Here is a 255,381-nt window from a genome sequence, read left to right on the forward strand (position 1 = left end):
TGATTTTTCTTCTTTAGCTTGTCGTTTTAATGGTTTACATTATTTGATTTTCAAATATTGAACCAGCTTTGCATACCTGTGATGAATCCCATTTGGTTATAGTGTATAATTATTTTTATACATTGTTGGATTCAATTTGCTAATATTTTGCTGGGAATTTTGCATGTGTGTTCATGATAGATTTTAATGTATATAGTTTTTCCTCTTTCTTTCTTCCTATTTTTAATTTATTTTATTTTATTTTATTTTTGCTTGTAATGTCTTTGTCTGGATTTGGTATTAGGGTGATTATGGCCTCATAAAATCAGATAGAAAATATTCCCACTGCTTCTATCTTTCAAAAGACAAAGTAGAACATTGGTAAAAATTTCTTCCTTAAATATTTGAAGGAAATCATCAGTGAACCAATCTGGAGCTGAGGCTTCCTGTTTTGAAAGGTTATTAGCTATTGATTCAAGTGCTTTAACAGATATAGGTTTATTCAGATTGTCTATTAGCACTTTCCTTTCATTCTTTCCTTTCTCCTCATAGTTTTGGGTAGATCAAAGGTGAATGATAATATATAAATGAGATTAAACATGTAGCTGATACAATTATAAAGTTTATGGAGAAACATAAGGTCTATATGTGCTATTTTACATACTTACATAATAATCATGTGAAATATTTATGCAATAAATATTGCATGACATTACAAAAATGTAGTTAGGTAAATATCATGATATTTTAAAGAGACAATTATTATTATTTTAATTTTTATTTTAAGTTCTGGGGTACGTGTGCAGGATGTGCAGGTTTGTTACATAGGTAAACGTGTGCCATGGTGGTTTGCTGCACCTATCAACCCCTTACCAAGGTATTAAGCCGCACATGCATTAGCTGTCTTTCCTAATTTCCCCCTACCCCACCCCCTGGCAGGACCCAGTGTGTGTTGTTCCTCTCCATGTGTCCACGTGTTCCCATTGTTCTGCCCCCACTTGTAAGTGAGAACATGCAGTGTTTGGTTTTCTGTTCCTGCATTAGTTTGCTGAGGATAATGGCTTCCAGCTCCATCCATGTCCCTGCAAAAAACATGATCTGATTCCTTTTTATGGCTGCATAGTATTTTATGATGTATATGTACCACATTTTCTTTATCCAGTCTATTATTGATGGGCATTTTTGTTGATTCCATGTCTTTGCTATTGTGAGTAGTGCTGAAATAAACATACACGTGCATGTATCTTTGTAATAGAATGATTTATATTCCTTTGGGTATATACCTAGTAATGAGATTGCTGGGTCAAACAGTATTGCAGGTTCCAGATCTTTGAGGAATCACCACGCTGTCTTCCACAATGGTTGAACTTATTTACATTCCTACCAACAGAGATTATTTTTAAGGTTAGTCAGGCAGAGAGGCATACAGCAAAGAAAACTAATTTTAAACTCAGTGACAATATCTTTCAAATTCCAGCCGAACCACTTACTAGCTTTGGAATCTTGAGAACAATATTTGGCTACTCTGGTAGCCCGAGTGCTGTAATAATTACATGAGAAATTGCAATTACAAAATTTAGAAGTGGAATCTAACCCCACAATCACGTTTCTCTTGTCTCTTTGTGGTGAATCCAATGTTTAATTTAAAAATTCAAATGAAAGTAAATAAAAGTGTTGGGGAACTCCTTTGCACTGGACCTTGCCCAGTAGTCCTGGAGGAGAAGATTCTCGAGCACAACTGCCTAAGCAGGAACCACCACAGCTCCATCTAGAAGGAAGCTGCTGAGGCTTTGCATGCTGTTGTGCTGACCAGAAATCTAGCATAAGGTAGATGTAAGCAGACCAGGGAGTGCTCATGACCTTGGACAGAAAATCAGGTTTGGAGAGGAAGCTTGTTGCTCATCCCCTTCTATGCTCAGCTGCCTGCGTTTTCTTCCCTACCATTTGATTTGATAACAAGCTATCTAGAGAACTTGCTCCCAGTGCTGAGCCAGGAGGAGAAACTTGTAAGCTTTGAAGGGGGCAGTTTCCTTTCAAGGACTGGAGAATATGTGTGCAAAGCTGGGGCAGGTCAGGGCAGAGTGACCTGCAGACTGTTCTGAGGGTATCTATGGGGCTAGACGGATCCACACGAGTTCCTCGTTCCACGGTCCAAACCTTCACCTAGATTGTGGGAGTAGGTGAGACAAGAGTTGGGCAATGCAGACCTTTAATTCACCCTGATAGGCTGTAGCGTAGGTTTAAGGCTCTTTCCTTTGACCCAATTAGTCTCCACTTCCAGTATATCTCTGTGCAGAGGCTCAGCTATATGTGTCAGGCATTGTAAATCCTTAATATAAATCATAGTTTAACCTAGAATACAGAGTCCAGGCAGGAGTAGGAACTTCTCCCTTATCAGAAAGGAATGCAGTATCAAAAAATTCATGCTTAATGGGCCGAAAAGTAAATCAGAAATCCCCATGGGTGAGGCTATGCCCATGATGGGGGTGGAGGAGAATTCTCTGCCCTCTGAACTCCCTTGGATTAATTTCTTCCCGGGATAATGGGAACAAACATTTAATTCCTGGACTTTTTCACCTGACAGAGCCTGGATCTTGTTTCTGGTTGTCATTTTACTTGGTGTTGTTTTGACAAAGGGAAAGTCACTGGCTTTGTAGCATCTTTGGTGGTTGGAGTGACCCAGGATCCCTGGTTCCCATCTCAAAAATAAAGGAGCCCACACAGCTGGGGCAGAGATGGAAAGGGAGAGATAGCCAAGAGGTTGGGGTACCTTGAGTGCTGTGGGGATGGGAGGGGTTACAGAGGGATCTGTGCCTCAGCACAACTGTATCCTCAGCCTTGGATGGACCTTGTGTGTTTCATCAGCTGAAGTTGGTGCAAGAATCAGTAGTGAGCAACCCCTTACAAACAGCCAGTTGTGAACAGGTTCAGAACACCAGGGTCTGCTGGAGGCAGGATTGCATGGTGGTAAGAACTCAGGCTCCAGGTTCAGGCAGAGCTGGTTCAAATCCTGACTCTGCCCCTTACAAGTTGTACATCCTTGGGTGAGAGCTACAACCTCATCGAGCTTCCATTTCATCATTTTCACAACGAACCTACCTCAGAGGCTGCTGTGAGCAGTTAATGAGATGACAAGGGGACAGTATTTGGCACAGGAGTGTGCTCAACTAGTCATGTCTACAGCCAAACAGAGCAGATGATTAGAACAGGCTGGACCTTTAAGGGCCTTCTCCAAAACAGTGCAAAGCCATGTCTTTGTCCCCTGCAGGATCCAATCTAAACTCGAAAATGCAGCCCTCAGTCATGGCTTATCTCCCCCTCCCACTGCCTTGTACATGTGGACGTATCCAATCATGCATTTTTGTATTCTATACATTTAGTAAGTTCAGTCCCTGTGCCTGGTATGCCATTTTCTCTGTCAGCCAGGAGAATTCCTATTGATCCTTAAAACCCAGAGAAAACATTCCTTGCACATGGACATACCCAATCATGCATTTTTGTACTCCATACATTTAGTAAGTTCAGTCCCCATGCCTGGAATGCCATTTTCTCTTTCAGCCAAGAAAATTCATATTGATCTTTTAAAACCCAGAGAAAACATTCCTCTCTACATATTTTTCCATAATGCCCAGCAGTTGTCTCTATCACAGCCCTTCACCTTGCACTGTGGTTGCTGGGTCATATGTCCAGTACTGGATATGATATATCTCTGTGCCCCCAGAGTCTTGGACAGTGGTGGGTATACAGCAGCAGTTCAATATGCGCCTCATGTATGAAGTTCAATAACAGAGCATTTTCTATTGCCCAGAGTCCAAACTCTCAAGCCTGGTGTTCAGTGTCTTCTAATAACACTCCTATATGCAGATGTTCTGCTCACATATCAGGTGGCACATTCTATACCAACTCTCCCTGGAAAAGAAGTGCTATTATTACTCCCAGTTTGTACATGAGAAAACTTAAATTCAGAGATTTGGCTCTACTATCAACTGAATATTTGTGTAACTCCAAAATCTGTATGTTGAAATCTTTACACTCAATGTAATGATTTCAGAAGGTGGAGCCATAGGGAAGTGATAAGGGTATGAGGGTTGAGCCTTCATGAATGAGATTTGTGTGCTTATAAAGGAGAGCCCAGAGCTGGCTCCCTAGTCTCACCATGTGATGACACAGCAATAAGACAGCCATCTATAACTAGGAAGTGGGCCCTCACCAGGCACTAACTCTGTCAGGGTCCTGACCTTGGACTTCCCAGCCTCCAGAACTGTGGGAAATAAATTATATTGTTTATAAGCCACCAGGTCTACAGTATTTTGTGGAGTGGCCAGAACAGACCAAGACAGAGTCATATTTCCCTGAGGTGAATGGAGCTAGAGACCAAACCCAGGGCTCTAAACTGGACATCAACTGGAAAATCCCATTGGTATTACAGATCAATGGTGCCAAAACATTTGGAGAAGAGGCATGGCCATCCTTGAGCCATGACTGAGCATGTGGCTCAAAGCCTGACAATAACCTGTAGGTGGTTGCACCTGGGGTTAGCAGCTGAGGGTGCACAGGGGAAATGGCTCCCACCATCATACCTAATGCCTTTGGATGCTGGAGACCAGAGATGGCATCTGAAGATGATTATGCAGGATTGGAGACAGGTCCACACACACCTCAGGCCCATGGGTTGGTGTTGATCTATCTGTAACCCAGAGTCCTTAATTTCTGCTGGATCCAAGACGAATGTACCCCAAAAATAGCTTGTATTGCATCATTAAGCAGCCAAATCCAGGTGGAACCACGAAAAAAATGTCATTACAAGAGGACATAGGCGGAAGTCTCAGAACAACTTAGAGCCTCTGGTCAACCCCACATTTAGGGCTGAAGATCAAGTTGGCATCAAAGGGGAGAACTAGGACCCAGGCCTGGCCCCACCAGCTTCCAGGCACCAAAGGGGACTTTGGAAGTTTTTAGGGAACTATTAATATTTCCTGTGGCAGGACACACTGAGACTTAGTCTGGACCTGCACTGCACTTCCTAGAGTCACTGAACATCTTGGCAATCTCAGACACCAGAGAACTTCCTTTAAAGAAGACACAAAAGAATGTGGGTACCCAGAGTCTCAGGGCCGAGGTAAGTCCCAGGACAGGCAGCATTCACCATAAGCTGAACAAGGAGCCACTGGGCCTTGAGGGAACATCAGCAGTAGCCTGCCAGTATTCTCCATGGGCCTGCAGTGAAGGCCATGGGGTGAGGCTTCTCTGCCTGTGTAAATGGGGGAGAAGAGTAGGAAGGACTGCATCTAGTGCATTTGAGTGCCAGCTCAGCCACAATAAATACAATACCAGGTAGATTTCTAAAGTTTTGATGCCAGTCCCTGACACCCAGTACTAGTACCAGTCGCTGGCAACCCTGGACCCATGCAGGGCATGGGGCAAGTCGCTGCCCTGAAGGGAAGGACACAAGTCCAGCTGGCTTCACTACCTGCTGACTGCGGAGCCCCAGGGCCTTGAGTGAACTTAGGGAGTAGCCAAGTAGTGGTCATAGGAGGTTTTGTGTGGGAACCAGTGCTCTGCTGGTTTTAGGTCTAACCCAGCACAGTTCCAGTGCTGATGGCCACAGAGGTGCTTGTGTCAGTGCATCCCCAACTCCTAGAGGCTTAGAACAGAGTGAGAGCAACTATGTTTGTTTCTGAGAAAGTAAGGGGGAAAAAATAAGTGTCTCTGCCTGGTAATCCAGAGAATTCTCTCAAATGTCATCCAAGACCATCAAGGCGGTACCTTTATGAGTCTGCAAGAACCACAGTGTTATTGGGCTTGGGGTGCCCCCTAATGCAGATACAGATACAGCATATATTACAACACCTAAGTCTTTGAATACCTGGAAGCGTTCCTAAGAAAGATGGGTACAAACAAACCCAGACTGAGAAGATTACAATAAACACCTAACTCTTCAATGACCAGACACAGATGAATATCCAGAAGCATCAAGACCATCCAGGAAAACATGACCTCACCAAAGGAACTGAATAAGTCACCAAAGACCAATGCTGGAGATACAGAGATATGTGACCTTTCAGCAGAGAATTCAAAATAGCTGTTTTCAGAAAACTCAAAGAAATTCAAAATAACACCGAGAAAGAATTCAGATTTCTATTAGATAAATTTAACAAAGAGACTGAAATAATTTAAAAGAATCAAGCAGAAATTATGGCATTGAAAAATGCAACTGATGCACTGAAGAATACATGAGTCTTTTAATAGAAGAATTGATCAAGGACAAGAAAGAATCAGTGAGCTTGAAGAAAAGCTATTTGAAAATGCACAGTCAGAGGAGACAAAAGAAAAAAATTTTTTAAATGAGGCATGCCTACAGGATCTAGAAAATAGCCTCAAAAGGGCAAATCTAAGAGTTATTGGTCTTAAAGAGAAGGTAGAGAGGAAGAGATTGGGGTGGAATGTTTATTCAAAGAGATAATAACAGAGAACTTCCCAGACCTAAAGAAAGATATCAATATCCAAGTACAGGAAGGTTACAGAACACCTGGCACATTTAACCCAAAGTAGACTACCACAAGGCATTTAATAATCAAACTCTAAAAGGTTAAGGATAAAGAAAGAATCCTAAAGCAGCAAGAGAAAAGAAACAACATAAAATAGAGCTCCAATACATCTGGCAGCAGACTTATCAGTGGAAACTTCACAGACCAGGAGAGTGACATGACATATTTAAAGTGCTGAAGGAAAAATCTTTTACCCTAGAATAGTAAATTCAGTGAAAATGTTCTTTGAAGATGAAGGAGAAATAAAGCATTTCCAAGACAGTCCTTATTTATCAATCATAATATGGAATATAAATAAACTAAACTCTTCAATCAAAAGACATAGAGTGGCTCCGTGGATTAAAAAAAAGACCCAATGATTTGTTGCCTTCAAGAAGCACACTTCACCTGTAACAATATATATAGTCCAAAAATGATGGGATAGAAAAAGACACACCATGTCAATAGAAGTTTAAAAAGCACAGGAGTAGCTATATTTATATCATACAATATAGATGTCAAGACAAAAACTATAAAAAGAGACAAGAAGGTTGTCATCTCTTGGACCTAATTGATATTTACAGGAAATTTCCTTCAATGGCTGCAGAATATACATTCTTTTCCTCAGTGCATAGATCATTCTCAAGGATATACCAGATGTTTGATCATAAAGCAAGTCTGAAAACATTCAAAAAAACTGAAATAATATCAAGGATCTTCTTTGATCACAGTGGCCTAAAACTAGAAAGCAATAATAAGAGAAAATTTGGAAACTATACAAACACATGGGAATTAAACAAAATGCTCCAGAATGACCAGTTGGTCCACAAAAAAATTGAGAAGGAAATTGAAAAATTTCATTAAGCAGATGATAATGGAATCCCAATATACCAAAATCTATGGGATACAGTGAGAGCTATAAACTTTCCTCTTATTGCTGCCCTCACTGTAGTCCATAGGTTTTGGTAAGCCAGGCACAGAAAGACAAACATCACATGTTCTCAAACATTTGTGGGATATAAAAATCAAAACAGTTGAACTCATGAAGTTGCCAGAGGCTGGGAAGGGTAGTGATGGGTGGCTAGGGGAGCAGGGGGGATGGTTAATGAGTACAAAAAAATAGAATGAATAAAATTTAGTATTTGATAGCACAACAGGGTGACTATATTCAATAATAATTTAATTGTACACTTAAAAATAACTAAAAATATAGCAGGATTGTTTTTAACACAAAGGATACATGCTTGAGGGGGTGGATACCCCATTTTGCATGATATTATTATTTATTGCATTCCTGTATCAAACATCTCAAGTGCCCCATAAATATGTACACCTATTATATACACACAAACAAAATACATTTTTTTAAAGTGGCAAAAGGTATGAATAGACATTATTCAGAAGAAGACTGAAAAAGCAAACAGGCATATTAAAAGATCCTAAACATCATTGATTTAGCAGAGAAATGGAAATCAAAACTACAATAAGAAATCATCTCACCCCAGTAAAAATGGCTTCTATCCAAAAGATAAGAAATAACAAATGCTGGTGAGGATGAGGAGAAAAGGGAACCCTTGTACACTGTTGTTGGGGATGTAAGTTAGTACCACCACTATGGAGAACAGTTTGGAGGTTCCTCAAAAAACAAAAAATACAGCTACAATACCATCCAATAATCCCACTGCTGGGTATATACCCCAAAGAAAAGAAATCAGTATATCAAAGAGATACCTGCTGTTCTATGTTTATTCCAGCACTATTCACAATAGCCAAGATTTGGAAGCAATCAAAGTGTTCATCAACAGTTGAATGGGTAAAGAAAATGTGGTACATATACGTGATGGATATAAAGCGATAAAAAGAATGAGATTCTGTCATTTGTAACCACATGGATGGAACTTGAGGACAATATGTTACGTAAAATAAGCCAGACACAGAAAGACAAACTGCATGTTCTCACTTATTTGTGGAAGCTAAGAGTTAAAACAATTGAACTTACGAAGATAGAAAGTAGAAGAATGGTTACCAGAGGCTGTAAAGGGTAGTTGGGGCTTCTGGAGGGGAGTGGGGATGGTTAATGGGTACTAAAAATAGTAGGAATGAATGAATAAGACCTATTCGTTGCTAGCATAACAGAGTGACTATCATAAGAAATGATTTAGTTAATTATTAATTAAAACGCATCAATTAAAATACAGAGATTGTCAGAGTGGGTCAAAAAAATAAGACTCAGATATGTGTTTATTTTTTAACAAGAAAACCACTGTAAACCTAAAGGCATATATAAAGTGAAAACTAAATGGATGGATAAAAATATACCATACCAACACTAATCAAAAGAAAGTAGAAGAAAAAGGTAACAAAGTGGCTAATACTCACAACATCTTGGCTCTTGGAAAAATTTTTGATTTATTTGTATAGAAAGTTCTGCTTCTGTAGCACTTTAATAGGACACATTTAATGCCATTTCCATCATCAACTATGTCACTTCATCATCTGTGACCATATTTCTAGAGGGTCACTCACTGGTTGCTATGGTGCCTCATTGATGATAAGCATACATGCAAGTCTTGTCCAGCGTATGCAGGATAAGGCAAAGGAGAGTTTGTTTTTGTTTGGAATTTTATAGCATAAATGTAGGATAAAACTTCTTCCAACCATGTCACCTTTTGATCTTGCAAGGCTATGATCTCTGCTTTTCTAGAATGAAATCTCTTTCAGTGTTGACCTTCACATTCCAGCACCAGCAGGAAGCACAGGTGAGGGCACTGTGAGTAGCATTATAAGAGCAGTCACACTGTAAAAATAATATGGATTCCTTAGCTGGTGGAACCAATGGCTAGAACCAGAAAACCAGAAAATTGATGCATCCATTGGAGGCAAGGAAGTACATATCCTAGAATGACCCACTGAGATTGCGGAGCAACTGTGTCAAAAATGCTTGGAGGAGAGATGTGGCTATCTTATCAGGACATATTATAGCTCTATTATTAAGATATATTAAGCCCTATTACCAACCTCCTTTTTTCTGTCTTTCTCTCTTTGCCAGATTTTACTCTAAATTCTTTTATTTTTATTATACTTTAAGTTTTAGTGTACATCTGCACAACGTGCAGGTTAGTTACATATGTATACAGGTGCCATGTTGGTGTGCTGCACCCAGTAACTCGTCATTTAACATTAGGTATATCTCCAAATGCTATCCCTCCCCCCTCCCCCCTCCCCCCACCACACAACAGGCCCCAGTGTGTGATGTTCCCCTTCCTGTGTCCATATGTTCTCATTGTTCAATTCCCACCTATGAGTGAGAACATGCGGTGTTTGATTTTTTGTCCTTGTGATAGTTTGCTGAGAATGATGGTTTCCAGCTTCATCCATGTTCCTACAAAGGACATGAACTCATCATTTTTTGTGGCTGCATAGTATTCCATGGTGTATATGTGCCACATTTTCTTAATCCAGTCTATCATTGTTGGACATTTGGGTTGGTTCCAAGTCTCTGCTATTGTGAATAGTGCCACAGTAAACGTACGTGTGCATGTGTCTTTATAGCAGCATGTTTTATAATCCTTTGGGTATATACCCAGTAATGGGATGGCTGGGTCAAATGGTATTTCTAGTTCTAGATCCCTGAGGAATCACCACACTGACTTCCACAATGGTTGAACTAGTTTACAGTCCCACCAACAGTGTAAAAGTGTTCCTATTTCTCCACATCCTCTCCAGCACCTGTTGTTTCCTGACTTTTGAATGATCACCATTCTAACTGGTGTGAGATGGTATCTCATTGTGGTTTTGATTTGCATTTCTCTGATGGCCAGTGATGATGAGCATTTTTTCATGTGTCTTTTGGCTGCATAAATGTCTTCTTTTGAGAAGTGTCTGTTCATATCCTTTGCCCACTTTTTGATGGGGTTGTTTGTTTTTTTCTTGTAAATTTGTTTGAGTTCATTGTAGATTCTGGATATTAGCCCTTTTGTCAGATAAGTAGATTGCAAAAATTTTCTCCCATTCTGTAGGTTGCCTGTTCACTCTGATGGTAGTTTCTTTTGCTGTGCAGAAGCTCTTTAGTTTAATTAGATCCCATTTGTCAATTTTGGCTTTTGCTGCCATTGCTTTTGGTGTTTTAGACATGAAGTCCTTGCCCATGCCTATGTCCTGAATGATATTACCTAGGTTTTCTTCTAGGGTTTTTATGGTTTTAGGTCTAACATATAAGTCTTTAATCCATCTTGAATTGATTTTTGTATAAGGTGTAAGGAAGGGATCCAGCTTCAGCTTTCTACATATGGCTAGCCAGTTTTCCCAGCACCATTTATTAAACAGGGAATCCTTTCCCCATTTCTTGTTTTTGTCAGGTTTGTCAAAGATCAGATGGTTGTAGATATGCAGCATTATTTCTGAGGGCTCTGTTCTGTTCCATTGATCTATATCTCTCTTTTGGTACCAGTACCATGCTGTTTTGGCTACTGTAGTCTTGTAGTATAGTTTGAAGTCAGGTAGCATGATGCCTCCAGCTTTGTTCTTTTGGCTTAGGATTGACTTGGCAATGCGGGCTCTTTTTTTGTTCCATATGAACTTTAAAGTAGTTTTTTCCAATTCTGTGAAGAAAGTCATTGGTAGCTTGATGGGGATGGCATTGAATCTATAAATTACCTTGGGCAGTATGACCATTTTCATGATATTGATTCTTCCTACCCATGAGCATGGAATGTTCCTCCATTTGTTTGTATCCTCTTTTATTTCATTGAGCAGTGGTTTGTAGTTCTCCTTGAAGAGGTCCTTCATGTCCCTTGTAAGTTGGATTCCTAGGTATTTTATTCTCTTTGAAGCAATTGTGAATGGGAGTTCACTCATGATTTGGCTCTCTGTTTGTCTGTTATTGATGTATAAGAATACTTGTGATTTTTGCACATTGATTTTGTATCCTGAGACTTTGCTGAAGTTGCCTATCAGCTTAAGGAGATTTTGGGCTGAGACGCTGGGGTTTTCTAGATATACAATCATGTCATCTGCAAACAGGGACAATTTGACTTCCTCTTTTCCTAATTGAATACCCTTTATTTCTTTCTCCTGCCTGATTGCCCTGGCAGGCTGGTTCAACATATGCAAATCAATAAACATAACCCAGCATATAAACAGAACCAATGACAAAAACCATATGATTATCTCAATAGATGCAGAAAAGGCCTTTGACAAAATTCAACAATGCTTCATGCTAAAAACTCTCAATAAATTAGGTATTGATGGGACGTATCTCAAAATAATAAGAGCTATCTATGACAAACCCACAGCCAATATCATACTGAATGGGCAAAAACTGGAAGCATTCCCTTTGAAAACTGGCACAAGACAGGGATGCCCTCTCTCACCACTCCTATTCAACATAGTGTTGGAAGTTCTGGCCAAATTCTTAGTTATTACATTTCCTGTACAGATAAAAAAATTTAAAGAACTCCCATTTTACTTGACACCTGCATTCTCTCTCTCCCTCTCTCTGTCTCTCTCCTCTGTCTTCTGTCTCCGTCTCTGTATCTCTCTCTCACTCTCCCTCTTGGTCTCTCTCTCTCTCTCTCCTTCTTTGTGTCTCTCCACTTTTGCATTGTGACATCCTTCACTCAACTCAACATATTAATATTCACACACAAACTTAGGGTATACCTCTCCCAAAGACAGTGAGGAACTTTATGTAAGAACCAGTTTCTCTGAGGTGAGTAGTTTACTTTCCTTTGTACATTTCTTCTAATTAAAAGGATAATATTTATAAAACATTGGACACTGTGCCGATACATAGAAAAAGCTCAGTGCTTGGTGGCATTTATGACTATGATGTTATTCTTGCTTTTTCTTACACTAGGGGAGAATAAAATCTTTTTTGCCTGTTAATTCAAGAAGAACCATGTGCGTAAGTGCCCAGACACATCCACGTGATGATCCCCACCTGTCCGTAGATAGAAAACATATTTCTAGGCACAGATAATAGGATAAAGTTCATCACAATGGCTCATAAACAAGAGATTATAATCACTTGAGTCTAAGCAAAAAGGGATAAGAAACAATAGCTAGTATGTTCAAATACATATTTTCACATACCTGAACCCTTACAACAGTCCTATGGAGACAGATATTATCTTCAGCCCGTCTATTATATTTTATCACCACCAAATTGGCACTCAAGGGCTTAAAGGACAGCATTTCCTGTAAAGTTTTTATTTATGGCCTTCTTCAGCTCCTTGTTCCTTAGAGCGAAAATGATTGGGCTAAGGAAGGGGGTGAAGACAGTATAGATGGTAGCCATCAAGGCGTCACTGTACATAGAATGGAGGCCCTTGGGCTTGAGGTAGATAAGGGAGGCAAAACTATAGTGCACGACCACCAAAGTGAGGTGGGATACACCCGTGCAGAAAGTCTTGTGCCGGCCCTCAGCAGAAGGAATCCTCAAAGTGGCAGCCACAATGAAGACATAGGAGAGGATGATGAGGAGTAAACAGCTTATCAGGGCTGTGACACACACCAGCATCAAACCCATGATGACAGATGATGTCTTGTTCCCACAGGCCAACTTCAAGAGGGAAAGCACACGACAGGCAAAATTATGGTGGATCACGTTAGACCCACAGAAAGTGAGGTGAAAAACTATCATCGTCACCATCATCCCCATGACTGAGCTACCAGCCCAGGTCCAGGCCACAAGATGGGCACAGTCACAGGGGCTCATGAGCACGCTGTAACGCAGTGGGTGGCAGATGGCCACATAGTGATCATAGCCCATGACCATGAGAAGGAAGGAGTGAGTGAAGCCAAACGTGAAGGAGAAGAACATCTGACTGGCACAAGCCACAAAGGTGACGGAACGATGGGTGGAGAGCAGATCAGCCAGCATGCGAGGGGTGATGGCAACAGTGAACAGAATCTCAGAGATGGAGAGGGCACACAAGAAGAGGTACATGGGTGTGTGCAGTCTGTGTTCAATCCAGATTGTGGTTATGATGAGAAGGTTGCCAAGCAATGTGAACAGGAACATCAGGAGGTACAGCAAGAACAAGATGGGCAGGAGCTGCTGGGGGAAGTCTGAGAAGCCAAAGAGGATAAATTCAGATATGGTGCTGTAGTTCTGACCAGGCAAGGATACTGTATCTGGTGAGATCAGAAACAAAATTAAGTGACAGTGGTTAAAACATAGACTCTAGCACAGACCAAATGGCAACTCAACAGCTCTATGCTATTCAACAACTGGCGGAACTTTCTGGGTCTCACTTTCCTCATCTGTAAAATGGAATAAATAATAATAGTTCTTAACATTCAGCAATGTGACAAAGATCAAATGAGATCACTATATTAGATGATCAAGTCAGATTTTGGCTACTAATTGGGTTTCTATTAACACTGACTAACATAAAGAAAAGGTTTAGTACTTGGAGCCATTAGAGACAGGCATGGATGATCAGGGTCAGATTCTCTTGATAATGTGCCAGTTCTAGAAAACATATATTTTGATCCTGAGCTTTAAAATTTTTTTTCCCTGAGAGTCTTTGTCTTTTAGTTGCTTATTTAACTCATTTACATTTATTTTAATACTCATTTATTGATACTTATTTATGCCATCCTATTTCAAATTGTACATTTACTATTCTAAAAAATCTGAATAGAAAATTTGAAAAGAAAAGGCTGGATACATACATGTCAGACAAATATGCACCAAATGAAAGCTGAGGTTGCAATCTTAATAATAATAAAAGGTGGAGTTTACGGAAACAATTATCACAATGTCTCTAATACCATATGCCACTCGAGTGAACCAGAGTTCCTTGAGACATGGCTGATCTGTTGCCTGGACATGGAAGAAAGCCTTGGACACCTTGTACCAGTGTGAAATGAAACTTTCACTAAGTAATGGGATAATATTAAAAGTCTGGAGGTACTAGATTGAAAAGATGCCCACTAGCCAAAAAGGATAATCATTGTACAGAAGATGGAGGAATAAGTTAATGACACCATGAGGAGGCTTTCAGAACAATTCAGAAGGTGGATAATTCCACAGAACAATTGGTCTGGTCTCATTGATAAAGGCTCATTCAAAGGATAAGAGAGATTCAAGGACATAACCACTGGATGCAACATAGGGGACTAGTTGAATATTGATCTACAAAACCAGCTGTAAGTATTTTAAGGCAATAGAGAACATTTTGATTGTAGTATGAATGAATCATTAGGTATGAGTAATATTAAGGCATTATTATGGATCTAATTACTAATTTTTTAAGAGACAGGTCTCACTCTGTTCCCCAGGTTAGAGTAGGATCATGACTCACTGCATCCTAGAACTCCTGGGCTCAGGCAATCCTCTGCCTTGGCCTCCTAAATAGCTGGGACTAGAGGTGTGTGCCACCTCACCTGTCTAATTAAAAAATTTTTAGAGACAGGGCCTCACATTGTTGCCCAAACTAGTCTCCAACTCCTGGCCTTGAGTGATCTTCCTATCTCAGCCTCCCAAAGTGCTGGGATTACAAGCATGAGCAACCATGCCCAGCTAATTATTTTTTTAAGTGCAATCTGGTTATTTTGGCTATGGAGAAAAATGTTTAGTTTCTTAATGCATGATAAAATTTTTAAATCACACACACTAAAGGATAGAGAATAATATTTATACCATTTAAAAGAACATTATAGCTGCCAGCATAAATATAATAAGTCTACATTACTATATATCCTGGAATATTAAGTAATAAATAACACAACTTCAGTGAGATAGATATAAATAACTAAATCAATGAGAGATAGATAAATATTATAGTTAGAAATTTTAATACAGTTTAGAAATGTAATTTATCAATTACTAATTACAATGCAAATAATAATATTCAGACATTAGCTATCATATATATTAGACTCTTCATGAAACAGATAATATTTTTTCAAGCACACAGATACTTTTACAAAAATTGACACTTCATTAAGATATAAAAAATTCTTTAATTCCAAAGTATAAATGTTGTATAGCTTATAATGCATTAATATTACAAATTAATAGAGAAGAAATAGCTTTTCAAATATCACATGTTTGGAAGCTAACTATATAATTGAATAATCTTCAGGTTCAGCAGTAAATTATAAATTTAAGAAATTTTTAGAATTAAATGATAATTCAAATATTGAGTGTTAACATTTTAACCTAAAATAGTACTTTGAGGGAAATATACAGCACTAAATAGATTTATCAAGAAGCTTCCTTAAGAAAATTTTATGCTTAATAAAACCAAAATCAAGCATTAGAAAATATTGAAAGGATAGAGGGAAACAAGGAGAAGGTGCCAATAACAAAACCCAAAATTAAAAATGGTAAATAATTATAGAGACAATTGATATTTTTAAATTAATAAAAGGTTTTAAAAAATAATAAATTTGCATTGTAGATGAAATGACCAAATACTTAGAAAAATATAAAATTCTAAAACTGATTCAAGAAAAATGGGGACCCTGTATGCTTAAATAAGCTTTGAAGAAATTGAAATGGTAGCCAAAGATGGTCTCTCTCTAAAATCTTTGCCCCAGTGAGTTTTATTAAGGTGTAGTGATTATTATTAAACTGTTAAGAAACAGTTTGTTAGTATCTTATACATGAGCTTCAAAATCATAGACAAGTGTTAGGAAATCTTACCAGCACATCTCATCAGGTTAATGCAATCTTGGTCTAAAATCAGGTAAGAATGTTTGCCGAAAAAAGAGACAATTACAGGCCTACTTCATCTATCCATGCAGATTTTAAATTCCAGAATGGAACCATAACCTAGTCAAATTTAATGGTGTATTAAAAATGGTTTACCATAATAAAGTGGCATTGGTTTATTTAGTAAATGACAAGGATGGCTAACATCAGAAAACCTATCATATAATTTATCACAGGAATTGATTTAAAAAATCATGATTATTTCAATCATAGATAAATACATTTTTCTTAAACTCTACTAGTATTTATGATTTTTAAAGAACACTTCACAACACAAAATTCAAGGAGACCTTCTTAGCTACATACACAATATATAACACAATATTAGCAAATACTACACTAAATGAAGAAACTTTTTGATGCATTATTTTAGGATCAAGAAAAAGCTGAAGATACTCACTAACTCTGCTGTTCTTTAACATGGAGCTGAATGTCCTGAGTGATGGTATAAGGCAAGAAAAAGAAATAAAATATCTAAGCACTGGAAGGGAAGAGATGAGATCATCTACCTAGGAAAGATAAAAGAATGATGACATCATTTATTAGAACAGTAACAGAACCCAGAGATTCAGAAGGCAAGGTCAGCTGGCAAAAATCCCGGTGATCCTCCTAGTGTCACACCAGCAACAAGCATTCAAGAAATAGAAGTTGAGTACAGAGAAAGAGAAGATTCCCAACAGCAACACAAACTATTAGGCTGGTGCAAAAATAGTTGCAGTCTTTGCAATTATCTTTACATTCAGTAGAAGAAAGTGCAGGATAATAACTTCGTAATCTAGGCATGAGGAAAGACTTCCTAAGCAAAATTTCAAATGCACAAAATATAAAGAAAAATATAAAGAAACATGTCTCAAGATTCCTTTACACCTCGAAACTACTGACCACTCTAAAGGGCTTTTGTTTACATGGTTTAGAACTATCATTTTTTACCATATTGGAAATGAAAATTGAAAAATTATTTAAAATATTAACTATTAGTACATTTAAAAGAGCAGTAATAAACCTATTGCTTGCTAATATTGACAGAGTAGGAGCATCACTATCTTGGACAAGCCCCTCATTCTAAAATTCACCTTAATAAAAAAACCATCTAAATCCAAAGGGTGTCAGGCTAATGGCTAAGGTCAGCATGACCATAAACCACAAATAACATCTCTAGCTGGAAATATTCCAAACTCCTCCCCAACCAGACATGCTAGCCCTGAGATAAGCCTCCTCCAGCTGAGAAGATGCCAGCCTCAAGATAACTCCCACCCGGCCAGAAAGATGTCAGCCCCAAGATAACCTCCCCTCTGCCCAGAGACATTCCAACCCTGCCATAAAACTTCTCCCCAACACAGAAACATTCCAAGCTTGTAATAAGCCCCTTACCCTAAAACCAGTATGTACTCTTAGTCTGTAAGAGAAAGTGCTCCTGACTGAAATCAGTCAGAAGCCCCTCTCAGGTTTTATCTAAAGTAAACCTGTTTTTAACTGCCAAGCCATGTTTCGTGTTTCTTTCCACTTTCTTTAACTTTTAGAAATGTAAGTAACATTTTCAGGCAAATAACCACATTAAGAAGAAAGCATTTTGTGAGAAGAGTAGCGTTTCTGACATTTTAGCAAAAACATCATATGTCCTGGCTTGGCGGGAAACAGCTTGATGCTCACATTTGCTTCTTCATTCAGTCTGTGGCAATATGGGCCGGGCATGGTGGCTCACGCCTGTAATCCCAGCACTTTGGGAGGCAGAGGTGGGGTGGATCACAAGGTCAGGAGATTGAGACCATCTTGGCTAACACGGTGAAACCCCATCTCTACTAAAAAAAAAAAAATACAAAAAATTAGCCAGGCATGGTGGTGGGCACCTGTGTGATGTCTTAGTTGAGGCATATGATGAAAATATATTCTCATGTATAATTAAAAAAATAAAGACTTTAGGGACCACCCTTCAGAGGTCCTCATATCATACTTTGAAAAATTCTACTATAAAATATCTGGAATTAACCCAAAACATCCCATACCTTCAAAGAGAAAAATTTTAAATCCATGCTAATAAACATGTAGAAGATTATCGGAACATATGGGGAGCAGTTTACAGTCTTGGGTGGGATGGCTTGATGTGCTAATGATGTCAATTCATACTCAAATTATAACCTCAATACAACTGTGTTTACAGTTCCAGTGAATCAACCATACATTTGATGAAACTATTTGAAAATTCCTTCAGAAAAATACATGTCAGGCCAGTGCGGTGGCTCATGCCTGTAATCCCAGCACTTTGGAAGGTTGAGGAGGATGGACTGCTTGAGGCCAGGAGTTTGAGACCAGCCTGGCCAACATGATGAAACCCCTTCTTCACTGAAAATTAAAAAATTAGCCAGGCGTGGTGTTGGGCTCCTGTAATCCCAGCTACTCGGAGGCTGAGGCAGGAGAATCGCTAGAATCCTAGAGGTGGAGGTTGCAGTCAGTGGAGATGGCACCACTGCACTCCAGCCTGGGTGACAGAGTAAGACTCTGTCTCAAATACACACATACATACATACATACATACATACATACATACATAAAAGTTAGCACAACCCATACTAATATTATAAAAATGGAATCAAGAGAAGAGCTGTTCTCTCCCACATGCTGAGACACACAATAGAGTCACAGTCATTTTTAAAATTATGAAAAGTGGAACAGACATAGATCTGAGTAAGTTGATTGGAAATCTCAGAAAATATCCCTGTGTGATTCAAAACCTAATATAGTACATGATAAATGTACTGGCACAAATCAAGAATAAAAGGTAGATTGTTCACTCATTGTAGTGAGAAAATTGCTCATTTTATGAAGCAAAGTAAATCTGAATTTCTGCCTAACAGCACATACAAAGGAGGAATCCAGCTGGATTCAAAAAATAAATACCAAATATCAAAGTATAAATTTAACAGACGAAAGTATAGGAGAATAACTTTGTGATCTAGGCTTGAGGAAAGACTTCCTAAACAACATTTCAAAAGCACAAATATTAAGGTGATTTTTAAAACATAAAAAAAAAATCAACATTGAGGATTTCCATTCAACAAAGGATTTCCGGGATGAAGTTAACAGGCAGATGGGAAATGGGGAAAAGATATTTGCATTGTCTAAAACCGACAGGAGCACATCCATGTAGTGTGGGGAATTTCTTAAAAATTGACAAGGGAATAATATCTAGAGCAAATAAGAAACCGGTTATATCAAGAAGAAGTAGGTACCTTAATTCAAAAATGAGCAAAGGATGTGAGAAGATGATGCACAGGAGTTACTCAGGCAAATGAAAGGATGCTCGAAAAAAAAAAGGAAACAAAAAGGAAGAAAAGAAGAACAGAATGGAGGAAAGGGGAAAATGAAAAACAGCAGTGGAATTTCACGGTATAGCCCTGCAATTCCCCAAATTATAAAATGTCCAGTGTTGGTTGGGCTATGAGGAGAAAGAAATACTTATGCACTATGGACTGGGCACGGTGGCTCACACCTGTAATCCCAGCACTTTGGGAGGCTGAGGCAGGAGGATCACTTGAGGCCAGGAGTTTGAGACCAGCCTGGCCAACAAGGCAAAACCCTGTCTCTATGAAAAATACAAAAATTAGCCAGGTATGGTGGTGCACATCTGTAATCCCAGCTACTCTGGAGGCTGAGGCATGAGAATTGCTTGAACCCAGGAGGTGGAGGCTGCAGTGAGTTGAGATCGCACCACAGCACTCCAGCCCACTGGTGACAGAGGGAGACTCTGTCTCAAATAATAATAATAAAAGAAATACTTATGCACTATTAGTGGGCATGTAGAATTGTGGAAATTAAAATTTTTAATGGGATTCATGCTCTGTGTACCAGCAAACTTGCTACTGTGCATCTGTCTTGACTTCTGAAACCTGTTTATAGGGGGACATGTAAGAGAATGTTCCCTGCAGCAGTTATTTTAGTGGAGGTGTTGGTTAAGACTGCTTGTTCCTAATTGGAGAGAAGGCAGGTAAAAGGATATAGAGGCAAACAACAGATATAGAGGCTATAGAGCTTTTGGCCGGAGTTAGATGCACACATAGTAATGTAAGTGAACCTTTAAAATAATATTGAGTGAATAAAACACAAAACAGGATGAACTCTCTAGCATAATTCCGTGTGGTCACATTAAAAATATATGTGCATGAAACTATTCTGAATGATATAGTAATAATGAATCCATGTCATTTGTCAAAATCCATACACACAATCTGAAGAGTATAACATAATGTAAACTATGGAATTTAGTTAATAATAATGCATCAATATTGGTTCATCAATTGGAACATGCATACCACAGGAATGCAAGATGTCAACAAAAGGAAAGACTACTCTAGAACTTGGTTGATAATGTGTCGATATTGGTTTATCGATTGTAACACAGGTGCTACAGGAATACAAGATGTCAACAATAGGAGAGATGACCCCACATGCAGGGGTGAGGCGTATGTAAGAACGCTCTATACTTTCCGATCAGTATTTCTATAAACTTAAAACTTCTCTAATAAAATTAAGTCCATTAATTTACCATTTTAAAATAGTCACAGAAAAAATGTGTGCAGATAGAAAGCAGTGTGTATCTTACAAGAACATAAACAAATCAAAAAGTGCATATTAAGTATGTGAAAATGCCTGTCAAACAAAGAATGGAAACAATGAAAGAAAGGGGATTGACAAATGAAATAAGAAAAAGATCTTGCACAAACCAATGTCAATCAAAAGCCACAAACTGGAAATATCACGGACTCAAATTTCTGCACCTGAATTCTACCATAAAAGAAAACAAAAATATTTTTATGAATAATGTGAGCCACATTGCTACAAGAGTTTCTGAAATCCTTTGTTCTGGATGGACTCATCCATTATTACACCACCTAGTTGTCTCACTAGGACATTGTCCCCAAGTATCCACCCCCCACCCCCGCCACACAGGAGGAGTCAGCCTGGCGCTTGAAGAACACAGAATCACCTGGACAATGAGGAACTTTACTGGATGACGTATCCCACAGGAAAAGACCAAGCTTATGACATGGAAAGAAAGTCTTCTGACCACGCAGCCGCCCTACCCAGAAACCATACTCCAGCATCAGCCACCTTCCTTCCCCATCCCTCCCATTGCTGGGCGTCCTCTCTTCTACTAAGCACTTCTCCATCTGCTCCCCTCCTCTCCATCCCCTCTCCTGGGCTGCTGCCCCATCCTCCTCCTCATTTCCTCTCCTCTGCATGCACTCCACTCTGGCTTCCAGAGAGAATTTTCTGAAATGTTTACAAGTTGTGGAGGCATCAGACTCAGGGTGGAAACCCCAGCTCTCACTGTGTGTCTTTGGAGAAACAATTTTGCAGCTCTAAGTCTCCTCTGCCCAAGAGAAAAACAGGAGTAACCAGAGAACTGTGACAGTCCACCTTGTAAAAGTCATTGTCATTGACTGATGATGATACTGGTCTTCAGAGCTTGTTTGTCTGTATCATTCTGTACCAGATGTCACTCACTGACCCTGTTCTAGACTCATGGTCTCCAACCCTAGCATGGACCTTAGTATTCCTGGCAATGACACGACACAGTGTCTGATCCAACCTTCCCCCTCTCCTCAAGCTCCTGCCTCACCCCTACATTCCACCATCCTGCCTCCTGCTTGCTGGAGCAGCCACAGCTCTCGAGGCTGGGGTCCCCATCTCCTCTGACAGGTGGACGGAATTCTGCCTACTCTGGTATCACTGTGGATGGCTCACATACAGGTGCAGAGCAAACATCTCACAGCACTGGAATGCATCCAGCTCCATCCTACCTCTTGCAACCAGGTTAGCAAGGACACAACAGTGGAGACAAAATACACCTTGAACAGAGTTTCTCAATCTCAACACTCCTGACATTTGGGACCGGATCATTCTTCGTAGTGGGAGCTGTCCTGTGCATTGTCTGACATTTAGCGGCATTCTTTACCTCAATCCCTTAGATGCTAGTAGGAAAATTCCCCCTCCCCACAAGTCCTGACAACCAGAGTATCTCTGGACATGACCAAATGTCTCCCGGGGGCCAAAATCACATTCAGTTGAGGACCATTGACCTATAAGCTGCAATGGGCACCTGGGCTGGCTGAACAGCCAGGCACTCTGTGTGGGAAAAAAACACCCCAAGCAGCCACTGAAATCTGAGATCTCTCTCTTTCCCCCGTCTCCCCAGTTCTGCACCCCAATTCCAGGCTGGGCAGCTCCATCCACAACTCTCTGACTCTGCCCTTGTACCCATATCATCTTGGTCCCCCTCCACCTGGGGCTGCCTTCAATCAAGTGGCCACAAGTAAAATGCAGAAAAAGCACCCTTTTAAGGTGTTTTCAGGGGGTACCTGCAGGCAAATGTAGGAGCCAGACCAAGGCCTCCTTAAACTGGTGCTGTGAGCTTTATTCCTGCAGTGGCCTTCCCAGCAGGTCATTTCCATGCACCTCCCCAGGAAACCACCCTGGAAGGGTTATCCTCTGGGTCTGGAGAGACCAGGAGGAGCCTCAGGGGGCGTTCAGGAACCTACAGCCTCCACCTCTTCCTCCAGCACACAAGGGCTCACTGCTACCTCTCTGCTCAGGGAGGCCTTAGCTCCTGCAAAGGTTGGGAAGATTCCAGTCTCAAAGGAGATAGGACTGGAGAGAATTCTGGTTAAAGATTAATAAGGGATGGACATACTGAGGCATAGCCGACATCCCCTCCCGTCATAGCTGGGAACTCAGTTTTTAAGATTTCTCTGGGGTTTCTCTGTTCAGGGGGGTGTCTGCTCAGTTGATTGGGGGTCTTAGGATTTTACTTTTATTTCTCTAAATCCAACAGACCCCGTGGTGCTCTGAGAGACTGGGAAATGAAGATGCTGTGTAAGAACTTGCAGGACTCAATAGGGGATTCACAGTGGAAATGTTTAATATAGTAGAGCAAGAAATCACCATCCTTCACTGAGACAATAAATCGTCACTCACTACTGAGCCCCAATAAGGACACAACCCAATATGTTCATCCTGGACTAGGTGTGTTCTCTTTAAAAATCCATAAAATTAGGTGCACAATCCAACTTCTTATCAAGTACAAGTGGTATATACCAAGCTACCAAGCTCGGCTCAAGCCAGTCTTTTTTTTTTTTTTTTTTGAGGCAGAGTCTCACTCTGTAATCTAGGCTAGAGTGCTGCGGTGTGATCATAGCTCACTGCAGCCTCAACCTCCTGGGCTCAGGTGATCCTCCTGCCTCCGCCTCCCGAGTATCTGGGACTACACGCTGGTGCAAGCATGCCCAACTAACTTATTTTACTTTTTGTAGAACTGAGGTCTCACTGTGTTGCCTAGGCTGTCCCCAGACTCCTGGACTCAAGTGATCCACCTGCCTCAGCCTCCCAATGCGCTGGGATTACAGACATGAGCCCCTGAGCTCAGCCACTCAAGCCAGTCTGGTTTTTTCTTTTTCCTGTTTTCTCAGATGTAAGTATTGGGTTTATTGATTTTAAAACATCTGAAATTCTCTTTTGTTAAAAAAAATATATATATTCAAGCCTGGCACAGTGGCTTACTTCTGTAATCTCAGCACTTTGGGAGGCCTAGGTGGGAGAATTGCCTGAGCCTAGGAATTTGGGATCAGCCTGGCCAACATAGTAAGACCCCATCTTAAAAAAAATCTTGGCTGGGGCACAGTGGCTCATGCCTGTAATCCTAGCACTTTGAGAGGCCGAGGCGGGTGGCTCACATGAGGGCAGGAGTCAAAGACCAGCCTGGCCAACATGGCGAAACCCAGTCTCTACTAAAAATACAAAAATTAGCTGGTGTGGTGGCGGGTGCCTGTAATCCCAGCAACTCATGAGGCTGAGGCACGAGAATCGCTTGAACCTGGGAGGCAGAGGTTGCAGTGAGCCAAGATTGCGTCACTGCACTGCAGCCTGGGTAACAGAGTGAGATTCTGTCTCAAAAAAAATGTTTATTCAGATATAATTCACAGCCAAAAATTCATCCACGTAAAGGTTGTAATTCAATGCTTTTTCATATAGTCACAGAATTGTGCAACCATAATTCATTTTAGAACATTTTCATTATCTGTAAAATAAACGCCATGCCCATTAACAGTCACTCCCCAATGCCTGCTTCCCCCCAGACCTGACAACCACGGATCTGCTTTCTCTTTCTGTCTTTATGGATTTGCCTGTTATGAAAATTTTATATAAATGGAATCATACATTATATGGCCTTTTGTGACTGGCTTCTTTCACTTAGCATATGTTTTCAAAGTTCATCTATGTTACAGCATTAATATCTATGTTACAGTATCAGTACTGCATTCCTTTTTACAGCCAAACGATATTCCATTGGATAGATGTACCATATTTTGTTTATCCATCCATCCATTGTTAGACATTTGGGTTGCTTCCACTTTTTAGCTATTATGAAGAGTTCTGCTATGAACATTGATGTATAACATAAAAGGAAAATAAAATCTCGGACCCTAATTCACTCTCCCAAAAAGAAAAAAATTAAGCTGAAAGCTGAGTCTTGCGAGAACCTGTCAGAAAGCTTTAGTAGACATTGATAAGCTGATTCTAACATTTATATGAAAATGCAAACGATGTAGAATAGAAAAAGTTAATTATATAAAGGAGAACAAAGTTGGGATACTTATACTGTCTGGCTTCAAGACTTCTGTAAGAGTGAAATCAGCAAGATGGTGGGATAGGAGGTCCCCCCAATTGGATCCCTCTACAACAACAATAATTTCACAGCCATCCATGGGAAAAAGTGCCTTTCTGAGTGTGTTGGGATTCAGGTAGGCATTTGTGGAACCCAAAGGAACCCAAGACCTAGAAGGGTTGTTTTGAGAAGGCAGACCCACACCCAGGTGGCAGACCTGCTGATCTGGTCCCAGCTCTCTATTCTGGTAGAGGCCCTATTCCATAAAGGGCTTAGGACCAGAGACAGCAACCATCCAGGGACTTCTTGGCCTCTGGGGCTGCAGGGAGCTCTGGCTCAGGTGCATCCCATACACTCCCAGAGCACAGAGTCCAAGAAGTGGGAGCTTTGCAGGGTCCCACAGAGTGGAGACCTGGGAGAATTACTGGTTGTACAAACAGAGGAAAAAACAAACCACACAAGTGAAATATATAAACATATAAATAGTTATATGTACATAAACATTTACATATCATTATTATTTTGGATGGAGTTTCACTCTTGTTGCCCAGGCAGGAGTTCAATGATGTGATCTTGGCTCACTGCAACCTCCTGGGTTCAAGCGATTCTCCTGTCTCAGCCTCCCGAGTAGCTGGGATTGCAGGCGTCCACCACCACGCCCAGCTAATTTTTGTATTTTTAGTAGAACGGGGTTTCCCCACGTTGGCTAGGCTGTTCTTGAACTCCTGACCTCAGGTGATAATCATCGGCCTCGGCCTCTCAAAGTGCTGGGATTACAGGCATGAGCCACTGTGCCCAGCCCTAAACATTTATATTCTAAGCTTAAAAATTATTCATGCTAGAGTTTATTTATACAAATATGACAGATAGAGGCATATGCATCTATGCACTGTCCACCTCATTTCTGTGAATATCTTGCAGACATACCTGCTATTCTTTACCTCACTCTCTTAGCCTCATATCTCACCTCCCTTGACATGTGTACACATAGAGGAAGATGCATTTTAAATGATCCCCTTTCTCATTGATTTAGAATGGGTTGAGTTTGAGGCTCATTTCCATAGAGTATGTACCCTCTAATATTCTGTAAAGCAGGGGCCCCCAACCTCCGGACAGCAGACTGGTACTGGTCTGTGGCCTGTTAGGGACTGTACCACACAGTGAGAGATGAGCAGTGGGTGAGTGAGCAAGACTTCATCGGTATTTACAGTTGCTCACCATCACTCGCATTACTGCCTGAGCTCCGCCTCCTGTCAGATCAGTAGCAGCATTAGATTCTCATAGGAGTGCAAACCCTACTGTGAACTGCACATGCAGGGAATCTAGATTGTGTGCACCTTATGAAAATCTAATGCCTGATGATCTGTCACTGTCTCCCATTACCCCCACATGGGATCATCTAGTTGCAGGAAAACAAGCACAGGGCTCCCACTGATTCTACATGATGATGAGTTGTATAATTACCTCATTACATATTACAGTGTAATAATAATAGAAATAAAGTGCACAATAAATGTGATGTGCCTGAATCATCCTGAAACCATCTTTGCCTCTCCTCTCCCTGCTGCAGCTTGTGGAAAAATTGTCTTCCATGAAACTGGTCCCTGGTGCCAAAAAGGTTGGGGACCACTGCTGTAAAGGCACAGGCTGTGTGTGTGTGTGTGTGTGTGTGTGTGTGTGTGTGTGTGTGTATGTGTGCTGAGGTCTCCATGCTGGGGGGCATTTAAGCAGAGACTCTCATGGATGCAGTAGCTGGGCTGTGCAGAGCTCATGTCTTCATTGGATGGGAGGCTGGGCTCCATGGATTGTTCAGCTCCCAGAACCAGAACAGCTGACGTCTCCCCCTCAAGAATCCACCTGTGAGTCTGCCTTAACACCTAACAGGTGTTCAAATTTTCTGTTGCTACTTCACCACAGATAACTCTTCTGGATTCAGGCCAAGGCTCCTGTGTCTAGGAGGTTGCTCCCCTAGTCATAATCTACACACAAAGAGAGTAGGTGGTGAGGACAGGCTGGACCTTTAGGGCCCTTCTCCAGTACAGCGCAAGGCCATGTCTCTGCCCCCTGCAGGATCCAGGTCAGACCCTATATCCAGCTTACCCAGCAACCACAGTAACAGCAGGAACAGCGAGTTGCACTTGCTGAGCCTTTAGTCTACCTCGTGCATTTTGCATGCATTGTCTGTTTTAAGTATTATGACAACCATGTGAGGTGGGTGCTGCTGAAACGCCCATTTACAGACGTGAAGGAGCACGGCCCAGTGGTGAGGGTGGCACAATGTGAGGCTGGGTGGGTGGTCTGGGTGTATAGCCCAGCTCCACTAGCTGTGCGACGGTGGGTGGTCACTTAAGTATCTTCCAGGCTTAATGTTTCATTTGTAAAATGAAAAACAAGGTGGCTAATATACTTAAAGGACTTAACCAGGCTGTGTGGGTTATGTTGGCAAATGATGGTGGCCACCATTCCTGCTCTAGGCTGCCTGCTCATCCCAGGCACACAGGTGGTCTACAGTGTGCCGAACCCCTCTAGCCACTGGGAGTGCTTTCTTCTGTGTCCGTAGAACCCCGCCTGTTCATCAAACTCTGGCTTTGCTCTCTGAGCCTAACAGGGATGGAACTGCCAGTAGGTGAGGTCTGTCCTTGCAGAGGGGGTGGGGATTTTGGGGGATGCACTCTACCCCACCGAGGCTGTAGGGCCAGGAGCCTGAATCCCCTGGCTGATTGAGCTGGCAGTGGTGGTGGGGTAGGAGAGGCTTGGGGGCTCCCCAACACCCAGCCAGTGTCAGGAGCACTGTCTTCCCTGCCCTCCTGCTTAGCAGCTCTGCTAGGAGCCCCATCCTTCAAGCACCTCCTCACCTAAGTCCACCCGGCAGGGCAATTCTGGACAGGATCCAAGGAGGGCCAGGAGGGGAGCCCTGGGTCTGTTGGGTGGAGCATCCTGAGTGTGGGAGGAGGAGCCAGGTGCTGATCCAAGGGCCTCAAGATATTTCCCCTCTGGGACCACGACATTGCCTGAGATTCCTCCATTATAAATGTCCCTGTATTAATATGGCATTGACCCTAATGAATGGGTGCAGAACAGCATGGCAGAGGAAAAAGGTTTGGGCTTGAGGGTCTCACAAACCTGGCTTCCTGTGAACTCTGTAACTTGGGCTAGAGGCCTGCCCTCTCTGAGACTCAGTTTGCTCTTGTGTTAAATGGACGCATTCCCTTCTCTGGATGCCATCACTCGGGTCTCTGCAGCAATCCCAGGGCTCTGGCTCAGAGAACCGAGGGGAGGTTGGTGTGAAGGCTTTGGGCATGGTGGTGCAGGTGAGCAACTGACATGAGCAGGTGCACTTGACCTAGAGTAGGTGGAACACAGTAGGCATGCTTTACCTAGAGCCCCTGCCACACAGTAGGAGTGCTTTGTGGAGAGTGCCTTGCACACAGTAGGCATTCTTTATGTCAAGAACTTTGGATAGAGTAATTTTACTTTATGTAGAGCACTTGACACACAGAAAGAACACTTTATATAGAGCATCCGGCACACAGTAGGTGTGCTTTATGTAGAGTACCGGACACACGGAGTCAGAGTTTATGAAGAGTACCCGGAACCCAGAGTAGGCACGCTTTATGTAGAGCACTTGACACACAGAAAGAACACTTTATTTAGAGCATCTGGCACACAGTAGGTTGCTTTTTGTAGAGTACTGGACACATGGAGTCACAGTTTATGAAGAGTACCCAGCACCCAGAGTAGGCACACTTTGTGTAGAGCACTTGGGGCACAGTAGGTGCATTTTACATAGATCACCAGGCACGTAGTAAACATGCTCTATGTAGAGCATCTGACACACAGTAGGTGTGCTTTATATAGAGCGGCAGGTGCAGAGTAGGTACACTTTACATAAATTACTTTGCACAAATTTCACTTTATATAGACGACCTAGAACAAAGAAGCAAGATTTTCTGTGGAGTGCCCAGCACACAGTGGGCACACTTTACATAGAGCACTTGGCACACGGTACACAGCATGTATACAGAGTACCTGGCACATGGTAGGTGTGCTTTATGTAGAGTCCAGCACACAGTAAAAGAACTTTGCATATTGTCTTTTGCAAAGAGCAGAGACTGACACACAGCCGCTAAAGTGCTAGCTGTCAGCCCCTTCCCTTCACTCTCAGTTTTTCAGGCTCCATCCTCATAATCTTTCATCTGTCCCCATCTAAGGCCCATTTTCCTGTAATCCCTCCTCTGTCCCCCTCTAAGGCCTCATCTGACATGCCATTTCCCAGATGGGAAAACTGAGACCAGAATAAGGACTCCTCTCAGGGTCCCTTATCTCTGCCCTCCTGTCCCTGGCCCGATCCACTCATGGCCACTCTCAGCCTTACCTCCCATCACCCCTCTCTGTCCTCCTATGCTGAGCCCAGCCTCCAGGTAGTCTCCTCCAGCGGGGCTCTTTATCTCTAAAATCTGACTGGGTAATCCCCAGCACAGTTAGATAGTTTGTTCCTGCTCCCGTCAGTCATGTCTCAACCCAGGCCCTGGGTTGCCTGGAGGCAGGACTTGAACTCCTGCCAGACTGTGAAGCCAGAGGCCAGGAGCTTCTGTCTCAATCTCCTAAGTCTGCACTGAGAAATGGTGCATGATGAACTCCTGGACTACATGTAGAGAGGAGCTCAGAACATGATCTCGGATAAGGGTTGGCCTGGCCCCGCTCACTTGCCACCTGAACTCTCAAGTTCATGACTTTATCTGCCACACCCTTGCCTTGGAAGGGCAAGATGGCTGTAAACTTTGGGGCTCAGAGTCACCTTTGACTTCCTCAAGATCCCCTCCCACTCAGGTGTGAGATGCTGAGACTTGCAGATCCTGTGCCCATGCTGTGTCACCCTCAGCTGGTTCCTCTGCACCCAGCTGGCCCAATACCAGGTTTTGGTTGGTTGCCCAGGCATGGAAGACACACCCAGGCTGTGGGGATTGGCTCACCCAGCCAGCCGAGCCTCCCACAGGCTTCCCTAAATCAGGGGCAGAGGCAAAGACCTCCTAGCAGACGGGGAGAGGAGGGTGTGTGGGACAAGCTACTCCTGACAGAAGGTGCCAGGTTGGGGGTGACAGGGTGAGGGGTCCTGGCCTGGGATGGGGAGGGGCACTGCCCAAGGCTGGGGTGGGTCAGGGCTGCCAGCCTGGAAGACTGGTGATTTCCTGGTAACCGGACCCCTGGCAACTTCCCAGTGAGTCAGGCTGGGCCATTTTGGATTCTAATCAGCCTCTCTGTCTCTTTCCCTTTCTGTGTAACTGGAGGCCACTTGGCTGCTGGTTTTCATTGGGCATTTCTGGACTTTAGATCTCAGCTCTTGTTTATCCATCTCAGAGCCTTCCCTGATCTGCCTCCAGCACTGCCCATCCTTGCCCCTCTCCACTGTCCCTGGAGCTTCCTGGGCCCTTCCCTGGGCCTCGGGATCTCACCCTCCATCCCGGCTGCCCTGCAGGATGCTGCAGTTGAGCCTGTCCTGGCTGGGCCTCGGGCCCGTGGCAGCATCCCCATGGCTGCGTCTGCTGCTGGTTTGGGGCTCTTAGCTCCTGGCCCATGTCCTGGCCTGGACCTACACTTTCTATGACAACTGCCGTCGCCTCCAGTGTTTTCTGCAACCCCCGAAACAGAACTGGTTTTGGGGACACCAGGGCCTGGTGAGTTTGTCAGCAGGACAGGTCTGGGATCTCAGGATGCATGGAGTTCCTGAGGGTCAGGAATGGGGCTCAGGGAACTGGGTTTTGAGGGTGGCTGGGGTGTGGGAACACAGAGAAGAGAGGGAGGCGGCTCATTCATTCCTCTGCCTACTCACTCATTCCTCTCCCCACTCACTCATTCCTCTCCTCACTCACTCATTCCTCTACCCACTCACTCATTCTTCTCCTCACTCACTCGTTCCTCTGCTCACTCACTCATTCCTCTCCTCACTCATTCCTCTCCTCACTCACTCATTCCTCTCCCCACTCACTCATTCCTCTCCTCACTCACTCATTCCTCTACCCACTCACTCATTCTTCTCACTCACTAATTCCTCTGCTCACTCACTCATTCCTCTCCTCACTCATTCCTCTGCTCACTCACTCATTCCTCTCCTCACTCACTCCTTCCTCTCCCCACTCACTCATTCTTCTCCTCACTCGCTCATTCCTCTGCTCACTCACTCATTCCTCTCCTCACTCACTCATTCCTCTCACCACTCACTCATTCCTCTCCCCACTCACTCATTCCTCTCCTCACTCACACTCATTCCTCTACCCACTCACTCATTCTTCTCCTCACTCACTAATTCCTCTGCTCACTCACTCATTCCTCTCCTCACTCACTCATTCCTCTCCTCACTCACTCATTCCTCTCCTCACTCACTCATTCCTCTCCTCACTCACTCATTCCTCTCCTCACTCACTCATTCCTCTCCTCACTCACTCATTCCTCTCCTCACTCACTCATTCCTCTCCTCACTCACTCATTCCTCTCCTCACTCACTCATTCCTCTCCTCACTCACTCATTCTTCTCCTCACTCATTCCTCTCCTCACTCACTCATTCCTCTCCTCACTCACTCATTCCTCTGCTCACTCCCTCATTCCTCTCCTCACTCACTCATTCCTCTCCTCACTCACTCATTTCTCTAACCACACTCATTCCTCTCCTCACTTACTCATTCCTCTCCTCACTCACTCATTCCTCTCCTCACTCACTCATTCCTCTCCTCACTCACTCATTCCTCTCCTCACTCACTCATTCCTCTCCTCACTCACTCATTCCTCTCCTCACTCACTCATTCCTCTCCTCACTCACTCATTCCTCTCCTCACTCACTCATTCCTCTACCCACTCACTCATTCTTCTCCTCACTCACTCATTCCTCTCCTCACTCGCTCATTCCTCTCCTCACTCACTCATTCCTCTCCTCACTCACTCATTCCTCTCCTCACTCACTCATTCCTCTCCTCACTCACTCATTCCTCTCCTCACTCACTCATTCCTCTCCTCACTTACTCATTCCTCTCCTCGCTCACTCATTCCTCTCCTCGCTCACTCATTCCTCTCCTCGCTCACTCATTTCTCTCCTCACTCACTCATTCCTCTCCTCACTCACTCATTCCTCTCCTCACTCACTCATTCCTCTGATGTGCCCTCCCAAGTCTTTCTCACCTCCCTGTCCTCCCACTCCAGCCTGCTGGGATCTTTTTCCTGCCTGTCTTCCCTGTATTACTGCACCTCTGAGGGGCTCCTGTGGGAGTGGTATGGGTGCACAGAGCAAAGATCTCCTGGCATTTGCACCTTCTCCACTGCTGGACTTGAGGCCTCCTGAGCCCACTGTCCAGGGACTACTCCCTGCCTGGCCCATTTGCTTGTGTCTGCCCATCTCTGTGCTGCTGCTTTCCCACAGGAATTAGCTCTGAGCCCCTTTCCATACACAGGGACACAGAGGGTCCAGAAGAGAAGCGTGAGCAGTCTCCTGCTGCCTCCTTTTCTGGAGGCACCTTCCTCCTATCTTGCTCTTCCTCACTAGCATGTCCCAGTCAGCCTTGTTACCTGCCTGAATAAAAGTTGGCCACTCCCTTCTCTTTTCAGAAGCTGTCCTTGACTCTGCAGACCTTGGCCTCCGACTTAGGCCTGCTCTCCCATTTGGGGGACATGGCCTTGGTCTGCTCTCTTGTAAATGGCAAGATTGACAGGCGTGTCCATGGGTGCAGTGGAGGGTGAATAGGACGCACTAGCACAGAGCCTGGCCTGCAGGAGATGCTTACTGTGGACAGTTTAGAGTCACTCCTCTATGCCTGGTGGCTGCTGAGAATGGAATGTCCCCAGTGTGGGAGGAACAGCAGCCAGTGCGGACCAGCCAGGACGTGAAAGGGATGTAGGAACCAGCCTCAGGGACATGTCCTGAGGCCACACTGCTGTCCACAAACCTCCTTCCGTGGGGACTTTTCCATGTGGCTGTCCCCAGGTTGAAACAATTTCCAAGATGAGAAAACACATCTTCTTGAGCAGACAGCTTGCCTTCTCCCTCTGCTTTGGTATTTACTCTTGGATCTTTTATTTATTTACTTATTTATTTATTTATTTATTTTTGAGACAGAGTCTCGCTCTGTTGCCCAGGCTAGAGTGCAGTGGTGCAATCTCAGCTCACTGCAACCTCCGCCTCCCAGGTTCAAGTGATTCTCCTGCCTCAGCCTCCTGAGTACCTGGGACTACAGGTGTGAGCCGCCATGCCTGGCTAATTTTTGTATTTTTAGTAGACACGGGGGTTTCGTTGTGTTGGTCAGGCTGGTCTCGAACACCTGATCTCAGGTGATCCACCCACCATGGCCTCCCAAAGTGCTGGGATTACAGTCGTGAGCCACCACGCCTGGCCATTATCTTTGGATCTTGGAGACAGCCCTAAGAGAGAAGGAGCAGGGGTCAGCAGAGATTCTCTGCAGCTGTTCAGAATCCAGACACGCTGCTCAGGGCAGAGGCTGCACCACATCTGAAGGCTGCAGGGGGAACTTGCTGTGGCTCCTGGTGGGGAGGTGCATTACTCAGGGTTCTCTTTAGAAATTGAATTGACAGGATATCTTCCTGCTTATATCTCATGTATATATGAGACAGAGAGAGAGAGAGAGAGAGCGTGAGAGAGAGAGAGTTTATTATGGGAACTGGAAAATGTGATGATGGAGGCGAAGAAGTCCCATGATATAGCATCTGCAAGCCAGAAACCAGGGACACTCGTGTTGTAAATTCAGTCTGAATCCCAAAAGGCCTGAGAACCTGGAGTTCTCATGTCCAAGGACAGGAGCAGATGGATGAGCCAGCTCCAGAAGACAGCGCACATCCACCCTTTCCTCTGTCTCTTTGTTGTACCTGCACCATCAAAGGATTGGATGACACCCACCCCCACTGGGGAGGCGGATCATCCTTCCTCAGTTTACCTATTCAAATGAGAATCTCTTCTGGAAATACACCAATGGACACATCCAGAAATAATGTTTTCCAGCATGTTTTATCTGGGCATCTCTTGGCTCAGTCACATGGAATTCATGGTTAATTCAGGACACCTAGAATTAACCATCACAAGGGCTGACAGCCTCTGCCTTGCTTTCAGGTCACTCCCACGGAAGAGGGCATGAAGACACTCACCCAGCTAGTGGCCACATATCCCCAGGGCTTTAAGTTGTGGCTGGGTCCTACCTTCCCCCTCCTCATTTTATGCCACCCTGACATCATCCGGCCTATCACCAGTGCCTCAGGTACCCGTGCAGAGCTTGTGGTGGTGGGGGCTGGGAAACATCAAAGGTCTTCTAGCCTCTCCCCTCCCCAAGCTTCTGTGTGGCCCCTGCAGGACTCAGGCCCCTCTTCCTGCTTCTCTCTCAGCCATGTTCCTCTTTCCTTCATGTATTCACGAGCCCCCATGTCAGCGTCTCCTCCCTCCACTGCCATCTCTCTCTGCCTTTGTGTTCTGGGCACCACTGGGGCTCCAAGAAGCCTCAATTTAGAGCCCTGTCCTCAAGGAAGCCCCATGCTTGAGGAAATGGATCTGGACAGAGACATCTCAAACTTTGTGGAGTCAGGAATTGGCAAGAAGGAGATGGGTGTGACAACTGGGAGAACAAGGTCTTTCCTGGGGGCAGATTGGAAGGCTTCCTGGAGAAGGAGTTGCTGGAAAAATGAGTAAAAAGATTTTAAAGCAAGGGGAAGGGTGATGCAATGGACATCATTAGTATCCAGGTCCCCCTGCCAGGCCTGGCATCAGCCTTGTCTGTCCCTAAGCCTACAGCACTAGGGGGATTTGAGGCTGGTGGAGAATCTGGGCTGCTATTTATGTGATGTTCAAGTCTGGTGAGTTTATCCCTTTTACCTCATCCTGTCACCCATCCACCCTATTCATGGCTCTCCTGCTCCAGGCCCCAGCAATCTCCAGTAGGAGATCCCACCCCAGTCTGGGGCCCTTTCTTTACCTCTGCTCATCCTGTGCTTGAACAGGCCAGACTAAGCAGGGGCAGGGGAAGCATCCCACAGAAACTATGGCTGTAACCTCAGGATGCTGAGTGACTCTGGGCAGGTCCTCAGCTCTCTCTGGCTGCTGAAGTCTCTTTCAGTTGCGAGTGATGGAAACTCAAACTTATGTGGTCTAAGCAAATAAAGAGAATCAATGTGCTGTAAGTCTGGGGAGAGTGGTCTTCAGGCATAGTTGGATCCAGGTGTCAATTAATCCACATCACTGGGAATCTGTCTCCTTCTCTCGATTTTACCATTCTCTGTGTCACTTTGCCTTTTCATATGGTGTCAACGATGAGTCTCAGAAGCCCAGTTCCAATCAGAAAGCCCACCTTTCTCCCAAGCGTCCCATAGATAGCCTATGTTTTCTACATTATATTTGATTGTATCTGGTATATGCTTCCACCTGGGATCATACAGAGAAGTCATCATGTGCGGGGCTCAGTTGTGGCTGAGGACATTTGGGGCATGTCAGAGTCTTTTTGGTTCTTCTCTGAGACATAGTGTGAGATTGTCTTTTTATTCTACTTCAAATGTCTTGGCCATGTTTGGTGCTTGTCCAAGGTGTAGGACCCAGGGAATCTTTGAGAACTGTCTGAGATATTATTTGAGTCTTAGTAGAGTTAGGTCTTAGGGTAGATTTGAATTATGCTGAAGAATAAGCTTGGTTATACCCTGGCCACGTTTAGGACATTAATGACATCATATTTAAATGTTATCTGGGACCCATCATTGGGGTACACAGAAGTCATATCAGACCATCCCAAGTCCATGGCAGAGCATGTTGTGTCATTTAGGGTTTGTCATGTGTGTTTTGGCCATGTCAGGGAATGTTAACAATGTCAGGGCAATATTCCAGGTCCCAGATCCATGTCAGAAGATAGCAGAGAGTGCTGGGAGTAGACAGAGTGTCCTAGATCCCTGTAAAGGCATTCTGTAGAGTGTTGAGCTATGCTCAGCTGTTGCAGAACATGTTGGACCACGTAGGAGATATGTCACTATGTGCTGGGGCATGCTGTGTTATTGCTCTACTCTGTCGCTGCAGCCTGGTCTGGTCTCTCTTTCCTCCACCATCCTCCCTTCTTCCTCTACCCTTGGCCTTCTTCCTGCTATGCTGGGTGGGATGAGTGGAAGTGCACACCCCTGGCTGGGAGCATTCCTCCATACCCAAAGTCCTTCTCTTACCCCTCTCCATGGCCACTGATGGTCCTCAATCATGTCAGCTGCTGTCGCACCCAAGGATATGATTTTCTACGGCTTCCTGAAGCCCTGGCTGGGTGAGTAATTGAGGTGAATGGGGTTGGGGATATCCTTTAGGGATAAAGGAGGGTGCTGCCCTTGACCACTGTCCTTGGTTGCCCTGCCAGGGGATGGGCTCCTGCTGAGTGGTGGTGACAAGTGGAGCCGCCACCGTCGGATGTTGACGCCTGCCTTCCATTTCAACATCTTGAAGCCTTATATGAAGATTTTCAACAAGAGTGTGAACATCATGCACATGAGTCCCTTGAACTCTGAGTCCCAGCTGGAGCCTTGGGGCAGAGGGACCACAGGCATATCTGCTCTGGAATTTTGGTTGTGCTTTGGGGCCAATGCTCTTCCTCTCTGAGCCTTGGTTTCCCTATCTGTAAAATGGGAATAATAATCTCTACTTAAAAGGTGGTAATGGATTCACGTCCCCAGCACATAGTATGTCTCAGAATGTGTGAGTTTCCATGCTTCTCTCACAGAAATCCTTCAAACTCAAGAGAGTAAAGATGAAGATTGCATAGTAGCAATTGCTGAGTACAAACCGCCTGAAAACTCATTGGTTTAGAGCAAGAAGTGTTTATTATACTTAACAAGTGTGTGAGACAGTTGGCTGGTTCTTCTGCATGTGGATGGGATCACTCTTGGTACATGAACAGCTGTGGGTCATGTGGGCAGCTTTGCTGATCCTGGCTCAGTTTATTCACATGTTTGTTTGGGGCTTTGCTAGCTTTAGGCTGACCTAGATGGCCTCAGCTGTGACACCTGGACTTTTTTCCACGTGTTTCTCTGCCTCCAGGAGGCACCCTGCTGTTCACATGGCACAGACTGGGTTCTGAGAGACGGCCAGGAGACTGTAATGTCTCTGGACATTTTCTCTGCAATGTTTCAAAGTTCAACCAGGCTTAGGTCAGCACAGACTCAAAGGATCATAAAACAGTCTCCATCTCTTAATGGAAGTTGCTGGAAATCACCGTGCAAAGGGAGAAGTGAAGAATTGGGAGTTGGGATTTTGTGAAGTGCTTAGGATGTTTTTCTTAATTGCAAGCTGATAAGCTAGCTTTGTTAATACTTCATGGATTCTGCAAGGAGATACGAGAGTCCTGGGTCAGAGACAAACAGCGATTTATTACTCACAGCATAGCAGGCAGCATGTTCTTGGTTTGCATAATTTCTCCAAACCACCCAAATCCCACGGGGTGCCACAGAGAGGTTTGAATAGTTGCCTGGTCATGCAGTACAGTGCATGGAAGGAAAGGAGCACTAGGCTTAGGGAATCTGCTTTCTTTTTTTTTTTTTTTCTGGAGTCTCACTCTGTCACTCAGGCTGGAGTGCAGTGGTGTGATCTCTGCTCACTGCAAGCTCCACCCTCCAGGTTCACGCCATTGTCCTGCCTCAGCCTCCTGAGTAGCTGGGACTATAGGCACCCATCACCATGCCCGTCTAATTTTTTGTATTTTTAGTAGAGATGGGGTTTCACCATGTTAGCCAGGATGGTCTCGATCTCCTGACCTCGTGATCCACCCGCCTTGCCTCCCAAAGTGTTGGAATCACAGGCGCGAGCCACCGCACCCAGCCGGGAATCTGCTTTTTTAGCAAGCAGAAGCAAGCCTGATACGTGTCCAGGAGCAGTCATTGTCTTATCTCTCAATGTTGTTCTCTGCAAACACAATTCTGAGAAATGGCCCAAACAACTACAGGGTGTGTGTGTGTGTGTTTGTGTGTGTGTACATATGTGTGTATATATACGTGTGTGTATATATAAATGTGCCATGGTGGTTTGCTGCACCCACCAACCCATCATCCAGGTTTTAAGCCCCACATGCACTAGGTATTTGTCCTTATGCTTTCCCTCCCCTTGTCCCCAAACCCCTGACAGGACCCAGTGTGCAATGTTCCCCTCCCACAATAGGGATATTTTTGAAATGAATTTATAGCAATGGAGATGAGTAAAACCAACATTTACTGAGCACTCACCATATCCCAGAAACAGTACCATTTGCCAACTCCATGATACATATTTTGTAATTTAATTTTAATAACCCCGTGAGGCTTTGGTTGGTTTTGCCCTGTTGCAGACTATGAAACTGAGGTCCAGAGAGATTAGGGAGCTTGCCAAAGTTCAACCAGATAGCAAGTGAGCTAGGAGTGGTGGAGCAGTGATTCTGTCTTGGTTTATCTGGCCCCAAAGCATGTTGTCCTAACTGTTACTGAAGATTTGATAGATGGGACCTATGGGAGTGCAGGAGGTTGACCAAGAGCACACAGACCATAGGAGGCTGAACTGGGACTTGAACCCAGGTCTCTAGACTCCCAGCCATGAGTCTTTATCTCCTAATAGTAACAGTTTCCACTCCTATCCAAGGCTGGTCCTTCCTGGGGATGGGTACCTGGGGCAGAGGACAAGGAGGATGATTGCGGGGAGTCCATCTTGATGTTTGGGTCTGGGAAGGTGCTCCCAGGAGGCAGTTCCCAGCTTTGGCTCTGTTTTTTCTCTGGCCAGGACAAGTGGCAGCGCCTGGCCTCAGAGGGCAGTGCCAGACTGGACATGTTTGAACACATCAGCCTCATGACCTTGGACAGTCTGCAGAAATGTGTCTTCAGCTTTGAAAGCAATTGTCAGGAGTGAGTCCTTTCCTAGGACTTGAGAACTTGGGCCTCAAACCCAAGGGAGTAGGTTGGAAAAGGATGGCTGATCGGGGTAACCAGAAGTGCCTTTCTGAAGGCACTTTCTGTGTGTCATAGCTGGGCTTTGAAAGATGGGGATGGGGAGAGAGACAGTAGACATGAGATTGTGGAAGTAGACAGGGGATAGATTTCAGGACATTGAAAATCAGGAAAAGTGGCATGAACTTTATCAGGAGGTTCCCAGGAATCTTTTGAAGGGGGTTGAGCCGATGACAGATGTAGTCACAGCTGAGCTCTGTGGAGGTCTGCCTGTCATGTAGACGCTACATGGAGCAGACATTGAATGCAAGTCGGTTATGGTGGGGGCTGGGTCAGAAAGAGCTGGAAGACGGTGAGGTCTGAGTTTTGTGAACAGTTTTTGGAAGGAAAAGAGTCCAGGCTGGATACTGGGTGGGAGAGATGGGAGAGAAGCATGGTGTCCAAGCTATGCTCTGGGTACCTGGGTGCATGGAGGCAGCTCTCAGAGATGGGATGCCTCAGAGAAGAGAGTTTGGAGAGTCAAGTCTCCTGGCTGTTTCTGGATACTCAATTTCCTGATGGGCAGTAGCTTCTAGCTGCCGGTGAGAGGCGCTCCTGGGACTTTGCATATGTTAAGTTGTTACCTCCTTCATGCAGGAAGCCCAGTGAATATATTGTCGCCATCTTGGAGCTCAGTGCCTTTGTAGAAAAGAGAAACCAGCAGATTCTCTTGCACATGGACTTCCTGTATTATCTCACTCCTAACGGGCAGCACTTCCGCAGGGCCTGCCACGTGGTGCACGACTTCACAGATGCCGTCATCCAGGAGCGGCGCCACACCCTCCCCACTCAGGGTATTGATGATTTCCTCAAGAACAAGGCAAATTCCAAGAATTTAGACTTCATTGATGTGCTTCTGCTGAGCAAGGTAGGCTTCTCTGGGATGTGAATTCAAGTAGCAGAGTGGAGATTTATGCCTCTGTCAAATGAAAGAAGTTGGACTTGATCCAAAGGGCACTGGGAGCCATGGAACATGCTTGAAAAAGACAGGTCAGAGATAGGTTTGAGAGATGACTCTGTGGAATTCAGCTGGCAGGGGACTGCTAAGTTTGAAATAGTGAGGAGCCTGAGATTTTACTCTACTTACATGTTAGCAAGTTAGGCTGACACATTTTTAGCATATCTATATGTCTATGTCTGTATCTATGATGACAGATGCACCAAACACCTGGATCACAGCAGCCTATTCATCATTCACAGCAATAGCAGCAACCAGAGTAGGATTGTAGAGCTGGCTCTCCATTCCCGTATTCCTTCTAGGGTAACATAATGTTTTTACCTGTAAATACACCAGAATGCACTGCAGAGAGGGGCCCCACAGTATACATCTTGGGGCTTACATAGGATAGCTAGCACATCTGCCCCTTCTTCCTTCCAGAGCGAGAGTGGGAATGAGAAAGACAGAGAGAGAGAGAGGATGTTTGCTTTGTTCTGGAATAAAAACTACTCCTTTCCAGTGAGATCGCCATGCCTGTAGGTTTATAGGTTTATAACCCAGATGCCTTCTGGAAAGATAAGAAGGATTCTCTGAGTTTACCACTCTAGAATGTGAGCAAATACATTCAGAGTAATACTTCATTTCTTTCTTTCTTTCTTTTTTTTTGAGACAGAGTTTCACTCTTGTTGCCTAGGCTGGAGTGCAATGGTGTGATCTTGGCTCACTGCAACCTCTGCCTCCCAGGTTCAACCGATTCTCCTGCTTCAACCTCCTGAATAGCTGGGATTACAGGCATGCAACACTGTTCCAAGCTAATTTTTTTTTTTTTTTTTTTTTTTTTTTTAGTAGGGACGGGGTTTCTCCATGTTGGTCAGGCTGGTTGCGAACTCCCGACCTCAGGTGACCCACCTGCCTCGGCCTTCCAAAGTGTTGGGATTACAGGCATGAGCCATTACGCCCAGCCAATACTTAATTTCTAACCTCCAAGCGAAATTGCCATTGAAATATGCTGCAACCCAGGTTGCCAGTTAATGCTTTACTCCAAAAGTCCTCATTATTCGAAACAAGAAAATATCCATAGGTCATTGACTCTTCCCAGCAGGTCCAAATAGGAGGTGAAGAAGCCAGCGGGGAAGCCTGTGGGTGGTGGGCTGTGATGGTGGTGACCAAGAGACATCTAGGAGTGCATGATGGGCTTGGGTTTCTGGAAGGAGGATGGATCTTCAGAAATTGTCTTAGGTTTGACTCAAGAGCCTTCAGAGCTGGTGTGATTTGGGGCAGGGATATTGTCTTGCCTTCTCTCCAGGATGAAGATGGGAAGGAATTGTCTGATGAGGACATAAGAGCAGAAGCTGACACCTTCATGTTTGAGGGTGAGGGTCTCAGTGTGGGACTACAGTGGGGACAGGGGCCTCTCCATCCCAGGGACATAGTGGGTGGACCCTGGATCACTTCATTCTGCCCATCCTCCCCCCCCTACATTCTCCTGAGGGCCTCAAAGTTTGGGTGCTCTCCACCCTCTGGTGCTGAAGCAGCCCAGAAACCCAGTTTTGCTTGGCTGCCCCTCAGGCCATGACACTACAGCCAGTGGTCTCTCCTGGGTCCTATACCACCTTGCAAAGCACCCAGAATACCAGGAACGGTGCCGGCAAGAAGTGCAAGAGCTTCTGAAGGACCGTGAACCTATAGAGATAGAATGGTGAGTGCAGGTGCTGGCCTGTTCCTGATCTTTTCTCATTGGTTCTGCTCCTCAGGTGGGCGGAGGGAGGAAGATTTTTTTTTGTCAATTCTTCCATTATCACTTAGTGGGAATCAGTGCAAATCTCAGAAGCAGGGCTTAATACACAGCCCGGCCAGCAGGGGATGGTTTGCAGGCTTTTGGGACCTGGGCTGCTGGGAGAATTGGTGACAGCATGTGAAGGCAGATCATGCCACTTAGCATGTGTTCAGCAAATGAATTTCTCCTCTACCTCCTCTTTTCACTGAATTATCATGTTTTTTCAAACATCTTCACTTTCTGAATGTTTGCTCTTCCATACCCTAATTTCAATCCTGTTGTACAGTCTAGGGATTTATAAGGGAGACCTGAGGGTAAAAGTCATTCATTCCTATCCAGAACACCTGCATTGTTCATCCATCCAGTCTTCATTCAGCAAACGCTCCCACACTGCATTCCTATCCCGTTTTGTATCTAGCACCTTTCGGTGCTCTGGAGACCTTGGAAGGATCCAGCCCTGTGATCTGTTTTCCAGGTGCTCCCAGCCTCGTGGGGGAACAGTCCCAGGACAGGAAACTCCCAGCCCACATGGGCAGTGATGAGGTTGAGAACAAGAGAAGCATGACTGGGGGTACAGAAAGTGTCTCACCCGGGCACGGTGGCTGGCACCTGTAATCCCAACCACTCAGGAGGCTGAGGTAGGAGGATCACTTGAGGCCAGTACTTCAAGATGAGCCTGGACAACATAGTGAGAATTTTTCTCTAAAAGACATGAATAGATGAAAATAAAAGTGAGGTGTCTCAGTTGAGATCCTTAATAATGATCAGTAGATATTTGGATGCAGTAGGGCTCTAGGTCAAGAAGAGAGCCTAGGCAAAGGTCGAGAGAGGAGAGAGGGAGGGAGAGAGAGAGAGAGAGAAAGAGAGAGAGACAGAGAGAGAGAGAGAGAGAGAAAGAGAGAGAGAGAGACCAAGAGCAAGAGAAACAGAGAGAAGAGAAAGAAAAGAGGGAAAGAGAGAAGTGGCTTGTGTGCAGGGGGAGGGAGAAGGTCATAAAAAGAGAATGGAGAGACAAGGAAAGAGAGAGAAAGAAAGAGAGAGGGAAGACAGAAAGAAACAGAGAGATGAATAGAGAGGGAGAAACTGAATCATGATGAGATGATGAACCTGGAGATAGCAGCAGAGCCTGGGTGTGGAATACATGGAAAAAAAAGTCAAGAACTTCAATTTTAACTCAAGGGCAATGGGAAGGGACAGGTAGCAGAACAATCTTTTTAGGGCTAGTGTAGAGGGCATACTGGAGAGGACCAGTTGTAGAAGGAAGTCCCAGGGAAGGACATTCTGAGGTCTGAGCCAGGCCAGGAGCTGGGGATGGAGAGGAGACATTGAGCCGGACAGGCCTTTTGAAGGTAGCGCCCTTACATCCAAGCCTTTGCTCAGCACAGAGTCCTGTAAGGTGGAGAAACATTTTTATGCTTTTAAAACCAAGATTTCAAGCAAAATTACACATTGTTAAAAAAAGTGTCCAAAAATTTTGATAAAAAATGAGCTTCCTCCTTAAGCCTCACACTCCTCACTCTGGAAGTTTCCATCATCAATGGTTTTCTGTGTGTCCTAGAAAATGGCTATCCTGATGCCCACTGTATATGAACACATGCTCTCTTTTTCTATATGTGTAGGAGTACATAAAATAGACACAGGTCTGCACACTAACAATGTATCTTTAAGATCTGTTTTTCTCAAAATATGAGTTTTGGAAAATGAGTTTGTTTTTCAATTTGTCTTTATTTTTAATTGACAAATTTTGATTATATATATTTATGGGGTACACTGTGATGTTATGATGTACACAATGCAGAATGATTAAATCAACCTGATGGTCATATCCATTACCTCATATACTTATTATTTTAGCAGTGAGAACGTTTGAAATTTTCTCTTTTAGCCGTTTTGGAAAACATAATGTATTATTATTGACTGTAGTCACCATGCATATAATAGATCTCAAAACTTTTTCCTCTCATCTAATGGAAAGTTGTACCCTTTGACCAACATCTTCCTGTTCTTTCTTCCTCCCTCCTCTGGCAACCACCATTTTCTTCTGTTTCTGCGATTTCTATGTTACCTATTTTAGCTCTCACAGATAATTGAGATCATTTGCTATTTGTCTTCTTGTGCCTGGCTTATTTCACTTAGCATAATGTCCTCCAGAATCATCCATATTGTCACCAACGACAGGATTCTTTTCATTTTAAAGACTGAATACCATTCTATTTTGCATTTATATATGGAAAACGAGTGTCGACTTACAAAAACAATGATGAGAACAGATTCTTCTTGGACTCAATGAGACTTTACAGATAAGACAGGGTTTAACCTTGACATTCCCACCACCCCACCTAATATCCTCCCTTTTCCTAAAGGGATCTCCTGAGACATCAATTTGTCATCCAACTGTCTGCTTACCTGTCTATCTATCTATCTATCTATCTATCTATCTATCTATACATCTATACATCTGTCCATCCGTTCATCCATCCATCCATCCATCCATCCATCCTTTATCCTATCTATTCATCCTTCTTGTCTATCCATCCATCCATCAATCTATCTCTATCATCTATTTCCATATATATACTATGTATTTCATTGATATAAATAGGAGTCAGTGAAATATATACATATTTATATATTTTAATATATATTAAATTTATTAATATAGTTATTTAATTTAATAATTAGGAGTCAATGAAATGTATATATTTCATATACATAGAAATATATATTTCTATATATATACCATATACTTACATATAGTGTGTGTATATATATTCTCTCTATATATAGAGTAGTATATACATACACACTATATATACTATATATATTCCTAATTATTAAATTATAATATGTTATTAATATGTTTATTTAATTTAATAATTAGGAGTCAATGAAATGTATATATTTCCATATACATAGAAATATATATTTCATATATTTTATATATATGAAATATATATATACACACTATGTATTTTGCCCTTTGCTATTTACACACATGCATTTTTGTGGCTTATTTTTGCCACTCAACAGTGTGTCTTACAGCTGTTTTTTTTTTAGTATGGTATAACAGTCCATATTTTATTTGTTTCACACCTTTGTTGAAAGCACTTATGTATCTTTCCAGTTATTGTAGATATGGCCAATTTGCCTTCCAGAATCTCTGTATTGATTTACCTTCCAGCCTGCATTGTGTGACATAGCTAGTGACCTATTTCCTCCTTTTTTGTAGTTGCATTGTATTCTATGGTACTAGTGTTCTGTTGTGTGGATGTTTATCTAAACCTCTTTCCAACAATGTATATTTAGCTTGTTTCAGACTTTTGCTAAATTAAACCTGCTGCAGTCAGCATGTGTGTACAGTGACCATTGCTTATTTGTGTGAATATTGCTGCAGGACAAATTCCCAAAAGTGCAATTGCAGAATCAAAGGCCATTTTACTCTACAATTTTAATAATAATAAAAAATCTATTCCTGTTAGCTGAGTTTGATGGCACCAGCTTTCCCACAACTTCGCCAAGAGTATTACATTATTATTATTATTATTATTTTCAACTTTTATTTTAAGTTTCGGGCTATGCAGGTTGGTTACATAGGTAAACGTGTGCCATAGTGGTTTGCTGCACCTATCAACCCATCGCCTTGGTATTAAGCCCAGCATCCATTAGCTATTCTTCCTGATGCTCTCGCTTCCCCAACCCCTCCCTGTGACAGGCCCCAGAGTGTGTTGTTCTCCACCATGTGTCCATGCGTTTTCCTTGTTAAGCTCCCGCTTCTAAGTGAGGACATGTGGTGTTTGGTTTTCTGTTCCTGCATTAGTTTGCTGAGAATAACGGCTTCCAGCTCCATCCCTGTTCCTGCAAAGGACATGATCTTGTTCATTTTTATGGCTGCATAGTATTCCATGGTGTGTATGAACCACATTTTCTTTATCTGGATTATCATTGATGGGCATTTGGTTTGATTCCATGTCTTCACTATTCTGAATAGTGCTGCAGTGAACATATGCATGCATGTATCTTTATAACAGAATGATTTGTATTCATTTGGATCTATACCCAGTAATGGGATTTCTGGGTCAAATGGTATTTCTGCCCCTAGATCTTTGAGGACTCACCGCACTAAATTTTTGTCAGTCTGCATATTTCTTCTTTTAGTGAACGTTTCCTTAAATAAGAGTGGGATAGAACATCTCTTGCCATTTTTTTTTCTTTTTATGGAAGAGATCATCTTACATTGCTGTTTCCCTTTGGGTTATTTTCCCATATTTACTTATAAGACTATGTATTAAAATAAATATTTTTTTCTGTCTTTTGTTGCCTTTTGACTTCTTGGGGACACTTTTGGTTAGTTTATATGAAGCCAATTTTGTCCACATTTTCTTTTGTAGATGTACTATCCATCCATTTCCCAGGGTTTTGTGGGGCTTCCTTTACCAGATGTGGGTTTTCACTTATTCACATATCTGTCTCTGAGCTCCCTATTCTGTTCTTTGGTCTGTTTTTCTGTTCTTGCAGCTTTGCCATGCTACATTTATTACTGTAACTCAATAATAGGTCTTAATATCTGGTAGAGTGACTTTCTCTTCTGTTTTTATTTCAATAATTTGGGGGTGGGGTACAGGTGGTTTTTGGTTACATGGATGAGTGCACCTGTCTCCTAAGCAGTGTACAGTGTACCCAATATGTAACCTTTTATCCCTTGCCTCCCTCCCAACATCCCTCTCTGAGTCCCCAAAGTCCATTATATCACTCTGTATATTTTTGCATCCTCATAGCATAGCTTCCACTTATAAGTGAGACTATATGATATTTGGTTTTTTATTCTTGAGTTACTTCACTTAGAATAATGGTCTCCAGCTCCATCCAAGTTGTTGCAAAAGACATTATTTCATTCCTTTTAGTGGCTGAGTAGTATTCTATGGTGTATATATGCCACATTTTCTTTATCCACTCGTTTGTCAGTGGGCACATAGATTGGTTCCGTATCCCTGCAATTGTGAATTGTGCTACTATAAGCATGCGTGTGCATGTGTCTTTTTCATATAATGACTTCTTTTCCTTTGGGTAGATACCTAGTAGTGAGATTGTTGGATGGAATAGTAGATCTATGTTTAGTTCTCTAAGGAATCTCCTTACTGCTTTCCACAGAGATTACATTGCAGCAGCAATGTAAAAGTGTTCCCTTTTCACCAAATCCACACCAAAATCTATTGTTTTTTGACTTTTTAGTTATGGTTATTCTTGCAGAAGTAGGGGGTATCTCATTGTGGTTTTAATTTGTATTTCCCTGATGATTAGTGATGAGCATTTTTAAATATGTTTGTTCACTGTTTGTACATTTTCTTTTGAGAAATGCCTATTCATGTCTTTGCCTACTTTTTGATGGGGTTACTTGGTTTTTTGCTTGCTGATTTGAGTTCCTTGTAGATTCTTGATACTAGTCCCTTGTCAGATGCATAATTTGCAAATATTTTTTTCCACTATGTGGGTTGCCTGTTTACTCTGCTGATTGTTTCTTTTGTTGTGCACAAGCTTTTTAGTTTAATTAGGACTGATTTATTTATTTTTGTTTTTGTTGCATTTGCTTTTGAGGTCTTAATCATGCATTCTTTGCCTAAGCTGACTTCCTCTTCTCTAATATTTTATTTTCAGATTGACCTAGCTCTTCATGATATTTTCTTCCCAAAAAAGTTTAGAGTAAGTTCATCAAGTTCCTAAAAATTAGATAGATTATCATTTGCATTGAATATATTCTCTTGTTTGACTTGAATATATGATTGATATGTGCAAAAACAGGTAACATCATAATATTGACACATAGTTTGTCATAGTAAAATGGTTATTAATATATTCAAATAATATTTAAGCTTTTAATAGAGCTTAAAATATTTGCTTAGATATCATATGCATGTTTTGTTAAATCAATCCTTACATATTTTGTTGCTATGGTGAAATGTATCTTTTATTCAGATAGAGGGAAATATATAAATTCATTTGAAATACAGAGACTTTATGTCTCTTGTTAAAATTTAATTCAGATATTTTATATTATTATCATTATTATTAATATCTTATCTTTTATCTTTTTCCAGATGCTTGTTATTTTCGTGGAAAAAAAATCAACTAAATCTGGTTGCCATGTCTTATAATAAGACAATGTTTAGATTACTCAAGTATATAGTTTTTTTTTAAAGGCTGTTAAAAGCTCTAGAAGAAACCATGGGAAAATTATTTTATAGCTTCAGAGTAGAGAGGATCCTATTTTGATACAAGTCCCAGGAGCTATACAAGAAAAGACTGACATACTGTTAAATGAGAAAAGATATGGAATATGTGTATAGTATATGATGTACTCATATTTTTAAGATACTAAAAATTAGCTCTAGAAAGATACATAAAAATAATAATAACTTAGGCAACCTGTGAGGAGAAGCAGGTGACTTTGGGCCATGGGGTAGAGGATGTTTTATAGTTTTTAAATTTAGAGCCACTTAAGTGTACAATGTATTAAAATTTCAAACAGTCACAGAAAAAGAAGAAAGATTAAGCAAACAATTCAGCTCCCTTACTGGGTCTTAAATGTTTATAAATGTTTTCCAGTGAAGTGTTCTGTTTTTCTAAGTATAAAATCACCATCTGCCACCGCCACATTTCAAATTGCATTCCTCTCTTTTTTTTTCCCTTGTGTAATTGCATTTGCTACTATCTCTAATACAATGATGAATAAGAGCAAAACACTGGATCCGGGTATTTTGTTTCTTATTCACTTGCATTTTATGTTTGCTTTCTTGCCATAAAGGATATTTACTTTTATGCCAATATGTTAACCTCTTTAATAGTTGGCTTCAGAGTGTTGTGTTTTCCTCAGAATAATCTTTAAAAAATCGGCACCATTTTTTTCTGGTACTTTTCTAATTCTCTGCTTTTCTAATTTTTTTCTGCTTTTTAAATTCTCCAGTATTTCATCCATGTAGAATTTATTTTGTGATAGGGAGAAAAAGTCTTGCTTGGAAACAGAGAAACTGGAGAATTTTGTCTTTGTTCCCTTAATAATGATTGGGGCTGGGGTGTTTTCTTAGGGACGACCTGGCCCAGCTGCCCTTCCTGACCATGTGCATTAAGGAGAGCCTCCGGCTGCATCCCCCAGTCCCTGTCATCTCCCGATGTTGCACCCAGGACATTGTGCTCCCAGATGGCCGGGTCATCCCCAAAGGTGCTCACAGCCTCAGGGGGAGGAGCCTCTTGGGTAGCAAGAGGGGTCCCTTGTCCTGACTGCCCTCTTCTCTCCCACAGGCATTGTCTGCCTCATCAGTATTATCGGGATCCATTACAACCCAACTGTGTGGCCAGACCCTGAGGTACTGCCTCCCTTACCCCACCCTTTTTGGAGTCCATTCTAAGGTTCCTAGAGGAGGTGACAGGGTTTTGACCAGGAAAATCCAACATCACCTCCCCTCAATGGAGACACATCTGCCAAAATGTCTCTCCAAGGCCGGCGGTCTTGGAGACAACTGGGAGACCCCACCCAACTGGGAGACCCCACCCAGCAGGCCTTCTTGGTCTCACCTGCAGGTCTATGACCCCTTCCGTTTCGACCAAGAGAACATCAAGGAGAGGTCACCTCTGGCTTTTATTCCCTTCTCGGCAGGGCCCAGGTAAGGGTGGCCTGTGTCTGAGGCAGAGATGGCATGATGGGTGCAGGGGCCCAAAAAGGGGGAAGTTACAGATGGTCCCAGTTCCAGCTCTCCTTCCCTCCTTCCTCAGGAGTTCATGGGCAACTGTTCACAGAATGGGGTTGGGAAGGTCCTAGAGGGGTCTGCGGTGTGCTCAGAGTCCCCTCCTTCATCTGTTGATCTGAACTGGGGGTAGGAGCCTGGGCCAGGTTTGGGGGATATGCAAGCATACATGGGAGTCCTATGGACACTTAGCCCCTCTTTCTGCCCCTCAAGCCGATCTGGGTGTGATTCGGGGTCCTAGGCCAGGTTCTAAGCATGATGGGGCCGGGATGGGGGTCATGGGCACAGTCAGATTCCCTCACTTTCGCCCCCAGAAACTGCATTGGGCAGGCGTTCGCCATGGCTGAGATGAAGGTGGTCCTGGCGCTGACGCTGCTGCACTTCCGCATCCTGCTGACCCACACCGAACCCTGCAGGAAGCGGGGTGTGATATTGCATGCAGAGGGTGGACTTTGGCTGTGGGTGGAGCCCCTGGGTGCGAACTCATAGTGACTGTCCTACCCACCCACCCACCTTTGCAGAGTCCCAGGAATAAAACTATGCTGACACCTCTGCTTGAGCCTCATTGACAGCCAGCATGGGGCTCCTGGGGACTGGTGGGATCTAAGAAAGGGAGGTGAGTGGGTGGAGGCAGGGTGATGTCTCTGAACCCAAAACCCTGACGGCCTTTCTGGCTGAGCAGAGGGCACCTAGGCCCTTAGTGGGTTCTCCCAGAGCCCAAGTAAAAACTTTATCCTGTGGGCAGTAGGGAGCCCTGGGAGGTGTTTGAGCAGGAGAGGGAACAGGATTAAGAATGGATTTAAGGAGCAAGACTGAGACTCTGATTCAGCGAGAAGCAACCGTAGGGGCAGATCCCTTCATCTGTCCTGGGAATGTCCTCCCAAGACTGGAGTCCTCAGCTCAGAACAAAGGGAAAGGGGTGCAGCTGCCACCCTGGCAGGCTCTCAGAAATTTTTAGTTCCTTTTTCCACCAACATCTCACTCCTGTTTCTCTCCCTCCCAGTGCATTCCCTCTGTGACTCTCTTCCCTTACCTTCAGAGGCATAGGATCTGGAGCCAGACTTCTTGGGGTCAAGTCCTGGCTCTGCTGCGTGACTTGAGCAAGTTAATTCCTCTCTCTGTGCCTCGGTTCCCTCAACCATATAATGGAGACGACAGCATTACCTATATCAGGGTTTTCCTGAGGTCTCCATATAAGGGACTCAGAACTGTGCCTGGCACACAATGAATGCTAAATATATGGAGCCATTATTATTTCCTCTCTCAGAAAGTCTGGCTGTTAAAGAATGTTGTCTTTCAAGAGCGTTATTTCTACCGTGACTTTAAAGGCTGTGTTTTGGAACTCAAAGGCGACAATTCTAATATCTGTGCTCCTTGAACAATCTCTTCTCCTACAGGGCTGTGCATATAAGATATATATATATATATATATACATTTTTTTCTTTCCTGAGGGTGGTGAAGGCACCTGACTGTGTGAGGTGGTAGGAGAATGAGAGAAACCTCAGTCAGTGTCTCAAAATAAAATCCTGCTACAAACATTGATCTCTTTTCATAGCCTAAGGGATGTTGCATCACTAAACGCTGTTGACTTCTCTAATCTCTTCTCTAGCTGATCTCCTTCCCTTGCTACACTCGGTTACTCTGGCCTTGATTCTGATCTCAAATTCATTATATTTTTTATTTGGGACCATTGTATTGCCTTTGCACCTTTATCAAAGACTAGTTGCCTATATTTATTTGGATCTATTTTTTGGGCTTTTAATATTCTGTTCCATTGACCTATTTGTCTTTTCTTTTTTTTATTTTATTATTATTATACTTTAAGTTTTAGGGTACATGTGCACAATGTGCAAGTTTGTTACATATGTATACATGTGCCATGCTGGTGTGCTGCACCCATCAACTCGTCATTTAGCATTAGGTATATCTCCTAATGCTATCCCTCTCCCCTCCTCCTACCCCACAACAGTCCCCAGAGTGTGATGTTCCCCTTCCTGTGTCCACGTGTTCTCATTGTTCAATTCCCACCTATGAGTGAGAATATGCGAAGTTTGGTTTTTTGTTCTTGTGATAGTTTACTGAGAATGATGATTTCCAATTTCATCCATGTCCCTACAAAGGACATGAACTCATCATTTTTTATGGTTGCATAGACACATGCACACGTATGTTTGTTGCGGCACTATTCATAATAGCAAAGACTTGGAACCAACCCAAATGTCCAACAATGATAGACTGGATTAAGAAAATGTGGCACATATACACCATGGAGTACTATGCAGCCATAAAAAATGATGAGTTCATGTCTTTTCTTTTACCAGTACCACAACATCTTGGTTACTGTAGCTTCACAGTAAGTCTTAAACTTGGATATTGTCAGTCCTCCAACTATGTTCTACTCCTTCAATATTGTGTTGGTTATTCAGAGTCTTTTGTCTCTCCATATAAATTTTAGAATTAGATTGCTGATATCCATAAAAAAAACTTTTTTGAGGGCCCCAGGGAGCACGGGGCGCCGCTGCCGCTGCTGCTGCTCCTCGGCTGGGTTCTGCCTACTGGGCCCGAGGCTGTGGCGGCAGAGGGGCGCCCCCTCCCTCCCCCTATTTTTTTTTTCCTGCTCTCGCTGACCCTACCGCTTCTGTTCTCCGTTATGGCAAGAGAGCCACCATCCCCGCTCCGGGTCGAGGCGCCGGGTCCCCCAGAAATGTGGACCCCACCGGCGATCGAGGCCACCCCTGAGGGCACCCCGCAGCCGGCAGGCGGCAGACTCCGTTTCCTCAACGGCTGTGTGCCCATCTCGCATCAGGTGGCCAGGCACAGGTATGGGAAGGACAAAATGGGTATACTGCTACATCCAGATGGCAGTTTTGAAACAGTTACAACCACCTCCAAGGGGCCCCAAGAGAGCTGGAATTCTATAATATGGTCTATGCTGATGACTGTACCGATGGTGTTCTTCTAGAGCCACGACAATATTTGCCAAAATATTATGACATCTGGCCACCTCCCACTGCCCCAAATGATTTATACCTAAAACTGGAAGATGTGACCCATAAATTTAATAAGCCCTGTATAATGGATGTAAAGACAGGGCAAAAAAGCTATGATCCTTTTTGCCTCATCTGAGAAGATTCAGCAACAGGTCAGCAAGGACCCATTAATGGAAGAGATTGGGTTCTTGGTGCTTGGCATGAGGGTTTATCTTGTTCATTCCCATAGCTATGAGACACAAACCAACATTACGGAAGAAGCTTAACAAAAGAAACTATAAAGGATGGAGTCTCTGGATTTTTTCTTTTTTTTTTTTTTTTTAAGTATTTATTGATCATTCTTGGGTGTTTCTGGGAGAGGGGGATATGGCAGGGTCATAGGATAATAGTGGAGAGAAGGCCAGCAGATAAACACATGAACAAAGGTCTCTGGTTTTCCTAGGCAGAGGTCCCTGTGGCCTTCCACAGTGTTTGTGTCCCTGGGTACTTGAGATTAGGGAGTGGTGATGACTCTTAATGAGCATGCGGCCTTCAAGCATCTGTTTAACAAAGTATATCTTGCACCGCCTTTAATCCATTTAACCCTGAGTTGACACAGCACATGTTTCAGAGAGCACCGGGCTGGGGGCAAGGCCATAGATCTACAGCCTCCCAAGGCAGAAGAATTTCTCCTCCCAGACGGGGCGGCCGAGCAGAGGCGCTCCTCACTTCCCAGACGGGGCGGCCAGGCAGAGGCGCTCCTCACCTCCCAGACGGGGCGGCCGGGCAGAGGCGCTCCTCACTTCCTCCCAGACGGGGCGGCCGGGGAGAGGCGCTCCTCACTTCCCAGACGGGGCGGCCGGGCAGAGGCGCTCCTCACCTCCCAGACGGGGCAGCCGGGCAGAGGCGCTCCTCACTTCCCAGACGGGGCAGCCGGGCAGAGACTCTCCTCACTTCCTATACGGGATGGCGGCCTGGCAGAGGCGCTCCTCACATCCCAGACGGGGCAGCCGGGCAGAGGCGCTCCTCACATCCCAGACGGGGCGGCCGGGCAGAGGCGCTCCTCACCTCCCAGACGGGGCGGCCGGTAGAGGCGCTCTTCACATCCCAGAGGATGGGTGGCCAGGCAGAGACGCTCCTCACTTCCTAGACGGGGTGGCAGCCGGGCAGAGGCTGTAATCTTAGCACTTTGGGAAGCCAAGGCAGACAGCTGGGAGGTGGAGGTTGTAGCGAGCCGAGATCACACCACTGCACTCCAGCCTGGGCAACATTGAGCATTGAGTGAGCGAGACTCCGTCCGCAATCCCAGCACCCCTGGAGGCCGAGGCGGGCAGATCACTGGAGGCCAGGAGCTGGAGACCAGCCCGGTCAACACGGCGAAACCCCGTCTCCACCAAAAATACAAAAACCATTCAGGCGTGGCGGCGCGGGCCTGCAATCCCGCGCACTCGGCAGGCCGAGGCAGGAGAATCACAGGAGCCCGAGGCAGGGAGGTTGCAGCGAGCCGAGATCACGGCAGTACAGTCCAGCTTGGGTAACAGAGGGAGATCGAAGAAAGAAGGAGAGGGAGACGGAAGAAAGAAGGAGAGGGAGAGGCAGAGGGAGAGGGAGAGGGAGAGGGAGAGGGAGGGATTTTTTCATAATGGGTACTGCTTAAGAAAAGATGCTGTTGCTGCCATTATTCAGAAAACTGAGAAAATTCTGCAGTGGTTTGAAAACCAGAAGCAGCTTAACTTTTACGCAAGTTCATTACTGTTTGTTTAGGAAGGTTCATCTCAGCCAATCACTACAAAACTGAATGACAGAAATTTGGCAGAAAAGGTTTTGTCCAAAGGACAACTGTCGGACACAGAAATACTAGAGTGCAATAATAACTTTCATGTATTAAGTTCCACAGTGAATGGAAAAATAGAGGTTTCAGTAGGCAAAAGCTTGTCCAAGATGTATGCTCGTCACAGGAAAATGTATACAAAAAAGCATCACAGTCAGACTTTGTTGAAAGTTGAAAATCTGGAGCAAGACAATAGGTAGAAAAGCATGCCACAGGAACATTTAAATGGAAATGTACTTTCCCAACTGGAAAAAGTTTTCTACCATCTTCCCACTGGTTGCCAAGAAACTGCTGAAATGTGCATGATAGATTTTGCTCATATGTTCCTTAGCAACACAGTAGATGAGGGATATGTTTATGGGCTAAACCATTTAATTTCTGTACTTCGAAGTATTTTAGACAATCGTCTAAATCGTCTAAATCGTCTGTTGCAGTCTTTTTTTTTTTTTTTTTTTTTTTTTTGAGACGGAGTCTCTGTTGCCCAGGCTGGAGTGCAGTGGTGCGATCTCCGCTCCCTGCAAGCTCTGCCTCCCGGGTTCACGCCATTCTCCTGCATCAGCCTCCCGAGTAGGTGGGACCACAGGCGCCTGCCACCGCGCCCGGCTAATTTTTTGTATTTTTTAGTAGAGACGGGGTTTCACCGTGTTAGCCAGTATGGTCTCGATCTCCTGACCTCGTGATCTGCCCGCCTCGGCCTCCCAAAGTGCTGGGATTACAGCCGTGAGCCACCGCGCCTGGCCTGTTGCAGTCTTTTTAAGAGGTGGGCCAATCATAATGAAGAGGAGCACGCAATATCTCTGCACCTTTAATGCTATGCAAAAAATATGTGTTGTGAGTCGACATTTTATTTGTCTTTATACTTTTGGAAGAAAGGTTAACTTTTTTATAATCTTACTCAGGAAAACTATATGTTCATTAGAAAACTATGAAGAATAAAGAAACTTAGGAATGTTAAGCAGGGAATGTGGTGGTACATGGCTTAAACATCTTTTTTGGCTCAAGCAAAATGCAAACCATTATTCAGTCATTAGGAGTTTAGTTAGCTTTCTGTAACCAATTCATGAAATCTCTGTCCACCCAATCTTGACAATGAACCATATCTAAAATAATACATTATTAGAACACCTACCAAAATCTCCAAAGCACAGGTTGATGTCCTTAGTCTTGCTATGTATGAAGTTATTAAAACTGGAGAAAATTCTACTTCAGAAATAAGTACTTCTTAGGTTTTATATTAAAAATTCAGACCAGCATATCAAAGGGTGCTTCTTAGTGAAATGATTTAGAATTGTTGCATTCCAAAAGCAGGTTTTCTCTTTAATTTTTACAACTCTCTCTCCTTCTCTCTCAAAATATTATACTTCATGAAAAAGACAATTGACATGGATGACAACAACAACAGTCTTGAAATTAAGGGCACACTTATTGTTCTTACCAGGGTTAGAAGAGAGAGGTTATTTTCAAGGAACAAATATTTTGTTTTACAATCTTTTGTTTATGAGAAAATTGGAATATAAATTTATTACATTGTGAAAAGTATCACAAACCATATATCTTTTTATCTAAATGCAGTTTAAAAAAAGTAAATAATTGAAGTTTTGTTTCTTCTCTAAATAACTTGAATTTTTTTCTTTAAAAATTTATCTATTTATATCTCCCCATTTAGTTAAGTGGTAGTGTAAATGTATATTGTTAAAAGTGGTTTCTCAGAATTATAGTAAGCAATGAAAGACAGTATCTAATTAGGTTGTTATCAAAAATACTATGTGTGAATAAGTCTATCATATAGGGTTGGTGTGTATCTAAATTCATGCTTCTATTTCACTCTTATTCAAAACAGTTTTATATTATGTTGAACAGTGAAATTATAATTTAATTTCATGGGGACGGGGCAGTGCTATAGTTCCTGGAAAAATTAGATTTGTATTATCTTTATTTCACACCCACCACCTTAGAAAAATCAACTAGTTATTTGTCATTGAAAACATTTAAAACTTTGAGTCTTCAAATACATTTGATGTTAATGCTGTCGTTACTTGCACTTCGATTCACTAATAACATTTCTAGGTAGTTACCAGTTCTGTCGTTTTTCTGGAAAATATTTTGGAGTTGTAAATTGTTTCTCCTCTTTTTCTTCTAGAGTTACAAATTGAATTTTTAAATCCAAGCACATTTGTTGTGGTGTGGAGAGAAGTATCACAATTTAATGTTTATTTTACCTTCTCAACCTTCTCTGGGGGTACTTTGCAAATACCTGAGTCTAAACAGAAGTACCAAATACATGCTCTGTGAACTCTATCCTTAGTAAATCTATTAAACCTGAATAAAAGATCATGTGTGTTTTGTAATAGCAAAATTTGATTTTAATTTTTTATTTGGAATTGGTGTATTTATCATAGGGACTTCCAATTTTTCTTCATGTTTCAAATGGATATTGGTATAGTTTTATGTTTTAATGGGAATGAATTTCAAGTCAATTAACAATCAGAAAATTTTCAGTTTTACTTTTTTCTTTTACAATATGGACTTTTGTTGTTATTTGGATAGTGGTTCAATAAATCTTAAGCTCAGATAATTAAACACTATTTTGAATCCTAACAAGATACTGAGCATTTTTTTGTACGGGATGACATCAGCCTATGTACAATGAATTTAATAAACTTAAGTATTATCAGATATTTTGCACATTTTAGATCAATAAAATCTGAATTAACTGTTCCAGATTTTTTTTCTGTATTTGGAAATATAATTTTGTAAAATCAATGTCGTACCTTTTTATTACAATAGATCATGTTTTGTATTCAATAAAGCAAGAAGCCCTTTTATCTGTTGTTTTTCAGGGAAGGGATTAACATTTAATTCTGTTTCTTTACATTTGTTTTCATTGTTATCCAATGCTCATTTTATGTTGCTTTATAAGTAAGCTTAGGTATAACAGAATAAGTATCTGTTTATCTAATCTACATGTGACTACTTTAGTCTCTCTCAGTCACTTAATATTATGCTGAAATTTACCACTGTGGGGATGAATGATCACTATCCACCAAGCGTATTTGAACATGTAAATGCTTAAGAAATAAGCATAATATGGATATAGTTTGGGTTAATAGGATTCTCATAGTTTTTCCCTCTATGAAACATAAGTAATGATTTTAGTGTATTTCTATGGAATACACTCATTTATAAAGGACTTTAAGAAATTGTGCATGTGAATAATATCTTTCTCTAATAAAAATTTAAATTGTAAAAAAAAAACCCAAAACCTTTCTGATATTTTCATTGTGATTTCACTGAATCTATAGATTTAGTTGGGAAGAACTGACATCCTGACAATATCGAGTTTTGTGTCTTACAAGAAATGCTCAAGGGAGTCCTGCATCTGGAAGTGAAAGAGGATGATTACCATCATGACAACATGCAAAAGTATAAAATCCACTGGCAAAGCAGATACACTTAAGAGAAAAGAATCAAACCTTATTACTATAGAAAACTACCAAAACCACAATCATAAACAATAAGAGAAGAAGAGAGGAATAAAAGACATACAAAACAACTAGCAAACAATGAATAAAATGACAGAAGAAGGTTCTTACCTACAATAACTTTGAATGTAAATAGATTAAATCCCCCACTTAAAATGTATAGACTGGCTGAATGGATTTTTTAAACGACCCAAGTGTGTGCTTCCTACAAGAAACTCACTTTACCTATCAAGAAACATAGACTGAAAGTGAAGGGATGGAAAAAGACATTCTACCCAAGTGGAAACCAAAAGCAAATAGGAGTAGCTATGTTTATATCAGATAAAAATAAAACAGACAAAGGATAAATTCAGCAAGAGCATATAACAATAGTAACTATATATACTCCCAACACTGGAGCACCTAAATATAGAAAATAAATATTTTTAAATCTAAAAGGAGAGATAGACTCCGATACAAAAATAATTGTGGACTTCAGTAAGCCACTCTCAATATTGGAAAGGTCATCTAGACAGAAAGTCAACAAAGATACATTGTATTTAAATTTAATTTCACTTTAGACCAAATAGACTTAATAGACATTGACAGAATAGTTTGTGCAACAGCTGCAGAATACACTTTTTTTCCATTAGCACATGTAGCCCACACATTGGGCTACAAAGGAAGTCTCAACAAATTTAAATGTACTAATATCAGAGATAGAGACCATCCTGGCTAACACACAGTGAAACTCCATTTGTACTAAAAATACAAAAAAATTAGCCGGGTGTGGTGGTGGGTGCCTGTAGTTCCAGCTACTTGGGAGGCTGAGGCAGGAGAATGTCCTGAACTCAGGAGTCAGAGCTTGCAGTGAGCTGAGATTGAGCCACTGTACTCCAGCCTAGGTGACAGAGCAAGACTCCATCCCCCCACCCAAAAAAAAAAAAAAGTATTGATATCACATTAAGTATACTTTTCCGCTGGCAAGGAAATAAACCTAGAAATCTGTAACAAAAATAACTTTCAAAATTGTACAAATACATGAAAATTAACAACATGTTCCCAAACAACTAATGGATAAATAAAAAATTAGGAAGTACATTTAAAATTTGTTGGATTAAATTAAAGTATAAACACAATATATCAAAAGCTATGAGATACAGCAAAAGCAGTATTAAGAAGGAAGTGTATAGCAATAAACACCTACATCAAAAAAGTAGAAAGATTTCAAATAAACAATATAAGAATGCACCTCAAGGAACTAGAAAAGCAAAAGCAAACCAAACTCAAAATTAGTAGAAAAAAATGAAGTAATAAAGATTAGAGAAAAAATAAATGAAATTGAAAGTAAAAATAAAATACAAAAGATCAATAAAAAAAAAGAGTTGGGTTTGTAAAAAAAATAAACAAAATCAACAAACGTTTAGCTAGACCAAGTGAGAACAAAAAGACTCAAATAAATGAAATCAGAAATGAAAAAGGAGACACAATAAAAAATCTAAACAGGCTAATTACAAGTAATCTAATATAATCAGTAATAAAAACTCTCTCATCAAAGAAAAGCCCAGGACCTGATGGCTTTAAAGATGAATTCTACCAAACATTAAAAAAAAAAAAGACTCAATACCAATTCTTCTCAAACTATTCCAAAAATCAAAGAAGAGGGAATTCTTCTTAACTCATTCTATGAAGCCGGCATTACCCTTATACCAAAACCAGAATGGGATGCAAGAAGAAAAGAAACCACAGACCAGTATCTCTGGTCAATAGAGGTGTCAAAATTCTCAATTACATACTAGCAAATCAAATCCAGCAGCACACTACAAAGATAATTTGCTATGATCAATTGAGCTTTATCCCAGGGATGCAAAGATGTTTTGATACATTCAAATAAAAAATGACATAACATCATATTTATTGAAGAGCAACAGAGTGAATAGCAAAAATCACATGATCATCTCAATAAATGCAGGAAAAGCATTTGATAACATTCAACATTTCTTCATGACAAAAAACACTCAACAAAGTAAGTATAGAACAAGCATGCATAACAAAATAAAGGACAGGCATGACAAATCCACAGCCACTATCATACAAAATGGGCACTGAAAGCTTTTCCTCTAAGAACTGGAACAAGATAAGTATGCCCACTTCCACCACTTTTATTGAACATAGTGCTGGAAGTCTTAGCCAGAGAGATCAGGCAAGAGAAAGAAAAGAGTGGGCAAGGACGTCAAATTTTCCCTGTTTGAAGATGACATAATATGTGCATAGAAAACCCTAAGTGCTCCACCAAAAGTCTCTTAGAACTAGTAAACCAATTCAGGAAAGCAGCAGCATTCCAAATCAACCTACAAAATCACTAGTGTTTCCATACACAATTGACAAGCTAGCAGAAAAAGAAAGAAACCAATGCCATTTACAATAGGTACATATGTATATGTGTTTATATGTGTGTGTGTGTGTGTGTGTATATATATAATTTCTTAATAAATTTAACCAAGTAGTTGAAAGATCTCTGCAAGAAATACTATAAAACACTGATGAACGAAATGGAAAAGGTCACCAAAAAATGGAACATCATCCCATGTTCATAAATTGGAAGAAATAATATTGTGAAAACGACTCTACTACTAAAAGCAATGTATAGAGAGAATGCAACTCCTATGAAAATACCAATGAGATTTTTCACAAAAATACAAAAAATTCTAAAATTCATGTGGAATCACAGAAGACTCCAAATAGCAAAATCCGTCCTGAGAAAAAAGAACTTAGATGGAGATATTACACTACCGACTTCAAATTATACTACAATGCTGTAGTAACCAAAACCTTATAGTACTGGTATAAAAAGAGATGCATAAATCAATGGAACAGAACAGAGAATCCAGAAATACATTCATGAATTTAGAGCCAACTAATTTTTGACAAAGGTGCAGAGACCATTCAGTTAGGAAAAAACAGTTTCTTCAATAAGTGGTGCTGAAAAAACTGGATCTTCATATTTAGAAGAATGAAACTAGACTCCTATCTCTCACCCTATTCAAAAATAAAATCAAGATAGATATATTAGTTAGGGTTCTCTAGAGGGACAGAACTAATAGGATAGATGTATGAACCCCACTCCTGGTACCAAAATCTGTATTAGTCAGGGTTCTCTAGAGGGACAGAACTAATAGGATAGATGTGTGAACCCCATTTCTGGTACCAAAATCTGTATTAGTCAGTGTTCTTTAGAGGGACAGTACTAGTAGGATAGATGTATGTATGCATAAAGGGGAGTTTATTAAGGATTATTGACTCACACGATCTCAAGGTGAGGTCCCACAGTAGGCCATCTGCAAGCTGAGGAGCAAGGAAGCCAGCCCAAGTCCCAGAGCTGAAGAACTTGGAGTTTGATGTTCAAGGGCAGGAAAGATCCAGCAAGGGAGAAAGATGTAGGCTGGGAGGCTAAGCCAGTCTAGTCTCTTCACATTTTTCTGCCTGCTTTTATTCTGGTTGCACTGGCAGCTGATTAGATTGTGCCCACCGAGATTGAGGGTGGGTCTGTCTTTCCCAGTCCACTGACTCAAATGTTAATCTCCTTTGACAACACCCTCACAGACACACCCAGGAACAATACTTTGCATCCTTCAATCCAATCAAGTTGACATTCAATATTAACAATCACAATAGATTAAAGACTTAAATGCAAGACATGACACGTTGAACTAGTAGAAGAAAATATTTGAGAAACACTTCAGAACATTGGTCTGGGCAAAGATTTTTTGGGTAAGACCTCAAAAGCACAGGCAACAAAAGCAAATAGACAAATGTGATCATATGAAACTAAAAAGCTTCTGCACAACAAAGAAACAAATCAACAAAGTGAAGAGACAACCTACAGAATGAGAAAAAATATTTGCAAATTATCCATCTGACAAGGGATTAGTAATTGGAATATATAAAGAACTTAACTCAATAGCAAAAAAAACACCCCAAAATCATTCTATTAAAAAAAATAGGCAAACTATCTGAATAGACATTTCTCAAAAGAGGAGACATAAATGGCAAATAGATACATTAAAAAATGCTGAACATCACTAATCATCAGGGAAATGCAAGTCAAAACCACGGTAAGATATCATCTCACTGCTGTTAACATGTGTAATTCTTTTTATACATTGTTGGATTCGATTTGATATTTTGTTGAGGATTTTGCATCCAGGTTTGTGAGCAATATTAATCTGTATAATTTTTTGTTTCTTTATTTCTTCTTTTTTTCTTCTTTCTCTTTTCTTTGATTTCTTGTAATGTCTCTGTGTGTACACGGCATTAGGGTACTGCTGGCTTCATAAAATGAGTTACGGAATATTCTCCCTGCTTCTGTCTTTCAAAAGACACAGAAGAAAATTGGTATAATTTCTTCCTTAAATGTTTGGTAGGATTCATCAGTGAGCCAACTGGGGTCTTGGCTTTCTGTTTTGGAAGGTTATTAATTATTGTTTAATAGATATAGGCCTATTTGGATGATCTACTAGCACTTTCCTTTTATTCCTTTCTTTCCCCTTCTCATATCTTTTGGATAGATGGAAGGTGAATGATGGTATATAAATGTGATTCAAAATTATGTAGCTGATAAAAATTGTAACATTGATAGAGAAATATAGGGCCTATATGCATTATTTAAATACCTATATAATAAGCATAAAACATGTTTATGCAGTAAGTACAAGGATTAACGGACAATACGAAAAGTGCAGTTAGGTGAATCTTACAAGTTATTTAAAGAGACTGTGTAAGGTTAGTTAAACAGAGTGACATACAGAAAAGAAGACTAGTATTAAATCAGTGGCAATATCATTCTGTATTTGGCCACTCTCATGTTCTTATAAAGAAATACCTGGCTGGATATGGTGGCTCATGCCTGTAATCCCAGCATTTTGAGAGGCCAAGGCAGGAGAATAAGTTGAGGCTTGGAGTTTAAGACCAGCCTGGGCAACAAAGCAAGACTGTGTCTTTAAAAAGAAAACAAACAAATAAACAAAAAGGAAATACCTGAGACTGGATAATTTATAAAAAAAAAAGGGAGGTTTAATTGAATCATGATTCTGTAGGCTGTACAGGAAACATAGTGGCATCTGGTTCTGAGGAGGCCTCAGGGAGCTTTGACTCATGTTAGAAGGCAAAGCAGGAGCAGGCACATCACATGGCATAAGCAGGAGCTAGAGAGCGGGGGCAGGTGCAACACACTTTTAAATGACCAGATCTTGTAAGAACTCACTAACACGAAGGCTGCACCAAGCCATGAGGGATCTGCCCCCATGATCCAAACACCTCCCGCCAGGCACCACATGTAGCACTGGGGATTACAATTCAACATGAGATTTGGGCAGGGACACAGACCCAAACCGTATCAACCTCTAATGCCAGCAGAACCACTGACTAGCTTCATGATCTCAAGAAAGGATTTTAAAGCTCGAATAGTCCCAGCACTGTAATAATTACAAGAGAAAATGTAACTACAATGTTTGGAAGTAGCGTCTACTCAATAATTGTGATTCTCTTTTCTGTTCTTGTCCAATCCTACGTTTAATATAAAAATTCAACTAAAAGTAAGTAAAAGCATTGGGGAATGACCTTGCCATGTGGTATTAAGGAGAAGATTCTCAAGCACAACTGCCTCGGTTGAAATTACCAAATCTACATATAGAAGGAAGATGTGAGATTTTTAATTCAAAGTTAACTAGAAACCTAGCATGAGGCAGATGGCTGGGAGCAGTCCAGGAAGTGTCCAAGATCTTACACAGAAAATCATATTCGGAGGGGAAGCTTGTTGCTCATTCCCTTTTGTGTCCAGCTACCTGGGTTCCCTTCTCCACCATTTTATTTGATAATAAGCTATCTGGAGAACTTGCTGAACCCAGTGCTGAGCCAAGAAGAGAAATATGTGAGCTTTGAAGGGTGCAGTTTAATTTTGAGGAATAGAGAACATCTGTTCAAAGTTGGGGCAGTTCAGAGCAGAGTGAGCTGCAAACTGTTGTGCAGGTATGGGGCTGGAAGACTTCATACAACCTCATAGTCCTGGGACCCAAACTTTTATTCAGACCATGGAAGCAGGTGAGACAAGAGTTGGGCAAGGCAGACCTTTAATTCACCCTGATAGGCTGGAGTGTGGGCTTATGGCATTTCTCCTTTGACAAAATTAGCCTCCACTCCCAATGTATCTCTGTGCAGAAGGCTAAGCTAGGTGTGTCAGACATTGTAAATCCTCAACATAAATTATAATTTAACCTAGAATACGGAGACTAAGTAGCAGGAGGAGAGGAAATGTAGAGATATTAATCTCTTCTCCCTTACCAGAAAGGAACGTAGCATAAGAAATTTCATGCTTAATAGGCCAAAGAGTAAATCAGAAAACTCCAGGGGTGGTGGTATGCTCATGGTGGTGGTGGGGAATTCTTCGCCCTGTGACCTCCCTTGGATTAATTTCTCCCCAGCACAATGGGAAAAAACATTTAATCCTTAGAGTTTTTAAAATTTATTTATTTATTTTTTGCCTGAGAGTGACTCTGATCCTGTTTCTGATGGTCATGCTCCTCATCATTGTACTGAGTAAGTCACTGGCCTTGTAGCATCTGGAGTGATGGGAGTGACCCAAGATCCCCAGTTCCCGCGTCACAAATGAGGATCCCACATATCTGGGGCAGCGATGGAAAAGGAGGCATGGCTGGAGGGTTAGGGTAGGCTAATTGATGCAGGGATGAGAGAGGATGCAGAGGGAGCTGTGTCCCTCCTCTCTATCCCCAGCTTTGGAGGAACCACGTGTGTTTTGTCAGCTGAAGTTGGAGCAACATTCAATGGTGAGTGCCCTCTTACAAACAGCTCAATGTGAACATAATGAGAACACCAGGGTCTGCTGGAGGCAGAGTGGCCTGGTGGTAAGAACTCAGGCTCTGGGGTCAGGCAGAGCTGGTTCAAGTCCTGGCTCTGCATCTTCTAAGATGCACATCTCTTGGTTAGAGCCTTAACCTCACCAAACCTCAGTTGTACCATGTTCACAGTATCCCACCTCTGAGGCTGCTGTAGGCAGTAATGAGATGATGTGGACAGTCTCAAGAGGTGGCACATGGTCACCTCTAGGAGGAAGGGCATCAGGTGTGTGTAGAATGTAGTGTGGGCTTGGGGCAGGAAGTGAGGGAGTGGTGAGAGATGAAGACAGGTGAGGAGAACTTCTAGAATTAAAGGAAGTGACTCTTGTTACAAAAACAGCTGACGGGCTGTATTAGGGCTCTCTAGAGGGACAGAACTAATAGGATAGATGTATATATAAAGGGGAGTTTATTAAGGGATATTAACTCACACAATTATGAAGTCCCACAATAGGCCATCTGCAAGCTGAGGACCAAAGAAGCCAGACCTAGTCCCAAAGCTGAAGAACTTGGAGTCCGATGTTCAAGTTCAGGAAGCATCCAGCATGGGAGAAAGATGTAGGCTGGGAGGCTAAGCCAGTCTAATCTCTCCACATCCTTCTGTCTGTGTTTTATTCTGGCCACTCTGACAGCTGGTTAGATGGTGCCTACCTGGATTGAGAGTGGGTCTGCCTCTCCCAGTCCACTGACTCAAATGTTAATCTCCTTCGGCAACACCCTCACAGACACAACCAGGATCAATACTTTGTATCCTTCAATCCAATCAAGTTGACACTCAGTATTAACAATCACACAGGCCCACAGAACTGGACCCCATCCCAGACTCTGACTGCATGGCCCTCTCCTATCTCTGAGGTTGTCTTGACCACCTCACCCTCAAAACCCCTACAGTCAGCCACCATAGTGCAACTGAGCTCACTGGGGGTGCTTCTGGCGGTCTGAGTCAGGGGATAGCAGGCCTGATGTCAGGGGTGAGGAGAGCTGGTCCTGGGGGCAGTGTGCTGCAGTGGGAGCTGGACAAATCCCTTGATCCTTGGAGGCTGAAACAGGAGCTGGAAGGAGCCTGTGTCAAAACATGGACCTGGGAGGGTTCCCAAGTTTAGAGAAGCCTGGATCCTGCTTGAGGACTGGGGATCAAGCATTTGACCTCCTCCACCACCCAGTAGCCTCTGAGACACTGACATAGCTGCAGGAAGAGCTAAGTAGCAATAATGAGCATAATTTGGAGACTCAGGAGACACATCCCTAGGGACCCAGGTCATCATCACCGGCCCCTGACAGCTCCTTGCTTGGGTCTCCCAGTGACCTAGGAACAGGCTGATGTGAAGTGCAACCCAGACTTCATCCTGTGCCAGGTATTCTGGGAAGTGAGAGGAGGGTGCAGGGGTCATAGAGGGGCTGCCTCTTTCAGCACCAGGGACAGCGATCGCCCCGGGACTCCTTGGCCTCTGTGGCTGCAGGGACACTGGCTCAGGTGAATCCCGTACACTCGTGCAATTCAGAGTCCAAGGCCTGAGCACCTTGCGGGGTCCCACAGAGTGGGGGCTTGGGAGGAAAGATGACACCATGGACTTGAGCAGAGCATGAGTTGATGAGGACAGGACCACAGCTAGGATATATAGCAAATGTCCAGTCCAGAAACCATGGAACCAGAGTTAAGGAAGAAGCATTGTGATGAAGGAAGGCAGATGTACTCAAGAATCCCCCAGAAGGATGGAGTGAAGTTCTGGTAAAGGGAATGGAAATCAAGGAAAACTCAAAGACAGAAGGAAGCCAGAATATGGGTGCCACTCAATGTCCTGCTGAGGAATTAGGACTAAATCTTCCAGCCAGTGTTTCTGCCAGTGTGCCCTTTGGGATGCTAGACACCTCCGACAATATATATTCAGAGGACTCTGGATATCACTAAGCTTGGCAAAATAACACATTGTCCATTATCCTCCTAAAAATTCACAATTGTTATAACATATTAAAAGGACTATGACTCCCTGCAATAAAGAACTTCCTGTTTCATATTGCTTGATCCATAATTTAGACACACACACAGACACACACACTTGCGATTTTAAAAAATAACAGTAGGCATGACAATAGGAGAAATGACAGCCAGTTTGGTTTATGCCAAAATTAGACCCTTGAGGCAGTTGAGAAATTGTCTTTTTGGAAAACCTCTCCAAGCTCCAGAAAGGGGAATTTACAAGGTCTCAAGTATTCTCAAAGCCCAAAAAGAATTTCATGTGAAAGTTGAAGCTGAGCCATCTTTCCACTTGTAAATGTCCTTCAGGTACCGTCTCCTGAGGTCAATGCAATAATAGTCACCATCTTTAGCTGGAGTGATGAAATTCTGCACAAGAAAAAGATATAGTCAAGAGATATGTGGGACCATAGCTAAGACCAGGGGTTGGGTCGTCTTCTAAAAAGACCGAGACAAAGTGGACCCCATAGACAGGGGCCATTGTCAATATCACAGTTGAATGTACTGGCTGAACGCTCTGGCTTGACATCCTTCAGAACCATTGTTAAGGCGTATGTAATCATTCAACTCAGACACGTATGACACTCAAGCACATTGTCTGAAAATGGAGAAAACAATGACAATCACCTCCAAGGCTCAGTGAAGAAATAAGGGCACAGCGTAGTGCCTAGCTGAGTGTGGGATAAGTGGTAATTAAGAATATTATTAAATGGTATTGATAAAAAGGTAAGGAGTTTGGCTCTACCCAGTATAAATGGTTAGGTAAATCAACTAGTCCACTGACATATATGGAGTCCTGCTGAATGTCAACTCAAGTTCCAGGTACTATGGACTCAAAGGTGAGTCAGATCAAGCCCTTGCCCCTGGGAGATTGCTCATGTGTGGGGTGATGCACCTGTGATCTGACAGCACAGTCCAGAGTTGCATACTGAAATGAAAGCAGGTGCTGTTAATATTAGCCTCCCAATTGGCAGATGGAGGTGCAGAGAGATCAATTCACTTTACCAAAGCCACACAGCCAGGAAGTGGATGAGCCAGGATTTGAACCTGAGTCTGTCTGAGATGAGTCAGTGCTCTGAAGCAAGGAGCTATCCAGGCTATGCTACAAGTCTCCCCTTAATCATTAATCTGTGTTTAAGAAACTGAAGAGAAACAAACAATTCGCAATGGTGATCAGCTGGTCTCTGTTTAAAGAAGAAAACAAGCCCCTGGAGCATTCCACTGAAGTGATGTCATGGGGTCTCCAAACCAGGCAATTAGTAAAATTTATCTGAATCTGCCACCTCCAGCCCTGCTCTAAAGCTCTCAGTGCACATCGTTCAAAGCCCCCAGGTATCTTTTCTGGAGGACACAGCAGAGAAGAACATGGTTAGAGCCTTGATTGGTATTAAAGATCGCAATGGGACAACTGTCTGCACAACTCGCCAAACTCCACTGCATAACAATCCCCAGGAAGCCAATTCTAAGTTTTGATAGTGAACAAGCCATGGGATTTTCACTAACACCTGGGGACTCATTAAAAGTTGACACACAATTTCCATCTCCACTTCTTTTTTTTTTTTTTTTTTTTTTTTTTTTTTTTTTTTTTTTTTTTTTGCAAATGAAAGGGTCTCTAAGGATCAGCTACAGAGCTGCAGGGAGGTTAGGTTTGAACGCATAGCTCAGGGATTAAGTGGAGACAGAAACACGGCTCATCTTACTCTGGGGAAATGGTCCCAGAGAGTTTTCCATTTAGACTCAGGTCCAAACTTAGGTGTCTGATTAGCAGCAAGAGACATAGGTAGGCATTGGAAGTGGCTCTTTCTTCCCCGAGACACTATAGTCCTAGAGCTCCACATAGCCAAATGTTACAGAAAGCACCATAGCATCTTGGACATCAGAACCAAAGTATGCAAAGTACTTGGTGCCAAGAGTGGCCCCTGTGAGCATTTTGTGCTGCTGGAGGGGATGGAGGGGAAGGTCTCCAGAGCTCCGAAGTGGGCCAGGCTTCTGCTTCCTCCATCCTAACACTTACCACACTCTCCTTATTATATAAATGACTTGTTCAATACCTACTCTCTTTCTCTACTCAACTTTCCTCCCAAGAAGATAAGGCCACACTGGATTTGCCCAACCTTGTGTTCTCACTGCCTGGCACCTAATAGATGCTCAATAAATACTCGCAGAGAAAACAAACAAATGACTCTCTCATTGCAACCCTATTCCATGTCTGTGAGTTGCAAAACCCTTCTAAAATGTGGATGGCTATTTTCCAGTTAATCTGAAATTCATTTTGTAGATGTGGTTGACATCATTTGAACCCACCTGCCCTTATCCCCTGTGTCATCTCAGGTCTAATGGATTATGGGGAAAGGTCCTTTGGATGCAAACCTCTGCCTGTCTTTTAGGCTCCTTGAGCCACTCCTCACTCCTAGCTGCCCAAGGCCCCTCTCATATTGGCCTTCTTCAGTTCCTTGGATGAGCAGTCATTTTCCCACCCTAAGTCCTTTGCACATGCCCTTCCCTCTGCTTGGTGCACAACCTTTCCTCTCCCTCTGCAGAATGACTCAGATGAAGTGCTACCTCCTCCATGAAGTTCCTCCTATCAGCCTGTCCTGCTTTCTGAGGATTCGTTTGCCTACTCCTGTAGCCACTACCATCCCTCCTTATGCTCCTCCTGCTCTTGTCTGAAATTCAGTCATTCATCATCCACCTTCTCTCCTCCACTGTAAAGTCCACAAGAACAGGCATTAAGTCTGTACTGGCCATTGCAGTCTCCACAGCTCCTGGCTCAGTGATGAGCTCCAATGCTCTGGATACATCTGTTAAGTGTGTAGTAGCTGAGGTTGAACTTCCTCTAAGCTGGAGATAAGAGTTATCTCATGCACAGTCTTTAGTGGTTGAGGCTGGTCACTCTCATCATCTTAAGCAGCCAGTGTGGCTCTTTCTATGTCTCCCTGTTACCAAAGAGCAGATCAAGCATGAGGTTTCCTGTTTCTACTAATATTTATCGTCAGGCAGTGCTTATCTCAGATGGAGGAGACCTCTTGAGCAAGAAGTTGACCAAGGCATTGAAGAGCCCTTCAACCCAACTCAGCCTTCCAATCTTTAGTGAAAATGTTATCCTATGAATATTTATGACACACCTAATATGTGCTAGAATGGTGACTGCGACCTGGATTCCACCTCTAAGAGCTTCTGGGCAAAGAAGGGAGACAGACAAGTGCATCAGTCATTCAGATACCGCAAGATAAATGCAATGAAAATGCTGCAGACTCCTGCTTACAGCCCTTTTCCCTTCTCCGAAATTCACTGAGGTGAAAAGATCCAAAAAAGGAATTCATCTAGAATAAATTACCATTAATACTAAAGAGAATCTGCGTGGCTTGTTTCACTTGACACAATGTCTTCTAGGTTCATCCATGTTGTCATGAATGAGATGATTTCCTTATTTTTCAAGGCTGAATAGTATTCCATGTGTATTTATTACCTCATCCATTTATCCGTTGATGGACACTTAGGTTGATTCCATCTCTTGACTTTTGTGAATAGTGCTGCAATGAACGTGAGAGTGAAGATATCTCTTTAACATACTGATTTCATTTCCTTTGGGTATATACTACACCCAGATTATATGATATGCTGGATTATATGAGAATTCCATTTTTAATTTTCTGAGGAACCTCTATACTGTTTTTTATAATGGCTGTACTCATCTACATTCCCACCTACAGTTTACAAGAGTTCCCTTTTCTTCACATTCTTGCCAACATTTTTTTTTATCTTTCATCTTTTTGATGTTGGTCAAAGAACATAAAATTTCAGTTAGACAGGAAGACCAAGAGATCTATTGTGCATGATGGTGACTATAATTAATAACAATCTATTGTATATTTGAAAATTATTGAGAGTAGATTTTGAGTATTGCTATCACAGAAAAGAATGATAACTATGTGGGATAATGCACATGTTAACAGTCTTGAATGAACCATTACTCAGTGTACACAGATATCCAAACATCACGTTGTACAGCATAAATACATACACATTTTGCCAATTAAAAAAATGAGTATCTGCCAGATTTCATGTATTTGGGATCAGATGGAAGAAACAGAGGAATTTGTCTCACAGTCCCTGACTCAAGGGCAGAATGCAGTGAAAGGAAGTAGATGAAGAAGATGTTTCTTTTTCTTTTCTCTCTTTCTTATCTTTTTCTTTCTCCTTCTTTCTCTTTCTTTCCTTCCTTCCTTCCTATTTTCTTTCTTTCTTTCTTTCTTTTTCTTTTTTTTTTGGAGATGCAGTCTCACTCTGCCACCCAGGCTGGAGTGCAGGGATTTGATTGATCCCAGTTCACTGCAACCTCCGCCTCCCAGGTTCAACTGATTCTCCCACCTCAACCTCCGGGGCAGCTGGGATTACAGGTGGCCACCACCACTCCCAGCTAATTTTTGTGTTTTTTGTAGAGAAGATGTTTCTTGAGGGAGGGATGGGTTCTGATCCATGCCTCCTTACAGCTGTGAGTGCAGGCTGTGGTGCACAGGAAGGGCTGATGCACGTTTGGGGAATGCATCTTCTGGAACTCATATTTTTTTGGTCATCCCTGGGTGAAGCCCAGTGGAGAGATTCAGAAATGCAAGGGTCTTGCCTGGGAGAAAAGCTGAGTGGAGCCACGAGGCTGAGGTTCAAAGGGACTTTTTGCTTATTTGCCATTCACTGCTGGGCACATAGTAGGCGCTCAACAAATATTTGTGGGGCGAATGAAGGAATAATGTGCACGGTTCAAGAAAAAAATGAAGGCCGGGCGCAGTGGCTCATGCCTGTAATTCCAACACTTTGGGAGGCCGAGACAGATGGATCATCTGAGGTTGAGAGTTCGAGACCAGCCTGACCAACATGGAGAAACCCCGTCTCTACTAAAAATACAAAATTAGCCGGGCGTGGTGGCACATGCCTGTAATCCCAGCTATTCGGGTGGGTGAGGCAGAAGAATCTCTTGAACTCGGGAGGCGGAGGCTGTGGTGAGCCGAGATCGCGCCATTGCACTCCAGCCTGAGCAACAAGAGCCGAACTCCTTCTCAAAAAAAAAAAAAAAAAAAGAAATGGGGGAAGAGGAAGAGGCATTCACCCCAGCCAAACACCTACTCTGGGCCAGGATCCTCACACATAATGTGTCTCTTCCTGGAATAACCCAGCCCCATTTTACAAAATGGAAAATGAGGTCCAGACAGGCCAAGCCGCTGGTCCAGAGTCATGGCGCCCCCACCAGGCAGGGCAGCAAGATGCAGCTGAACTGCGACCTTGGTCCTCCCACATCATCCCCTGGCTCACAACTCACCTTGTTTCCTGTGAACCCAGTCCCACAACCTCATTTCCCTGGGCATCCAGAAGCAGCAACAAAATACCTTTCTCTTAGTCCTGGCTCCATCTCTCAGCTTAACATCTGTCCCTCTGATGTCCCTTCCTGTGCCAAAGAAATGTCTCAGGAGAAATATCTGCAGGTCCAGCCCAATTTCTCAAAATTCTGGGTCTTCTGCTGTCCCAGGAGGCTGGGCTTGGAGGAAAGTGTTGGCCGGACCCTCAGTCCAGGCTGGCATCTGTCCCTGCCAAGCTAGAGGCCCCAGCCCCCTCCTGGCCTCTCCTTCCAGCCCACCCTCCCCTTGGGCCTAGAGTAATGGCTCTAAGATGCCTCCAACTCCCTTCACAGTCTGGCCCCAGTATGACTTCTCCAGCTCTCCTATCCTCTTGTGGGCACTCAAGCTGATTCCTCGGGCTGGGAGGCCCTGCCTGCTACTATGTCTGGGGACCCTTCCTCACCCTTCAATCTCAGTGCAAATGTGACCTTCCCCATTTTCTCACCTGTCTTATAGAGTATCATGGCATCATAGATGCCCTTCATTCATTATTTTCTTCAATGTACATTTATTGAATATTTACTAAATGCAAGGGCCTTTCTAGGTGTTGGGAACACAGCACAGACCCAATGAGATGCTGTCCTTGCCCTCAGAATGTTACAGTTTAGCAGGAGACACACAGTGGTAACTAGGCAATGACCACACTGTGTGGTGGGGGAAGTTCAGACCCAGAGAGGCACCTGACTCAGCCCAGGGTGGTGGAACCATGGGAGGCTTCCTGGAAGAGACGATGTGAGACTTGAGACCACTTGATTGAGGCAGATGGGAGTGAGAAGTGAGAGATGCACAGGAAAATGTGGTGAGAGGCCGAGTGTGGTGGCTCATGCCTGTAATCCCAGGACTTTGGGAGGCCAAGGCGGGTGGATCACCTGAGGTCAAGTGTTCAAGACCAGCCTGGGCAACATGGTGAAAAACCCATCTCTACTAAAAAATACAACAACAAAAAATTGGCCTGGCATGGTGGCACATGCCTGTAGTCCTAGCTACATGGGAGGCTGAGGCAGAAGAATCACCTGAACCTGGGAGGCGGAGGTTGCAGTGAGCTGAGATCACATCACTGCACTCCAGCCTGGGTGACAGAGAGACTCAAAAAAAAAAAGTTATAGGCTGGATGCAGTGGCTCATGCCTGTAATCCCAGCACTTTGGGAGGCTGAGGTGGGTGGATTACCTGAGGTCAGGAGTCTGAGACCAACCTGGCCAACATGGTGAAACCTCGTCTCTACTAAAAATACAAAAATTAGCCAGGCGTGGTGGGGCACACCTGTAGTCCCAGCTACTTGGGAGGTTGAGGTAGGAGAATCGCTTGAACCCAGGAGGCAGAGGTTGCAGTGAGCTAAGATCATGCCACTGCACTCCAGCCTGGGCAACAGAGAGAGACTAGGTCTCAAAAAAATTTTTTTTTAATTTTAAAAAGTAAAATGGGGTGAGAGCCCGGAATATTGAAAATGCTCTGGTCTCATTTTAGCCCAGAGATTGAAAAGGGAGAGAGGGTGTTAAAAGTGGGGGAGGGAGTTGAGAGAGGATGGCAGAGAAACTAACCAGGACCAGAGACTGCATAGAGCCTTGTAGGTTGCAGTGAGGCATTTGGGCACTAGGGAGCCATGGTGGGTTCTAACCGGGGGTATGTGGGATGTAATCTGGTTTGTTCAACAGGATCCTTCTGGTGTTGTATAAGGTTTGGACTGTAGGGGTGGGAACTAAAGCAGGGTGGGTTGCGTGGAGTCCCTCCAGAAATTCATGTCTATTTAGAACCTCAGAATGTGAAATTATGTGGACATATGTTATTTGCAGATATAATTAGTTACAATCTTGACATGAAACCATTCTGGGTTAGGGACCACTCTAAACTCAGTGACAGGTGCCCTCATTAGAAAGGGAGTGAAACCCCATCCCTACTAAAAATACAAAAATTAGGTGGACATGGTGTTAAGTGCCTGTAATCCCAGCTACTCTGGAGGCTGAGGCAGGAGAATTGCTTGAACTGGGACCCAGGAGGTGGAGGTTGCAGTGAGCTGAGATCATGCCACTGCACTCCAGCCTGGGCTACAGAGCAAGACTCCAAAAAAAAAAAAAAGAAAAGGAAGAAAGGAGAAGAAAGAAAGAAAGAAAGAAAGAAAGAAAGAAAGAAAGAAAGAAAGAAAGAAAGAAAGAAAGAAAGAAAGAAAGAAAGAAAGAAAGAAAAAGAAAGAAAGAAAGAAAGAAAGGAAGGAAGGAAGGAAGGAAGGAAGGAAGGAAGGAAGGAAGGAAGGGAAAAGAAAAGAAAGAAAAGGAAAGAAAGAAAGAAAGGGAGGGAGGGAGGGAAGAAGGACGGAAGGAAGGGAGGGAGAGAGAGAGACAGAGAGAGAAAGAAAGAAAGAGGGAGAGAGAAAGAAAGAAAGGGAGAAGTCACACAGAGACACAGAGGAGAAGGCCATATGGAGAGAGGCAGTTTTGGAGTAATAACATCTATAAAGCAAGGAACTGCCAAAGATTGCCAGGAGCCACTGGGATCCAGGAAAGAGGCATGAAAGAGATTCTCCCTCAAAGTCTCCAGAGAGAAGAAATCCATCCAACACTTTGATTTTGAGCTTCTGGCCTTCAGAACACAACAAATAAATTTATTTTTTTATTTTAGAGACAGGATCTCCTTATGTTGCCCAGGTTGGCCTCCAACTCCTGGGCTCAAGGAATCCTCCTGCCTCAGGAGTAGCTGGCATTACATGAGTGCACCACCACCTCTGACTAACATTATGTTTTATTTAAGCTACCTAGTTTGTGGTACTTAGTTTTTAAAATTTTTTTTATTGCTAATTTTTGTGTGTATATAGTCAGTGTGTGCATTTATGGGGTACATCAGATATTTGATACAGGCCTGCAATGTGTAATAATCACATCATGTAAAATGGAGTATCCATCCCCTCAATTATCCTTTGTGTTACAAACAATCCAATTATACTGTCTTAGTTATTAGTAAATGTACAATTAAATTACTGACTATGGCCACCTTGTTGTGCTATCAAATACTAGTTCTTATTCATTCTTTCTAACTATTCTTTTTGTACCCATTAATTACCCTCACTTACCCCTCACCCTTCCACTCCCCTTCCCAGCCTCTGGTAACCATCCTTCTGTAATCTATCTCCATGAGTTCAATTGTTTTAACATTTTAGCTCCTATAAATAAGTGAGAACATGTGAAGTCTGTCTTTCTGTGCCTGACTTATTTCACTTAACATAAAGTCCTCCACTTCCATCTGTGTTGTTGAAATGACAGGATCTCTTTTTTTTTTTTTTTTTTTTTTTTTTTGTGACGGAGTCTTGCTCTGTCACCCAGGCTGGGGTGCAGTGACACGATCTTGGCTCACCGCAATCTCTGCCTCCCGGGTTCAAGATTCTCCTGCCTCAGCCTCCCGAGTAGCTGAGATTAGGCGTCGGCCACTACACCCGGCTAATTTTTGTATTTTTAGTAGAGACAGGGTTTCACCTTGTTGGCCAGGCTGGTCTGGAACTCCTGACTTCAGGTGACCTGCCTGCTTTGGCCTCCCAAAATGCTGGGATTACAGGTGTGAGCCACCACAACTAGCCGGGTCTTATTCTTTTTTATGGCTGAACAGTACTCCATTGTATATATGTACCACATTTTCTGCACCCATTCATCTGTTGTCAGACACTTGGGTTGCTTCGAAATCTTGGCTATTGTGAATAGTGCTGCAATAAATATGGAAGGGTAGATATCTCTTTGATAGACTATTTCCTTTCTTTTGGGTATGTACCCAGCAGTGGGATTGTTGGATTGTATGGTAGCTGTATTTTTAGTGCTTTGAGGAACCTCCAAACTGTCCTGCATAATGGTTATACTAATTTACATTCTATTTTGTGGTACTTTGTTGTGGCAGCCCTAGGACTCTAATACAGAGACTGATGCTGTCTTCCAGGTTAGAAGTGCCTGCACCAGGTTGGGAGTCTTGGGGATGAGATTATGGAAAATAAGCAGGTTATGGTGGAGAGGGGCTACCCTGAGCTCCATTTTGGCTCCAGAGCCAAGGGACCATGGAGCATTGGGAAATCCCATCCCAAGCCTCAGGGTTGGAAGGGCCAGGTCTGGCACTGTTTCCTCCTTCCCTCTCCAGTCCTTCAGCCCTGAACTGCCTGGGTGAGGGGAAGGGGCCACGTGTGTGAGATTCTGGCTCTGACCTGCCCCTCAGCTTCCCACAGGGCCAGGCATCAGCCTGGCAGAGGCCCCATCCCTCTTATAGGCTCCTCCCAGGAGTGGGACCCCGGACTTCCCAATCCAAGTGGACCCACGGGCTGCTCCTGGGTCCTGTGCTGTCCTCCCAGAGATGGCCCAGGGGCGGCTGTTGGGGAGTGTGGTTGGATCCTGGGCTTCCTGGATGGGGTGTCCACACAATAGTCCCTTCCAGTTAGGAAGAAGCCAGGGGCTAGGAGAGAAAAGGAGGGGCACAGCCGTCTGTTCCTATTCCTTCCCCAACCCAGGATCTATTCCAGTCTTGGTCCAGAATTCCCAGGGCCATGCCTCAGATGAACAGTCCTCTTTGGGGCCTCAAAAGAGCTGGGCTCCGACCTGGGCACACAGGGTCGTCAGGGAAGATTTGAGGAGCTGCATTTATAGATGAGGACTGATTTGAAGGAAGCCTGACAGGCCCGGAGGGGTCCCCAAGGCCCCTGCCAGTCTCCTGGGTCCGTATCCAGCACCAGGCTCCCCTGGGATTCATTTGAAACTCGCCCCTGGAGAAGACAGGGATAATGTAAGGGCTCAGCCTTCCACTCTGCCCTTTCTCTTCTGAGCTCACTGCCTGGGTGAGGGAGCCTGGGGCTTTTCCGATAACCCCGGCAGGGCAGCCCTCGTGGGCGCAAAGAGAAGTAAGCGTGAGCCCCAGGCTGCCTTCCTGGAGGAGGTGAGGCAAGCGCGGGATCAGGATACTGGCTGAGGGTAATCAGAATGTTAGGGGTGGATCTTGGACTCAGAAAGGAGCCGAATGATGTCTGAGGCGAGTAGAGACTCAGGAATGGGTCTCATTACCGAATCCTGCACCCAGGATCGCTGTGCGCTTGTCGCCACAGGTCCTAGGGTGAAAGTTGCGTGGGGGGGACACCGTCATGTACCATCCTCTGCGCGTCTCCGTGAGTGGTGCTGCGAGTGCGCATGTCTGCACGCATCTCCAGGTGTGCATGGTGCCAGGACGCTCTGCAGGTGCGTGTCCACCTCCGCGGGCAGGGTCTCTGCCTCTGTGAGGTCTCAGGTCTGAACACTCGTGCTCATGCGCGCGCGTGCTGGTTGGGTACACGCTTGGTGTTGGTGACAGAGCCTGCAGCACGTGGGGAGAGGTGGCAGGCTGATGCAGGTATGTGGACAGGTGTGTGAGGGACACAGTGGGCACCCATGTCTCAGTCTGTGGAGGCGGAAGCCGCCCATACCTGAGCTTTCCTGAGGAGCCTCCCCCTCTGCTTTCAGACACACCTGGGTTGGGGCTCAGCACTGTCCTGGGCAGGAGCAGGAAGGCTGAGCCGGGACAGCGCTGTGGGTTCTGCCTCCCTTAGCTCCGGACTGACCCTGGGCACCCCAGGACACTCTCACTCCTTTCCTGAGCACAGGCTAGGCTATGAACACAGTGCAGAGACAGGGAGAGGTAGAACAAGGATGAGGGTGGCCCACGGTGCATTTTTTTTTTTTTTTTTTTTTTTTGAGATGGAGTTTCGCTCTGTCACCCAGGCTGGTATGCAGTGGCGCACTCTGGGCTCACTGCAACCTCCTCCTCCCGGGTTCAAGCAATTCTCCTGTCTCAGTGATTCTCCTGTGATTCTCAGTGATTGTCCTGCCTCAGCCTCCTGAGTAGCTGGGATTACAGGCATGTGCCACCACACCCAGCTAATTTTTGTATTTTTAGTAGAGACGGGGTTTCACCATGTCGGCCACGCTGGTCTTGAACTCCTGACCCCAGGTGATTCACCTGCCTCAGCCTCGCAAAGTGCTGGGATTACAGGCGTGAGCCACTGTGCCCGGCCCCATGGTGTACTTTTTAAAAATTGAAATAAAATTCACATAATATTGAATTAAATAGTATAAAGTGTACAATTTAGTGGTGTTTAGTACATTTACAAGGTTGTACAACCACCACCTCTATCTAGTTTCAAAATATTTTTGTCCCCACCCTTAAAAACCCATACCCATGAGCAATCACTCCCCATTCCCCCCTCCCAGCCCCTGTCAACCAACACCTGCTTTCTGTCTCTACGGATTGGCCTGTTCTGGACATTTCATAGCAATGGGATCAAAATATATGTGACTCTTTTGTCTGGCTTCTTCCACTCAGTATCATGTTTTCAAGGCTCCTCATTTTGCATGGGTCATGATCCATGTTGCATGGGTCAGTGCTTTATTCCTTTTTATTTTTTGTAGGTACATAGTAGGTGTGTATACTTATGGGGTACATGAGCTGTTTTCACACAGGCATACGATGAGTAATAATTACATCAGGGTAAATACAGGATCCATCACCTCAACCATCACCTCAAGCATTTGTTGTTTCTTTGTGTTACAAACATTCCAATTATACTTTTTTTTTTTTTTTTTTTGACAGAGTCTCGCTCTGTCGCCCAGGCTGGAGTGCAGTGGCATGAGCTTGGCTCACTGCAACCTCCATCTCCCAGGTTCAAGCAATTCTCCTGCCTCAGCCTCCTGAGTAGCTGGGACTACAGGCACATGCCACCACACCCAGCTAATTTTTGTATTTTTAGTGGAGATGGAGTTTCACTATGTTGGCCAGGATGGTCTCATTCTCTTGACCTCATGATCTGCCCACCTTGGCCTCCCAAAGTGCTGGGATTACAGGCAAGAGCCACCACACCCGGCCTCCAATTATACTTATTATATTAACTAATTATATTTAGCTCTTTTAAAATGTACATTAAATTATTGTTGACTTTAATCCTCCTGTTGTGATATCAAATACTAGAGCTTATTAATTCTGTCTGACTATACTTTTGTACCCATTAATCATCCCCACTCCCCCCAGCTATGTGCACTACCCTTCCCAGGCTCTAATAAACATCCTTCTACTCTCTGTGTCCCTGAATGCAATTCTTTTAATTTTTGGCTACCACAAATGAATGAGAACATGCAAAATTTGTCTTTCTGTGCCTGGCTTATTTCACTTGACATAATGACTTCCAGTTCCATTCATTTTGTTGCAAAGGACTGGATCTCATTCCTTTTGTGTGTCTGAGTAATACTCCATTGTGTATATGTACCACATTTTCTTTATCTAATTATCTGTTGATGGACACTTAGGTTTCTTCCAAATCTGGGCTATTGTGAATAGTGCTGCAGTAAACATGAATGCAGAAATCTCTTCAATGTACTGATTTCCGGGCTCACATCTGTAATCCCAGCACTTTGGGAGGCTGAAGTGGGTGGATCACTTGAGATCAGGAGTTTGAGACCAGCCTGGCCAAAATGGTGAAACCCCTCTCTACTAAAAATACAAATATTAGCTGGGTGTGGTGGCAGGCACCTGTAATCCCAGCTAATCAGGAGGGTGAGGCAGGAGAATCTCTTGAACCTAGGAGGTGGAGGTTGCAGTGAGGTGAGAATATGCTATTGCACTCCAGCCTGGGCAATACAGTGAGACTCTGTCTCAAAAATAAAATTATGATTTCCTTTCTTTAGGGTATATGCCTAGCAGTGAGATTGCTGGATTGTAAGGTAGTTCTATTTTAGTTTTTGGGAAACTTCCATACTGTTCTCCATAGTGGCTGTACTAATTTACATCACCACCAACAGTGTATGAGGATTCCCTTTTCTCTATGTTCTCACCTGGATTCTCTATCTTTTGGACAAAGCTATTTATTGTCTTCTATCTTTTAGATAAAAGCTGTTTTAACTGGCATGAGCTTTCAAAAATTTAGATTAAATTTATTTAACCTGAAATTATCCTTTAAATATTTTAAAGTGGACAATCAGTGGCATTTAATACATTCACATGTTGTGCAGCTACTACCTCTAGTTACAAGACATTGTCACCATTCCAAAAAGAACTTCATATCCATTCGTCAGTCATTCCCCATCCCACACTAGCCCCATTCCCTGACAACCACGCATCTGCTTTCTTTCTCAGTGGATTTAACTATTCTGGACATTTCTTATAAATGGAATCATATACTAAGTGGCCTTTTGTGTCTGGCTTCCTTCACTCAGTCTCATGTTCTCAAAGTGCATCCACGCTGTTGCATGTATCACTGATTCAATCTTTCCATGGTTGCATAATATTTCATTGTGTGGTCGGACCACATTGTGTTTATCCATTCATTCATTGATCCAGTTTGTGCATTGTAACATAAACTTTTGTATTTTGCATCTAGCCTGTTTGCAGACTGGCAAGAAAGAGAGTGGGAGAGGAGTCACAGCCTCCTATTTTAGTTTGTTGGGGAACTTCCATAAACTAAATAAAGTAGAAGGGCTCCTATTGGTGCAGGGAGGAGAGCTGCCCTGGCAGAAAAATTGGGCAGATCTGACTCTGTGGCCACTCAGGGAAAGTGATGAGAGAAGCCATGGCTGATAGCCTAGGTTTTTGCTGTTAGGCTTGGGATTGGAGGATTGGGGTTGGGGTCAAAAAGAGGAGGAGACCAGCAGAGTCACGCAGTGGAAGCATGCTGGGCCCATAACCCAGAGGTCAGTGGACCATAACCATTTTCTGCTAAGAAGTTTTTGGCTGGGCATGGTGGCTCACACCTATGAATCCCAGCACTTTGGGAAGCTGAGGCAGGCTGATCACTTGAACTCAGAAGTTCAAGACCAACCTGAGCAACATGGTTAAACCCCATCTCTACTAAAAATACAAAAATCAGCCAGGTGTGGTGATGAGGGCCTGTAATCCCAGCTAGTCAGGAGGCTGAGGCAGGAGAATTGCTTGAACCTGGGAGGCGGAGGTTGCAGTGAGCCAAGATCATGCCACTGCACTCCAGCAGGGGCAGAGTGAGACTCTGTCTCAAAAAAAAAAAAAAAAAAAAAAAAGCGGAATTGTGATAGAGAAAGAGTAATTCACACAGAGCCGGCTCTCCAGGGGACTGGAGTTTTATTATTCTCAAATCAGTCTCCCTGAGCACTCAGGGAGCAGAGTTTTTAAGGACAACTTGGTGGGTGGAGGGGAAGCCAGTGAGCCAGGAGTGCTGATTGGTCAGAGATGAAATCAAAGTTGTCTTCTTCTGGTGAGTCTTCTTCTGGGTGGGGGCCACAAGATCAGTTGAGCCAGTTTATCGACCTGGGTGGTGCCAGCTGATCCATCAAGTGCAGGATCTGCAAAATATCTCAAGCACTGATCTTGGGAGCAATTTAGGGAGGGTCAGAATCTTGTAACCTCCAGCTGCATGACTCCTAAACCATAATTTCTAATCTTGTGGCTAATGTTGGTTCTGCAAAGGCGATCTAATCCCCAGACAAGAAGGAGGTCTGCTTTGGGAAAGGGCGGTTATCGTCCTTGTTCCAAACTATAAACTATAAACTAAATTTCTCCCAAAGTTAGTTCACCCTATGCCCTGGAATGAACAAGGACAGCTTGGAGGTTAGAAGCAAGATGGAGTTGGTTAAGTTAGATCTCTTTCGCTGTCTCAGTCATAATTTTGCAAAGGTGGTTTCAATTTTCCAGGGGAGCAATGAGGCTCAGAGAGGGGAAGCAACCTGCCCTGCATCTCACAGCTAGAAAGCAGTGGTGCCAAGAATTAAACAGAGTCAGGACGTTTCCATGCCATAGGGAAGAGATGACTTCCAGCTAAAGGTGGCAATCAGGGAGCAGCTTGCTCATAAAATTCAGGTAGGATTTGGACCCATAAAGATAGGGAGAAGCATGAAAAGACCAGCATGAACAAAGGCAGAAAAGCAAGGTGTAGGTGGTGGTGCATGGGTCTAATAATCGTGATGGCAATAACAATAGCAGAATAATTATTATTATCAATATTCATAATTTATTAAATTCTTACTTTGTGTCAGGACCTGTGCAAAACACTTAAGATGAGTGATCTTATTTAAACCTCAATACATTACTATTAATGCCTTTCTGCAGATGGAGTAACCATGGCTTGGACAGATGAAGGAGGCGCTCTCAGATGTCCTCCCAGGCAGGAATCACTAGACACCCCCTTGCCCCTAACCACTGGGTCTTCTTTCCTCTCTTCCCCAACTAGGGGTGGCCGCCATGCTGGGGCTAAACCACACCTCTGTGTCTGAATTCATCCTCGTCGGCTTCTCTGCCTTCCCCCACCTCCAACTGATGCTCTTCCTGCTGTTCCTGCTAATGTACCTGTTCACGCTGCTGGGCAACCTGCTCATCATGGCCACCGTCTGGAGCGAGCGCAGCCTCCACACGCCCATGTACCTCTTCCTGTGCACCCTCTCCGTCTCCGAGATCCTCTACACCGTGGCCATCATCCCGCGCATGCTGGCCGACCTGCTGTCCACCCAGCGCTCCATCGCCTTCCTGGCCTGTGCCAGTCAGATATTCTTCTCCTTCAGCTTCGGCTTCACCCACTCCTTCCTGCTCACCGTCATGGGCTACGACCGCTACGTGGCCATCTGCCACCCCCTGCGCTACAACGTGCTCATGAGCCCTCGGGGCTGCGCCTGCCTGGTGGGCTGCTCCTGGGCTGGTGGCTCGGTCATGGGGATGGTGGTGACTTCGGCCATTTTCCAACTGACTTTCTGTGGATCCCATGAGATCCAGCATTTTTTATGTCATGTGCCACCTCTGTTGAAGTTGGCCTGTGGAAATAATGTACCAGCTGTGGCCCTGGGCGTGGGCTTGGTATGTATCACGGCACTGCTGGGCTGTTTTCTCTTCATCCTCCTCTCCTATGCCTTCATCGTGGCTGACATCTTGAAGATCCCTTCTGCTGAAGGTCGGAACAAGGCCTTCTCCACCTGTGCCTCTCACCTCACTGTGGTGGTCGTGCACTATGGCTTTGCCTCTGTCATTTACCTGAAGCCCAAAGGTCCCCAGTCTCTGGAAGGAGACACCTTGATGGGCATCACCTACACGGTCCTCACGCCCTTCCTCAGCCCCATCATCTTCAGCCTCCGGAACAAGGAGCTGAAGGTCGCCATGAAGAAGACTTCCTTCACCAAACTCTTTCCACAGAACTGCTGAAATGGCTGGCTTTCTCTCAAGAGATGTAGCAAATGGGAACACTTCAGTCTTCCTCCTTTATTTCTTTTCCTTTCCTCCCTCCCTCCTTCCCTCTCTCCCTCCCTCCTTCCCTTCCTTCCTTCCTCCCTCCCTCCTTTCCTCCCTCCGTCCCTCCCTTCTTCCCTTCCTCCCTCCTTCTCCGACCTGCTGTCCACTCTCCCTCCCCCTTCCTCCTTGCCTTCCTTCCATCCTTCCTCCCTCCCTCCGTCCCCCTTCCTTCTTCTCTGCCTCCTTCCCTCTTTCCCTTCTCTCTGTCTCTTTCTGTGCCTCTCTGTCTCTGTCACTCTCTTTCTCCCTCCTTGTTGTTTTGTTTTTGTTTTTGTTTTTTGACTGAGTCTCGTTCTGTCACCAGGCTGGAATGCAGTGGCACAATCTTGGGTCACTGCAACCTCCACCTCCTGGGTTCAAGCGATTCTCCCGCCTCAGCCTCCCGAGTAGCTGGGATTACAGGCACACACCACCACGCCTGGCTAATTTTTGTATTTTTAGTAGAGACGGGGTTTCACAATATTGGCCCGGCTAGTCTCGAACTCCTGACCTCAGGCATTACACCCACCTCAGCCTCCCAAAGTGCTGGGATTACAGGTGTGAGCCACCACACCCAGCCCTGACTTTTTTATTGTAGACATCCTAGTGGTTTCTTATTGCTGTTTTGATTTGCATTTCCCCGATGATTAATGACAGGCTTTAGGTGCTTAACACATGTGAGTTATTTTACTTCACAGGGAAGATAGGGTTACTAACTCCATTTTGTTTGTTTGTTAGTTGGTTGGTTTTATACATGGTCTTGCTCTGTTGCCCAGGCTGGAGTGCAGTAGTCCAATCATGGCTAAGTGCAGCGTCAACTTCTGGGCTCAAGCAGTTCTCCCACCTCAGCCTCTAGAGAAGCTAGCACTGCAGATGCATGCCACCACAAGGGTAATTTTGTATTTTTTGTAGAGACAGGATCTCATGATGTTGCCCAGGCTAGTCTTGAACTCCTGGCCTCAAGCAATCCTGCCATCTCGGCCTCCCCAATTGCTGGGATTACAGGCATGAGCCATGACACTGGCCAAGTTCTATTTTGAAGATAAGGAAGCTAAGTTATAAAGAGATTAAGTTAATTAGCCAAAGGTCTTGTCAGTGACATGGAAAAGCTAGAATTGAACCTGTTCTTTAAATTAGAGCTGGGGATAAGAAGTACACATTTCTCAGGGCCTGTGAAGAGGGGAAGTCAGTCTGTTCCAGAAAGGGAGGAAGAGCTGGATTGAAAACAAGAGACACATTCTAGCTAGCACCAATAGAGTGAGCCCAGAACTAGAAATATGCTGTCTTTGTGGGTTTAGGAGGAATCACCCAGTGTCAGAGAATTAGGGATACACCTTATGAGTTTGGCCAAATTGGCTGTAGTATTTCTGTGTTTAATTTTTTTAGCAGACATGTTAATACGAAAGAGAGTTCGTATTAACTCTTAAATTGGGCCAGGCACAGTGCCTCACACCTATAATTCCAAAATTCTGGGAGGCCGTGGCAGGAGGATCACTGGAGCCCAGGAGTTCAAGACCAGCCTGGGCAGCAAAGTGAAACCTTATCTCTACATAAAATTTAAAAATTAGCTAGACATGGCTGCATGTACCTGTAGTACCAGCTACTCAAGAGGCTGAGGTGTGAGGATCGCTTGAGCCCAGGAGGTTAGGGCTGCGGTGAGCAGTAATTGTGCCACTGCCCTCCAGCCTGAGTGACAGAGTGAGACCTTGTCTCAAAAAAAAAAAAAAAATTAAACGCTTTGCAAAAAAAAAAATCTACCCTTTTAAATCCGGGTTCCCGAGTTATATTAGAAGTTCCGGCCGGGTGTGGTGGCTCATGCCTATAATCCCAGCACTTTGGGAGGCTGAGGTGGGTGGATCACAAGGTGAGGAGTTTGAGACCAGCCTGCCCAACGTAGTGAAACCCCGTCTCTACTAAAAATTCAAAAAATTACCCAGGCGTGGTGGCACGCGCCTATAATCCCAGCTACTCAGGAGGCTAAGGCAGGAGAATTGCTTGAATCCAGGAGGCGGAGGTTGCAGTGAGCCGAGATTGTGCCACGGCACTCTAGCCTGGGTGACAGAGCGAGACTCTGTCTCAGAAAAAAAAAAAAAAAAAAAAAAAAAGAAGTTCCAGGGCACTTAACTACTAATATCTGGGGGGCATTCTTTGCCTCCCCTATAAAATGTAAAGGGATCCCAAACGTTAAACTTCCACCCCCATCGCCTCGAGTTGTCATGGAAAAGAGAATGTTTATACCCTGTTTATACCCCACATGTCCTGAGGTGTAGCTGGTGCTTTCTAGCTGATCATGGTTCTGAAAATACCTTGGAATAGGCTGGGAAACAGGTAAAAACCAGACTGTGTGAGTTTGAAGGAGTACAGGAAAGGTGGCTTCTGGGTTATATCCAAGATGTGTCATTGTGGTTCCCCATGGTGATCAGAAAAGCAAGCCAGCTTGCTGTAGTTTCTTTGACCAATGTCCTGAAATTGAAATAAGCTTTGTGATTACTCCTTCACTTTATTTAGTAGTAGCCATTGTGTAAATTTAAAACAACCAAAGAAGTTGGGTTTAGTGTTGTTTTTATACATGGCATATTCTAGACCCCAAGGGCCAGGTCAGGGTGAGGTGAGGGAGACACCTCACCTCCTTTAAACATTATTTAAAATGTTGACATTTTGTTCACCGTGGATTTTTTTTGCATTCATTTTGGTTTTTTAAAATATTGCATTAGGCTGGCTGTGGTGGCTCACTCCTGTAATCCCAGCACTTTGGGAAGCTGAGGCAGGCGGATCATTTGAGGTCAGGAGTTCGAGACCAGCCTGGCCAACATGGTGAAACCCTGTCTCTACTAAAAATACAAAAATTAGCTGGGTGTGGTGCGCGCGTGTGGTCCCAGCTACTCAGGAGGCTGAGGAAGGAGAATTGCTTTAACCAGGGAGACAGATGTTGCAGTGAGTCAAGATCGCACCACTGCACTCCAGCCTGGGCGACAGAGTGACACTCCATCTAAAAAAAAAAAAGCACAAATATAATTTATCTTAATTGCTGAATTTTTTGGTGGCCCCTTACATTGGGTGTTCAAAGTGACTGCCTTATCTCCCCAGAAAGGAAAAACAAAACGCTTGCATTTTTCCCTCAAAAGACTAAAAAATAGAAGACATCATTAATTTAAAATAGGATTAAGTGCCAAAAGTTCAGTGAAAACACAGCAGGTCTGGGGGTGACAACTCCCCATGCCCCAGGGATGGAAACAGCCCCCCTCTGCCTGCTAGCTTTGGCCAGCCCCCTCCCCCGGGACCCTGTCCTCATCTCTCCCCATTAATCAGCCTCACTTTCTGAAGTCTCACACCTCCTGCATTCCTCGCTGTTTGCCAAGCCTTGATAATGGTCCCCTCTGTCCTTGGTATCCGCAAGGCAGGACCAGAGCCCAGAGAGGTGATTAAAGGGCAGGAGCACAGGAGGGGTGGGAGATCCCAGGCTTCAGGGACCTCCCTGAGTTCCTTGGAGCCCAGTGTTGTGGTTCTAATTGCTAGAGACCAAGGCCAGCTTGAAAGATGTGTCCTTCACTTCTTTTGTTCTTTTCTTCCCCGGTGTTGGTCTAACCGCCTTGCATGTGGGTAAAAATTCAGTCCCCTCCTCATGGTGGTTGTCCCTCTTGTTTCACCCCCAAACCGCCTCCCGGGTTCAAGCGATTCTCCTGCCTCAGCCTCCCAAGTAGCTGGGATTGCAGGCGCCTGCCACCACACCCAACTATTTTTTGTATTTTTAGTAGAGACGGGGTTTTGCCATGTTAGCCAGACTGGTCTCGAACTCCTGACTTCAGGTGATATTACCACCTCGGCCTTCCAAAGTGCTGGGATTACAGGCGCGAGCCACCACATCCAGCCAGAAGGATCTTTCTAAAGGGAAATTCTGAAAAATCATCCTTCTACTTAAACCTTCCATTTCTCTTAGGATACAGTACAGACTCTAGTGTGATCATCAGGGCTGCATGGCCAGGTCTATACTTCATCCCTAAATTCATCCTTTGACTCTATAGCCCAATGGGCTCCCTGCTATCCCAGCAGTAGACCAAGTACGCCCGGACCCCAGGAACCTTGTATCTACTCTTTTTTTTCTTTTTCTTGAGAGATTGGGGCATGAAATCTTCCATTCCTCTTTGCATTGCTGGTTTGCATTATTGGGGGTAATAGATGACACTGGCTTTTGGCAAGAGGAGTCTAGATTCCAGGTTTGGTGCTAACTGACAAAGTATCTTGCGGCAGATAGAAATAATCAGTTTTCTTGCATTTTTTCCCTTGAAAGACTAAAAAATGGGAGCCATCATTAATTTAAAATAGGATTAAGTGCCAAAAGTTCAGCGAAAACACAGCCACATCTGTGTTTTCTCTGTGTTAGTATCTCACACACAATTCCACTCCAAATACATCCCTGATGCTGATTAAACATTATGTATATAATTGTATGTTGTCTACAAGGTAAACCTTAAAAGTATGACAAATAGAGGTTACTGTACGTTCATTGAGTGTCTTTTTTTTTTTTTTTTTTTGAGAGAGACAGAAAGAAATAAGATCTCACGCTGTCACCCACGCTGGAGTGCAGTGGCATGATCTCAGCTCACTGCAACCTTCACCTCCCAAGTTCAAATGATTCTCCTAATTCTCCTACGTCAGACTCCGTGGAATTACAGGCGTGCCACCACGCCTGGCTAAATTTTTTTTTTGTTTTTAGTAGAGACAGGGTTTCGCCAGTTGCCCAGGCTGGTCTTGAACTCCTGGCCTCAAGCAACCTGCCCACCTCGACTTCCCAAAGTGCTGGGGTTACAGGCGTGAGCCACCGCACCTGGCCCCTTGCATCTACTCTTGCTTTTACCTGTGATACCCTTCCCCCACCTGCTCCCACACTGCCTTGGGTCTTCCTGAGGGTCATCTCCTCAGAAAGCTCTTTCCTGACTTCCCCACACTCGGTCACCACCCCTATTACAAGCCCTCATAGCAACTCACTTAGGTCCCTCAGAGCTTTTATCACAATGTCCCATATATATTAATTGGTGTGATTATTTGTTTAATATCTATGTCTTCCTCTGTCTAGGGCAGACATTGAGATCGGGATGTCTTATCTAATTGGTTCAACACTGTCTTCCCAGTGGTGCCTAGAAAAATGCCTGATACACAGTAGGTGCTCAATAAATGCTTATTTAGGGAATACAGCAGGGTTTGTCATTCTGCGCCTGGCTGACATTTGGGGACAGTGGTGGGGGCTGTTCTGTGCATTGTAGGATGTTGAGCAGCATCACTGACTTTGACATACTAGATGCTGTAACATACGTACCCTCTGCCTCATTTCAAAGACCAAAAATTGTCTCTAGAAATTTCCAAATGTGCCCTGGGAAGGGGAGCAAAATCACCATTGGCAGAGGAGCATGGGAATGCAGAGACCGGGCTAATAGAGCTCCAGCTGCTTCTTACCCCTCTTGGCTCCCTTAGAACTTTGCTCATGGGGTGGTTCGTTTTATGTGTCAACTTGACTGGGTCGGGGATGCTCAGAGATCTGATTGGATATTATTTCTGGTATGTTTGTGAAGGTGTTTCTGGAAGAGATGAACATTTGGATTAGTGAACTGAGTAAAACAGGTGGACCTTCCCAGTGTGAGAGGGCATCCTCTAATCTGTGGAGGGTCCGAATAGAAGAAAACAGCAGAGGAGGTTGGACTCACATTCCCTTTGCCTGGCAATCTTCTTGCTCTTGCTGCTCCTGGTTCTCAGGCCTTCAGACCCAGGTTGGACTCTACACCATTCGTTTTCAGCTCTCAGGCCTTCAAACTATTGGCTGAGTCAACACTGGCTTTCCTGGTTCTCACCTTACACATGGCATATCATGAGACTTTTCAGCCTCCATAATTATGTGAGCCAATACCATATATATAATTTATTATTATTTATTATTATTATTATACTTTAGGTTTTATAGTACATGTGCCCAATGTGCAGGTTAGTTACATATTTAGATGGAGTCTCACTCTGTCGCCCAGGCTGCAGTGCAGTGGCACACTCTTGGCTCACTGCAACCTCCATCTCCCCGGTTCAAGTGATTCTCCTGCCTCAGCCTCCTGAGCAGCTGAGATTACAGGCACCCGCCACCATGCCCCGCTAATTTTTGTATTTGAAGTGGAGACGGGGTTTCGCCATGTTGGCCAGACTGGTCTGAAACTCCTGATCTCAAGTGATCCACCCACTTTGGCCTCCCAAAGTGCTGGGATTACAGGCGTGAGCCACTGCACCCGGCCCTTGTAATATATATATCTATCCATCTACCTTATCTGTCTACCTATTCATTACCTATTTATCATCTATCTGTCTATATCTTATTGGTTCTGTTTCTATGAAGAGCCCTGACTAATACAATCCGTATCTTGGTCACAGCCCTGATATTTCTCTGTGTATCACTGCACCAGGTAACATGCGAATGCCTCAAAGGCTGGGAACAGAAACAAACGCTTCTCTATACCCCCAAAACTAGCACAGGTCTGGAGACAAAGAAGGCCACAAATAATATTAAACTAATCTTAGCCCAGGTACGGTGGCTCACGCCTGTCCTTTATTGGCTGGGCATGGTGGCTCATGCCTGTAATCCCAGCACTTTTGGAGGCCAAGGCAGGCAGATTGCTTGAGCTGGGGATTTCAAGACCAACTTTGGCAACATGGTGAAACCCTGTCTCTACAAAAAATTCCAAAAATTAGCCAGCTGTGGTGGCACATGCCTGTGGTCCTAGATACTTAAGAGGCTGAGGTGAGAGAATTGCTTGAGCTCAGGAGGTTGAGGTTGCAGTGAGCCATGATTGCACCACTGCACTCCAGCCTAGGCAACAGAGCAAGACCCTGTCTCAAAAAAACAAAACAAAACAAAAACAAATGACAACAAAAAACCCACCAAGCCTGTCCTTTATTAATGGGTATATCTGATGACTTTCTGATATTCAAGCAGAAAGCTTTAGGCAGTGAGAGAGAAGCCATGTGGACGTCTTGTGGGGAGAAGGGAATTCCTGGTAGTGGGCACAGCATGTGCAAAGGTCCTGAGGTAGGAGCATATTTGGTGTGTTTGAGGGACAGTGGGGAGGCTAGAGCAGAGTGACTGAGGGAAGGAGAAAAGGGAGGTGAGGTCAGAGAAGCAGCAGCAGGGCCCGGATGTGTAGGGCTTTGTTGGCACTGTAAAAACTTCGGATTTCCCTGTAAGTGAGACAAGGAGTCATTGAAAGTTTCTTAGTAGAGGAGATATAATACAATGTACACCTCCTAGGCTCAAGTAATTCTCAGGCCTCAGCCTCCCGAGTAGCTGGGATTACAGGCACACGCCACCACGCCTGGCTAATTTTTGTATTTTTAGTAGAGACGGGGTTTCCCCATGTTGGCCAGGCTGGTCTTGAACTCCTAACCTCAAGTGATCCACCTGCCTCAGCCTCCCAAAGTGCTTTTTCAATCATAAACGTCACTGCTCTAAACATCCTTTTGTTTACACTGACATGGAATGTCTATAAGATGTCAATCAAATTGGTGGAAATTAGGAGGCAGGATTTCAACCCAGGTCCTTCTCACTCAAACACGACTCCCCACACACACTTTCCCACTGCCCTGGGGGGCAATGAGGTTTCTTTCTCACAGGAAATACATAAGTCAACATTCTGGATTGTTCAATGTTGTAGGATTAAATTAGTCCACTTTAGGAATATTTGTTAAGAACTGATATATCGTCCAAGTACCATGCTGATGCTGGATGTGATAATGTACGAGATAATCAAACCTCATGACCACATGCAGCTGGCAGCTTAAAGGATCACAATAAGTTAGCATAAGACATCCAGTGCCCAACTCATAGTGGATATCCAGCCTCTTTCCAGGGTCTCTATCCATTTGGATACCAGCAGGATCAGAGGCCAGTGGGGTCTTTTATAAAGCAAAGCAGAGCAAAGCAGAGCAAAGCAAAGGGAAAAGAAAGAGGGGAGGGGAGGGAAAGGAAGGGAGAAAAGAAAGGAAGGGAAGGGGGAGGGAAGGAGAAGGGAAGGAGAGGCGAAGGAGAAGGGAAGGGAAAGGGGAGGGAAGGGGAAGGGGGAGGGAAGGGGAAGCGGGAGGGAAGGGGAAGGGGGAGGGAAAGGGGGAGGGGGAGGGAAGGGGAAGGGAAGGAGAAGGGAAGGAGAGGCGAAGGAGAAGGGAAGGTGAAGGGAAGGGAAAAGAAAAGAAAAAAAAGAAAAGAGAAAAGACCTGACTTACGTTCCTGCCCAGATGGCTCCGTTGTCAGGAGAGGGGAGCATCTTAGCTCAGTGCATAGAAGTTACTCAAGAATTTCTACAAGACTAAAACTTATTTTAAAATCATGAAGGACTGTTGAACTTGTAGAAATATTCCATCTGTGTTCCAAGGATGCACGCTTCAGGGTTTGCAGAGGATTGCAACTGTCTTCCTGTGCCATAAAAGACTCTAAGGATGCTGAGATGTTTCATTTGAAGAAGGACCAGTCCTCCAGAAATTAGGATCCCACTGTAAAAAGGCAATGCTTGAAGTGTTGAATGGAGAAGACTTGGAATCAGAAAAGACTGACATTGAAGCTTGGCTCTTCCAAGTTGATTGGTCTCTGATGAGCCATGCATCTTTTGTGCCTCAGTTTCCCCCTCTATCAAACAGAGGCCTGTGATTATATCTGCTCTCACTCCCACCTTGCGAGGCGCTAATGATACAACATGCCTGGTGGGTAACAAGATGCATGAACTGTAGCACATATTCTGCAAAGGGAGCTTCTCTGAGTTTCCAAGTTTTGATTGAAATCGTTTCCCGCATCCTCACTCTTCATGCTAACGTGGGATTTTTAAAAAAATTTTATTATTATTATACTTTAAGTTTTAGGGCACATGTGCACAACGTGCAGGTTTGTTACATACGTATACATGTGCCATGCTGGTGTGCTGCACCCATTAACTCGTCATTTAGCATTAGGTATACCTACTAATGCTATCCCTCCCCCCTCCCCCACCCCACAACAGTCCCTGGTGTGTGATGGTCCCCTTCCTGTGTCCATGTGCTCTCATTGTTCAATTCCCACCTATGAGTGAGAACATACGGTGTTTGTTTTTTTGTCCTTGCAATAGTTTGCTGAGAATGATGGTTTCCAGCTTCATCCATGTCCCTACAAAGGACATGAACTCATCATTTTTTCTGGCTGCATAGTATTCCATGGCGTATATGTGCCACATTTTCTTAATCCAGTCTGTCGTTGTTGGACATTTGGCTTGGTTCCAAGTCTTTGCTATTGTGAATAGTGCCGCAATAAACATACATGTGCAGGTGTCTTTATAGCAGCATGATTTATAATCCTTTGGGTATATACCCAGTAATGGGATGGCTGGGTCAAATGGTATTTCTAGTTCTAGATCCCTGAGGAATCGCCACACTGACTTCCACAATGGTTGAACTAGTTTACAGTCCCACCAACAGTGTAAAAGTGTTCCTATTTCTCCACATCCTCTCTAGCACCTGTTGTTTCCTGACTTTTGAATGATCACCATTCTAACTGGTGTGAGATGGTATCTCATTGTGGTTTTGATTTGCATTTCTCTGATGGCCAGTGATGATGAGCATTTTTTCATGTGCTTTTTGGCTGCATAAATGTCTTCTTTTGAGAAGTGTCTGTTCATATCCTTTGCCCACTTTTTGATGGGGTTGTTTGTTTTTTTCTTGTAAATTTGTTTGAGTTCATTGTAGATTCTGGATATTAGCCCTTTGTCAGATGAGTAGGTTGCAAAAATTTTCTCCCATTCTGTAGGTTGCCTGTTCACTCTGATGGTGGTTTCTTTTGCTGTGCAGAAGCTCTTGAGTTTAATTAGATCCCATTTGTCAATTTTGGCTTTTGTAATGTGAGATGTTTTGACTGTGGGATGTTTTGACAGCTTAAATGATAGAGAATTCACACTTTAGAAAAAAAATGATGCATAGCTCAAACACAGGAAGACCTATGGTCAATAAATATATAAATACCATACAGTAGGGTCAATCTTAAATCCCTGCCCATTGGGAAGTGGGTGAGCATGATGCCTGAGAGACCGAGAGATAAATTTTCTTTTTTTTTTTTTTTGAGACGGAGTCTAGCTCTGTCACCCAGGCTGGAGTGCAGTGGTGTGATCTCAGCTCACTGCAGCCTCTGCCTCCAGGGTTCAAGCGATTCTCCTATCTCAGCCTCCTGAGTAGCTGGGATTACAGGCACCTGCCACCACGCCCGACTAATTTTTATATTTTTAGTACAGACGGGGTTTCAGCCATTTGCCCAGGCTGCTCTCGAACTCCTGACCTCAGGGGATCCACCCACCTTGGCCTCCCAAAGTGCTGGGATTACAGGCATGAGCCACTGCACCTGGCCATGAGATAAACCCATCCTGGGCTCTACACTCAATGTCCGGATTCGACAGAGAGCTCCCGACTGGCCCATGAGCCATGTCACCTTCTAACACAAAATTCGGTATCTCACAGTGTGACTTTTTTCTTGACCCAACCATAAAGACATCTCAGTCTCTCCACAACTATTCAAGACTCACACTTGAAATGCTAAGGTTTCCTTGATGTTTAAAGAGAGTCTGTTTATTGCTATTTCTAACTTCTATTGCATAGATCTGTGCAATGCTGAAATTTAGGGTACTTTTCTCTCCTCTGCTATAATCTGGAGTAGCCTTACAAAATCTGAGTTGTAGCTACCTGGTGCAGCACTCATAGAGAGTGGGGCATGAAATCTTCCATCTCTCTTTGCATTACTGGTTTGCATTATTGGGGGTATTAGATGACCCTGGCTTTTGGCAAGAGGAGTCTAGATTGAGGTTTGGTGCTAACTGACACAGTATCTTGCAGCAGATAGAAATAATCAAACCTGGTTTTCTCTGTGTTAGTATCTCACACACACTTCCACTCCAAACATATCCCTGATGCTGATTAACCTTTGTGTTTATAATTGTATGTCATCTACAAGGTCCCTTGTAAACCTTAAAGCATGACAAATAGAGGTTACTATATGTTCATGGATTGTCTTTCTTTTGGGGGAGAAGGGATAGGGTCTCACTCTGTCACCCATGCTAGATTGCAGTGGCACAGTCATAGTTCACTGTAACCTCAAACTTCTGGACTTAGGCAGTAATCCCAGTTCAGTCTCCCAGGTAGCTGGGACTACAGGCATGTACCACCATGCCAAGCTATTTTTTTCTAAGTTTTTGTAGGTATGCAGTCTTGCTATGTTGTCAAAGCTGGTCTTAAACTCCTGGCCTCAAGCAATCCTCCTGCCTTGGCATCCCAAGGTGCTGGAATTATAAGTGTGAGCCACAGTGCCTGGCTGGAACGTAATTTTCTTTTTCTTTTTTCTTTCTTTCTTTTTTGAGACAGTCTCACTCTTTCGCCCAGGCTGGAGTGCAGTGGTGTGATCTCAGCTCACTGCAACCTCCACCTACAGGGTCAAGCGATTCTTATGCCTTAGCCTCCCAAGTAGCTAGGGTTACAGGCATGTGCCAACATGCCTGGCTAAATTTTGTATTTTTAGTAGAGATGGGGTTTCGCCATGTTGGCCATTCTGGTCTCAAACTCCTGACCTCAGGTGATCCACCTGCCTTGGCCTCCCAAAGTGCTGGGATTACAGGCATGTGCCACCGCGGAATGTAATTTTTAACAATAGCTTTCGGTAATCCAATTTAGTTGTGCCCATTGAATTTCTCCTACATCGTTACATTTTTTTCTGGGTAGAGTTTACCAAAGAAGGTCTTCTTCATGGCGACCTTCAGCTCCTTGTTCCTGAGGCTGAAGATGATGGGGCTGAGGAAGGGCGTGAGGACCGTGTAGGTGATGCCCATCAAGGTGTCTCCTTCCAGAGACTGGGGACCTTTGGGCTTCAGGTAAATGACAGAGGCAAAGCCATAGTGCACGACCACCACAGTGAGGCGAGAGGCACAGGTGGAGAAGGTCTTGTTCCGACCTTCAGCAGAAGGGATCTTCAAGATGGCAGCCACGATGAAGGCATAGGAGAGGAGGATGAGGAGAAAACAGCCCAGCAGGGCCATGATACACACCAAGCCCACGCCTTTGGCCACCACCAGCACATCGTCTCCACAGGCCAACTTCAACAGAGGTGGCACATGGCAAGCAAAATGGTAGATCTCATTGGGTCCACAGAAGGTGAGGTGGAAAATGGCCGAGGTCACCACCATCCCCATGACCGAGCCACCAGCCCAGGAGCAGCCCACCAGGCAGGCGCAGCCCCGCGGGCTCATGAGGGGTGGCAGATGGCCACGTAGCGGTCGTAGCCCATGACGGTGAGCAGGAAGGAGTGGGTGAAGCCGAAGCTGAAGGAGAAGAACATCTGACTGGCACAGGCCAGGAAGGCGATGGAGCGCTGGGTGGACAGCAGGTCAGCCAGCATGCGCGGGATGATGGCCACGGTGTAGAGGATCTCGGAGATGGAGAGGGTGCACAGGAAGAGGTACATGGGCGTGTGGAGGCTGCGCTCGCTCCAGACGGTGGCCATGATGAGCAGGTTGCCCAGCAGCGTGAACAGGTACATCAGCAGGAACAGCAGGAAGAGCATCATCTGGAGGTGGGGGAAGGCAGAGAAGCCGACGAGGATGAATTGGGTCACTGTGGAGTGATTGGCTCTCTGCATGGAGGCTGTGCATGGGGTGAGATGTGACAGGGAGATGTCAGTTACTGCATGAAGAAAAGTTCTCAGCCTTCCCCATACCTGGATTTGCCCAAGGGACTGCTCTTGATAAATGGTTTGGTTCCATTCCCACTCTGTGCCTTCTGTAATTTAATACTCTCATCAACCCAGTGAGAACGGTACTACTTTTTCAACCCCCTTTTGAAGTACCTTGAGCATAGTCATTGAGAATATTGAAATGTAGGGCTTGCTCAAGGCCAAGCTGTTGAAACGGTAGATTGGAGACTTGAACCCATAGCTGGGCTGGCTCTAAAACCTGTACCCTTCACTATTTCTCTATGTTGCCCCCTGCCCCCAAACGAAAATGCTCCAGGCTGGCGTGGTGGTTCACATCTGTAATCCCAGCACTTTGGAGGCTGAAGGGGGAGGATGGCTTGAGCCCAGGAGTTCGAGGTTACAGCAAGCTATGATGGCACCACTGTACTCCAGCCTGGGTGACAGAACTACACTCTATCTCTTAAAAAAAGAAGAAAATGACCGGGCGCAGTGGCTCACGCCTATAATCCCAGCACTTTGGGAGGCTGAGGCAGGTGGATCATGAGGTCAAGAGATGGAGACCAGCCTGGCCAAAATGGTGAAACCCCATCTCTACTAAAAATACAAAAATTAGTCGGACATGGTGGCACGCACCTGTAGTCCCAGCTACTTGGGAGGCTGGGACAGGAGAATCCCTTGAACCTGGGAGGCTGAGGTTGCAGTGAGCCGAGATGGCGCCACTGGACTCCACCTTGGCGACAAAGCGAGTCTCTGTCTCAAAAATAAATAAATAAATAAAAAGAAGAAGAAGAAAAACATATTCCTTTGCTGGAACTTCCATTCATTCCTTCTGTGCCTTCCTACTCCCTTCTGATAAATCATGTTCATCCCCCAGCTCCAGGTATCACGAGACATTCCCACCCATGGCTATGACTCCTTGGAACAGAGCGAGTCTCTAAATCTGAACCAACCAGACTTCCTCTGGGGTTATCCATGTAGGAAAGCAGAGGCAGGAGACTGTGTTGCTCTAAGAAAGGAGCCAGAAATCTTGTTTTGGTTGTTTTCCAGCTCCCATGAGGTATGCCTCTATGTTCTGAGGCAATGAAATGTAGCCATCAGACAGAAAGAGGGGTGTGGGAATCAGCAGGCCTCAGTTCAAATCCCTCCTCTGACTGTTGTGTAATTATTTTTTATTTTTATATTTATTTATTTATTTTTGTAGACGCAGAGTCTCATTCTGTTACCCAGACTGGAGTGCAGTGGTGCAATCATAGTTCACTGCAACCTCAAACCCCTGAATTCAAGCAATCTTCCTACCTCAGCCTCCCCAGTAGCTGGGACTACAGGCACACACCACCTCACCCAGCTGATGTTTTATTTTTTACTATAGAGATGGCATCTTGCTATGTTTCCCAGGCTTGTCTGGAACTCCACGCCTCAAGTCATCCTCCTGCCTGGGATTCCCAAAGTGCTGGGATTACAGAAGTGAGCCACTGCATCTGGCCAATATTTTGTAAAGTTGAGCAGATTCCTTAATCTGTCTGTATCACCGTCTTCCCCTCCCTACCTCAAAGGGTTGTTGTGGGAAGGAAATGAGCTTTTCTTAGGTGACCTAGCATGCAGTAGATGCTACATATGATAATTAATACAGTAAATGAGTGACTGTACATGGTCTTTGCTCAGTAAGTAACTTTAATTTCATGAAATTTCTATGTGTCTTTATGAACCAATTAAATATATTTAATTTTTTTTTTCAAAAGACAGGGTCTGGCTCTGTCACCCAGGCTGGAGTGCAGTGGCACAATTATCATAGCTCACTGCAGCCTTCAGCTCCTGGGCTCAAGCGATCCTCCCTTCTCAGTCCCCTCAAATAGCTGGGACTACAGGTATGCACCACCATGCTTAGCTAATCTTTTTTAAAAATTTGGCAATGTGTGACCAGTTGCAATGGCTCACGCCTATAATCCCAGCACTTTGGGAGGCCAAGGTGGGCAGATCACTTGAGATCAGGAGTTCAAGACCAGCCTGGGCAACATGGTGAAACCCTGCCTCTACTAAAAATACAAAAATTAGCTAGGCATGGTTGCACAGGCCTGTGGTCCCAGCTACTTAAGAGGCTGAGTTAGGAGAATCGCTTGAACCTGGGAGATGGAGGTTGCAGTGAGCCAAGATCACACCACTGCACTCCAGCCTGGGTGACAGAGCAAGACTCCATCTCAGAAAAAAAAAAAAAAGAAAAGAAAAAAAGAGTAAACTACCACTCTGCTTTCTGTTTCTACGGATGTGTCTGTTCTGAACATTTTACATAAATGCAATATGAGATGGGGCCTTTTGTGTCTCATTTCTTTCATTGAACATAATGTTTTAAGGTTCATTTGCATTGTAGCATGCAATTGTAACAGTATTAAAACACCACAGCACGCATCTGAGCTTTATTCCTGTTTATGGCTGAACGATTCTCCATTTTATGAATATGCGTCATCTCTTCACGGACATGAGGGTTGTGCCCCACCTGTTGGCCTTTGTGAATGATGCTGCAATGAAAATGCTTGTAGCATTTGGAACCTATCAGTGGTTTTCAGGGGCTGGGGTCAGAGGAGAATGGGGAGTGACTGCTAATAGATACAGTGTTTCCTTTTGGGCTAATAAAAAATTATTACCTTTGTCTGGAACTAGGCAAAGGTGGTGTTAGCGCAACAGCGTAAATGTACTTGATGCCACTGAATTGTATACTTTTAAGTGTTTATGTGGAAATCCAGTAATAAAAGGCAAATGCAGTGGGCTTTCTCAAAAATAAAATAAAATAAAAATAAAGAAATAAAATAAAAAATAAAGAAAAGAAAAGAAAGAAATAGGTAAATTTCAGGTTGTATGTATGTTATTGTTATTACAATAAAAATATCATTTTAGAAAGGGTAGTTCACTTCCCCTTAAGTGGGCTTAGGTCCTCAATCAAGCCCTGGCAGGTTTATAGTGAGAGATGAAGGAAGAACCAGCTCCTTTGGTGAGCAGAAGCTGCATTCTCCAAACATCGTTGGTCTCCAGAGTTTCTTGGTCTCTCTTCCTGGAATCACTCTCTTTTTGCCTCCCTTCTAGGTCAGTACTTGCCTGTAGCTCCACAGAATAGTGGCTCCCACAGCACCACCATGTCCCGCCACTCTGAGATCTTAGAGGAGTAAATGACTTGGAAACAACAACCTCCAAGAAGAGGCCAAATGGGCGAGATTGGTGCCCTGGGGTGGTGCTCACAAACCGTCTGTGGCTCCCCAGTGCCTAAGGCAGGGTTTCTCAACCTTGGGACTGTTGATATTTAGGGCCAGGTCATTCTTTCTGTGGGGAGCTGTTCTCTGTCTCATGACACGTTTAGTAGCATCCCTGGTCTCTGTCAACTGAATGCCAGCAGCTCCTGCTCAGTCACGACAACCAAAAAGTGTCTCCAGAAAACACCCATGTCCCCATGGGGCTCAAAGTCACCCCCAGTTGAGAACCCCTGATCCAGAGAGTGCAGCCACAACTCCTTCACACCCTCCCTCTGCTGGGATCCCCATTCCTCCTCTTCTTCACCTGGCAAACCCCTGTTTGTTGTTAAGACTCAGCTTAGATGTCACCTCTTCCATGCAGTCCTCCTGGATATTTCTTCCCAAGGCATAGTAAGTCACCCGTTCCTGGGTGCTTTCAAAATAATGATTCCCAGTCAATGGTAACAGCAGGCATTGGTTCAGTTCTCACTCTGTGCCTCCTACAAGTAACTTTAAAGCTCCTTGCTCATGACTTTGTTATGATGTTTGCCGTGATATGTCACATTGGAGCTGTGTCTATCCCTGGAACCTGACTGTGAGTCCCTGAAGCCAAGGACTGTTGTGTCTACAGTACCAATGCTGTGTACTCAACAACAACACTGATGAGAACAGCTGCCCTTTACTGGATATGTCCTACAGACCAGGCACTGCACTCACATCACTCATGCTATTCGTATTGAATATTTACCCCCACATTAGAAGTCATCTGCTCTGATCCCTATTTTACGGACGGGAAACTGAACCCCATGACACATCACTTGCCTTAGGTGCCTTGAGTCTGAAGTGGGGGCCCAGGGTCTGAGCTTAGGTCTGATTGATCTCAAAGCCTGTCTTTTCCTAACCTCTTGTTATACTCACCAGTTGCTGGTGGCTGTTTGAAAGGCCACTAGGAGATGCTGATTCCCCATGACTGACCGGCTACACACTCTTATTCATATCAATTAAGATCACAAGAATCGACAGCGAGTGAGTGAGCAAGGTGGGGGGGGGAGAGAGAGAGACAGAGAGAAGAAGAAGGAGGAGGAGGAGAAAAAGAAAGAAAGAAAAAAGGAAGGAAGAGAGAGAGGGAGGGAGGGAGGAAGGAAAGAAGGATAAAAGGAAGGAAGGAAGGAGACTGCAGGAGGAAGGAAGGAGATAGGGAAGGAAGGAAGGTGAGGGAGGAAAGAAGGAGAGTGAGGAAGGAAGATAGAGAGGGAGGGAGGCAGGAAGGAAGGAGAGTGAGGGAGGAAAGAAGGTAAGGAAGGAAGAAACAAAGGAGGGAGGAAGGGAGGGAGAAAGGAAGGAAGGAAGGGAGGGAGGGAGAAACCTTGAGAGGACAGGAGCCGATCACGTCTGCAAGAGGTGGCTGAGGGCTGCATGTAACACCCTCTGGAATGATGGGGTGCAGAATGCAGCTAAAAGGGTAGTCCAGTCATTCTGGAAAAATCAAAACTATGGAGACAGCAAAAGATCAGTGGCTTCCAGGGGACCAGTGGGTAAGAGGGAGGGATGAATGGGTGGAGCACAGAGGGTTTTTAAGACAGTGTAACTATGTTGTGTGATACTGTCATGGTAGATACAGGACATTGTGCATTTGTCAAAACCCAGAGAATGTACAGCCCCAAGAGTGAACTCTAATGTAACTGTGGATTTCAGTCAATGAAAATGTGTCAACACTGGTTCATCAGTTGTAACAGATTAATGGTAAAAAAAAAATCCCAGTTGCTAATTACAGGGGAAATTGTGTGCAGGCGGAGAGAGGGTATATGGGGATTCTCTGCAGTATCTATCTGCTCAATGTTCTGTAAATCTGAAACTGCTCTTAAAATAAAGTCTATTAATTTTTAAAAGTAAAACAAAACAAAACCCATGGTGAATGTGGGACTAGGATAGCAGCGAGGAGGAGTTAGAGCTTCTGGGCATTGATTCACCAGCAGAACACCCAGTGGGTTCCTCTGTAGGTAAAACAGAGAGAGAGAAAGGTAGGAAGAGAAAGAGAGAGATGGGGAGAGAGAGAGACAGAGAGAGGCAGGGGAAGAGAGAGAGAGACAGAGAGAGAGAGGTGGCGAGGGAGAAACAGAGAGAGAGGTGGGGAGAGAAAGAGAGGTGGGGAGAGAGAGAGAGACAGGTAGAGAGAGAGAGACAGGTAGAGAGAGAGAGACACACAGAGAGAGAGAGATGTGGGGGAAGAGCACACACAGAGAGAAAGAGAGATGGGGGAGAGAGAGAGTGGGAGGTGGGGAGAGAGAGAGACAGAGAGGAGGTGGGTAGAGAAAGAGAGGTGGGGAGAGAGAGAGAGACAGGTAGAGAGAGAGACACAGAGAGAGAGAGATGTGGGGGAAGAGCACACACAGAGAGAAAGAGAGATGGGGGACAGAGAGAGTGGGAGGTGGGGAGAGAGAGAGACAGAGAGGAGGTGGGGAGAGAAAGAGACGTGGGGAGAGAGAGAGACAGGTAGAGAGAGAGAGACACAGAGAGAGAGAGATGTGGGGAAAGAGCACACACAGAGAGAAAGAGAGATGGGGGGAGAGAGAGAGTGGGAGGTGGGGAGAGAGAGAGACAGAGAGAAGGATGGGGAGAAAGACACAGAGAGAGGTGGGGAGAGAGACACAGAGTATGGGAGGTGGGGAGAGAGAGGGTTGGGGAAAGAGAGAGAGAGAGACAGAGAGAAGGGTGGGGAGAGAGAAGTGGAGAGAGAGGGAGGCGGGAAGAGAAAGAAAGAGGAAAGAGAGGTAGGGAGAAAGAGAGGACAGAGGGGAAAGAGAAGAAAGAGGCGAGAAGAAAGAGAGAACAAGCCCACTGTCTAGCACTGACAGGAACACCCGGTGGGGCCAGTTCTCCACTCAGAGACTCTAGGGCTAAGCGTGGCTGTGGACAAGTCCTGCCCACAGACATCCTTAGAGCAGGGTTTCCTGCATTCAGCATTAGGGACGCTAGGGGCGGATCATTCTCTCTCAGGGGGGTGTCCTGTGCACTGCAGGAGACTGAGCAGCATTCTTGGTCTCCACCCACCAGATACCAGCAGCACTCCCCAGTCACGACAATCAGAAATGTCCTCATACATTGTCACGTGTCTCCTGGGTGACAGAATCACTCCACAGGCCAGGCCTGTCTTGTCTCTGAGACCCCATCTTGTCTCTGAGACCCCATCTGGCCTTACCTCTCACCCATCCTGGCTCTCTCTTCTTAGTGAAGCTGTCTGGCCTCCCCTCTCTTCCACTTAAGCCACCACTTCCCTCTTTTCTCTCCACCTTCTCATCCCCAGCTCCTAACCATCTCCTCACCACCTGCTCCCATTGATGCCTCCCTGGTGTGTGTGTGTGTGTGTGTGTGTGTGTGTGTTGTGTGTGTGTGTGTGTGCGCGCACCCATGTGACAGGGCATCCTCTGTCACCCAGGCTGGAGTGCAGAGGCACAAACACAGCTCATTGCAGCCTTAACTTCCTGGGCTCAAGCAATCCTCCCACCTCAATCTCCGGAGTAGCTAAGACTACAGGTGCCTGCCGCACCTGGCCAATTTTTGTATTTTTTGTACAGACAGGGTCTCACTATGCTGCCCAGGCTGGCCTCAAACTCTTGGACTCAAGTGATCCTCCCACCTTGGCCTCCCAAAGTGCTGGGATTGCAGGCATGAGCCACCGCACCCAGCCCACCCTGATTCTTTACAGCCTGGGGTGGTGGCTGGAGCTTCTGAACCCTGAATCCTCTTTCTCTCTTTTCTCTGCCTCTTCCCAATCCTTTTTCCATAGACTTCTTGCCTGGACAGACCAAGAAGAGAGGTTAAAATCAAACCGTCACCTTGGGTCACATTGAGCATTGGCTGCCTTCTCTCTGCACCTGTTACCTCCCTTGTCCAAGGGACCTACCTCATGAGGCAGCAGGAGCTCTAAAGAAGGCAAGTCCTGGCTGGGCACGGTGGCTCATGCCTGTAATCCCAGTACTTTGCGAAGCCGAGGTGGGCGGATCACAAGATCAGGAGTTCAAGACCAGCCTGTCCAGCATGGTGAAACCCCCGTCTCTACTAAAAATACAAAAAATTAGCCAGGCATGGTGGCACGCGCCTGTAGTCCCAGCTGCTCATGAGGCTGAGGGAGGAGAATCGCTTGAACCTGGCAGGCAGAGGTGGCAGTGAGCCGAGATCACGCCACTGCACTCCAGCCTGGGCTACAGAGAGAGATTCCGTCTCAAAAAAAAAAAAAAGAAGAAGAAGAAGGTAAGTCCTGCTAAGCAAACAGCACACTGACTAAGACGTGGTGAGTGGCCTCTGCCTGTCACCCACTGCCTTGTAGACTCACATTGCTAAAGGAGTCATATAAACAGGTGGTTTCTTCGAGTCCCTGGCAGGTGCTGGTTCCCCAGGTCTCTCCTGGTCAGGTGGATGAGAGGGGAGGTGACTCACCTGGGACTCCAGGCGTCTGCTTCTGCTTCACCCAATAGGAGGCTCTAGTTTGGAGTGTCTCCACAGGTGGGAGCTGACCAGGTGTGGGCTGCACCAAGCAGCCACACCAGCTAAGCCGGGGGCTTGACTGAGCCCGAATGCGATTATTTATCCCTCCCTGACTCCCTGTCCACCGGCTTCCCTCGCTGTGGTCCTACCCTCTCTGTCTCCGCTACAGGCATGCTGGGACCCTGGGGACCCTGCCAGAGAGGAGGCAATCTCAGGGAATCTGTATCCTCACTTTCCCTCTCTCCCCGCCTGCCACAGGTGAGTCAATTCCCTGAGCTTGTCAAGAGCTTGAGCAGAGTCTGGTGCTCTACAGATTTGGGGTTTGGGCCCCTGACTGTTGAAATTGACAGGAGAGCAGCCCTGCCATTGCCCCCAGGGACTGAAGAGGCTGCCTTGATATGCCCCGTCACCTTCATTCTTCTCCAACTGGGTCATTTGCCCAACTAAATGTCCTTTAAAATAATTTTTTAAAACCAACACACACATATGTATTTGTTTGTTTTTATTTTTATTTATTTTTATTTTTTGAGACAGGGTCTAGCTTGTTGCCCAGGCTGGAGTGCAGTGGTGCGATTATGGCTGACTGCAGCCTCAACCTCCCAGGCTCAAATGATTCTCCTGCCTCAGCCTCCTGAGCAGCTGGGACTAAACGTGCATGCCACCACACCTGGGCTAAGTTTTAATTTTTCTGTAGAGATGGGGTCTCGCTTTGTTGCCCAGGCTGGTCTTGAGCTCCTTGGCTCAAGGGACCCTCCCACCTTGACCTCTCAAAGTGCTGGGATTACAGCTGTGAGCCACCATGCCGGGCCTGTTTCTTCTTATTATGTAATTGAAATGCTACATACAAAGCAGCAAACCATGCAATGGCCAGCCAGGCAATCGTGACGGTGAATTTAATGGGTATCCCTTCACATCTTCACGAGCATGTAAGATGTGAAAACAATGCAAACCCATAAAATCAGAGTTCTGTTGTGCATTATTGTTGCTTTCGCTTCGTTTTGCTTTTGAGGTGAAATTCACATAAAATAATCAACCACTTTATACAATTCGCTGGGATTGAATGCATTCACAATGTTGTGTGGCCGCTGCCTCTGTCTAGTTCCAAAACGCTTTCATCACCTAATACCCATTAGCAGCCACTCCCCTACCCCACCCAGTCCTTCAAAACCACCAATTTGTTTTCTGGCTCTGGCTCTATGGACTTACCTATTCTAGACATTTCATATAAATGCGACTATATACTACTATATATAACGATGCATTATAATTGCCCCTGTGAGTAGCCACGGCACTCCAGCCATTTTGTCAACACAAAAATGTCGACATTGCCAAGACTGAGAAACCTTGGTCTGCATAAACTCACATAGAGTTCACTCTAAGACGCTGAGTGAAAAACCAAGTTACAGAAAGATATCTACGGGAGAATCAGATCTGCGTTTTAAAAACACACAAAATGGTTTGACGGTTTATCAAAAAGTTAACATAGAATTATCAAAGGACTCAGCAATTTCACTCCTAGGTATATACCCAAAAGAATGGAAAAGGATTCAAACAAATGCTTGGACATCAAATGTGCATAGCAGCACTGTTCACAGTAGCCAAAGGGTATTTTTAAATTTTTCTGTAGAGAGTAGGATCTCACTTTGTTTCTCAGGCTGGTCTTGGAACTCCTGGGCTTAAGCGATCCTCCTTTCTTGACCTCCCAAAGTGCTTGGATTGCAGGTGTGAGCCACTGGGCATGGCCTGATCCAAATGTCTATCAATGGCAGATCCAAATGTCTATTAATAGATAAATGGATAAACAAAGTGTGGTATAATCATATAATGGCTATTATTCAGCCACAGAAAGGAATAACATCCCAGTCCAGGCCACAGTACAGATGAACGTTGAGAACATGTGCTATGTGAAAGGAGCTAGGCTTTTAATTTTATGGATAATTCCATACAAATGATATCTCTTTAATACACTGATTTCTTTTCTTTGGGATATATACTTAAGCAGTGGCATTTCTGGATCATACAATAGCTCTATGTTTAGTTTTCTGAGAAACCTCCATACTATTATCCATAGTGGTTGTATTAATTTACTTTCCCACCAAAAAATCATGAGGGTTCCCTTTTCTCGGCATCCTCACAAGCATTCCTTATTGCCTGTCTTCTGGTTAAAAGCCATCTTAACTGGGTTGAGACATTATCTTGTAGTGTTGATTTGCATTTCTGTCATGATCAGTGAGGTTGAGCATCTTTTAATATGCCTGTTTGCCATGTGTATGTCTTCTTTTTAGAAACGTTCATTCAGATCTTTGGCCCATTTTAAAATCAGATTATTAATTTTTTTCCTATTGAGTTGTTTGAGCCCCTTATATATCCTAGTTATTAATCCCTTATCAGATGAATAGTTTGCAAGTATTTTCTCCCATTCTGTGATTGTCTCTTCACTTTGTTTATTTTTTATTTACTTTTATTTTATTTTTTATTTTTTATTTTTGAAATGGAGTCTCGCTCTGTCGACCAGGCTGGAGCACAGTGGCTCAATCTTGGCTCATGCAACCTCCACCTCCCGGGTTCCAGCAAGTCTCCTGCCTCAGCCTCCAGAGTAGCTGGGATTATGGGCACATGCCACCATGCCCAGCTAGTTTTCTGTATTTTTAGTAGAAATGGGGTTTCACCATGTTGGCCAGGGTGGTCTCGAACCCCTGACCTCAGGTGATCTGCCCAGCTCGGCCTTCCAGAGTGCTGGGATTACAGGCGTGAGCCACCACGCCCAGCCCACTTTGTTTATTATTTCCTTTGCTGTGCAGGTTTTAACTTGATGTGATCCCATTTACCCATTTTTGCTCTGGTTGCCTATGCTTGTAGTCAAGAAATTTTTGCCCAGGCCAATGTCCTGGAGAGTTTCCCTAATGTTTTATTTTAGTAGTTTCATAGTTTGGGGTCTTAGATTTAAGTCTTTAATCCATTTTGACTTTATTTTTTTATATGGTGAGAGATAGGGGTCTAGTTTCATTCTTCTGTACATGGATATCTGGTTTTCCCGGGACCATTTACTGAAGACAGTGTCATTTCCCCAGTGTATGCTCTCGGCACCTTTGTCTTGGAGGAATTTAGACACACTGGAAGAACCCGCAGAAATAAGATATGGCAGCAGGTATACAAATTAAAGCCTTAAAATTTTTGGAGAGAGTTTTCAAAATTTGGAATGATATAAATACAATGAATAACTTTGAACTTAACCGTTTCTATCTTATCTGTTCCAGGAGCACATAAACAGACTAATCAGGATTATAAAACATGCTCACACTACGTAAGTAGTATGCAAACATTTATGGAGTGACAACTGTGTGCCTGGCACCAAGGTACAAAGATAAATGAAGCTGGAAACCTTCTCCTATGGAGTACACAGTGGCAGGAAAGACACAAATATTAGAGTTAAAATTATGTCACAGTGGCCGGGCACGGTGGCTCACGCCTGTAATCCCAACACTTTGGGAGGCCAAGGTGGATGGATCATGAGGTCAGGAGTTCGAGACCAGCCTGCAACATGGTGAAACCCCGTTTCTACCAAAAATACAAAAATTAGCTGGGCGTGGTGGCGGGCGCCTGTAATTCCAGCTACCCGGGAGGCTGAGGCAGGAGAATCGCTTGAACCCAGGAGGCGGAGGTTGCAGTGAGCCAAGATCACACCACTGCACTCTAGCCTGGGTGACAGAGTGAGACTTCATCTCAAAAAAAAAAAAAAAAATTAAGTCACGGTGTGATCGATGCTGAGCTAGCACGGAGGGGTGGCAGGACCAGGAAAAGTCCATCAAAGTTGGTGATGGGAGTCATAAGGATGAGTAGGCTTCAGCCAGTCAGAAGATCAGAGAAAAGGTGCTACAAGTAGACAGAACAGAGTCTTGAAGATGGCTTCAGAGGGATATGGTGGAACGAGCCTGAATGAAGTCTAGTAAGCTAGGGACATGAGACAAGGAGGGGACAAAGATGGAAGAAGGTCTAGAGAGGTGGCCGAGGACAGCTTAAGGAGCCTTGGAGGGTGGTCGAAGGAGCTGTGGCTTCCTCTTGATGTCTGGCGAGTCACACCAGGGGTTTAAATCCTTGTAATCCCAGCACTTTGGGAGGCCAAGGCAGGAGGATTACTTGAGGCCAGGAGTTCGAGACCAGTCTGGGAAACATAATGAGACCCCCCCCCCATCTCTATCAACAATTATTTACAAATTAAAAATAAATAAATAAATCGTATGAGCGACATGTTCAGCCACCTGAGGGAGGATGGGACAGGGGGAGGTGATGACTGAACAGCTTCAACCAACTCAGAAGAGCCAGTTGTCAACATCTGAAAATTTTTGCAACCTGGTTGTTAAACACAGCTCTGATTAAAAGTAAATTGTATGAAATTACAGTGAAATAAATTAAGGGAATCTAGGACTGAGCTCTGTCTTTTCACTTCTGTCATGATTGAGAGGTTCATCTATGATTCTTAGCATTATTTTCAGCACCTACCAATTGATGACAGGTCTTCTGCAAATACAGATTATAAGGAGATTGATTCTTCTATCTGAAAGTCTCAGAAGTTCTTAGAGACAAATAATTTTCTTAAAGATTAAGCAGGTGAGAAAGTAATGAACTCTAGAAGCTTAAAATTGTAATAACTGCTTAAAATGTATCACTTCTCAATTATTTCATATATATTTTACCATTGTCTGTGCTTTTGAGTTTATGACTGTTGCATGTGTACTGTGGAAATACTCCATATACTGCACATCAGTAGGCTTCAACCTTTTTGGCACCAGGGACCAGTTTCGTGGAAGACAATTTTTCCACGGATTGGGATTGGGGGATGGTTTCAGGATGATTCAGGCACATGACATTTATTGTGCACTTTATTTCTATTATTATTACATTGTAATATATAATGAGGTAATTATACAACTCACCATCATGTAGAATCAGTGGGAGCCCTGAGCTTGTTTTCCTGCAACTGGACTGTCCCATTTGAGGGTGATGGGAAACAGTAATAGATCATCAGGCATGAGATTCTCATAAGGAGCACCCAACCCAGATTCCTTGTGTGCACAGTTCACAATAGGGTTCACACTCCTATAGGAATCTAATGCCAGCGTGCCACCAATGATCCATCTGACAGGAGGTGGAGCTCAAGTGGTAATGCTCACTCCACCCCACCCCTTCCACCACTCTCCTGCTGTGTGGCCCAGATGTAACAGGCCACAGACTGGTACCAGCTGGGGGTCGGGGAACTCCTGTCTTATGGGACACAACAAAACCAGTGCTGAAAAAGAAATATAACCTTGGCGTCTTCTTCAGTTGTGAGACTACTGCGACCGTGTCTGTGGGTGGCTGAGCTGTTATGCAGCTGCCAGGATTGGAGTAACTGAGGTCACTCACACTCATGACCCGGGTTCTGCCACTGCTTCCTCCACCGTCTCACATCACAGTTGCTTGGGATCTCTGTTGACTCTTCGAAAGCATGGGTGGATGTGGATTCACAAAGACATTTTCCAGCAAGAAGGCTCAGAGAGGGGACTTAAACTGGAAAACTTAGGCCTAGAAATGGCCACAAGACTGGCACTGAAACGGTATGCCGGTGCTCAAGGATTAGGATGCCCCCAAGGAGGTATCACTTGGGGAAAACCATTGATGATTATCTCTATGGAATTACAGAAATGCCAAATATATAACCCAAGAAACTTGGTGTGCACTCAATGACAGAGCATGGGAGGGAGACCTCTTACTTCTATCCAGATGTTTGTGATGTATGGGTAGCACCGGGTGCTCCTACCATCAAAAAGAGCTTCAAGACAGGCTTGTTGGGGCCCTGAGTCCTTTCACCTTAGTCTTTCAGCTCTTGCTAAGAAGAATCCCAGCTGAGTGTGGTGGCTCACATCTGTAAACCCAGCACTTTGGGAGGCTAAGGCAGGCGGATCACTTGAGGCCAGGAGTTCGAGACCAGCCTGGCCAACATGGTGAAACACCATCTCTACCATAAATACAAAAAATAGCCGGCCGTGGTGACACGCGCTTGTAATCCCAGCTATTTGGGAGGCTGAGGAAGGAGAATCACTTGAACCTGGGAGGCAGAGGCTGCAGTGAGCTGAGATCGTGCCACTGCACCCCAGCCTGGATGACAAGAGTGACACTTTGCCACACACACACACACACACACACGAAACTGAAATGATTGTAGGCGCTCCCACAGTGCCTACACACATTGGGGTTCTCTCCAGAATGAGATCTTCCATGTATTCGAAATGAACTGGGAGGGTCAAAGGCTTTCCTACCCACCTTGCATTTGTAAGGTCCATCTCCACTATGCATTTTCACGTCTTTGAAGGTTTGGGGGGGAAGTGAATGTTTTCTGAAATTCCTAACATTCACAGAGGTTTTCTCCACTGTGAGGCCTTTCGTGTATTTGAAAGGAGTGGTGAAAATGAAAGGCATTCCCACATGGCTTACATGTATATGCCTTCTGTCTACATTCCTGATATTCACAGGGTTTGCATCCGAGGCGATCTCTGATGTGCCTTTCAGTGGATGAATAGCCCACGCCGACCTCTCCACACACACGGCTTTCAGGTGGCTTTACTCCAGGAGGCGTTTTCTTATTCAGATTGTGACCTGGAATCTGGCTGAAGACTTCTCCACATTGACTACCTTCTTTATTTTCACAGGGTCTCTCTACCATATGATTTCTGTACAAAATAAGTACATTATTAAGTATTTTTTATAAATAATTTATTTGTTATTGATGGGTATTGGATTTATGTGGAGTTTTTTGGAGACAGGGTCTCACTCACTCTGTTGCCAGGCTGGAGTGCAGTGGTGCGATCTCGGCTCACTGCAACCTCCGCCTCCCAGGTTCAAGCGATTCTCTTGCCTCAGCCTCTTAAGTAGCTGGGATTACAGGCACCCACCACCACACCTGGCTAATTTTTGTATTTTTAGTAGATTTGGGGTTTCACCATGTTGGCCAGGCTGGTCTCAAACTCCTGACCTCAAGTTATCCAACTGCCTCAACCTCCTGGATTTATGTTTGTAACATCATCAGTGGAAGCATAGGTAGGATTTCTAACCTGTTTCCATTGTTTGGCCACGAATGGATTGAATGGTCTGCAAAAGTGCCCAACTACAGCTGCTATGAAAATAGAAATATTAACATGGGGTTTCTTCTTTTTTTTTTTAAGACAGGGTCTAGCTCTGTCACCCAGGCTGGAGTGCAATGGCACAATCTTGGCTCACTGCAACCTCTACCTCCCAGGCTCAAGCAATCCTCCCACCTCAGCCTCCCAAGTAAGGGGGACTACAGGTGTGTGCTGGCACACCTAGCTATTTTTTTTTTTTTTTTTTTTTTGGTAGAGAATAGATCTCCTTATGTTGCCCAGGCTGGTCTCAAGCTCCTGACCTCAAGCAATCCACCCGTCTTGGCCTCCCAAAGTGCTGGGATTATAGGTGTGAGCCACTGCACCTAGCCTATATGTGGTTTCATAATAGTGTTTCCATGTAAACTTTTTTTGCAAACATATATATGTCTCATTTAAGTATATATTTATAGAGAAAGTTTTCTAAGAATAAACAGATTGAAACTGGGCTTGTTTTTAGAATTTCCTGACAGTCTACGATTCTCTTGACAGACACTGCTTTCTCTTGAAAATTACCTTAAATTTCTCCCAGGATTTTGGTACAGATCTTCAATGTTCTCATCTTCCCATTTCTTTCCTAAAATGCAGATAGAGAAAAATCATTATGAATTATTACAAAATTATTTTAAAATTATTGAATTCTAGGTTCATGGTACACCGTGACCATGGTACACTGGAGTGCAATGGCACAATCTTGGCTCACTGCCACCTCTACCTCCCAGGCTCAAGCAATCCTCCCACCTCAGCCTCCCAACTTAGGGGGGGCTACAAGTGTGTGCCAGCACACCAGCTAATTTTTTTGCCTATTTATTTATCAAAGTATTTCCTTTCTACATTCCAAATCATTGAGCAGCTCAATTCATGAGTAAGAAAGACTTGTTCTCTAAATGATTAACAAATGTTGTCACCCTTAACTACAGAGGCCAGCATCCTGATGGTTTCCCGCATCACATCTCTGTAGAGTTTCGTCTGGGAAGGACCCAGCAAAGCCCACTCCTCTAGGGTGAAGTTGAAAGCCACATCCTCAAAGGCCGGAGTCCTGAAGCATCCACATGTGTAGAAGAGGATGGTGAGACTGACGGCCCTGGGTATCTGTACTTACCACATAATAAGTTCACGTGATTCCATGTTCTCCAAACATTTCTTCTATGACTTGGTTATCACACCTCTTACTCTGTGTATACTTACTTCCTCTCACATAGCAGTTCCGATGCTAGAATTGAGTTATTTGGTAAAGCAACCATGAAACAGGAATACATCTCTCCTTGGTGGGTCCAGGGAGTAGGATGTACTGCCTGGGTCACCCTAATTTCTCTTCACACAGTGGGTCTGTAGCACCTGTCATAAAAGTCCTACCACCTAGTGTGCAGAAGAGAGTTAACATTAGGAGTCCTGAAACTCCGTATCCTTAGAAATGTTTGTTCACAAAGTTTGATCTTTGATAACATATGGGATATGAAATTTGGATGGGATACTACGAACCCAACAGATAAAAGAGTCATGTAATTTCCTAAAACTGAAACCAATAAGCAAAAACCTCTTTGGAAGCAGTAAAATTTAGGAAAACCTAAATTTTAATTGACGAATTGCTGGAGATAGTGTGGACAAATTTGAGAGTTAAAAATGCCAGGAGGCCCAGACCTAAGGGGTCCCCACTAATTAGTGACATGCACCTCCAGAAATCCTACCAGTTCTTCCAGTGAAGATGAGGGAAAAACTGCTTCCTGCTTTTGGCAGAAGATGTGAAAGATTAGCCATTTTGAAATATGCCCAGGGAATGCTTTTCTTCTTAACATCTCCTGCCTTCAAAAGAAACTATTTCCCAAAGCCTACCAACTGGGATGCTGGCAGAGCTGACCTCCTGAAGCAAGAGAAATACCCAATTCCACCCATTTCAATCTCCCTGCCACAACTAGGGAAGGGTGAGAATGAGAAGTACTTAAGAAAGCTACAACCCAGAAACACAGGATTCCAAAAAATGAGGCCAAACCATAGATCAATGGAATTCTTCCCCACACCCCACACCTTACTGCCACTTCAAGAGGGTTCCTGTATTACAACAGCAGAAAACAAGTGAGACAGCTGCATGCCTTACGCCACATTTACGAAGTCACTACAGGCACACATACAAGCCGAATAACACTGATGAAGTTGGCATATTTCTAGAAGCACACAACTATGACTAAGTCATAAAGAAAGAAAAAATTGAGCCAGGTACGGTGGCTCATGCCTGTAATCCCAGCACTTCGGGAGGCTGAGGCAGGCGGATCAGGAGGTCAGGACATCGAGACTATCCTGGCTAACATGGTGAAACCCCGTCTCTACTAAAAATACAAAAAAATTAGCTGGGCACGGTGGCGGGCACCTGTAGTCCCAGCTACTCGGGAGGCTGAGGCAGGAGAATGGCGTGAACCCTGGAGGCGGAGCTTGCAGTGAGCCAAGATCGCACCACTGCACTCCAGCCTAGGAGACAGAGCGAGACTCCGTATCAAAAAAAAGAAAGAAAAAATTGGAGCAGACCTACAACTAATAAGGAGATTGATGCAGTAATCAAAACCCCTCAACTCACGAAAGCCCAGCACCATATAGTTTCAGTGATGAAACGGACCAAACACTTCAGGAAGATTAACACCAATCCTCCTCAAACTCTTCCAAAAACTTTAGGAGGCAGGAACATATCCTAGCTTATTCCTTGAGGCCCCGAAATTGTGCTGACAATAAAGACAATGATACAATATTTGATTTGCAAACAAATATCCCTTATGATTATTGATGCAACAATCCTCAAATAAATACTCCAAGGTACAGGAATCAAAACAGTGTGGTACTGGCATAAAGACAGAGATATACATCACTAGAACAGATACAGGGGCCAAGAAAGATACCCACATATATATGGCAAAGTGATTTTTGACAAGAATGCCTAGATAATGCAACGGAAAAGGGCTGCTCTATTTAAAAAAATGTTGCTGGGAAAACTGGATAGCCACATGTGAAAAAATAAAGTTGGACCCATAATTTATATACATAGAAAAATGAAATAGAAATGGATTAAAGACTTAAAGGGACCAGCTCAAACCAAACAACTCTTAGAAGAAAGTGTTAAACAAAACTTATGAGAGGCCACTGTTTTGGACTGAGCTCCTGCAGTAGGCCCCAACAGACCAGAACAAACCAAAATGGAGTCACTCAGGCTAATACCACATAATCAAACTGAACCTTTAAGGAAGCAGGCAAATCCTCAAAGGCACCAGTTTTTCCTGAGAGCAGGAGAGTCGCAGCAACCAATTTAAAAAAAAAAAAAAACCCAGCCAACCTGAGCTGGCATAATATGTAATAAGGACGCTTACAATAAAAGTAACCTAATGATTTTTTAAATTGTTCTGTTTTGTTGTTCCTCTTACAAGAATCACCTATTCCATTATACATTTCGCTGCAGCCATAATGGAAGAGTGATTTTCCTTACTTTGCTCAGATTCTCAGCCCCGTAGCCTTCTCAAGGCTAAGCCCTGGAATTCCCTTTGAAATCACCCAAAAGAAAAGAACAAATCTGAGAAACGTATCACACGCCATCTGGGTAAGACAAAATGTAAATTAAAAACGTTATTGGATGATGGGTGGCTCATGCCTGTAATCCGAGCACTTTGGGAGGCCAGCGGGTGGATCATTTGAGGTCAGAAGTTCGAGGCCAGCCTGGCAAACATGGTGAAACACTGTCTCTACTAAAAATACAAAAATTAGCCAGTTGTGGTGGCAGGTGCCTGTAATCCCAGCTACTCGGGAGGCTGAGGCAGGAGAATCACTTGAACCCGGGAGGCGGAGGTTGCAGTGAGCCGAGATGGCACCATTGTACTCCAGGCTGGGCAACAGATCAAGACTCCGTCTCAAAAAAAAAAAAAAATTTAATGGATGAAATATAAGGCTAGACATTTCTTTTCTTTTCTTTTTTTTCTGAAATACACCTCTTTCTTGCCTCCTTGGATATATTCTATCTTGTCTATCAAACTCTACTAACAAAATCCATTTGACATTTAAATTTTTAAAAACTGAGGTTCAGGCCGGCGCAGTGGCTCACACCTGTAATCCCAGCACTTTGGGAGTTTGAGGCAGGAAGATTGCTTGAGCCCAGGAGTTTGAGGTCAGCCTGGGCAATGTAGCGAGACCCTGACTCTATTATAAGTAAGTAAGTAAGTGAAAAAAAAAAATTTCAAGGTGACAAACTGAGGGAGGGGTAGGGTAAACTGGAATAAAGACAAGTCAGACTCAAGTGTCAGGTCAGGTCATCCCATATAACCTCAGACATGCCCCAAACCCTATGCTGCTCACATATATACTCAGTGACCGCCCTCCCAGAAGGCACTGCATTGTGTGCGTTTCAGCTTTTTGCACCACCTCAGTGAGGGTGGTTTTCCTGTCCTTAGCCATAGTTTTCTCCCTTCACTTAGGCTAAGAGGATTCAAAGGACAGAGATCATTCCAGTCTTTTTCCTTCAATAGCAGTGTCTGAGTGGCTGACCAGAGAGGTATTTCCAAGAAGTGAAAACTGGGCTTGGGGTGAGAGAAGCTAAATGTCCTAAGGGGTTTCCTTTTAGATGACAGAGGGAGATACCAGGAGACTCCTCCCTCCCAGGCGGTAGGGGGAGGGGGTGCACCCAGCGGCTCCCCTGAGAGGCCCCACAGGCACATCTCAGGCTGTCCTCTGGGAAGAGATGACCCAGGAGCTGATATTCATGACCCTCCAAGAGACCCGGCAGCTTATGGGCATCTTAGGTCAGCCCCAGGCAGTTCTGAAACCCAGGACCAGGAAAAGATAAGAGGGTGGGCTGAAGTGACATCACCCTGTAACGTTTCCGAAAGGGAACTGTCAGGCCTCTGAGCCGAAGCTCAGCCATTGTAACCCTTGTGACCTGCACATATATGTCCAGATGGCCTGCAGGAGCCAAAAAGTCTGGAGCAGCCGAAAAACCACAAAGAAGTGAAACAGCCAATTCCTGCCTTAACTAATTAACCCACCTTATGACATGCCACCATTATGACTTGTTCCTGCCCTGCCCCGACTGATCAATCGACCCTGTGACATTCTTCTGGACAGTGAGTCCCATCATCTCTCCACCATGCACCTTGTGGACCCCCTCCTCTGCTGACAATAGACAACTACCTTTAACTGAAACTTTCCACTGCCTACCCAAGCCCTATAAAGCTGCTCCTCTCCTATCTCCCTTTGCTGACTCTCTTTTCGGACTCAGCCCACTTGCACCCAAGTGAATTAACAGCCTTGTTGCTCACACAAAGCCTGTTTAGGTGGTCTTCTATATGGACATGCGTGACACTTGGTGCCGAAACCTGGTACAGGGGGACTCCTTCGGGAGCCTGGCCCCCTGTCCTGGCCCTCACTCCGTGAGGAGATCCACCTACGACCTCGGGTCCTCAGACCAGCCCAAGGAACATCTCACCAATTTCAAATCGGGTAAGTGGTCTCTTCACTCTTTTCTCCAGCCTCTCTTGCTACCCTCCAATTTCCCTGTCCAGTCTTTTTCTTCTCTAGTAGAGACAAAGGAGACACATTTTATCCGTGGACCCAAAACTCCGGCGCTAGTCACAGATTCAGGAAGACAGTCTTCCCTTGGTGTCTAATCACTGCGGGGATGCCTGCCTAATTATTCACCCATATTCCACTGGTGTCTGATCACCGTGGGGATGCCTGCCTTGGTCATTCACCCACATTCCCATGGTGACAAGTCATTTGTGGGGACGCCTCTGCTTTGGCTGCTCACCCCCGCCCTTTTCCGTAGCTCTACTTTTCTCTTTAAACTTACCTCCTTCACTTTGGGCAATCTTCCGCCCTCCATTCCTCCCTCTTCCCCCTTAGCCTGTGTACTTAAAAACTTCTCTTAAACTAACACCTGATCTAAAACTCAAACGTCTTATTTTCTTCTGCAATACTGCTTGGCCCCAATATAAACTTGACAATGGTTCCAAATGGCCAGAAAACGGCACTTTTGGGTTCTCCATCCTACAAGACCTAGATAATTTTTGTCAAAAAATGGGCAAATGGTCTGAGGTGCCTTGCGTCCAGACTTTTTTACACTTCGCTCCCTCCCAAGCCTCTGCTCCCAATGCGAGTCATCCCAAATTTTTCTTCTTTCTCTCCCGTCCGTTCCTTCAGTCTCTACCCCAACCTCAGAGTCCTCTGAATCCCCCTTTTCTGTAGACCCCTCTGACCTCTCTCCCCCTCCCCAGGCCACTCCTTGGCAGGCTGAATCAAGTCCCAATTCTTCCTCAGCCTCCGCTCCCCCATCTTATAATTATTCTATCACCTCCCTTCCTCAAACTTGGTCCAGCTTAGTTTCATTCCACGACTAGCTCTCCCCCACCGGCCCAACAATTTCCTCCTAGAGAGGTGGCTGGAGCTGAGGGCATAGTAAAGGTTCATGTACTTTTTCTCTATCAGAACTTTCTCAAATCAGTCAGCGTCTGGGCTCTTTATCATCAGACCCCACTAAATATACACAGGAATTCCAATATTTGACTCAGTCCTACAATTTAATCTGCAGTGACCTAAATGTCATCCTGACCTCTACCCTCTCCCCAGATGAGCAGGAAAGAGTTTATATCCTAGCCCAATCTCACACTAACACCCGCCGGCATCATGAGCCAGACCTCCAAGCAGGCATCAGGGCAGTTCCCTGAGAGGATCCCTGATGGGAATACCAGACAGGCTCCCCAGGTATAGCTAGGCAAGATTACATGGTCTCTTGCCTAGCTGAAGGGCTGAAAAAGGCAGCATACAAAGCTGTTAATTATGACAAGCTTAAAGAAGCCACCCAAGGTAAAGACGAAAATCCAGCCCAGTTCATGGCCCGTTTGGCGGCTACCCTTAGACACTTTACAGCCCTAGACCCTGAAGGGCCAGAAGGCCATCTTATTCTCAATATGCATTTTATCACTCAGTCAGCTCCTGACATTACAAAAAAAGCTTCAGAAATTGGAATCTGGCCCTCAAACCCCACAACAGGAATTGATCAATCTCGCCTTCAAGGAGTTCAACAATAGAGAAGAGGCAGCCAAGCAGCAACGTGTTTCAGAGCTGCAATTGCTTGCCTCTGCTGTAAGACACCCAGCCATGCCTTCGGCACACAAAAACTTCAGAACAACCAAACCGCAGCCTCTGGACACTCCTTTAAAACCACCTCATGGACCTTGCTTCAAGTGCCACAAAACTGGCCACTGGGCCAAGGAATGCCTGCAGCCCGGGATTCCTCCTAAGCCTGTCCCATCTGTGCAGGACCCCACTGGAAATCAGACTGTCCAACTAACATCACAGCCACTTCTAGGGCCCCTGGAGCTCTGCCTCAAAGCTCTCTGGCTGACTTCTTCCCAGATCTCCTCGGCTTAGTGGCTGAAGACTGATGCTGCCCGATCGCCTCAGAAACCCCCTGGACCATCACAGATGCCGAGCTTCAGGTAACTCTTACTGTGAAAGGCAAGTCCATCTGCTTTTTAATCAATACGGGGGCTACCCACTCCACATTACCTTCTTTTCAAGGGCCTGTTTCCTTTGCCCCCATAACTGTTGTGGGTATTGACAGCCAAGCTTCTAAACCCCTTAAAACTCCCCGACTCTGGTGCCAACTTGAACAACATTCTTTTAATCACTCCTTTTTACTTATCCCCATCTGCCCAGTTCCCTTATTAGGCTGAGACATTTTAACCAAATTATCTGCTTCCCTGACTATTCCTGGGCTACAGCCACACCCCATTGCTGTCCTTTTCCCCAATTCAAGGCCTTTTTCACATCCTCCCCTTGTAACTCCCCACCTTAATCCACAAGTATGGGCTACCTCTACTCCTTCTTTGGCAACCGACCATGCACTTCTTACCATTCCATTAAAACCTAATCACCCTTACCCTGCTCAATGCCAGTATCCCATCCCACAGCATGCTTTTAAGGGAACTGAAGCCTGTTATCCCTCACCTGTTACAACATGGCCTTTTGAAGCCTACAAATTCTCCTTACAGCTCCCCTATCCTACCCATCCAGAAACCGGACAAGTCCCACAGGCTAGTTCAAGACCTTCGCCTCATAAATCAGATTGTCCTTCCCATCCATCCTGTTGTGGCAAACCCTATACTCTCCTCTCCTCAATACCCCCTTCCACAACTCATTATTCTGTTATCCACCTCAAAGATGCCTTCTTTACCATCCCCTTGCATCCCTCTTCCCAATCTCTTTTTGCCTTTACTTGGACTGACCCTGACACCCACCAGTCCTAGCAACTCACCTGGAATGTCCTACCCCAAGGTTTCAGGGACAGCCCACACTATTTTGGTCAGGCCCTCTCTCATGACTTACTTTCTTTCTGCCCGTCTGCCTCTCACCTTATTCAATATGTTGAAGACCTTCTTCTTTGCAGCCCTTCTTACCAATCTTCCCAGAAGGACACTATGCTACTTCTTCAACATCTCTACTCAAAGGGGTACCAAGTATCCCCCTCTAAAGCTCAAATTTCCTCCCCTAGTGTTCCATATCTCGACATAGTCCTCCAACAACATACACGCACTCTTCCTGCAGACTGTGTTCAGTTAATCTCCCAAACCCCAATCCCCACCACCAAACAACAACTCCTTTCCTTCTTAGGCATTGTTGAATACTTCCGACTCTGGGTACCAGGTTTTGCCATTCTAATCAAACCACTTTACAAGCTCACTAAAGGTAATTTAGCTGATCCCATAGACCCTAAGTCGTTTCCCCACTTTTCCTTTCATTCTCTCAAAAAGGCCCTAGAAATAGCTCCCACACTAGCACTCCCTGACTTGTCCCAACCTTTTTCCTTACACACAGCTGAAATACAAGGCTGTGCTGCTGGAGTTCTCACACAGGAGCCAGGCCCATGACCTATAGCCTTTCTAGCCAAACAACTTGACCTCACAATTCTAGGCTGGCCCTCATGTCTACATGTGGTGGCAGCCGCCACTTTAACACTTCTAGAGTCCCTCAAAATCACAAGCTATGCTCCACTTACCCTCTAAAGTTCTCACAACCTTCAAGTATTAATATCCTCCTCGCTCCTTTCACACTTATTGTCTGCCCCTCGACATCTTCAGTTCTATTCACTCTTTATTGAAACCCCAATAGTAACTATTGCCCATGGGCCCGATTTCCACCCAGCTTCTCACTTAGCACCCAACACAAGTCCTGGCCAACATGACTGTATCTCCCTAATACACATAGCATCTTCCCCCTCTCCTCATAGTTCTATTTTTCCAATCCCAAACCCAGACCACACTTGGTTTATTCATGGCAGTTCCCCTAAACCCAGTCAAATCTCGCCAGCTAAAGCTGGTTATGCTGTCGTGTCCCATACCTCTATTATTGAGGCTGCTGCACTTCCTCCCTCCACTACTTCCCAACAAGCCAAACTGATTGCTTTAACTTGCGCACTCTCTGTCGCCAAAGGAATGCACATTAAAATTTATATCGACTCCAAATATGCTTTCCACATCATCCACAACCATGCTACCATTTGGACTGAAAGAGGTTTTCTCACCACACAAGGCTCTTCCATTATCAATACCTCTCTAATAAAGGCCCTCCTTAAGGCTGCTCTCTTGCTGGTCAAAGCTGGGGTCATTCATTGTAAAGGACACCAGAAACCAACTGATTTTATTGCTAAAGGAAATGCCTATGCCAACAGGACAGCAAAAGAAATAGCAAATGCCTCCACACCTGCAAATATTCTAGCCCTCACCCCAAAAGGCCAGTACTTTTCTTTCTCCTCTATCACCCCCACCTACTCCTCTTCTAAAAAACCTGCTCTACCAGTCTTTTCCAACTCAGGGCAAGTGGTTCTTAGATCATGGAAAATTCGTTCTTCCTGACTCACAAGCCCAGTCTACTCTCTCTTCCCTTCATGGCCATTTCCATGTAGGATATAAGCCTCTGGCTGGCCTCCTACAGCCCCTCATTTCCTTCCCATCATGGAAATCCATCCTTAAAACCATCACCTCTCAATGCTCTATCTGCCATGCCACCAACCCCCGAGGTTTTCTCAGGCCTCCTCCTTTTCCCACGCATCAGGCTCATGGATTTCCTCCGACACAAGATTGGCAAATTGACTTTATTCATATGCCGTGTGTCTGTAAATTTAAGTATCTCCTGGTTTGGGCCTCTGTCTTCACCAGATGGGTTGAGGCCTTTCCCACTAGCTCTGAAAAGGATGCTACAGTCATTTCTTCCCTTCTGACAGATGTAATTCCCCAATTTGGCCTCCCTACTTCCACAGTTTCTCAGGCTCTTGGTATTCAGAGGAAACTTCATACCCCCTACCGTCCTCAATCTTCAGGAAAGGTAGAACGGACGAACGGTCTTTTAAAAACACACCTCTCCAAGCTCAGCCTCCAACTGAAAAAGGACTGGACAGTACTTTTACCACTTGCCCTCCTCAGAATTAGGGCCTGTCCTTGAGATGCCACAGGGTACAGTCCATTTGAACTTTTATATGGACGCACCTTCTAACTCAGCTGCAATCTTGTTCCAGACAACAGCCCCCTGGGCAACTATCTTCCAGTCCTCTAGCAGGCTAGACAGGAAATTCACCAAGCTGCTAATCTTCTCTTGCCTACTCCAGATTCCCAGCCATATGAAGACACCCTAGCTGGACGATCAGTCCTTGTCAAAAGTCTGACCCCTCAAACTCAACGGCCTCAATGGACCAGACCCTACCCGATCATCTATAGCACACCAACTGCCGTCCATCTGCAGGACCCTCTCCGTTGGGTTCACCGTTCCAGAATAAAGCCGTGCCCATCAGACAGCCAGCTTGATCTCTCCTCTTCCTCCTGGAAGCCACAAGATTAGGCCGAGAGCCGATCAGACAAACAACCTACAACCCTTAAGCTCCTGGCAGTGCCCAGTCAAGGCTATGCTTCCATGCAACACTCCTTCCAAACGGCCATCCCAGCATGCTTCCAAGCAGGCTTCATCCGTTCCTCTGAACCCTAATCTCTTAGCACCTGCAACCTATAAAAAGGATTATATCTAGAGACCCTATCCTCTAAAATTTTTTCCGCACCCAAAACAAAAAATCTCTGGGTCAAAAGTCTACAACGCTTAGGCTGGCAATCACCAGATCCTTGCCCATGGTGTCCTCAAGTCTACTCTTACAGAAATGGACAACGGTACACATATACGGGGCCAGTTCCACATATCTGGCAACCAGACCAGCATCCAGGACAACACAAAGTATGTCGTTGGTTGTTAGAGGGCTTGGGACATTTCACTCTTTACCAGCCTCAGCTTAATCCAGGAGACAAAGATTATTTTCCTTATTATCTCTCCTGCATAGGATCTGCAATCAGAACTATTGAACTTCTCCATTCAGACCTCCACCCACACCTATGGGAAAAGGGTAATATATCATCGGTTTAGCAACAGGGAATACTATTCGTATGACGGAAAATGGGGACAAAAGGCTTTGGTACATAAAACATTATTCCTTCCTTGGCCTAAAAACTCATCGCCACCTACATTAAAGCTAATATGCCTGATTACTGTTTTTAGAGAACTTATTTTATTAGGGCAGTTCCAAACTCAAAAATACGCTAACTGGCACCTTGTTAGCTACATAAAAATGCACCCTAGACTCGAAACTTACTAGACTCATTAAAAAATTTTCTTTAAGGTATCCACGCAGTCCCTGGTCACACTTGAAGCAGTCCAGAGAAATATCAGCCCTACCCCAGTAATCCCCAGAAGGAACTTACACTTTTTTTTTAATGTTTTCCTATAACTTCATATTTTATAAATAAAAAGACAAAAATGTCAGGCCTCTGAGCTGAAGCTTAGCCATTGTAACCCCTGTGACCTGCACATATCCGTCCAGGTGGCCTGCAGGAGCCAAGAAGTCTGGAGCAGCCGAAAAACCACAAAGAAGTGAAACAGCCAGTTCCTGCCTTAACTAATTAACCCATCTTACGACATTCCACCATTATGACTTGTTCCTGCTCTGCCCCAACTGATCAATCAACCCTGTGACATTCTTCTCCTGGACAATGAGTCCCATCATCTCTCCACCATGCACCTTTTGACCCCTTCCTCTGCTGAGGATAACCACCTTTAACTGTAACTTTCCATGCCTACCCAAGCCCTATAAAGCTGCCCCTCTCCTGTCTCTCTTCACTGACTCTCTTTTCGGACTCAGCCCACTTGCACCCAAGTGAATTAACAGCCTTGTTGCTCACACAAAGCCTGATTAGGTGTCTTCTATACGGACACGTGTGACAGGAACCTCAACCCAAAGGCAGTCTGATGAGGTGTCTAAGATAAAAGTAGCGGCACAAAGGCTTTTTTAAACAGAGGCGTTTCATATGGTTTTCCTTTCCTTTCCTTACATGTGAAAAGGTGACAGACAGAAAAGAAATCTTCCTAAAAGAGTCAGCCACTGCTCTGTGGAACAATGATCACTTAAATGCCACGTCGGTTTGAAACGTACAACAAAGGGACTAACAGTTGAGAACCATGTGGATTGCAGTGGAGACGCTGGCGTTAGAGAACGCGCGGAGGGAAACGTTTATTACAAGATTTACCGCCAGCCCAAGGGGGAGCGAGGCTGGGGGACCGGGTAGCGGAGACCTGGCCTCGCACACCTTTTGGAAGACTCAGGTAGAAGCGGGGGCCGCCTGCGGGGGGAAAGGCGGGACTGGGGAGCCCACAGACCATGGCTTCTCCCACAGGAACCCCAGGCCGGAGGCGGGAACCCCCCATGATCCTCCCGTGGCCCCCGCACAATCTGGGGAGACGCGGAGCTGCCCAGAGAGGGATCTGGGGCGACAGTCACTGCGCAGGGACGTGACAGGACTCCCGGAGTCCCAGCTGCCGGCCCAGCCCCACCCTGCGGCCGAGAGGACCGAGGGCCGAGCTGCTCCAGGGGAACTCGGGTCCCAGACCCCGGAGTCGCAGCGGACAGGCCCGGGTCCCGCCACAGCCAGATCCGGCTGGTTCCACCAGCTCCTCCTCAGGTCTCGGGACGTCCGGCCCCGCATACTCAGCATTTCCGGCCTCCGGGTGTCCCGGCGTCCTCCCCTGGGCCTGCTTACGTCACAGAGGGGCGGCGACAGAGATTAGCGGGGGGGGGGGGCCTGCGCGAGCAGCAAACACCCCAAACCCCAAAAAGCAAAGAAATCGCCAGAAACTGAAGCTTCCGTAGCCCTCCACGTCCTCCGGCTACGGCTACACTCCTGATTGGACAGTTAGTACGGCCCCTAGTGCCTCTGATTGGATACCGCTTCAGGTACCGCCCCCTGGGTTAGAATGACAGGAGACACCAGAAGACACTTGGCTGTGTGGAGCCCAAATGGGCGGTTCCTGGCCACTGGGCCTGTGTCTTCCTCGTGTCAGGATGTAAAAAGAAAAGCAGAGGTTCTTCTTCAAAGACTTCCTTCTTCATCTAATTAAGAATAAATAGTATTTGAAATGCTTGTTTTTTGGTGCCGTAAAGAAATAGCACTTGAACATTAATTTATTTAGCAAGACAATTTTTACTTCCTGCAGAAAGGGTACACTCGCCAGCAGTTTTGCCACGAGGGGACACCGAGCAAAGGAGACAGGGTCATTTATAACCTGAGGCGTCCACCCTACTGCTGTGTCCAGTTTCCATTGGCTGGAACGCTACCTCACCTTCTGTATTTGTCCCGATTGGCTAGCAACTTAGAACATTTTGAAAGAGGCAAAGGTGGAGGAGAACAAAGGAAGGGGGAAGTAACTTGTGGAATGCTGAGAAAGGTGAAAACACCTTCAAATAAGGAAGAGGAACAGGCTATGACTTAATGCTTGCTTGGACCAGTATAAGCATGCCAGGGCAAATATTTAGGTTAAATTGTGGGAGCTAAGAACATAAAGTATATTGATTTCTTTATTATGGCTAGCAGATATTTAAGAATGTTAACACAGGTCTTTGAATAAATTTTGCTTTTAAGAGAAGTTACTATTTATTCCTAATTGAATGGGAAGGAAAGTTTTTGAAGAGGAACCTCTACTTTACTTTTTACAAACAATAACTTGTTTTAGAAGCAAAATGTATTTAAAGATGTACTAACATTCTTAAATATTTGCTAGCTGTAATAAAGAAGTCAATGTACTTTATGTTCCTAGCTTTTACATTTTAGTATAAATATTTGCTTTGGCATGCTTATACTAGTCTAACCAAGTATTAGGTCGTAGCTTGTTCTTTATTTGAAGGAGTTTTTACTTTTCTTAGCATTCTACAAGTTACTTCTTTCTTTTGTTTTCTTCTGCTTTTGCCTTTTTAAAAAAGTTCTAAGTTGCTAGCCAATCGGGATAGATACAGAGTGTGAGGTCTTGTTTTAGCTAATGGTAACTGGACACAGCAGTAGGGTAGATGTGTCAAGTTATAAATGACCTTGTCTCTTTTGTTCAGTGTACTCTCGTGGCAAAACTGCTAGCAAGTGTACCTTTTCTGCAGAAAGTAGGAAACTGGCCTTGCTGAAGAAATTAAATTCATGTTCAAGTGCTATTCTTTACAGCGCCCAAGAACAAGCATTTCAAATAAGGACCTCTGGGGATTGGGGGTGGGGGCGGGGTGACATTTGCAAGTGGACACTGGCATTCATCAGTACTCACTGGGCCCTTCCTCTTTCTTCCTCCTGGACTAGGGGAAATTCCACACAGTGTTGTCCATCAAGAAAAATGCCCAGACAAGGCTCAATCATTTTAGGAGATTTATTTGCCAAAGTTAAGGACGTGCACCCCTGACACAGCCTCAGGAAGTTGTGACATGTGCCCAGGGTGGTCGTGGAACAGTTTGGTTTTATATATTTTAGGGAGACATGAGACATCAATCAATATATATAAGAAGTATTTGGTTCTATCCAGAAAGATGGGGACAATTCGAAGCAGGGAAAGGGCTTCCAGATCACGGAGAGACAAGTGGTTGCCTTCTCTTGAGTTTCCAATATGCCTTTCCAAAGGAGGCAGTCAGAATATGCGTCTGTCTCAGTGAGCTGGAGGGATGACTTTGAATAGAATGGAAGGCAGATTTGTCCTGAGCAGTTCCCAGCTTGAATTTTCCCTTTAGCTCAGTGATTTTGGGGTCCCGATGGAGCCAAGGATCCCCTGGCATCAGAGCAGGAGGGGAGGCCAGGCCAGACAAGACTGGAACAGGAGGGAGGACCTTTGGGATGAGGCTGTTGGCAACAAGGGTAAGGCTTTCTCGTACCTATCATTCAATCTATTCCTTTTCATACAAGAAGATAAAGACACAGCAGCAAGAACAATTATTAAATGCATGAAAAAAACAGAGTTGTATGACAACAATATTCCATAAGGGAATCAAAACACAAAAAGGCAAAAAATGAGCTTGTTCAGATAAGCAGGGTGCCACACCCACAGTTCAAAAGGAAAATCGCCTTCAGGAGGTTAAATGTATTCCCAAGCTTGAGAGCCAGGTTCTGCTGAAGTGGAGACCCAGGGTGGACCAGACCAGGGGTGACGAGGCAGGGAAACCTAAGGATTTAACTCCGTCAGCCTACCGTGTTCTCTTGCCCCATTCTCACAGTGTGGAAATGCTTCCCTCCTTCAATGCCTTGGTTTTCACCAACAGAAAATTCTCACAAGGAGTTGTTACAGGAGAGGGGTCCTGATCCAGACCCCAAGAGAGGGTTCTTGGATCTCGCACAAGAAAAAATTCAGGGCGAGTCCCTAAGCTGAAAGCAAGTTTATTTAAAAAGTAGAGGAATAAGGGCTGGGCGTGGTGGCTCATGCCTGTAATCCCAGCACTTAGGGAGGCCGAGGCGGACAGATCACCTGAGGTCAGGAGTTCAAGACCAACCTGACCAACATCTAGTGAAACTCTGTCTCTACTGAAAATACAAAAATTAGCTGGGCATGGTGGTGCACACCTGTAATCCCAGCTACTCGGGAGGCTGAGGCTGGAGATCACTTGAACCCAGGAGGTAGAGGTTTCAGTGAGCCAAGATCGTGCCACCGCACTCCAGCCTGGAGACAGAGCAACACTCTGTCTCAAAAAAAAAAAAGAAAGCAAAAGGATGAAACAATGGCTACTCCATAGGCAGAGCAGCCCAAGAGCTGCTATTGGCTATTTTTATGGTTATTTCTTGATTATATGCTAACCAAGGGGTGGATTATTCATAAGTTTTCTGGGGAAATGGGTGGGCAATTCCCAGAATAAGTGTTCCTCCCCTTTTTAGACCATATAGGGTATCTTCCTGACGTTGCTATGGCATTTGTAATCTGTCATGGGGCTGGTGGGAGTGTCTTTTAGCATGCTAATGCATTATAATTAATGCATAATGAGCAGTGAGGCCACCCAGAGGTCACTTTGGTTACCATCTTGGTTTTAGTGGGTTTTGGCTGGCGGCTTTTTTTTTTTTTTTTTGAGACGGAGTCTCGCTCTGTCACCCAGGCAGGAGTGCAGTGGCACCATCTCAGTTCACTGCAACATCCACCTCCCGGGTTCAAGCGATTCTCCTGCCTCACCCTCCTCAGTAGCTGAGATTACAGGCATGCGCCACCACGCCCAGCTAACTTCTGTATTTTTAGTAGCAATAGGGTTTGGCCATTTTGGCCAGTCTGGTCTCAAACTCCTGACCTCAGGGATCCTACTGCCTCAGCCTCCCAAAGTGCTGGGATTACAGGCGTGAGCCACCGCACCCGGCCAAAACAAGTATAACTAATTTATATATTCTATTACTTGATGTGTTTTTTACCCTCTGGATGCTGCCATCATTTTTCTTTCTTTCTTTCTTTTTTTTTTTTTTTGAGACATAGTCTTGCTCTGTCACCCAGGCTGGAGTGCAGTGGTGTTATCTCGGCTTACTGCAACCTCCGCCTCCCAAGTTCAAGTGATTCTCATGCCTCAGCCTTCCGAGTAGCTGGGATTACAGGCACCCACCACCACGCCCAGTTAATTTTTGTATTTTTAGTAGAGACGGGGTTTCACCATATTGGACAGGCTGGTATTGAACTCCTGACCTCAAGTGATCCACCTGCCTGGGCCTCCCAAAGTGCTGGGATTACAGGGGTGAGACACCGTGCCTGGCCAGAGAAAAGTATTTTGTTGCTGCTTCTGGGTGCCCAGAGAAATGAGACATGGGGCTGGGTTCACAGGAAACAAGGTGAGTTGTGAGACAGGGGATGGGGTGGGGACACTAAGGTCGCAGTTCAGCTGCATCTTGCGGCCCTACCTGGTGGGGGCACTGTGACCCTGGACCAGCAGCTTGGCCTCTCTGGACCTCATTTTCCATTTTGTAAAGTGGGCCTGGATTATTCCAGTAAGAGACACACTATGTGTGAGGATTCTGGCCCAGAGTAGGTGCTTGGTTGGGGTGAACGCCCCTTCGTCTTTCCCCATTTCATTTTTCTCTTGAACTGTGCACATTATTCCTTCATTTGTCCCACAAATATTTGTTGAGCACCTACTATGTACCCAGCAGTGTGTGGCAAATAAGCAAAAAGTCCCTTTGAACCTCAGCCTTGTGGCTCCACTCAGCTTTTCTCCCAGGCAGGACCCTTGAATTTCTGAATCTTTCCCCTGGGCTTCACCCAGGGATGACCAAAAACTATGAGTTCCAGAAGATACATTCCCCAAAAGTGCATCAGCCCTCCCTTTGCACCAGAACCTGTGCTCACAGCTGCAAAGAGGTGTGGATGAGACCCATCCCTCCCTCAAGAAACATCTTCTCCATCTACTTCCCTTCACTGCACCCTGCCCTTGAGTCAGGGACTATGATACGATTTTTCTCATTTATTCAATCTGATCCCAAATACATTTATCTGATCCCAAACACGTGAAATCTGGCAGATGCTCATTTTTTAATTGACAAAGAAAATATGCATACAGGCCAAGGGCAGTGGCTCACACCCATAATCCCAGCACTTTGGGAGGCCCAGGCAGGCAGATCACTTGAGGCCAGGAGTTCGAGATCAGCCTGGGCAACATGGCGAAACCCCATCTCTACTAAAAATACAAAAATTAGCTGGGCATGGTGGTGCACACCTGTAATCCCAGCTACTCAGGAGGCTGAGGAAGGAGAATCACTTGAACCCAGGAAGCGGAGGTTGCAGTGAGCTGAAATCTTGCCACTGCACTCCAGCCTGGGCAACAGAGTGAGATCCCATCTCAAGAAGAAGAAGAAAGAGAAGGAGAAGGAAAAGGAGAAGAATAAGGAGAAGCAGAAGGAGAAGAAGAGGAAGAAGAAGAGGAAGGAAGAAGGAGGAGAAGGAGAAGGACAATAAAGCCAATATGGGCCGGGCACGGTTGCTCACACCTGTAATCCTAGCACTTTGGGAGACTGAGGCGGGTGGAACACTTGAGGCCAGGAGTTCGAGACCAGCCTGGCCAACATGGTGAAACTCCGTCTCCACTGAAAGTAGGAAAATTAGCCCGGCGTGGTGATGTGTGTCTGTAATCTGAGCTACTCAGGAGGCTGAGGCAGGATAATCGCTTGAACTCAGGAGGTGGAGGTTGCAGTGATCTGAGATCATGCCATTGCACTCCAACCTAGGCAATAGAGCAAGACTCCATCTCAAAAAAAAAAAAAGAAAAAAGAAAAAGAAAAAGAAAAGAAGAAGAAGAGGAAGAAAGAAAGACAGACAATATGACAGGGGCCTTGGGCAGCAAGGAGTGGGGACTGGCTCACGGAGCCAAAACAGACAGTCAGGGGTCTGATTTCAAAGGGTCCCAATAGCCCCAAGATTATACTCATCTACACGGGCGATACCGTCTGTCCATGATAAACACAGAAGGACCAGTGGGTTCAAATGAGGTCAATCACACCTGGAAAATGAATTTCAAATAAACTCGGGAATAGCCATTCACATTTCAGAAGGATTTTGCAACTCACAAACTCTCCATAGCATTGGAATGAGAGAGTCATTTGCTTGTTTTCTCAGCAACTATTTATTGAGCACCTATTAGATGCTGGGTGGTGGGACACAATGATGAGTGAGTCCAAAGTGGTCCTGCCTTCTCAGGTGGCCAGTCTAGTGGAAGGAACAAGGGATATGTCTATTAAGTAACTTATATGACATAATGCAGTTAGCATTACAATAGAAGTAGAAGCCTCGGCCCCTCTCAGAGCTCTGGAGACCTTCCCCTCCATCTACTCCGGCAGCATGGGAAGTTCACGGGGGCCACACTTGGCACCAAGTGTTTTCCTTGCTTTGCTTCTGAGGGCCAAGATGCCATGGTGCTTTCTGTAGCATTTAACTGTGTGGAGCTCTGGGACTCTTGTGTCTTGGGGGAAGAAAGGACCACTTTTTTTTTTTTTTTTTTGACAGAATCTTGCTCTGTCTTGCCCAGTCTGGAGTGCAGCGGCATGATCTCGGCTCACTGCAGCCTCCGCCTCCTAGGTGGGAGTGATTCTCCTACCTCAGCCTCTTGAGTAGCTGGGATTACAGGCATCTGCCACCACACCCGACTAATTTTTGTATTTTTAGTAGAGATGGGGTTTCACCATGTTGGCCAGGCTGGTCTCGAATTCCTGACTTCAGATGATCCACCCGCCTCAGCCTCCCAATGTGCTGGGATTACAGGCATGAGCCACTGCGTCCAGCTGAAGGACTACTTCTAATTCCTACCTGTGTCTCTTGCTGCTAATTAAACATCTAAGTTTAGAGGCTAAGGGGGATACTACCTGGGGACCATTCCTCCGGACTAGAGTGAGCCTGTGTTTCTGTCTTCATCTTAGCCCTGAGCTGTGGATCAAACCTCGTCTGCCTGCAGCTCTGTGGTTGATCCTGAGAGACTCCTTCATTTGCACGAATGAAGTGTAGATAAGAGTTGTGTGTCAACTTTTAATGAGCCCTCAAGGGTCATTGAAAAATCCCATGGCTTGTTCACTGATGAAACTTAGAATTGGCTTCCTGGGGATTGTTATGACAATAGAGTTTGGTAGATCGTGCCGGCAGGTGTTCCATTGGGCTGTTTGATGCCACTCAAGGCTCTAGCCAAGTGCATTTCTGATGTGTCCTCCAGGAAGGGTGTCCAGGGGCTTTGACCGATGAGCACGGGGAGTTTTGGAGGAGGGCTGGAGGTGGCGGGTTCAGATGAATTCTACTAATTGCTTGGTATGTGGACCCCATGACATCACTTCAACTGAATTCTCTGGGAGTTTGTTGTCGTTGTTGTTGTTGTTGTTGTTGTTGTTGTTTTGAGATGGAGTCTCACTCTGTCGCCCAGGTTGGAATGCAGTGGCACAATCTCGGTTCACTGCAACCACCACCTCCAGGGTTCAAGTGATTCTTCTGTCTCAGCCTCCTGAGTAGCTGCGATTACAGGCGCCCGCTACCACACTCAGCTAATTTTTGTATTTTTAGTAGAGATGGCGTTTTGCCATGTTGGCCAGGCTGGTCTTAAACTCCTGAACTCAAATGATCCTTCCACCTCGGCCTCCCAAAATGCTGGGATTACAGGCATGAGCCACCGCACTCAGCCATTGTTTTCTTTGTTTCAGCAGAGATCCACTGGCAGTGTGAATTGTTGATTTCTCTTTGGGTTCTTAAACACAGATTAACAGGCAGAGGGAGACTTGTATAATAGTCTAAGTGGCTTCATGCCTCAGGACCCTGGCTCACACCAAATAAACTTGACTGCCTACCTATTTCCTGGCTGTGTGACCTTAGTGAAGTGAATTGACCTCTCTGAACCTCTGTCTGCAAATGGGGAGGCCAATAATAATAGCACCTGCCCCACAGCATGATGCCTGTAAACGTATTGGCATTTCATAAATCCTCAATATGTGCTAGATAGTATGTTTGTGTCACCCAGTAGAGTCTTGTTAGGGATCTGGGTACAATTGATGGAGCCAGCTCATGGCTTTACTTACCTCACCTCATGCCTTTAAAACTTGTCTATTCATGCCTGTATTGAGGATTTATTAAACACTTTTTGTGTTCCAGACTGTAGGAACCAAACCTTGTCTGCCTGCAGCTCAAACAAGAGAACAAGCAAGATGAGATCCTCTGCCCTCCTGGTGTTTTTTATGTTCTCGTGGGGAGAAAATGTATTAAAATATGAGTTAATGCATCAGACATATAAAATAATAATTTCAAGAAAATGGATCTGTGATTGTAAATATTGGGTCAAATTTAGCATCGGAGTAAACAAATAAATGGATATTATATCCAATGGGGGTGGACTGTAATTAAATGACTTTCTAGGGTGTGGCTGCATCCCCATGAAGCTCAGACCCCATTGTTGCCTTTTTATTTTATTTTATTTTATTTATTTATTTATTTATTTATTTATTTTTGAAACAGAGCCTGTTGCCCAGGCTGGAGTGCAATGGCGTGATCTCAGCTCACTGCAGCCTCCGCCTCCTGGATTCAAGCGATTCTCCTGCCTCAGCCTCCTGGGTAGCTGGGATTACAGGCGCCTGCCACCACGCCTGGCTAATTTTTTTGTATTTTTAGTAGAGATGGGGTTTCACCATGTTGGCCAGGCTGGTCTCAAACTCTTGGCCTCAGCCTCCCGAAGAGCTGAGATTACAGGCGTGAGCTGCCGCTCCCGATCTGGTCTTGATTTCTCTTTTTATAAGCACACTAACCCCACTGGGGGACCCTACTTTCATGGCTTAATCTTAACCTAATTACATTCAAAAGGCCCCATCTCCAAGTATTATCACATGGGGGGTTAGGGCTTCAACATATGAATTTTTGGGGAGACACACATTCAGCTCATATAACCCTGATCTGAAGCTAAGTTTCTGAACCAGGAGCAAGAAATTACTCTTAGTTTCTGATAGCTTGTCTCCATGACCCCGGAAGAAAAATCAAACATGTTTCTCTTCTCTGCAGCAAGGATGCAGGCATCTATCTCATTCTCATGCGGTCCTAAGGTTCAGGGCAGTGACAGCAAGAACCAGACCAGGTTCCTATTTGACCTAATTCCTCTTTTTTTTTGAGACAGGGTCTACTCTGTCACCCAGGCTGGGGTGCAGTGTTATGGTACAATCAAGGCTCACTGCAGCCTCACGGTCCTGGCCTCAAGCAACCCTCCTGCCTCTGCCTCCTGAGTACCTGGGAGTACAGGTGAGTGCCACCATGCCTAGATAACTTTAGTATTTTATTTTATATTTTACTTTATTTTATTTGTAGAGATGGGGTTTCACCATGTTGCCCAGGCTGGTCTTGAACTCCTGGGCTCAAGCAACCTGCCTGCCTCAGCTTTTCAAAGTCCTGGGATTACAGGCATGAGCCACTGACCGTGGCCTAATCCAAAATGATATTTGTTGGGGAACAAGTGTTCCTACGGATCGTGACCTTGTTATGCCATGACTGTTCGGGTGTGAGTGATATTCCTGTAAATATGTGAGTTTGAGCCAGGTTCAAGGAATGATCATGCCTAATTCTTTTTTTATTCTTTCAAGAAATATTTATTAAGCAAGTATTCTGATGGGTTTGAACTGGGCCTGGATGCAGCAACAGGACTCGGAGGATCACATCCCTTAGCCAGTTCCTCACATTGATCCACCATTGCCTCACAGACTTTGGTCTTTTACTGCCTTAATAATCTTCACTAAGAACCATCTGCACTATGATGTGTTTCTCTCGATGGACTCACTGTTGTTTTTTTTTTTTTTTTTTTTGAGACAAGGTGTTTTTGCCCAGGCTGGAGTGCAATGGCACAATCTCAGTTCACTGCAACCTCTACCTCTGGGTTCAAGTGATCCTCCTGCCTCAGCCTCCCAAGTAGCTGGGATTACAGGCACGTGCCACCATGCCAAGCTAATTTTTGTATTTATAGTAGAGACAGGGTTTCACCATGTTGGCCAGGCTGGTCTCAAACTCCTGGCCTCAAGCAATTCACCTGCCTTGGCCTCCCAAAGTGCTGGGATTACAGGCATGAGCCACTGCACCTGGCCAGAGCTGCCACTTTTAAACCATCAGATCTCGTGAGAACTCACTCACTATCATGAGAACAGTGTGGGGGAAATCATCCCCATGATCCAATCACCTCCCACCAGGTCCCTCCCTCCACGAGTGGGGATTACAATTCGAGATGAGATTTGGATGGGGACAGACAGCCAAACTATATCAGGACCTGAGGGGCTCAGCTATCTTTATCCTGAAAGCTTCAGGCTAATTGCATCAGAAGAAAGCCTCTGATCTGGGTGTTTAGTGAAATGGAACTTGGTCCCCTGTGTTGGTCAACCTAGGTTTGGAATGCTGCAGTAACAAGTAGTGACCTTGAAATTTTAGCAACCATAAACCAAAACTAAAATTCTAAGGCCTCCCAGCCATCTGAATGGACTCCTCCTTTCTCGGCCAAGGGTATTCCAAAGTTAACCTGAAAAACCTGAACCTAGTTCAGGCCATGATGGGAAGAGAAGGTAGAAGTAGAAAGGGCCAGACATGCCTCATTATAGCCTCCTCCCTTTTGGTATTCAGGAAAAGCCAACCAGCATAAACATCAATGCAGACCTTAAGTCTGATAAGAAACATTTACCATCTATTCTCTCTGAGGCCTGCTACCTGGAGACTTCATCTACACAATAAAACCTTGGTCTCCACAACCCTGTATCATAACCCAGGCATTCCTTTATATTGATAATAACTCTTTCAACGAATTGCCAATCAGAAATTATTTTTTTATTTTTATTTTTTTGAGAAACAGTCTTCCTCTGTCGCCCAGGCTAGAATGCAACATTACAATCTCGGCCCACTACAGCCTCTGCCTCCCAGGTTCAAGTGATTCTTCTGCCTCAGCCTCTGAGTAGCTGGGATTACAGGTGCCCACCACCACGCCCAGTTAATTTTTTTGTATTTTTAGTAGAGATGGGGTTTCACCAGGTTTGCCAGGCTGGTCTCAAACTCCTGACCTCAGGTGATCCACCCAACTCAGCCTCCCAAAGTGCTGGGATTACAGGCATGAGCCACCACACCTGGCCTGCCAATCAGAAAATTTTTAAATCTACTTATGACTGGGAAGCCCCCACTCTGCCAACCCTGCACTGCTGCCAAGCTTCAAGTCATCCCACACTTCCAGATTCAACCAATGCAAATCTTACTGTATTGACTGATGTATTATGTCTCCCTAAAATGTATAAAGCCAAGCTGTACCCCGACCACCTTGGGCACATGTTGTCAGTACCTCCTGAGGCTGTGTCAGGGGCACATCCTTAACCTGGGCAAAATAAACGTTCTAAATTGATTGAGACCTGTCTCAGAAACTTTTGGATTCACACAACTGACAACCACAAAGCTTCATTTCTTGCCTACATTTATATCCATAGTGGGTCCGCAGAAGCTCTGTTCTGCAGGGTCTTCTTCCTTGCAGGACCAAGCGTGAAAAAGTGGCCCCTCTCGCTGGGATGGGCTGTTCTTGTAGCAAGGGAAAAGCAAAAATAATATAACCACACAAGGCTCTTAAGGCTCCTGCTCAGTGGTGGTACATGCCAATTCCTGTTCCATCTCATTGCCCCAAGCAAGAGCATGGCCAAGCCTGGCTTTAATGGGAGTGGGAACTAAAACCCCCTTGCAGGGATAGACGGACCCAACATTGCTCCTGGGGCGTTTCTTCCACTCAGCAGAAATCAGAAAAGGACATGAAAAGTGAGCAAGCCTTGTGCCAAGAAAGACTCTAGGCTTTGGAGAAACGTCCTTTATTGTTGCCTCTGGGGATTCAGAGCCCAGAGAGGGCAGGGATGGAGGTTGAGGATGCACAACAAGAGGTTTACGTCAATCTTATGGGGTAGGGGCCTAGGTCAGCAGCTCTGCCTCTTCTCACAGATGTAAACGGGAGACTGTGATTTGCAAGAGGAGTTGCTCCAGTGTCGCTGGTAGAGCATCATAACACAGGCTGGGGTGGTTCCATTATCATCCAATTTCCTGGAGTCCCAGTTGCTGTGAAAAGATGCCCACCACATCCCTTTCTGATGGGACCAGAGCCTGAAGCCCCAACTCCTGCCCTCTGTGAGTCAGGATCTGCCACCTGAGGCTCAAGAGGACTCCCAGTGGGAGCCATTTATTGAGCCCATTGTATGGTAACCATCTGGTCAACCCCTTCCCATTTTTTTCCAAGTGGAGCTCAGATAGGAGTAGCAACAAGGCCACAGCCTTCAGAAAAGCTGAAAGTCTTCCAGCTCCTGGGCCACCATCCGACTGCCCTATCCCTCTGGCCTTCTCCCCTTCTCCAAGATCCATTCCGCTTGAAACCAGGCAGACCCCATTTAAATTCCAGCTCTGCCACTTGTATCTGTTTGACTACGGTCTTAATGTCTATGAGCTGCCATTTCCTGTTTTGCAAAATAGAAATTCATTCTGAGGATATGATGACCAGTGCACGTAAGGTATACGGAAGGTGCTCAGATTGCAGATCAATTTGCCAATGAGACAACTTCTGCCCTAAGCCTGGCCCCATACAGAGCAGCTTGCTGGTCAGGGAAGGTGATGTAGGAAGTAGGAAATGTCACAGAAAAAGGCACGCGGTGTGAGGATGCAAGACAATGCAAGGGTATAGTGAATTAAAGTGTCCTCTCCAAAAATATATGCCACGTCCAACCCCCTAACACCTGTGCATGTGACCTTACTTGGAAAGGGGGTCTTTACAGCTGTAATTAAATGAAAGGTCTCAAGATGAGATCATCCTGGGTTTGTCAGGTGGGCCCTAAATCCAATGATGAGTGTCCTTATAACAGACAGAAAAGAGGAGACACAGGGGCAAGGAGAAGGCCGTGAGAAGACAGAGGCAGACGGTGGAGTGATGCCGCCGCAAGCCAAGGAATGCCTGGAGCCACCAGAAGCTGGAAAACACAGGGAAAGATTCTTCTTCCTTAGACCCTTTGGAAGGGGCGTGGCCCTACTGACATTTTGACTGGAAACCTCTGGCCTCCAGAACTGTGAAAGAACACATTTCTGTTGTTTTAAGCCACCCAGTTTGCAGTACTTTGCTATGGCAGCCATGGGAAAGTCATACAGTTGGCAAATGCTACATTGTTTCACTCCTTCTGAATAAGCTTAGTGCTCATTAGCATATTCAAGGCTCTGAAAAGTCCTGCAACAAAGAAAGCAGTTTGACAACGGGTGCTGGCAAGGTTGCAGAGAAACAGGAATGCTTTTACACTGTTGGTGGGAATGTAAATTAATTCAACCATTGTGGAATTCCTCAAAGATCTAGAACCAGAAATACCATTTGACCCAGCAATCCCATTACTGGGTATACGCCCAGAGGAATATAAATCATTCTGTTACAAAGATACATGCATGCATGTGTTCACTGCAGCACTATTTAAGAAATGGAATTAACCCAAATGACCATCCATGATAGACTGGATAAAGAAAATGTGGTACATATACACCATGAAATACTATGCAATCATAAAAAGGAACGAGATCGTGTCCTTTACAAGGATATGGATGGAACTGGAAGCCGTTATTTTCAGGGAACTAATGCAGGAACAGAAAACCAAACACAGCGTGTTCTCACTTATAAGTGGGAGCCGAACAATGAGAACACATGGACACAGGGAGGGGAACAACACAACTGAGGCCTGTCAGGAGGTGGGGTTGGGGGAGGGAGAGCGTTAGGAAAAATAGCTAATGCATGCTGGGTTTAATATCTAGGTGATGAGTTGATAGGTGCAGCAAACAATCATCGCACACATTTACTTATGTAACCAACCTGCATATCCTGCACATGTACCCCAGAAATTAAATTAAAATAAAATTTAAAAAAGATTACGACTCTCTCTGAAGTCTCAGATGATTGTCAGCACTTTTTAGCAATAAAGTATATTTAAATTTAAAAAAAAAGAGTTTGACATTGAACCCATAATTTCTCAAGCATCCAAACTGGGAACACTCTTGTCAAGTAACAAAATAAAAATAACTAGGGTAATAGAAAGGATGTCGGCTGGGCATGGTGGTTCACGCCTGTAATCCCAGCACTTCTGGAGGCCGAGGCGGGTGAATCACCTGAGGTCAGGAGTTTGAGACCAGCCTGGCCAACATGATGAAACCCTGTCTCTACTAAAAATACAAAAAATTAGGTTGGTGTGGTGGTGGGTGCCTGTAATTCCAGCTACTCAGAAAGCTGAGGCAGGAGAATCGCTTGAACCCAGGAGGCAGAGGTGGCAGTGAGCCAAGATCGCACCACTGCACTCCAGCCTGGGCAACAAGAGCGAAACTCCATCTCAAAAAAAACAAAAACAGAAAGGATATCAGGCAGTTTGGGAGCTACTACGGGCACTTCATTGTGAATGAATGAAAGAGAAACACCTACAGTGGTCATCACTTACTGCCTGAAAGCCATGCCTGCCTCTTAGGGGAGACTATCTTGGGTGTCAGAGGAGATACTCACATGTAGGTGGGGGCTGAGCCATCTGTCCACCTGTGGGCACTTCCTTGGCCATCTTTGAAGAGGCCTATCCAGGATGTCACCTGGATAGTTGATGTCAGGAAGTCCTGGAGGGAAGAAGGTACATTTGGGAGGTGGAATTCCTTGGAAGCTGAAAGGATGGAGGCGGGGGTATCCAGAGGGCGACAGGAGTAAGATGCAGAGACACAGTTAGATGGGCAGGCAGACAGAGGCAGGCAGGGAATTCACTGCCCTTGAATCCTGACTTTGAATCCCAGATCTACTATGTATTAGGTTGGTGCAAAAGTTATCGTGGTTTTACCACTATAGAAAACAGTGTGGAGATTCCTTAAAGAACTAAAAATAGGGCTGGGTGCGGTGGCTCACGCCTGTAATCCCAGCACTTTGGGAGGTCGAGGGAGGTGGATCACCTGAGGTCAGGAGTTCGAGACCAGCCTGACCAACACAGAGAAATCCCGTCTATACTAAAAATACAAAATTAGCCAGGCATGGTGGCACATGCCTGTAATCTCAGCTACTCAGGAGGCTGCAGCAGGAGAATTGCTTGAAGCTGGGAGGCGAAGGTTGCGGTGAGCCGAGATCACACCATTGTACTCCAGCCTGGGCACCAAGAGCAAAACTCTGTCTCAAAAAAAAAAGAAAGAAAAGGAAAAAAAGAACTAAAAATAGAACTACCATCTGATCCACCAATCCCACTACTGGGTATCTACCCAGAGGAAAAGAAGTCATTATACGAAAAAGATATTTGCACAAGCACATTTATAGCAGCACAACTCACTATTGCAAAAATATGGAACCAGCCCAAACGCCCATCAATCAACGAGTGGATAAAGAAACTGTGAGATATATATATACACACATACATATATATGTGTGTGTATACATACACACATATATGTATATATATATACACATACATATATGTATATATATACATATATGTGTATATATATACACACACATATATACACATATGTGTGTGTATATATATATACACACACATATGTATATATGTGTATATGTATGTATATATGCACACACACAGTGGAATACTACTCAGCCATAAAAAGGAATGTATTAATGGCATTCACAGCAACCTGGATGGAATTGGAGACCATTATTCTAAGTGAACTAACTCAGGAATGGAAAACCAAACATCGTATGTTCTCTCATAAGTGGGAGCTAAACTATGAGGATGCAAAGGCATAATAATGACACAATGGACTTTGGGAACTTGGGGGTAAAGGGTGGGAAGGGGTGAGGGATAAAATTAGGTTCAGTGTATACTGCTCAGGTGATGGGTGCACAAAATCTCACAAATCACCACTAAATAACTTACTCATGTAACCAAATACCACCTGACCTCAGGTGATCCACCTCCCTCGACCTCCCAAAGTGCTGGGATTACAGGCGTGAGCCATGGTGTCCGGCCCTATTTTCAGTTCTTTAAGGAATCTCCATACTGTTTTCTATAGTGGTAAAACCACGATAACTTTTGCACCAACCTAATACATAGTAGATCTGGGATTCAAAGTCAGGATTCAAGGGCAGTGAATTCCCTGCCTGCCTCTGTCTGCCTGCCCATCTAACTGTGTCTCTGCATCTTACTCCTCTCGCCCTCTGGACACCCCCGACTCCATCATTTCAGCTTCCAAGGAATTCCACCTGTTCCCCCAAGACCTATGGAAATAAAAAATAAAATAATCGTAGTTGTGCCATTGAAAGTAATACACGTTGTAATGGCCTCCAACAATTCAGCCATCCCGCAGTTTCCCCATCAGCACAAACAAAAGAATAGAGATCCCCAGCTCTTAATATATTCTCACAGCCGGGCACGTTGGCTCACGCCTGTAATCCCAGCACTTTCGGAGGCCGAGGTGGGTGGATCACGAGGTCAGGAAATCGAGACCATCCTGGCTAACACAGTGAAACCCCGTCTCTACTAAAAATACAAAAAAACATTTAGCCGGGTATGGTGGCGGGTACCTGTAGTCCCAGCTACTCGGGAAGCTGAGGCAGGAGAATGGCGTGAACCCTGCAGGCAGAGGTTGCAGTGAGCCGAGATCGCCCCACCGCACTTCAGCCTGGGCAACAGAGCGAGACTCTGTCTCAAAAAAACACAAAACAACAACAACAACAACAACAAATATATACATATATATACTCACAAGTCAATTGTGAGAAGTGTGTGCACCTAGGAAGACCCCCTGGATAAATATTGGCTGTGAGCATGCATGTCAGAGCAAGCAGTTTGATCTATAGGCCGTAGGAAGACTTCTATCAGGAGACTCAATCCCAGGGACAGTCTTGAGACCCTATCTTGGGTCAAGCCTTGTTTTTGGCCTAGGAGACCCAGACATGATTCAGATCTAGCCCCAGAGTCAGTGGATACCAGGCAACCCCAATGCAGCATGAAGTGCTGGGATAAAGATCTCTGATGGGCCGGGCGTGGTGGCTCATGCCTGTAATCCCAACACTTTGAGAGGCAGAGGCGGGTGAATCACCTGAGGTCAGGAGATCGAGACCATTCTGGCCAACACAGTGAAACCTCCTCTCTACTAAAAATACAAAACTTAGCTGGGCATGGTAGCACGTGCCTGTAGTCCCAGCTACTTGGGAGGCTGAGGCAGGAGAATCGCTTGAACCTGGGAGATGGAGGTTGTAGTGAGCTGAGATTGCGCCACTGCACTGCAGCCTGGCGACAGAGCGAGACTTCATCTTAAAAAAAAAAAAAAAAAAAAAAAAAAAAAATCTCTGATGATGCTACAAGAGGATGTGGAGGAAGGTATGTTTGTGTTGGGCTTTTGAGGGATGAATAAGAGTTCTCGATGCAGATGGCAAAGGAAAGGACTCTCCAGAGAGTGACCCACAGGAATCAAGCTTCGAGACAAGACTACCGTGCACAGGGTCCGTTCCCTGAATGACAGAGCAGTGAGATTGGGTTGGGGCAAGAGAAGGCAGATATTCAAGATCCCACTAAGAGTACTGTACATGATCCCAAAGGGGATAAGGATAGGAATCTCAAAATTCTTGTAGAATCCTTCCTCCACCTCCACTAAGGTCCTACCTTTCCGTTTCCCACCTGTTCTGCTCGGCTGTTGATGATAACCAAGTGAGCTTGGTTCTGGGCACAAGAATCATTGGCCTGGGGCCAGGTGACGTTGTCTGAAAAGAAGCTATAACAGAAGCCCTGGAAGGCCTTCCAGCTCTTGGGGCAGGGCAGGCAGGAGGATTCTGTGAGGATGGAGCCATTAGCAAATTTAGTGTATCCAGCTTTCCACCCAGTTGCCCACCCACTCGCTTCTGGCCACATTCTTAATGGCGTCCACTTGAATACACCCAGCAATGAGGAACTCACTACCTAGACAGTTGGTGCTTGACATTACTGAAACATATCAGAAGGACATACTAAAATGCCATAAATATCCTACTGGGCGTGTTGGCTCACGCCTGTAATCCTAACACTTTGGGAGGCTAAGGCAGGTGAATCAGTTGGGGTCAGGAGTTTGAGACCAACCTGGCCAACATGGTGAAACCCCGTCTCTACTAAAAAAATACAAAAATTAGCTGGGCACGGTGGCACGCACCTAGTCCCAGCTACTTGGGAGGCTGAGGTGGGAGAATTGCTTGAATCCAGGAGTTGGAGATTGCAGTGAGCCAAGATGGCATCACTGCATTCCACCCTGGGTGACAGAGTGAAGCCCTGTCTCAAAAAAAAAAAAAAAAAAAAAAATGCCATAAATATCCTATTAAGTGGAAAAGGCAACTCTAGGAATAATGTGCCAGGCGTGGTTGGCTCATGCCTGTAATCCCAGCACATTGGGAGGCTGAGGCGGGTGGTTCACTTGAGGTCAGGAGTTCAAGACCAGCCTGTCCAACATAGTGAAACCCCATCTCTACTAAAAATACAAAAATTGGCTGGGCGTGGTGGCGGGCATCTGTAATCCCAGCTACTCAGGACCCTGAGGCAGGAGATTGCTTGAACACAGGAGGCGGAAGTTGCAGTGAGCTGAGATCACGCCATTGCACTCCAGCCTGAGCGACAAGAGCAAAACTCCATCTCAAAAAAAAAAAAAAAAAAGAAAAAGAAAAAAAGAAGAATATGAATAATATACTACCTTTAAATAAAATAGAAAAGCATATGTTTGATATTCCTTGTTTTCTTAAAGAAACTCTACAGCTGGGCACAGTGGCTCACGCCTGTAATCCCAGCACTTTGGGAGGTCGAGGCAGGTAGATCACGAGGTCAGGAGATCAAGACCATCCTGGCTAACATGGTGAAATCCTGTTTCTACTAAAAATACAAAAAAAAAAAAAAAAAAAAAAATTAGCTGGGTGTGGTGGTGGGCTCCTGTAGTCCCAGCTACTTGGGAGGCTGAGGCAGAGAATTGCTTAAACCCAGGAGGCAGAGCTTGCAGTGAGCCGAGATCGCGCCACTGCACCCCAGCCTGGACAACAGAGCGAGTCTCCATCTCAAAAAAAAAAAAAAAGAAACTCTAAAGCAGTTGTCCTCAATCAGGGGCGATTTTGTCCCCCGCGGACATCTGGCAATGTCTGAAGGCATTTTTGTTCACCACAACTAGGGGAGAGGTACCACTGGCATGGAGAAGGTAGAGACCAGGGGTGCTGCTAAACACCCTGCAATGTACAGGACAGCCCCTTACTGCAAAGAATGATTCATCCCCACATGTCAATCGTATTGAGTGTGAGAAAGGCTGCCCTAAAGGAATAAAGCCCAGCTAATTCCAGTAGTTCTTGGGAGTTTGTGTTGGGGCTTACGTGGGGAACAGGGCAATGAGGTTTTGGGAGTGGGAGGGAAAATTCTCACTGATTTTATCTATATCCATCTACAGAACACACACCCCATCAATCATTATTTGTGGGTTCCATATTTATAGATGCACCTACTCACTGAAATGTATTTGTAACCCCAGAGCTGATACTCATTTTGGAGGTCATTCGTGCAGATAAGTAGAGTAGTGAAAAGTTTGAGTCTGAGATAGAACAAAAGAACTCTCTGCTGCCTTGTTTCAGCTTTCCTGCTGTAAACAAGTGTCCTTTTCATGGACTGTTGAGTGCCATGTTTTTCACATTTTTGTGCTTTTTTTTTTTTTTTTTTTTGAGACGGAGTCTCATTCTGTCACCCAGGCAGGAGTGCAGTGGTGCGATCTCGGCTCACTGCAACCTCTGCCTCTGGGGTTCAAGTGATTCTCCAGCCTCAGCCTCCCGAGCGGCTGGGACTACAGGCACACGCCACCGCGTCTGGCTAATTTTTGTATTTTTAGTAGAGACGGGGTTTCACCATGTTGGCCAGACTGGTCTCGAACTCCTGACTTTGTGCTTTTTATTGATGACTTTGTTGTTGAAAATGGCCCTGGCATAATTTTGAAGCACAGTCTAGTGTTCCTAAATGCAAGAAGGCTGTGATGTGCCTTGTGGAGAAAATATGTGTATTAGAGCAGCTTCATTCAGGCTTGAGCTATAGTGCTGTTGACCATAATTCAAAGTCAATGAATTAACAATATATATAACATGTATTTAAACAGAGCCTGTAATCCAGCACTTTCAGAGGCCGAGTTGGGTGGATCACTTGAGGCCAGGAGTTCAAGACCAGCCTGGGCAATATGGCGAAACCCCATCTCTACTAAAAATACAAAAATTAGCCAGGCATGGTGGTGCACGCCTCTAGTCCCAGCTGCTTGGGAGGCTGAGGCAGGAGAATCACTTGAACCTGGGAGGCAGAGGTTGCAGTGAGCCAAGATCGTGCCAGTGCACTGCAGCCTGGGTGGCAGAGGGAGACTCTGTCTCAAAAAAAAAAAAAAATGTATTTAAACAGAAACACACACAAACAAGGCTATGTATGATCAGTTGACAAAATGTTGTGATGAGAGGCTCGCTGGAACCTAACTCTGTATTTTCTCCTGGGACCTGTGGTTCAGGATTCGCGAAATCAGTTCTCTCTGGACTTCATAGTGTGTAGCAGTGGTGGATACTGAGACTCAATGGCTTACACAGCATATCTCATCCTGTCATTCAAAAGTTCTATTTACATTCTGTTAAGTGAAATCAGCTAGGCACAGAAAGATAAATCCTGCATGATCTCACTTATCTGTGGAATCTAAAAAATCTAATTCATAGAAGCAGAGAGTACAACAGTGGTTACCAGGGAATGGGGGAGGGGGGTGGGATAAGGAGATGTTGGTCAAAGGATGCAGAGTTTCCATCAGACAGGAGGAGTAAGTTTGGTCGTGATGCACTGCACAGCATGGATACCATAGTTAATAATAACGTCATCTCTATTCCAAAATTCCTCAAAGAGTAGATTTTATTCTTTCTTTCCTTCTTTCTTTCTTTCCTTCTTTCTTTCTTGCTTTTTGTTTGTTTGTTTGAGACGGAGTTTCGCTCCTGTTGCCCAGGCTGGAGTGCAACGGCACAATCTTGGCTCACTGCAACCTCTGCCTATGGGGTTCAAGGGATTCTCCTGCCTCAGCCTCCCAAGTACCTAGGATTACAGGCTCCCATCACTACGCCCAGCTAATTTTCTGTATTTAGTAGAGACGGGGTTTCACCATGTTGGCTAGGCTGGTCTCGAACTCCTGACCTCAGGTGATCCGCCCGTCTCGGCCTCCTAGAGTGCTGGGATTATAGGCATGAGGCACCACACCCAGCCAAGAGTAGATTTTAACTGTTCTCACCACATACACACAAAAGAATATGTAGGTGAGGTGATAGGTTCATTAGCTTGATTTGCTGATAGATATGTTCATTAGCTTGTGGAATGATTATTCCACAATGTATACATTTTAAATTTTTGTTTTTATTTTTATTTTTTTTTTTGAGACAGAGTCTTTCTCTGTCACCCAGGCTGCAGTGCAGTTGCACGATCTCAGCTCACTGAAGCCTCTGCCTCCTGGGTTCAAGCAATTCTTGTGCCTCGGCCTCCCAAGAAACTGGGATTACAGGCAGAGGCCATCATGCCTGGCTAATTTTTGTATTTTTAGTAGAGACAGGGTCTCACCATGGTGCCCAGGCTGGTCTCGAACTCCTGGCCTCAAGTGATCCACCTGCCTTCCTTGGCCTCCCAAAGTGCTGGGATTACAGACAGGTATGAGTCACTGTGCCCTGCCCACAATGTGTACATTTATCAAAACCTCACATTATACCCCATGGATCTATACAATTATCCATTGAAATTTTATTAAACATTTCATTTAATTAAATGTTCATTTAAATTTAAATTAAACTTGCATTAAAGTCAATTAAATATTTTTTAAAGTTTTATTAATTTTTTGATATCGACTTTTGTTTTTTAGTTTTGGGAAGGAAAAGAGTTCTACTTAAAATATGTAGCACAAAGGTACCACCTACAACGGAATGTGATCCAATAGGGTTGTTTGGAACCCAGGTATCTGCATTTTAGCAAACTCCCTGCATTCATCTGACAGGCTGCAGAGGACCCACCATATTTTGCAGCACACTGATGTGGTGATTTAAAGTGGAGGCTCCGGTCAGACGTAGATTTACAGCAGACACCTGTAATCCCGGCACTTTTGGAGGCCAGAGTGGGAGGATCGCTTGAGCCCAGGAATGTGACACAAGGCTGGGCAACATAGTCCAGGGGAAGAGGAGGGGAGGGAAGGGGAGGGGGAGGTGAGGAGGAGGGGAAGGGGAGGGGAGGAGGAGTGGAAAGGGAGGAGAGGAGGAGTGGGAGGGGAGGGAGAGGGAGGGGATAGAGGGGGAGGGGAAGAAAAAGAGGACGGGGAGGGGAAGAAAAAGAGGAGGGGAAGGGGAAAGGGAGGGGAGGGAAAAGAAAAGAGGAGGCTCAGAATCCCGACAATGACTCTTGAGAATGACGCTCCTCATTTCCCCCGATTCCGCAGCTGAGGGAACTGAAGCTGAGAGCGATTAAAGGGGCTGTCCCCGCTGTTGCACATAGCCACACCTGCAGAGCAGGTCTCACTGTCCTCAAAGCCTTACTTTTCTGGTATCGCTTCACTATCCCTTGGTCTGACCATGTCACCTCAACTTTCTCCATGTTCTGCTAGCACTAAAAAGACCCAAGAATCCCCCGGGAATTGGGCTGCCTTTCCGAGATCCCTGCTGCAGGAAGTCCCCATCACCAGTGCTGAAGGGAGCAGAGTCCCCGCCCTTCTCCCACCTCCCCTTCCCCACTCCTCACCATTGCGTGCCTGGACAACCTTTATTTGCCTGAACATTTCACCCCGAATGAAGTCCCGGTCATGTCCGGCGTCTGCCAACCCCTGTGTCACTGAGAGACCCAAAGAGAACGCGCTGGTAAAGGTCTTGGCAGAGTTGCTGGTGGGGGGATGTGATTAAGGGTCGGGGGGGCGGGGCATCTCCTTGGACCCCCACTCACCTTGTTCATCCCTGCACATCCTTCGTCATCCTCAAGACTGGGGAGAGACGCCAGCAGCATGTTCTAGATGCTCCCGTCACCCAAAGAACCTCCCTGGGGTTTCTCTCTGTTGCCCCAACTCCCAGAGTCCAAGACTTTCTTCCAGCCCCAGGGCAAGGCACTTCGGAGCTCTGAAATGTTCCACTCATTTTGCAGATGAGAAAACCCAGGCCCAGGGACATAAAGTTTCTTGTCTAAAAGCAACAAGCTAGTGAGTGGTAAGGAGGGAATTTCATTCCAGTGTGTCTGGACTGTTTAGGGAATGCAGGGAAGCCTGAAGGTTCTAATCCCAGCTCAGGGCTGGGCTTGGGGGATGTACTCACCAATCACTCAAACCTGCTCGCTAATGATTCTGCTCCTTCAGTCCATACAGACCCCCGCGTGCCTCCCTCTGAGGCTGGTGAGGAGGTCAGCTCCCTCCTGTGTCACCATGGTCATCCCCAGGGACATGACCAGCAGCCTCTCCAGCTCCACCCCTGTCCCAGCCTTTCCGAACCCGACCCACCCTACAGGTTGGGAGCCTGCATGCCTGCTGTCCCGGGGCCACCCGGTCCCCCCTGATTCAGCCACCTTACCTTTGGACAGAAGCACACTGAGGAGAACAACCAGGAGAAGCAGGATCAGAGACACCACCAGGAAAAGATACTTCGAGGTCTTTTTTTATTTTTTATTTTATTTTATTTTATTTTTCCGAGACAGAATCTTGCTCTGTCGCCCAGGCTGGAGTGCAGTGGCACGATCTCCGCTCTCTGCAAGCTTCGCCTCCTGGGTTCACGCCATTCTCCTGCCTCAGCCTCCCGAGCAGCTGGGACTACAGGCACCCGCCACTGTGCCCAGCTAATTTTTTGTATTTTTAGTAGAGACGGGGTTTCACCGTGTTAGCCAGGATGGTCTCGATCTCCTGACCTTGTGATCCACCCGTCTCGGCCTCCCAAAGTGCTGGGATTACAGGCGTGAGCCACCACACCCAGCATTTCCAGGTCTTGTCATGGGGCTTCTGTGCCCGCTGCCCTGGGTGGAAACCAGGTCAGCTTCCCCTCCCTTCAGGGACACCCACTCTCTTTTCCTTAGATGCCCGAGTCTCCTCTCAGGCTGCAGGGAAATCGCTGAAACCTCCATGCTCTTCTGGGCCCCCTGCTGAACCTACCGGATGTTGAGGACTCAGAAAAGACTAGAAAAAGAAGCCTGTCCCTCTGGGATGTGGAGTAATGAGGAGGAAGCCTCAGAAAGATGGGAACCCCATGCCCTCTCTTTCTCCTGCCTATGGTTAGAGTGCAGGGGCAACCCAGCACCCAGCTCTTTTTTTTTTTTTTTTTTTTTGAGATGGAGTCTCCCACTGCCACCTGGCCTGGAGTGCAGTGGCATGATCTCGGCTCACTGCAACCTCCGCCTCCAGGGTTCAATAGATTCCCCTGCCTCAGCTTCCCGAGTAGCTGGGATTACAGGTGCCCGCCACCATGCCCAGCTAATTTTTTTGTATTTTTTAGTAGAGATGGGGTTTCGCCATGTTGGCCAGGCTGGTCTCGAACTCCTGACCTTATGATTCACCTACCTTGGCCTCCCAAAGTGCTGGGATTATAAGCGTGAGCCACTGCGCCCGGCCCACCAAGCTCTTAATTGCACATAAAAGGGCTTCTGGTCCCAGCTCCTTGACTCACCAGTTTCCCCCAGCCTGGGGGGATGTTTGGGCCCCAATGCTGATAATTCTTTGGGGTCCTTGCTGCTAGCATCCCTGCCTTCAATCATGACCGCAGCTCACTCTGCTCCGAGATGCTCCTACTCTGCATGCTTATTTCTGGGAAACTCCACCCAGCCCTTGGAAGGAAACGCTCCCCTTCAACCCTCTTACACTGCTCCTCCTTGCTGGCTTAGAGTGTGGCCCAAGATCCTGAGATACCTGGTCATCTGTTAACACAGCCGGAAAGAGGACCTGGGTCTCTGAACTCAGGAGGCAGTGGGCACCTAGTCTCCTGTGCAAAGCTGATTTCTGTCCAAGGTGATTGAAACACAAAGCAACAGAGAACGGAATCTCAGATCCCTGTACTGACACCCCCACCGCCACTCTCTGCTTCTCACAGCTTAGCGTGAAAAGTGCTCTCGGCTTCTCACGATGAAGTGGTGGACATTTCAACCTAGGAAATGATTTGTGTGACTCTTTTCTTGGACACCAAGGACAATGACATTTCCCAACAGCTTTCATTCATCTCCCCAGCTAGGTAGCTACTTGTAGTTTTAAGACATACATGCAGCCAATAAGCATATGAAAAAAAAAATCTTTACATCACCGATCATTAGAGAAATGCAAATCAATATCATAATGAGATTCCATCTCACATCAGTCAGAATGGCTATTACTACAAAGCCAAAAAATAACAGATGCTGGGGGCAGGGGGTTGCAGAGAAAACGGAATGCTTATACACTGTTGGTGGGGGGTGTAAATTAGTTCAACCATGGTGAAAAGAAGTGTGGCGATTCCTCAAAGAGCTAAAAACAGAACTACCATTTGACCCAGCAACCTGATTATTGAGTATTTATCCAAAGGAATATAAATCATTCTACCACAAAGACACACACATGAGAATATTTATCATAGCACCATTCACAATAGCAAAGACATGGAATCAACCTAAATGCCCATCAATGATAGACTGGATAAAGAAAATGTGGTACAGATACACCATGGAATACTACGCAGCCATGAAAAAGAACAAGATCATGTCCTTTGTAGGAACATGGATGGAGCTGGGGTCCATTATCCTAAGCAAACTAACGTAGGAACAGAAAACCAAATACCACGTGTTCTCACTTACATGTGGGAGCTAAATGATTTGAACACACGGACACATAGAGGGGAACAACATACACTGGGGCCTATTGGAGGCTGGAGGGTAGGAGGAGAGAGCGGATTAGGAAAAATAACTAATGAGTACTAGGCCTAATACCTGGGTGACAAAAATAATCTGTACAACAAACCCCCATGACACAGGTTTACCTGTATAACAAACCTGTACATGTACCCCTGAACGTAAAATAAAATTTTTAAAAAATGAATACAGGCCAGGCGTGGTAGCTCCTACTTGTAATCCCAGCACTTTGGGAGGCCGAGGCAGACAGATCACATGAGGTCAGGAGTTCAAGACCAGTCTGGCCAACATGGTGAAACCCTGTCTCTACTAAAAATACAAAAATTGGCTCGGCACAAAAATCGGCTGGGCGTGAGGTGGGTCCCTGTAGTCCCAGCTACTCGGGAGGCTGAGGCAGGAGAATCACTTGAACCTGGGAGGTGGAGGTTGCAGTGAGCTGAGATCGCACCACTGCACTCCAGCCTGGGTGACAGAGCGAGACTCCGTCTCAAAAATAAAAGGTTTTAAAAAATGAATACAATGAAACAAATAAGAAAGGAGGAACTAACATATATTGACTGCCTTTATGTGTCAAACACCATGATATGCCATTTACACATCTTATTTCATCTTCTCACAAACTGTCTAAGATACAGCAGTTCAACACAGGATAGGCTGCAGGCTCAGCGCTTAAATCACAAGCTAACAAGAGGCACAGTTAGGATTTGAATCAGCCCTTTCTAACACCAAAACTTTTTTCCTCTGTTATTCTCTATGTTATTCAAACATCTATACTACATGTTTGAAAGAAGGGAAAGAAAAATTACCTAGCCAGTTGCTATAAGTCAAATCATGTCCCCTCAGAAATTCATACATTGAGGCCGGGTGCAGTGGCTCACACCTATAATCCCAGCACTTTGGGAGGCCAAGGCGAGTGGATCACTTGTGGTCAGGAGTTTGAGACCAGCCTGACCAACAAGGTAAAACTTTGTCTCTACCAAAAATATAACAATTAGCTGGGTGTGGTGATATGCCTATAATCCCAGCTACTCAGGAGACTGAGGCACGAGAATCACTTGAACCTCGGAGGCAGAGGTTCCAGTGAGCTGAGATTGCCCCCACTGTACTCCAGCCTGGGTGACAGAGCAAGACTTCATCTCAAAAAAAAAACATCGTATGTCGAACTCTTGACTCCTGGTATCTCAAAATGTGAGCTTATTGGGAAATAGAGTCATTGCAGATGTAATTAGTTAAATTAAGATGAGGTCATGCTGAAATAGGGTGAACCCCTAATCCAATATAACAGTTGTCCTTTTTTTTCCCCACTCTGTCGCCCAGGCTGGGGTGCAGTGGTGCGATCTCAGCTCACTGCAGCCTCCACCTCCCGGGTTCAAGCAATTCTCCTGCCTCAGCCTCCAGAGTAGCTGGGATTACAGGCATGCGCCACCACACCAGTCTAATTTTTGTGTTTTCAGTGGAGACGGGATTTCACCATGTTGGCCAGGCTGGTCTCAAACTCCTGGCCACAAGTGATCTGCCCCCCTTGGCCTCCTAAAGTGCTGGGATTACAGGTGTGAGCCACCGCACTCGGCCGTCCTTATTTTAAAAAGGGACATCTAGAGACAAACACAGATACACGTAAGAGGAACACCACATGGACATGAAGGCAGAGATGGGGTGATGCTTCCAAAAGCCAATAAACTCCAAAAATGGCCAGAAAACCACCAGAAGCTAAGAGAGAAGCATAGGACACATTCTCCCTCAGCCTCAGAAGAAACTAACCCTGCCAGTCCCTTGATCTAGGATTTCTGGTCTCCAGGACCACGAGACAACCATTTCCTGTTGTTTAACCCACTCAGTTCGTGGTACTTTGTTACAGAACCCCAGGGAACTAACACACCACCTATTTTGCCTATTGTTTTGCAATCCTTTGCCATATGCAGGTATGTTTTACACTATTATGGCCATAATAGTATAGGTCATAAGAGTTCCCCATGTTTCTAGGTAATCCTAACAATTTTTGAAACAGGAAAAATGTGCTCACACTCATTAGTAGTCACAGAAATGCAAATGAGATGACCAGGAGATATTATTCCATGCATATCACATTGGGGAAAATTAAGAAGACTCACTAAGTATTGGTGAAGATATGGAGCAACCAGAGCATTCATACACTGCTGGTGTGAGTATAAATTGGAGCAATTATTCTGGAAGCAGTTCAGCTCTGTACAGTTGAGATGAGGACACACACACCTTTGCAGGTCCACTCCTAGGTGTATATCTAACAGGATTGTGTGCTTATTTGCACCAGGAGGCATGTATAAGAATGTTCATCACAATTTTTTGTAATAGACAAAATTAAGAATAAGCCAAATACCCATTTGAGTACAATGAGGAATAAACGGTGTTATATCCAAACAATGGAGAAGCATACATCAATGAAAATGAGCTCACTAAAACTACATAAGAGGACTTGGAGGAACCTTCCACATTTTATAATGTTGAGCGACAAACAAATGAACAAGACATGAAATTCTACACAAACAGTGTCTATTCATAAGTCAAAAAAAGTTGTTCAGGCCAAGTGTGGTGACACATACTTGTAGTCCTAGCAACTTGGGATGCTGAGGCAGGAGGATCACTTGGGGCCAGGAGTTCAAGGTTGTGGTGAGTTAGAATTGCACAACTGCACTCTAGCCTGGGTAACAGAAGGAGACCCTATCTTAAAAAAAAAAAAAAAAAAGCGTTCAAAAGCAGTTCTTGCAACTTACTTTTAAAAGAATCAGCAATGGGCCGAGTGTGGTGGCTCACACCTGTAATCCCAGCATTTTGGGAGGCCAAGGCTGGCAGATCACAAGGTCAGGAGATAAGACAATCCTGGTCAACATGGTGAAACCCCGTCTCTACTAAAAATACAAAAATTAGCTGCGTGTGATGGCGGGCGCCTGTAGTCCCAGCTACTCGGGAGGCTGAGGCAGGAGAATTGCTTGGACCTGGGAGTCAGAGATTGCAGTAAGCCGAGATCGCGCCATTGCACTCTAGCCTGGGTGGCAGAGCAAGACTCTGTCACACACACACACACACACACACACAAAAGAATCAGCAATGAAGAGTATGAAATAGATACATAGGTAGGTAGATAGATGATAGATAGATGATAGATAGATAGATAGATAGACACCTCAATAATACAAACATGGCAGAGTGTTAGCAAAGAGTGAATCTAGTTGAAGCGCATACAAGTTCATTGTACTATTTCATGGGTCTCAATTTTTTTAATTGTTTCAACCTTTATTTTAGATTCAGGAGGTACAAGTGCAGGTTTGGGGTATGGATACCATCACCCAGGGAGTGAGAATGGTACTCAATAGGTAGTTTTTCAACCTATGCCCTCCTCTCTCCCTCCCTACTTTAGTAGTCCCCAGGGTCTACTGTTCCCATCTTTATGTCCATGTGTACCCAGTGTTTAGGTCCCACTTATAGGTGAGAAGATGCGGTATTTGGTTTTCTGTTCCTTCATTAATTCACTTAGGATAATGGTTTCCAGCTCCATCTATGTTGCCACAAAGGACGTGATTTCATTCTTTTTCATGGCTGCGTAGTATTCCATGATGTATATGTACCACATTTAAACAGGTGGCACACACCTGTAGTCCCAGCTACTCAGGAGGCTGAGGCAGAAGAATCACTTGAACCCAGGAGGCGGAGGTTGCAGTGAGCCAAGATCGCACCATTGCACTCCAGCCTGGGTGACAGAGAGAGACTCCATCTCAAAAAAAAAAAAAAAAATCCAATCCACTGTTGATGGGCACCTAGGCTGATTCCATGTCTTTGCTATTGTGAATAGTGCTACAGTAAACATACAAGTGCATGTGTCCATCTAGTAGAACAACATATTTTCTTTTGGATAGATACCCACTAATAGGATTGCTGGGTCAAATGGTAGCTCTGTTTTAAGTTCTTTGAGAAATCTCCAAACTGCTTTCCACAGTGACTAGACCAATTTACATTCTCACCAGCAGTGTTCCCTTTTCTCTGCAGTTTTACCAGTATCTGTTTTTTATTTGTTTGTTTGTTTGTTTGTTTACTTTTTAGTAACAGCCATTCTGATGGGTGTGAGATGGTATCTTATTGTGGTTTTGGCTTGCATTTGTCTGATGATTAACGAAGAGGAACATTTTTTCATTTGTTTGTTGGCTGCTTCCCTATTCAATAAATGTTCCTAGGAAAACTGGCTAACCATGTGCAGAAGAATGAACCTGGACCCTGACCTTTCACCTTGTACAAAAATTAACTTGAGATGAATTACAGATTTAAATGTAAGACCTCAAAGTATTAAAATCTTAGAAGAAAACCTAAGAAACATCCTTCTTGACATCAGCCTTGGCAAATAATTTTTGGCAAATCCCAAAAACCAATCACAACAAAAACAACAGAGTGAGACTCTTTCTCATATTTATATTGAGTACCACAGTCTGCTAAATAATTCCTATGTATTGAAATATAATGCCCTAATCCTGATATTTGTTGTTTTAGGTCACTACGTTTTGGTGGGGGGCTGACTTGTTACATAGTAATAGACAACTATTACACAGGCTTAAGCACTTAATAAATATCTTTTTTTTTTTTTTGAGACAGAGTCTCACTCTGTCACCCAGGCTGGAGTGCAGTGGTATGATCTCAGCTCACTGCAAAGCTCCTGCCTCAGCCTCCCAAGTAAAGTAGCTGGGACTACAGGCATGCACCACCATACCCGGCTAATTTTTGTATTTTTAGTAGAGACGAGGTTTCACCATGTTGGCCAGGCTGGTCTTGAACTCCCAACCTCAAGTGATCCTCCCGCTTCGGCCTCCCAAAGTGCTGGGATTACAGGTGTGAGTCCTTTTTTTTTTTCTTAAGATACAGGGTCCACTCTGTTGCCCAAGATGGAGTGCAGTGGTGCCTGGCCTTAATAAGTACCTTTTGAAAGCACAAATGAACTATACAATTGGAGTTTATCATACAGAAGCACAGTCCGACTGGGACCCAACTGTGTCAGCGTCACTCCCAGATACCTTGCCTATCAGCACTTCCTTATGACGAGCACGTTAAAAGCATATGTTACCTGTTCATGAAATAAATCGCAATTAAAGGACAACTGCTTAAGTTCTAGCCAACTTCTTGGGGGTGAGTCTGGGAAGAAGTTTAGAAGCAATATTTCTGACAAATAAATGGCGAGATCGTGTGGTACTAGTGTTGATTGTGTTCGTCATTTATTCAGAGATGTTTACTGAACCGGCTGGGGGCGAAAGCTCATACCTATAATCCCAGCACTTTGGGAGGCTGAGACAGGCAGATCACTTGAGACCAAGAGTTTGAGACTAGCCTGGCCAACATGGCGAAACCCTGTCTCTACTAAAAATACAGAAACTAGCTAGGCGTGATGGCACAAACCTGTAATCCCAGCTACTTGGGGGGCTTAGGCACGAGAATCTCTTGAGCCCAGGAGGCAGAGGTTGCAGAGAGTCGAGACTGCACCACCGTACTCCAGCCTGGGCGACAGAGTGAGCTGAAAAGAAATGGAGAGAGAGAGAGAGAGAGAAAAGAAGAAAGAAGGAAAGAAAGAGAGAGAGAGAAGAAAGAAAAAGGAAGGAAGGAAGAAAGAAAGAAAGAAGAAAGAAAGAAAGAAAGAAAGAAAGAAAGAAAGAAAGAAAGAAAGAAAGAAAGAAAGAAAGAAAGAAAGAGAAAGAAAGAAAGAAGAAAGAAAGGGAGGAGGGAGGAAGGAAGAAGGGAGAGATGGATGGAGGGAGGGAGGAAGGAAGGAAGGAAGGAGAGCTAGAGATAGAAGAAGAAAGAAAGGGAAAGAAAGAAAGAGGAAAAAAGAGAGAAAGAAAGAAAAGGAAAGAAAAGGAAGGAAGGAAAAAACAAAGAGCAAAAACAAAAAGAGGAGAGTGGAGGGAGATCACGCCACTGCACTCCAACCTGTTGACAGAGTGAGACTCCATCTAAAAAAAAATGCTATTTTATATTTTATTTTTTGAGATAGTCTCACTCTGTTGCTCAGGCTGGAGTGCAGTGGTGCAATCTTGGCTCACTGCAACCTCCACCACCCAGGTTCAAGTGATTCTCCTGCCTCAGCCTCCCATGGAGCTGAGACTACAGGCATGCGCCACCACGCTTGGCTACATATTTTGTATTTTTAGTAGAGATGGGGTTTCGCCATGTTGGCCAGGCTGGCCTCGAACTCACGGCCTCAAGTGATCCACCCACCTTGGCTTCCGAAAGTGCTGGGATTACAGGTGTGAGCCACCGTGACCAACCTAAAAATGCTGTTTTAAACACTGGGAAGCACAGGAAAAGATGCTCAACATTATTGGTCATTAGAGAGGGGAGGGGAGGGGAGAGGAGGGGAGAGGAGGGAAGGGAAGGGGAGGGGAAATGTTTACTGAATTATGTCTAGGCTCTCTTCAAGCAGGTGTCTTAGATGGGTTTCCAGAAGCAGATTGAGATAAAGAGCCTGGTGTTGGGCCTATTGTTAAGTGTGAGCCTTAATCGGAGAGGGGGTGCAGTTCACTGGGAACCTCTAGAGGACAGTGTAGGAAATGCACTGAGTTATTCCAGGAAAAGGGCTGGAGGGTAGGGGGTTGAAGGATTCATCTGCCAGTTCCCATCAGCCCTTGGTTAAGAACCAATCCATGAGCGGTTAATTTCCCAACACTTCTGGGCTTGTCTGAAAGGCAGAGTGAGATCCAGCTACAGGAAGCCCTGCAGCAAAGAGACCTTGGCAGTTGGAAGACAGGATAGTAAATATTGCAACAGCAATATGCAAAGAGTTACAGGCAGAGCTCTAACAGAATCTACTATAATTGAATAAACGGAACAAGAACAGACAGGACGAAACAGATCTCTGCCTTATGGAACTTGCAGCTCGATGAAGACAAACAATAAAGGATTGTGTACCCTATCTGCTTTCAATAAACTAGGAAACAAACACGCTCTCAGAGCAATAAAATGCTATGACAAAAACGGATCATGGGATAAAAATAATCTGGGATGGGGGGCTGTTTAGATAGAGGAGGAAGAGCCTAGATGGGAAGGTGCCATTTCAGCCAATCCCAGAATCAGATGAGACTCAGTCACAAAAGAGCTGGGAGAAAAGCATTCCAAGCACAGGGAACCGCAAATCCAAAGGCTGTGAGACAAGAACAGACTGAGTCTATTAGGGAATCAGAATTGAGCCCAGGGCGGCCAAGTGCAGCGAGGGAGGGAGAGCAGCTGGGAAGGAGGTTTGAGAGGTCTGCAGGGATCAGTGGTGCCGAGTCCCTTATGCTAAGAGATAAATGTTTGTAGCAGGATCTTACTGGGAGACATTAACTGAGGTTTCCTTCATCTCCCACCCCCTTGCACTTCCAGGTGCCCCCATCGCTTTCACAAAAAAAAGAAGCACCTCTTATATGCACAGCAGAGAGGGCAGGCAGAGCTCTTTCAATGAGCACACGTTAGAATTCTTGGCCAGGCGCAGTGGCTCATGCCTGTAATCCCAACACTTTGGGAGGCCGAGGCAGGCGGATCACAAGGTCAGAAGTTCGAGACCAGCCTGACCAACATGGCAAAACCCTGCCTCTGCTAATAATACAAAAATTAGCCAGGCGTAGTGGCACGCGCTTGTAATCCCAGCTACTCCAGAGGCTGAGGCAGGAGAATTGCTTGAACCCAGAAGGCGGAGTTTGCAGTGAGCTGAGATTGCGCCACTGTACTCCAGCCTGGGTGACAGAGCGAGACTCTGTCTCAAAACAAAAAACAAAACAAAACAAACAAACAAAAAGAATTCTTGCTGGACAGGTGTGGTGGTTCACGCCTGTAATCCCAGAACTTTGGGAGGCTAAGGCAGGCAGATCACTTGAAGCCAGGAGTTCGAGACCAGCCTGGACAACATGGTGAAACCCCGTCTCTACTGAAAATACAAAAATCAGCCATGTGTGGTGGCGTGTACCTGTAATCTCAGCTACTCAGGAGGCTGAGGCAGGAGAATCATTTGAATCCGGGAGGCAGAGGTCACAGTGAACCGAGATCACACCACTGCACTCTAGCCTGGGTGACAGAGTGAGACTCTGTCTCAAAAAAAAAAAAAAAAAAATTGTTGCCATTGATTTCCAAGATACACAAATAACAGTCTCAAAAGACCTTTTGAGATCTGCACGAGCCAGGCTTTCTGAGGCAGGCAGTAATAATGGCCACATTTATAGTGCATTTTCTATAAAGTGGCACAGCATTGAGCCCCTTATATTTAGTCCCTGGGATGAGTCTGATGTAGGTGGTGTTGTCTCCATCATATGGTTGGGAAACCAAAGCACAGAGAAGGGAATTAACTTGCCCAAGTCACACAGCAGAGCTGAGGCTTGTGCCCAAGCAGTCCGGCTCCAGATCCCATGCCTTTGGGTGGTGTTTGCATCCAGTGGTCTGACTTTGAATCTCTAGAGCCCAAAGGGATGACCCTGACCCTGACCCCACCCCAAAATGGGCCAGGGAGGCCTGTGCTGGGAATGGAGGAAGAACTTAGAGGTGAAAGGATGGCGATGCACCTTCCCCCCGACACTCTTATGAGAGCACCTGGCACACAGTTGGGAGGGAGGGGCGCTCAGGTAGCATCTGCTGGACAGGCTGCCTGGGCAGCATCAGGGACCCAGAAGAGAAAGGGACTCAGAGCCTCAATATTGCCCCTTAAATCCATCCTAAAACTTTGTCCCTCTCCTGCTCAAGCACCTCCCATAGCCCCTTATTGCCCACATGATAAAGTCCATTGTTGGGCTCTGAACCTGCGATCCACGTGGTCAGCCAGAGAGGCAGTCAGGGTCTTGGCCTCAGAGACACTGCCCCACTTCCACCCACACACACGCTGGATCCTTGCAGTCCCCAAGCAGCCCCTGCTGGCTTTAGATGAGACTCAGGCAGAGGTGACAAACATTTTATTCCTGGGAATCTGCAAAGGTGGGTGGGTGGGGTTAGGGTGGATCCCTGCAGGCCTCAGCTCAGTGGCTCCACCAGCAGCTAAAGTCGGCCCTCCGCATGCATGATCAGCTCTGGCTTCCTGCCGGGCTCCATGTGGTCCCGCAGGAAGCGGAAGCCCAGCAGCGTGAGTGCCAGGACCACCTTCATCTCGGCCATGGCGAACACCTGCCCCATGCAGATCCTGCGGGCAGATGAGAGGACTCTGACTGTGCCCAAGACCCGCATCCTGGCCCCATCTCGGCACCATCCCCCAAACAAGGCACAGCTCTGAGAGGATTACGGTCTGCAAAATAGAAAAGCAATGCTGCAAAATGAAATAAATATACATTAGATATATAGCCTAAGTTATGTCACATTCATTTCTCTTTGCCTTTAGAGTTCATATTTAAATTTTTTATTCCAAAATGATGATATTCCCATAAAAAATACAAGTAAGCAAAAGTAAGAAATAGAAGTTATCCACAATCCCATGTCAAAATAATCACTGTAAATATTCTCTCACACGTCCAGATTTTTTTATTTATATGTAATCTTTTTATCTGGGAAAATGCTTATTAATATCTAAATTTATTACATTTACATGCAATATTTTTGTTTAAAAATGCTATTTTAGGCCGGGTGTGGTGGCTCATGCCTGTAATCCCAGCACTTTGGGAGGCTGAGGCAGGTGGATCACGAGGTCAAGAGATGGAGACCATCCTGGCCAACATGGTGAAACCCTATCTCTACAAAAAATACAAAAATTAGCTGGGTGTGGTGGCGCACTCCTGTAGTCCCAGCTATTCGGAAGGCTGAGGTAGGAGAATCACTTGAACCCAGGAGGCAGAGGTTACAGCGAGCTGAGATCACGCCACTGTACTCCAACCTGGCCACAGAGCGAGACTCTATCTAAAACAAAAAATGCTATTATATATTTTATTTTATTTTATTTTATTTTTTGAGACAGTCTCACTCTGTTGCCCAGGCTGGAATGCAGTGGCGCAATCTTGGCTCACTGCAACCTCCACTACCCAGGTTCAAGTGATTCTCCTGCCTCAGCCTCCCAACTAGCTGAGACTACGGGCATGTGCCACCATGCCTGGCTACATATTTTGTATTTTTAGTAGAGACAGGGTTTCGCCATGTTGGCCAGGCTGGTCTCAAACTCGTGGCCTCAAGTGATCCACGTGCCTCGGCTTCCCAGAGTGCTGGGATTACAGGTGTGAGCCACTGCGTTCAGCCTGAAAGTGCTGTTTTAAACACTGGGAAGCACAGGAAAAGATGTTCAACATTATTTATCATTAGGGAGAAGCAAATTAAAACCACAATGTAATGCTTCTTCACAGCCCCTAGGATGGCTGGAATCTAAACATGGGAAAATAACAAACATCAGCTAGTATGAAAGTGAGACTAAGAGAAGAACTGTTTTAAGATTGAGGAAATATAGCATTATATGTATTCCAACAGGAATGATCAAATAGAGTGCAGGATACATGGTCAATAAACAAAACTCAATTATATTTCTACATCCCACATATTTCACTGTTACATATAAGAACTCTTTGGCCGGGCATGGTGGCTCACACCTGTAATCCCAGCACTTTGGGAAGCCGAGGCTTGTAGGGACCAGCCCCACAGGGTCGGTGGGTCTCTCCCTGTGTGCAGCAACAAGAGAGTGTAGAAATAAAGACACAAGACAAAGAGATAAGAGAAAAGGCAGCTGGGCCTGGGGGACCACTACCACCAATGCACGGAGACCGGTAGTGGCCCCGAATGTCTGGCTGCGCTGTTATTTATTGGATACAAGGCAGAAGGGGCAGGGTAAAGAGTGTGAGTCATCTCCAATGATAGGTAAGGTCACGTGGGTCACGTGTCCACTGGACAGGGGGCCCTTCCCTGCCTGGCAGCTGAGGCAGAGAGAGAGAGGAGACAGAGAGAAAGACAGCTTATGCCATTATTTCTGCATATCAGGGACTATTAGTACTTTCACTAATTTACTACTGCTATTTAGAAGGCAGAGCCAGGCATACAGGATGGAACATGAAGGCGGACTAGGAGCGTGACCACCGAAGCACAGCATCACAGGGAGATGGTTAGGCCTCCGGATAACTGCGGGCGAGCCTGACTGATGTCAGGCCCTCCACAAGAGGTGGAGGAGCAGAGTCTTCTCTAAACTCCCCCGGGGAAAGGGAGACCCCCTTTCCCGGTCTGCTAAGTAGTGGGTGTTTTCCCTTGACACTTACGCTACCGCTGGACCACAGTCCGCCTGGCAACGGGCGTCTTCCCAGACACTGGCGTCACCGCTAGACCAAGGAGCCCTCTGGTGGCCCTGACCGGGCATAACAGAAGGCTCACACTCTTGTCTTCTGGTCACACCTCACTATGTCTCCTCAGCTCCTATCTCTGTATGGCCTGGTTTTTCCTAGGCTATGATTATAGAGCGAGGATTATTATAATATTGGAATAAAAAGTAATTGCTACAAACTAATTATTAATGATATTCATATATAATCATATCTAAGATCTATATTTGGTATAACTATTCTTGTTTTATATTTTATTATACTGGAACAGCTCATGTCCTCTGTCTCTTGCCTCAGCACCCGGGTGGCTTGCCGCCCACAGAGGCTGGCAGATCACTTGAGCCCAAGAGTTCAAGACCAGCCTGGCCAACATGGTGAAACCCCATCTCTACTAAAAATACAAAAATTAGCCGGGCATGGTGGCACACCCCTGTAATCCTGGCTACTCAGGAGGCTGAGGCATGGGAATTGCTTGAACCTGGGAGGTGGAGGTTGCAGTGAGCCAAGATTGCACCACTGCACTCCAGCCTGGGTGACAGAGCGAGAATCTGTCTAAAAAAAAAAAACAAAAAAAAACAACAAAAACAAACAAACAAAAACCTGTTTGCTTAACCCGTATACCCCAGAGATACAGAAATATTTCAACGCCCGGGACATAGGAATTAGGCGAAGAGTTCTTAAATATAATGGTGTAAAAGTAATCCATAAAAAACAAAATTGATAAAGCATACTTAATAAACATTAAAACCTTTCGCTCTGTAAAAGAAACTTCAGGGCTGGGCTCGGTAGCTCACACCTGTAATCCCAGCACTGTGGGAGACTGAGGCAGGTATGTTAGATATGAGTTCTAAATTTCTTTTCAAAGAATCAATATGTCAGGATGTTCAATTCTTTGCCTTCTACTTTTAAATTTAACTTCCTCATAAAGCAACCTTTTCGGATTACCTGCTCCACCCTGACTCATTCCGATTACCTACTCCACCGTGATTCATTCTGATTATCTGCTCTGTTATAACCATTTTTCCCGCCAAATCACTCATCCCGCCACTCTCTTTAAATTAGCCAATCGGAATTAGTTTAGCCTGTGTGGTCTAACCCTAGCTAATAGGGGAACGACACAGCAGCAGGGACCACATGCATCAAGGATAAGAACCCCTTCCCCTCCCTTGTCCAAGTGTGAGCTCACCATTGCTCCATCTGTAAGGGTGCACCCTTCTATAGAAGTACCTTTCCTTGCTGAGAATTAAAAAGAAAATTTTATATTCGAGTGCTATTTCTTTTGCGGCCCAAAACTTTACTTATAATAGGTGGATCACCTGAGGTCAGGAGTTCGAGACCAGCCTGGTCAACAACGTGAAACCCCGTCTATACTAAAAATACAAAAATTAGCAGGGCACGGTGGCAGGCGCCTGTAGTCCCAAGGCTGAGACAGGAGAACTGCTTGAACCCAGGAGGCAGAGATTGCAGTGAGCCAAGATGGTGCCACTGCACTCCAGCTGGGGCGACAGAGTGAGACTCTGTCTTAAAAAGGAAAAAAAAAAAAAAAACACACAGCTAATGAAAAGGCCAGCTGCAGACTAGGGGAAAATACTTGCAAATCACACATCTGACAAAAGACTTGTCTGCAAAATATAATCTATAAAGAACTCTCAAAATCCAAAAATTAGAAAGCAAACAACCCAAGGAAAATTAATGGACAAAAGATTAGAACAGACACTTTACCAAAGAAAATACAGGAGTGGGCCAGAAGGCACATGAAAAGATGGAGAAATGCAGATTAAAATCTCTGTGGCATACCACAGCATACCCACAAGGAAGACTGGAAAAAAAAACTGACACCATCCAGTACAGGTGAGTATTTGGAGGAACTAGAATTCTCATACCAATACAGGAGCTAGAAATAAATTATTTTGGCAGATAGTGAGGGTAAGACAGTTATCAGTAAGGTTTCCTTTTCATAAAAAGCAGCCCCCAAGTCATTTCTTTTCTAACGAAAAGCAGCCTGAAGTATCAACCTGCAAGCACAGATAAGCAAGCTGGAAGTTTGCATGGGTAAATGCCGGCAGCTGTGCCAATAGAAAAGGGATACCTGGAAGCCAGATGTATTCAACATGGAGGTTCCCTCTTCCCTTTTCTTTGTCACCGTGTGTAGTGAAAAGCAGGCAACAGGTAGAAAAAGCACCGGCCAGGTAGAGACCCCTATCTGTGTAATAAAAGATTAGGGTGGGATGGCCAGCTTCCTCCCATGCTATGCAAACAGCACACCTGGTCTGACCAATCTTTCATGCCCTATGTAAATCAGGCACTGCCTCCTCAAGCTTGTCTATAAAACCCCGTGCATTTCACCACAAAACCAGAAGACCCATTCAGGAGCCCCTCTTTCTCTGCAGAAGAGAGAGCTTTTCTCTTTTCTCTCGCCTATTAAACCTCTACTCTTTATTTTATTTTATTTTATTTTTTTGAGATGGAGTTTTGCTCTTGTTGCCCAGGCTAGAGTGCAACGGCACGATCTCAGCTTGCTGCAACCTCTGCCTCCTGGGTTCAAGTGATTCTCCTGCCTCAGCCTCCCGAGTAGCATACTACAGGTGTGCGCCACCACACCCGGCTAATTTTTTGTATTTTTAGTAGAGACAGGGTTTCACCATGTTGGTCAGGCTGGTCTCGAACTCCTGACCTCAGGTAATCCACCTGCCCCAGCCTCCCAAAGTGCTGGATTACAGGCATGAGCCACTGCGCCCAGCCTAAACCTCAACTCTTAAGCTTACTTCTTGTGTGTCTGTGTCCTTGATTTCCTTGATGTGAGATGATGAACATTGGGTATTTACCCCAGACAATGACGCCACTTCAATACATTCCTGATAGGAATTAAAAACGACACGGACCTTTTGGAAACAGTTTGATAGTTTCTCATCATGGTAAACATACACTGATAATATGCCCCAGCCATCCCATTCTAACAGCAATGGGAACTTAGTTTCCCCGAAGAACCTGTGTACAAATATCCATAACAGTTTTATTCATAATATCCAAAAACCAGAAACAATCCACTTGTCCTTCAGCCACTGAACAGAGTGTCCTATCCATGCCCAGAAATTCTACCCAGCAATAAGAGGAAACAAGGTCTTGATACAGACAACATGGGAGACTCTCAGATGCTTTATACCAAGCGAAAGCAGCAAGTCTCCTGGGCTCCCTATGGCATAATGCCATTCACACAACTATAGGAAGAAAGCAAATCTATAAGAAGACAGAAAACAGCAGTGGTTTTCAGGGGTCAGGAGTGGAAGGAGGTTTTTGACCACCAAGGGTGGCTGTGGCAGTCGTGGTTACATGACTCTAGCCATTTGTCAAAACTCTGAACTATCTCACGCCTATAATCCCAGCACTTTGGGAGGCTGAGGGGGCAGATCACCTGAGGTCAGGAGTTTGAAACCAGCCTGGCCAACATGGTGAAACCCTATCTGTATTAAAAATACAAAAATTAGCCAGGTGTGGTGGTGTGCACCTGTAATTCCAGTTACTCGGGAGGCTGAGGCGGGAGAACCGCTTGAACCCAGGAGGTGGAGGTTGCAGTGAGCCGAGACTGCACCACTGTACTCCAGCCTGGGTGACAGAGTGAGACTCTGTCTCAAAAAACAAACTGAACTATGCACCAGAGAGAACAAATTCTGAAAATTTAATGTGATTTTAAGATGAGACATGAAAATACAGGAGTGGCAAGTAAGCACACTCATTGTAATGTAGGCATACTAATATGTAATTAGGGTGACTAATTACATATATTGTTTGGCTAAATATACTGTGAAAGGATGCACTAGGTGTGAAAGTATTTACCTTTACACACATGAAGAAACTGGGCAGATGAAGGGCATATGTAGCACCATTACTTCTCACTGGGTATTTTATTTTTTACATGAGTGAATGTACTTCTGGTCAACAATATTATATTTAAAAACTTGGGGCTGGGTGCAGTGGCTCACGCCTGTAACCCCAGCAATTTGGGAGGCGAGGGCAGGTGGATCATCTGAGGTCAGGAGTTCAAGACTAGCCTGGCCAACATGGTGAAACCCCATCTCTACTAAAAATACGAAAAATTAGCTGGGTGTGGTAGAGCGTACCTGTAATTTCAGCTACTCAGGAGGCTGAAGCAGGAGAATCGCTGGAATCCGGAAGGCAGAGGTTTCAGTGAGCCAAGATGGCGCCACTGCACTCCAGCCTGGGTGACATAGTGAGACTCCGTCTCAAAAAAAAAAAAAAAAAATTTGGGACCGGGAGGAGTGGCTCACACCTTTAATGCCAACACTTTGGCCAGGAGTTTGAGGTTGCAGTGAGCTATGATTGTGCCACTGCACTCCAGCCTGAGAGACTGAGGGAGACTCTGTCTCAAAAAAACAAAATGAATTTTTAAAAAAAGAAAAAGAAAAAGAAACAAAAAACAAAACAAAGCAAATGTAGGCACCACCTGTCAAAGAGTCTCATCTACTCAGTCTAGAGTCTGTAGGGGTTCCCAGGTGATCTGATGTGCCTAGGGCTGAGACTTGCTTTGAAAATCATGTCCTTGATACCATAAGGCATGACCTCTGATGCCAAACTGCTCAGATTCACCCATGACTCCACCCTTCACTGAGTGACCTTGAGCAAGTGAGTTCATCTACAATATGTAAGATCGATGTGAGGATGAAATCAGCATTTTACCTGGGGGAGCTGAAAAGTCACCTTCTCCCTTCTCAGTGATCTACTTCTGTTAATACGACCAAAACATTCAGTGTCTGTGGAATTTCCAGACCATAACTGTTCTATGAAAGGTGTCTAACCACACCTGTATCTTACATGAATATTTGTGCATCTATTGCTGTGAAAATGAGATCTCTACCCCAAAAGTTACTTGATGAAGAATAACTCAATTTGTTACTAATAGTCAATGTGTATGAAGCTAATTCTTACAAAGTGAGACAAAACACTTTTATTTTCTAACATGATGTCTTTTTTAAATTAAGACTGATTTGAACACTTAACACACACATTTTGAAGACCACAAAATAATGTTTCCTAAGATGATTTAATGTCATGGAAAGATGCTCACAGCATATTATATGAACAACCTGGACAGAAAAAAATGTATGTGACACAAAATGGCAAATTTTTTTGATTGAGGTAGAATTCACATACCACAACATTCACCATTTCAAAGTATCCAGTTTAATAGCATTTAGTGCACTCACAGTGTTGTGCTACCTTCGTCACTATCTAGGTCCGGAACATTTTCACCATCCCAGGAGGAAACCCCATCCTGATTAGCAGTCGCTCCTCAGTCCCACCTCCCCACAGCTGCTGAAAGCCACCAATCTGCTATACATCTCTTCAGATTGGCCTGTTCTGGAAATTTCATATAAAAGGACCATACACTATGTGACCTTTTGCATCTGACATCTTTCATTCAGTATCACGTATTCAAGGTTCATCCACATTGTAGTAGGGATCACTGCTTCATTCCTTTTTATGGCTGTGTAATATTCCATTGTATGGATGGACCACATTTTGTTTATCCTTTCATCTGGTAATATATACCTTGGGGTTGTTTTCATCGTTTGGCTACTGTGAATAGGGCTGCCATGAACATTCATGCACAAGTGTCTTTTTGTTTGAACACTTGTCTCAATTATTTTGAGTAGATATCTAGGATGGACTACAGGACTGTGGAATAGGATCTTAGAGTAATTCTAGGCTTCACTTTTGATGAATCAGGGGTCATTTTAGTGGGGTCAGAGTGGGTCTCTGCAGAACTCAGCTCAGGGGCTCCACCCGTAGCCAAAGTCCGCCCTCTGCGCGCAGGACCAGCTCCGGCTTCCTGCGGGGCTCGGTGTGGTCAGGCAGGACGCGGAAGCGCAGCAGCGTGAGTGCCAGGACCACCTTCATCTCGGCCATCGCAAACGTCTGCCCGATGCAGTTCCTAGGGGAGCGGGGTGGGAACTCTGACTGCAACCAAGAACCCCATCCTGGCCCCATCAAGCCGGGAACCTGGCCTGGGACACCCAACCCCACCTAGAGCAGTTTGAGGAATAAAGAAGGGGGTGTCCGTGCCTGGATCCCCATGCAGGCTTGCATATACTGCGAGCCTAGCCCATCTCCAACCCCCAGCCTAGACCAAGGTGGGGTAGGAGGGGACACACCACAGACCCTTCTAGGACCAACCCAACCATACACTATGGACCTTTTCCCATAAACTCCAGAGGAGGTGAGGGAAGGAGAGCTGGAACTTGGACCATCTACAATGTCCCCGTTTTCCCCACTGTCATGCCCAGACCCCTGCACCCATCAACCCGTCCCCACCTCAGACACAGGCCGCCCTTACCTGGGCCCTGCCGAGAAGGGAATAAAAGCCAGAGGTGACCTCTCCTTGATGTTCTCCGGGTCAAAGCGAAAGGGGTCATAGACCTGGAGGTGAGACCAAGAAGGGTTGTTGGGTGGGGTCTCCCAGGTCCACCAGCCTTGGAGAGACAGACAGTTGTGTATGTCTTTGAGGGAGGTGATGTTGGATACTCCTGATCAAAACCCTGCCCCCTCCTCTAGGAGCCTTGGAATGGACAAAAACAGAGGGAGGGAGGGGGGCCCCGCACCTCAGGGTCCGGCCACACAGCTGGGTTGTGATGGGTTCCGAAAACACTGATGAGGCAGATAATGCCTGTGGGAGAGAAGGGAGCAGTCAGGAGAAGGCCTCCTTCACTGAGGGGCCCCTCTTCCTACCCAGGAGGCTCCTCCCCGTGAGGCTGTGAGCACCTTTGGGGATGACCCGGCCGTCTGGGAGCACAATGTCCTGGGTGACATGGCGGGAGATGACCGGGACTGGGGGATGCAGCCGCAGGCTCTCCTTAATGCACATGGTCAGGAAGGGCAGCTGGGCCAGGTCGTCCCTAAGGAAACACCCCAGCCCCAATCCTTATCAAGGGAGCAAAGACACAACTCTCCAGCTTCTCTGTTTGCAAGTGAGACCTTTTCTCCCTGTAATAAAATAAACTTTTAACAAGAATTGTTACAAAGTCGCAAGAATAAAAATAGTGTGGCACTGCAGCAAAAATGAGAAAACAGACCCATGGAACATGAGGGAAAGCTCAGAAAAAGACATGAGAATAAGTGAAAACTTCACATTTGATAAAGACAGCCCCTGCCCAAACCAAAATCCCGGGAAACTGATGGACTTTACAGTTGTGAAAGAAAAAAGTGGACCAATTTAACTTCACAGAAGTTGAATATGCTCAAGATGGTAGTTTTTGCAGATAAAGGATAGTAATCAAAAGTACCTTCCAAAAGTTGAAAGGCAATATTTTGCAACCCAAGACAGAAAAAAAAAAAAATCAATTTTGGCCGGGCGCGGTGGCTCACGCCTGTAATCCCAGCACTGTGGGAGGCTAAGGCAAGTGGATCACAATGTCAGGAGATCGAGACCATCCTAGCTAACACGGTGAAACCCCATCTCTACTAAAAATACAAAAACTTAGCGGGGTATGGTGGTGGGCGCCTGTAGTCCCAGCTACTCGGGAGGCTGAGGCAGGAGAATGGCTTGAACCTGGGAGGTGGAGGTTGCAGTGAGCTGAGATCACACCACTGCACTCCAGCCTAGGCAACAGAGACTCTGTCTCAAAAAAAAAAAAATCAATTTTAATACACATTCTTAAAAGTAAATATTTTTAAAGAATCCAAAGAAAAAAAGCAAAAAATAAAGGAACCACTTCCATAAAAAGAAACAAACATCAACACGCACAAGAGATATTCAACCTCACTCTTATTTAAAACAATGTCCATCAAAAGAAGAAATATGAAGATTGGCATAGATTTTAAAATTTAATAATACATTAGTAGTATTGGTAAAGTTATGGGAAAACTTGTGCCATCAAACTCAGCTAATAGGAAAGGATTTGCAATGATAATTAAAATTGTACAATGCAAATGTTCTTTGATTCAGCAATTGCACTTCAGGGAATTTGTCCTGCAGAGATGCTTATACATGCAAGGAATGGTCACTGTGCACACATGCTGACTGCCTCATGTCCACTTTTAGCAAAAGGTTGGAAACAAGCCACATACACATTGATGGGAAGATGTTTAGATAAATAGCCACACAATGGAATACTATACAGCTAAACAAAAGGAGGAAATAGGGATCACTAGTCTCATCACATTCTGCAGGCTGAAAGGTAAATCAGTACAGACACTCTGGAAGGCAAATTGGAAATATCTACTATAACTGAAAATGTTTATGTGCATTCAACATAGGAATGAGCTGAATAAATAAGGAATAAAATATTTAGCACTCAGAAAAAAATAGTATTAAGACACACTGTCAAGTGAAAAAAAGTTACAAATATATACATATGTGCACATAAAAAGGGCAAAAAATATATGAATATATATTTATGAAATTAATGATTCAGAGATAGATGATAGATTGATAGATGATAGATAACAGATAACAGATATAGAGAGATAGAGAATAGATAGATACATACATAGATGATAGAAACAGAGATACATAGATGATATATAGATAGTAGGTATATAGATACATAGATAGATGATGGATAGACAGATAGATAGATAGATAGATAGATAGATAGATAGATAGATAGATAACAAATCTCTGCCTCTGGAGACACCTTTGGAGAATGAGAAAGGATTAGGTGGGGTGGCAGGATTGTCAAGGAAAACGCTAGTCTTATCTGTAATATCTCATTTGGTGCAAGAAGAATCTGTTCTTATCACTGGTTTTGTAATTTAATGCTCATTTTCCATGTGGTGTGTATATACAATGGAATACCATTCCGCCTTAGAAAAAAAAAAAGAAAGAAAGAAAGAAAACTTATCTTATTTGCCACAACATGAAAGAACCTGGAGGAACTTATGTTAAGTGAAGTAAGCCAGGCTCAGAAACACAAACACACATGATCTTACTTATCTTGGGACCTAAAATAGTCAAGCTCATAGAAATAGGAGTGGAGGCCGGGCGCAGTGGCTCAAGCCTGTAATCCCAGCACTTTGGGAGGCCAAGGGCGGCAGATCACAAGGTCAGGAGTTCAAGACCAGCCTGTCCAATATGGTGAAACCCCGTCTCTAATAAAAATACAAAAAAATTAGCCAGGCATGGTGGTGGGAGCCTGTAATCCCAGCTACTCAGGAGGCTGAGGCAGGAGAATCACTTGAACCTGGAAGGCAGAGGTCGCAGTAAGTTGAGATCGTGCCACTGCACTCCAGCCTGGGTGACAGAGCGAGACTCCATCTCAAAAAAAAAAGAAAAGAAAAGAAATGGAAGCAGAATGATGGTTACCAGAGGCCAGGGCTGGGGGAGAGATAGAGAAGGGTGAGATGTTGGTCAAAGGATAGAAGCTTCAGTTAGACAAGAGGAATAGTTTTTGAGATCTGCACAGCATGGTGATTTAGTGAACAATGTATTAATTGAAATTGCTAAGAGAGTAAATTTCAAATGTTCTCAACATAAAAATGATAAATACATGAAGGGATGGATTTGTTCATTACCCTGATTTAATAATTTCAGGTTGTATACATACATCATAACATCACATTGTACCTCTAATATATATAATTAAAATTTATCAATGAAAGAACAATTTAAAAACAACCTAATTTTTGAAAACTCATATTTCAAGAAAAATAGAAGATCTCAGAGATAATGTCCAGAACTGCATCTATTTTGTATTGTTTTCTTTACAAAGAAAAACACAGTATGTGTTCATATAAATAAAAATCACAATGTGAATTCATATAAATGTGGGCATTGGGATAGCCATTTTCTTGAAGAATACACAGAAAACTGTTGACCGTAGTCACTGCTAAGGTGGCACTTAATAAGGAAGCTCATTTTTATCATAAAATTTTTTGGACCCTTTCTTTTAACCACATCCATAATTTTGCTTGAAATCTGGATTTTATACTCCAGGACATGGGTCCGGGCAAAGATTTTCTGTGTAAGACCTCAAAAGCACAGGCAATAGACAAATGAGATTACATCAAGGTAAAAAGCTTCTGTACAGCAAAGGAAACAGTCAACAAAGTGAAGAATCAACTTACAGAATGGCAGAAAATATTCGCAAATTACCCACCTGACAAGCGATTAATAACCAGAATATATTATATAAGGAGCTCAAACAACTCAATAGGGGAAAAAGAACTCAAATCATCTTATTTAAAAATGGTCAAAAGATCTGATAGACATTTCTTAAAATAAGACATACAAATGGCCAACAAGTAGATGGAAAAATGCTCAATGTCACTAATCATCAGAGAAATGCAAATCAAAACCACAATGAGATATCATCTCATCCCAGTTAAAATGGCTTTTATCAAAAAGACAGGCAACGATAGATGCTGGTGAGGATATGGAGAAAGGGGAACTCACACACTGTTGGCGGGAATATAAATTGGTGCAGCCACTGCAGAGAACAGCACAGAGGTTCCTCAAGAAACTAAAACTAGAACTAACATATAACCCAGAAATTCCACTACTGAAAAGGAAGAGAAGAAATTTCTATCCCAAAGAAAGAAAATAAATCTGTGGAAGAGATATCTATACTTCCGTATTTATTGCAGCACTATTCACAACAGCCAAAATATGGAATCAACCTAAGTGCCCATCAACTGAATGGATAAAGAAAATGTGGTGGCCGGGTGCGGTGGCTCATGCCTGTAATCCCAGTACTTTGGGAGGCCGAGGTAGGCAGATCATGAGGTCAGGAGTTCAAGACCAGCCTGGCCAATATGGTGAAACACCAGCCCTATTAAAAATACAAAAATTAGCCAGGTGTGGTGGTGTGCACTCGTAGTCCCAGCTAATTGGGAGACTGAGGCAGAAGAATAGCTTGAACCCGGGAGGCAGAGGTTGCAGTGAGCTAAGATTGTGCCACTGCACTCCAGCCTGGGCGACAGAACAAGACTCTGTCTCAAAGAAAGAAAGAAAGGAAAGAAGAAAGAGAGAAAGAGAGAGAGGGAGGGAGGGAGGGAGGAAGGAAGGAAGGAAGGAAGGAAGGAAGGAAGGAAGGAAGGAAGGAAGGAAGGAAGGAAGGAAGGAAGGAAATATGTCATGTATACACAACACACCATTAAAAAGACTGGAATTTTGTCATTTGCGGCAACATGGATGGAACTGGAGGTCACTGTGGTAAGTAAATAAGCCAAAAACAGAAAGACAAATATTGCATGTTCTCACTCACATGTGGGAGCTGAAAAAGTGGATCTCATGAAAATAGAAGGTAGATTGGTAGAAGGGAGGGAGGGGTGAGGAGAAGTTGATTAACGGGCATAAATAAGAGGTTTGATAGGAGAAATAAAACCTAGCACTTGGTAGATAGTTCACTATAGTTTACGATATGTACTGTACATTCCTAAATAGTTAGCTTATGTTAGTTATGTTTCTAGCATAAAGAAAAGACAAATATTTCAGGCGACAGATATCCCAAGTACACTGATTTGATCTTTACCAATTATATGAATGTATTAGATTATCACGTGTATTTCAAATCTATGTGCATCTATTTATGCAGCAATAAAAAATTGTTTGTTAAAAATGCAGAAAAATTATTGGTTTTAAAAGCAGAAAAAGGTTTCTCCTCCTCACTGGACTGCTGTGCTGGGCAAAGGCGTGGACGAGAGGACACTGAATCCAAGACACCTGTCCATTCCAATGCTTCCTCTCCTTCCTCCAGCCCCTGGCCTGGCTCTGGTCTCAGAATGTCCCCACTGTGCCCTCATTCTACAGCTGGTCCTCTCCAGTATGCCCTCCACACTAGCCCTAGAAAGATCTTCCTAGTACCCAGATGTGACCTGTCCCTCCCCTGCTCAAACACTTCCCATGGCTCCCTATTGCCCTTGGGCTAAAACTGAAGCCATTAACATTTTCCCCAAGGCTTCCACAGCCAGCCCCTGCTACCACCTCCGGTTTTATCATCTCACCACAACTCAGTCTCTCCCTCTCTCTCCCCTTCTCCTCCTTTCTGTCCTGACCCTGCTCTCTCTCTCTCTCCCTCTCTCTCTCTCCCTCTCCCTCCTCTCTCTCTTCCTCCCTCTCTCTTCCTCCCCCGAAGACCCCAGGCAGTCTTCTTGACCTAGAGCACTGCTCCCCAACTGTACCCAATTATCTACTGATCCTCATTTAGGCTCTCAACTGAGACACTTTCTATACCCCCTAGTATTGCTTCTCTTATTGTAAATCCCATCCCTACCCACGTGGGCTGGGAGTGTCCTGCCCAGGGACAGTTCCGCCACCAGGCTGGGAGCACCTGGAAAACAGATCCCTGGGGTTGGTTCCTTCCCAGGTCTCCAGAGCACAGAAAGATGCTGTGCACAGATGTGGGGGTGGGAATGCAGTGTGGGAGTGTTTGCTGAATAAGGATGGGATGGATGAACAGTGCAAGTGTTCTGGACAAGAATGGATGAATTTTACCCCCAGATCTCCCTTCTAAATCCCTGGACTGGACTGGAGAGTAGGAACTAGGGAACAGAAGAGCAAACATTCAAGAAGTGAAGATGTTCGAAAAAAATGATATTTCTGGGAGAAAAGGAAGAGAGTGGAGGGGAAGTTCATTTGCTGAACATGTGCTAAGTGGCGTTATCTGTCCTCACATATCACCAATTCTCTCAGAAGCCCAGGTCTTTCTGTCCTAAGGGTCTATAACCTTTCCCCAGACAGTCGGGCTGGGTATTAAGTTCTGCCTGTGGTCCTCTGCTCCTATTCCCACTAAGCAATAGTGGCAGAATCAACAAAAACAGCTTTTCCTCCCCTCCCCACCTGGGGAGCAGAGCCAATGAGAGGGTCTCAGGAAGAGGCCACCAGCACCTGCACTCACCATTCAATCTCTTTAGGCTCACGGTCCTTCAGAAGCTCTTGCACCTCCTGCCGGCAGCGCTCCTGGTATTCCGGATGCTTTGCAAGGTGGTACAAGACCCAGGAGAGACCACTGGCCGTGGTGTCATGGCCTGGGGGGCAGCAAGGCAGGCTTGGGTCTCTGGGCTGCTTCAGCACCCGAAGGTAGACAGCACCCATGCATTGAGGGCCTCAGGGAGGATGGGGGAAGGGGGATAGGAAGGTTGTGGGGATCTACCCACCCTGTTCCTGGAAGGGAGAGATCCCAGTCCCCTCTCTAGCCCCACACTGGGGCCCTCACCCTCAAACATAAAGGTGTCAGCTTCTGCTCTTATGTCCTCATCAGATAACTTCTTCCCGTCTTCATCCTGGAGAGAAGGCAATAACCCCCCAACCCCCACCCCCATAAAAAGTCACACTAGTTCTAAGGGCTCTTGAGTCTAATCTGAGACAATCTCTTAAGATTCATCCTTTTTCCAGAAATCCAAGTCCATCTTGCACTCCTAGACCCCTCTTGGTCACCACGGCCAGAGCCCCCACCTCAAGGCCCTCCTCTCTGGCTTCCTTGTCTCCTCTTGGGTTCCTATTGGGAAGACTCAATGACCCATGAACATTTTAATGAAAAGTTTCTGAGAAAAAGTTACTGGCAACCTGAGTTACAGGAGAATTAAATGGCAATTTCCCTTGGAAATTAGAGATTAAGTGTTGCCTTCAAAGATACTTGCCCACATCCTAGAGTGATAAATCTAGAGAATCTTATCCCCCTGGAGAAATTTGGGTTGTAAGCCTATGGACTATGGCATCTCACTGAAGAGGATTTGTTTATGCTCCAGAACAAAGCACACCGTCTCTCACAAAGCTAGCATTCTCTCTCAATCTCTCTCTCCCTCTCTCTCTGTCTCTCTCATTCTCTTTCTTGGGAAGAAATAGAAAATGTGCCAAGACTCATAATGTAGGGCCCCTCTCTTAGGGTGCAAACTCTGCTGCACACACAAGTGAAAACATTGCCTTTGGAGAAATTTGACTTGAGGATGAAGAGCCAGTACCACAATCCCACTCTGGCTGATAGTATTGCTGTGAGCAAGATATGGGCTGCTCTGATCCAGAGGTTTAATGCGTCTGTCACAACAGACATACACATAGACAAAGACATAGATACAGACACAGACATAGACACAGACACAAACACACACAGACAAAGTCATAGACTTAGAAACTGACACAGACACACAAATACACATAAACATAGACATAACACAGATATAGACACAGACACACACACACATAGACAAAGTCACAGACTTAGAAACACAAACACACAAATATAAATAAACATAGACATAGACACAGATATAGACCCAGGCACACACATATAGACTAAGTCACAGACTTAGAAACACAGACACACAAATACATATAAACATAGACATAGACACAGATATAGACACAGACATACACACACATAGACAAAATCACAGACTTAGAAACACAGACACACAAATACATATATACATAGACATAGACACAGATATAGACACAGACATACACACACATAGACAAAATCACAGACTTAGAAACACAGACACACAAATACACATAGACATAGACACAGACACACACACACATAGACAAAGTCACAGACTTAGAAACACAGACACACAAATACACATAAACATAGACATAGACACAGATATAGACACAGACACACACACACATAGACAAAGTCACAGACTTAGAAACACAGACACACAAATACACGTAAACACAGACATAGACACAGATGTAGACACAGATGCACACACACATAGACTAAGTCACAGACTTAGAAACATGGACACACAAATACACATAAACATAGACAGACACAGACACAAACACACATAGATGAAGTCACAGATTTAGAAACACAGACACACAAATACACATAAACAAACATAGACATAGACACACACACACATAGACAAAGTCACAGACTTAGAAACACAGGCACACAGATACAAATACACATAAACATAGACACAGATAGACACAGACGCACACACATAGATGAAGTCACAGACTTAGAAACACAGACACACAAATACACATAAACATAGACATAGACACAGACACACACACACATAGACAAAGTCACAGACTTAGAAACACAGACACACAAATACACATAAACATAGACACAGACACAGATATAGACACAGAAGCACACATACATAGACTAAGTCACAGACTTAGAAACACAGACACAAAAATACACATAAACATAGACATAGACACACACTCAGACACAACTGCTCATAGACATAAACATAGACATAGACAAAAAAAGACACAAGCACAGGTGCAGACAAAGATATAGACATAGCATTGACATAGCCATAGCCATAGACGAAGACATAGTCATAGACACAGACAAAAAACATGGACATAGACATACACTGAGACAAAGACACAAACACGGAAAAAGACAAAGGCATAGACGCAGACACAGATATACACATACACATAGACATGGATGAAAATATAGACAGAGACAAAGACATAAACAGAGACATAGAAAAGACAGGACAAAGGTGTAGACATAGACAAAGATGAAGACACAGATACAAAGACATACAGATATTGCCAATGACAAAGACAAAGACATACACATAGTCACAGTCATAGACAGAGCCACAAACTCAAACAGAGACAAAGATATGGAAAGACATAGGCAAAAACATAAACATAGACCAGACATAGATATAGATGCAGATGTATGGAGTTAAATGTGGACAATTAACTCATTAGCTTGTAAATAGAGCAAACTCTCAGACTTGTCAGTTTCAAGCCCAGCAGCTCCCTGCTAGGTGCACTCCACAGTCATCTCTAAAACCTATCTCTGACCTGCCCCTCCCTTCCTCAATCACCTTCCATGGCTCCCTAGTGCCCTCTTAATCAAGTTCAAATTCTTTCATCTGACATTTCACATGAAGCTCCCTTCTACTTCTTGAATTCAGATCCCAGAGAGGCCCACCTTGCTCAGCAGGAGCACATCAATGAAGTCCAAAGTCTTGGATTTGGCCTTGGCTTGGAGGAAGTCATCAACACCCTGGCTAGGGAGGGTGCGGCGCCGCTCCTGGATGACGGCATCTGTGAAGTCGTGCACCAGGCGGCAGGCCCTGCGGAAACGCTGCCCTTCGGGGGTGAGATAATACAGGAAGTCAATATGCAGGAGGATCTCATGGTGTCTTTTTGATACAAGGGCACTGAGCTCCAAGATGGCGGCAATATATTCACTGGGCTTCCTGCAGGATAAGGGCAGAAAGGGAGGAAACAATTTAATACACCTGAAGCCACAGGAGCACCTCCCACCAGCAGCCAGGATCTACCTCCTATCAGTAAACGGGATATCCAGGAACAGATGGCCCCTCAGATGCAGGATGGGGATCAGCATGAAATCAACTCTCCAGGCTGTCTTATCTCTCCCTGCATCCCATCTCTGTGAGATGCCTCCATGCAGCTAGGCACCCAGAGGATAGTTTGCACATTATGCTCCTATTCTCTCTCTCCCTCCAAGTATACAGTCTTGCCCCTTCTCCTTCCTGAAGCTGTCCACAAAGCTCAGACTTTATCCTCCTCCAACTGGTCCATGGTCCAGCTTCCACCCTAGCTTCTTTGCATCAGTGTTAACTCCATTTAGTGCTACATTACAGTCAGTCCCTGACAGAGACCCGCTTTGACCACACCCACCAGTTCAAACCCTTTTAATGTGTCCCTAGAAACCTCAAGGGTTTCTGGTATGATCATTCATACCAGTCCTTCAATGATCAGGTATAACAAAACTCCTCCAAGAAGGTTTGTCTGATTTCCCTGCTCAGTCCTCCCCCGCCCCCCACCTACCAACTTTGTGTCCACGGCCCAAGATCCCAGACCCTGGGCAAGAACTTACTCCTGGCAATGGCTGTCAAAGCTGAAGACACATTTCTGCAGACTGTCCAAGGTCATGAGGCTGATGTGCTCAAACATGTCCAGACGGGCACTACCTTCTGAGGCCAGGAGCTGCCACTTGGCCTAGCCAGAGAAGGGGACAGAGCTGGGGCAGGCTCCTTGCTCCCTTGAGCAGCTCTCCAACCCCAACTGCCAAGATGGGCTCCCCAGAATAAGCCTCTTCAACTTCTCCCCAGGGACCCCTCCCCAGGGAGGACCAGATTATGGTGCAAGCAAAAGCTGTTACTATTAAGAGATGAAGACCCAAGACTGGGAGTTAGGAGACCTAGGTTCAAGTTCCAGCTCTGTCTTCTGTGCTCTGTGTGCCATTAGTCAACTCATTACCCTCCCCTATATCCTGCCTGTCAAATCTTCAGGAACAGTTAAGATGATGTGCTTTGGAGCCATATAACTCACATTAGAAACTGCTCCGCCTCGCCATGCTCACTTATTAGCTGGGTGAACTTGGGTTAGTTCCCTAATCTCTCAGACCTGCAGTTTCATCATCTACCATGGGGCAGAAATACATAATCTCTCCTTTGCAGAGTTGTTAAAATCAAATTAGACAATACATACTCGTATCATGGAATGGGCACATGGCATTGTTTCTGGCATATGGTATGTGCTCAATAAATGTTGGATTTCCCCATCTGCATTGTTATAAATTGATTTCAAAAATATCCCTGTTTTGGGGGAGGTAGTCCTTCGTTGAGTCCTGAGCATTCTTTCTGGGCATGTCATGAATGCAAGACACTGATGTTCTTAACATGGAAAATTTCTCAGAGTTGTGTTTGCGAAGAATAACTTTGAGGGATAAGGTAAAGACTCTAGACAAGTTGCTTTTGCTTGCTGTAAAAGCAGATTGCCTAAGCTTAAGGCTCCTTTTCTGTAATGCAATATATGATGTCAGCAGGCATTTATAGAAGCCCACCTGTGTCAGCCCATGGTATTTGGGAAGCTTGGAGGGAAAAAAGGCAATCTAACAAGAAACGCATGCTGCTGTCTGTGTCATGAGTAGTAAACTATCCTTTGTCTCTGACCCAGGAGTCTCTCATCCTTCTGGAAGAATTTATGAAACAGTAACAAACTAACTTATCGATTTGCAAGTTAAAAAATAAATCCTAGATACTTCGCAAAACCTTTGCCGCAATTCTTCCCTACCTGCCATATCTGCACCCTTTGCAATGTGATTTTTCAGCAACTCCCATTAATAGACAGAGCCTGTTTTATCCCCCTGCCTTTGATTCTGTGTTGGACTTTTGGCTTTCGATGTCAAAATACAATGTGGTGAAAATGATGAGTTAATAACTAATGAAGCTAAGCCTTGTCTTATTCCTTGGAGCCCTGCCTGCATTGTGAACCATGGGGCGCCTTCTGGAAGGAGACAATCATAGGGAGGAACATCCAGGGGTCCCAGATGAGGCCAAACCTAGACACGTGAGAGAACCCAAACATGTCCCAGCCAAAACCCAAACGTGACAGAATTCAGTCAACACCTGCAAGGCTGCCTACCTGACCCCCAGCTGCTCATGTACCGTGAGTGATCCCTTCCACATACAGAAGAACCCGCCAACTGTCCCACAGACTTATTAGCAACCATAAACACTTATTGGTTTAAACCAATGAGTTTTCAGGTGGTTTCTTATCAGCAACAGCTACTATGCAATTGTCATCATAACCCTCTTGATTTTATAGGGCTTGGGTGACAGAATCATAGAAACAGACACCTTCTGGGCACCTGCTATGCACCAGAGACATGACTCCATTACATTACTTTGACCATCTTTTAAGTAGGGATTATTATCCCCATTTTACAGTTGAGGAAACCAAGGCTCAGTGAGAAAGAGCAATGGCCCAATGGCACCCAGCAGAGCCAAAATTCCAGACTAGATCTGTCTGTTGTCCTTTCACCCCAAGGCTGCAGCTGCGACCTTGGCTTCAAATAACTCACGTGCATGATGTTCACACTCTCATTGAAAATCTTCATATAGGGCTTCAGGATGTTGAAATGGAAGGCAGGCGTCAGCATCCGACGGTGGCGGCTCCACTTGTCACCAGCACTCAGCAGGAGCCCGTCCCCTAGCAGGGCAGCCAAGGGCCATGGGCAAGGGCCTCTCCCTCCCCCGGCCCCCCAGCGTTTTTCCCAACCCTGTTCACCTGCAGATACTCACCCAGCCAGGGCTCCAGAAAGCTGTAGAAGAACTTGTCCTTTGGTGCAATGGCAGCTGACATAAATGAGGACAATCAGGGGCCATGGAGCCAGGTGAAGGAGGGACTTTGGGGGTGGGTGGAGGCTCTCAGCAAGAGATTTGCACTTCTTCCACTCTGAGCCCCACATAGCAGGAAGAGGGCCAAGGGCAGAGGAAGAAGGGAGGATGGGGAGGGGAGGGAAGACCAGACCAGGCTACGACAGCACAGTACAACAATGACACTGCCTAACATGGCACGTAGGAGCTATGTCAGGGCTCCAGCATGCCTTGACACGCCTCCTACATGATCCAACATGCTCTGCAACCCCTGAGTACAGCTCAGCACTCTACAGAATGCCTTCACAAGGACCTAGGACACCCTGTCTGTCCCAGCACTCTCTGACATCTTCTGATATGGCATCTTCTGACATGGACCTGGACATGAGACATGACCCTGACATGTGTTCACATGTCCTGACATGGCCACAAAATACATGACAATTCCTAACATGAGACAGTATGCTCTAACATGCATATGAGATGGTCTAACATGATCTTAAAAGCGTGTTCCACATACAGGCTCTGGGTTGAATATAAATATGGTAACTTTAATGTCCCAGACATAGCCAACACGTGACCCAGACTGTTCCTCAGGCATGACCCAAACATACTATAACACATGCCTCAGACAAGACTCAAATAATGTCTCAGACAGTTCACGTAGGGACCCTGGGTCCCAGACCTCACACAACCCCCAGACCTCACACAATGCCCAGATGTTTGGACCAGCAGGAGAAAACGGCAATGTCAAACAGCACCTGAGACAAGAACCAAACAGGCCCTCACATGCCCCAAATGTCCTTGGCCACAGATAAGCCCCACACATGACCAGCTCTACATGACCCCAGTTGGAATTATATACCAGATGTAACCAGGTATAACATATTTCAGGTGTAACCAGGACCCAGGTGTAAATATACAAGGCAGACCTGGCCATATAACAGCCATCGTAGAGCCACGCCCCAGACATGAGCAAACAGGAACAGAGGTTAGACAGGTGGAAGTCCAGGGGCGATGGAGGCAATGGCATCTCCACCACAGCCCCTCCTGTCTGCACATGGGTCACGTGATCAGCTGGAGGCAGCACAGAGACCCCAGCTGTGGGCAAAGCTTGGCCAGTGCAATGTCTACCTGGAGCAAAGAGCACAGGCTTGACGCACGTGGGGAGGAAGATGTGGATGACTGCCTGCCAGGGCCCCACCCACCAGCAGCACATATCCCCAAAGGTGCACGCCAGGCTTTGTGTGTATAGGAGACCTTCCTCCGAGCTGTGAATCTGAAGAAAAACACACAGGACCCAATTCATGCTCTCCTAGGCTGTGAGAGAGAAGGATCTGCAAGGAAGAGATTGAAGCCCTCTCCCTGAGAATTTCAAGCAGCATCTCATCCTCCTGTCAGTGCTGAGCACCCCCTGCCTCCTCACATCCTCCAAGCAGGACTCTGCAGTCCTTCAGTTACACAGACAGAAAAGGTCTTTCCCCATGTGGATCCACACACCATGTTCCCTGGGCTCTCATTCATCCCATTTTCCAGATGAAGAGCCTGAGGCTCTGAATAATAAAGTCACTTGCCCACAGTCCCAGACCATGGCAAGCCTGAGGCCTAAGACTAGGTCTATCTGCACCCATGGCCTGAATCCTTAACCAACAAATTTCTTTGTGCCCCGAAAACAGTAGCTCTGGAAGACCCAGGCCTGCCAAGACTGGGCAATCAGAGACACAGGGATTGGGTGAAAAATTGGTCCTGTGATCCAGGCCAGGAGAAGTAAATCATGGGCCATTTCTGGGAACTCTAGGGGAAAGGTGGGCTTTCCCATGAGAATTGAGCTTCTGGGACTCATCGTTGACGTCATGAGGAAAAGGCCAACTTGAAAGGAAAAGTGACGTGGAGAAAGCTAAAGCCAAGAGAGAAAGACAGATTCCCAGTGACATTGTGTGAGACCTGGATCCAGCCATGCCTGAAGGCCACCCTCCCTGGACTTTAAAGTCAATAGATTATCTTTCTTTGCTTAGACCACACCAGGTTGGGTTTCCACCACTCACAACTGAAAGACTTCAATAATCAGAGACAGCTGGGAACCAGCCCAGAGTCACTCAGCATTTTGAGGTCAGAGCCATGGTCTCTGTAGGATGCGGCCCATTCCCCCTGCTCAGCCTGGCCTGTCCAATGATGGGAAGCACAGGGGTCAAGAAAAGGGTCCCAAGCTGGGGTGGAGTCTCATCTTGGAGATCCCCGGGACCTGCAGCAGGAGAGCAACGAACTTAGGGCAGACAAGCTATAGGATGGGGTAAAACGAATTGACCCACCAGAGGTGGACATCATGGAAATAGCAGCCCAGATCCCCCACCAGCCACAAGTCCTCCTCATTGTTCTAGGCTTTGGGACAGGCAAGGTGATGCTAGGCCTGGCAATGGGCCTTGAATACTAATGATGTCCAATTGCATCACCCTGCACTCTCCTTTCAAACATTCCTGCTCATTGTTCCAGACACAGCTCCAGTAACTCCTCCTCTAGGAAGCCTTCCAGGCTGCCCCAGCAGAGACCTTTTTCTTCCCTGGGCTGTGATCCATCTCCCTCTGGCCCTTTCCTGATCCCATGAAGTTGGGGATATCTCTATCCAGGTCCATCTCCTTAAAGTTGGGGTTTCCTCCAGGACAGGGCCTTGGGTTGAGGTCTCTTAGGGCTCCAGGGCAGCCCAGAACACCAGAACAGGGGGTAGATGGCAATGGAGAGAGGAGACGCTGAGATGGGAATTGATGAATACATGAAAGAAAGATGAAGATAGCTGAGAGACAAGGAAAGGAGAGGCCAGAGTACTGCAGGGCCCACACAGGAGCTTGGGGATAGAGGAAGTGCAGGTCTCAAATGCACTGCAGCACCCACCACCACGTGTTCCAGATGGTACCTGAGGCGTTGATGACAGACCGGATGATGTCGGGGTGGCACAAACTGAGGAGGGGGGAGATGGGGCCCATCCAGACCTTAAAGCCCTGGGGGTAGGTGGCCACCAGCTGAGTCAGAACTCTCATGCCCTCCTCTGTGGGGTTGACCTGCAAGCAAGGCAGGGGTCATTACCTTCTGTGATGGTTAATTCTAGGTGTCCACTTGATTGGGCTAAGGGATGACCAGGTAGTTGGTCAAACATTATTTCTGGGTGTGTCTAATCTATTCATCCTATCTATCTAATTTTTCTATCTATATATCTATCTGCCTACCCATCTATCCATCAATCCATTTTATCTGTACTTTCATCCATTCATATATTCATCCGTCTGTCTGCTTATCATCTATTAATAGCCATCTATCCATCTGTCTAATCTATTCATCATATATATCTACTCTATCTATCTACATAATCTATCCATCCTATCTACTCTATCTACCCATCCATCCATCATCCATCCATCCATCCTATCTGTGCATCCTATTATCTATCTACCTACCTATCCATCCATCCATCCATCCATCCATCCATACATACATACATACATACATCTATCCATGCTATCTGTGCATCCATGTGTCCATGCATCCATCTATCCTATTATCTATCTACCTACATACCTGTCCATCCATCCATCCATCTATCCATCTATCCACCCTATCTGTGCATCTATCTATCTATCTATTAGCTATCTATCTATCTGTCTATCTATCTGTCTATTTATCTATCTACATTCCTCCTGCTCTATCTATCTATCTATCCACATTCCTCCTGCTCTATCTCTCTTGGGTCCATCTCCAAGTCCCAAGGGTGCATCCCAGGGCAGAGGGAGAAGACACACTGTCCGCTCACAGAGGCCCAGTTATCTTGAGAGGAAAGATTTTCTTGTTCTGGGAGTCATTTCAGCCCAGAGGCAGCCATATGGGCAGGTCCTCACAGGGGAGATTTGTGGGGAGCAGTATCGCCTCAGGATATGGCCCTAAGGCTGGTCCCCACATGCCTTTATGTCCTGGCTGATCCACAGAGGCTCCAGTTCCTTCCATGGAGAGGGTTCTGCACATGGAAGACCCTCCCTTTTCAGCAGCCACTAGTGGAGCAGAGGTGACTCTAACTGTCCATCAGGACAATGGCTCCCACCTGGGAACAGCTTCTGCACCAGGCTCTGTGCTAGTGTGTCCTGTGCACCCTTCCACCTCACCTGTGGACACATCCATCAATCCTGCCATTTGCAAATGAGCAGACTAAGACCACATCCCCCAAAGAGGAGAGTGGTCTAAGTCAGAGGGCAAGGTCACAGGGAGGAGAAAGGCCAAGGAAAGCTTCTGAAAGGTGAAGTGAGTGGCCAACTTTTATCTGGGTTTGGCAACAGGTCTCATTGATAAGAGGGAGATAAGAAGAAGCAAAAGATAAGAGGAAGGTGCCTTCGGGTGTGGTGGAAGTGGGAGACGGCCCATGCCTCTCCTCTGGCCCAGCTGTACCCTCATAATAGAAAATAGTCCAGGCAAGGAGAGGACCCTGGACAGTGGGCATAGGAGGCCTCGAGTCCAGCAATGGAGAATGTGGGAATGCCAGGGACTCGCCTCTCTGTGCAGCCAACCCTCTGCCCAGGAGCCCCGCAGAGGTGCATTAATGTGGGAAGACAGGCAGGAAAAGGATTCAATGCAGGCCTGGAGTGGGAGGACAAGGAGGTGAGAAGGGCTTGGGTTGGCACCTCACAGAAATGAATAAGCAGAGGAATGAGTAAGATACCTCCCCTGCTTCTCTGTCACCCCAGATCCCAGCCCACACCTTCACCCCTACTCCCTGAGCCTCATACCCCTCAGGAAGTCCATCCACCCTGAGACCTAGACCCGTCCTGTTGCCACACTCACCATGCCCTGGTGTCCCCAAAACCAGTTCCGTCTCGGGGGTTGTGGGAAACACTGGAGGCGGCGGCAGTTGTCATAGAAGGCATAGGTCCAGGCCAGGACACGGGCCAGGAGCCAGGAGGCCCCGACCAGCAGGAGGAGCAGCCATGGGGACGCTGCCACTGGCCCGAGGCCCAGCAAGGACAGGCTCAGCTGGGACATCCTGCAGGGCAGACGGGATGGACGGTGAGATCCTGAGGCCCAGGGAAGGGCCCAGGGAGCTCCAGGGACAGTGGAGAGAAGCAGGGATGGGCAGTGCTGGAGGTAGAGCAGGGAGGGCTCAGGGATGGGTAAAAAGGGGCTGAGAGGTAAAGTCCAGAAAAGCCCAGCCAAAACCAGCAGCCAAGTGGCCTCCAGTTCCCTAGTAAGCACTTAGAATGGGAAAGAGAGACAGAGACTGATTAAAGTCCAGAAAGGCCCAGCCTGAATCACTGGGAGGTTGCCAGGGGCTTGGTTTCAGTTACTCGGAAACCACCCATCTTTCAGGCCAGCACCCGGGAGCTGCGTGGGCCTTGGGCAGTGCCCCTCTCCATCCCAGGCCAGGACCCCCCCAGGCCTGCCACCCCCAGCCTGGCACCTTCTGTTAGGAGCAGTCTGTCCCACACAACCTCCTCTCCCCGTCTGCTGGGAGGCCTTTGACCCTGGCCCTTGATATAGCAAAGGCTGTGGGAGGGCTGGCTGGGTTGGGTTGGGCCAACAAATCCCTGCGCCTGGGTGTGTCTCCCGAGCCCGGGCAGCCAGCCAACATCTGGCGTCAGGCCAGCTGGGTGCAGAGGAATCAGCTCAGGGTCCAGATGGATGGGTAGATACATAGATAGATAGAGTAGATAGGATGGATAGATTAGGTAGATAGATAAAGTAGATATAGATAATGGATATATTAGACAGATGGATAGATAGCTATTAATAGATGATAGATAGATACATAGATAATAGGATAAATAGATGGAATGGACGAACGTACAGCTAAGATGGATTGATGGTTGGATGGGTAGGCAGATATATATATAGATAGAGAAATTAGATAGATAGGATGAATAGATTAGATAGACACACCCAGAAATAATGTTCCATCTCTGTCCCAGATATGTGGGATCCTCATTTGTGACATGGGAACTGGGGATCTTGGGTCACTCCAATCACTCCAGATGCTACAAGGCCAGTGACTTACTCAGTACGATGCTCAGGAACACAACCATCAGAAACAGGATCAGAGTCACTCTCAAGCAAAAAAAAAAAAAAAAAAAAAAAAAAAAAAAAAAAAAAAAAAAACCTCCAAGGATTAAATGATTTTTCCCATTGTCCTGGGGAGAAATTAATCCAAGGGAGGTCTCAGGGCAAATAATTCCCCATCACCACCACCACCACCACCACCATGAGCATACCATCACCCATGGAGTTTTCTGATTTACTCTTTGGCCCACTAAGCATGAAATTTCTTATTCTAGGTTTCTTTCTGATAAGGGAGAAGATATTAATATCTCTACATTTCCTCTCCTCCTGCTACCTAGTCTCTGTATTCTAGGTTAAATTATAATTTATGTTGAGGATTTACAATGTCTGATACACCTAGCTGAGCCTTCTGCACAGAGATACATTGGGAGTGGAGGCTAATTGGGTCAAAGGAGAAACGCCATAAGCCCACAATCCAGCCTATCAGGGTGGATTAAAGGTCTGATTTGCCCAACTCTTGTCTCACCTGCTCCCACTGAGAGGTGACAGCATGCTGGCAGTCCTCACAGCCCTCGCTCTCTCTCAGCGCCTCCTCTGCCTGGGCTCCCACTTTGGCGGCACTTGAGGAGCCCTTCAGCCCACCGCTGCACTGTAGGAGCCCCTTTCTGGGCTGGCCAAGGCCAGAGCCGGCTCCCTCAGCTTGCAGGGAGGTGTGGAAGGAGAGGCGCGAGCGGGAACCGGGGCTGCGCGCGGCACTTGCGGGCCAGCTAGAGTTCCAGGTGGGCGTAGGCTTGGCGGGCCCCGCACTCGGAGCAGCCGGCCGGCCCTGCCGGCCCCGGGCAATGAGGGGCTTAGCACCCGGGCCAGCGGCTGCGGAAGGTGTACTGGGTCCCCCAGCAGTGCCAGCCCACCGGGGCTGCGCTCGATTTCTCGCCGGGCCTTAGCTGCCTTCCCGCGGGGCAGGGCTCGGGACCTGCAGCCCCCCATGCCTGAGCCCCCCGCCTCCGTAGGTTCCTGTGCAGCCCGAGCCTCCCCGACGAGCACCGCCCCCTGCTCCACGGCGCCCAGTCCCATCGACCACCCAAGGGCTGAGGAGTGGGAGCGCATGGCGCAGGACTAGCAGGCAGCTCCACCTGCAGCCCCGGTGCGGGATCCACTGGGTGAAGCTAGCTGGGCTCCTGAGTCTGGTAGGGACGTGGAGAACCTTTGTGTCTAGCTCAAGGATTGTAAACGCACCAATCAGTGCCCTGTCAAAACAGACCACTGGGCTCTACCAGTCAGCAGGACGTAGGTAGGGCCAGATAAGAGAATAAAAGCAGGCTGCTCGAGCCAGCAGTGGCAACCCGCTCAGGTCCCCTTCCACACTGTGGAAGCTTTGTTCTTTCACTCTTTGCAATAAATCTTGCTGCTGCTCACTCTTTAGGTCCACACTGCTTTTATGAGCTGTAACACTCACCGCGAAAGTCTGCAGCTTCACTCCTGAGCCAGCGAGACCACGAACCCACCAGAAGGAAGAAACTCCGAACACATCTGAACATCAGAAAGAACAAACTCCAGACGCGCCACCTTAAGAGCTGTAACACTCACCGCGAGGGTCCGCGGCTTCATTCTTGAAGTGGGTGAGACCAAGAACCCACCAATTCCTGACACACCATGGGCTGAGTAAGTTTGGGTGCCAGGACTATGAGGTCGTGTGAAGACTTCCAGCCCCATACCTGCAGAACAGTCTGCAGCTCACTCTGCTCTGAACTGCCCCAACTTTGCACAGATATTCTCCATTCCTCGAAATGAAACTGTACCCTTCAAAGCTCACACATTTCCCTTATTGGCTCAGCATAGGGAGCAAGTTCTCCAGATAGCTTACTACCAAATAAAATGGTGGAGAAGGGAACCCAGGCAGCTGGGCACAAAAAGGGAATGAGCAACAAGCTTCCTCTCTGAACATGATTTTCTGTGTAAGGTCTTGGACACTCCCTGGACTGCTTCCAGCCATCTGCCTCATGCTAGGTTTCTAGTTAATGTAGAATGAAAAATCTCACATCTTCCTTCTAGATGTAGCTGTGGTAATTTCAACTCAGGCAGTTGTGCTTGAGAATCTTAATACCACATGGCAAGGTCATTCCCCAATGCTTTTATTTACCTTCACTTGAATTTTTATATTAAACATTGGATTGAACAAGAACAGAGAAGAGAATCACAATTATTGTGTAGATGCTACATTGTAGTTACATTTTCTCTTGTAATTATTACAGTGCTGGGACTATTCCAGCTTTAAAATCCTTTCTGAAGATCCTGAAGCTACTCAGTGGTTCTGTTGGCATTAGGGGTTGATATGGTTTGGGTCTGTGTCCCTTCCCAAATCTCATGTTGAATTGTAATCCCCAATGCTGGATGTGGCGCCTGGTGGTAGGTGTTTGGATCATGGGGGCGGATCCCTCATGGCTTGATGTGGTCTTCGTGTTAGTGAGTTCTTGCAAGATCTGTTTATTTAAAACCGTGTAGCACCTGACCCTCTCTCTCTCGCTCCTGCTTTTGCCAAGTGATGTGCCTGCTCACACTTTGCCTTCTAACACGAGTAAAAGCTCCCTGAGGCCTCCCCAGAACCAGATGCCACTATGCTTCCTGTACAGCCTGCAGAACCGTGATCCAATTAAACCTCTTTCGTTTATAAATTACCCAGTCTCAGGTATTTCCTTTTTTTTTTTTTTTTGGTGTTAAACTCCAAGCCTCAAGCAATTCTCCCACCTCGGCCTCCTAAAATGCTGGGATTACAGGCATGAGCCACCATACCCAGCCACGTATTTCTTTATAGCAATGCAAGAGTGGCCGAATACAGAAGGATATTGCCAGTGATTTAATACTAGTCTTCTTTTCTGTATGTCACTCTAGTTGACTAACCTTAAACAGTCTCTTTAAATAACCTGTAAGAGTCACCTAACTACACTTTTCATATTGTCCTTCAATCTTTGCACTTACTGCGTAAACATGTTTTATGATTATTATATAGGTATTTAAATAATGCATATAGGCCCTATATTTCTCTATCAATGTATAATTTTTTATCAGCTACAGAATTTTGAATCACATTTATATAACATCATTTACCTTCCATCTATCCAAAAGATACGAGAAGGGGAAAGAAAAGAATAAAAGGTAAGTGCTAATAGATAATCCGAATAGGCCTATATCTATTAAAGCAATTGAAACAATAATTAATAACCTTCCAAAACAGAAAGCCAAGACCCCAATTGATTCACTGATGAATTCTACTAAACATTTAAGGAAGAAATTATACCACTTTTCTTCTATGTCTTTTGAAAGACAGAAGCAGAGGAAATACTCCCTAACTCATTTTATGAGGCCAGCATTATACCTAATGCCAAATACAGACAAAGACATTACAAGAAACGAAAAGAGAAAGAAGAAAAGAAAAAATAAAGAAACAAAAAACTATACAATATTACTAGGTTTGTAATATTGCTTACAAACCTAGATGCAAAATCCTCAAGAAAATATCAAATCAAATCCAGCAATGTATAAAAATAATTACACATGTTAACGGGGGTGAGATGATATCTTATCATGGTTTTGACTGCATTTCCCAGATGATTAGTGATGTTGACCATTTTTTAATGTATGTGTTTTCCATTTGTGTCTCCTCTTTTGAGAAATGTCTATTCAGATAGTTTGCCTATTTTTTAAAAGGATTATTTTGAGGTGGTTTTTTTTTTTTTTTTGCTATTCAGTTGTTTAAGTTCCTTATGTATTCCAATTACTAATCCCTTGTCAGATGGATAATTTGCAAATATTTTTTCTCATTCTGTAGGTTGTCTCTTCACTTTGTTGATTGGTTTCTTTGCTGTGCAGAAGCTTTTTGGTTTCGTGTGACCCCATTTGTCTATTTGCTTTTGTTGCCTGTGCTTTTGAGGTCTTACCAAAAAAAAAATCCTTGCCCAGACCAGCGTCCTGAAGTGTCTCCCAAATATTGTCTTCTACTAGTTCTAAGTGTCATGTCTTGCATTTAAGTCTTTAATCTATCGTGATGGTTAATTTTGAGCGTCAACTTGATTGGATTGAAGGATGCAATGTATTGTTCCTGGGTGTGTCTGTGAGGGTGTTGTCAAAGGAGATTAACATTTGAGTCAGAGGACTGGGAAAGGCAGACCTACCCTCAATCTGGGTGGTCACAATCTAATCAGCTGCCAGCGCAGCCTGAAAAAAAGCAGGCAGAAAAACGTAAAGAGACTAGACTGGCTTAGCGTCCCAGCCTACATCTTTCTCCCTAGCTGGATGCTTTCTGCCCTTGAACATCAAACTTCAATTTCTTCAGCTTTCAGACTCGGACTGGTTTCCTTGCTCCTCAGCTTGCAGACGGCCTACTGTTGGACCTCACCTTAAGATCGTGTGAGTCAATATTCCTTAATAAACCCCCCTTCATATGTACATCTATCCTACTAGTCTGTCACTCTAAAGACCACTGAATAATGCAGATTTTGGCACCAGGAGTGGGGTTCACACATCTGTCCTCTTAGTTCGGTCCCTCTAGAGAACCCTGACTAATACAGATTTTGGTACCAGGAGTGGAGTTCCTAAATCTATCCTATTAATTCTGTCCCTCTAGAGAACCCTAACTAACACATCTATCTTGATTTGATTTTTGAATAAGATGAGAGATAGGGGTCTAGTTTCATTCTTCTAAATATGAAGATCCAGATTTTTCAGCACCATTTATTGAAGAGACTGTTTTCTTCTAACTGAATGGTCTTTGCACATTTGTCAAAAATTAGTTGGCTCTAAATTCATGGATTTATTTCTGCGTTCTCTGTTCTGTTCCATTGGTCTATGCATCTCTTTTTATACCAGCCCTATATGATTTTGGCTATAGCATTGTAGTATAATTTGAAGTTGGCAGTGTAATATCTCCATCTAAGTTCTTTTTTCTCAGGACAGCTTTGGCTATTTGGGGTCTTCTGTGATACCAAATGAATTTTAGAATTTTTTGTATTTTTGTGAAGAATCTCATTGGTATTCTCATAGGAATTGCATTCTATCTCTATATTGCTTTTAGTAGTAGGGTCATTTTTGCAATATTATCTCTTCCAATCCATGAACATGGGATGATGTTCCATTTTTGAGTGACCTTTTCCATTTCTTTCATCTGTGTTTTATAGCATTTCTTGCAGAGATCTTTCAACTACTTGGTTAAATGTATTCCTAAATATTACGTATGTAAGTATGTGTGTGTATATATATATATATACATACCTATTGTGTATATATATATACACACATACATACATATATATATATACACACATACATACATATATATATATATACCTATTGTAAATGGCATTACTTTCTTTCTTTTTCTTTTTCTGCTAGCTCGTCATTTGTGTATGGGAACACTAGTGATTTTTGTATGCTGATTTTGAATCCTGCTGCTTTATTGAATTTGTTTACCAGTTCTAAGAGAGTTTTAGTGGAGCTTTTAGGGTTTTCTATACACATATTATATCATCTTCAAACAGGGAAAATTTGACATCCTTGCCCTTTGTTTCTTTCTCTTGCCTGATTTCTCAGGTCAAGACTTCCAGCACTATGCTGAATAAAAGTGGTGAAGGTGGGCATACTAGTTTTGTTCCAGTTCTTAGAGGAAAATCTTTCAGTGTTTCCCCATTTTGTATGATGGTGGCTGTGGATTTGTCATGCCTATCCTTTATTTTGTTATGTATACTTGTTCTATATATTTATTTTGTTATGTATGCTTGTTCTATACCTACTTGGTTTAGTGTTTTTTATCATGAAGAAATGTTGAATTTTATCAAATGCTTTTCCTGCATTTATTGAGATGATCATACGGTTTTTGCTATTCACTCTGTTGCTCTTCAATAAATATAATGTGATGTCATTTTTTTATTTGAATATGTCAAAACATCCTTACATCCCTGGGATAAATCTCAATTGATCATAGTAAATTATCTTTGTAGTGTGCTGGTGGACTTGATTTGCTAGTATGTCATTGAGAATTATTGCACTTCTATTCATCAGCGATATTGGTCTGCTGTTTTCATTTCTTCTTGTGTCCCATTCTGGTTTTGGTGTAAGGGTAATGCTGGCTTCATAGAATGAATTGAGAAGAATTCTCTCTTCTTTGATTTTTGGAATACTTTGAAAAGAATAGGTATTAAGTATTTTTTTTAATGTTTGGTAGAATTCAGCATTGAAGCCATGAGGTCCTGGGCTTTTCTTTGATGAGAGAGTTTTTATTACTGGTTATATTTCATTACTTGTAATTAGTCTTTTAGACTCTCTATTTCTTTTTGGTTCAATCTTGATAGGTTGTATGTGCCTGAGAAATTATACATTTTTACTAGGTTTTCCAATTTGTTGGCTCATGGTTGATTGTAATAGACTCCAATGATTCTTTGTATTTCTATGGTATCAATTGTCATGTCTCCTTTTTCATTTCTGATGTCATTTATTTGAGTCTTTCTTTTTTCTTACTTTGTTTAGCTAAATGTTTGTTAATTTTGTTTATTTTTTTACAAACAAAACTCTTTGTTTTATTGATCTTTTGTATTTTATTTTTACTTTCAATTTCATTTATTTTTGCTCTGATCTTCATTAGTTCATTTTTTCTACTAATTTTGAGTTTGGTTTGCTTTTGCTTTTCTAGTTCCTTGAGGTGCATTATTAGATTGTTTATTTGAAATATTTCTACTTTTTTCGATGTAGGTGTTTATTGCTATAAACTTCCTTCTTAATACTGCTTTTGCTTTATCCCATAGCTTTTGATACATTGTGTTTATACTTTCATTTGATTCAAGAAATTTTAAATGTACCTCCTAATTTTTTATTAATCCATTGGTTGTTCAAGATCATGTTGTTAATTTTCATATATTTGTACAGTTTTGAAAATTATTTCTGTTATTGATTTCTAGCTTTATTTCCTTGCCATCAGAAAGTATACTTGATGTGATATCAGTACTTTTAAATTTGTTGAGACGTGCTTTGTAGCCCAATGTGTGGTCTCTCCAGGAGATTTTTCCATGTGCTAATGAAAAAAAATGTGTATTCTGCAGCTGTTGCATGAACTATTCTGTCAATGTCTGTTAAGTCTATTTGGTCTAAAGTGAAATTTAAATACAGTGTATCTTTGTTGATTTCCTGTCTAGATGATCTGTCCAGTATTGAGATTGGGTTATTGAAGTCCACAACTATTATTGTATGAGAGTCTATCTCTCCCTTTAGATCTAATAATAATTCTTTTCTCTATCTAGGTGCTCCAGTGTTGGGTGCATATATATTTACTATTGTTATATGCTCTTGCTGAATTTATCCCTTGTCTCTTTTATTTTTATCTAATATAAACATAGCTACTCCTATTTGCTTTTGGTTTCCACTTGGGTAGAATGTCTTTTTCCATCCCTTCACTTTCAGTCTATATGTTTCTTGATAGGTAAAGTGAGTTTCTTATGGGAAGCACATAGTTGGGTCATTTAAAAAATCCATTCAGCCAGTCTATATATTTTAAATGGGGGATTTAATCTGTTTACATTCAAAGTTATTGTAGGTAAGAACCTTCTTCTGTCATTTTATTCATTGTTTGCTAGTTGTTTTGCATATCTTTTATTCCTCTCTTCCTCTCTTATTGTTTATGATTGTGGTTTTGGTAGTTTTCTATAGTAATAAGGTTTGATTCTTTTCTCTTAAGTGTATCTGCTTTGCCAGTGGATTTTATACTTTTGCAGTCTCTTGTTAGGATTCAAAATAGTGTTTAATTATCTGAGCTTAAGATTTATTGAAACACTATCCAAATGACAACAAAAGTCCATATTGTAAAAGAAAAAAGTAAAACTAAAAATTCTCTGATTATTAATTGACTTGAAATTCATTCCCGTTAAAACATAAAACTATAGCCAGTATCCATTTGAAAAGTGAAGAAAAATTGGAAGTCCCTATGATAAATACACCAATTCCAAATAAAAAATTAAAATCAAATTTTGCTATTACAAAACACACATGATCTTTTAAATTATTCAGGTTTAATAGATTTACTAAGGATAGAGTTCATAGAGCATGTATTTGGTACTTCTGTTTAGACTCAGGTATTTGCAAAGTACCCCGAGAGAAGGTTGAGAAGGTAAAATAAACATAAAATTGTGATACTTCTCTCCACACCACAACAAAGGTGCTTGGATTTAAAAATTCAATTTGTAACTCTAGAAGAAAAAGAGGAGAAACAATTTACAACTCCAAAATATTTTCCAGAAAAATGACAGAACTGGTAACTACCTAGAAATGTTATTAGTGAATCGAAGTGCAAGTAACGACAGCATTAACATCAAATGTATTTGAAGACTCAAAGTTTAAATGTTTTCAATGACAAATAACTAGTTGATTTTTCTAAGGTGGTGGGTGTGAAATAAAGATAATACAAATCTAATTTTTCCAGGAACTATAGCACTGCCCCGTCCCCATGAAATTAAATTATAATTTCACTGTTCAACATAATATAAAACTGTTTTGAATAAGAGTGAAATAGAAGCATGAATTTAGATACACACCAACCCTATATGATGGACTTATTCACACATAGTATTTTTGATAACAACCTAATTAGATACTGTCTTTCATTGCTTACTATAATTCTGAGAAACCACTTTTAACAATATACATTTACACTGCCACTTAACTAAATGGGGACATATAAATATATACATTTTTAAAGAAAAAAATTCAAGTTATTTAGAGGAGAAATAAAACTTCAATTATTTACATTTTTTAAACTGCATTTAGATAAAAAGGTATATGGTTTATGATACTTTTCACAATGTAATAAATTTATATTCCAATTTTCTCATAAACGAAAGATTGTAAAGCAAAATATTTGTTCCTTGAAAATAACCTCTCTCTTCTAACCCTGGTAAGAACAATGAGTGTGCCCTTAATTTCAAGACTGTTGTTGTTGTCATCCATGTCAATTGTCTTTTTCATGAAGTATAATATTTTGAGAGAGAGGGAGAGAGAGTTGTAAAAATTAAAGAGAAAACCTGCTTTTGGAATGCAACAATTCTAAATCATTTCACTAAGAAGCACCCTTTGATATGCTGGTCTGAATTTTTAATATAAAACCTAAGCAGTACTTATTTCTGAAGTAGAATTTTCTCCAGTTTTAATAACTTCATACATAGCAAGACTAAGGACATCAACCTGTGCTTTAGAGATTTTGGTAGGTGTTCTAATAATGTATTGTTTTAGATATGGCTCATTGTCAAGATTGGGTGGACAGAGATTTCATGAATTGGTTACAGAAAGCTAACTAAACTCCTAATGACTGGATAATGGTTTGCATTTTGCTTGAGCCAAAAAAGATGTTTAAGCCATGTACCACCACATTCCCTGCTTAACATTCCTAAGTTTCTTTATTCTTCATAGTTTTCTAATGAACATATAGTTTTCCTGAGTAAGATTATAAAAAAGTTAACCTTTCTTCCAAAAGTATAAAGACAAATAAAATGTCGACTCACAACACATATTTTTTGCATAGCATTAAAGGTGCGGAGATATTGCGTGCTCCTCTTCATTATGATTGGCCCACCTCTTAAAAAGACTGCAACAGGTCGGGCGCGGTGGCTCACGGCTGTAATCCCAGCACTTTGGGAGGCCGAGGCGGGCAGATCACGAGGTTAGGAGATCGAGACCATACTGGCTAACACGGTGAAACCCCGTCTCTACTAAAAAATACAAAAAATTAGCCGGGCGCGGTGGCAGGCGCCTGTGGTCCCACCTACTCGGGAGGCTGATGCAGGAGAATGGCGTGAACCCGGGAGGCAGAGCTTGCAGGGAGCGGAGATCGCACCACTGCACTCCAGCCTGGGCAACAGAGACTCCGTCTCAAAAAAAAAAAAAAAAAAAAAAAAAAAGACTGCAACAGACGATTTAGACGATTGTCTAAAATACTTCGAAGTACAGAAATTAAATGGTTTAGCCCATAAACATATCCCTCATCTACTGTGTTGCTGAGGAACATATGAGCAAAATCTATCATGCACATTTCAGCAGTTTCTTGGCAAGCAGTGGGAAGATGGTAGAAAACTTTTTCCAGTTGGGAAAGTACATTTCCATTTAAATGTTCCTGTGGCATGCTTTTCTACCTATTGTCTTGCTCCAGATTTTCAACTTTCAATGAAGTCTGACTGTGATGCTTTTTTGTATACATTTTCCTGTGACGAGCATACATCTTGGACAAGCTTTTGCCTACTGAAACCTCTATTTTTCCATTCACTGTGGAACTTAATACATGAAAGTTATTATTGCACTCTAGTACTTCTGTGTCTGACAGTTGTCCTTTGGACAAAACCTTTTCTGCCAAATTTCTGTCATTCAGTTTTGTAGTGATTGGCTGAGATGAACCTTCCTAAACAAACAGTAATGAACTTGCGTAAAAGTTAAGCTGCTTCTGGTTTTCAAACCACTGCAGAATTTTCTCAGTTTTCTGAATAACGGCAGCAACAGCATCTTTTCTTAAGCAGTACCCATTATGAAAAAATCCCTCCCTCTCCCTCTCCCTCTCCCTCTCCCTCTGCCTCTCCCTCTCCCTTCTTTCTTCCGTCTCCCTCTCCTTCTTTCTTCCGTCTCCCTCTCCTTCTTTCTTCGATCTCCCTCTGTTACCCAAGCTGGACTGTACTGCCGTGATCTCGGCTCGCTGCAACCTCCCTGCCTCGGGCTCCTGTGATTCTCCTGCCTCGGCCTGCCTAGTGCGCGGGATTGCAGGCCCGCGCCGCCACGCCTGAATGGTTTTTGTATTTTTGGTGGAGACGGGGTTTCGCCGTGTTGACCGGGCTGGTCTCCAGCTCCTGGCCTCCAGTGATCTGCCCGCCTCGGCCTCCAGGGGTGCTGGGATTGCGGACGGAGTCTCGCTCACTCAATGCTCAATGTTGCCCAGGCTGGAGTGCAGTGGTGTGATCTCGGCTCGCTACAACCTCCACCTCCCAGCTGTCTGCCTTGGCCTCCTAAAGTGCTAAGATTACAGCCTCTGCCCGGCCGCCACCCCGTCTAGGAAGTGAGGAGCGTCTCTGCCTGGCCGCCCATCGTCTGGGATGTGAGGAGCGCCTCTACCGGCCGCCCCGTCTGGGAAGTGAGGAGCGCCTCTCCCAGGCCGCCATCCCCTATAGGAAGTGAGGAGAGTCTCTGCCCGGCTGCCCCGTCTGGGAAGTGAGGAGCGCCTCTGCCCGACTGCCCCGTCTGGGATGTGAGGAGCGCCTCTGCCTGGCCACCCCGTCTGGGAAGTGAGGAGCGCCTCTGCCCGGCCGCCCCGTCTGGGAGGAGAAATTCTTCTGCCTTGGGAGGCTGTAGATCTATGGCCTTGCCCCCAGCCCGGTGCTCTCTGAAACATGTGCTGTGTCAACTCAGGGTTAAATGGATTAAGGGCGGTGCAAGATGTACTTTGTTAAACAGATGCTTGAAGGCAGCATGCTCATTAAGAGTCATCACCACTCCCTAATCTCAAGTACCCAGGGACACAAACACTGCGGAAGGCCACAGGGACCTCTGCCTAGGAAAACCAGAGACCTTTGTTCATGTGTTTATCTGCTGACCTTCTCTCCACTATTATCCTATGACCCTGCCATATCCCCCTCTCTGAGAAACACCCAAGAATGATCAATAAATACTTAAAAAAAAAAAAAAGAAAGAAAAAATCCGGAGACTCCATCCTTTATAGTTTCTTTTGTTAAGCTTCTTCCATAATGTTGGTTCGTGTCTCATAGCTATGGGAATGAACAAGATAAACCCTCATGCCAAGCATCAAGAACCCAATCTCTTCCATTAATGGGTCCTTGCTGACCTGTTGCTGAATCTTCTCAGATGAGGCAAAAAGGATCATAGCTTTTTTGCCCTGTCTTTACATCCATTATACAGGGCTTATTAAATTTATGGGTCACATCTTCCAGTTTTAGGTATAAATCGTTTGGGGCAGTGGGAGGTGGCTAGATGTCATAATATTTTGGCAAATATTGTCGTGGCTCTAGAAGAACACCATCGGTGCAGTCATCAGCATAGACCATATTATAGAATTCCAGCTCTCTTGGGGCCCCTTGGAGGTGGTTGTAACTGTTTCAAAACTGTGCCATCTGCACGTTGCAGTATACCCATTTTGTCCTTCCCATACCTGTGCCTGGCCACCTGATGCGAGATGGGCACACAGCCGTTGAGGAAACGGAGTCTGCCACCTGCCGGCTGCGGGGTGCCCTCGGGGTGGCCTCGATCGCCGGTGGGGTCCGCATTTCTGGGGGACCCGGCGCCTCGACCCGGAGCGGGGATGGTGGCTCTCTTGCCATAACGGAGAACAGAAGCGGTAGGGTCAGCGAGAGCAGGAAAAAAAAAATAGGGGGAGGGAGGGGGCGCCCCTCTGCCGCCGCAGCCTCGGGCCCAGTAGACAGAACCCAGCCGAGGAGCAGCGGCAGCAGCAGTGGCGCCCCGCGCTCCCTGGGGCCCTCCAGAAAGTTTTTTTGTGGATATCAGCAATCTAATTCTAAAATTTATATGAAGAGACAAAAGACTCAGAATAACCAACACAATATTGAAGGAGTAGAACATAATTGGAGGACTGACAATATCCAAGTGTAAGACTTACTGTGAAGCTACAGTAACCAAGATGTTGTGGTATTGGTAAAAGAAAAGACAAATAGGTCAATGGAACAGAATATTAAAAGCCCAAAAAATAGATCCAAATAAATATAGGCAACTTATCTTTGATAAAGGTGCAAAGGCAATACAATGGTCCCAAATAAAAAATATAATGTATTTGGAGATCAGAATCAAGGCCAGAGTAACCGAGTGTAGCAAGGGAGGGAGATCAGCTAGAGAAGAGATTAGAGAAGTCAACAGGGTTTAGTGATGCATCATCCCTTAGGCTATGAAAAGAGATCAATGTTTGTAGCAGGATTTTATTTTGAGACACTGACTGAGGTTTCTTTCATTCTCCTACCACCTCACACAGTCAGGTGCCTTCACCACCCTCAGGAAAAAAAATATATATATATATCTTATATGCACAGCCCTCTAGGAGAAGAGATTGTTCAAGGAGCACAGATATTAGAACTGTCACCTTTGAGTTCCAAAACACAGCCTTTAAAGTCACGGTAGAAATAACGCTCTTGAAAGACAACATTCTTTAACAGCCAGACTTTCTGAGAGAGGAAATAATAATGGCTCCATATATTTAGCATTCATTGTGTGCCAGGCACAGTTCTGAGTCCCTTATATTGAGACCTCAGGAAAACCCTGATATAGATAATGTTGTTGTCTCCATTATATGGTTGAGGGAACCGAGGCACAGAGAGAGGAATTAACTTGCTCAAGTCACGCAGCAGAGCCAGGACTTGAGCCCAAGCAGTCTGGCTCCAGATCCTATGCCTCTGAAGGTAAGGGAAGAGAGTCACAGAGGGAACGCACTGGGAGGGGGAGAAACAGGGGTGGGATGTTGGTGGAAAAAGGAACTAAAAATTTCTGAGAGCCTGCCAGGGTGGCAGCTGCACCCCTTTCCCTTTGTTCTGAGCTGAGGACTCCAGTCTTGGGAGGACATTCCCAGGACAGATGAAGGGATCTGCCCCTATGGTTGCTTCTTGCTGAATCAGAGTCTCAGTCTTGCTCCTTAAATCCATTCTTAATCCTGTTCCCTCTCCTGCTCAAACACCTCCCAGGGCTCCCTACTGCCCACAGGATAAAGTTTTTACTTGGGCTCTGGGAGAACCCACTAAGGGCCTAGGTGCCCTCTGCTCAGCCAGAAAGGCCGTCAGGGTTTTGGGTTCAGAGACATCACCCTGCCTCCACCCACTCACCTCCCTTTCTTAGATCCCACCAGTCCCCAGGAGCCCCATGCTGGCTGTCAATGAGGCTCAAGCAGAGGTGTCAGCATAGTTTTATTCCTGGGACTCTCCAAAGGTGGGTGGGTGGGTAGGACAGTCACTGTGAGTTCACACCCAGGGGCTCCACCCGCAGCCAAAGTCCACCCTCTGCGCGCAATATCAGCTCCGGCTTCCTGCGGGGTTCAGTGTGGGTTGGCAGGATGCGGAAGTGCAGCAGCGTCAGCGCCAGGACCACCTTCATCTCAGCCATGGCGAACGCCTGCCCGATGCAGTTTCTGGGAGCAAAAGTGAGGGAATCTGACTGGCCCATGACCCCCATCCAGGCCCCATCGTGCTTAGAACTTGGCCTGGGACCCCGAATCGCACCCAGATCGGCTTGAGGGGCAGAAAGAGGGGCTAAGTGTCCATAGGACTCCCATGTGTGCTTGCATATCCCTCAAACCTGGCCCAGGCTCCTACCCCCAGTTCAGATCAACAGATGAAGGAGGGGACTCTGAGCACACCGCAGACCCCTCTAGGACCTTCCCAACCCCATTCTGTGAACAGTTACCCATGAACTCCTGAGGAAGGAGGGAAGGAGAGCTGGAACTGGGACCATCTGTAACTTCCCCCTTTTTGGGCCCCTGCACCCGTCATGCCATCTCTGCCTCAGACACAGGCCACCCTTACCTGGGCCCTGCCGAGAAGGGAATAAAAGCCAGAGGTGACCTCTCCTTGATGTTCTCTTGGTCGAAACGGAAGGGGTCGTAGACCTGCAGGTGAGACCAAGAAGGCCTGCTGGGTGGGGTCTCCTAGTTGGGTGGGGTCTCCCAGTTGTCTCCAAGATCTCCGGCCTTGGAGAGACATTTTGGCAGATGTGTCTCCATTGAGGGGAGGTGATGTTGGATTTTCCTGGTCAAAACCCTGTCACCTCCTCTAGGAACCTTGGAATGGACTCCAAAAAGGGTGGGGTGAGGGAGGCAGTACCTCAGGGTCTGGCCACACAGTTGGGTTGTAATGGATCCCGATAATACTGATGAGGCAGACAATGCCTGTGGGAGAGAAGAGGGCAGTCAAGACAAGGCCCCCCTGCCTGAGGGACCCCTCTTGCTACCCAGGAGGCTCCTCCCCCTGAGGCTGTGAGTACCTTTGGGGATGACCCGGCCATCTGGGAGCACAATGTCCTGGGTGCAACATCGGGAGATGACAGGGACTGGGGGATGCAGCCGGAGGCTCTCCTTAATGCACATGGTCAGGAAGGGCAGCTGGGCCAGGTCGTCCCTAAGAAAACACCCCAGCCCCTACCATTATTAAGGGAACAAAGACACAATTCTCCAGCTTCTCTGTTTCCAAGCAAGACTTTTTCTCCCTATCACAAAATAAATTCCACATGGATGAAATACTGGAGAATTTAAAAAGCAGAAAAAAATTAGAAAAGCAGAGAATTAGAAAAGTACAAGAAAAAAATGTTGCCGATTTTTTAAAGATTATTCTGAGGAAAACACAACACTCTGAAGCCAACTATTAAAGAGGTTAACATATTGGCATAAAAGTAAATATCCTTTATGGCAAGAAAGCAAACATAAAATACAAGTGAATAAGAAACAAAATACCCGGATCCAGTGTTTTGCTCTTATTCATCATTGTATTAGAGATAGTAGCAAATGCAATTAGACAAGGGAAAAAAAAAGAAAGGAATGCAATTTGAAATGTGGCGGTGGCAGATGGTGATTTTATACTTAGAAAAACAGAACACTTCACTGGAAAACATTTATAAACATTTAAGACCCAGTAAGGGAGCTGAATTGTTTGCTTAATCTTTCTTCTTTTTCTGTGGCTGTTTAAAATTTTAATACATTGTACACTTAAGTGGCTCTAAATTTAAAAACTATAAAACATCCTCTACCCCATGGCCCAAAGTCACCTGCTTCTTCTCCTCACAGGTTGCCTAAGTTATTATTATTTTTATGTATCTTTCTAGAGCTAATTTTTAGTATCTTAAAAATATGAGTACATCATATACTATACACATATTCCATATCTTTTCTCATTTAACAATATGTCAGTCTTTTCTTGTGTAGCTCCTGGGACTTGTATCAAAATAGGGTTATCCCTACTCTGAAGCTATAAAATAATTTTCCCATGGTTTCTTCTAGAGCTTTTAACAGCCTTTAAAAAAAAACTATGTACTTGAGTAATCTAAACATTGTCTTATTATAAGACATGGCAACCAGATTGAGTTGATTTTTTTCCAGGAAAATAACAAGCATCTGGAAAAAGATAAAAGATAAGATATTAATAATAATGATAATGTAAAATATCTGAATTAAATTTTAACAAGAGATATAAAGTCTCTGTATTTCAAATGAATTTATACATTTCCCTCTATCTGAATAAAAGATACATTTCACCATAGCAACAAAATATGTAAGGACTGATTTAACAAAACATGCATATGATATCTAAGCAAATATTTTCAGCACTATTAAAAGCTTAAATATTATTTGAATACATTAATAACCATTTTACTATGACAAACTATGTGTCAATATTATGATGTTACCTGTTTTTACACATATCAATCATATATCCAAGTCAAACAAGAGAATATATTCAGTGCAAATGATAATCTATCTAATTTTTAGGAACTTGATGAACTTACTCTAAACTTTTTTGGGAAGACAAAAATCATGAAGAGCTAGGTCAATGTGAAAATAAAATATTAGAGAAGAGGAAGTCGGCTTAGGCAAAGAATGCATGACTAAGACCTCAAAAGCAAATGCAACAAAAACAAAAATAAAGAAATCGGTCCTAATTAAACTAAAAAGCTTGTGCACAACAAAAGAAACAATCAGCAGAGTAAACAAGCAACACACATAGTGGAAGAAAATATTTGCAAATTATGCATCTGACAAGGGACTAGTATCAAGAATCTACAAGGAACTCAAACAAATCAGCAAGCAAAAAACCAAATAACCCCATCAAAAAGTAGGCAAAGACATGAATAGGCATTTCTCAAAAGAAAATGTACAAACGGTGAACCAACATATTTAAAAATGCTCATCACTAATCATCAGGGAAATACAAATTAAAACCACAATGAGATACCCCCTACTTCTGCAAGAATAACCATAACTAAAAAGTCAAAAAACAATAGATTTTGGTGTGGATATGGTGAAAAGGGAACACTTTTACATTGCTGCAGCAAATGTAAATTAGTACAACCTCTGTGGAAAGCAGTAAGGAGATTCCTTAGAGAACTAAACATAGATCTACTATTCCATCCAACAATCTCACTACTAGGTATCTACCCAAAGGAAAATAAGTCATTATATGAAAAAGACACATGCACACACATGCTTATAGTAGCACAATTCACAATTGCAGGGATATGGAACCAATCTATGTGCCCACTGACAAATGACTGGATAAAGAAAATGCGGCATATATACACCATAGAATACTACTCAGCCATTAAAAGGAATGTCTTTTGCAACAACTTGGATGGAGCTGGAGATCATTATTCTAAGTGAAGTAACTCAAGAATAAAAAACCAAATATCATATAGTCTCACTTATAAGTGGAAGCTATGCTATGAGGATGCAAAAATATACAGAGTGATATAATGGACTTTGGGGACTCAGGGAGGGATGTTGGGAGGGAGGCAAGGGATAAAAGGTTACAAATTGGGTACAGTGTACACTGCTTAAGAGACAGGTGCATTCATCCATGTAACCAAAAACCACCTGTACCCCACCCCCAAATTATTGAAATAAAAACAGAAGAGAAAGTCACTCTACCAGATATTAAGACCTATTACTGTACTGCTACAGTAAAAAATGTAGCATGGCAAAGCTGCAAGAACAGAAAAACAGACCAAAGAACAGAATAGGGAGCTCAGAGACAGATATGTGAATACGTGAAAACCCACATCTGGTAAAGGAAGCCCCACAAAACCCTGGGAAATGGATGGATAGTACATCTACATAAGAAAATGTGGACAAAATTGGCTTCATATAAACTAACCAAAAGTGCCCCCAAGAAGTCAAAAGGCAACAAAAGACAGAAAAAAAGATTTATTTTAATACATAGTCTCATAAGTAAATATGGGAAAATAACCCAAAGGAAAACAGCAATGTAAGATGATCTCTTCCATAAAAAGAAAAAAAAATGGCAAGAGATATTCTATCCCACTCTTATTTAAGGAAATGTTCACTAAAAGAAGAAATATGCAGACTGACAAAAATTTAGTGTGGTGAGTCCTCAAAGATCTAGGGGCAGAAATACCATTTGACCCAGAAATCCCATTACTGGGTATAGATCCAAATGAATATAAATCATTCTGTTATAAAGATACATGCATACATATGTTCATTGCAGCACTATTCAGAATAGTGAAGACATGGAATCAACCCAAATGCCCATCAGTGATAATCCAGATAAAGAAAATGTGGTTCATACACACCATGGAATACTATGCAGCCATAAAAATGAACAAGATCATGTCCTTTGTAGGAACAGGAATGGAGCTGGAAGCCGTTATTCTCAGCAAACTAATGCAGGAACAGAAAACCAAACACCACATGTCCTCACAAGTGGGAGCTGAACAAGGAAAACGCATGGACACATGGTGGGGAACAACACACTCTGGGGCCTGTCACAGGGAGGGGTTGGGGAAGCGAGAGCATCAGGAAGAATAGCTAATGGATGCTGGGCTTAATACCAAGGCGATGGGTTGATAGGTGCAGCAAACCACTATGGCACACGTTTACTTGTGTAACCAATCTGCATAGCCCGAAACTTAAAATAAAAGTTGAAAAAAAATAATAATAATAATAATGTAATACTCTTGGCGAAGTTGTGGGAAAGCTGGTGCCACCAAACTCAGCTAACAGGAATAGATTTTTTATTATTATTAAAATTGTAGAGTAAAATGGCCTTTGATTCTGCAATTGCACTTTTGGGAATTTGTCCTGCAGAGATATTCACACAAATAAGCAATGATCACTGTACACACATGTACAGTGTGTGTACCTGACTGCAACAGGTTTAATTTAGCAAAAGTCTGAAACAAGCTAAATATACATTGATGGAAAGAGGTTTAGATAAACATCCACACAACAGAACACTAGTACCATAGAATACAATGCAACTACAAAAAAGGAGGAAATAGGTCACTAGCTGTGTCACACAATGCAGGCTGGAAGGTAAATCAGTACAGAGATTCTGGAAGGTATATTGGCCTTATCTACAATAACTGGAAAGATACACAAGGCTTTCAACAAAGGTGTGAAACAAATAAAATATGGAATGTTATGCCATGCTAAAAAAAGAACAGCTGTAAGACACACTGTTGAGTGGCAAAAATAAGCCACTCAACAGTGCTTATGTATGTATTTACATACATGTTCAAAAATGCATGTATGTAAATAGCAAAGAGCAAAATACATAGTGTGTATATATATAATATATATATTTCTATGTATATGGAAATATATACATTTCATTGACTCCTAATTATTAAATTAAATAAACATATTAATAACATATTATAATTTAATAATTAGAAATATATATAGTATATATAGTGTGTATGTATATACTACTCTATATATAGAGTATATATATACACACTACATATAAGTATATAGTATATATGGAAATATATATTTCTATGTATATGAAATATATACATTTCATTGACTCCTAATTATTAAATTAAATAAATATATTAATAAATTTAATATATATTAAAATATACAAATATGTATATATTTCATTGACTCCTATTTATATCAATAAAATACATAGTATATATATGGAAATAGATGATAGAGATAGATCGATGGATGGATGGATAGATAGACAAGAAGGATGAATAGATAGGATAAAGGATGGATGGATGGATGGATGAACAGATGGACAGATGTATAGATAGATAGATAGATAGATAGATAAGCAGACAGTTAGATGACAAATTGATGTCTCAGGAGACCCCTTTAGGGAAAGGGAGGATATTAGGTGGAGTGGTGGGAATGTCAAGGTTAAACCCTGTCTTATCTGTAATGTCTCATTGAGTCCAAGAAGAATCTGTTCTCATCATTGTTTTTGTAAGTCAACACTCATTTTCCATGTATAAATGCAAAATAGAATAGTATTCAGCCTTTAAAATGAAAAGAATCCTGTCATTTGGTGACAATATGGATGATTCTGGAGGACATTATGCTAAGTGAAATAAGCCAGGCACAAGAAGACAAGTAGCAAATGATCTCAATTATCTGTGAGAGCTAAAATAGGTAACATAGAAATCACAGATACAGAAGAAAATGGTGGTTGCCAGAGGAGGGAGGAAGAAAGAACAAGAAGATGTTGGTCAAAGGGTACAAGTTTCCATTAGACGGGAGGAAAAAGTTTTGAGATCTATTATATGCATGGTGACTACAGTTAATAATAATACATTATGTTTTCCAAAATGGCTAAAAGAGAAAATTTCAAATGTTCTCACTGCTAAAATAATAAGTATATGAGGTAATGGATATGACCATCAGGTTGATTTAATCATTCTGCATTGTGTACATCATAACATCACAGTGTACCCCATAAATATATATAATCAAAATTTGTCAATTAAAAATAAAGACAAATTGAAAAACAAACTCATTTTCCAAAACTCATATTTTGAGAAAAACAGAAGATCTTAAAGATACATTGTTAGTGTGCAGACCTGTGTCTATTTTATGTACTCCTACACATATAGAAAAAGAGAGCGTGTGTTCATATACAGTGGGCATCAGGATAGCCATTTTCTAGGACACACAGAAAACCATTGATGATGGAAACTGCCAGAGTGAGGAGTGTGAGGCTTAAGGAGGAAGCTCATTTTTTATCAAAATTTTTGGACACTTTTTTTTAACAATGTGTAATTTTGCTTGAAATCTTGGTTTTAAAAGCATAAAAATGTTTCTCCACCTTACAGGACTCTGTGCTGAGCAAAGGCTTGGATGTAAGGGTGCTACCTTCAAAAGGCTTGTCCGGCTCAGTGTCTCCTCTCCATCCCCAGCTCCTGGCCTGGCTCAGACCTCAGAATGTCCTTCCCTGGGACTTCCTTCTACTGTCCTCTCCAGTATGCCCTCTACACTAGCCCTAAAAAGGTTGTTCTGCTACCTGTCCCTTCCCATTGCCCTTGAGTTAAAATTGAAGTTCTTGACTTTTTTTTCCATGTATTCCACACCCAGGCTCTGCTGCTATCTCCAGGTTCATCATCTCATCATGACTCAGTTTCTCCCTCTCTATTAATCTCTGTTTCTTTCTGTCTTCCCTCTCTCTTTCTTTCTCTCTCTCTTTCCTTGTCTCTCCATTCTCTTTTTTATGACCTTCCCCCTCCGCCTGCACACAAGCCACTTCTCTCTTTCCCTCTTTTCTTTCTCTTCTCTCTGTTTCTCTTGCTCTTGGTCTCTCTCTCTCTCTTTCTCTCTCTCTCTCTCTGTCTCTCTCTCTCTCTCTCCCTCCCTCTCTCCTCTCTCGACCTTTGCCTAGGCTCTCTTCTTGACCTAGAGCCCTACTGCATCCAAATATCTACTGATCATTATTAAGGATCTCAACTGAGACACCTCACTTTTATTTTCATCTATTCATGTCTTTTAGAGAAAAATTCTCACTATGTTGTCCAGGCTCATCTTGAAGTACTGGCCTCAAGTGATCCTCCTACCTCAGCCTCCTGAGTGGCTGGGATTACAGGTGCCAGCCACCGTGCCCGGGTGAGACACTTTCTGTACCCCCAGTCATGCTTCTCTTGTTCTCAACCTCATCCCTGCCCATGTGGGCTGGGAGTTTCCTGTCCTGGGACTGTTCCCCCACCAGGCTGGGAGCACCTGGAAAACAGATCGCAGGGCTGGATCCTTCCAAGGTCTCCAGAACACCGAAAGGTGCTAGATACAAAACTGGGGATAGGAATGCAGTGTGGGAGCGTTTGCTGAATGAAGACTGGATGGATGAACAATGCAGGTGTTCTGGATAGGAATGAATGACTTTTACCCTCAGGTCTCCCTTATAAATCCCTGGACTGTACAACAGGATTGAAATTAGGGTACGGAAGAGCAAACATTCAGAAAGTGAAGATGTTTGAAAAAACATGATAATTCAGTGAAAAGAGGAGGTGGAGGAGAAATTCATTTGCTGAACACATGCTAAGTGGCATCATCTGCCTTCACATGCTGTCACCAATTCTCCCAGCAGCCCAGGTCCCAAAAGCCTGCAAACCATCCCCTGCTGGCCGGGCTGTGTATTAAGCCCTGCTTCTGAGATTTGCACTGATTCCCACTAAGTGATAATGGAAGAATTGACAAAAAAAAAAAAAAACTCCCTCCCTCCGCCCACCTGAGGAGCAGAACCAATGAGAAAAGATCAGGAACAGGCCAGCACCTGCACTCACCATTCAATCTCTATAGGTTCACGGTCCTTCAGAAGCTCTTGCACTTCTTGCCGGCACCGTTCCTGGTATTCTGGGTGCTTTGCAAGGTGGTATAGGACCCAGGAGAGACCACTGGCTGTAGTGTCATGGCCTGAGGGGCAGCCAAGCAAAACTGGGTTTCTGGGCTGCTTCAGCACCAGAGGGTGGAGAGCACCCAAACTTTGAGGCCCTCAGGAGAATGTGGGGAGGGAGGATGGGCAGAATGAAGTGATCCAGGGTCCACCCACTATGTCCCTGGGATGGAGAGGCCCCTGTCCCCACTGTAGTCCCACACTGAGACCCTCACCCTCAAACATGAAGGTGTCAGCTTCTGCTCTTATGTCCTCATCAGACAATTCCTTCCCATCTTCATCCTGGAGAGAAGGCAAGACAATATCCCTGCCCCAAATCACACCAGCTCTGAAGGCTCTTGAGTCAAACCTAAGACAATTTCTGAAGATCCATCCTCCTTCCAGAAACCCAAGCCCATCATGCACTCCTAGATGTCTCTTGGTCACCACCATCACAGCCCACCACCCACAGGCTTCCCCGCTGGCTTCTTCACCTCCTATTTGGACCTGCTGGGAAAAGTCAATGACCTATGGATATTTTCTTGTTTCGAATAATGAGGACTTTTGGAGTAAAGCATTAACTGGCAACCTGGGTTACAGCATATTTCAATGGCAATTTCGCTTGGAGGTTAGAAATTAAGTATTGGCTGGGCGTAATGGCTCACGCCTGTAATCCCAACACTTTGGAAGGCCGAGGCAGGTGGGTCACCTGAGGTCGGGAGTTCGCAACCAGCCTGACCAACATGGAGAAAACCTGTCCCTACTAAAAAAAAAAAAAAAAAAAATTAGCTTGGAACAGTGTTGCATGCCTGTAATCCCAGCTATTCAGGAGGCTGAGGCAGGAGAATCGCTTGAACCTGGGAGGCAGAGGTTGCAGTGAGCCAAGATCACACCATTGCACTCCAGCCTAGGCAACAAGAGTGAAACTCTGTCTCAAAAAAAATAAAAGAAAGAAAGAAAGAAATGAAGTATTACTCTGAATGTATTTGCTCACATTCTAGAGCGGTAAACTCAGAGAATCCTTCTTATCTTTCCAGAAGGCATCTGGGTTATAAACCTATAAACCTACAGGCATGGCAATCTCACTGGAAAGGAGTAGTTTTTATTCCAGAACAAAGCAAACATTCTCTCTCTCTCTCTCTCTTTCTCATTCCCACTCTCGCCCTGGAAGGAAGAAGGGGCAGATGTGCTAGTTATCCTATGTAAGCCCCAAGATGTATACTGTGGGGCCCCTCTCTGCAGTGCATTCTGGTGTATTTACAGGTAAAAACATTATGTTACCCTAGAAGGAATATGGGAATGGAGAGCCAGCTCTACAATCCTACTCTGGTTGCTGCTATTGCTGTGAATGATGAATAGGCTGCTGTGATCCAGGGGTTTGGTGCATCTGTCATCATAGATACAGACATAGACATATAGATATGCATAAAAATGTGTCAGCCTAACTTGCTAACATGTAAGTAGAGTAAAATCTCAGGCTCCTCACTATTTCAAACTTAGCAGTCCCCTGCCAGCTGAATTCCACAGAGTCATCTCTCAAACCTATCTCTGACCTGTCTTTTTCAAGCATGTTCCATGGCTCCCAGTGCCCTTTGGATCAAGTCCAACTTCTTTCATTTGACAGAGGCATAAATCTCCACTCTGCTACTTGAATTCACATCCCAGAGAAGCCTACCTTGCTCAGCAGAAGCACATCAATGAAGTCTAAAGTCTTGGACTTTGCCTTGTTCTTGAGGAAATCATCAATACCCTGAGTGGGGAGGGTGCGGCGCCGCTCCTGGATGACGGCATCTGTGAAGTCGTGCACCAGGTGGCAAGCCCTGCGGAAGCGCTGCCCGTCAGGAGTGAGATAATACAGGAAGTCCGTGTGCAAGAGAATCTGCTGGTTTCTCTTTTCTACAAAGGCACTGAGCTCCAAGATGGCGGCAATATATTCACTGGGCTTCCTGCATGAAGGAGGTAACAACTTAACATATGCAAAGTCCCAGGAGCACCTCTCACCAGCAGCTAGAAGCTACTGCTCATCAGGAAATTGAGTATCCAGAAACAGCCAGGAGACTTCACTCTCCAAACTCTCTTCTCTGAGGCATCCCATCTCTGAGAGCTGCCTCCATGCACCCAGGTACCCAGAGCATAGCTTGGACACCATGCTTCTCTCCCATCTCTCCCACCCAGTATCCAGCCTGGACTCTTTTCCTTCCAAAAACTGTTCACAAAACTCAGACCTCACCGTCTTCCAGCTCTTTCTGACCCAGCCCCCACCATAACTGACTTGCATTCAATGTCTGCTCCATGTAGCGTCTACATGACAGGCAGACCTCCACAGAGCTCAGCTGTGACTACATCTGTCATCGGCTCAACCCCCTTCAAAAGATTCCTGGGAACCTCCTGATAAAGTTCATGCCACTTTTCCTGATTTTCAATGTCCTGAAATCTATACCCTGTCTACTTCCACAATCTCATGTCTACTGTCTCTCTCCCCTTCCCCATCCTTCAAAGCCCAGCTATGACACACAGAAAGTGCCTTCAGAAAGGCACTTCTGGTTACCCCGATCAGCCGTCCTTTTCCAACCTACTCCCTTGGGTTCGAGGCCCAAGTTCTCAGGTCCTAGGAAAGGACTCACTCCTGACAATTGCTTTCAAAGCTGAAGACACATTTCTGCAGACTGTCCAAGGTCATGAGGCTGATGTGTTCAAACATGTCCAGTCTGGCGCTGCCCTCTGAGGCCAGGCGCTGCCACTTGTCCTGGCCAGAGAAAAAACAGAGCCAAAGCTGGGAACTGCCTCCTGGGAGCACCTTCCCAGACCCAAACTTCAAGATGGACTCCCCGCAATCATCCTCCTGGTCCTCTGCCCCAGGTACCCATCCCCAGGAAGGACCAGCCTTGGATAGGAGTGGAAACTGTTACTATTAGGAGATAAAGACTCATGGCTGGGAGTCGAGAGACCTGGGTTCAAGTCCCAGTTCAGCCTCATATGGTCTGTGTGCTCTTGGTCAACCTCCTGCACTCCCATAGGTCCCATCTATCAAATCTTCAGTAACAGTTAGGACAACATGCTTTGGGGCCAGATAAACCAGGACAGAATCACTGCTCCACCACTCCTAGCTCACTTGCTATCTGGTTGAACTTTGGCAAGCTCCCTAATCTCTCTGGACCTCAGTTTCATAGTCTGCAACAGGGCAAAACCAACCAAAGCCCCACGGGATTATTAAAATTAAATTACAAAATATGTATCATGGAGTTGGCAAATGGTACTGTTTCTGGGATATGGTGAGTGCTCAGTAAATGTTGGTTTTACTCATCTCCATTGCTATAAATTCATTTCAAAAATATCCCTATTGTGGGAGGGGAACACTGCACACTGGGTCCTGTCAGGGGTTTGGGGACAAGGGGAGGGAAAGCATAAGGACAAATACCTAGTGCATGTGGGGCTTAAAACCTGGATGATGGGTTGGTGGGTGCAGCAAACCACCATGGCACATTTATATATACACACAGATATATATACACACATATGTACACACACACAAACACACACACACACACCCTGTAGTTGTTTGGGCCATTTCTCAGAATTGTGTTTGCAGAGAACAACATTGAGACATAAGACAATGACTGCTCCTGGACACGTATCAGGCTTGCTTCTGCTTGCTAAAAAAGCAGATTCCCGGCCGGGTGCGGTGGCTCACGCCTGTAATTCCAACACTTTGGGAGGCCAAGGCGGGTGGATCACGAGGTCAGGAGATCGAGACCATCCTGGCTAACATGGTGAAACCCCGTCTCTACTAAAAATACAAAAAATTAGACGGGCATGGTGATGGGCGCCTATAGTCCCAGCTACTCAGGAGGCTGAGGTAGGACAATGGCATGAACCTGGAAGGTGGAGCTTGCAGTGAGCAGAGATCACGCCACTGCACTCCAGCCTGAGTGACAGAGTGAGACTCCAGAAAAAAAAAAAGAAAAAGAAAACAGATTCCCTAAGCCTAGTGCTCCTTTCCTTCCATGCACTGTACTGCATGAGCAGGCAACTATTCAAACCTCTCTGTGGCACCCCGTGGGATTTGGGTGGTTTGGAGAAATTATGCAAACCAAGAACATGCTGCCTGCTATGCTGTGAGTAATAAATCGCTGTTTGTCTCTGACCCAGGACTCTCGTATCTCCTTGCAGAATCCATGAAGTATTAACAAAGCTAGCTTATCAGCTTGCAATTAAGAAAAACATCCTAAGCACTTTACAAAATCCCAACTCCCAATTCTTCACTTCTCCCTTTGCACTGTGATTTCCAGCAACTTCTAGTAAGAGATGGAGACTGTTTTATGAACCTTTGAGTCTGTGCTGACCTAAGCCTGGTTGAACTTTGAAACATTGCAGAGAAAATGTCCAGAGACATTATAGTCTCCTGGCCGTCTCTCAGAACCCAGTCTGTGCCATGTGAACAGCAGGGTGCCTCCTGGAGGCAGAGAAACACGTGGAGAAAAGTCCAGGTGTCACAGCTGAGGCCATCTAGGTCAGCCTAAAGCTAGCAAAGCCCCAAACAAACATGTGAATAAACTGAGCCAGGATCAGCAAAGCTGCCCACATGACCCACAGCTGTTCATGTACCAAGAGTGATACCATCCACATGCAGAAGAACCAGCCAACTGTCTCACACACTTGTAAAGTATAATAAACCCTTCTTGCTCTAAACCAATGAGTTTTCAGGCGGTTTGTACTCAGCAATTGCTACTATGCAATCTTCATCTTTACCCTCTTGAGTTTGAAGGATTTCTGTGAGAGAAGCATGGAAACTCACACATTCTGAGACATACTATGTGCTGGGGACATGAATCCATTACCACCTTTTAAGTAGAGATTATTATTCCCATTTTACAGATAGGGAAACCAAGGCTCAGAGAGGAAGAGCATTGGCCCCAAAGCACAACCAAAATTCCAGAGCAGATATGCCTGTGGTCCCTCTGCCCCAAGGCTCCAGCTGGGACCCAGAGTTCAAGGGACTCACGTGCATGATGTTCACACTGTTGTTGAAAATCTTCATATAAGGCTTCAAGATGTTGAAATGGAAGGCAGGCGTCAACATCCGACGGTGGCGGCTCCACTTGTCACCACCACTCAGCAGGAGCCCATCCCCTGGCAGGGCAACCAAGGACAGTGGTCAAGGGCAGCACCCTCCCTTATCCCTAAAGGATATCCCCAACCCCATTCACCTCAATTACTCACCCAGCCAGGGCTTCAGGAAGCCGTAGAAAATCATATCCTTGGGTGCGACAGCAGCTGACATGATTGAGGACCATCAGTGGCCATGGAGAGGGGTAAGAGAAGGACTTTGGGTATGGACGAATGCTCCCAGCCAGGGGTGTGCACTTCCACTCATCCCACCCAGCATAGCAGGAAGAAGGCCAAGGGTAGAGGAAGAAGGGAGGATGGTGGAGGAAAGAGAGACCAGACCAGGCTGCAGCGACAGAGTAGAGCAATAACACAGCATGCCCCAGCACACAGTGACATATCTCCTACGTGGTCCAACATGTTCTGCAACACCTGAGCATAGCTCAACACTCTACAGAATGCCTTTACAGGGATCTAGGACACTCTGTCTACTCCCAGCACTCTCTGCTATCTTCTGACATGGATCTGGGACCTGGAATATTGCCCTGACATTGTTAACATTCCCTGACATGGCCAAAACACACATGACAAACCCTAAATGACACAACATGCTCTGCCATGGACCTGAGATGGTCTGATATGACTTCTGTGTACCCCAATGATGGGTCCCAGATAACATTTAAATATGATGTCATTAATGTCCTAAACATGGCCAGGGTATAACCAAGCTTATTCTTCAGCATAATTCAAATCTACCCTAAGACCTAACTCTACTAAGACTCAAATAATATCTCAGACAGTTCTCAAAGATTCCCTGGGTCCTACACCTTGGACAAGCACCAAACATGGCCAAGACATTTGAAGTAGAATAAAAAGACAATCTCACACTACGTCTCAGAGAAGAACCAAAAAGACTCTGACATGCCCCAAATGTCCTCAGCCGCAACTGAGCCCCGCACATGATGACTTCTCTGTATGATCCCAGGTGGAAGCATATACCAGATACAATCAAATATAATGTAGAAAACATAGGCTATCTATGGGACGCTTGGGAGAAAGGTGGGCTTTCTGATTGGAACTGGGCTTCTGAGACTCATCGTTGACACCATATGAAAAGGCAAAGTGACACAGAGAATAGTAAAATCGAGAGAAGGAGACAGATTCCCAGTGATGTGGATTAATTGACACCTGGATCCAACTATGCCTGAAGACCACTCTCCCCAGACTTACAGCACATTGATTTTCTTTATTTGCTTAGACCACATAAGTTTGAGTTTCCATCACTCGCAACTGAAAGAGACTTCAGCAGCCAGAGAGAGCTGAGGACCTGCCTAGAGTCACTCAGCATCCTGAGGTTACAGCCATAGTTTCTGTGGGATGCTTAGTCTGGCCCCTGCTTAGTCTGGCCTGTTCAAGCACAAGATGAGCAGAGGTAAAGAAAGGGCCCCAGACTGGGGTGGGATCTCCTACTGGAGATTGCTGGGGCCTGGAGCAGGAGAGCCATGAATAGGGTGGATGGGTGACAGGATGAGGTAAAAGGAATAAACTCACCAGACTTGAACATCACATAAATAGCAGCCCAGATTCTCCACCAGCCTCAAATCCCCCTAGTGCTGTAGGCTTAGGGACAGACAAGGCTGATGCCAGGCCTGGCAGGGGGACCTGGATACTAATGATGTCCATTGCATCACCCTTCCCCTTGCTTTAAAATCTTTTTACTCATTTTTCCAGCAACTCCTTCTCCAGGAAGCCTTCCAATCTGCCCCCAGGAAAGACCTTGTTCTCCCAGTTGTCACACCCATCACCTTCTTGCCAATTCCTGACTCCACAAAGTTTGAGATGTCTCTGTCCAGATCCATTTCCTCAAGCATGGGGCTTCCTTGAGGACAGGGCTCTAAATTGAGGCTTCTTGGAGCCCCAGTGGTGCCCAGAACACAAAGGCAGAGAGAGATGGCAGTGGAGGGAGGAGACGCTGACATGGGGGCTCGTGAATACATGAAGGAAAGAGGAACATGGCTGAGAGAGAAACAGGAAGAGGGGCCTGGGTCCTGCAGGGGCCACACAGAAGCTTGGGGAGGGGAGAGGCTAGAAGACCTTTGATGTTTCCCAGCCCCCACCACCACAAGCTCTGCACGGGTACCTGAGGCACTGGTGATAGGCCGGATGATGTCAGGGTGGCATAAAATGAGGAGGGGGAAGGTAGGACCCAGCCACAACTTAAAGCCCTGGGGATATGTGGCCACCAGCTGGGTGAGTGTCTTCATGCCCTCTTCCGTGGGAGTGATCTGAAAGCAAGGCAGAGGCTGTCAGCTCTTGTGATGGTTAATTCTAGGTGTCCTGAATTAACCATGAATTCCATGTGACTGAGCCAAGAGATGCCCAGATAAAACATGCAGGAAAACATTATTTCTGGATGTGTCCATCGGTGTATTCCAGAAGAGATTCTCATTTGAATAGGTAAACTGAGGAAGGATGATCCGCTTCGCCAGTGGGGATGGGTGTCATCCAATCCTTTGATGGTGCAGGTACAACAAAGAGACAGAGGAAAGGGTGGATGTGCGCTGTCTTCTGGAGCTGGCTCATCCATCTGCTCCTGTCCTTGGACATGAGAACTCCAGGTTCTCAGGCCTTTTGGGATTCAGACTGAATTTACAACACCAGTATCCCTGGTTTCTGGCTTGCAGATGCTATATCATGGGACTTCTTCGCCTCCATCATCACATTTTCCAGTTCCCTTAATAAACTCTCTCTCTCTCTCACACACTCTCTCTCTCTCTCTCTGTCTCATACATGCATGAGATATAAGCAGGAAGATATCCTGTCAATTCAATTTCTAAAGAGAACCCTGAGTAATGCACCTCCCCACCAGGAGCCACAGCAAGTTCCCCCTGCAGCCTCCAGATGTGGTGCAGCCTCTGCCCTGAGCAGCGTGTCTGGATTCTGAACAGCTGCAGAGAATCTCTGCTGACCCCTGCTCCTTCTCTCTTAGGGCTGTCTCCAAGATTCAAAGATAATGGCCAGGCGTGGTGGCTCACGCCTGTAATCCCAGCACTTTGGGAGGCCATGGTGGGTGGATCACCTGAGATCAGGTGTTCGAGACCAGCCTGACCAACACAACGAAACCCCCGTGTCTACTAAAAATACAAAAATTAGCCAGGCATGGCGGCTCACACCTGTAGTCCCAGGTACTCAGGAGGCTGAGGCAGGAGAATCACTTGAACCTGGGAGGCGGAGGTTGCAGTGAGCTGAGATTGCACCACTGCACTCTAGCCTGGGCAACAGAGCGAGACTCTGTCTCAAAAATAAATAAATAAATAAATAAATAAATAAATAAATAAATAAATGATCCAAGAGCAAATACCAAAGCAGAGGGAGAAGGCAAGCTGTCTGCTCAAGAAGATGTGTTTTCTCATCTTGGAAATGGTTTCAACCTGGGGACGGCCACATGGAAAAGTCCCCATGGAAGGAGGTTTGTGGACAGCAGTGTGGCCTCAGGACATGTCCCTGAGGCTGGTTCCTACATCCCTTTCACGTCCTGGCTGGTCCGCACTGGCTGCTGTTCCTCCCACACTGGGGACATTCCATTCTCAGCAGCCACCAGGCATAGAGGAGTGACTCTAAACTGTCCACAGTAAGCATCTCCTGCAGGCCAGGCTCTGTGCTAGTGCGTCCTATTCACCCTCCACTGCACCCATGGACACGCCCGTCAATCTTGCCATTTACAAGAGAGCAGACCAACGCCATGTCTCCCAAATGGGAGAGCAGGCCTAAGTCGGAGGCCAAGGTCTGCAGAGTCAAGGACAGCTTCTGAAAAGAGAAGGGAGTGGCCAACTTTTATTCAGGCAGGTAACAAGGCTGACTGGGACATGCTGGTGAGGAACAGCAAGATAGGAGGAAGGTGCCTCCAGAAAAGGAGGCAGCAGAAGACTGCCCACACTTCTCTTCTGGACCCTCTGTGTCCCTGTGTATGGAAAGGGGCTCAGAGCTAATTCCTGTGGGAAAGCAGCAGCACAGAGATGGGCAGACACAAGCAAATGGGCCAGGCAGGGAGTAGTCCCTGGACAGTGGGCTCAGGAGGCCTCAAGTCCAGCAGTGGAGAAGGTGCAAATGCCAGGAGATCTTTGCTTTGTGCACCCATACCACTCCCACAGGAGCCCCTCAGAGGTGCAGTAATACAGGGAAGACAGGCAGGTAAAAGATTCCAGCAGGCTGGAGTGGGAGGACAGGGAGGTGAGAAAGACTTAGGAGGGCACATCAGAGGAATGAGTGAGTGAGGAGAGGAATGAGTGAGTGAGGAGAGGAATGAGTGAGTGAGGAGAGGAATGAGTGAGTGAGGAGAGGAATGAATGAGTGAGGAGAGGAATGAGTGAGTGAGGAGAAGAATGAGTGAGTGAGGAGAGGAATGAGTGAGTGAGGAGAGGAATGAGTGAGTGAGGAGAGGAATGAGTGAGTGAGGAGAGGAATGAGTGAGTGAGGAGAAGAATGAGTGAGTGAGGAGAGGAATGAGTGAGTGAGGAGAGGAATGAGTGAGTGAGGAGAGGAATCAATGAATGAGCAGAGGAACGAGTGAGGAGAGGAATGAGTGAGTGAGGAGAGGAATGAGTGAGTGAGGAGAGGAATGAGTGAGTGAGGAGAGGAATGAGTGAGTGAGGAGAGGAATGAGTGAGGAGAGGAATGAGTGAGTGAGAAGAGGAATGAGTGAGTGAGGAGAGGAATGAGTGAGTGAGGAGAGGAATGAGTGAGTGAGGAGAGAAATGAGTGAGTGAGCAGAGGAATGAGTGAGTGAGGAGAGGAATGAGTGAGTGAGGAGAGGAATGAGCGAGTGAGGAGAGGAATGAGTGAGTGAGGAGAAGAATGAGTGAGTGGTGAGAGGAATGAGTGAGTGAGGAGAGAAATGAGTGAGTGAGGAGAAGAATGAGTGAGTGAGGAGAGGAATGAGTGAGCGAGCAGAGGAATGAGCGAGTGAGGAGAGGAATGAGCGAGTGAGGAGAGGAATGAGTGAGTGAGGAGAGGAATGAGTGAGTGAGGAGAGGAATGAGTCAGTGAGCAGAGGAATGAGTCAGTGAGGAGAGGAATGAGTGAGTGAGCAGAGGAATGAGTGAGTGAAGAGAGGAATGAGTGAGTGAGGAGAGGAATGAGTGAGTGAGGAGAGGAATGAGTGAGTGAGGAGAGGAATGAGTGAGTGAGGAGAGGAATGAGTGAGTGAGGAGAAGAATGAGTGAGTGAGGAGAGGAATGAGTGAGTGAGGAGAGGAATGAGTGAGTGAGGAGAGGAATCAATGAATGAGCAGAGGAACGAGTGAGGAGAGGAATGAGTGAGTGAGGAGAGGAATGAGTGAGTGAGGAGAGGAATGAGTGAGTGAGGAGAGGAATGAGTGAGTGAGGAGAGGAATGAGTGAGGAGAGGAATGAGTGAGTGAGAAGAGGAATGAGTGAGTGAGGAGAGGAATGAGTGAGTGAGGAGAGGAATGAGTGAGTGAGGAGAGAAATGAGTGAGTGAGCAGAGGAATGAGTGAGTGAGGAGAGGAATGAGTGAGTGAGGAGAGGAATGAGCGAGTGAGGAGAGGAATGAGTGAGTGAGGAGAAGAATGAGTGAGTGGTGAGAGGAATGAGTGAGTGAGGAGAGAAATGAGTGAGTGAGGAGAAGAATGAGTGAGTGAGGAGAGGAATGAGTGAGCGAGCAGAGGAATGAGCGAGTGAGGAGAGGAATGAGCGAGTGAGGAGAGGAATGAGTGAGTGAGGAGAGGAATGAGTGAGTGAGGAGAGGAATGAGTCAGTGAGCAGAGGAATGAGTCAGTGAGGAGAGGAATGAGTGAGTGAGCAGAGGAATGAGTGAGTGAAGAGAGGAATGAGTGAGTGAGGAGAGGAATGAGTGAGTGAGGAGAGGAATGAGTGAGTGGGGAGAGGAATGAGTGAGTGGGGAGAGGAATGAGTGAGTGAGCAGAGGAATGAGTGAGTGGGGAGAGGAATGAGTGAGTGGGTAGAGGAATGAGTGAGTGGGGAGAGGAATGAGTGAGTAGGCAGAGGAATGAGTGAGCCGCCTCCCTCTCTTCTCTGTGTTCCCACACCCCAGCCACCCTCAAAACCCAGCTCCCTGAGCCCCATTCCTGACCCTCAGGAACTCCACGCATCCTGAGATCCCAGACCCGTCCTGCTGACAAACTCACCAGGCCCTGGTGTCCCCAAAACCAGTTCTGTTTCGGGGGTTGAGGAAAACTCTGGATGTGGCGGCAGTTGTCATAGAAGGTGTAGGTCCAGGCCAGGACGCGGGCCAGTAGCCAGGAGCCCCCAACCAGCAGCAGAAGCAGCCACGGGGATGCTGCCACGGGCCCAAGGCCCAGCCAGGACAGGCTCAACTGCAGCATCCTGTAGGGCAGCCGGGATGGAGGGTGAGATCCTGAGGCCCAGGGAAGGGCCCAGGAAGCTCCAGGGACAGTGGAGAGGGGCAAAAATGGACAGTGCTGGAGGCAGATCAGGGAAGGCTCTGAGATGGGTAAACAAGAGCTGAGATCTAAAGTCCAGAAATGCCCAATGAAAACCAGCAGCCAAGTGGCCTCCAGTTACACAGAAAGGGAAAGAGAGAGAGAGGCTGATTAGAATCCAAAAAGGCCCAGCCTGAATCACTGGGAGGTTGCCAGGGGTCCGGTTACCAGGAAATCACCAGTCTCCCAGGCCGGCAGCCTTGACCCACCCCAGCCTTGGGCAGTCCCCTCCCCATCCTAGGCCAGGACCCTCCAGCCCTGCCACCCTCAGCCTGGCTCCTATCAAGAGCAGCTTGTCCCACACACCCTCCTCTCCCCCTCTGCTAGGAGGTCTTTGCCTCTGGCCCCTGATTTAGGGAAGGCTGTGGGAGGCTGGGCTGGGCTGGGCGAGCCAATCCCCATAGACTGGGTGTGTCTTCCAAGCCTGGGCAACCAACCAAAACCTGGCGTCGGGCCAGCTGGGTGCAGAGGAGCCAGCTCAGGGTGACACAGCATGGGCACAGGATCCGCAGGTCTCAGCATCTCACACCTGAGTGGGAGGGGATCTTGAGGAAGAGTCAAAGGTGACTCTGAGCCCCAAAGTTTACAGCCACCTTGCCCTTCCAAGGCAAGGGTGTGGCAGATAAAGTCATGAACTTGAGAGTTCAGGTGGCAGGGGAGCGGGGCCAGGCCAACCCTTGTGCCAGATCATGTTCTGAGCTCCTCGACACATGTGGTCCAGGAGTTCATCATGCACCATTTCTCAGTGCAGACTTAGGAGATTGAGACAGAAGCTCCTGGCCTCTGGCTTCACAGTCTGGCAGGAGTTCAAGTCCTGCCTCCAGGCAACCCAGGGCCTGGGTCGAGACATGACTGACAGGAGTAGGAACAAACTATCTAACTGTGCTGGGGATTACCCGGTCAGATTTTAGAGAGAAAGAGCCCCGCTGGAGGAGACTACCTGGAGGCTGGATTCAGCATAGGAGGACAGAGAGGGGGGATGGGAGGTAAGGCTGAGAGGGGCCATGAGTGGATGGGGCCAGGGACAGGAAGGCAGAGACGGGGGACCCTGAGTGGAGTCCTTATTCTGCCCTCCCCTTGCCCTAACTGTGGGCAGTGAGCCCCTCCTAGACTCAGGCTTCCCATCTGAGAAATGGGATGTTAGATGAGGCCTTAGAGGGGGACAGAGGAGGGATTACAGGAAAATGGGCCTTAGATGGGGACAGATGAAAGATTCTGAGGAGGGAGTGAAGGGAAGGGGCTGGCAGCTAGCACTTTAGCTGCTGTGTGTCAGTCTCTGCTCTTTGCAAAAGACAATATGCAAAGTTCTTTTACTGTGTGCTGGACTCTACATAAAGCACACCTACCATGTGCCAGGTACTCTGTATACGTGTTGTGTACCGTGTGCCAAGTGCTCTATGTAAAGTGTGCCCACTGTGTGCTGGGCGCTGTACAGAAAATCTTGCTTCTTTGTTCTCGGTCCTCTATATAAAGTGAAATTTGTGCAGAGTAACTTATGTAAAGTGTACCTACTCTGCACCTGCCGCTCTATATAAAGCACACCTACTGTGTGTCTGATGCTCTACGTAGAGCATGTTTACTACATTCCTGGTAATCTATGTCAAGTGCACTTACTGTATGCCAAGTGCTCTACACAAAGTGTGCTTACTCTGGGTGCTGGGTACTCTTCATAAACTCTGACTCCGTGTGTCCGGTACTCTACATAAAGCACACCTACTGTGTGCCAGATGCTCTATATAAAGTGTTCTTTCTGTGTGTCGAGTGCTCTACATAAAGTAAAATTACTCTATGCAAAATTCTTGACATAAAGAATGCCTACTGTGTGCAAGGCACTCTCCACAATGCACTCCTACTGTGTGGCAGGGGCTCTAGGTAAAGCATGCCTACTGTGTTCCACCTACTCTAGGTCAAGTGCACCTGCTCATGTCAGTTGCTCACCTGCACCACCATGCCCAAAGCCTTCACACCAACCTCCCCTCGGTTCTCTGAGCCAGAGCCCTGGGATTGTTGCAGAGACCCGAGTGATGGCATCCAGAGAAGGGAATGCATCCATTTAACACAAGAGCAAACTGAGTCTCAGAGAGGGCAGGCCTCTAGCCCAAGTTACAGAGCTCACAGGAAGCCAGGTTTGTGAGATCCTGAAGCCCAAACCTTTTTCCTCTGCCATGCTGTTCTGCACCCATTCATTAGGGTCAATGCCATATTAATACAGGGACATTTATAATGGAGGAATCTCAGGCAATGTCGTGGTCCCAGAGGGGAAATATCTTGAGGCCCTTGGATCAGCACCTGGCTCCTCCTCCCACACCCAGGATGCTCCACCCAACAGACCCAGGGCTCCCCTCCTGGCCCTCCTTGGATCCTGTCCAGAATTGCCCTGCTGGGTGGACTTGGGTGAGGGGGTGCTTGAAGGATGGGGCTCCTAGCAGAGCTGCTAAGCAGGAGGTCAGGGAAGACAGTGCTCCTGACACTGGCTGGGTGTTGGGGAGCCCCCAGGCCTCCCCCACCCCACCACCACTGCCAGCTCAATCAGCCAGGGGATTCAGGCTCCTGGCCCTACAGCCTCGTTGGGGTAGGGTGCATCCCCCAAAATCCCCACTCCCTCTGCAAAGACAGACCTCACCTACTGGCAGTTCCATCCGTTAGGCTCAGGGAGCAAAGCTAGAGTTTGATGAATAGGCGGGGTTCTAGGGACACAGAAGAAAGTGCTCCCAGTGGCTAGAGGGGTTCGGCACACTGTAGACCACCTGTGTGCCTGGGATGAGCAGGCAGCCTAGAGCAGCAATGGTGACCACCACCATTTGCCGACATAACCCACACAGCCTGTTTTAAGTCCTTTAAGTGTATTAGCCACCTTGTTTTTCATTTTACAAATGAAACATTAAGCCTGGAAGATATTTAAGTGACCACCCACAGTCGCACAGCTGGTGGAGCCAGGCTGTACACCCAGACCACCCACCCAGCCTCACATTGTGCCACCCTCACCACTGGGCCGTGCTCCTTCACATCTGTAATTGGGTGTTTCGGTAGCACCCACCTCATATGGTTGTCATAATACTTAAAACAGACAATGCATGCAAAATGCACAAGGCCGACTAAAGGCTCAGCAAGTGCAACTCACTGTTCCTGCTGTTACTGTGGTTGCTGGGTAAGCTGGATATAGGGTCTGACCTGGATCCCGCAGGGGGCAGAGACATGGCCTTGTGCTGTATTGGAGAAGGGCCCTAAAGGTCCAGCCTGTCCTCACCACCTGCTCTCTTTAGGTGTAGATTATGACTAGGGGAGCAACCTCCTAGACACAGGAGCCTTGGCCTGAATCCAGAAGAGTTATCTGTGGTGAAGTAGCAACAGAAAATTTGAACACCTGTTAGGTGTTAAGGCAGACTCACAGGTGGATTCTTGTGGGGCAGATGTCAGCTGTTCTGGTTCTGGGAGCTGAACAATCCATGGAGCCCAGCCTCCCATCCAATGAAGACATGAGCTCTGCACAGCCCAGCTACTGCATCCATGAGAGTCTCTGCTTAAATGCCCCCCAGAATGGAGACCTCAGCACACATACACACACACACACACACACACACACACACAGCCTATGCCTTTACAGCAGTGGTCCCCAACCTTTTTGGCACCAGGGACCAGTTTCGTGGAAGACAATTTTTCCACAAGCTGCAGCAGGGAGAGGAGAGGCAAAGATGGTTTCAGGATGATTCAGGCACATCACATTTATTATGCACTTTATTTCTATTATTATTACATTGTAATATATAATGAGGTAATTATACAACTCATCATCATGTAGAATCAGTGGGAGCCCTGTGCTTGTTTTCCTGCAACTAGATGATCCCATGTGGGGTAATGGGAGACAGTGACAGATCATCAGGCATTAGATTTTCATAAGGTGCACACAATCTAGATTCCCTGCATGTGCAGTTCACAGTAGGGTTTGCACTCCTATGAGAATCTAATGCTGCTACTGATCTGACAGGAGGTGGAGCTCAGGCAGTAATGTGAGTGATGGTGAGCAACTGTAAATACCGATGAAGTTTTGCTCACTCACCCACCGCTCACCTCCCACTGTGTGGTACAGTCCCTAACAGGCCACAGACCAGTACCAGTCTGCTGCCCGGAGGTTGGGGGCCTCTGCTTTACAGAATATTAGAGGGTAGATACTCTATGGAAATGGCCTCAAACTCAACCCATTCTAAATCAATGAGAAAGGGGATCATTTAAAATGCATCTTCCTCTATGTGCACTCATGTCAAAGGAGGCAAGATATGAGGCTAAGGGAGTGAGGTACAGAACAGCAGGTATGTCTGCAAGATTTTCACAGAAATTAGGTGAACAGTGCACAAGTACATACACTTCTATCTGTCATATTTGTATAAATAAACTCTAGCATGAATAATTTTTAAGCTTAGAGTATAAAAGTTTATGGGCCGAGCACTATGGCTCATGCCAGTAATCCCAGCACTTTGAGAGGCCAAGGTGGGTGGATCACCTGAGGTCAGGAGTTCGAGAACAGCCTGGCCAACGTGGTGAAACCCCGTCTCTACTAAAAATACAAAATTACTAAAAATACAAGAATTATCGGGGCATGGTGGTGGGTGCCTGCAATCCCAGCTACTCGGGAGAATGAGGCAGGAGTATCACTTGAACCTGGGAGGCGGAGGTTGCAGTGAGCCAAGATCACACCATTGCACTCCTGCCTGGGCAACAAGAGTGAAACTCCATCCAAAAAATAATAATAATAAATAAATGTTTATGTACATATAACGATGTTTATATATTTCACTTGTGTGGTTTATTTTTTCCTCCGTGTGTACAACCAGTAATTCTCCCAGGTCTCCACTCTGTGGGACCCTGCAAAGCTCCCACTTCTTGGACTCTGTGCTCTGGGAGTGTATGGGATGCACCTGAGCCAGAGCTCCCTGCAACCCCAGAGGCCAAGGAGTCCCTAGGTGGTTGCTGTCTCTGGTCCCAAGCCCTTTATGAAATGGGGCCTCTACCAGAATAGCAAGCTGGGACCAGATCAGCAGGTCTGCCACCTGGGCGTGGGTCTGCCTTCTCAAAACAACCCTTCTAGGTCTTGAGTTCCTTTGGGTTTCACAAATGCCTACCTGAATCCCAAGACACTCAGAAAGGCACTTTTTCCCGTGGACGACTGTGAAATTATTGTTGTTGTAGGGGGATCCAATTGGGGGGAACTCCTATCCCACTATCTTGCTGATTTCACTCTTACGGAAGTCTTGAAGCCAGACAGTGTAAGTATTCCAACTTTGTTCTCCTTTATATAATCAACTTTTTCTATTCTAGGTCGTTTGCATTTTCATATAAATGTTAGAATCAGCTTATCAATGTCTACTAAAGCTTTCTGGCAGGTTCTCGCATGACTCAGCTTTCAGCTTAATTTTTTCTTTTTGGCAGAGTGAATTGAGGTCCTGATATTTCATTTTCCTTTTACATTATACCTTAATGTTCATAGGAGAACTATTCCTAATAGCTAAAGAGTGGAAGCAACCCAAATGTCTAACAATGGATGGATAGATAAACAAAATACGGTATATTTATCCAGTGGAATATCATTTGGCTGTGAAAAGGGATGCAGTACTGATATTGTAACATAGATGTTAATGCTGTAACATAGATGAACTTTGAAAACATGATGCTGAGTGAAAGAAGCCAGTCACAAAAGACCATATAGTGTATGATTCCATTAACATAATATGTTCAGAACAGGCAAATCCATAAAGACAGAGAGAGAAAACAGATTCTTGGTTGTCTAAGTCTGGGGGGAAGCGGGCAATGGGGGGTGACTGTTAATGGGCGTGGCGTTTATTTTACAAATAATGAAAATATTCTAAAATGAATAGTGATGGTTACACAATTCTGTGACTATACGAAAAAGCATCGAATTATACACTTTACATGAATGAATTTTTGGCATATGAATTATATCTAAATAAAGATTTTTTTTTGAGGCAGAATCTCACTCTGTTGTCCAGGCTGGAGTGCTGTGGTGCGATCTTGACTCACTGCAACCTCCCCCTCCCAGGTTCAAGCGGTTCTCGTGTCTCAGCCTCCGAAGTAGCTGGGACTTCAAGCCCTACACCACCACACCCAGCTAATTTTTCTATTTTTAGTAGATGGGGTTTTGCCATGTTGGCCAGGCTGGTCTCGAACTCCTGACCTCAAGTGATCCACCCTCCTCAGCCTCTCAAAGTGCTGGGATTACAGGCATGAGCCACTGTGCCCCAGCCAAGATTTATTTTTAAGATGGGGTCTTACTATGTTGGCCAGGCTGATCCTAAACTCCTAGGCTCAAGCAATTCTCCCACCTAGGCCTCCCAAAATGCTGAGCTTATAGATGTGAGCCACCGTGCCAGGCTTGAATTTTTTTTTTTTAGAAAACAAAGAATTTCAGATGTTTTTGGATCAATAAACCCAATACTTACATCTGAGAAAAAAAAAAAAAGACTGGCTTGAGTGGTTGAGCTCAGGGGCTCATGTCTGTAATCCCAGCATGTTGGGAGGCTGAAGCAGGAGGATCACTTGAGTCCAGGAGTCTGGGGACAGCCTAGGCAACACAGTGAGACCCCAATTCTACAAAAAGTAAAATAAATTAGCTGGGCATGCTTGCACCAGCGTGTAGTCCCAGATACTCGGGAGGCTGAGGCAGGAGGATCACTTGAGCCCAGGCGGTTGAGGCTGCAGTGAGCTATGATTACACTGCAGCAATCTAGATGACAGAGAGAAACTCTGCACCCTCCCCCACAAAAAAAAAAAAAGACTGGCTTGAGCCCAGCTTGGTATTTGGTGAGAAGTTGGATTGTGCACCTAATTTTATGGCTTTTTGAAGAGAACACACCTAGTCCGGGATGAACATATTGGATTGTGTCCTTACTGGGGCTCAGTAGTGAGTGAAGACTTATTGTCTCAGTGAAGGATGGTGATCTCTCTCTCTACTATATTAAACATTTCCACTGTGAATCCCCTATTGAGTCCTGCAAGTTCTTACACAGCATCTTCATTTTCCAGTCTCTCAGAGCACCACTGGGTCTGTTGGATTTGGAGGAATAAAACTAAAATCCTAAGGCCCCAAATCAACTGAGCAGACACCCTCTTGAACATAGAAACCCCAGAGAAATCTTAAAAACTGAGTTCCCAGCTATGACGGGAGGGGAGGTCGGCTATGACTCAGTATGTCCATCTCTCATTAATCTTTAACCAGAATTCTCTCCAGTCCTATCTCCTTTGAGACAGGAATCTTCCCATCCTTTGCAGGAGCTAAGGCCTCCCTGGGCAGAGAGGTAGCAGTTAGCCCTTGTGTGCTGGAGGAAGAGGTGGAGGCTGCAGGTTCCTGAACGCCCCCTGAGGCTCCTCCTGGTCTCTCCAGACCCAGAGGACAGCCCTTCCAGGATGGTTTCCTGGGGAGGCCCACGGGAATGACCTGCTGGGAAGGCCACTGCAGGAATAAAGCTCACAGCACCAGTTCAAGGAGGCCCTGGGTCTGGCTCCTACACTTGCCTGCAGGTATCCCGTGAAAACACCTTAAAGGGTGCTTTTTCTGCATTTTCCTTATGGCCGCTTGATTGAAGGCAGCCCCAGGTGGAGGGGGACCAAGAGGATATGGGTACAAGGGCAGAGTCAGAGAGTTGTGGATGGAGCTGCCCAGCCTGCAGTTAGGGTGCAAAACTGGGCAGACAGAGAAAAGAGAGAGATCTCAGGCTTAGGTGGCTGCCTGGGGTCTGTTTTTCCCATGCAGAGTGCCTGGCTGTTCAGCCAGCCCAGGTACCCATTGCAGCTTATAGGTCAACAGTCCTCAAGTGAATGTGATTCTGGCCCCCAAGAGACATTTGGTCATGTCCAGAGATACTCTGGTTGTCAGGACTTGTGGGGAGGGGGGGATTTTCCTACTAGCATTTAAGGGATTGAGGTAAAAGATGCTGCTAAATGTCAGAGAATGCACAAGACAGCTCCCACTGCGAAGAATGATCCAGTCCCAAATGTCACGAGTGCTGAGATTGAGAAACCCTGTTCTAGGTGTATTTTGTCTCCACTGTTGTGTTCTTGCTAACCTGGTTGCAAGAGGTAGGATGGAGCTGGATGCATTCCAGGGCTGTGAGATGTTTGCTCTGCACCTGTGTGTGAGCCATCCGCAGTGATATCAGAGTAGGCAGAATTCTGTCCACCTGTCAGAGGAGATGGGGTACCCCAGCCTCGAGAGCTGTGGCTGCTCCAGCAAGCAGGAGGCAGGATGGTGGAATGTAGGGGTGAGGCAGGAGCTTGAGGAGAGGGGGAAGGTTGGATCCGACTCTTAGTTGGATCAGACACTGTGTTGTGTCATTGCCAGGAATACTAAGGTCCCTGCTAGGGTTGGAGACCATGCATCTAGAATGGGGTCAGTGAGTGACATCTGGTACAGAATGATACAAACAAACCAGCTCAGAAGACCAAAATCATCATCAGCCAATGACAATGACTTTTACAAGGTGGACTGTCACAGTGCTCTGGTTACTCCTGTTTTTCACTTGGGTAGAGGAGCCTCAGAACTGCAAAGTCCTTTCTCCAAAGACACACAGTGAGAGCTGAGGTTTCCACCCTGAGTCTGATGCCTCCACAACTTGTAAACATTTCAGAAAATTCTCTCTGGAAGCCAGAGTGGAGTGTGTGCAGAGGAGAGGAGATAAGGAGGAGGATGGGTCAGCGGTCCAGGAGAGAGGATGGAGAGGAGTGGAGCAGATGAAGCGCTTAATAGAAGAGAGGATGCCCAGCAATGGGAGGGATGGGGAAGGAAGGTGGTTGATGCCGGAGTATGGTTTCTGGGTAGAGCGGCTGCGTGGTCAGAAGACTTTCCTTCCATGTCATAAGCGTGGTCTTTTCATGTGGGATACGTCATCCAGTAAAGTTCCTCATTGTCCAGGTGATTCTGTGTTCTCCAAGCGCCGGGCTGACTCCTCCTGCATTGTGGGGGTTGGAGGGGCAGATACTTGACAATGTCCTGTTGAGACTACTATGGGGTGTAATAATGGATGGGTCCATCCAGAACCAAGGATTTCAGAAACTCTTGTAGCAATATGGCTCACATTATTCATAAAAATATTTTTGTTTTCTTTTATGGTAGAATTCAGGTGCAGAGGATTCAGACTGTGATATTTCCTGTTTGAGGCTTTTGATTGACATTGGTTTGTGCAAGATCCTTTTCTTATTTCATTTGTTTATTCTCTTTCTTTCACTGTTTCCATTCTTTTCTGACAGGAATTTTCACATACTTAATATGCACTTTTTGATTTGTATATGCTCTTGTAAGATACACATTGCATTCTATCTGCACATATTTTTATGTGACTATTTTAAAATGGTAAATTAATGGGCTTAATTTTATTAGAGAAGTTTTAAGTTTATAGAAATATTGATCAGAAAGTATAGCGAGTTCTCACATACGCCTCACCCCTGCATGTAGGGCCTCACCCCTGCATGTGGGGTCCTCTCTTCTATTACTGATATCTTGCATTTCTGTAGCACCTGTGCTACAATCGATGAACCAATATCGACGCATTATTAACCAAGCTCTAGAGTAGTCTTTCCTTTTGTTGACATCTTGCATTCCTGTGGTATGCGTGTTCCAACTGATGAACCAATATTGATGGATTATTATTAACTAAATTCCATAGTTTATATTAGGTTATACTCTTTGCATTGTGTGTATGGATTTTGACAAATAACATGGATTCATTATTACTATATCATTCAGAATAGTTTCATGCACATATGTTTTTAATGTGACCACATGGAATTATGCTAGAGAGTTCATCCTGTTTTTTGTTTTATTCACTCAATATTATTTTAAAGGTTCACTTACATTATTATGTGTGCATCTAACTCCGGCCAAAAGCTCTATATCCTTTTTCCTCTATATCCATTGTTTGCCTCTATATACTTTACCTGCCTTCTCTCCAATTAGGAACAAGCAGGCTTATCCAACACCCCCACTAAAATAACTGCTGCAGGGAACATTCTCTTACATGTCTCCCTATAAACAGGTGTCAGAAGTCAAGATAGATACACAGTAGCAAGTTTGCTGGTACACAGAGCATGAATCCCATTAAAAATTTTAATTTCTACCATTCTACATGCCCACTAATAGTGCAAAAGTATTTCTTTTATCATTATTATTTGAGACAGAGTCTCCCTCTGTCACCAGCGGGCTGGAGTGCTATGGTGTGACCTCTACTTACTGCAGCCTCCACCTCCTGGGTTCTAGCAATTCTTGTGCCTCAGCCTCAGAGTAGCTGGGATTACTGGCATGCACCACCACACCTGGCTAATTTTTGTATTTTTAGTAGAGACAGGGTTTTGCCATGTTGGCCAGGCTGGTCTCAAACTCCTGGCCTCAAGTGATCCTTCTGCCTCGGCCTCCCAAAGTGCTGGGATTATAGGCGTGAGCCACCGTGCCCAGCCTAGAATGTGTAAGTATTTCTTTCTCCTCATAGACCAGTCAACCCTGGACATTTTATAATTTTGGGAATTGCAGGGGTATACAGTGAAATTCCACTGCTGTTTTTTTATTTTCCCCTTCCCTCCATTCTTTTCTTCCTTTTTGTTTTTCTTTCTTTTTCTTTCTTTTTTTTTTTTTAGCATACTTTCATTTGCCTGAGTAACTCCTATGCATCATCTTCTCACATCTTTTGCTCATTTTTGCATTAAGGTACCTCCTTCTTCTTGATATAACCGGTTTCTTGTTTGTTCTACATATTATTCCCTTGTCAGTTTTTAAGAAATTCCCCACACTACTTGGATGTGCTCCTGTCGGTTTTAGACAATGCAAATATCTTTTCCCCATTTCCCATCTGCCTGTTAACTTCATCCTGGAAATCCTTTGTTGAATGGAAATCCTTAATGTTGATTTTTTTCATGTTTTAAAAATCATCTTAATGTTTGTGCTTTTGAAATTTTGTTTAGGAAGTCTTTCCTCAAGCCTAGATCACAAAGTTATTCTCCTATACTTTCTTCTACTAAATTGATACTTTGATATTTGGTATTTATTTTTTGAATCCAGCTGGATTCCTCCTTTGTATGTGCTGTTAGGCAGAAAATCAGATTTACTTTGCTTCATAAAATGAGCAGTTTACTCACTATAATGAGTAAACAATCTACCTTTTCTTCTTGATTTGTGCCAGTACATTTATCATGTACTATATTAGGTTTTGAATAATGCAGGGATATTTTCTGAGATTTCCAATCAGCTTACTCAGGTCTATGTCTGTTCTATGTTTCATAATTTTAAAAATGACTATGACTCTATTGTGTGTCTCAGCATGTGGGAGAGAACAGCTCTTCTCTCGTTTCCATTTTTATAATATTAGTATGGTTTGTGCTAACATTTATGTATGTATGTATTTGAGACAGAGTCTTACTCTGTCACCAAGGCTGGAGTGCAGTGGTGCCATCTCCACTGATTGCAACCTCCACCTCTTGGTTTCTAGTGATTCTCCTGCCTTAGCCTCCCGAGTAGCTGGGATTACAGGCGCCCAACACCACGCCTGGCTAATTTTTGTATTTTCGGTAGAGACAGGGTGTTGTCTTGTTGGCCAGGCTGGTCTCAAACTCCTGGCCTCATCAACATCCCAAAGTGCTGGGATTACAGGTGTAAGCCACCACACTGGCCTGACATTTATTTTTCTGAAGGAATTTTCAAATAGTTTCATTAAATGTATGGTTGATTCACTGGAACTGTAAACACAATTGTATTGAGGTTATAATTTGAGTATGAATTGGCATCATTCATACATCAAGCCATCCCACCCAAGACTGTAAACTGCTCCCCATATGTTCAGATAATCTTCTACATGTTTATTAGTATGGATTTAAAATTTTTCTCTTTGAAGGTATGGGATGTTTTGGGTTAATTCCTAGATATTTCATAGTAGAAGTTTTCAAAGTATGATATGAGGACCTCTGCAGGGTGATCCCTGAAGTCTTTATTTTTTCTAATTATATATGAGAATATATTTTCATCATATGCCTCAACTAAGACATCATACAGGCACCCACCACCACACCTGGCTAATTTTTCGTATTTTTTTTTTAGTAGAGACGAGGTTTCACCATGTTAGCCAGGATGGTCTCGATCTCCTGATCTCGTGATCTGCCCATCTCAGCCTGGGATTACAGGCATGAGCCACCGCGTCTGGCACATATTGCTACAGACTGAATGAGGAAGGAAATGTGAACATCAAGCTGTTTCCCACCAAGCCGGGACATACAGTGTTTTTGCTAAAATGTCAAACGAGGCTACTCTTCTCTTCTCACAGAATGTTTTTTCTTAATGTGGTTATTTGCCTGAAAATGTTACTTATATTTGTAAGAGTTAAAGAAAGAAGAAAGAAACATGAAACATGGCTTGGCAGTTAAAGACAGGTTTACTTTAGATAAAACCTGAGGGGGGCTTCTGGCCAATTTCAGTCAGGAGAGCTTTCTCTTACACACTAAGAGTACATATTGGTTTTAGGGTGAGGGGCTTATCACAAGCTTGGAATGTTTCTGTGTGGTGGAGAAGTTTTATGGCAGGGTTGGAATGTCTCTGGGAGGAGGGGAGGTTATCTTGGGGCTGACATCTTTCTGGCCAGGTGGGAGTGATCTTGAGGCTGGCATCTTCCCAGCCGGAGGAGGCATATCTCGGGGCTAGCATGTCTCTCACTGGGGAGGAGTTTGGAATATTTCTGGCTGGAGATGTTATTTGTGGTTTATGGTTGTGCTGACCTTAGCCATTAGCCTGACACCCTTTGGATTTAGGCGGTTTTTTATTAAGGGGAATTTTAGAATGAGGGGCTTGTCCAAGATAGTGATGTTCCTGCTCTGTCAATATTAGCATGCAATAGGTTCATTATTGCTCTTTTAAATGTACTAATAACTAATATTTTAAATGATTTTCAATTTTCATTTCCAATATGGTAAAAAACAATGATAGTTCTAAACCACAATAAACAAAAGCCCTTTAGAGTGCTCAGTAGTTTGGGGGTGTAAAGGAATCCTGAGACATGTTTCTTTATATTTTTCTTTATATTTTGTGCATTTGAAATTTTGCTTAGGAAGTCTTTCCTCATGCCTAGATTACAAAGTTATTATCCTACACTTTCTCCTATTAAATGTAAAGATAATGGCAAAGAGTGCAACTACTTTTGCACCAACCTAATAGTTTGTGTTGCTGTTGGGAATCTTCTCTTTCTCTGTATTCAACTTCTATTTCTTGAATGCTTGTTACTGGTGTGATACTAGGAGGATCACTGGGATTTTTGCCAGCTGACCTTGCCTTCTCTATCACTGGGCTCTGTTATTGTTCCAATAGATTACACCATCATTCTTTTATCTTTTCTATGTAGATGATCACGTCTGTTCGCTTCCAGTCCTCAGATACCTTAGATACTTTGTTTCTTTTTCTTGCCTTATAACATCAGTCACGACTTTCAGCTCCATGTTAAAGAACAGCAGAGTTAGTGAGTATCCTTGGCTTTTTCTTCATCCTAAAATAATGCATTGAAAAGTTTCTTCATTTAGTGTATGTAGTATTTGCTAATTTTGTGCTATATATTCTACATTTAGCTAAGAAAGTCTCCTTGAATTTTGTGTTGTGAAGTGTTCTTTAAAAATCATAAATAGGAGTAGAGTTTAAGAAAAACATATTTATGCCTTTATTGAAATAATCGTGATTTTTTTTAATCAACTCCTGTGATAAATCATATGATAGGTTTTCTGATGTTAGCCATCCTTGTCATTTGTGAAATAAACCTATGCCACTTTATTATGGTAAACCATTTTTAATATACCATTAAATTTGACTAGGTTATGGTTTTTTTCTGGAATTTAAAATCTGCATGGATAGGTGAAGTAGGCCTATAATTGTCTCTTTTTCTTTTTTTTTCTTTCTTTTTATTTTTTGAGACGGAGTTTTGCTCTTGTTGCCCAGACTGGAGTGCAATGGTGCGATCTCAGCTCACCACAACCTCCACCTCCCAGGTTGAAGTGATTCTCCTGCTTCAGCCTCCCGAGTAGCTAGGATTACAGGCATGCACCACCACACCTGGCTAATTTTGTATTGTTAGTGCAGACGGGGTTTCTCCATGTTTTTCAGGCTGGTCACAAACTCCCATGATCCACTCGCCTCAGCCTCCCAAAGTGCTGGGATTACAGGCGTGAGCCACCACCCCTGGCCAATTGTCTCTTTTTTCAGCAAATATTCTTACCTGATTTTGGACCGAGATTGCATTAACCTGCTGAGATGTGCTGGTCAGATTTCCTAACACTTTTCTATGTTTTTGAAGCTCATGTATAAGATACTAACCATTTCTTAACATAATAATAATTACTAAACTTTAATAAAACCCACCGGGGCAAAGATTTTAGAGAGAGACGATCTTTGACTACCATTTCAATTTATTTAAAGCTTATTTGAGCATACAAGGTCCCCATTTTTCTTGAACCAGTTTTAGAATTTTATATTTTTCTAAGTATTTGGTCATTTCATCTACAAAGTAAATTTATTATTTTTTAAAACTTATTAATTTAAACATATCCATTGTCTCTGTAATCATTTACCATTTTTAATTTGGAGTTTTGTTATTGGCACCTTCTCCTTGTTTCCCTCTATCTTCTCAATCTTTTCTCATGCTTGATTTTGGCTTTATTAAGCATGAACTTTTCTTGAGGAAGTTTCTTGATAAATCTATTTACTGCCATGTATTTCCCTCAAAGTACTATTTTAGGTTAAAATGTTGACATTCAATATTTGAATAATCATTTAATTCTGAAGATTTCTTAATTTTTATAATTTACTGTTTAACCTGAAGATTATTCAGTTATATAGTTAGCTTCCAAGCATATGAGATTTGAAAAACTATTTCTTCTCTATTAACTTTTAATGTTAATGCATTATCATCTAAATAACATTTATACTTTGGAATTAAAGAATTTTTTATATCCTAATGAAATGTCAGTTTTTGTAAAAGTATCTGTGTGCTTGAAAAAAATATTTATTCTCTGTTTGGTGAAGAGTCTAATATATAATAGCTAATATTTATTAATTGCATTATAATTAATTGCATTATAATTATTAATTGCATTGTAATTATTAATTGCATTGTAATTAATAATTAATAAATTACATTTCTGAACTCTGTTAAACTTTCTAACTATAATATCTATCTGTCACTGATTTAGTTATTATTCCAAGATTATTACCCTTAATATTCCAGGATATATAGTAATGTAGACATTATATTTATGCTGATTGCTATAATGTTCTTTTAAATGGTATAAATATTATTCGCTATCCTTTAGCATGTGTGATTTAAAAATTTTAGCATGCATCAAGAAACTAAACATTTTTCTTCATAGCCGAAATAACCAGATTGCACTTTTAAAAAATAATTAGTTGGGCATGCTGGCTCATGCCTGTAATCCCAGCACTTTGGGAGGATGACATAGGAAGATCACTTGAGGCCAGGAGTTAGAGACTAGTTTGGGCAAGAATGTGAGGCCCTGTCTCTATGGAAAAAAAGTTTTTTTAATTAGACAGGTGAGGTGGCACACAACTGTAGTCCCAGCTATTTAGGAGGCTGAGACAGAGGATTGCTTGAGCCCAGGAGTTCCAGGATGCAGTGAATCATGATCCTACTCTAACCTGGGGGACAGAGCAAGACCTGTCTCTAAATAATTAGTAATTAGATCAATAATAATGCTTTAATATTACTCATACCTAATCATTCATTCATACTATAATCAAAATGTTCTCCATTGCCTTAAAAATACTTACAGCTGGTTATGGAAATCAAGATTCAACTGGTCCCCTATGTTGCATCCAGTTGCTATGTCCCCGAATCTCTCTTATCTTTTGGATGAGCCTTTATCAATGAGACCAGACCAATTGTTCTGTGGAATTATCCACCTTCTGAATTTTTCTGAAAGCTTCCTCAGGGTGTCATTTAGCTTATTCCTCCATCTTCTGTACAATGATTATTCTTTTTGACTAGTGGGCATCTTTTCAATCTAGTACTTGCAGTCTTTTAATATTATCCCATTACTTAGTGAAGGTTTCATTTCACACTGGTACAAGATATCCAAGGCTTTCTTCCATGTCCATATCACAGATCTGCCATGTCTCAAGGAACTCTGGTTCCCTGGAATGGCATATGGTATTAGAGACATTGTGATCACTGTTTCCTTAGATTCCACCTTTTATTATTATTAAGATTGCAACCTCAGCTTTCATTTGGTGCATATTTGTCTGACATGTGGGTATCCAGCCATTTCTTTTCAAATTTTCTGTTCAATTTTTTTAGAATAGTAAATGTACCATTTGAAATTAGATGGCATAAATGAGTACCAATAAAACAGTATTAAAATAAATGTAAATGGGTTAAATAAGCAACTAAAAGACAAAGACTCCCAGGGAAAAAAGATTTAAACCCCAAGATCAAAATACATGTTTTCTAGAACTGGCACATTATCAAGAGAATCTGACCCTGATCATCTATGCCAGTCTCTAATGGCTCCAAGTATTGAACCTTTTCTTTATGTTAGTCGGTGTTAATAGAAACCCAATTAGTAGCCAAAATCTGACTTGATCATCTAATATAGTGATCTCATTTGATCTTTGTCACATTGCTGAATGTTAAGAACTATTATTATTTATTCCATTTTACAGATGAGGAAAGTGAGACCCAGAAAATTCTGCCAGTTGTTGAATAGCATAGAACTGTTGAGTTGCCATTTGGTCTGTGCTAGACTCTATGTTTTAACCACTGTCACTTAATTTTGTTTCTGATCTCACCAGATACAGTATCCATGCCTATTCAGAACTACAGCACCATATCTGAATTTATCCTCTTTGGCTTCTCAGCCTTCCCCCAGCACCTCCTGCCCATCTTGTTCCTGCTGTACCTCCTGATGTTCCTGTTCACATTGCTGGGCAACCTTCTCATCATGGCCACAATCTGGATTGAATGCAGACTCCACACACCCATGTACCTCTTCTTGTGTGCCCTGTCCATCTCTGAGATTCTGTTCACTGTTGCCATCACCCCTCGCATGCTGGCTGATCTGCTTTCCACCCATCATTCCATCACATTTGTGGCTTGTGCCAACCAGATGTTCTTCTCCTTCATGTTTGGCTTCACTCACTCCTTCCTTCTCATGGTCATGGGCTATGATCGCTACGTGGCCATCTGCCACCCACTGCGTTACAATGTGCTCATGAGCCCCCGTGACTGTGCCCGTCTTGTGGCCTGTACCTGGGCTGGTGGCTCAGTCATGGGGATGATGGTGACAACGATAGTTTTCCACCTCACTTTCTGTGGGTCTAATGTGATCCACCATTTTTTCTGTCATGTGCTTTCCCTCTTGAAGTTGGCCTGTGAAAACAAGACATCATCTCTCATCATGGGTGTGATGCTGGTGTGTGTCACAGCCCTGATAGGCTGTTTATTCCTCATCATCCTCTCCTATGTCTTCATTGTGGCTGCCATCTTGAGGATTCCCTCTGCTGAAGGCCGGCACAAGACTTTTTCCACGTGTGTATCCCACCTCACTGTGGTGGTCACGCACTATAGTTTTGCCTCCCTTATCTACCTCAAGCCCAAGGGCCTCCATTCTATGTACAGTGACGCCTTGATGGCCACCACCTATACTGTTTTCACCCCCTTGCTTAGCCCAATCATTTTCAGCCTAAGGAACAAGCTGCTGAAGAATGCCATAAATAAAAACTTTTACAGAAAATTCTGTCTTCTAAGCTCCTGAGCGCCAGTTTGGTGGTGATAAAATATAATAATGTGTATCTCCATAGGGCTGTTGTAAGGGTTCAGGTATGTGAAAATATGTGTTTGATACCTACTAGCTGTTGTTTTCCCTTCCCTTTTTGCTTAGGCTCAAGTGATCATAATCTTTTCTTTATGAGCCATTGTGATGACCTTTATCCCATTATCTGTGCCTAGAAATGTGTTTTCTGTCCATGGAGAGGTGGGGATCATCACATGGATGTATCTGGGCACTTACGAACACAGTTCTTCTTGAATGGACAGGCAAAAAAGATTTTATTTTCCCCTAGTGTAAGAAAAAGCAAGAATAACATGATAGTCATAAATGCCACCCAGCATTGAGTTTTTTCTATGTATTGGCACTGTGTCCAATGTTTTATAAATATTATCCTTTTAATTAGAAGAAACGTACAAAGGAAAATAAACTATTTGCCTCAGGTAAATTGGTTTCTTATTTAAAGTTCCTCACTGTCTTTGGGAGAGATATACCCTAAGTTTGTGTGTGGATATTAATATGTTGAGTTAAATGAAAGATGTTAGAATGCAAACGTTGAGAGAGGGCAAGAAGGAGATATATATATATATATATATATATATATATGTATACATATATACAGAGACAGAGACAGAAGAAAGAGAGAGAGAGATGCAGAGGCAGAAGAAAGAGCAAAAGACAGACAGAGAGAGAGGGAGAGAGAGAAAGCAGGTGTCAAGTAAAAAGAGAGTTCTTTAAATTTTTTATCTGTACAGGAAATGTAATAACTAAGAATTTGGGGCAAAATAGAAAAAAGGAGGTTGGTAATAGGGCTTTAATATGTCCTAATAAGATAGCCATGTATCTCTTCCAAGCGTTTTTGACACAGTTGCTCTGCAGTCTCAATGTGTCATTCTAAGATATGTACTTCCTTGCCTCCAATGGATGTATCAATTTTCTGGTTTTCTGTTACTGGCCATTGGTTCCACCAGCTGAGGAATGAATATTATTTTTACAGTGTGACTACTCTTCTAATGCTACTCATAGTGCCGTTCACCTGTGCTTCTTGCTGGTGCTGGAATGTGAAGGTCAACATGGAAAGAGATTTCATTCTAGGAAAGCAGAGATCATGGCCTTAAAAAGTCAAAAGGTGACATAGTTGGAAGACGTTTTATCCTTTGTTTATGTTATAAAACTCCAAACAAAAACAAACTATCCTTTGCCTTATCCTGCATACTCTGGGCAAGACTTGCATGTGTGCTTCTCATCGTTGCATGTGTGCTATGGTTGCACCATAGCAACCAGTGAGATACCCTCTGGGAATATGGTCACAGATGATGAAGTGACATAGTCAATGATGGAAATGGCATTAAATGTGTCCTATGAAAGTGCTACAGAAGAAGAACTTTCTATACAAATAAATCAAAAATTTTTCCAAGAGCCAAGGTGTTGTGAGTGTTAACCACTTTGTTACCTTTGTCTTCCACTTTCTTTTGGCTCGTGTTGCTATGGTATATCTTTCTCCATCCATTTACTTTTCACTTATATATGCCTTTATATTTACAGGGTTTTCTTGTTAAAAAAAAAAACTTATATCTGAGTCTTATTTTTTTGACCCTCTGTGACAATCTCTGTATTTTAATTGATGCGTTTTAATTAATAATTAACTAAATCATTTCTTACTATAGTCACTCTGTTATGCTAGCAATTACTAGTTCTTATTCATTCATTCCTACTATTTTTTAGTACCCAATAACCATTCCCACTTCCCCCGGAAGCCCCGACTACCCTTAACAGCCTGTTTCCCATTCTTCTACTTTCTACCTTCATGAGCTCAATTGTTTTAATTCTTAGCTTCCACAAATAACTGAGAACATGCAAAGTTTGTCTTTCCATGTCCGGCGTATTTTACTTAATATATTGTCCTCAAGTTCCATCCATGTGGTTACAAATGACAGAATCTCATTCTGAATAGTACTCCATCATGTATATGTACCACATTTTCTTTATCCATTCAACTGTTGATGAACACTTTGATTGCTTCCAAATCTTAGCTATTGTGAGTAGTGCTGGCATAAACATAGGACGGCAGGTATCTCTTTGACAAACTGATTTCTTTTCTTTGGGGTATATACCCAGCAGTGGGATTACTGGATGGTATGATAGCTGTATTTTTCGCTTCTTGAGGAGCCTCCAAACTGTTCTCCATAGTGGTGGTACTAATTTACATCCCCAGCAACAGTGTACAAGAGTTCCCTTTTCTCCTCATCCTCACCAGCATTTGTTATTTCCTATCTTTTGGATAGAAGCCATTTTTACTGGGGTGAGATGATTTCTTATTGTAGTGTTGATTTCCATTTCTCTGCTAAATCAATGATGTTCAGTATCTTTTCATATGCCTGTTTGCTTTTTCTATGTCTTCTTCTGAGTAATGTCTGTTCATGTCTTTTGCCACTTTAAAAAACATATTTTGTGTGTACATGTATATAGTAGGTGTATATATTTATGGGGCACTTGAGATGTTTTCATACAGGAATGCAAGAAATAATAATCATACCATGCAAATGGGATATCCACCCCCTCAAGCATGTATCTTTTGTGTTAAAAAACAATCCTGTTATATTCTTTTAGTTATTTTAAATGTACAATTAAATTATTATTGAACATAGTCACCCTGTTGTGCTATCAAATATCAAATGTTATTCATTCTAACTACTTTTTGTACTCATTAACCATCCCCCCCTGCTCCCCCAATCACCCATCACTACCCTTCCCAGCCTCTGGCAACTTCATGAGTTCAACTGTTTTGATTTTTAGATCCCACAAATATTTGAGAACATGTGATGTTTGTCTTTCTGTGCCTGGCTTACCAAAACCTATGGGATACAGTGAGAGCAGCAATAAGAGGAATGTTTATAGCTCTCGCTGTATCCCATAGGTTTTGGTATACTGGGATTCCATTATCATTTGCTTAATAAAATTTTTCAATTTCCTTCTCAATTTCTTTTTTTTCACCTTCATTCTTTTTTTATTATTATTATAGTTTAAGTTTTAGGGTACATGTGCACAACGTGCAGGTTTGTTACATATGTATACATGTGCCATGTTGGTGTGCTGCACCCATTAACTCATCATTTAGCATTAGATATGTCTCCTAATGCTATCCCTCCCCTCTGCCCCCACCCCACAACAGTCCCTGGTGTGTGATGTTTCCCTTCCTCTGTCCATGTGTTCTCATTGTTCAATTCCCACCTATGAGTGAGAACATGCGGTGTTGGTTTTTTGTCCTTGCAATAGTCTGCTTGTGGACCAACTGGTCATTCTGGAGCATTTTGTTTAATTCCCATGTGTTTGTATAGTTTCCAAATTTTCTTGTATTATTGCTTTCCAGTTTTAGGCCACTGTGATCAGAGAAGATGCTTGATATTATTTCAGTTTTTTTAATGTTTTCAGACGTGTTTTGTGATCAAACATCTGGTGTTTCCTTGAGAATGATCTATGTGCTGAGGAAAAGAATGTATATTCTGCAGCCATTGGAGGAAATGTCTTGTAAATATCAATTAGGTACGAGACACAACAACCTTCTTGTCTCTTTTTATAGTTTTTGTCTTGACATCTATATTGTATGATATAAATATAGGTACTCCCGTGCTTTTTAAACTTCTATTGACATGGTGTGTCTTTTTCTATCCCATCATTCTTGGACTAAGTATGTTTTTACAGGTGAAATGTGCTTCTTGAAGGCAACAAATCATTGGGTCTTTTTTTTTAATCCACGGAGCCACTCTAGGTCTTTTGATTGAAGAGTTTAGTTTATTTACGTTCCATGTTATGATTGATAAGTAAGGACTGTCTTGGAAAGGCTTTATTTCTCCTTCATCTCTGAAGAACATTATCACTGAATTTACTATTCTAGGGTAAAAGATTTTTCCTTCAGCACTTTAAATATGTCATGTCACTCTCTCCTGGCCTGTAAGGTTTCTACTGAAAAGTCCACTGCCAGATGTGTTGGAGCTCTATTTTATGTTGTTTCTTTTCTCTTGCTGCTTTTAGGATCCTTTCTTTAACCTTAACCTTTTAGAGTTTGATTATTAAATGCCTTGTGGTAGTCTACTTTGGGTTAAATGTGCTGGGTGTTTTGTAACCTTCTTTTACTTGAATGTTGATATCTTTCTTTAGGTCTGAGAAGTTCTCTGTTATTATCCCTTTGAATAAACATTCCACCCCAATCTCTCTCTCTCTCTCTACCTTCTCTTTAAGACCAATAACTCTTAGATTTGCCCTTTTGAGGCCATTTTCTATATTCTGTAGGCATGCTTCATTTAAAAATTTTTTTTCTTTTGTCTTCTCTGACTGTGCATTTTCAAATAGCTTTTCTTCAAGCTCACTAATTCTTTCTTGTCCTTGATCGATTCTTCTATTAAAAGACTCATGTATTCTTCAGTGTGTCAATTGCATTTCTTCAATGCCATAATTTCTGCTTGATTCTTTTAAATTATTTCAGTCTCTTTGTTAAATTTATCTAATAGAAATCTGAATTCTTTTTCTATGTTATCTTGAATTTCTTTGAGTTTTCTGAAAACAGCTATTTTGAATTCTCTGCTGAAAGGTCACAACTCTGTATCTCCTGGATCAGTCTCTGGTGACTTATTTAGTTCCTTTGGTGAGGTCATGCTTTTCTGGATGGTCTGATGCTTCTGGACATTCATCTGTGTCCGGTCATTGAAGAGTTAGGTGTTTATTGTAATCTTCTCAGTCTGGGTTTGTTTGTACCCATCTTTCTTAGGAACGCTTCCAGGTATTCAGACTTAGGTGGTGTAAAATACGCTGTATCTGCATTAGGGGGCACCCCAAGCCCAATAACACTGTAGTTCTTGCAGACTCATAAAGGTACCGCCTTGGTGGTCTTGGATGACATTTGAGAGAATTCTCTGGATTACCAGGCAGAGACACTTATTTTTTCCCCCTTACTTTCTCAGAAACAAACATAGTTGCTCTCACTCTGTTCTAAGCCTCCAGGAGCTGGGGAAGCACTGACACAAGCGCCTCTGTGGCCACCAGCACTGGAACTGTGCTGGGTTAGACCTAAAATCAGCAGAGCACTGGATCCCACACAAAGCCTCCTACGACCACTACTTTGGCTACTGCCTAAGTTCATTCAAGGCCCTGGGGCTCCACAGTGAGCAGGTGGTGAAGCCAGCTGAGCTTGTGTCCTTCCCTTCAGGGCAGCGAGTTGCCCCATGCCCTGCATGGGTCCAGAATTGCCAGCGACTGGTACTAGTACTGTGTGCCAGGGACTGGCATCAAAAACTTTAGAAATCTACCTGGTGTTGTATTTATTGTGGCTGAGCTGTCACTCAACCCATGAGATGCAGTCCTTCCTACTAGGGCCATCAACATTTGCCAACATGAGTCACGGAACCTGTTTTAAGTTTTTTAAGTATATTAACCACCTTGTTTTTCCATTTTACAAATGAGAAATTAAGTCCAGGAGATATTTAAGTGACCACCCATAGTCACACAGCTGATAGAGCTGGGCTATACACCCAGACCACCCACCCAGCCTCACATTGTGCCACCCTCATCACCGGGCTGTGCTCCTTCACGTCTGTAAATGGGCGTTTCAGCAGCACCCACCTCACTTGGTCATGGTAATAACTAAAACAGACAATGCAGGCAAAATGCACAAGGCAGACTAAGGGCTCAGCAAGTGCAACTCACTGTTCCTGCTGTTACTGCGGTTGCTGTGTAAGCTGGATATGGGGTCTGATCTGGATCCCACAGGGGGCAGAGACATGGCCTTGGACTGTCTGGGAGAAGGGCCCTAAAGCTCCAGCCTGCCCTCACCACCTGCTCTCTTTGGCTGTGGGTAATGGCTAGGAGAGCAACCTCCTGGACACAGGGAGCCTTGGCCTGAATCTAGAAGAGTTTTCCATGGAGAACAACAGGAAACCTTGAACTCCTGCCAGGTGTTAAGGCAGACTCATAGATGGATTTTGGGGGAGGACATCAGCTATTCCGGGGCTGGGAACAGGACAACCCATGGAGCCCAGCCTCCCACCCAATGAAGACGTGAGCTCTGCACAGCCCAGCTACGGCATCCCTGACAGTCTCTGCTTAGATGCCTCCCAGCATGGAGAGCTCAGCACACACACACACACAGACACCCTATTCCTTTACAGAATATTAGAAGGTAGATACTCTATGGCAACGGGCCTTATGTAACCAGCCATAAAATCAATGAGGAGGGAGATTGTTTAAAATGTGTCTTCCTTTACGTGCACACATATCAAGGGAGGCAAATATGATGCTAAGAGAGTGAGGTACAGAACACCAGGTATGTCTGCAACATTTTCACAGAAATGAGGTGGAGAGTGCATAAATGCATATGCCTCTATTTGTCATATTTGCATAAATAAACTCTAGCATGAATAACTTTTCAGCTTAACATGTACTTGTTTATGTATGTATAACTATTTATATGTTTATATATTTCACTTGCAACATTTATTCCATCTGTGTGTACAACCGGTAATCCTCTCAGGTCTCCACTCTGTAGGACCCTGCAAGGTGCCCGGTCATTGGACTTTGTACTGCAGGCGTGTATGGGATGCACCTGAGCCAGAGTTCCCTGCAGCCTAGGAGGCCAAGGAATCCCAGGGCAGTCAATGTCCCTGGTGCTGAAGGAGATGGATCCTCTTCCTTCCCCTGCACCCTCCTCTCACCCTCGCAGCATCCTCCAGACACCTGGACCTGCTGTCAGGATCCAAAAGCAGTGCTTTGGAGGCCTTAGGGAGGTAACTACTGATTCTCACACTTCTACTCACATTGGCTGCTCAGCAAAAGTAGGAAAGCCCCTACTGCAAAAATGTCAATGTCCCCTCTGGTGCCCGGCATCTACCAGGGCCAGCCCTACTTCTTGTATCTTCCGTGTTTGAAATTTTGACATTTGAACTCACACCCAAGGTTGACCAGAAGCCCCAGATAGCTCTGAGCTTTGCACCTGTGACCCACTGGTATGGCATTGCTTTCGTGGGAGTACCTGGGATTTGGCAGCCTGATGGGGCTGATGCACTGATTTGGGGGTCACTCCACATGAACCCACACTGAATTCAGGGCTGTGGCATACAGACAGATCAACAGCAAACTTGGGTGTGGGTTTGTATGAACCTGTGTGTCTGACTTTGTGTATTCATTTTCTGGTGTCATCTGTAGTCTGCAGTAACTAATAAGGGCAAGGATGGTTTTTATTGAAGAAGACACACCCTTTCTATAACAGAAAATGTCCACCCCTTGACCTGGTGCAGTGGTACACACCTGTAATCCCAGCATTTTGGGAACCTAAGGCTGGCAAGTTGCTTGACCTCAGTAGTTAGAGACTAGCCTGGCCAACATGGCAAAACCCCATCTCTACAAAAAGAAATACAAAAACAAAAAAAAAAGCCCAGGCATGGTGTTACAGGCATCTAGTCATAACTACTCAGGAAGCTGGGGTGGGTGGATTGCTTGAGCTCAGTAGTTAGAAACTAGCCTGGGCAACATGGTGAAGCCCCATCTCTACTAAAAATACAAAAAATTAGCTGGGCATGGTGGCGGGTGCCTGTAATCCTAGCTGCTTGGGAGGCTGAGGCAGGAGAATTGCTTGAACCCAGGAGGCAGAGGTTGCAGTGAGCCAAGATCTCGCCACTGCACTCCAGCCTGGGCATCAGAGCAAGACTCTGTCTAAAAAAACAGAAAGAGAAAGAAATACACATACCCACACACACACACACACACACAAATACACAAAGCCCAGGCATGGTGGTGCATGCCTGTAGTCCCAGCTACTTAGGAGGCTGAGGTGGGTGGATTGCTTGAGCCTGGAAGGTTGGGGCTGCAGTGAGCTGAGATCACACCACCGCACTCCAGCCTGGGTGACAGAGTAAGACTGCCTCAAAAAAAGAAAAGAAAAGGAAAGGTCCACCCCCATGTAAACTGCCAAATGTTTCCCTTCTTGCTCAGCAAGGCCTGCAATATCCCTGCTGTTATCATCAATGCATGTCATGGGGAGATGACACAGATATTGAGAAGGCACTTTGCCTCCCCAGGTTTTCTCCAAAAATTTAGTTCCCCTCCATATTGCTGGGGACAGTAGCTTCCCCAAGAATGTGCCTGGAGATACCTGTTGCATTCTCTCTCTCTCTCTCTCTGTCTCTCTCTCTCTCTTTCTTTCTTTTTTTTTTTTTTTTTTTTTTGACAGGGTCTCACTCTGGCACCCAGGCTGGAGTGCAGTGGCATGATCACGGGTCACTGCAGACTCAATCTCCCAGGCTCAAGTGATCCTCCCACCTAAGCCTCCCGAGTATTTGGGACTACAGGCACACGTCGCCATGCCTGGCTAATTTTTGTACTTTTGGTAGAAACAGGGTTTCGCCACGTTGCCCAGGCTGGTCTCGAACTCCTGAGCTCAAGTGATCCGCCAACCTCAGCCTCCGAAAGTGCTGGGATTACAGGCGTGAGCCGCCACACCCAGCCTCTGGTGCATTTTCTCTTCCAGGTTTCTTGTTACATGAATTTGTAAAGATATTTGTCAGAGATAAAGATGTGGTTATGACAACGTAGGAGTTGTTCTTACAACTCCTCTCCCAGAGAATGCAGTCAAAGTCATTCAATGTATAACTCATGTATAACTTCAAAATTTAAAGAGAGAATACGATGCAGCAAGGAAAAGTGAGCTAATATTTGCAGAGAACCTTTCAGTGACCAAACGCATTGCTGGGAAAATTTCATAGATTGTATCATTTTTGTGTCTTTTTGCCTAGCTACAATCATAACTTTTCTTTTTTCTTTGGTTTTCAGCAGTTTTGACTACTATGTGTCTAGGGCTGTGTGTGTGTGTATGTATATATTTGTGTTCATGTTTCTCTATATGGACTTTTTAGAAGTTATCCTTTTGGATGCCAGGTGTGGTGGCTCACACCTGTAATCCCAACACTTTGGGAGGCCGAGGTGGGTGGATCACTTGAGGTCAGGAGTTGAGATGAACCTGACCAACATGGCGAAACTTTGTCTCTAGTAAAAATACAAAAATTAGCCAATCCTGGTGGCATGTGCCTGTAATCCCAGCTAATCAGGAGGTTGAGGCAGGAAAATCACTTGAACCCGGGAGGCGGAGGTTGCAGTGAGCCGAGATCGTGCCATTGCCCTCCAGCCTGGGAGACAGAGTGAGACCCCATCTCAAAAAAAAACAAAAAGAAAGAAAAAGAAATAAAAGAAGTTATCCTTTTGGAATTCTCTGAGCTTCTTGAATCTGTGATTGATTATCTCTCATACTTCCTAGAGAATTCTCAGAATGTCTGAGTCCCATACCCACTCCTCATGTGATGTGTCCTCACATAAGTGAACTAACCTCTGAAACTCAGTTTTCTCATCTGTAAAGTGAAAAATAATAATAATAATGAGGACACGATGATTGGCAGCTCATAAGCACTGGATAATGTCTGCTATAGATATTGTTAAAGGGCATGGTCCTTCCTTAGACTGAGCAAAATTGGCACTTAACTGGGCTCTGCACCTCTGGGACCCACACTCTTCAGTGTCTTCTTTGAAGGAGGTTCTCTGGGGCCTGAAACCAGCCAGGATGTTCAGTGACTCCAGGAGGGGCAGTCCCGGCCAACAGTGATTCTCAGTGGGTCCAACCACAGGAAAATAGCTCCCAAAAAAAAAGTGTCCAAAGTCCCCTTTGGTGCCTGGAACCTGGTAGAGCAAGTCCTGATCCCCAGTTCTTCCCTTTCAGGCAATCGTTTATTTCATTTTATTTTTGAGATAGAGTTTTGCTCTGTCACCCAGGTTAAAGGGCAGCGGTGCAATCACAGCTCACTGCAGCCTTTACCTCCCAGGCTCAAGCAAGCCTCCCACCTCAGTCTCCTGAGTAGCTGAGACTATAGATAGGCTCATGCCAACACACCCAGCTACTTTTTGTATTCTTTGCAGAGATGGGGTTTTACCGTGATGCCCAGACTGGTCTTGAACTCCTTGGCTCAAGTGATCCACCCGCCTCAGCCTCCCAAACTGCTGGGATTACAGGCATGAGCCACTGTGCCCAGCCTTTGAGGCAATCTTGATCACTAACTCCAAATGTGGGGTTGACCAAATGCCATAAGTTGTTCTGTGACTTCTACTTATGCTTCTTTGTCATGGCATTTTTTTATGAATCCACCTGGGATTTTGTTAATAGTGCAAAAGAGCTTATTTTGGGGTCCATTCATCTTGGACCCAGGAGGAGTTACAGGCTCTGGGTTTCAAATGGTTCAAGATCCACCACGTGAGGGCCTGAGGTATGTGGGGACCTGTGTTTCAATCCTGTGTGTTTATTATCAGGTGCTGTCTCTGGTCCACAGCATCCAAAGAGGGCAGGTATGGTAACAGGAGTCATTTCCCCTGTGCACCCTCAGCTGCTGACCCCTGATATAACCACCAGGTTATCGTCAGACTCTGAGCCACATGCTCAGCCATGTCTCAAAGATGGCCTTACCTCTCCTCCAAAGGTTTTGACATCATTGCTCTGTAACACCAATGAGACCTTCCAGCCGATGTTTTCTTTAGAGTCCTTGGTTTGGTGTCTAGCCTTATCACCAACATGCCATTGACATCAGGGAGCTATGAGTCTGTCTTGGTCTGTTTGAGCCACTATCACAAAATACTGTAGACTGGGTGATTTGTAAACAACTGAATTTGTTTCCCATAGTTCTGCAGGCTGAGAAGTTCTGCAGGTGCCTGGTGACAGCCCGCTTCCTGGTTCCAGATGGCTGTTTCATGCCTGTGTCCTCACATGGCGGAAGTGGGGAATCAGCTCTCTGGGCCTCCTTTATAAGTAAACCAGTCCCATTCATGAGAACTCTGCCCTCATAACCTTATCACCACTCTATGCCCCCCTCCTTCTAAAACCATCACATGGAATGTAAGGATTTCAACACATGGATTTTGGAGCTACAAAAATCTTCAGTTTATAGCAGACCCAAATCTCTGAATCTAGGTTTCCTCATTGACAAACTAGGGATAATAATGGCACTTTCCCTACTAGGGAGAGTTGGTTGTGTTCATATCAATACTGTATGTGCCACCTGCTATGTGCTTAAAACATCTGCACGAAGGAATGTTATTACAGGACGCTGAACACCAGGCTTGAGCATTTGGCCTTTGGGCAATAGAAAGGGCTCTGTCATTCAACTCCATGCTGGAGGCATGTTTTGAGTTGCTACTGTGTTCCCGGCACTGTCCTAGACCCTAGGAACACCCAGATAAATCATATCCAGTCCCAGATACATGATCTAGCAACCACAGTGCAATGTGAAGAGTTGTGATGGAGACATCAGCTGGACATTATGAAAAGATGTGGAGGAAGGAATGTTTCCCCTAGGTTTTAAAGGGTCAATAGGAGTTCTCTTGGTTGACAAAGAAAATGGCATTCCAGGCACAAGAACTGAACTCACTAAAAGTATGGAGTATGAAAATGCATGATTGGATATATTTATGTGCTAGGGCAGTGGGGAGGGGGAGATAATCCCTGACTGAAGGCTGCACTATGGAATTTGAACTGGATCCTGCAGGGGACAGAGACATGACTTTGCACTGTCTTGGAGAAGGGCCTTAAAAGCTCAGCCTGGCCAGGTGCGGTGGCTCACACCTGTAATCCCAGCACCTTGGGAGGCCAAGACGGGCAGATGACGAGGTCAGGAGATCAAGACCATCCTGGATAACACGGTGAAACCCCGTCTCTACTAAAAATACAAAACAAAGTAGCCAGGCATGGTGGTGGGCATCTGTAATCCCAGCTACTCAGGATGGTGTGAACCCAGGAGGCAGATCTTGCAGTGAGCCGAGATCGTGCCACTTCACTCCAGCCTGGGCAACAGAGTGAGACTCTGTCTCAAAAAAACAAAACAAAACAAAACAAAACAATAAAAGCTCAGCCAGTCCTCACCATTGGGCTGTAGACAGCAACTTTGTGACAACCCTCCTTGGCACAGGGAGACTTTCCTCTAAATCTGAAAGATATGTGTATGGAGGGGTAGTAACAGGAGCTCTAGAACAACTGATAAGCATTGAGCAGGACTCACAGGTGAATTCTTGGGGAAGAGGTCAGCTGCTCTGGGGTGCTGGGCACCACCCAGCTTCAGCATCCCCAAGAGCCAATAATCTCTGCTTGAATGCCCCTCAGCACAGAGAGTTCAGTGTGTGTGAGCCTGTGCATGCTTGTACACACACACATGCTGCCTTAACAAAACACGTAAAGGTAGACACTCTAAAGCAGTAAGCATCAAACATAACCAGTTGGAAAATCAATAATGAGGGGGATTGTTTAACATACATCTTAAAATTCTATGTGCACACATGTCAAGAGAGGTAAGATATGATACCAAGGATAAGAACCAAGTGCACAACACCAGGTATAGTCTGCAACATTTTCTCTAAGACAGGGTGAAGTGTGAGTAAATATATATACTCATATTTATCATATTTTCATAGATAAACTCTAAAGTGAATAATTTTCAACTTAGGATATATTAAACGTTTATTTAATTTCAAGTGTTGAGGATTTTCTTTCTCTTTTGACATTCAGTGATTCTCCCAAGCCCCCACTCTGTGGGACCCTGCAAGGCACTCAGGCCTTGGACTCTTAACTGCAGGAATCTACAGGATGAACATGAGCAAGCAGGCGCCCCTGCAGCCACAGAGGCCAGGGAGTCCCAAAGCGGTCGCTGTCCCTGGTGCTGAAGGGGGAGGAGCCTCTACACCCCCTGCACCCTCCTCTCAATTCCCAGAACACCTGGCACAGGATGAAGTCCGGGTTGTGCTTCACATCAGCCTGTTCCTAGGTCACTGGGAGATTCAAAAGAAGAGCTATCAGGGACTGGCAGGGGTGGCCAGGAGTCCTCAGGAGGTGTCCACTGAGTCCCCAGCTTGTGCTCACTTTCACCACTCAGCTCTTCCTGCAGCTATATCAGCTTCTTAGAGGATAGTGGGTGGAGGATGAGGTCAAATGTGCAATCCCCAGCCCCCAACCCCGCTCCAGGGTTCTCAGAACCCAGAAACCCTCCAGGATCTGTGGTTCAACCTGGCTTTTTCCTAGCTCCTGTTTCAGCCCCCAAGGATCAGAGGATTTGTCCAGCTCCCACTGCACAGTGCCCCCAGGACCAGCTCTACTCACCCCTGACAGCAGGCCCACTAGTCTCCCCCGATTCAGAACTCCAGAAGCTCCCCCGGTGAGCTCAGCTACATGATGGTGGCTGACCCGGGTGTCTGGAGGGTGGTCAGGACAATCTCAGAGGGACAGAAGGGCCATGCAGCCAGTGTCTGGGATGGGGCTCAGCTTTGTGGGCCTGTGGGCTACTCTTTTAAAAAAAAAAATTTGAGACAGGGTCTTGCTCTCTCACCAGGCTGGAGTGCAGTGGTGCAATTGTCGCTCACTGTAGCCTTGACCTCCCAGGTTCAAGCAATCCTCCCACCTTAGCCTCCTGAGTAGCTGGGACTACAGGAAGATGCCACCACTGTGGGCTGCTCTTGAAAAAGAGCTGTTTCCTCTATTTCTGGAAATTCTCCTCCCCTCACTTTATCCTCTCTCGCTATCTCTCAACCCCCTCCCCAAGCCCACACTGCATCCTGCACACACCTGATGCCCTTTCTCTTAGAATTTACCGTGTGCCCGTTGTGCTAAATAACATCCTCTTGCCATCTCATTAATTGCTTACAGCAGCCCCTGAGGCAGATTCATGGTGAAAACGATGACACGGAGGCTGGATGAGGTTGTGGCTCTCACCCAGGGATGTACATCTTGGAAGATGCAGAGCTAGGACTTGAATCAGCTCTGCCTGACCCCAGAGCCTGAGTTCTTACCACCATGCCACCCTGCCTCTGGCAGACTCTGGTGTTCTCGTCATGTTCACCACTGGCTGTTTGTAAGGGGTCACTTGCCATTGAGTCTTGCTCCAAGTTCACCTGATGAAACACACGAGATGTCTCCAAGGCTGGGGACAAAAAGGAGGACACAGCCCCCTCTGCATCCCCTGCCATCCCCACAGCAGTCAAGCTACTCCAAGCTCCTGGCTATCCCTTCTTTTTCATCTCTGCCCTGACTCTGTGGGGTCCTTCATTTGCGAGATGGGAACTGGGGATCTTGGGTCACTCCAATCACCCCAGACCACACCAGGCCAGCCCCCGCTCTTTTATCAGTACAATGCCAAGGAAAGTGACCACTACAAACAGAGTCAGGGTCACCATCAGGCGATGGACTCCAGGGATTTAATGTTTGATCCCATCATTCTGGGGAGAAATTAATTCAAAGGAGGTCTGGTAGCAGAGAAGGACCCACCAACGGACACGCCCTGACCTCGGGGGTTTTCTGGTTCACTCTCTGGCCCACTGGGGGTGGACTTTCTGATGCTGAGTCCTGTCCTGATAAGGGAGAAGATATCTACATGTTGACCTCTCCTCTCCCTGCCTGGACTCTGGATTCTAGGTTAAAGTATTATTTATGCTGAGGATTTACAATGTCTGATATATCTAGCTGAGCCTTCTGCACAGAGATACACTGGGAGTGGAGGCTAATCATGTCAAAGGAGAAGCACCATAAGCCCACACTCCAGCCTATCAGAATGGATTAAAGGTCTACCCTGCCCAACACCTGCTCCCATGGCCTGGGTGGAGGGTTGGGCCCCAGAATAATGAGGTTATGTGGAGACTTCCAGCCCCATACCTGCCCTCAGACCAGTCTTCAGCTCACTCTGCTCTGGGCTGCCCAGATTGATTGATTGATTGATGATTGATTGATTGATTGATTTTTTGGAGCTGGAGTCTCACTCTGTCACCCAGGCTGGCACGATCTTGGCTCACTGCAACCTCTGCCTCCTGTGTTCAAGCAATTCTCCAGCCTCAGCCTCCCGAGTAGCTGGGACTACAGGCATACACCACCATGCCCAGCTAATTGTTTTGTATTTTTAGTAGAGACGGGGTTTCACCGTATTGCCCAAGCTGGTTTCAAACTCCTGAGCTCACACAATCCGCCCGCCTTGGCCTCCCAAAGTGCTGGGGTTACAGGCATGAGCCACCGCGCCCAGCCTGTGCTGCCCAGATTTACACAAATATTCTCCGCTTTACACAACTTTACACAAATATTCTCCACTAGTTCCTAAAGGAAAACTGCCTCCATCAAATCTCACACATTTCCTTCTTGGCTCAGTCCAGGGAGAATGTTGTCTAGATAGCTTGTCATCAAATAAAATGGTGGGGGAGAGAACTCAGGCAGAGGGGCACAAAACGGATTGAGCAGCAAGCTTCCTCTCCAACCATGATTTTCTGTCCTTGGTCATGGATACTCCCTGGACTGCTGCCAGCACATGTGGTTCATGCTAGGTTTCTGGTCAATTTAGCATCCAAAATCTCACATCTGCTTTCTAGATGGAGCTGTGGCTATTTCAACTTAGGCAGTTGTGCTTGAGAATCTTCTCCTTTAACACTACAGGGTAAGGTAGTTCCCCAATGCTTTTATTTACTTTCATTTACATTTAGAAATTAGGAATTTAATTCAACAAGAAGAGAGGAGAGAATCGCTATTATTGAGTGGTTGCTACTTCCGAACCCTGTAATCAGAATTTTTTCTGTAATTATTACAGTGCTAGGACCCTCAGAGCTTTAAAACCCTTTTTCGAGATTCCAAAGCTAGTAAGTGGTTCTGCTGGCATTTGAAATATGATGTCACTGGGTTTAAAATTACTTTTCTTGGGCCGAAGGTGGTAGCTCACGTCTGTAATCCAGCACCTTGGGAGGTCAAAATGGGAGGATCGCTTGAGCCTAGGAGTTCCAGAATGGCCTGGGACTTCCATGCTACAAAAAATTAAAGAATTAGCCGAGGCGAGGCACAGTGGCTCACACCTGTAACCCCAGCACTTTGGGAGGCTGAGGGGGGCAGATCACCTGAGCACAGGAGTTCGAGGCCATCCTGGGCAACATGGTGAAACCCCGTCTCTACTAAAATACAAAAAATTAGCCGGGCATGGTGGTGCATGCCTGTAGTCCCAGCTACTCGGGAGGCTGAGGCACGACAATTGCTTGAGCCCAGGAGGCAGAGGTTACAGTGAGCTGAGATCAAGCCACTGCACTCCAGCCTGGGCTACAGAATGAGACTCCGTCTCAAAAAAAAAAAAGAATTAAGAATTAGCCGGGTGTGGTGGTACATGCCTGTAGTCCCAGCTACTCGGGAGGCTGAGGTTGGGGGCTCACTTGGGCCCAGGAGTTTGAGGCCCTGATTGTGCCACTGAACTCCAGCCTCGGTGACAGAGTGAGGGCCTGTCTCAAAAAATAATAACAACAAGAAAATAAAATTAGTTTTCTTTCCTATATGCCACTCTGCCTGACTAACCTTAAAAAAGTAATCTCTTTAAACACCTGTGCAATTTACCTATTTTTTCATAATGTCCTTTGATCTTTATACTTATTACATAAATATTTTACATGCTTATCATTTAAATATGTAAACAACTGATATAGACCTTATGTTTCTCATAATTTTTATCAGCTACATAATGTTGGATCATATTTGTATGCTATCATTCACCTTTGATCTATCCAAAATATTTGAGGAAGGAGAAAGAAAAGAATAAAGAAATAAAGTGTGATACACCATCTGAATGGGCCTACAATTGCTGAACATTGATCTGTTTCCATGTCATAAAAATATTCCTAGGTTGGGTGCAGTGACTCATGCCTGTAATCCCAGCACTTTGGGGGGCCTAGGCAGGTGGATTACATGAGGTCAGGAGTTATAGACCAGCCTAGCTAACATGATGAAACCCTGTCTCTACTGAAAATACAAAAATTAGCCAGGTGTGGTGGTGTGCGCCTTTAATCCCAGGTACTCAGGAGGCTGAAGCAGGGGAATCACTTGAACCCAGGAGGTGGAGGTTGCAGTGAGCCGAGATTGTGCCACTGCACTCCAGCCTAGGGGAAAGACCGAGACCCTGTCTCAAAAAAAAAAGAAAAAAAATGTGATAGACAATCTGAATAGGCCTACAATTATTGAAAATTGATCTGTTTCCATGTCACAAAAATATTTCTCTCTAGTATTTTGTTCTGACAGCTCAAATATAATAGGAGAATACTAATTTTAAAAAGAAAAATGAATCAATAATTAATTAATAACCTTCCAGGACAGAAAGCCTCAAGCCCAGATTGACTTCACTGATAAATTCCACGAAACATACAAGAAAGAAAGTATGCTAATTTTCTACTATCTCTTTTGGAAGATGAAAGCAGAGAAAATATTTCTCAACTCTTTCTATGAGACCAGCACTGCACTAACTACAAAAGCAGGCAAAAACATTACCAGAAAATAAAGAAAAAAAGGAAGGGAGGAAGAAAGGAGGTAAGGGAGAAATGGAGGGAGGGAAGAGGGAAAGAAGGGAAGGAGGGAGGGAGGGGAGGAGGGAGGAAGAAAGGAAGGAAATAAAAGGAAACAATATTGACCAATATTTCTCATGAACATAGATATCTCAATAAAATATTAGCAAATTGAATCCAACAGTGTATAGAAACAACTGCACACCACAACCAAATGGCATTTATCCCAGGGGCATAAGATTGTTTGAATATTTATAATCAATTAATGTAAACCATCATATCAACAGGCTAAAGAAAACATTATCTAATCATAACAATAGATGCAGAAAGAGCATTTGATAAAAAAATTAAACACCAATTCGTGGCTTTCTTAATGCTCAGTAAAATAAGATTGGAAGGGAGCTTCCTCAACTTGATAAAGAATATGAAAAAGTACCCTACAGCTAACATCATACTTAATGGTGAGAAACTAGAAGCTTTTCCGCCAAGATCAGCAATAAGGCAAGGATGTCCTCTCTTACCATTGCTGTTCAACATTGTACTTGAAGTCATAGTTAATGCAATAAGATAATAGGAGAAAATTAAAAGTACTCAGATTGTGGCTGGGGGTGGTGGCTCACGCCTGTGATCCCAAAGCTTTGGGAGGCTGAGGCAGGCAGATCATGTGAGGTCAGGAGT

General features: G+C 44.6%; 9 protein-coding genes, 1 long non-coding RNA gene and 2 pseudogenes across 17 annotated transcripts; 5 read left to right on the forward strand and 7 right to left on the reverse strand.

Annotated features, from left to right (window-relative positions):
* Positions 1–12,679: 12,679 nt before the first annotated feature.
* LOC100448802 (olfactory receptor 10H3-like) lies at positions 12,680–30,352 on the reverse strand. The gene is given in 3 exon segments (XM_054541356.1): positions 12,680–12,708; positions 12,711–13,643; positions 30,346–30,352. Coding segments are annotated over 3 exon segments (969 nt in total).
* Positions 30,353–30,369: 17 nt separating this feature from the next.
* Positions 30,370–49,782, forward strand: LOC100455064 (cytochrome P450 4F11-like). The gene is given in 12 exon segments (XM_063720385.1): positions 30,370–30,567; positions 34,000–34,144; positions 36,116–36,169; positions 36,260–36,387; positions 38,641–38,762; positions 39,441–39,711; positions 41,087–41,153; positions 41,350–41,479; positions 48,637–48,770; positions 48,851–48,915; positions 49,130–49,212; positions 49,608–49,782. Coding segments are annotated over 12 exon segments (1,572 nt in total).
* Positions 49,783–51,944: 2,162 nt separating this feature from the next.
* LOC100435606 (inositol polyphosphate multikinase-like) lies at positions 51,945–65,982 on the forward strand (annotated as a pseudogene).
* Positions 65,983–82,015: 16,033 nt separating this feature from the next.
* On the forward strand, positions 82,016–83,273 carry LOC100432972 (olfactory receptor 10H2). The gene has a single exon (XM_002828843.5). The coding sequence runs from the start codon at positions 82,019–82,021 to the stop codon at positions 82,964–82,966; it is 948 nt and encodes a 315-aa protein (XP_002828889.4). The 5' UTR covers positions 82,016–82,018; the 3' UTR covers positions 82,967–83,273.
* Positions 83,274–93,974: 10,701 nt separating this feature from the next.
* On the reverse strand, positions 93,975–95,698 carry LOC100448801 (olfactory receptor 10H1). The gene is given in 2 exon segments (XM_009236707.4): positions 93,975–95,303; positions 95,306–95,698. Coding segments are annotated over 2 exon segments (939 nt in total). The 5' UTR covers positions 95,691–95,698; the 3' UTR covers positions 93,975–94,749.
* Positions 95,699–105,254: 9,556 nt separating this feature from the next.
* On the reverse strand, positions 105,255–122,847 carry LOC129051895 (uncharacterized). Its single transcript, XR_008516423.2, has 3 exons — positions 122,360–122,847; positions 111,118–111,178; positions 105,255–110,154 (listed from the first exon to the last, which is right to left on the reverse strand). It is a non-coding gene; the product is annotated as an uncharacterized LOC129051895 (long non-coding RNA).
* LOC129051894 (uncharacterized) lies at positions 115,668–187,764 on the forward strand. 6 transcript variants are annotated; one of them, XR_008516421.2, is made up of 6 exons: positions 115,668–116,067; positions 123,001–123,261; positions 123,333–123,889; positions 132,545–132,666; positions 145,267–145,310; positions 145,399–145,573. XR_008516421.2 is itself a non-coding variant. In XM_054539866.2 (3 exons), the coding sequence occupies exon 1, from the start codon at positions 123,118–123,120 to the stop codon at positions 123,721–123,723; it is 606 nt and encodes a 201-aa protein (XP_054395841.2). In that variant the 5' UTR covers positions 123,078–123,117; the 3' UTR covers positions 123,724–123,889; positions 132,545–132,666; positions 154,113–154,350. The 6 variants fall into 6 exon arrangements, 1 of the variants encoding a protein (XP_054395841.2); XR_010138431.1 differs by lacking the exons at positions 145,267–145,310; positions 145,399–145,573 and adding an exon at positions 187,014–187,764 and having other exon boundaries at positions 115,669–116,067; XR_010138430.1 differs by lacking the exons at positions 145,267–145,310; positions 145,399–145,573 and adding an exon at positions 134,252–134,785 and having other exon boundaries at positions 115,670–116,067.
* CLEC4OP (C-type lectin domain family 4 member O) lies at positions 135,224–148,135 on the reverse strand. 2 transcript variants are annotated; one of them, XR_010138432.1, is made up of 3 exons: positions 146,133–146,254; positions 137,936–138,039; positions 135,224–135,480 (listed from the first exon to the last, which is right to left on the reverse strand). XR_010138432.1 is itself a non-coding variant. In XM_024238309.3 (3 exons), the coding sequence occupies exons 1-3, from the start codon at positions 148,097–148,099 to the stop codon at positions 135,342–135,344; spliced, it is 315 nt and encodes a 104-aa protein (XP_024094077.3). In that variant the 5' UTR covers positions 148,100–148,135; the 3' UTR covers positions 135,224–135,341. The 2 variants fall into 2 exon arrangements, 1 of the variants encoding a protein (XP_024094077.3); XM_024238309.3 differs by lacking the exon at positions 146,133–146,254 and adding an exon at positions 148,028–148,135.
* On the reverse strand, positions 165,524–185,043 carry LOC100434096 (cytochrome P450 4F2). 2 transcript variants are annotated; one of them, XM_024237619.3, is made up of 13 exons: positions 184,995–185,043; positions 184,382–184,580; positions 182,472–182,616; positions 179,489–179,542; positions 179,269–179,396; positions 177,280–177,401; positions 176,365–176,635; positions 173,653–173,719; positions 173,335–173,464; positions 167,261–167,394; positions 167,101–167,165; positions 166,836–166,918; positions 165,524–166,433 (listed from the first exon to the last, which is right to left on the reverse strand). In XM_024237619.3, the coding sequence occupies exons 2-13, from the start codon at positions 184,577–184,579 to the stop codon at positions 166,268–166,270; spliced, it is 1,563 nt and encodes a 520-aa protein (XP_024093387.1). In that variant the 5' UTR covers position 184,580; positions 184,995–185,043; the 3' UTR covers positions 165,524–166,267. The 2 variants fall into 2 exon arrangements, with proteins under 2 accessions (XP_024093387.1, XP_024093388.3); XM_024237620.3 differs by lacking the exons at positions 182,472–182,616; positions 184,995–185,043 and adding an exon at positions 180,698–180,842 and having other exon boundaries at positions 165,663–166,433; positions 184,382–184,579.
* A 2,021-nt stretch (positions 187,765–189,785) lies between the features above and the next one.
* Positions 189,786–197,934, reverse strand: LOC100454708 (inositol polyphosphate multikinase-like; annotated as a pseudogene).
* A 1,571-nt stretch (positions 197,935–199,505) lies between these two features.
* Positions 199,506–219,553, reverse strand: CYP4F11 (cytochrome P450, family 4, subfamily F, polypeptide 11). Its single transcript, NM_001133753.1, is given in 12 exon segments — positions 199,506–199,739; positions 200,134–200,216; positions 200,431–200,495; positions 200,591–200,724; positions 207,875–208,004; positions 208,200–208,266; positions 209,639–209,909; positions 210,588–210,709; positions 212,966–213,093; positions 213,184–213,237; positions 215,210–215,354; positions 219,235–219,553. Coding segments are annotated over 12 exon segments (1,575 nt in total). The 5' UTR covers positions 219,433–219,553; the 3' UTR covers positions 199,506–199,561.
* Positions 219,554–232,885: 13,332 nt separating this feature from the next.
* On the forward strand, positions 232,886–237,339 carry LOC112130144 (olfactory receptor 10H4). Its single transcript, XM_024237621.3, has 2 exons — positions 232,886–233,042; positions 236,378–237,339. The coding sequence occupies exons 1-2, from the start codon at positions 233,021–233,023 to the stop codon at positions 237,337–237,339; spliced, it is 984 nt and encodes a 327-aa protein (XP_024093389.3). The 5' UTR covers positions 232,886–233,020.
* The last annotated feature ends 18,042 nt before the right edge of the window (positions 237,340–255,381 follow it).

This window comes from Pongo abelii, chromosome 20 (genome assembly GCF_028885655.2).
Source record: "Pongo abelii isolate AG06213 chromosome 20, NHGRI_mPonAbe1-v2.0_pri, whole genome shotgun sequence".
Lineage (NCBI taxonomy): Eukaryota > Metazoa > Chordata > Mammalia > Primates > Hominidae > Pongo > Pongo abelii.

What these genes read in the sequence shown, in the direction of transcription:
- LOC100434096 (XM_024237619.3), bottom strand. Translation starts at nt 184,579, where the DNA reads ATGTCCCAGCTGAGCCTGTCCTTGCTGGGCCTCGGGCCAGTGGCAGCG. An exon ending in ATGTGCTCCTGCTGAGCAAG is followed by an intron (nt 173,720 to 176,364) that starts GTGGGCCTCTCT and finishes CCTTCTCTCCAG; the next exon opens with GATGAAGACGGGAAGAAGTT. An exon ending in GAGCCTAAAGAGATTGAATG is followed by an intron (nt 167,395 to 173,334) that starts GTGAGTGCAGGT and finishes GTGTTTCCTTAG; the next exon opens with GGACGACCTGGCCCAGCTGC.
- LOC100432972 (XM_002828843.5), top strand. Translation starts at nt 82,019, where the DNA reads ATGCTGGGGCTAAACCACACCTCTGTGTCTGAATTCATCCTCGTCGGC.
- LOC129051894 (XM_054539866.2), top strand. Translation starts at nt 123,118, where the DNA reads ATGTGGATTGCAGTGGAGACGCTGGCGTTAGAGAACGCGCGGAGGGAA.
- CLEC4OP (XM_024238309.3), bottom strand. Translation starts at nt 148,099, where the DNA reads ATGCTAGCAGCAAGGACCCCAAAGAATTATCAGCATTGGGGCCCAAAC. An exon ending in CCCCAGGCTGGGGGAAACTG is followed by an intron (nt 138,040 to 148,027) that starts GTGAGTCAAGGA and finishes TCTTCCCTCCAG; the next exon opens with GACTTCCTGACATCAACTAT. An exon ending in GGCTCAGCCCCCACCTACAT is followed by an intron (nt 135,481 to 137,935) that starts GTGAGTATCTCC and finishes ATCTTTTCACAG; the next exon opens with CAACTGGGACTCCAGGAAAT.
- LOC112130144 (XM_024237621.3), top strand. Translation starts at nt 233,021, where the DNA reads ATGTTAAAGAACAGCAGAGTTA. An exon ending in GTTAAAGAACAGCAGAGTTA is followed by an intron (nt 233,043 to 236,377) that starts GTGAGTATCCTT and finishes TGATCTCACCAG; the next exon opens with ATACAGTATCCATGCCTATT.